The sequence below is a fragment of the Scatophagus argus genome, chromosome 20, assembly GCF_020382885.2.
Source record: "Scatophagus argus isolate fScaArg1 chromosome 20, fScaArg1.pri, whole genome shotgun sequence".
NCBI classification, from domain to species: domain Eukaryota; kingdom Metazoa; phylum Chordata; class Actinopteri; family Scatophagidae; genus Scatophagus; species Scatophagus argus.
Window position 1 is genome coordinate 20,011,391 of NC_058512.1, and position 288,358 is coordinate 20,299,748.

Consider the following 288,358-nt stretch of genomic DNA (forward strand, 5'->3'; position numbering starts at 1 on the left):
TGACAGTGGCAGCCCACTGCTCCTGTGTGTTTCACTGCATGTAATTTGCTGGGTGTTGCATGTGTGTTCAACTAAGGATGGGTTGAATGCAGAAGACAAATTCAGTGTGTGTATGTAATATATATATATATATATATGTATATATATATATATATATATATATATATATATATATATATATATATATATATATATATATATAACTACTTGTGTCTGTCTAACGATGAAAAAATTATTCACAGTAGTGAATAACTTTCTGGCAGAGTGGTTATCAAAAACAGACATGTTGTATGTATGTTTCAGATATGTTAAAAATACAGTCTTATTTAACAAATGTACTTTCTATTCACAATATATAAACCCTTTATTCAGAGTTCGAGGTCAGTATCACAGATTCCAGAGCTTTATTTATTTTATCTTTTAAGATGGACAATCACTCACACACTTAAATTTCTGTTAATTTGTTCTCTACCAGTTTGTTGTTGAAACTTAACAAAGGGAAAATGTAAAAAAAAAAAATAGAAAAAAGAAAAGAAGGTGCATAGACTATGTTGCATGATGGAGAAAGGTTTGTCAGTAACTGTTATTCAGTGCAGTAGCAACTACGACTTACAAGATACATAAGTAAACAAAGAAGAGAAATGCTTCTGATCTTGACATGTTGACATAGTTGTGCCAGTGAGTGATTTTCTAGTGCACACCAGATACTTACATACATGCAAGGAACTTTTTAGCAATAATAGAATAATTTCTGATTAATTATGATTATAATTATACTCTTTTCTTGCTCATATCACTTCATAGATTTACATGTTAACCACTCCTCACATTTACTGTTTTTCTTTTTCTTTTCTTTTTCTTTAACAATAGCAACCGTTGATTTTACTTTAAGATTCCATTTGTAAGGGCATACTCCGGTGGTTTTAGATTTTGTCATGCTCTGTTCTATCCTTTGGGTTGTCCCTTGTGTAGCTCTGAAGATGTCTTTATAGATTGTTGAGCTCCAGAAGGGTTTGGTCCAACACCTGATGCATGTCCAGGTTCTCCTCTTTGGCTTGAGCCAGTTTTTCTGAAAGAGGAAACAAAATCACAGGTGAGCTTCCAAATACATCTCTTGTCTGGGATTGGAGGTAAAGAAAATCCAGAGGCTTTCTATGCACAGACTGTGCATTGATGTTTTGTCAAACAAAATGGCATTAAACCAAAGGTGAGGTATTTAAATCACTCCACACAGTCCAAAACACAAAGACATTCAGTTTATATTGATATACCTATATAACATTTAGCCATGTGTCCACATCTGTCTAAATTCATTCTGATTATCAGGCTGAGTTACCTTTGGTAATTGCTTAAGAAAGACTGTGAAATACACCATATAGACAAAAATATACAGACCAACCTCTTTACACTGACACACCGCCCCTTACTTCCAAGTGAAGAGAAATCTTAATGTTTCACCATGCCAAGACATTTTTGGTAATGCTATGCTTTCAACTACAGTTTGGGAAAGGCCCTTTTCTGTTCTAGCACCGGTGCACAGAGCAACCTGGCAACAGTGGCAGGGAAAATCTTCTTTTTAGAAGGCAGAAACCTTGGATCAGTCCCTGGCTCTAGATGGGCAGTCATTTGCCTTGATCAGTTGGGTTGTGAAAAGGTAAAAAAGGAAAAAGAAATCAGTAAATTACGCACTTAACCTTTGTGCTTCATGTTACTATGGGCTAGAGCTATCTAGGTTGTACAGGAACAACAAAAGGTCCTTTTTTTCCCACTTTTGATTATTGGAGCATTTTAACCCTTTAAATGTGAGTTTGTTTACATAATGCCACCAAAAGAAAAATAATTATTTTTTATACACTAAATGATAAGGGATTTATTATTTTTCTTATCACAGTCTGGAATATGTCAGCGATAAGCAAAAACATTGGTTTTATTGTATTATCATGATTATTATTAACATGCACAAACCCGCTTCTTCACATACACACACACACACATACCACTCTGATATTCACGTAAACCCAAACTCAAACATAATTTCATTTGCAATTAGTTGCCTTGTTAGCGGTTCTGAGTTCGTACAGTGCCCCCAGAGGAAACCAAGAAACCAATTTGCGCCATAGGCCGTATAATGGAAATGGCGCCATCTAGTGGACAATCACAAATTTAAAGCCAGAGCACTGAAATGAAAGTCTCATCACATGGAGTGCATAGTTTCATGTTACAATGACCCTGTGGTCAAAAATTGTGGCATTAATGGGTTTAAATTGATTTTTTTTTGTCCCAAACAACCTTTAGAAAGTCGAAATGTTCTATAGACATTGTCTAGGAGATGAAGTTAAAATTTCAAAAATCCCTCCAAAATACTGACATTGAAGCAGCCAAAGTTGTCAAAGAATAAAAAAGTGTAAATGACAAAAACTACTCCAAAGTGACACAGGATGTTTTATTTCCTGGTACAATTAATGTGTAGATAGCAAAATAACACATTTTGCATCAGTTGTTACAAATAATATGTTATAAGCTCTACCCTAACAGTCACAGTCACAATCATGTATGCTACGTTACTGGCCAATCACATGGCATATCCGCCCTCAGCGGTACTGCGTATTATGCACAGATGATTTCTGTAATAGCATTTAAATAGTCTTAAAAAAGTGCAGAACTATAATTTAAAGCCAGGAATCGCAAGAAAATGCCAAAATTTGCCAGTAAAGTCATAAAATCTGAAAAAAGTGTCAGCAAATTGACAAGCCTTGATAATGATGATCGGGTGAATAGAATGTTTTCTATTGATTATTTTGCAATAAGTCTGTTTTAGTTTATATATTTTATCTTAGATAGTGACGTTTAAGCTTCAAATTCAATCAGAAAAAAAGTCTTGATGTCAGGTCTAACCAGTGTTTTTTGTCCAGAGGCAGACCTTTCAGGACATGTACAAAAAGTCTCGCCCACTCATGATTCACATCTCAGAGAGAGGAAATGAGTCAATGCCTAATATTCTTATCAATCACTCATACGGTATGGTATGGTTCTTAAGAACAAAGCCTTTTCTTAGCCCTTAGCTGTAAGATTGTTAAAATATTATTCCATTCTGTCTGACAGTGGGCGGCACGGTGGTGCAGTGGTTAGCACTGTCGCCTCATAGCAAGAGGGTTCCAGGTTTGAATCCCGGTCTGGGCCCTTCTATGTGGAGTTTGCATGTTCTCCCTGTGCCTGTGTGGGTTTTCTCCGGGTTCTCCGTCTTCCTCCCACAATACCAAAAACATGCACATTAGGTTAATTGGCTGCTCTACATTGCCCCTAGGTGTGAGTGTGAGAGTGTGTGGTTGTCTGTCTTTGAGTGTGTTGGCCCTGCGATTGACTGACGACCAGTCCAGGGTGAACTTCCAACCCCATGATGTGTGAGTTGAACCTCAAAGGTAAATGTGAACTGAGATGTACTAACATTTAAATTAACGAGTATCTATTCAAAACTTTAGGAAGGGATGAAAAAGGTCAACTGAAATATATATTTACGAGTGGCTACAATTATGTTATGAATGTTATCAACCATCCATAAAGTGTTTATACAGCAGTTGATGCCATTTAACATTTACAAAAGTAAGAAGGTAAGACTGGAAGCAGACAGAAAAGTCAAGAGAGCTTTAATACATTTATTACAGAGGGAGAAGGAACAGGTTTACATGAAAATTTAGATAGAGAGGACATTAACAGAGTGAACCAGCGGACACACAACAGTGACTTAACCTGTAAAATGACCAGATAGATCTTACTGAAGAATTCAGCAATTTGCATCTCTAGAATGACCTCCCCTTAAATCACTGTGGAATGGAACAAAACAACAGCAAGCAAGTGGAGAAGAGTTCAGACAAGAAGAAGAATCGGACAGGAAGTGAGAGAGCAGCTACAGTGTAGTCATGTCATTGAGGGCCAGGTCCAGCTCCTCACTGAGAGCTTTACCCTTCAGCTTCTGAGCATACACTTCATCTGCAGGAGGACACACACACACACACACACACACACACACACACACATACAGAGAGACAGAAAAAGAGAGGGGAAGAGAGCAAGATGAGGGCCAAGCATAGAATGAAAACAGAGTGAGTTAAAGGGACAGCAAGCAGAAAATTACAACAAAGAGAAAATTAAAACAGCACTGAAACTGTCAACTCTCAGCTAGTTTCTACAGCAAATCAAGCACAAATTACATCTAAGTAACTCCTGATTTCTATAAGCTGGGTTCAGATACATACAAACGGATCAAATCATGCAGTATTCGTGATGAATCCTAATACTCCATATACCCAAGTGCATGCTGTTTCTGACAAAAATGATCATAATCAGACCAGACCTAGACAGATGAGGTCAAAATTTTACATATGCTCATCATGTTCTTGAATTTCATGTTAACATTTGGCTTTCATTGTTTTTTTGTTTTTTTTTTGGACTGGACATCTTCAGACTAGACTCAGGTTTGCAGCTGACCACATGTCCAGTAGCAATGCCTTCTGGAGGAAAGTCTTATGGTCAGACAAGATGAAGATTGAGCTCTTTGAACACAACGGCGAGAAGTATGTTGGGAGGAGTAAAGGTGAGGCATTCCACCCAAAGAACACTTTACTGACTGTTAAACATGGTGATGGTAGCATCAGGCTATGGGGATGTTTTGCTGCCAGTGGAACACGTACATTGCACAAAGTGGATGGAACAATGAAGGAGGACTACCTCAGAATTTTTCAGCTAAATTTCAAATCATCAGCTAGACAGCTGAGGCACTGGGTGTTCCAACATGACAACGACCCCAAATACACATCTAAGATAGTTCTGGAATGGATAAAGCAAGCTAATATTAAAGTTTTGGACTGGCCTACTCAAAGTCCTGACCTCAATCCTATTGAAAATTTGTGGACTGTGATTCAAAGTCGTGTCCATGCCAGGAAACCAACTAATTTAACAGACCTCTATCAATTCTGCCAAGAAAAGTTGTCAAATATCAAACTGCAAATATGCCAGAAGCTCATTGATGGCTACCAAAAGTCTATGTGATGGGTCTATGTGGATGTCTTATGAACATTTATGAATGGCCCAAACTGTATAACCATTTGTATGTATGGTCTGCCTATCCAATTCAACATATGCAAATGCACAGCAAATATAGCTGAATGCATGTATAATATAGTGCAGTATAAAGTTATAGAACTGAGTGGATATCAGACCACTTTACTTCACACAAGTTTTTAGGAATTTCCTACTGCATTCCATTAGGTTTAATACTAATGATAATCCTTAATGGAATATCAGTTTATAGTCAAACAACGTGTCAGTGGTGGAAGAAATACTAAGGTCCCTAACTTACTTAAGTCCAAATAGTAATACCACCTGGTTAGAAGTAAATGTCCTGCCTTAAAAAATATTGGAGTAGAAGTGCATAAGCATAATCTGCAAACTTTTAAGTCTAACTAAAAGTACTTAGTTCGGCAGAATGACTTGTTTAAGTGTTAAAGGAGATTACGAAATATTGTATATCAATACTGTAAATCATTCTGCCCTCAATTTAGTTCCAGTAGCCAAGTAGTCAAGCTGTTTGCCACTTTAGCTGGACAGTAAGCAGCTATGTTATATATGTCAGTGGAAGTTCTGGCAAAGTCAAGAGGTGAATGTTGAATACCTTCCAAATCATCGATGGTCTTCTCCAGCTTGGCCACAGATCTCTCTGCAAACTCTGCACGAGTCTCAGCCTGGGACACAAGAAAACCACAGGACATGTGTCAGTACACAGTCTGACATGTATTAATGTTGTCTCTCTGTTATTTTACAATAGATACACTAATGCTGTAACACAAATTAAAAAAAAAAAAAAGAAGATCAGACCTCTTTCAGTTTGTCAGTCAGAACTTTGATTTCTTCTTCGTATTTGTCCTCCTTTTGTGAGTACTGAAATCCAAAAATAAAAAGGTATTAATAAAGCACAATTAAAATAAATTTTCAACTACAGGATTATCTACTAAAAGGAGACGGACTTCGCACATCAATAGCAAATGAAATCCGTTGTTTTCCTTAGGGAGATTCTTTGAATATTTTTAAGACAGACATTAGGGACAATTATGCATAATTAGATGTGAAACACAAAATTAACAATCAGTGTTTCACATCACAGGATTAATTTAATTGTTGTTATACAGTAAGATTAAGCAAAATTTGCATTATAGTTCCCTATGCTATATATGAAAAACAAAAACTGTATCAGCTAATGACTAATAACCATCTCCCATCCAGCTGACAATGAGTGAGAGGTGGCACACAAAGACAGAAAATCACACACGCTCACACGCTCGCACACTCACACACTCACACACTCACACCCAGGGGCAATGTAGAATAGCCTAATTAACTGGATGTGCATGTTTTTGGGACTGTGGGAGGAAGCCGGAGTACCCAGAGAAAACCAACGCAGGCACAAGGAGAACAAGAGGCCCAGACCTGGACTCGCACCTGGAACCCTGCTAGCTGTGAGGCAACAGTTCTAACCACCGCAAGACCGTGCCACCCTAAATAATCATCATGTCACAACAATAAACTTAATGTACTTAAGGAACATACAATACTAATACAGCTGTAGGTCACTTGAATCTTGTCATTATATTACATTAACCATTTGAAGTATATTTATTATTGTACATTCAACTCACAAGAGTGTCACTTTTTTTTTCACAGCATTTCCAAACTGCAGGATTAAAAAATTATTTTTACTGATTCCCCCGAATTTCCACTGTACCATTTAATCTAAACCACAATGGGAACTGAAAATATTTCAGTCAGTTTAAATTTTGAGTCATGCTGTACAAAACCTAAACAGAACTGAAAGGTTTCATTGTAAGGACAGTCTATCATGCCAATGTCTGCGACCTGAATATAATGATAATATATGAGAAGCTTAAAGTGAGGTTACTTGTTAGCTTAATTGCTAACATGGTGTGACTTTCTGTCTTGTCAAATGCAGAGCAAAACAAATCTTAATGTGTTCAGGGACCTTACTCCTCTCTACATCTCATACATGCTGGTGAATGGGCATCAGTGAGTGTGTCTGAATTTGTTTCATGAGTTTTGTTTCATTTTTAAGCGCTACACTTCACAGATTAGTACGGACAGCATACATTCTGATTGGCCAGCTTTTACTTTACCTTCTCAGCCTGAGCTTCCAGTGACTTCAAGTTGTTTGTGACATTTTTCAACTCTTCTTCAAGATCACCTGATTTACTGAGCAATGAAAGAAAGAGGACAAGCAAGAGAAGAAAAGATTTGAAGGGCAGAAGAGGAGAGGGGACACCCTGACACTATTTGAAGGACCATGTTGTCTTACTGAGAGACAGAAGAGGGAGATCTGTTATCCAAGTGATCTGTTTATATCAGACTCTGAGTAAGACAAAGAACAAGGTCAAAATCCAAGGGAAAATGTAGACAAGGGTTAAGTAGTCAGCCAGGTTAGAAATTAACCTGGGTGGATGGTGGATTACAGCCAAAATTATAAGTAAGTCTGTTGTTATTCTGTATTTTTCTTAATGTCGACAAACCACATGAAAAGACCAACCAACAATTTGTTAGTTAATCTCTGAATACTCAGTACTTTCTTAGCCCCAAGCCCACTTACTCCTACTAAAATCGTAAATCTAGCAAAACACCTCACAAATCTAATTTTTACATCACTAAGGCCAGAAGTCCAAAGTTTTGAGTAGTTTTTAGCAAGCACTACTCAAACAGGGGGTGGATCTCTACAACAACAGAGCTCTATGGCACAGAGGAATAAGATGTATCCTGCTGACAGGTATTGTGAATATACACATAATACTTACCAGTACTGGCAGGATACATTCAAAAGCATAGTTTCCATTGTGCACAGCAGCCCCACTCATTATTTAAACCCCCTTTGCAGTTTTACTTCAACACCCAGTTTGATGTCCTCACTAAAATCTCTAACAGTGCCCTCCAATTGGAAAATTGCTATATTTCAGAGAACACAAGAGGAGACAAAAATGTTCATACACCAATCTAGGTCGCATTTAAGTATTAACATATACTCCCAGTAGTACCTTTGCTAAATACATGATAGCTGTTGCTACAGCTGGTGGAGACTGTAGTTTTTTTACGTGGCCTGAAAGAAAACTATGCAGATAGTACTCAGAGTTGAAAGATTTTTTCCACCTCCTCTATATGTTAGTTCTCTTTAAAAAAAAAGAAAAAAAAGAAAAGAAGAAAAAACAGTTCTGTATGCAATGGAAATATCATCTACCAGTCAAAAAGTGGTTTTAAATGATGCACTATATACTGAAAAGAATATTATTATCGCAGTCATATCATCAACATTATCATTAATATAAATGAAAATAAAACATTATATTGCAGTTTTTGCTGTTTCATTGTGCCTGTGTACTTCTGATAATCAAGGCTATGACCTCACATAAATCCACTGTGGCTTTTAGGTCTTTTCATGGGATTTGTTGACAAGAAAAACAATGTAGAATATGACCAGATTCATCCATTCAGTAGTGCTTGAAGGATAATTCATAGAGCAAGAGTGCAAGTTCGTCACAAAACAGAGAGAGGGACTGAGAGTCTGCAGGTGAGAGGAGCAGAAGGCAGCAGGTCACAATCAGACCTTGTTGGAGTTTGTACTGTAAGTACCTCTTCCTCTCCGCACGCCATGGACTTCAAATTCTGGTCCATTAGCCTGAGCTCCTCCTCCAGCTCCCTCACTCGCCTGTGGGGGTTAGTCCAGGGGGTCAGGAGTGAGAGGGCACAGTGGGCACGGCAGCCACAACAAACAAGTTCCATACAGGCGGTGATGGTGTATTCAGGCATTGCATCACATAATAAAAACACACAGAGAACACACATGCTATTGACGTGTAGAACATTATGATGTCACAGTGAAGTTGGCCTTTGACTCTTTCAATATAAAATGTCACCACTTGTCCCCAAAATTCTAATACTTTCATTCCCCAGCAAGTGGACGTTTGGGTAGCTATCCCCGGTGTGCATTTATAAAGTATCATTGTACAGAATTCTGTGTAAACTGTAAACACAGTCAGTAAAGCTGATAAACAGCTTACATAATGTTTAAATATTTCAGTTTCATCTCTTACATTTTATTTCTTGTTCGCCCCATCATTTCACCAGCAGATATCTCTCACTCCTGGTCTGAAGCTTGTTTGAGGTATGCACATTTTCACAGCGAATACTTGTTTATGTGTGCACGGTGTTTGCGTGTACACACATTATAGATCTGGCCCTTGGTCTATCTGTGAACAGTGTATATGTTATGCCCTGCACCTTATGATTCATACATGGCTATATGACTATATGAGAGTAAAGTACTTTGTACTTGTGATGATTAGGATCAGAATTAGAATCAATTAGTCAATCAACAGAAAATCAAACAAGAACAACTTCATAACTGATTAACCATTTAGGTCATTTATAAAGCAAAAATATAAGATGTAACTTCTGGCTCCTCCAGAGCCCAAATGATTAATCAGTTTATTGAAAAGAAGAGTATGTTAATTGACAGTGGTCATAAGTTGCAGTTGTGAAGAGAATCATTATGATTTATCTGTCCATGCAATGTTTACATTTCCCACTACCATCAACATAAACACATCAAAGACGAGTGAACGTGTAAAGGTCACATGTTGTCATAGTAGTGATCACATGATCTCCACTGACAGTGACAAAATGAATAATACACAGTGGCTCTGGTGTCAGTGTGAGCTGTTCTGGTGCAGGTGTTGACTTACGCCTCAGCCACCTCAGCACGCTCCTCTGAACGCTCCAGATCACCCTCCAGGATCACCAGTTTACGTGCAACCTGCAAACATTCAGCACATGCATACATCTCCTACAAACCCAACAATATTTTGAGTACAGTACAGTTTTATTTTCATGCTCTGTTATCATTTATCCTTATTGACAATATTACTGTGTTCTGATTTTATACTGCAAATTGTACTCATTGTGTATAATATGTACTACATTCAGAGAGGGAACAAAGTCATTGTTTTTCAAGTGCAAATCATGAGTTTATTACCCTTCTTTCACCAAATGCAAGATAATTAAATTAGTTTGTTAGTATATTTCAAGAACTAATAAACACTATTTAAATTTTGTGTTTATTACTTTAACACCAACTTTAAAATGGGTGTGTCATTCCTATGACACAATTAAATCATAATTTCATAACGTATAATAATTAATTACTTAGCAAAAACAGACTGCACTGTCAGATTACCTAATGTAAAGATTTAGATGAGATAATATGTCAGTTTTGTTTTTTGTTTTTTTTTTAGCATCCCTCATTTAATTACTTTTCCAGTGAGAACACAGTAAAGAATGAGTTCGAGGTATTACTTTGTGCTGTAGAACTTAGACAGGGCTTACGTCTTATATGTTTATAATGTCATGCAAAGACTATGGCAAACGAGTGGTTGCTCCACCTCTTCATATTTGCGGTCAGCCTCCTCAGCGATGTGTTTGGCTTCCTTCAGCTGCATCTCCTGGATCTCCATTTTCTCCTCATCTTTTGTTGCTCTGTTCTCTATGACCTTCATTCCTCTGAACAGACAACAATAAGGAGTTAGTCAGAAAGTACATAATATTTTATATGTGTGATTATAGTCAGTATTCTCACTCTGGGGCTAACTATAACATTTACCTACATCAAAGTCATGAATAGTTAATTTCGGATAGTTAAATGCTGGATGTCCAGATTTACTGTGTGTTAGTTTGAGATAATTTAATTGAACGCAAATTTATTTGTGGGCAAAAATGAAGGGATTTGATCTAGATTTTGATACAGGAGCAGTGCAGAACCTCAGGAATACTTGAAAATGCAACTTATAAATACAAATTGAACTTCTGTTGTCACTGTCTAGCGGTAAAGTCCCAACAATAGCAACATCATCAGCATGTTAGTTGTTCCATTCAAAACCTCCATATACAGAGAGTATGCATTGGTCACCTTTTTTTCAATGTGAGCTGATGACTACACATGGGGAGAGCTGCGGTGCCAGAACATTATCTTAACGTTTTCAGAGATGTCACATCATTGATAACACAACATCTTCAGGAACTTCACACCCAGCCCAACAGAAAGTATGAGTAAATTCCAGGCAGTGTGCAACTGTTGCAGGCCACTTGAACCTTTTTTTCAAGGCCCTGTAGAAGCACCCTATTCCAAAATATAATTTTAATCCCTACTGACTTACACTTTTGTACATTCTTCAACAAATTTGCAACCTATCAAATGATCACAAAATGACTAACATATAGTAGTCAAAATCTTATTTCACTATAGTATTGCTGATTGTTTTGTAAGACTGAGCAAATTCATCTCATTTTTATGGTACCTGGTACCCCCTGCAGCTAACTGCAACACAAAATCTTGAATTTCCCTCGAGATCAATAAAGTATCTATCTCTCTATCTATCTATCTAAACTCAGCTGTCAGTCAAGTGCTTGATTTTGTTTCCAGTCCCTCAAAGCATGTAACGGCTGCTTTCATTAGATGTTTTAGCAAAGCTGTTGGATCACTGGAAGGTAGAGTATAAAAGAAATGTACCTTCAATGACAAAATGAGGTCATGTACAGTTCAGTTTCTTTGAAAACTGAACTATGTAGACAAGTAGTATGGGGCACTTTTGAGTTCCGTCTGTCTGGATACATTTGTCTATATATAGTGTATAGGACACCGAATATTAGGTGGATGGACATGGGGGTCTTCACCTCTCACTCTCGTCTGCAGCTTTCTCTGCCTCTTCCAGCTTCTGCAAAGCAGTAGCCAGTCTTTCCTGAGCTCGATCCAGCTCCTCCTCCACCAGCTGGATACGCCTGTTTAGAGATGCTACTTCTGCCTCAGCCTGTAGACATGCACGCACACACACACACACACACACACACACACACACACACCAATATGCTATAGATAAGAGCCTGAAGTCACATTATAGCCATAATGACAAAGAATAATTGCTCATTTGGCAGAAACCTGTAGAACAGTAGGAAAAAACAATTACGGTAATACATAAATTCACACACCACTTCAACAACAAAAATCAATAAAACAATTTCAGTAATATTTGATCTTAATTTCATTCAAATTGTCAAAATGGTAAATATGGCTGTATTCCTACTGAAAGGCTTTATGGTAAATTGAGATTTAGTTTGCTGACTAACTGCTAATATGAGACTCTGGTGCAGCTCATCCTTTTGTACAGATAAAGTTAGCAATACCTGTAGCTAGATATACCTATTCCAATGAGACTGAGATCACGCTCATAGTGATTTGTGGTTAGTTTAATTTGTAAAATAACGGTTTGGGTCAGTGGAAAGCAGAAGAAACAAAAAGCAAGAAAAATTTTTTAAAAAAGTAGTAAAGTCCACAGAACGTGAGACCTTTGGGTCTCTTTGCTTAAGAGTAAGAAGAGGAAGGAAATCATAAAAGAAGAGTGAGTCCAGAAGCACGAACAACGTCATGATGATGTAACAGTCTGACATGTCGCCTCACTGTTGCTCAAGAGCAAGCCTACTGTGCACGGCAAAGCCTGCTTGATTCCTCAGCAGCACATTCGTCTGATCAAATAAGATAAGACCTTACATATGGATAATAATATCAATAAATCCAATTTACGTTCGTGTCAAATGCATTTTTTTTTTCAAAAAAGTTATTATCGTTATAACATCAACATTTTGTAACCTGCAGATGTGATTCTATATCTAACAGCTGATTTTATCTGGTTTTCCGTCTTTCCCAAATCGCAAATTGAGCGTAACTAGGCTGTTAGTTTATTCATAAATTTTTGTAGTGTCCGGTCAAGCGTTCCTCAGAGATTTAGTGTGTTACCCTTCCCCTGGCCTGCCTCTCCATGTCCACCTCCCCCTGCAGGAACTCGGCTCGGTCCTCCGCCTCGTACGCTACTTGTTGCAGCGTTAATATTTTTCTCTTCACGGAGTTTATGGTTGTTAAAGCCGCCATCCTGCTAAAACTCAACGTCGCTTCTTCCCGGCGTCACAGTGTTTCCGTGGCAACGGAGTCAGAGGTAGGATGAATGCATGATTCTTCCGGTTACAATTCCAAAACAGATTATTGATAAACTCTTATTCTGTATTAATCACTCGTGTATAATAGCAGAGCACTCTGTTGTAGTTCATTAATAGACTTTAGTACAATTTATAATTGAGCCTGCGCGTAATCCCCGCCACCCACAAATATTTATGGATGAATCCTGAGCGCCATCAAACATATTAGGACACTTTCAACTCAAGTAGCTAAAAGTCCAAGACGTCATATCAAAGAAACTCTAATATAGGAAGAATTCCCACTCTCTTACACTTCTGGTTATGTAGCGGCCGCTCGCGAGATGGTCCAAAATGAAAGGGGGTTTATGGAGCTGTAGCACTAAAATGTAACTTTTATGGTGGAAAAAAAAATCTGCTGAGTTTCATTATGTCTTCGGCATGAGCAGTTTTTTTGATGAAATACCCTTTTGTATTATTATTTAAGTATTTACGGCATACGCCCCAGTTTACGGCAATCGCCATTTTGGTTTCACGCATCAATCAAGCACAAAATTTGTGTTTTGCTTTAACCACGCTTCTAACGTCTAGTGTAGCTATTGTTAGGAAAATGCACAAGGACTAGAATATACAAAGCCGGAAACGTATTATTGTGGTTATGTTCACGTATTGATAATTGAATTTAGCCTGCCGTAACCTAACGCTGCTAGTCGTAAATCTTTAACCGACCAATCAGCATACACTAGCAGAACGGTAGCGCCATAGCGCTTTATAGGCAAATAGGTCTGTCTTGAAAAATGAACAGGCATTAGTATTTTTCTTTTCAATCCTGACATATAATCAATACCGTATTTGCAAAAACTAAAATAAAATCTGGATGTTTTTGTCTAGAAGTAAGTTAGCCACTTAGCTCCATTTACTCCCTCGCGAGTGCCCCCTAAGTGAATTGCAGCCACGATTCGGTACAATGGGAGTGGACAGGCTGTCCGTAGAAGGGCTGTAACCATACCATTTTTTTTTTTTTTTTTTTTTTTTTTTTCATTTTTTTTTTTTTTTAACTTTATTATTGAAATATTCAATACAAGGCAGTTATTATAATGAACATACATACAAACAACAGAACGTCAGCCAGGGGGTAGGCTACTTAAACAAATGCAGAAAATGTAGAGCACAAGTGATATGTTTTCATAGCTTTCTTATTGTTAGATTCACAGATACTTTCCATATACTGTTCTGTTTCCTTTAGAAATGCAATAAAGTAGGGGTTTGAGTGACTAACTTTGGCTTTGTGTATGTGATATTTACCCAATATAATTATTAAGTTTATGACATATAATTCCTTTTGTTTTTTACTTTTAACATCATGAACACCAAAAAGTATATTGTTCCATTGTAACAGGAAGTCTGAGTCAATCTTCAGTTTGATGTAATGCAGTACCTCCTTCCAGAAGATGGCAGTATAGTGACAGTTCCAGAACAGGTGCATCATAGTTTCAGGCTCAGATCCACAGAAAGAACAGTTCACACACACATCCTTCCCAAATCTTATCAGATAGTGTTTGGTAGGATAGTATTTATGGATTAATTTATAAGACACTTCTCTAACTTTGTTGGTAATCAAATATTTGTAAGGAAGATTCCATATATGAACCCAGTTCAACCCGTTAACAATATTAGACCAGTACTGGACAACATATGGGGTAGTGGTAATATCAGATTGAAGCAATGATCTAATAAGACAATTTTTTTTTTTAGTTTTGATAGAGAAACACATTTGCCCCACTGATGTTAATGTGGGGTCTAAAGGAGGACAAATTGGTTTTCCAGCACCTCTTAAAAGAGTTAGGATACCAGAAGGAACGGCATCCATTACAATTGCAAAGTCTTTGGGGGTAACAGGAATACCATATGTTTGAAGGAATTCTGTATAATTTAGCAGATTTCCTCTATCGTTGAGTAGCTGGGTAACTAAAATGATGTTATTATTAAACCAGGAGTTAATAAATAAAGATTTGTTTTTATATTTGATATGTTGATTATTCCAAATAAAGCATCTATGTGGAGAGAAGTTGTGTTTATAGATTAAGGACCATGCCAACAGCATTTGCCTATGAAAGTTTGATAGAGTTAGGGGAAGTTTTTCTATTTTATAATTACATAGTAGCACATATTCAAGGCCTCCAATGGTAGAAAAGATATATTTGGGTATGAAGTTCCAAGTGGAAGTAGGATTATGTAGAAATTGCTTTATCCAGTTAATTTTAAAAGTATTGTTGAGGGTGGTGAAGTCAAGAAAATTTAAACCACCAGAGTCATAAGTATTCATAACAACAGATTTTTTCACATAATGCGTCTTATTCTTCCATATAAAATTAAATAATAGCTTATCAATGGCATTGCAGATCTGCTTTTCAACAGCCAGGGGAGTAGCGGCATAAGTGAGGCGAGACAACCCTTCTGCCTTTGTTAGTAACACTCTACCTTTCAACGATAGATCTCTTTGAAGCCATTGGTTCAGTTTTTTCCTTGTCTTGTCTATAATCATATTAAAATTTTCAAAGCATCTATCTGTCTGATTTTTAACAATAGTAATTCCAAGGTAATTGAGTTTGTTTCTAATAGGTATATTATAGATCGTGGATTCACCGCAGTCTTTGAGAGGAAACAGCTCACATTTTTTCAGGTTTAAACAAAGTCCAGAAGCTGCAGAGAAAAAATCTATTGTATGGATAGCAATGGGAACCTCCGTGGCATTTTTTAAGAAAAGTGTAGTATCATCAGCCAGCTGACTTATTATAATTTCTCTATCTGCAATAAAAATACCTTTCAATGAGCTACTTTTTATATGAGTGGCAAGTAGTTGAGTGCATAGGATGAATAGATAAGGGGAAGCAGGACAGCCCTGTCGTATGCCCCGCTGTAAATCAAATCTCGGGGAAGTCCCATTTTTTAATCTGATGGAGCTGTTTCCTTTTGAGTACATAGTTTTGACAGCTTTACAGAAGAAATCACCAAAACCAAAACGTTCAATTGTTTGAAAAATGAAATTATGTTCTATGGTGTCGAATGCCTTATAGAAGTCCAAAAAGAAGATAAGACTGTCGTCCGAACATAGAGAGGAATAATCAATTAAGTCTAAAACAAGACGAATATTATTGGAAATATGTCTCCCTCTCATAAATCCCGATTGGGTTTCATCAATAATTGGGTCCAAAACGCTCTTAAGTCGTTTAGCAAGAACAGAAGCAAATATCTTGTAATCAGTGTTCAGGAGCGAAATAGGTCGCCAATTATCAATAAGTAGGTGGTCTTTTTTAGGTTTTGGGATTAAAGTAATCAATCCTTGTGTTAGTGTAGGAGGTAAAGTTCCTTGTTCCACACTCTCTAAAATGACCTTAAGTAAAAAGGGAGTTATATCTTCAACAAATGTTTGATAAAATTCAGCAGAAAGACCATCGACTCCAGGAGATTTGTTTTTTTTGAGGTGTTGTATCGCATGAGTGACTTCCTGTAAAGTTATAATCCCATCACACATCTCTTTGTCATCTTCAGTAATTTTAGTGATGTTATTCAAAGAATTAAAAAATAAAGTTGCTGACTGATGACAATATTTGGTCTTATATAGCTCACTGTAAAAACTGGAGCAGAAGTCTGCAATTTTACGAGGATCATCAGTTAGATCACCATTAATGTTAAGTTGTTGGATTAAATTAAGCTTCTTGTGATGTCTTTCGAGGTTAAAAAAATAAGCTGAGTTCTGTTCTCCTGCTTCGATCCACTTTTTTCTTGATCTTACAAAGGCACCTTTAGCCTTTTGCAAATATATTTCATTTAATTTAGTTTGTACTGAGATCAAGTCAGAGCGCTCCCTTTCTGACATATCAGCAGAATTTTTCTGAGATAGTGAAATTATTTTAGAGACTACTTTTTCTTCTTCTAGTCTTTGGTTTTTGGAGAAGGTACTTCCATAGTTTCTTAAATACTGGGCAGTTTTAAATTTCAGAAGTTCCCAGTTGCCACCATAAGCATCTTCAGCATTTGCTTTATTCCAAAATTCTGCTATTATCCTCTTTATGCCTAATTTGACTGCCTCGTGATTTAAGAGAGAGCTGTTTAGCTTCCAGTAAGCAGATCTATAGACCTTTGTGAAAGCAGAGTGTAAGGGGATAAATATGGAGACCGCCTTATGATCAGTTAGTGGAGTTGTAATAATATTAGCTAATATTTTATCAATGTTCAGATTGTTAGAAACTAACCAAAAATCAAGCCGCGATTTCCTGGTGGCATTTCTGTTACTCCATGTAAAAGCATTGGTGTTATAATTTTGGTGTCTCCATACATCAATTAAATTAAATTTTTGCATAAAAGCTTTCAGGTTTTTATTAACTGTAGCAGGGCTGCGTGGAGGCCAACAGTCCAGATTGTGATCAAGTATCATGTTAAAGTCTCCCCCTATTATTATACCTGAGATAGGAAAGTTACTAAAAGCATTATCAATATGGTTTTCTAAAGTTTCCAGCATTGTATTATTATCATTGTGCGAGTTATAGCCGTAAATATTAACAATTGCTACTATGATATTTTCAATATCTATCACTTGAAGGATAAAATGGCCTGATGGATCACGAATAGTTAATAACAACGACCCTGAAAAGTTATGGTTTAAAGTGGTAACACCAGCAGAATATTCAGAACCATGAGCCTGCCACAACTCATTACCCCATTGGGATCTCCAAAATTTTCCATCATCCGGAACTGAATGTGACTCTTGGATAAAACAGAAATCAGTTTTGTGCTTCTTGGCAAACAAAAATAACGCCTTGCGTTTAACATTATTTCGTAACCCCCTGGCATTAAAAGTAACAATGGATAAGGACATAATAATAACAATGAATAGAACAAAATATGTCTAAGGATAGAATAAACTCAGATAATATTATCCTTCTGAACAGGAGCTGGACCATCTCAGGTTCTATATGCAGTGAAACATACAACATGTAAATACAAAGAGGCACTTGGGTTTTCAGAATTCCCCTCATCTCATTAACTCTGAGGTATCACCAGTGTAACATGAAGTGGGTTATAACAGTTAACTTGCATAATCTCAGTATAGTCTTGTTAGCAGTAATGTGATTATCATCTTCAGGTAGTTGGAATCAGTTCAGTTCCTTCTGCAAAGGCTCTCCCTCCGATGTAGTACGCCGTTTTTCCTTGTTCACGTGCTTTGGCCACCAAAGGCCACAGCTGCCTCCGTCTCTCCCTGGTGGCCGGTGACAGGTCCTCAGCGAAGCGCAGTTTCTTGGCCTGCAGATATGTCGACTTCTTTGCAGCTTTCCAGATTTTATCGCGGTAAAAGCGGGTGGCAAACTGCAGGATGATCCCTCGCGGCTTGGCGACATCTTTCCTTGGTTGACCAAGTCGATGTACTGTATCAATCGCGTCTGGAAGCTTTGTTTTGTACTCCGGCAGGATCGCTTGGCAGATATGTATCACCTCGGTACGGACATCTTGCTCCTTATCTTCAGGCACTCCATATAGGCGCAGGTTCCAGCGCCGTGAGTAGTTCTCCAGATCGGTGACTCGTTGGTCCATGACAGACACTTTTTTCTCCGTCTCACTAGCTCGTGTGTCAACTTGTGTCACCTTTCCTTTTATTTCCTGAATCTCAGCACAGGCGAAGTCAACTGTTTTTTTCAGACCCTCGATTTTCAGGGTATTGTCAGAAATCAGTTTCTCCATGTTTTTTTCTAGGCTGTCAAGTCTGGTGTTTAAGATATCGGATATTTTTTTCACTATGTCCCCATCATCCATATTCAAAACACGGTGCGTCTTCAACTTCTTTGGAGCAGGGGGTTTGGACGGCGTAGAAGATGGTGTGATGGGAAGAGGAGGGAATTCGGAATCCACAAGGGAAATCACAGGTGTATCTGCTATGCAGTAGTCGTGGAGGTTGTGCATAAGCGGGTTCTCTTTTGTTAAAGGCGCCTCCATGTGTTGTTATGCGCTAGCTTACTGAAGCACTTAGCAAATATTTTCCCTCGACGTATATCGTTATTTATATTAACAGTTCTTCGTAAAATAAGGATGTTTGCCAGTTAAACAGGGTTACTCACCACTGCTTTAAGTTACATCGAGTAGTGTGCAGTATAAAGTAAATGTTTCACTGAGTTCTACGTTAGTTGGTGCTCAGCTCCCAAACATGCATGCGCTCACTCCGCCATCTTTTCGGCTCCCGCCATCTTTTCGGCTCCTGTAACCATACCATGATACCACCAGCATCTGACGTGCTGACGTAATGCGGTAAGGATGTAGCCTCATTTCCTGTTGTTTTGTGTGAATGGTAACACGTCTTGCTGCTCTAGCTTAATCCACTTTGTTTTATGCTTTGTTGTTTATAACAGAAATTATGAATTGCTGTTTTTTTTGAACATGCACTATCTAGAAATCCGACTGAGTTTCATGATGAACCAAAACCATGACAACCCAGAGTTGAGAACAAGAAATAAAGCCATAATTCTGTCTGCGAAAAATTTGGGTGTGGTGGAGCGATTAATGAGAAAAATGCTCCCCAACTCCATTAGCCGGCTGATGTGCCCGTGAGCAAGGCACTTAACCCCCAGTTTGCTGCCCGGGCACTTGATAGTGGCAGCCCACTGCTCCTGTGTGTTTCACTGCATGTAATTTACCAGGTGTTGCATGTGTGTTCAACTAAGGATGGGTCAAATGCAGAAGACAAATTCAGTGTGTGTAGGTAAAAATATACATACTGTCAATAAAGCGATTCTATACACCTGTCTATACACCATGATCACGGACTGTCGGTCCCTCGACCACTAATTACAGCAAAAGCAAAAGTAAGTAGAGGATTTTCACCTAGCAACGTAAAAATACCAGTAAAACAAAACAAAACAACAAGAAAAAAACACTGCCATAGTTCAAACATTAAATTTAAGATCATTGTCATCCAAAGCTCTTTTAGCAAATGATTTAACATCAGATTATCCATTTTCAACTAACGCCAAATCCAAAGACTAAACTCAATTATAACTCATATGAAGCCTTATTCTTAGGCTTTCTCACCAAACCTGGAAAACAGTGCAGCTAATTCTATTAGTTATAGTGTATCTTCATTTGAGTTCAATTTCTTCTTCAATTCACTTCATTTATATAGCACCAATTCACAACAAAAGTTATCTCATGACACTTTTCCAATTAGAGCAAGCACAGCAACTTGTTCCTAGTCCAGAGGAATCCTCCTGAATCCTCTCTTAAGTCCTATTTATAAGATCAATCTCAGTTTGTACATGTTGAATACTTTATACATACCAAAGTTAGTCATAGAGTTCCATAAGTTTCGTGCTCAGACCAATATTATTCACCTTATATATGCTTCCTGAAGCTCATATTATTATCAAACATCAACAGTTCTTCTCATCTGTTGGGTTGAAAGAGAGAGACAAGTATGATATCTATAGTAATTGCTGTAATAAATAATAATAATTATTATTATTATTGTTACAGAGACCAAAGGATGGTTCCACAAGAGGAGCTCAGATAACACAGGAATACAATAGGACTTTGGTCACCAGTTCGTGCTTTCAACCTCATAACCTCATAAAAAATATGACATCCATGAGGCGCCTGTGTACTGGATATTATTTCTTAAATATGCAGAATTGTTAAATGAACAGGACAATACAAACAATACTTGGGAATGCAAACTGTGGTGGGATTACTGGCTTCTGAAAACACAATGCTAAATTTATTGCTTTATGTACGTATAACTGGGAATTGTACAGTTTTACTTCACTGCGAAATTCGGCATACACTGATTGCATGATTATTCTTTGTCTGTTCAATTAAAATGTCCTGTTATTGTTCAAAAATGGTTACAAAATGAAGGTTGTGTTGGCCCTAAGGTGGTCTTCTCATTCTTCTTCATCATTCTATTACTACCTATTTGCACTACTTATACTGTTTACACTGATGTTTACATCACCTACTGTATTTTTTTTTTTTTTTTTATATTCTACTGTTTTTATATTACATAGCATTGTTTATATTTATATTTATTTGTTAGGCAATTGGGCTTATACTGGGACCGGGGAAACTAATTTCGTTCCACTCATGTTCTACGTGTGTGAAATGACAATAAAGCTCCTTGAATCCTTGAATCCTTGAATCCTATTGTTTTTATTGTCCTGTTCATTTATCAGTTCTGCATATTTAAGAAATAATACCTGGTACACAGGTGTCTCATGGATGTCATATTTTTTTTTATAAGGTTGCAGTTTGGATTAATGCTTCTTAAGACCATTTTACTCTCTTTATAATGAGCTTGTGTTGCATGGCATCAAAAGCTGATGTGTGGGACTATTTAACAGCTACAAAAATGTTTTGTGAAAAACTAGTCCATACATTTATTACCTCCAGGCAGGACTATTGCAACTCCCTGTTATCAGATGGCCCTGTTAACTCCCTAAAGACTCTCACAAAACCCACCTTAGAGATCTATTTCTCCTGTATTTGCTTCTCTACACTGGCTGCCTGTAAAATTCAGAATAGAGTTTAAAATTCTCCTCCTTACATACACAGCCCTAAATGGCCATCTTATCTTAAAGAGCTCATAGTACCTTATAATACAACTAGAACTCTACACTTCCAGAATACAGGGTTACTGGTGGTTTCTAGAGTCTACAAAAGTAGAACTGAAACCAGAACCTTTGGTTATCAAGCTCCTTTCCTATGGAATCATCTTCCATCTTTGTTCCAAGAGGCAGACATTCCCTCCACCTTCTAAAGTAAAAAAGGTTTCCTTTTTGATAAAGCTTATAGCTCATGCCGGTCTAGGCTGGCCCCTAATTACGCTGTTATAAGCTTAGACTGCTGGGCGATCTCCCATGATGCACAGAGCTTCTCTCTCCTCCTCTAACTCTCCATCCATACACATTCATGTCCTATTAATGCATGTCACTAACTCTACTTTTTCTTCTTCTTCTTCGTCTTTGTGCTTTCTCATCTTGCAGGTTCCCATGGAGCTCCTGCTGTGGTTATGCTGACACTGACTTTTATTACCACCTGTCATATTTCTACATTATTATTACTACTACTACTACTACTGCTGCTACTACTTTCATTGTTATTATTGTTATTATTGTTTCTTAACATTTCAGTACAGAGGTATTAAAAAACTATAAAAGGGATCTGTGACTGTGATTTCTGATCATAGTTTAACCTGTCCATTTCAAACTCTTAAACTTCTCAAGACATTACTAGTCAAACATAGAGGACAGAAATGCAAGGTAATAACTTTTATTACTGATCTATCAGATAAATAGACTTCAAGGCTTTACAACTCTACAGATGTTATTTTAAGAATCCTCACGTCCCATTTAGTGCAAGATTTTGCATTGCTAAACACTTAAATATGAAATCAGTCCAGTGCTATTATATGTAGATAGCCAGATAAAATTTGAAATACAGTTTTACATGGAAGGACATGGTGTTTTTTTTTTTCCTCAATCACTTACACCAGAAGAGCATTAAAATCAGATTTTTTAATGGCCAGTCTGAACAGAAGAAATAATTAAGAAGAAGAATCAGCTTTATTGGCTGTATATTTTACATAGACTGAATCTTTCCTCTGAATTTAACCCATCCTTGGATTAACACCCACACAGAAAGAAAATATATGAACATATGTTTTTTATCTATGCCACATATATTTTCCAACATATGTGCACAAATTGGAAATTGGCCCCCTACTTATATGTCTTTCAACTATGTCCATATATATATCCATATATGCACACATAGATTTACATATAGGCTATACATATATATGTGTCATCTAGTCACTGTGTTGTATTAGGGGAGAAATAGCAAAAATCTTGGGAGTGCAAAGAGTGCTTAACTCCCTAACAAAACAGAATACAATAGAAGCCATATATGGAAAGTGGAGCTTGATACTACCAAAAAGAGAGTGGATTTTAACATCCGTGCATTATTGACACCAGTCCAGTTGCAATAATAGCAAAGGTTTTTGAAGAGGAGTAAAAGACAATATGCAAGTTAAACACAGATATTTCATCAAAGAGTTCAGTTAGAAACACTTTGCTCACACATCTAAATGCCTACAGTGCTAGTGCTAGTCTAGAAAAATTTTTTGCGGTGAGTTACTGTTTGCATGGGTGTGCATGAGTGTTTTGGTGCTCAAGCACACACCCAAAAGGTTGAGCACCCATAGTGAAGGAGAATCAAAAATGGAATGGTGTGTATGTGTAAACATTTCATATTTACTCTGACAGGGATGGGAAATGAGATGATTCACTCTTTAGCTACTTGTATCACTAACTCTGGGAAAAAAAAACAATGTGTTTAATTAAAAATGTTTAATGTTTAATGTTTGATTAAGATTTTTTAAAGCAATGTTTTGACATTTTTTGATTTCAACATATTTTTGTGTTTCCTGTTAACACAGAAATCTACAGAGGAACATGAATAGAGTAATTTAATAGGACCGATTGCTGCTTGGCCGATGGATGCAACACATATTCCGTGATTTGATTTATCATAGTCACACACTTTTAGAAAATGGTCTCATTGTATTTATGGATTTTTATTAAGCTTTTGAATCTGTAGGAAATCCTTTCATGTCAGAAAATGTAAAAATCATATGGGTTTTGGACATAAACTTAAACTTTAATTGGTATGTTATGATATTTATGCTTGTGTAGCTTTGGAACATGGTACCTGTCCAAGATTTACAGTCAGGAGGGGAATGAGACAAGGCTGCAAGAGTTCACTTTTATTATTTGTGATGATTGCTGAATTATCGTATATTATGGTTAAGAAAAACGGGACTGAAGGCATAAACATTATGGGAAAACACATTATGATAAGTCAGTTTGTGGATGACACAGTATTTTATAGAATGAAAACATAATGTCAAAGGTACTTGACTTTGCTGAATTGCTGAATTTTCTCAAGCAGAAGACATGAAATTGAACACTGAGAAATATAAAATAGTTGTGTTATGTGATCAACCAATGCATTTAATCTGAAGCATAAAGGTGAAACTGATGTCAGATACTCTAGTAACACTTTCAGGAATGAAGAAATATGGAAGAAAGAAAATGAATGTAAAACAATTTTCAAGTCATGGTTATTTGGGATATTGGGGAAAGTCTTATTATAATATGATTTTTATTTTATAAGTTGGCAAATCTATCAAGAACTATCAATAGTATCAATATAGTATCAATATTAACTATCATTAATTATCATTATTAACTATTTTATCTGGAAACACAAATGTCATTACTTCAGGAGCTGACATATTACATACGTTTCCTTGTCATGAATGGTCTTCTAAAATTAAAATGAGTTACTTTATTTTGCACAAAATAGACAATTTATATAATGTGACTCTGAAACAGACTTACACCATCAAGTTCTTCTCTATTTGAAGTTAAAATATACGCATAATATTACACTACGTAATATGATCCCATGGAACAAAAATTATATTGTGATTAACCACAAGTCACTGTTATTAGGAACTTGAATGGATAAAGGGATATAAGCTGTTACCCATCTGATAAAGGAGAGCACAATAAGGCACTCCTGAAGATCATATTAGAATGATTATTGAACATGTATGTATGAGATGTTAGAGTGTGGTGAGTGTAATGTTTGACTGACACTAACAAACTAGTCTGTGCATATTTTAAACACAGGAGGAGCTAAGATTTGACAGTGCTGGTTTATAGCATTAGTAATGTCATGATGGTCTAAATTTAAGTTAAACAGCCTTTCAATAACAGCGGAATGAAACATTTTGAGTCATGATATATGAAGCGTTATAGAAATAGAATAACAGAATAGCTGACAGCATAACATGACACCTGAGTTACTGTGAGGGACTGGATGAGTTCAGTACATTCATGTGGTCTTAATAAAGTTGCCTTTCTAGTAGTAATGTGACCAACTCTCTTCACTCACATCTGCTGCCTTTTTTTCTGCTTGCTCCAGCTTCTCCTGGGCATCCTTCAGTGATTCTGAGTATTTGTCCAGCTCATCCTCCACTCCTTTCAGCTTCTTCTGCAGACCTAGTAGCTCCTCCTCCAGCTATAGGCCAAGTACACCAACACACAGTACACATACACAGAAAAACAACATATCAGATATTTTGAACAGCTGACAAGCATATCCATAAAAAATACAGAAATAATTTTTAACAAGAATAACTGGAACTCTGTGAGGCATGACCTGTGAGGGCAATATTGTCTATCCAGCAACAAGGAGAAAGATATCTCAATAAACTCTGACCTCTACAATACTGCTAAATACATGTTGTAATTATTGAACAGAGGAAGAGGAGGTCAGAGCATATGTACAAAGCTAAGAACTTTGACAGGGAATTTGACAGGGTTAATGTTTTGGTCAACACATGTCAAAGGTTTGGTCAGAGATTGAGTTAGGTTATGCTAGTAGTAGTTAATATAACCTGCAGCCTTTAGCCTCAAACAGGGATGAAAAGCAGGCTACAGAGATCTGATAAGCTCACTTAGACCTGGATTTTTTGTAGCAGTTGTTTTGAAACTGGGAATATTTCCTCTCGAAGACTCCATATGTGGCTACATCAATCACACTTAGATGCAGGATTAAACAAGTGGGCTGAGATCACAAAGACAGGGTGGTCTTTGCTTGCTTCTAATTTTACAATTTTATGATAACAGAGATGTGATTTTTTGCATGAAAAGTTAAACTACAAATAAATCCATCTCCTGATCATGAAATCTGTTCAGGAAGTGACCTTATAATTGATGTGTATAACCATGTGCTGCTGAGACAAAATGATGGTCACCATAACTATCCAATCAACAAGTTACCTGTCAGCAAGTTACATGTTTACTTGTCTTGGTTTGTTTGCACAAAGTAAGGGTCAACAGGAACTGGAACTGGGGCTAAAATCATTTTTTCCTTTGCACCAGAAAAAGGAACCAAACTACAGGTTTCATAGCTATAGTTTGGTTACACCCTAATTTTTCAAATTCAAAATCAGTTTCAAACTTGTGGTCTGCAGCTCCAACACTGACTTAAGTGACATCACTTGAAGACATTTATTAGACTGCATAGTGCTCCCTTTGACGCCCAAAAGGGTCTATAAAGCTTAATTTACCTATGCAGTAGCGCTGCCCGACCCCTGGAAACATACTGTGACATAAAATCAACAGTAAAGTTTCCCTTTAAACAAGTGCAACAAGTTCCTTCAGCAAAACCATAAAAGCCTTATGATTTATCATTTGAAATAACAATTTAATATATGGATTGTCATGAAATGTGTTAAGCATATTCATGCTCCCAAGAGAATAAACACATTTAGAGCCCCTTCCATTCTGAACTTGAGGCTTTCATTATTCGGTGACTTATTTTAAAAGATTGTTTCAGCAAGCTGCCATTTGTCACAACAGCTTCAAGGTCTATAAAAAGCCAACTGTAAATGACAGTGATGTAGGCTGAGTGCAATGTCCCCAGGACAGATGTCCTTTCTGTATCACTTCTGACAGTCTCTCCTAGACTGTAGCCATGTAAGGTCCGTCAGTCACAAATAGCCTTAGGCAATCCTGATCCTACAGTCAACATTATTACAACTCCCAAACCAACGGTCTTGACTGTCTTTCTGCGAGGTCCAACAATTCAAACAAGGTGGGGCTCTTTAGAGGGGACACAGAAATAGCTCATAGGAGAGCGAGAGCGAAGGGATTGTGCGGGCATTGTATTACCTCCCAACTGGGATCCACTAGGAACAAATGCTATGTGGACAGTTGCCTTGTTGAAAGCTGCTACCTGAGCTTGTCTATTACACTGAAAAGACACACACACAAACGGACTGCAAATCATCCATAAAGAAATATCTCTATATCCTTAAGCTGAGACAATAAGCAGTGAATAATATCTAAGCCCACATCTGGAAACTTTAGCTGGATTTGGAGTGAACCGCTTAATGATGATGGTGTTCAATGACTGGTAAGCAATGGCTGAATCCAAATGTCCACCCATTGGACTTGTATACTGCGTCATTGCAGACTTTGGTCATATGTTCCTTAACATATTCACCATCATCACATCAAATCTGTGAGGGTGCTGTGCCATAAAAAACAAAAGATGCTGTGAGTTCAGACCCCACTTATTTCCATGGATATGAAAGCAAATTACTGATGCTCTAACCCATCTCAAAGTACTTTTTAAAAACAGTTCTTAACAGCATTAAGCACAGGTGATGCTACTAAGAGACTGGTCATGGATTAAGGATAAATGCCCACACCACACTATTTTTTCATAATCCATTTCCATTGTCACTGTACTAGTGAAGTAACCATAAATTCAGTGCAACACTTTTGAACTGTGCTGTTTATTCATTTAACCATTCATATCTATTAAGCTACTCGATAGTTATCTGTTGAATACAGAGAACTTGAACCTGAACTCGAAATTATCTATGTATACAGTCTTGGGGATAAGATGCCAACCATTCTGCAGCAACCATTCTCTCAGCTGCTGATGGCTTCCCTGGCACATGAGCTAAACCTCTTCTTTGTATGCTTTGAGGTTGAATCACCGAAAACATCCACGTTACATCCACCAGCCCACACCCAGGGGGGGTTTGAGTGGGCCCCCACATCTCTACAGCTCTCAGCCTCAGCACCAGCTCATCAAAGGGCTGTGCACAGTCCCCTAGTTTAGACACTCTACACAAGACTACACCCCCGATCGAGTTTGCTGATGACACAACAGTGGTGGGGATGAGTCTGCATACTGGCATGAGGTGGAGTGACTGTTGGTATGGTGCAAGAACAACAACCTGGTCCTCAACACCACCAAGATGAGGAGCTGATTACTGACTGCAGGAGGAAAAAAACAGACATTCAGCATTTACACATCAGCAGGGACTGTGTGGAGAGGGTCTCAGACCTCTGGTTTCTCTGGTTTATGCAGTCCAGAAGAGGAAGACCTGACAGACCTGACCTGGAGAGCTAACACCACAATGTTGGTTATGAAGGCACAGCAGACACTGTTCTTCCTGAGGATCCCCACGAATCACCAACTTGCTCAGAAATTGCTTGCGCCCTTCTACCGCTGCTCCATAGAGAGCGTCCTAACATACTGCATGTGTGTGTGGTTGGCCAGCTGCATGGTAGCAGAGAGGAAATGTCTCCAGAGGGCCGTCACCGCCACCCAGAAGATCATCGGCTGCCCTATACCCTCCCTGGACCCACCCCACCCAGGACCCAGTTCTGTTTGAACTGCAGATGATACAGGACAATAAAAGCATGGACAAACAGGTTTAAAAGCAGCTTCTTTGCAAAATCAATAACTGCAATAAATACTCCTAAGAACTGATTCTGTTCAGATGCAGTAATACATTTTATTGTTTTAATGTATTATGTGCAATATAAAGAATTGTGCAATCAATGACAGCAGAATGTGAACTGTACGTGCATACGTTTTTATAGTTTTAATATTTTTTCTTGTTTTCACTCTTGGCACTAATGAGGATTGAATTCAGTGTTGTTGTACACGTAGGGCCTACTATGACAATAAAGACTATTCCGTTCTATTCTAATTCACATCTGACTCAGGACGTATCTTCTGACTGGGACATTTTTCAGTCAAAAAATAAAATTGTCAATGCTTTTTGATGAACAAAGTACGCATTGGAGACATTTTTAGACTAACAGACTGTTTGTATTTAACTCAGTCATGTCTTTGGCATCTCACTACTGCAGCTTTTTAGATATATATTGGTGGTTATTGGTGGTTATTAATGTATAAGTGAGAAGCTAATATCAACCAATATACTCATAATAGTGAACTAGGCTGCATTCAAAACTAGGAAAAAAGGTCACATTACAAAACGCACTGATCTTCCATCCGTCCATTTTCTATACTACTTATCCATCAGGGTCCTGGGGGGGGCTGGAGCCTGTCCCAGCTGACTACGGGCGAAAGGCGGGGTACACCCTGGACCGGTCACACATTGAACTTAAATATCGTAATGTACATTTAAGATTTCCATTTGGGGCAACCTTGCAGCTCATCTAGTACAGCCAAAAAAGGCCAAAAGATAATTTTCTATCTGATTGAATTAATTAAGTTCAGTGTAAAGTGTCACATTAAATGCAGTGCTTTTCCTTTATGTTGAGTCAAATTAAATAACTTTATTATAGGAGACAGAATAATTTAAAATGCTTTTATGTGTAATGCTTGGGATTATTAAGTTTGTGTTTGAGTTTAATTTAAATCAGACTATTTATTCACATTGACTCAACATGATTGAAGATCTTTGCATTAAATACGATACAATACAATTAGATGCAAATTTTCTGTGTAGTTATACTCAAAGTCAGCATCCACTTGGTACCTGTGCGTGTTAGAGAAAATGTTCTTTATCAAATTTAAAGCACTGTAGCTTTGGATGCTCACAGGTCATTGTGGCCACGTGACACCTACGAGCCAATAGCAAGGCTAAAGCGTAGTGGCATATGAAAAGCAGTCAGCAAACCGTCCCGGTGATGTTAGTATTACGGTCAGACCAGACCAAGTAAGGCTGTAGTCACAAAACTATGAAGCCGTTCATTGCTTACGAGTTCAAAGTTAGCGAAAGAATGTGGGCAAGAGTGACGCAGTGTAGCTGTGAGGATTCCAGTGAGTTTCTCAGTTTTTAACCCTCCCGGTCCCTCAGCTTACAGATCCAGACTTATTTAATCCATCACTTACCGATCCAGACTCGCTAAATCCACGACTGCATGTTTTTGCTTAAAACTCTTGACAAATTTAACGTGCAAACTTGATTTTTCTACTCCTGCTTTGAACTCAATTATTATTCCCTTGGACTTATTTGAAACAAAGTGAGCTGTTAATAAACTTAACTTTTATTTCACGAGAACCAAAAGAAATTCCCAAATGCTTAAAACTTTTATGAAAATTCTGTCAAAAGACAGCTAAAGTGTTCAGGTGTTCTTTTCTTCTTTTTTTAAGCGTCTCTTGGCTACCTGTTTGCATTTGTCCTCGGCCCCCTTCTTGTCTCCTTCAGCCTGCTCTGCCCGGTCGATCGCGTTCTCTTTATCCAGCTTCAGCATCTGCATTTTCTTCTTGATGGCCTCCATGTTTCTTCAGCTTGTACTTTTTCAGCAAAAGGAGAATTGGCGCTTGGTTGCGGACAGACACAGAGACACCCGGCCAGTGACGGTGTGGATGATGTGGACAGGAGCACGCGTACAGCCTGTCTGGACGGCTCGGGTGGGGTTCGAGGATGGAATAGCCTCCCAGCTGCAGCAGTACCACACTTTTTCTTTGTGTGTGTGTGTGTGTGTGTGTGTGTGTGTGTGTGTGTGTGTGCGCGCGCGCGCGCGCGTGTGGACCCGCAGGGGTATGTTGCCCATATTTAGGCAGCAAGAGCTAACCAGTGTGTGCGTGACCTCTGTCTTCAGCTTGTGTGAATAAACCAGGTCTGCTTTCATCGCTTTCACCACATTTGCCACAGAAAAGGTGACAGGTGATCCACTTCAACTCACATCCGATGAGAAAATGTCATGTAGAGAAGAAAACGAAATTTGAATCCTCCTAGAACGTAAGAAAGTCTTGATCAAGGTCAGGAAGTGTACAGATATTTTCCATAAGAAGCATCATGTGGAAAATACTTGCTTACAAGTAATACAGATACATGGATGTAGCATGGAATGGAAATAAATAGAAGTCGAACATGTAAAAAGTAAATGTATTAGGGAAAAAGGAAACTAAAAACACATAACATGTTTTACATCGCGTTCTATACTATCAAACTTGGTTATGGATGCTAATGTATAAAATGTTTCAGTATGCTTACATGAAACCTAATTCACTCTGCATTATGTTTTGCACAAGTGTAACTCAAGTATTATTTAGGAAGGTGTCACTTTCATTTGTGAACAGGGTAAGAAGACAAAAAGGATTTCAGCGAAAACAGGCTTTATTGAATATAAATCTCTGTTACAGTGCCTATGAGGTGGTACTGCTGTACACCAGCTTTACATTTTTACCACGGTTAAATCAGAATGTGAACGCAAGAAAAGAAGGCATTGTATGATTACAGTCATTTTTATAGCAGACATACCTACTAGTTTTGCCATGTTTGTTCTAAAAATAATATGTAAAAGAAAATATAAACGTGTGTTGTAAAGGTGGATTTATATGTCGTTCTGAAAATGATTGGAATGAGTTATGAACTGAGTGCACTTAGAGGGTAAATATCACTGCCAAGGATATAATCAAAGAGAGCTTACTGAAGGCCCTTGGTAATGAGAAATAAAATTAACTTTATGTAAATGATATCTAACAGGAAAGCAACAGATCATGTATACCCCAGACTCAAATCCCAGGATTGTACTGTGACAGGAATTCTCTACAGCATTATAAACTGCACTAAGCACTAATACTGGGACAGTTAACATATTAATTACTGGAGTAAGTTACTACACGCAGAGCCCCAAAATACAGTTAATATGATGGCAAATGACTTGAAGTTATATATATAAATTCTGGTCCAAATTCTGTAGCTGCTTAAATCAAACTATAGCATCTTATTCAAAGGTAACTTTGTAATACATTTAATAGCTCAGTCTTTTTTTTTCCTTAAAAAGTTCTTACTTCCAAATCTAAACTTAAAGAATGTAACCTTTTATTTTATTGACCTTATTTTAGATTTAAACAGTACAACAAGTAGAATATTATCATTGTCCTGCAACCACAAACCTCAGCTTCACAATAAGCAGTCACTTCCACATCGAGTCTCTTTGCCTCTAAACGTGTTCACACAGACACAAACCATGTCTAGAAAATTTGCATAGATTATGCACAATTTGCATAGAGGAGTAAATTGTACTCGTCTTCATATCTCTAAAATTCCAACACTAAAAGGTGAGCAGAATTTATTGGTAGGACTTTGTCATTTTATGATGCCACACAAAATGTACCAACTAAGACATGGAAACAATTTTTAAAAAATAAAAGCAAGATATATTTTATAGTCCATGATCATATACTATAATCAAAAGCACTGGTATCTTAATAAGGACTTAAAGTATATAAATTTCTGTATCAAAATTCAGAATCATTGTCATTATTACACTTTTGACTTTGAAAATTAAATACAGAAACAGACAGGTAACAATGATCATGACACGTTACTGTGTAACTGGAGTCAACCAAACATACAGTCTCTACTGAAGCATGAAGCCTACTCTCTCTACATGTAGCAGGCTTAAGGTCCTGAGCATTCCACGGAGCACTGTTGCATTACTGCATCACTGTTCCTGGCTGTCCTCCCGTAACTCAGAGGGAAGGAACTTGTACTGCTGCTGTCTGATCATTGCCAGCTTCTTCCTGGCTTCGTCAAGCTCCCTTTCTTTCCGTAGCATCTCCTCCTGAGCAGCAATGATCTGCAATGCAATGCAGTCTGTTAGTAAACTAGGGACATGCACAAACTTCAGTTATACATCTACACCACAGTGGCAAAATGTTACTACTGGACATTTGACAACCGCCCCTTATCTTTATTGTTAGCAGCAATAGTTTATAAACCAAAACATCCCCCAAACTGCCAAGTGAAATGCACAGTTCACTGGCAAGATAGACAACTGCTATATAGAGTTACTTATTGTACTTATTGTACTGCCTGTACTATTTTATTGACTGATTAATTAATCATCAATTAATTAATTAGATATTAGTGCGCCACTGTGTTAGGGATCTTTGTCTCACCTGAGCAATACCTCCCACCATCTTACTCTTGACCACCACAGCCTGGTCATCCTCAGCATCAAACGCTGCTTTCTGTGCTGCTTTCACCAGGTTATCAGAGGCTCTCTTCACAGCATTTCCAGCCACCTACAGAAACACACAATGAGTCAGGATTAAAAAATGAAGCTGAGTGTCATGGTTCATTCTTGACATTGGAAGAAGTTCAGTGGCAAAATAGCAAAATCTCAAAATCCACTTACTAACTCTATAAGAGCTTTTCACAGTTCAAAGTTCTAGAAAAAGCTACGAAGAGGATCTTTATTATTATTATTATTTTTAAATAGGAAGATATGGTTTTATTTAGTTAATTGTAAAAGCAATCCTTAACAAATGTCTAGTATCTCTAACAGTGGGCCATGATTTGGCTTTTAAGGGAACATGGAAACAGACACAGCAGCAGACACAACTGTGTGTCTTGTGAACAGCAACTCCTGGAAAGGTAATAACATCCACTAGTGCTCTCAGAGAAAACCATAACAGTTTTTTTCCTGCTCAGTGCCTGAGCATAGCTGTAAAAGGCAACAGGGAACAGCCTGCTTAACTACACTCAAAGCCAAACATTTATGTCATTGGATGGCTCAGATCTAACAAAGAGGGGTTTTTCTTTTGTAGCTCTGCAGCCTGAAATCAGACACTGAGCTGACAGAAGACGATACGGTCACAAAGACACAAGTGAATCCTTTACTGGTATGTCTTAATGAAACGTTACTGTTACTCTGGTCCTCCAACATCATTTCAGCAGTGTTTTACCATCTTTCATAAAGTCAGATAAGTAAAGCTGTCTACATCAGTGACATAAGCTTTCACTCACACCGTAATTCAACTACCGCAAGCTAGATTACAAGTTTATGGTAAGACTTTTACACACCAAGTTATTGATGTTAAATCAGTTTAACAGCGTTAAGCTGTTAAAAAACAATAACTTGGCATGTAAAGATCATAATGTATCTATATCCACTCTGTTCAGGTTTCTGGCGTTGGTTTCCATCTGTCACATGACTTAAAGGTTCATATATATTGAGAATTTATATCCATATAATGTCTCAGTACATCACCACATTGAATTTCAAATGAACAACTCATCATCTAGGCCACAGCTGCCTAGAGGTTGGAGGAGTGGCTTGTGACAGTTTGATGCCCCCCCCCCCAAACCCCAGACTGGTAGCAAATAATTTGGGTGTGGTGGACTGATTAATTCAATTTTGATTAGACCTTTTTGATTACCTTTTCAAGCTCAGACTATGGTAGGAGTGGTTTTAGTCTTGACATCACACGCAGTTGGATGAAGCAAGATCGGACAATTTTGTTGACTTGGGGGTCAAAGCTGAGGTTTGAGTGAAATATAACACCTAAGTTTCTGGCAGAGAGTTTTTTACTGGTGGACAAAGACCAAGGCTGATTGGTGTGTGAGGATGTGGGGGGCTAAACAGTATGATTTCTGTTTTCTGTTTCAAAGAATTGTTTTAAAGTTTGGGGCCAGTTTGTGTCTCTTGAATAATCTGGCCAAGTGGAAGCATATAAATATAGAATAAAACTGGACCTAAAATTGAGTCCTGTGGCACATCACAGGTGATGTGGGCTGGGGATGACGTGTATTCACCTATGGTGACTGCAAAAGTTCTGTCCAGAAGGTAAGAGCACAAAAAACGGAAGTTTATTAAAATGTTGTGGTATGCAGCGTCAAATGCTGCACTAAGGTCTAAAGGAATTAAAATAGGGCTCTCTCCACTGTTGGCCGACAAAGGGAGGTCACTGGTCACCTTGAGGAGGTCAGTTTCTGTACTATGCAGTGATCTAAAACCAGACTGAAATTTCTCAAAGAGGTCATTATGACACATGACCTCCAAAAGCTGAGTAAATACCACTTTCTCTAGCAACTCAGATAAAAATGGCAGCTTTGAAATTGGTCTAACATGACTAAAAACTGATCAAGGTTAGGTTTCTTTAAAAGAGGTTGCACCATAGCATGTTTAAAAGCAGAAGGAAAGATACCATTTTCTAAGGAATTGTTTATAATAAGTAAAATAATGGGACCGATAGTATTAAAAACCTCTTTGAGAAATTTAGTGGGAATAACATCAAGAATGCACGTGGTTGACTTTGACTGTGCCAAAATATCTTCTGAGGAGTGCAGTGAGATTTTCTTAAAATTACTAAAAAAGCAGTGTACATCCCTGTGGATATGTAAAATCCGATCAGGTGGTTTTATTAGATTTTTGAGGTTAGTGACTTTCTGGCTAAAGTGCGATTGAAATTTATTGCACAGCTCCTCAGATGGGACAATAAAAACACAGAGAGGGGTAGTGGTGACCGAATCGATGACTTGAAATAAAATCCTGGAATTTGAACGATTATTTAAAATTAGGTTGGAGAAAAATTATGCTCTGGCCTCTTTAACTGCCTTTTGATTTCATTTCATTTTTTCATGCCATATCTGATGATCTAGCACATTATCATAAGTGTTATAAGTGTTACCAAATAAACTGGTAATTCTGTGTATAAGCCAGTTCTGCCCCTCTATTACATGCAGTCTAAGTCTATGCAGATATTCACACTTTCAACTTAGAGACTCTGAATAATTATATCCTTAAAAAGCACTATGGCAAAGAGTGAAGTTAGCAAATGCTGCTGGTGTAATCATAGATCAAGGCTAATGTTTCCAGTTCTTGGTACCATGGGTGGATTTGTGGATTGTTTCCAGAGCTCCAGTAGACATAAATGTATGGGAATTACTGTGGTGGCAGCTGCAGGCCCAGAAGAGGAGGAGATAAGCCACTGCTGATTGGATCAGAGAATATGAGATGGCCTGGACAAGCTGATGTGCTTACAACTAGAATACACACAGCCTTAAAGATAGTATTTTTGGGTGGATGGGGTGACAGATACTTGTAGTTTCTGTTATGTCTTGGGAATGAGCGCATCAGTTACACATAAAGGTCAAAACAACCCTTCTCTGCTATATTATTTCCATCAGAGTCTGTGTTTTCAGTGGAAACTAACAAAAAAAAAATATTTTTATGTGGACAGCCAAACAATTTTTACAAAGGTCAGCTCAGATTAGACAAGTTTATACACAAAGGCCGAAGCAACAAACTGATATAGTGTGGAGTGTGAAAATATAGGAGTATGGCGTTTGAAATATATAACATTTACCTGGCAGGAAGGTTCTTAAAAAAAATGTAAAAATACTGAAATGCAGCATTACGTAAAAGAACTATTACCTGTGCTAAATATAGAGCATACTAATCCTGATATAGCAGCTGTGCAGATCATGCAGCTCACCTGTAACCCTAAACACTCAAACTCCATCCTATTAATAGAGTGCTCTAACAACCTCAGCTGTTGCAGAATGTCATTGTTCCCTCAGCAGGTACTGTAGATCTGAATCATAAGTACGGAAGAGATCGCACATCTCTCCATGCATTTGCCAGTATCAAATGTCAGTCTGATGACCAGGACGATTATAGGGTTGCGGAGCTAACTTTGGAACTAACTGGCTTTTCAGTCTTGAGAAAATGGTACATTCAAACTTTCTCTCATCCTAGAAAGTAGCAGGCCTTCTATTTTTACCTTTGCAAAGGTCAAGGCTCATTTATTTGTCATATTCTACAAACAGGATTTTACAATGGAATGCAAACTGTAGTCCCTACGCTACACACAAAACAAAAAGCCCCTCAAAACTTATTTATGCTGGAGTGTGGAAAACGAGTTGAGGTGTCTCACAGCCTGAGAAAAGAATCTTCTCCCCAGTCTGCTGGTATGGCTTTGCTACCACAGTGATCAATAGAACTGTCAGAACAACAAAACCCAGTGCTCTGTGCTCTAACTACACAGAAAAAAAATGAAATAAAAAATCCTCCACATAATAACCAATCAAAACGCCAAGCTATGTTTTGTGTGTGCAAGCATGTGTGCCTACATGTGAGCAGCTGCGTTTACATGGGTAAGCACTATAATAATTCCTGTAATTTTAACTTAGAATTTAAAAAATGTCACTCAACTCAGACCACAGTAACAAAAGAAAAGGATTCCGACTCCCTCGGGATAAGCTCCATCCTCACCCTGTGCCATATTTTCGGTCAAATAAACATAAGCCTGCATGTCTGTACTCCCTTGCAGCAGAATTGTCATGGGCACTGGCCCAAGTATTGCTAAGTTATGTCAACATCATATGTTAGTTCTGTCACCTACACATAGGATACACATATGTTTATGGCAGTGATGTCATTTACTGACCTTTGGCATATCAGTTTCAGATTGTAGCAGAAAATAGTTGCACCTGAGCTTCAGAAATGCTGGGAGAAAATGTAGCTTGTGCAAATGCTACGGCAATACTCATAAATGCTATTTGCTTCTCAAAACAGTCACGCTACCACCATGTTCGAAGAGGCTAGATAGGCTTGTCTTTCTCCCTCACAACCCAACCGGTCAAGACAGATTGCAGCCCGTCCTGTTGCTAACTATCGTAATTACTTTTGGTGAGCTCTCATTGACACAGAAGAAAAAAAACCCAAACATGAAGTATAGTAAGAACTGCATGATATCACATCAGTCACAGGAGTCTGATCGATGATTCATGATGACACCACTAAACCTCTCCGATGAATAAGTTACTTTACAGTCCATATGACTTCATGTTTAATCCTGGTGCTTTTGCAATAAGTCTGTGTGCAAGCCAAGCACAAAACCAAATAAAAGGCAACAATAGATCTTTTCTACTTGCTGCTGAACAAATGAACTGAACTACAGGTTCACCCCTATAAAATGGCGCTTACATTATTTTATAGTGGTGACTGAGCTCCTGGTTTACCCTCTTGACAGTTGCAGCTCTGTCCTTTATTTAGCAGAGACCTAAAGGTGTCAGGTGTCCTGAAGAGCCAGAGTAACAGCACCGTACATTTAACAAACAGGGGTGTATTTGTGTGTGTGACTTAGTTTGACAGACAATAACATGCAGTGCTGACCTGGAGTCTCTTCATGGTCTGAGAGTCCTGGTCAGCCTTGACCTTGCAGGCCACCAGCAGCTGAGCAGTGGAGGCTGCCACTTGTTTGGCTGACGAGATGAGTTTCTCTTCACTGGCGTGTCCCTGCACTGCAGAGTTGGCTGCCTCACACAGGTTGTTGGTTGCTGCGGCAACCATTCGAGCCTGAGGAGTAAAAGGCATTGACAGTAAAATGTTATACTGGTGACTTTAAAAAATTCTTTGATAAAATTTTAGGTAAGGGACTTACCGCTGAAATAAGCCCCTGAGACCACTGTCCATCATCCACCGCATTGGCTGGGATTGCTCCTACCTGGAAATACAACTGGCTCAGATTTATAACTGTTTTTTTTTCTATATATAATTTTACATCTGTGTAGCCAAAACATTCATGAATGTCAAAAACATAAAATGAATGGTTAGGAATGAAGGTAACAGGCTCCGGATTTTCAGGGATAAGACTAACAAGGAAGGGCTCATTCAGTTTAGGAGAAAATGACTCCTAAAAGTCCTGTTTGTTCATCCCTGAAGTGGAAGAAACAAACTCATAGGACATTAATAATAATAAAGGAAACAGGACAGGATAGATGAAGACAAATATAGTTTGTCTACAGCTGTCCAGCTAGATCCTTCCTTTAAAAAATTACAAGCTTCAGTTTCAAATTCCGAAAACACTTGTTTGCAAGATAGTGAATATGACTTCACAAAAAATGTGAAGATTAAGATAGTGGAAATATTACACTACACTCTACACAGTATGCGATTAACAGTTCTGTCAAGTTTTCTTCAGTTACCTGAAAAACATTTGTTTTTCTGCAAGCTTGTTACTATGTGCAATTGGGTCCTACCTGGTCACACTCTATAGTAAGATCTCACAGAATACTCTTTCTTTAGTTGGATTCAGATGTACCTTGCCTTGAGCCACCAGCTCCCTCTGTGCTGCTGAAGCAGCTTTGACCAGAGCACTGGTGGCAGCTGCAATGGACTTGGCTGCCTCCAGAATCTGCTCCTCAAAGTTCAAGTTCTCATCTGCTTCCTGTTTACAAGACAGGAAAAACAACAGTCAATAAACACTGAGTTACTAGGCTGTGATGATCTGAGGAAGATTTATTCTGACATAAAGGTTCCATCCAGCCCAGTTCACTTTCTTTGGAAAGTGAACTGGGCTGGTCTGTAGCGTATGTTAAGCTGTTATCCAGAAATACTCTGAAAAGGAGAAATGCTAAAATTTGAACATGGTAAGGTCTGTGTCGCAGCCATCATTCACGGTGTGAGAACGTGTAACATTCACATTATTTGTGACCTGTGGTGAGGTTAACAGGCTAAGTGTGAAAGCTACTGCTCTGTAAATGGCCCTCTAACCTTGGGTTTGGTCCGGGGCCTCAGCTGCTCCAGTTTCTTGGCAGCTGCTTCAATAGCTGCTGCTGCTCCCAGCAGTTCATTCTCTGCAATGACAGTAGGATCCTCAGGGTCCACCCACTCTGTGCCTACAACACACACAACAGAACATATTAGAAAGTCCTGCTACTGAATAGAACCACTTTAGTCCGAGGATAATGGGAGTAATTTATAGTTACAGTTGTAACAAAATAACATAATTTAGACTTTAAATGTAACTCAAATTGCACTTGACAACGAAAGAAAAGAATAAAAAAATAATTTAAAGTAAAACCAAGCATTTACTAGGAAAATGAAAATCTAATCCTGTCCATTGTGGCATAAAAGGATGCAGAATCTGAATCTGCAGAATTCTGATATTGCAGATTCTGCATTCCAAGTAAATTACTCCCAGTATCCTCGGACTTGGGACAATTGGGACAATCAAATAGAAAATAGTTTTGTATTGTTTTGCATTTCGCATTTGCAGACTGGTGTTTGTGATCAATAATGTGACCTAATTGGGTCAATTAACTATTAGATTAGATTAGATTAGATTCAACTTTACATTGCATGTGCAATGTCTGTAAAAACAAGAATTTCCCTCCAGGGATAAATAAAGGAATTCTGATTCTGAACTTTATTGTCATTACACATGTACAAGTACAATGCAACAAAACGCAGTGTCAACTATGACTGTTTTCAAACTGCTGCATTTCTTAAACAGTCAAAAATATAATCTCCATTTCTATTCTACGCTCCCTGAGAAACTAATGGTAATGATACTCCAACAGACCAGTTAAAACAAATCTGTTACTTTACAATAAATAACAGGCTTTTAAAAAATATATACCACAGAATAATTAGTAAAACTAATATTCAGGGAAGACAAATTGACAACATTTTATTCGATGGGGGTTGTAGAGACATGCATAAGAGAAAGGGTGATGCAAAAAAAGGATGAGAGCCACTCATCTAAATTAAGCTAAAAATTGTTTGCTACAGATAGAAGTACCACTTTCTAACTGCTGCTGACCATTTTGTAGTTCATCCTAATACAAAAATTCATCAGGACCTCCAGTGTTTGGTAAAAAAAAAATCATAAGTTAATATTTCAATGAGTCTGATCAATCAATCTGATCAATCAGCATTTCATATCTTCTTGTTCATCTGATTTTCATGTTGAAGTTGTAGGTTATCCTTAATTAGAATTGGGATTTAAACTGCTGCTGCTTTGGCCTACAAAAGGTGATTACAGATCACAGATCAGATTAATTTTCAGTTTGGTTAGGTTTAGGGACCAAAATCACTTGCTTTAGAAAAATGAGTTCACAGGTCAAGTTAGGACAGAGCTGTAGAGAAAAACTCAAGGAAAAATAGACCTTTAACCAATCACAACACAGCAGGGTGGCTCTAGGCAAAATGGAAAAAAACTGGAAAAATAACACATTCATTTGGTTGCAATTTGCAACTATGCTGCTAGATGCCACAAACTCTGCACACTGGACTTTTAATAGATTGGATAAGGTGTTTCAAGGGATTTACACTCAGTAGGAGGTTTTGGACTAAATAACATCCCATTGAACCCCATTCCTGTATCAGTCACAGCTCTTCTCTCAGAAGATGAATGAATGGACTTACACCCATCCGGACAGTAGGACTTAGTCACGGCAAGAGGTTTCACATTACTAGGAATTTTGTCTTAGGGATTGGTGCATACAAAAAACATAAAAATGAGAAACATATAATAATAGAGTAAAATAAGATAAAATAGAATAAAGTAAAACAAAATAAAATAAAGTAAAATAAATATGGTTCTGGAGGTAGTACAAGAGAGAGGTGTGCAAGAGGAGAGGAGGTAGTGCAAGTAAGTGAAGTAAACAGTGCAAATGGTCAGCAGGTGGATCATGACATGAGCATAGCACAGTGACTGCATTGAAGTAAAAAAGGCAATGTGCACTGATGTCTGCTTTTTTTAAAACTTCCACTGAGGGACCAATTGAGAATTTTACATCGTATGCCAAGTGGATTAAAAATGATCTATTATATTTGTTTTACTTAGTACTGTACATGAATGCTATTTTTTAAATGTCTCACATATGTATGAAACTTGTAATTGTCTCAACAGATAAGTAAGTACACTGAAACCATTTAATGTAAAATGAGACACTAAGAGACACCCTGAGGGATATAGGTTTGTTCTACTGTAATTTTGTTTTTGAAGAAGTCAAAGGTTAAGATACCTTTCATGGCCTCTGCAGCCTGGATGAGCTCGGTGACAGAGCCTGCCACTCGCTTGGAGTAGATGGCCAACTGTTGCTTCAGATCATGTGAGGGCTTTTGGATAATCTGTGAGTGAAAGAAAAAAACAATCACAACTAAGATAATGAAGGTAGCTAACACTACAATATTCGTTAAATATTCTTTCATATTCCATAGTTCATAGTAAATGCTTTTGAGAAAAAAATATACATATATGTTTGCCTCTTCTATGCCGCAGCATAATAAGAGGAAGGGACGAAGGCAGTGTGAGTCTGCTTCAGAGGATACTCTGCAGTACAGTTTCACACACTCAGAGAGAGTTTCATCGAGGGTTGTGATGAAACAACACATCCAAGCATGTTGGGCTTTTCCTTATATTTGTGGCTCATCTGTCTATGTATATGCATCTGCTGCTTGACACTGGGAACAAAGCTTCATTAAGTGTAAATCATCAACCACGGCAGCGACAAGTGTAAACAATGTATATGCGTGAGAATGTGAGAACTGCACACACTTCAGATCAGAGTACACATTTCTAGTTTCTAGACTGAGCTGAGGGTTAAGGTGAAAACTAAGGGTAGATACACAATTTTAGAATAATCATTTGTAATATTGTGTTACCCAGAAATCAGTCTCTAACATGCAATTTAAATATGCACTAATTACATTTTGTGTGATAAAGTTTATCTTTCTTATTTGCTGTGGAGGCATCATGTTATTTCCTCATTTTGTTTTAATATTTTCTCTTTTACTTGTAAAAACTTATGTGCTATAAGTTTATTTAAGTCACAGATATGGAGATGGATTTGGAGATGAATGCATTGTTTGTGTTTTATTTTCTGTCCTCAGACTGTTCTAATTGGATAAACAGGATTCAAGTCAGGGCAATATCTGACAGGTGCTGGGCATTAACAGGGCTTGGCCCATACCCAGCTCAAGTTTGTTCAGATGTGCTGTCATGAGAACATAGAGGGGAGAACATAACTGCACAGACATAACTGCCTACGCTGGCGGGAAAAAGCATTGCCTTCAACTCTCTGGACTGTTTCATGATTTTTCTTTTAAATGTATAATCACAGTGGATGGAATTAAATGTTTTTAACCTAAAATATATTTTAATCTTAAAATAAAAATAAATGTTTATATTTAAGGGACATCATTCTAAGATATTGACTGATTTAGTACGTGTTTAGTTAATTTTATTCTGCTCAAAGCACAAGTAAATCCATGACAAGGCAAGTCCCTCCATAAGAAAAAAACACCAACAGAACCAACAACATAAATACCACACATGTATGTCTGTGTGCCCCTTTGGTCAGTATTTCTAAAAGGTTCTTCTACAGCTAAGCTTGTCTTTGTTCTGACAATCTGACATGAAACAAGGCAATGTAACTAGTCATAAAGATATACCAGTCTTAATTATCAAACTTAAAACTAACTAACTAAAACTTGACTAACTGTCAAGTGTATTTGGTTTTGACATTGGCTGTCTTAAAACCATTCTAATTATTTTATTATTATGTCAATATCTCTCTTGACCTCAACCACAATGGTACAATTTGGATTTGTGATTAAGATGTCATTAAATGTTATCCACATTGTCGACAAGGAACATATGATCTGGGGAGTTTTACTTGTTGCAAGTAAGCTAACTGCTAACTGCTACTAGCTGTAGCTAGATTTCCTTAGCTAGTTAGCTCAGTTGGCCAAGAGCAATCAGCCACAACATTAACACACGACAATGACAACACATAACTCTAGGGGTGGTGCATGGTAAATTGGTTACTGGTTAGGTTTGAGTCTGGAGAGAAGTACACTGATCAGCCACAACATTAGAACGACTGACAGGTGAAGTGAAGAACATTAATCACCTGTTTACAATTCAATGTTCTGCAGGGAAACCTTGGGTTCTGGCAATCATGTGGATGTTTGCTGACACACACCACCCACCTAAACATTGCTCCTCCTGTCTCAGTCTCTTAGCATGGGTTGGACCTGCTACATCATTTGTGTTGTGATTTGGCGATATATAAATTCCAACTGAAAGTACAGAAAGTACGTGACAGTATGTACTAGTGTATTTTTATGTATGTAATGATGTCATACCACGAGCACATGGTCCAGCAGGAAAAGATATCCACGAGCACATTCATTGCCAAAGCGCAGAGCTCTCATCTGGACCTCCTTGCTGACCTCAGGGTGGTAGGCTGCTTGCTAAAAAAGGAGAGAGATCAACATCTGAACCAACCGATCATAGTATAAACACTGAGCCATTTTCCATGTTAATACACAGTGCTTATAAGAAATCATTTCATCTTCCATATGAAACACATACATTAGCAAATGACAATTACTACACCTTATTAAAATGACTGAAATTGACATAACACTGTAACTTTGTACTAAATACAAAAGAGAAGAATTACTACCTAGCAGTTGTATGCCTCTGCCAACCAGTCATATATTAAGTGACTGACAGAGAGCTTCATCACATGATGTTACAACAATCACCTGAAACTCAGTATCAGCAAAATCAGTGAGCTTGTGGTGGACTACGATGCTATGACCGAAGTTGTTGCAAAAAAGCAACAAATTCTAAAACATGGACGCTTTATGCAAATATTCAACCCAGCAGCACAGATCTTTAAAATCCACACAGTTTCAAAGTGGACACCCCATCTTATCAAGAGTGATATGGTCACAATCCTCCCTTCTAGAACTGCTTTTACTTAACATTATGGAGTAACCAAGTTCACCTTCACTTCATTATTTTATTCTATTAGACATTTTTGTGAAATTTTATCATAATTAGTGCATGAATTCTTGAGTTATGGTTAAAAACGTCTGAGGTCACAGTGACTTTTCACAGTGAGTTTAGGTGGATGTTTGTGCCAAATTCATAAGAATGCCAAACCAAGAACCAAACCACACATGTGACCAAATTAGAAATGGCTCATATCTAATCATATTTATCCTGGCAAGGTCAAAATACAAAATACTGAACCATTTTATTATTTTACTTATCTTATTATTATCTTATCTTATCTTTTATTTTATTCTACTATTATATGTTACTCGTTCTTACATTCTGTGTATGCACCAATCACCAAGACAAATTCCTAGTAATGTGAAACCTCTTCACTTACAATGGCAGTAAAGACGATTCTGATTCTGATTGTGATTCTAAAAAGTGTCCTAAATCAAATAATGCCAGTTTTTCAGTTAGTAAATCAAAGAGACTTTTTGGTATTTTATTAGAATACAACGGCATGCTGAATAATACTTGTTCTCAAATATTCAGATGGACAAATTATGGTAACATTTAACTTCTTCATTTCAACTGTCAACACTATCTGGTGTACCTTGCAGGAGTGCAGCATGTCAGCAATGGCCCTTCTGCTGAGGTTGGCTGTGGCAATGATGTCTTCCTGACGACATGAGTTCCCAGCAGCCACTGCTTTGGCTGTTGCCATAGTGATTCCTTTAGTCATGCGAATAAATTCTTCTGGTGTGGTCGTTTTTGGTGGTGGGTCAGAACTGCTGAATACCTGTGAGGTCCAACCAGCACACTGTTAGTGAAACACTGTTCAGTGTGAGTAAAAAAATAATTAGTTCTTTCATTCAACAGTAAAGTGAATCTCATGCAACATGACTTTCTAAATTCATCTGTCTTGCTGGAAGGGGTCTGGTTTCAGTTGGTACATGGTAACAGCATCTACTGGTTCGATTAGTAAAGAAACATTTATTCCAAATGCTAGCCAATTTATTAAAAATGCAACATTTTCATTTAATTCCTCACAGCTAGCTCCTGTTTGATGTGTTCAATTGTGGCCTCCAAAGCTCTGGTCCCCTTTGTGGCTTCATCCTCCACAGCCTTCACCGTCTTCAGCAGGGATGTTACATTGGTCACCATAACCTACAACAGCCAAGGCATTACCATTGAGAAGGGCATTTAATATGATGTGTCCACAGTTCGACAGATAACATACTACTGTGAGACAGTACTCTGTGACTGAAACGTAACTGTCTTAACATTTATATGCTATGTACAGTGCTTCTACAGCATGCAAAATACAGTAAGGCAGACTATCAAACACACATGTGGATTCATTGCAACATTTCAACTCAGAGTGAGCCTCCAAAGAAGATTGTGGAGTAGATTAAATGAGAGCACCATTAAAGGTGTGCGCATGCTCCAACTAATCTCAGAAGGTTCAACAGCAGTCTGTATCTTACCTTAGCAGAGTTCTTAAGCTGCAGCATGCTGGGGTCATCATAAGGTTTGCCTGCAGCTGCCTTGGTGGTGCTGATGAGGTTGCCCAGGGCTTTGGCCACATCTTTTACTGCATTGATGAGTACCACCTGTAGAGTACAAAACCAGTAAGTAAAACCAGTTTAATTTGATGCCTTTACATATGAAATGAATGTACCTGGACACAGTAAGTAGCAGCAATGTCAAGGCATGTTGGAAATGAAACTATGAGAAAATTTGACAAGTTATGTTACGTCTGATTCTGAAAGGGAGTTTAAGAGCTGAGGGGCCTTGACTTTAAAGTTCAGTCACCTTTAGTTTTGAGCAACAACTTAGGAACAGCTGACAGATAAACTGCCTAGGGCTCTAATACAGCACTCTGGCTCAGAGAGGAGAAGCAATAAAACTGGAAGATACACAAGAGCTCAAACAGATAATCAGGCAAAATGTTAAAAACAGGTCTAAAAGCTGGTGGTGCCCATTTGCAAAATGCTAAAACAGGGCCGATATGATTTTGTCTTCTAGTAGTTGTTAAAAGCCAGAGCAGTTCCATTTTGTACCAACTGAAAGTGTGAGAATGTTTATTTGTTTTCTCATTCAATGCAATTTAAACGCTAATCCAGATCATATATAAGTGTGAAAGATGTTCTCAAGATCAGGTTGATCTTTGAGATGGTCCTCAAGTGATAAAAACATAACTGAACAACTTTTGTTTATGATATTAATACATCTCAACAATCTGGACTGGAGGCCCGGGACAGGCAGCTGTCGCTCTTTATCTGCCCATGAGCCAGTCAATGCCACAACACCCTTGAGCCCTCTTAGAGGCCTGCAAACTGCTGCTATTTTCTGCTAGTGTCCTGTCCTGCTTGGTCTGCGGTAAGTATTTGTATTTGTAATGTAATACCTGTGTTTCAAACTGTGTTGCATATTGTTTTGATGCAAAACATTTGCAGGTGTGTATTTCACATTGTTGTGTTATTTATTTGTCACATCCCCAATAGTAAAAGCATTCAACTGTAGGAACAAGAACAAAAAAAACTTAACTGGGGAGATTTTAAATGTTTTCTTCTGTGTTTCTCATTGTGTTACTTAACATTCATTTTCTGAATGAATGTATCAATTTGTCAATTTGACAAACCTCGTTTAGTCAGAAGTTCAGTAGAATAATCTAAATCTATATTTTGCTTATCACGCACTTTCTTAATCAGTGGATTAGTTTTACAAAGGGTAAGTATAAAGACATGCACAACTGACAAACATGCAACTCATGTTCTGACAGTCAGCTCTGCTGTACATACCTGGGTCTCTGGGTCTTCAGAACCAAGGCTGGCAGCTCCTAGTTTGACCACATCAGCCAGTTTGGTGATGGTAGACACTGAAGACTGAGCAGCCTGGGCCAGTTTCTCCTGACTGGCTCCAGCACCGGACACCAGCAGCTTAGTGTCCTCCACCAGAGCCTTGGCTGTCTTCAGGATGCATTCTCTACACACAGGAACGCCATAAGGTCAGCAGCTATCACTAATGAGCTTTGTACAGAGTGCATATAATTTTAAAATGTAACTAGTGTGACTATACTACATCATCACACGTGGTATTTTGTTGTCTGCACGTCCACTTGTATATAATAATAAATAATAATAAAGCTAATAATAATAAAGCTTGATGACAGATAAAATAATAGGTTTAAGTACTCATGTTGTGATGTGAAAATGTTATATCAATTCAGCATCTGATCAAAAAGATGGTCACAATCCCACCTTTTCATTCCTGTATTATGGAAAAACGGACACGAAAGTGCTTTTGCCAAAAAATATAATACCACAATGGAGTAGACCTTTGACCTTTTGGATATAAAACGTTATCACTACATAATTAGTGCATGAATCCTTGAGCTAAAACAATGTTTTGACCTTTGACATACAAAATCTAATTAGTTCATCTTTCAGTCCAAGTGGATATTTGTGTCGCATTTGAGAAAATTCCATTAAATTATTCCTCAGATATCACATTCACAAGAATGGGATGGACACACAGACAAACAACCTGAAAACATAATGCTGCAGTCACTGCTGTTGCCAGTATAGGCATAACATTTGTATAACAAAGCCCAGTATTTTAATGCACCTTGTTAGTGCCACTGCTGAAAATGTTCCTATTTAGTTTTTCTGTCCTTTCTCCTGAGGAGAGACTAGGGAGAGAAAGAATGTCTCTTTTTTCCCTTGTTCCGTTTGTTTATGTAACAGGATGTACATAAGCACTTCTAATAATGTTTTAGCTCTTACTGTTTCAGTCTAATTCTGTTGAGATAACAGGGGAGGACTGGCAGGAACATATACTTCTGTAGGGTGGCTTAAGAACAAAATTCCTACAAATCTTTCATGAATGAAACATGAAAACCTTTTTTGTCACTGTTTATCTGAAATATAAAAAAATAACAATTTGAGGTGAATCTTGATCAAATAAATTAAATCAGTAACAGGATGTGACTAAATGGCTGGATAATTTCTGGAAACTCGATTTCAACCAGCTGGGTGGCTGGGACTGTAATTGACTCTGAACTGCATTTTATCACTTTTTTCCTTTATAGTGTATTGTTGTCATATGTTATGTCACTGCTCTCGTGATGTCTTTTTATTAAGTCATTAAAACGAATAAAGAAAATAGTGAAAATAGAGTTGATGGAATTCATTTGTGTTAATATTGTTTTTGTCAAATTAAATAGAAGAAATCTTGTGACTAACCTGTGATCGGCAAAGGTCTCTGCGTTCTCTCTGTTAAGAGTACCAGCAGTGGCAAACATGATGGTGGTGTCAAGGTCTGCAATGATTCCAGACACAGCACTGGATGCTGTGATGCAGGCCTGAGTTCCACGGTTACCTGCTTGCAGAGACGCCAAAACATGGGAGACCTGCAAGAAACAGAAGAAGTCACTCTTTATGTCTAACAATAATTAAAGTTATGAAAGCAATTCAAATTAAGCTGAAAACCACCATAAATAAAACAAGAACAAAACTCCATGAATGAGTTAACTCAAAACGTCTGACTGGAAAAACGAAATTTCCCAAATGCTAATGTGGGTGGCTCATGGCAGCTAACTACTCATTAGTTAGTACACATATCTTCACTAACAAAAAAGCAAGCTTAATTTAGCCCTTTATGTTGTTTATATGTCTTATTTTGTCATTTTTTTCTTAACAGGAACAACATGAAAAACAAGCAAGAAAAACACATTAAAAAACTTCTTTTTCAAAGCGTACAGAGTAAGTCATCTGTTCCAGGAAATGTATGCAGTTAACAAAGTGACAAATAGTGGGCCAGGTTTTCTGAAGCCATTTTTTGGTGATGGCCTTTTTACTTGGTGCCAAGAAAAGATAAGCTGAAGATAAGCATAATCTCTATTCAACCCATCAAGTAGGCATCCAAGATACAGGGATATAAATGTTGTGCTAAAGTTAAAACCAAGAGGTTTTGATTTTATAGCGGATACCGCTTTCCAAAAAACCTGAATGGGGGACCAGAAAACATGTCCATGATCAGCTGTGATTTCTCCACATTCCCTGCAGCAGCTGAGTCGAGTTCCAGCTTGTTTCAATCTTTGTTTGGGGGGTGATAAAATACTGAATTACATTTTTCCAACAAATGTTTCTCCAGGTCCAGGAGTTAGTGGAGGAAGACTGGGTATTCCAGGCACCCACTCATACATCCTCAGTTATTTTAATATTCAGTTCTCTTTGCCAGCAATGTTTAACATAATCTGTGGTGTCCTTCTTCAGTGATGTGATGCTATTTTATAATTTACTTATAAGACCCTTCGTGCTCCAAGGCACCATGGCTGTATCTGTTGCTCCCTCAGTTCCTACCTTATCTTTGCAATTCTTGTTTAATAAAGACATAAAATGCCCAAATAATGACTGAGAAAAGAAGCAACGGGATTGGATAAGATCTGACCTTTTCAGAGACTTTGCGGGCACTTTCAATCAGCTCTTTCTTGGTGAATGAGTCGTTGGGGCTGCATTGCAGAGCCCCTGCTTTCGCCACCAGTCCTGTACAGCTGAATCCCAACTCACCCACCTGCTTCTTGATGTGAGAACCAATCTGGAAACAGACAGAGATGAATGTGATTAAGGGCATGAAAATGATGGAAAATGAAACCTACAGAGGTGGCATGGTCTGTGAAGTGTCACTTAAAAAAGGGGAATGTTGAGGTACAGCTGCTACAATTTACTTCATCATTCTCTGCAGTCATTGCTGCATATTTGGCCTCATTTGCCAGATTTCCAAACTCATTAGTCAGCTGGTTGGCCAATCCTCCAAGGTCATCTGGGTTGGTATTTGACTTGGTCACCTGAAGAGAAATGAAAAACCACATTAGTGGAGTATTTAAAAGTGCATCTATCAGGTTTTCATCAGGTAGATTAAAAAAAAAAATAAAAATACTGCAGATGTGTAACTAAAATGGACGTACATTAGGCTAATTTTTAATTAATCAATCTCATCTTGTGTTGTTCACTTTTTCATACTCTGTACTATATTGTACTGGTGTATGAACTCAGGTGAACTTTTCAACCCTTCATCTTTGAATAAAGAAAGAAAAAAAATCATTTGACGGCATCATGGTAGCTCATGGGTAGATGACACAATCCAGTACAGAGGCTGCGGTCCGATTCCAGTTCACGGCCCTTTGCTCTTCTTTTCTGTCTCACTCTACAGCCATTTTATCAAATAAAAAATGTCTGAAAATTAAAGCTGCAAGCAGCATTGAATGGACCCTTGCACAATTGTTTTGGACCCTAAAATACAATGTTCAGTGCCACTTACAATGTACACTATGTAGCGGCAGAGAACACCCACTAATTATATATTATGTTTCAGCATGTCAAGTATGGAATTCATCATTAAAATTTCAGTTTTTGGCTACTGACCACCGGATGCCAATTGAATTCAAAATGGCCGACTCCCCAGTGTGTTTATAGTGTGAAGACTTGAAGACTTGAAATGAAAAGACTTTTTCATAAATATGATTCATATGCTTACCAGCTTTTGTACATCTAGGTGAAACTTACAATGAGAGCTGTTTAAAATATTAAAGTATTGTAAGGGGCAGTATCAAGCCATTTTGCACAATCAATCCTGAGACCTTTATCAGATTTCAGTGTTTGTCACATATGATGCGTGTGCCAGTTTTCATTCATTTGAGAGTATACCATCAAAGCCATCAAATATATTAAAAGTCATTAGGGAATGCTATTGAACCAATATGCTCAGCTCAAGCCCAAATAAGAAATCAGGTCAAAATATACAGCAGTTCAAACATGGCTGAAAGTTTCTGAGCATCCTAAAGACTTCAAACATATTTCAAAACTGACTGACTTTTTGTGTGTGACATGCTCTTGTGAAAAAACACTGATGCATGTTCTTTTTGATATCATATCATGATTCTGCAGATTCTGGTGAAAATCAAAGCACCTTTATCCCAACAGCACGGTGCTCTGGAGTCTGCTGACCACGCCATTGATCTACTGCTTGTTTTAGTTTGCCATTCTAAAGCAATATAATCAAACAATATTTCCTGAAAGAGAGGCTAGTTCCACTACTTGGAAAGCCTTATGATTTTAAGTGTCAAAGTTCAATCAGTTTGAACTGTGCATGAAGCAAACAACAAACATAAAAGTGGACAAGGAGAAAATTTAATTTGAACACAATGATACTGAAATAGGGTTGGGGCCTACTTTGTCATCAGTCCAAACAACACTGGTTTAGCTCAGTGGTTACTTCAAACATCAATTCTCTCTGTAGAATTCGCTGCTCTCTATTGGGGCAGCCTAGAGGTTTGAGAAGCAGCTTGTGACAGGAGGGTCGCCGGTTCGATTCCAACCTGGACTGCCAGGAAAAATTTGGGTGTGGTGGAGTGATAAATATTACCTCCCCTCTCTATTAGCCCGGTGATGTGCCCTTGAGCAAGGCATGCCCCCCCAATTTGCTCGCTGGGCGCCTGACAATGGCAGCCCACCGCTCCTGTGTGTTTCACTGCATGTTGCGTGTGTGTGTGTTTCGATCAGTGATGGGTTAAATGCAGAGAAGTAATTTCCCACCTTGGGATTAATAAAGTGCAATAAGAAAATAAAGACACAAGAGTCATGCCTGATACTGTCATAACTTGTTTAACAAAATGCCTCACCATCTCCTGCACAGTGACAGCTATGGCCTTGGCTGTCTTAACCATGGTAGTCTGGTAGTCCACAAAGGTGCCTTCAGGTTCAAGTGCAGGTGCGTCCTCCATTTTATTGATAGCGTCATTGATAGAATCCACCATGCCACCCACAGCACCTGCCGCACCGGCTGCCTCAGCCAGAGTGGTACCCAGGTCGTCTACTGCTTCTTTCATCATTTGCACTGACTCCTCCAGGGCGTCCTGCATGTGTGCCGCCTGCAAAAAAGGAAACATACTTGAAGTTAAGTTTTAAAAAAGTAACCAGTGAAGAGAGGTGGTACAGGAGTAACACAATCTTGTTTCTTTGAATTCATTAAAAGCTGAGCAGCAATGTTTTGGACTAGCCGAAAGCATGAAATTGTTTTTTGCTTTTACGCAACGTACAAAGGGTCCACATGTAACAAATTATAAGCATGCAGATGACCTTGAGATCATCATAAGAGAGGGAAGACATTTGAAATGTACTTCAGATGGAAGAAGTATGAATGGACAACACACATAACTTGTCATTACATATCACCAAATAGAAAAATATTTGAAGAAAAATAATTCACACACAAAGAGGTTTGTGTCTTCATACATTTACACAAGCTTCACCACAGGCTTCATCAGGCTTGCTTTAGAAAAAAAGAACAATAAAGTCTTTATTTATTGTTCTTTATTCAATACAGTCTTTGGCCAATCACCTAACCCACATCAATGAGTCCCATGTTCATAATGACAGGGTGGGTGAAGAACAACTCCAATGATTACTCTGATCAATGAATGGCAATATGAACAAAATAGTAGAACAACTGATACGAACATATGCAGCCCTTCAGCTGAAAATGGATCTCAATGAAATTATCTTCCTAAATGTACAAAATACATAATATCGATAATATCAATAATGTCACTATGTATAGGCAAGTAATAAACAAAGAAAAGCCACAATAATTGTGTAAAAGGGACCAATGATCAAGTTCCTAGTCTCATTCTGTGTCATTTTGCCGGGTTTCCAGCTTTGCCAGAGTACTCTAATTGACAAGTGTCTGTTTCAGTACCTTGGGGTTTCCTCCAGCCTCCTTTGCAGTGTAGAGCATCTGCAGCGCTGACTCTGTCAGGGTTTTGGTCTGGTCTAAGACAGCCATCTGTTGCTGGCTGCTAAGGATTTTGGATGCTGTGCCAATCGCTGCTATGATCAGGGGTTCAAAGTAGCTGGCCATCTGAGATACCTGTTCAAATTTTACAGAAGTTCAAAACAGAGATTCTGAAATAGAAGGAACAGGTCAGGCTTGAACAAGTTTAACTGATGTCACTGTAATCTAGTCAGTCTTAAGATAAGCCAACAGTCATTTATATTACACTCTTTCATTGGTGTAGAGGTGCTGTCCTCTGTCTTACCTTGTGTCCCAGCTGAGAGGCCTCAGAGCGAGCAGCCACTGCTACAGGTTCAATCAAGTTACTGATCTCATGGACTGAGGCAGCCATCTGCTCATGAAGAGTCTGCAGCACATGCATACGTAAAACTAAGATACATTCACTCACAGGTGTCAGGCACAATAGACTTACTTTAGTAATCTTTTTATATTACATACAAATGTAAACACAATCACAGAAACATGCATTTAATACAGTGCAATACAATACAGTTGTCCAGCAATAACTAAGACCTCGTAAAGGGTGGTAGTGCCGCACTGAAAAACAACAATGTTAGGGTTTTATTTACAAATTGCACAGCTGCAATTTATCTGTAATATCAACTCCATCCCTACCTTGCTACATTTAAAGACCGGTTCTTACACTCTGCATCCACCAGATTGATGTTGCCAGCTCAGTGGTGCATACTCCAGGCCTCTTGCTTTTTTTAGTCTCATGCTAGTTTTGGAAAATACTAACATTCTTCTTTTAAGTCCTAGGTTCACTGCCTCCTTCCTTCTTGTCTGCCCAGCTATGCCATGTTTCCCTAGGTCATCTCAACTGTTTTCCCTGGATTATCTCTGGATCACTCCTAGGACCTTCTGTTTTTTTTGGTACAGTTCTGACCACAGTACCCCACATTCACTCCTGGCACATCATCTCTTGGAATCTCAAGTATAAACAAATCAGTTAACGGTCAGAATCTTCCATTTGTTAATTTCTTTTGGAAATAAACCCTAGAGAGTTTCAGAACTGCTTAACTCAAGTTCTGCTTGAAAAAAAAACCCCAAATCATAACAAACAAGCAGAAAAATTACAAAAAATCTCAGGAGCTTCAACAACATCTCAAACCTTCTTCAGTGAATGGAACTGGTCCAAGTGTAATTAGACATCAGAATCAGAAATGTCTCATTTACACCCTAAAATGGCAGATTGGGTATGAAGAACTACATGAGTCTATGCACCAATTAGGTCCCAAAATGGGACCCTACTTCTGTATGCAACTCTATGCAACTTTTATACTGCACAGATAGCCCATATCCATCAATGGCAACGGACCTGTGTAACTTCAGGTATATATACATACATATCGGTGCCTTTCTGGTAACATGGGAACATGTAACTGTGAAACATAAGACAGTGCATGTGCAAACATGAATTTCATATGTGTTGTTCTGTAAGAGACACCTGAACAGGTGATATTTTGCATGTAATTTCATCATGTGCAACAGACACTGTTGATTTGAACAGCTCTGACAGCACTTCACTTAACACAGGAAGTTTCCAACTTTCAACCTCTGTCCAGGACAGAGCTGTTAAACTGTGCATGTGTGTTTACCTCCATGGAGATGTCCTCTCTGGGTGTTAGCTGCTGACTTATGGCAGCCAGAGAAGCCTGATCAACCTCTCGTATGCAACTGTTCAGCACCTCAACAGCAACATCACATTCTCTCTGGCCAGGAGCCTTTTCTCTGCAAATATGTGATAGAAGGTGTATACAGTGATTTGCCACAAGAAGCAAGAAGGAATGGAACACTGAAGACCAATCAAGAGACTTTTAACTTGTATTACTTGTATCAACTACAGCCAGCAATACTGACCAGGAGTTAAGGGTGTCATAAGATCAATACAGTGAGTTTTTCTCAATACCATGAGCTAAGATTACCTTCTTGCATCCCTGTTAAGAGAGCTAGCAAAGAAGCAATAAATGTGGTGCTGGAGCTGCTAAATGGAAGTATCAGCTGGTCTACCATTACTGAGAAGGAGAGGAGTCATGTCAGAGTGGGAAATGACCCCTGAATCTGGGAAGCAGTCTAACCAGACTTTACCTCATGTTGGTGATGAGTTTCTTGATGGAGTCAGACACAGTCCTGGAGTGTCCCGCCAGCACTGACCACTTCGGAGGGTCCTTGGGGTTGACAGCTAGAGAGCGGGCAGTCTGGATCAGGCCAGTCGAGCTCTCCAGCATTGTCTTGGCTGCGGCCAATATGGGCTCCATGGCTGCATAACCCTTAGGAAAGTGCGAGCAAATCAGGATGAAAATGATTTGCTTACAGTGAGAAATACTGAACAGTACTCTTTCCAAAGATGAAGTTCAGAGGAAGAATCACACATTTTAACTATTGATTATGTCCAGGTACAGACCCTCTATAGTGTTTCCCCGTACTGACTAAACTACATTCAATGAACACAGTACAGAGAAACAGGCAAAGATTCATTTATTTATTTTTTCAAGTATTTTGATTCTGATTCTGAAATTGATCCCAAGCTATTTAATTATTTAACATAGGAGCAGACAGGTAATTTTCTGTCATTGTCAGATCATGCTTTCAATTCACTTCGGACTGTACTTAGGTGAACACATACCTCAGGGCTGATCTGAGCAGGAATGCTGGCAAACTCTGGGTTGGAGGCAAAGGCAGTAAGGTTGTCCACAGCTTCTATCAGAGGACCAGTGGCAGCCTGACACTTCTCTCTGTTCTCCTGATTAAAGGCTCCATCCAAAGCCTGCACAGGAAACATGGCATTCTATCCATGATCACACTAACTGCATCACGGAACTTAACTGGCGCTGATACAAGAGGATTGTAGTATAGGATCAACACTTCCCAACAAAATATGCTTCTAGAGGGGTAGTTTTGGCAACACAAGTCCCAGATCTGTATTATGTAGTATTAAGGTCCATGGACCAGTTTTCTCCAACATATAGGCACAAAACTCAATCATCATTTCAGCTGACACTGTGCTTTTTAAATCAAGAAAAACTAGCTGAGACATGGTAAGCTGGGGCCTTTCAGAGCCCCTTGAACCCGAGGACCCTTAGGCTGTTGCCTGCTTGGCAATCAGAAGGAATGAAAAGAAGGAATTTTATATGGTGCTTTGATCCCAGGAACTTTTGAGGAACTAAATTCATATTGCGACCAGAGGAACCAGGGCCTAAATGTCGTTCCTGATTGATGTTGCTGTTTGTGTACTGCTTTATTTACAAAACAAGAAAGTAATCCAGCATCGATATTAGGACAAAGGATGGACTTTCCGTGTTTTTGATGAAGTTTAAAAATATTAAAAACAAAGTTAGAAACTGCTGACAGCTGACACTCAATCTTTAGAGAGGAGAGGGACACCAGAACAACCATGTCTGACCGTTTTGTGAGTTTTGGAATCTGATAATCACTGATTTGTCAGGTGTTTCAGAGTAAGCAGGGTTTGACTCTCTCTCTTAAGCTTTTGTTTTTCATTCTTAACCTTTTGTGTCTAAAACTGATAACAACACCACCAATACTGTAGAGGAGAGGATATCTAAAAATGTGACCCTGTTTCTCTATTTTAATAGGAATATGTGGCATTTTTGCTCCAGTTGTAAGTCTTGCCATTAGAAGAGAAATAAACACTTTTGCTTGTTCTGACACCAACTGTATGAACTAGTTTGTTTGAAGCAGTCCAGTACTAAGAAAGGCAAAGTGATTATTTGCTTTTCATTTAATTGATGATGAATTTGAAGAGACTACAAACCTTTATGGACTTGACCAGGTTAGCAGTGGTGTTGGCCACTTCTTTGGCTGACTGGACAAACTGTCTCTTGGCAACAGGGCTAGGGGTTTTGGAGGAGGCCAGGCGGCAGGCATTACACAGTGCAGAGGTGTGTTTGGCAACAATGGTGGCTGCAGAGAGAACCTGGACAGAGAAACAGTTGCATTTGGGTGAATCAAGGGTGTCTTTGCCGAACATTAGCATTCACTAAGCTATAGACGAAGCCTGATGATGAAACTTGCCATTACTGTAATGTTGCAGAGAGTTCAGTGTGTACCTGAGACTGAGTACAGGCCGGATCCACCAGGTTCTGGCAGGCCATCTGAATAGACTGATTAGCCCGGGCAAACTGAGCAGGGTCCACCAGACCATTCTGACCTGCTGAACTGTTGGGGTCTGACACTCCAACCAGATAGGCAGCCTAGAGACATCATCAACCACTGTATTACAACCCTAATTCCAACAAAGTTGTGATGTTGTGTAAAACGTGAATAAAAACAGAACGCAATAAGAATGACAAAGTGTGTCAAAGGGAAAAAAAATATTGAATTAGACGAGGTAAAACATCAACATCAGAGTAAGCCTTAGTAATTTTCACCTGTGCAGCTGCTTCAGTCAGACCACACAGGGCTTTGGAGCCAGCACTGACAGAGTCACCAAATTCCAGCAAGTTGGAGTTCTTGGCATTGTGGGAAATGCCAGCCATGGACTCACCAAGGACCTGTCAACAAGAAACCGCAGATTGAAGAATGACTTTTTTTTGTGCTTCTTATGATGAGCAAACAGTGAAAGCAATAATAACAAAAGAAGTTAACTTTCTTAGAATTTCTTACTTACTCTTACTTAGCAAGTACACAGAAAGGTTTTGGTATTGGTAACTTTTAAGGTGGGTATTTTATCAGCACTAGTTTAGGATATCCAAAGGATATCTAACCTCTCTTAACATACAGAAAAACCACACATGCTGTATATGTTGTGCTTTACACAGAATGGGGTTAAACTCAACAACAAAAATTTTCAACTCAACACAAGTAACCACACCAGAGCCAAAACAACAACCTCAAAATGTACCTATATACTGAGTACCACATTAACTAATAACTAAAGAAGTGATTACATTAGAGGAGAATAGCCAGAAAAATGAAATGAGAAACAAATGATGGGAAGAACAAAGTAGTAGAGCAGCAGCGATGAATGTTCTACCTTCGAGTTCTCCATTACGCTTTCAATGCAGTCAAAGTATGAGGACTCACTAATGGCTTCTGTTGGGTTCTCCAGCATCCCCTTCACTGACTGCACACAGACACAACACAGCCAGTCACAACACACATACAAAACATACACTATATCTGCACATTTCAGCTTTTTGTCTCAGGAGTGCTATACTGTATAGATGTTGGTTCTTGTTTTTGTTTTCTTCCTTAATTAACAACATTGTTATTAATTAAATAATAACAATAATTTTTTTCTGATGGTAGCCATGACTTGAAGCCCACACACAACAGGACCAATCATTGCTAATGTAAAACAATTCATATCAAACCATTAACACTCTACTAAAGTTGTCAAAATACTTTGATAAAATATTAATACACTTTTTTCTACAATATAGAAAAAAGTATATATTATGGGGCTGTTTATCAGCAGTTGGGCCAGGCTCCATACTTCCAAGGAAGCGAAATCTTAATGCTTCAGCATGCCAAGACGATGGACAATGCTATGCTTCCAACTTTGTGGCAACAGGCTGCGGAAGGCCCTTTCGTATTCCAGCATGACTGTGCCCTAGTGTAATAAGCAAGTTCTTTAAAGTAAGGGTTAAATGAGTTTGACTGGATGAATTTGGAAGAACTTGACAACACCAGTGCCTGACCTCACTATTGCTCTCCTGTATGAATGGGAAAAAATTCCCACAGAAACACTTGAAAATCTCGCGGAAAGCCTTCCCAGAAGAGTGGAAGCTGTTAGGTGCAAAGTTGTCTATGTATTTAGAATGCAATGTCATTGAAGTCCCTGTTGGTGTAATGGTCAGGTGCCCCAATAGTTTTGTCTATATAGTGTAAAAAGATACGCAATACATCTTTGCTAATATGACAAAGAGTCCTAGGCACACAAATGTGATAATTTCTTTTCACAACCTATGCACAGCTCTGACACAGAAATAATCGCTTAATACTACCAACACATTTGTAATAATGTTGATGAAAATCTGACTGCAAATCTGTTTCTTTTTAGCTCTTATACTTCTGATACTCAAATGTGGATACTGGATTGAAAAAGTATTGAATTCTTGATACATCTGATAACCTTACACTCTTGTATTCTAACTCAAAGTAAACTGTAGCTTCTAAATTCACTTGTCATATATGAGTCAGTCCCTGCTCACAGATTTAGGCCTGACTTATAATGATATTTGTAGGAACAGCATAACTAAGACCAAAGAGAAGAAAAGATAAAATGTGCTGACAGTTATTACCTCTAGCTCTCTAAGTGCATTATCACACTCCTTCTGACCTGGAGCCTGCTGAGTGCACATGGTGATGAGCTGGTTGATACTGTCTGTAACTGCCCTGTGAACACAATGGCACTAAAATGTGAAAGACAGATAGACAGCCAAAAAAAGATTGTGAAACAAAGAGAGCAGTGATTGTTACCGAGCAGCAGCTGCTAGCTGGTTCTTAAGGTTGGGGGAGCTGGGATCAGTTGACAAGGCTTTGGCTGCAAGCAGGAGCTTGCTGGATGACATGGAGATTGTCTTCAGGTTGGACACCACCTGAACTTGGCCCTCTTTAGACTGGAAGAGATGAGGAGGAGAAACTTCACATCTGTAACGCTTCCCACGGTGACGGGACCATATGACAAGTTTTTAAATTACTATGAACACACACACTGTAGCTAATTTTGACTCAATCCCATATACACTATCCAGCAGCCACAAGCACTCACTAGATCACCAAATATGGACCAATCCACTGCTGGAAAATATTCCAAAACAAATGGCTATTTCCTCCTTATGCTTATGGTTTCCAAAAACTACCGTGATAAACTGTTAAATCAAACCATCAAATCATGTCAGCAGTTTTTAAAGAATTTCATATTCAATAGGAACCTGAGATTTACTTGTTGAGAAAAAGAGAAAACTACTGTATATTTTTAACACATATAGGATATTGTTTAGCAAACCAATCATAATGTTTTATGGTTTTTTGTGTATTCTGTTATGAGTCTGCTGAGGATAACCTTGCTGTCATTTCACAAAATAATTAAGTTTCATCCCTTACTGAGAAGCAGTGTTACAGACCAGAAGGTTGAAAACAATTGCTTCACTGCTCCCTCTGGTTTAAAATTTAAGGCTTGTTCACCTCTTAACACAGCCAGCATCACTCATGTGTATGTATTCTCCCATCATATTGACCTGAGATGTTCCGGCCATATCAACGCCAGCCTCAATAAAGTTGCTGAAGTCCTGTCCAAACTTGCTGGTGGCCCTGGCCAAGTCCTGCGTAGTCCCCCTGGACGCCTGGACTACCTCATTGGCTGACTGGTTCAGACCAGCCGCCACCTCATTGAGCTGAGCCTGAACCTCCTGGAAGCTCCTTCCACTGGACGGGAACTACAAAGCAAAGAGAAGCCGTATTAGAGCTCTACCCCATGACTATAAGTCCAATATTTGCAACCACTGAATACAGAAAACTTTTAATGCTGTGCATACCATAAATAAAACAGAAAGTGATTTTTGTGAATTTTCTAATCTTTCTAAACATATATTCAATTAAAAATAGTACAAGAAAAATAAATAAATATATGCTTTTCTGATTTTTATGGCAGTAACATGTTTCAAACAAATTGGCACAGGGGTACCAAAAACTGTAAAAGTTGTGGAATGTTAAAAAACAAAAACCTTTTTGGAACATCCCATAGATAAATGGGTTCATTGGTAACTTTGAAAATGCATTAAAGAAATTATGAGAAACAAGAGGCTACTGGGCTTGGTCCAATACCACAGAGAACATTCACTATGAAACCCACCAAACCTCATACTAAATAGTATTTGCCCCATTTATGCATCAGCAGTAACACAATTTATCCTACTTACAGAATCAGCCAGGAGCGTCTTGCTGGCTTCACCCACAGTGCGGATGGCGTTGTCCACATCTCTCTGGCCAGGAAGGCAGTTCACGCATCTGTTCAGAGCCTGTGACACTGCCTTTGCCACCTACAGACATACACAAACATAATGTTCAATCAATAGAGAGCCAGCATAAATACATTTTTTAAATAAAATAAAAACTAATTACAAAATAAAAACACACTGCCCAAGCGAATGGGCTGCCACCTGTGGTAAATTCAGTTGATTGGCCATGATTTGGAAAGGCACACACACACAAAGGAGATGTTTTGTGGCAGTAGGAATTGGGAGACTAGATGACTCCATCAATGTACAGAGACAGCCTTGCTGACAACCTGCTCCAGACTGCACTGGACCTCAGACTGTGGCGAAGGTTTATCTTCCAACAGGACAAGGACCCTAAGCATACAGCCAACATCACAAAGGAGTGGCTTCAGGACAACTCTGTGAATGTTGAGTGGCCCAGCCAGAGCCCAGACTTGAACCCTATTGAGCATCTCTGGAGAGATGGCTATGCACCAACGCTCCCCATCCAACCTGATGGAGCTTGATGAGCATTGAAGAGTGGGAGAAACTGCCCAAAAATAAGTGTGCCAAGCTTATAGGATCATACTCAAATTGACTTGAGGCTGTAATTGCTGCCAAAGGGGCTTCAACAAAGTATTGATCAGAGGGTATGAATACTTATGTACATGTTATATTTTTGTTTTTTTATTTTTAATAAATTTGCAAAAAATTCAAGCAAACTTGTTTCACTTTGTCATTATGGGGTATTTTGTGTAGAATTTTGAGGAAAAAAATTCATTTAATCCATTTTAGAATGAGACTAACATAACAAAATGTGCAGAAAGCGAAGCGGTGTCAATACTTTCCGGATGCACCGTATGTTCTTTTAATGAGACAATATATCCATGTCACAAATTCATATTGCTGCCGGTATGAACAGTTTTGAAGTGAAATATTTGCAGGCAATGAAGAAATTATAAGATGCCTCCTTTCCTGGAACCCTCACTTCTTCCCCCACTCTTTGTCTGACCTGGGCCAACCTCTGCTGACTCTCTGCATCTCCTGGCTTGGCCATGGCCCTCTTGGTCTCTTCGATCAGGTTGGCTGACTTATCCATGACGTCACCAGCACAGTCCAGCATGGCATTCCGGGCTGGTAAGTCGTCTGTGGTGGCAGCAACCCCTCTGGCGGCTGAAGCCAAAGCCTTCAGAGCCTGAGCCACGTCTCTGGCTGCCATGCCTAGATTCAACAGGAGAGAGGAGAGTAACTTAATGAATACCATGAATGAACTTGGTACAATGGAGATTCAAACTGTTAAAAATTATATAAATAAACAAGAACAGTACTCAGAAAGTGCAGATCCCAGTAAACAGTCCAGTGTTTTATGAAGATTAAATCTACAACAGCAATCACTGTATGTCTGGATAGATTTCCAAAAGTGTTGTTATATCAAAATATGGTTGTGCATAAGTGAAGCATCAGTATCACTTCTCAGTCATCACTTATGACCCACTAGAAATATGTGGTGGTATCTGCAGAGAACTTTTGTGTGCGTGTACTTTCTTGTTCTTTTAATTAGTTTAATTAATTACCGTAAATTTCAGACTATAAGCCACTACTTTTTTTCCACACTTTGAACACTGCGGCCTATACTATGGTGCGGCTAATGCATGTTTTTTTTCATGCCGCCAAAAACATTTTGCCTCGTAACAGTAGACCAATAAAATTGATGAGTAGTTCACAGAGATCCAATGAAATTGTGCGAAAAATCAAGCGCACACCTCTCAATTCCTCATCCCTCATCAACATGGAAAACACTCGAAGATAAGCATATGATGTAGCTTTTAAGTTAAAGGCGATCAATCTGGCGGTTCAAGAAGGAAATCGAGCTGCTGCACGTAATCTTGGCATAAATTAATCGATGGTGAGACGGTGGAGACGCCAGTGTGAAGACCTGAGTCAGTGCAAAAAGACGACAAAAGCTTTCAGAGGTATTCATAGCAGATGGCCTGAACTTGAAAACTTTGTTGAGGACTGGGTTAACAGTCAGAGAGCCGGCAGCTGCGGTGTTTCCACCGTGCGGATCAGACTAAAGGCTAAAGCAATCGCCACCGAAATGAAAATCAAATATTTTAGAGGTGGGCCATCGTGGTGTTTTAGATTTATGAGACGAAAAGGCCTGTCCGTCAGGGCACGCACAACTTTGTGTCAGCAGCTCCCTCCTGACTACTAGGAAAAACTTGCTGTGGCCTGTACAAGTACAAAATTGATTTTCTTTCTTAAATTAGAGCATGTGGCTTTTAATCAGGTGCGCTCTGTAGTTCGGAATTTACGGTAGTTATTTTCAAGTGTGAGTTTGAGGGTAATGGGCTTGTAGGCCCCAGCTAGTCAAAGTGCACAGAGTGTCAGGATAGAATGTAGAGTAAAAACACAGTGACCAGGTTACATTGTCTCTGTCTTTCTCTTCTTCTATCTGTGTCATGGATATATAAAGTGCAATAAAATTTAAAATCATCTGAGATAAACTATTCTGTTACTGTAAAAGGAAGCAGGGGGAAACACGGAAAATTTCAGTTCCCTTAAAAAAATATATATACAGTATATATATATATATATATATTCAAATGATTTTTTTTTTTTTAGATTTTTTTTAATAATGAAATATTTCAATTTGATTGGTTCTTTGTATAATACAACCTGATGCAAACAGTCAGCTTGCACATTTTCAGTTAGTTCATTTCACAGGTGCAGAATAAATTTTATTTTATAATTTAAAAAAAAAAAAACACATTACTTCTAATATTTTGGTTGGAGTACACTGGAGGGAACTTTCATTTATTCACGTGGCAAAACATATTCCAATGGATTGTGACTACAGGGTAGTCAAAACAAATTAGTGACATTTTATTTTCCATCGCACTTGTTCAGAGTGTTAATGTTAAACCCACCTGTGTAGTTCTCATTGCCCTGAGTAGCCTCACTCAGTAGCTGGGCAATGGCTGAACTCACAGCCTTGGTACTGGTACCCAGATCCTGGGAGCATTTCTCAAGCTGAACAATACAGCAAGGAGACATAAAGAAACCAAATGATACTCATACACACACTCTACACATTTCTTCAGTTCACCTGTTGAGTAATTTGAGAAATGAAGCTTATTCTGCCCTGGGTATCTAGACCTGGCACAAGCTGATAAGGAAAAAAGACTGTGTGAGTGTGAGTATCACCGTCTCTCCTGGCAGTGGTTTGAGCTTGCCCTCTTCAGCTGAAGCCTTGGCCTCTTTGATGTCCTTCTCCAAATCTCTCACCATTGACAGAGCACTGTCTATTTCCAATGGACCACATGCTTCCTGAGCCTGGACACACGAACAGACAGACAAAGACAGCCTTCTGACAAAATGGACACTAATGCAAAAGTCTAATCTGTGTGTCTAGTCTAGCAGCAGGCCTGAAAATAATTTTCTTATTTAGACAGGATATGACGAAAACAAAGCTTCCCTCTAGAGAAGAGTAAGAATGTTGAAATAAATATTACCATATTTCTGATAGCTTTACAGATGACAAACTCTAGCCATGCCCTGTAGTCACCCCACCCCCCACAACACAGACCTGCACTACAAACACTTAATCCTACAAGTGCAATATTACGGACTACTTTCCCTACCTCATACTTGCATACAATTGCACATGCATATTTATGCTACACATGCTACAACTGGCTTCTTTATTTAAATATTTAGTTTTATATTCTATTTGTATTTAGCTTAGATATTCTACTTTTTATTTTTCTATTCTACTATTTTATTCAACTTTTCATTTCACATTTTTATATTCTACTTATTGCTCCCGGGACCTGAGTCCTAATTTCGTACCATAAACATGTAAATGTGAGCTGGTATGACAATAAAAGTTCCTTGAATCCATGCATATGGCAAATGTTTGATTTTTTTTTCTTATAAAATCAAATAAAATATAAAAACACCTACTGAATGTGTATATATATATATATATATGCATACAGTATATGTATGTATGTATGTATGTATATATACACTACTGTACAAAAGTTTATAGTACTGTACATATACAGTACTGTGCAAAAGTTTTAGGCAGGTGTGAAAAAATGCTATAAATCAAGAATGCTTTCAAAAATGGAAGTGTTAATAGTTTATTTTCATAAATTAACAAAATGCAGTAAATGAACAGAAGAGAAATCTAAAATCAATCGGCCGTGGCCTAGAGGTTGGAGAAGCAGCTTGTGATCGGAAGGTCGCTGGTTCGATTCCCCCAATGGAGGAGCAGGAAAAATCTGAGTGTGGTGGAGTGATAATGTCCCCATCCCCCATGATGTACCCTTGAGCAAGGCACTTAACCCCCAATATGCTCCCCGGGCGCTTGATGCAGCCCACTGCTTCTGTGTGTTTCACTGCATGTTGTGATTGTGTTTCAATCAGTGATGGGCTAAATGCAGAGAAGTAATTTCCCAGGTTGGGATTAATAAAGTAACTTAAAAAAAGAATATATATATATACATATATATATATATATATATATATATTTAACAATAATGTTGTGTTTTAAGCCTCCTACACAGCTGTTTCTGTTTCAGCTAATGACTGCATTTCAACCTAAATGTGAAATTGATGATCATTAGCACCTGTTTGGTATAATTGGTTGATCATACACCTGAGTATAATCCCTGACTTTGTGCAAATGTATCTATATGAACTGATGCTGGTTTGAAGGGAAAGGGCAGTAACATTGAATATTGATTTGATTTAAATTTCCCTTTTGTTCGCGCACTTTGCATTTTAGAAATTGATAAAAATAAACAATTGTTATTAAATAAACAATTATATATAACAATTTATATCTATATTTTCAATTATTATTTATATTTTTATATTTATATTTATATTATATTTTTGACAGCATTCCCTCAGTCTTTGAGTTGTCATTTTCAAAAATGAATCTGTTCATATAATCATTATCATCATGGCTGCCAATTTACTTGTTATGATTTCAGAAGGATATTTCTGTTGCTCCTCACACTATAACATCATCTGCCATAGGCTTTAGTGATCTGCTGTTTAATATCTTTTATCTTTTCCTCCTTACCTTATTATATTGTTACATATATATATATATATACATAACATTAAAATATTTTTAGCATCTATCTTTATGTCAATTTACTCATTATTTGTATCACAGTACTTTTTACTGATATTTTTGGGAATGTAACTTGCTCACAGACAGAGCTGAATGGGATGCCTAAAAATCTGACAAGACTTGACAGTATTAATACAGTCAATACAGTGCTCAGTACAGTAGTAATTGTCGAATAGACATGTTGTATCTTGTAGAGGAAGTGGGATTAAGTTAGACAAAGTTCTGGAGTGTTCGCTGGGTAATTCTTAAAAGGCTGTTAATGAATTTTGGTGAGTCCACATTATAAAGACTATATCATACAGACGGTTGAAAGACAGTACCTTCTGTGATGCAGTGCGGAGCTCAGTCAAAGCACTGGCCAGGTTCTTAGCACATTGGCTGAGTTGCATAGCTGAAGCCTGGTCACTGATGGTGGGAACTGTTGCCTTGGAGGCTGTTACCATCTTTGCACCAGGCTAGTAGAGAAGAGAAAGAGAGGGAAGCTATTAACACTGGGTTTCATTTAAACAAGATTGCGACAGGCTAGCAGAGAAGAGAAAAAGAGAAAGAGGAAAAGAGAAAATACTATCAACACTAGGCTTCATTAGCTAATTTTAGAGCCTTTCCAGGAGTGTGTCAAAAACAACTTATGTTTGTACTAAAGGTGGATTGCTGCAAAAGTCCTTGCCCTAACCCTAACCCATTAGCGCCAAGGGGTCTTCTTTAAAGGGTCAAATGAAAAGGGAAGGTCATTAAAAACATTCACCAACCTCATCCTCTAGACTATGAATATTTACATTAATACAATGTATTTTTAACCATTGCTTCATACTGTGGACCATACTCCCAAGTATGCTGTTGTTCTATTTTTTCTGGATTTGTGACTCTTGAGTTGAACATGAACACAGGTTATTTATAAATACAACAGAAATAATCTTGCAGAGACTTGCAGGGTAGTTACAGTCAACATATCTTGTGAAAAACACCAAAAAAACAATGAATTGTCACTTATTCCTCTGTGCCATACAATTCCATTGCTGGTGCTTCCAGTATAAAAAAATGTGAGTGTTACCTGGAGGAAGTTCTGGCTGGCGCTGATGAGGGCCAGCTGAGCACTGGGGCTGTCAGGCTGAGACTGGCTGCCTCTGACTCCCTGAACCAGCTGAGGGATCTGCTCTGCCACCACCTGATGACACACAGACACACACACAGGATTTTACCTCACATTTAAAAAAATTGAATGGAGCTCTATGTTCTGTTCTGTCCTCTCTATTTAGCTCATCCTAAGTCTAACTGAAATTAGAGTGAATGTTCTGTTATAATTCAGTTCATAAAAGCAGACACTGTAACCAGAAGTGAGAAATCTATGTATTTATGTAGGTCAGAATACATTCATCTTTGTTGTAAACCTGTGTTTTTGACTTCACAACTGGATTATTTGCTGTAATTTCAGTTAGACTTGCAAACACAAGATGTGAACAGTGAGAGAACAAGCAAAAAAACTAAAAATGAAAACTAAACTTATGTTTAGAAGACAAAGTGGTCTGTGAAGAGTGCTCAACAATCTGATGTAGGTTTACCTTGCAGCTCTGGACAAGCTGCTGCTGGGCAGCCTGGTTCCTGTTCGAGGAGGCAGCATGCTGGGCAGCAGCTATGGTCTGAGTGGCTGCTGCTGCTGCCTGTTTGGCTGCATTCTGACAGGAAACAGATGTGTCAGCTTTAAACACTGTATTTGTGTATGAGTAGCAATAAATATCATTTAGGTTTGTATAACTGATAATATCAGCAGAACCAGTATGAGGACACTTAAATTAAATTAAAAATTAAATGACCAAAAGAGCCAAGTGTTAATTATTCCACAATATCATGTGATAACAGTCACATAATATTGCAGAAGTAATACTCTTCTTGCAGTTCTTTTAGTTTAAGAGCAAGAAATACTCGAACCGGGTGGTGGACACCTGAAGTAAGGTATGCCGTCAAGCTGAAGAAGGAGTGCTATCAAGCCTGATTGTGGGACTCCCAAGGCAGCTGACGGGTAGCTGACGGGAAGGACAAACGTGCTGCCGCCCGAGCAGTCATGGAAGCAAAAATTTGGGTCTGGGAAGAGTTCGGAGAGGCCTGACTTCAACTGGGGACATTGTCAGACGGTGGAAGAAATACTTTGAGGATCTCCTCATTCCTGCTGACACACCTTCTGTCATGGAAGCAGAGACTGGGCACCCAGAGGCTGATCCATTCATCACCCTAGCTGAAGTCTCTGGTTTGGGATTTCATCTCTGCTTTTTGCAGACAATGTTGTCCTGTTGGCTTCTTCAAGCCAGGACCTTCAGCGTGCACTGGGGAGGTTACAGCCGAGTGTTAAGGGGTTGGAGAATCAGCACCAAATCTGAGGCCTTGGTTCTCAACCTGAAAAAGGTGGTCTGCCCCCTCCAGGTCGGAGGAGAGCTCTTCCCTCAAGCGGAGAAGTTCAAGTATCTTGGGGTCTTGTTCACAAGTGAGGGAAGATGGGAGTGTGAGATTGACAGACGGATCAGTGCAGCGACAGCAGTAATGCAGTTGATGTATCGGTCCGTCGTGATAAAGTAGGAGCTGAAGTCGAGGATCTGGATTTACCAGTCAGTCTACTTTCCTACCCTCACCTATGGTCATGAACTTTTGGGTCATGACCGAAAGAACAAGATCTCGGATAAAACTGGTCGAAATGAGCTTCCTCCACAGGGTATTGGGGTGCTCCCTTAGAGATAGAGTGAGGAGCTCCGTCACCTAGGAGGAGCTCGGACTAGAGCCGCTGCTCCTCCACATCGAGAGGAGTTAGTTGAGGTGGCTTGGGCGTCTGTTTCGGATGCCCCCCTGGAGGTGTTTCGGGCACATCCCACCAGGAGGAGGCCCCAAGGAAGACCCAGGACCCATTTTAAAAGGTGACTGAATTTTGTTAATTGAATCTGATGTGGAGCTGTTGCGATTCCAAGGCAATAAATCATCAATCTGGTCAATACAATTACTCTGTGTAGGCAACACAAAACACAATCAGGAATTGCAAATATCAATAAGATTTCTGTAGTTCTTTGTTTTATTTTCTTCCTTTTTACCTCCAGCTTATTGACAAGACGTTTCTTGATAGCATTCTGTGCAGCTGCATTGGTGGCCATGCGGAGACCTTCTGCAGCCTCTCGCAACTTCTGCTGCTGCTCCTCACTGTCAGGATTTGCTGCTGCACCCTGACATAAAACACAGACCATTACACAGTAAGACATCTGTTCTTGAATTTCCCACGGGATCAACAAAGTATCTATCTATCTATTACGTGAAAACAAGCCTATGAAACAGAAAGACAAGTGTAGACCTTAGCAGCCTCCACCATCTTTGCAGTGGCATCAGCCAGCAGTTTGGCAGCTGACAGTAGCTTGCGTGAGTTCTCCAGGTCTGACTCTCCCTCTGCATCCATTTTGATGGCATTGACCAGATCAGATGTGGCCTGAGCAAGAATACGAGCCTGACGAACCATCTCTCCTGGTGGATGAGAGGAGAGGGAAAGGATGAAAACATTGGATTCTGAAGGAAAATTCCACCCTTGGGGCTACTATCATTGCTAGATATCATTCATATTTTATATTCTCTGCAGTGTTCATCATAGTGCATGATACACATGTCCCTGACACCTCTTGCAGTCAGACTGCTTAGTTTTGTTTTTCCTGATTTATTTTGTTAGATTTTATATGTTGTATAATTCTACTTTCATGCTTCCATCTGTTTTCCCACCACTGTGAGTAGCTTTCTCCGGTTCAGGTTCACCTGTTTCTAGTTACCCCTCGTGTATGTATAATAAGCTTTCAATGTATCTAGTCGCTAGTTCCTTATGTACCTTCATGTCCTTCATTTCAGCATTCATTCTTGTGTTTTGACTCCCTGGCCTTTTGGACATCTAATTGCCATTTTGGCTTTGCCTTCACTCAACCCCTTGGATCTGTCTGCCTGGTCACCTGTGATTTTGAAGCCAGTTCTCTGAGCCTCTTTGTAGCCTTAGCTTTAGAGGAGCTCCAAACACTACTGATTTTCTTTGAAATCCCTTGAAAACAGCTCCCTCACTGACTGACCAAATATTCAGCAATAATAGTTAGCCATGTCTTGTTAAAGTCTTGTTAGAGTCCGCTATCTAGTATTTATAACATCTCTATGCTACCTCCTCTCGAGACCATCAGTATCCACAACACATACCGTATTATATCTGATATTTGATCAAGCCATCAGATATCTTTTACAAAAAGCTAAAAATTGAGAATTTGTAGATGTCTAAATGCATTAATCTGGAGCAGACTGATTTTTATGCCAAGCTGAAAGTAAACACAGCATGATCTGTGCGAACTCTCTGGTCATGGTTTTAGCTCTCTTCACGTACCAGCATCTCCCATTGAGCTGAAGATGTTCTCTGTAACATCCAGAATACGATCAGTGGCTTCTCCATGGCGTCCAATAGGATGGGCTCCACTGGCGTACTGTTTGATGTGTTGAAGCAGCTCATTGAGGGCCTGAGTCACACCTGTTGCAGCCACACCCACCTGTTTCAGGAGGCCCTCATCACCGGTGGCCCCCTGTGATGCCTCTACACATCCTTCTACTGATTTGGCGACCAGTTTGCCTGCCTCAATCAGCTGTTCCTGGCATACTGGGGAGCTGATGGTTGGAGCCACCACCTTGACAAGGTGAAGTAGGTGAAATAGTGAAGTGATAATATGCATTCACATACAACAAAAAAATCCAAGTTTATAAAACTGTTCTGCTCAATTACCAGATTGTGAATACTATGGTAACTGTTCAGCTATCAGGTAGATTACTCACCTTGGTGCAGGCCACCAGCTGAGATGTGGACAGAGCACACTGAGTAGCTGCAGCAATGACCCGGTTCTGCTGGGCTGAGTCCTCTGCCTTCTGGGCCACGTTCTTGGCTTTGAGCACAAGAGCTGCTGCAGCATTAGCCACAGCCTTAGCCAGTTGCATCAGCATGTCCTGTTAACAGTTAACACATGCAATAGTTAGCATTACATTACCAGTGAGGGTTGAAGGAAGGACTCTTATTAGTGATATTGTGTTGTAAAAATTTGAATGTTGGTAATTACATAAATGTATGGAATACATAATCACTATATGAAAAGAATAATAAATCTAGCAATATTGCAGGGAAGTAAAATGACTGGAAAAGATTTGGCAGTGTTCCTGGCACTGCCTCAGAATCTTGATTTTCTCACAAGTCTGGAATACTTCCCACATTTAACCCATAACTGGGAGACAATTCTGGGTATGTAAAAAACTGAAATTTGTCTTAAATGGCTCCAGAAAGTCATTTAAAAATAAACCTGTTTGTACAAATACTTACTCAGTGAGGGCCAATAATGTTACAAGGTGGCCATTGTCAATTGTATTCAAAATAACATACTTTCACTGCATTATACATGTTTTGATTTGTTTTTTCTTTTTTGCAGGTTTTTGTAGTGTTACATCCATCCATCCATCCATCTTCTTCCGCTTTATCCGGGACCGGGTCGCGGGGGCAGCAGCTTGAGCAGGGATACCCAGACTTCCCTCTCCCCAGACACTTCCTCCAGCTCTTCCGGGTGGACCCCAAGGCGTTCCCAGGCCAGCTGAGTGACATAGTCCCTCCAGCGTGTCCTGGGTCTTCCTCGGGGCCTCCTCCCGGTGGGGCATGCCCGGAACACCTCCCCGGGAAGGCGTCCAGGGGGCATTCGGAACAAATGCCCGAGCCACCTCAACTGGCTCCTTTCGATGTGGAGGAGCAGCGGCTCTACTCCGAGCTCCTCCCGGGTGACAGAGCTCCTCACCCTATCTCTAAGGGAGCGCCCCGCCACCCTGCGGAGAAAGCTCATTTCAGCCGCTTGTATCCGAGATCTCGTTCTTTCGGTCATGACCCAAAGTTCATGACCATAGGTGAGGGTAGGAACGTAGATTGACTGGTAAATTGAGAGCTTCACCTTGCGGCTCAGCTCTCTCTTCACCACGACGGGCCGGTACAACGACCCCATTACTGCTGTCGCTGCACCAATCCGCCTGTCAATCTCACGCTCCCATCTTCCCTCACTCGTGAACAAGACCCCGAGATACTTAAACTCCTCCACTTGAGGCAGGAACTCTCCTCCAACCTGAAGGGGACAGACCACCTTTTTCCGGTCGAGAACCATGGCCTCGGATTTAGAGGTGCTGATTCTCATCCCAGCTGCTTCGCACTCGGCTGCGAACCTCCCCAGCGCACGCTGAAGGTCCTGGCCTGAAGAAGCCAACAGGACAACATCATCCGCAAAAAGCAGAGATGAAATCCTGTGGTTCCCAAACCAGACACCCTCCGGCCCCTGGCTGCGCCTAGAAATCCTGTCCATAAAAATAATGAACAGGACCGGTGACAAAGGGCAGCCCTGCCGGAGGCCAGTATGCACTGGGAACAGGTCCGACTTACTGCCGGCAATGCGGACCAAGCTCCTGCTCCGAGAGTACAGAGACCGCACAGCCCTTAGCAAAGGACCCCGGACCCCATACTCCCAGAGCACCTCCCACAGGATGCCACGGGGAACACGGTCGAATGCCTTCTCCAAGTCCACAAAACACATGTGGACCGGTTGGGCAAACTCCCATGAACCCTCAAGCACCCTGCGGAGGGTATAGAGCTGGTCCAGTGTTCCACGACCAGGACGAAAACCGCATTGTTCCTCTTGGATCCGAGGTTCGACTAGTAGTGTTACAAAGCAAGAATTAAGTACCATCAAAAACTATAAAAATAAAACAGAAAGTGTATAATTCAAATTTAAGATGGACACACCTGGAACTGTGGATCAGTGTCTGTCTCTCCTATATGAGATAGCAACTCCCCGCTGGCCTGGCCTACATTTCCTGCAGCCTGCAGCAGGTTCTGACGAGGCTACAACAAAAAGATATTATGGATAAAATATAAACAACAAAAAGCAGAGATGCAAAACAATATAACATAACTACATCTCCCTTGTAGCTTTGCTGCATACCTCTGTGTTTGCAGGCTGGGCAGTCTTCAGCATTTCAGAGACAGCAGAGGCCAAGTTCTTGGCAGCACCCAGCAGCTGTTGCCCATTTCCTCCTTCATCATCCATGAGCGCTGCCAGCAACTTGACACCCTTTGACATCTCTGTCAGGTTGGAGGAAATTGTAGTAACAGCACAGCCCACGGCTGTGTAGTCCGTCTCTGCTGGGTCACCTGAGGGCAGACAGGTAGGTAGGTTGAGATAAATAGATAGATGGAATCACTGTCAATATAATTTGGCTTTTTTTGACAAAAAAAAAATTACAAAAAAAATCCTCTTCAATGTAAAAGTGAAAACATATTTCTACAAAGTGATGTCAATTAATTATAAAGACATAATGTCATGGATACAAAAAAAATTCCAAGTCACTGAACATCCCCTGGACTGGAGTTAAATCCATCATTAAGAAATGGAAAGAATATGGAACCTGTAAATTTGCCAAGAGCAGGCTGAAGGAGTTAAAAGCTTCAGCAGCTCAGATGGGAGAGACCCTGTATACAACAACTGTTACCTGGGTTCTCCACCAGTCAATGTTTTATGGGAGAAAAAAAAAATCAATGGGAAAGAAAAATCATTTTAAATCACAACTGGAGTTCACCCAAAGGCATGTGGGAGGCCAACTGGAAGAAGGTTCTTTGATCTGAGGAGGCCAAAAAGGAGATTTTTTTGTAATCAGACCAGATGCTGCAGTGTTTGGCAGTGACCAAACACTAACACCTCAATCCAACAGAGAATTTGTGGCTCGACTTGAAATGCTGTTCATGCCCTGTACATCCTGACAGACCTTGAGAAGTATGGAGTAAAATTGCAGTGTGTACATGGGCAAGCCTGACTGAGGCCCATCCACGCGTGTGCGTATGCGTATGCGTGTGTGTGCACGTGTGCATGCATGTGGCTATGTTGAGAGACTATAGAATTGGAGGCTAATCAGAGTCGGGACTTAGATACAATCTTTAATACACAATTAAGATTTCTTCAGGCAATGTAGATTTTATTTTATGACTTGATGATTGTAGTCCTTTGTGAGTGTGTGTGTGTGTTTGTATGAGTGTTAGTTGAGTCGTAGTTGTGTTGCAATATGGTGAATGGAGAGCAGTTAACAGCAGCCTAACAGTTAAAACAAATAACTGGCTAGGGCTGAGACGGGGATAGTCTTTAAAAAGACTGTTTGGGATTTTAAAGTAAATAAATTGATAGCGAGAGATGGCACAAACGAACTTGGCAAGAGAACAAGAGTGAATGGCTCTACCAGATCTGTGCGAACGTTTATATAGTTGTAATTATTGCATTGACTTGCACAGCCACAATGTATTAACACGTTAAGGTTTCAACAGCCCTAACATCAGGATACAGGAAGCCATCTCTGTCTAAGAATAGTTAGCTTCTTTAATGCTTCAGCATTGAAGGGGATCTTCATTCCTCTTAGGGTTTGACTCCTAGATGCCCTTGAGGAACTCCTGGTGGGTGTTGTGTGTGGTACAAAAGAGGGATTTCCATCCCCACCCCTCCCTCAACTGTGTGAATTAATCTTGATCACGTAATGATTTTGAAATAAATTAAGGGTTTGTTGATTTGGTTTAATACAAATTCATATGACTGATGGGATGATATGATTTGTATATTTTTTTCATTTCCTTCATGATAAAACTGATTGTTTAATACAGATATCATTTCCATGCTACAGGTGCTCACTGGTGGACAGTAAAGTTCACAGTTAAAAGTAATGGTAGTTGTATTGATTGATTTTCATTAAGAAAAAAAGAAGAGTACTGTTCTAAATCACTGCAGTGTTCTTTCTCCTTTCCACACCACTGTTACACATACTAGATGCTTTAAGTAGAGGGTATGGTGAAGCAAAGCATTTCTACCTGCTGTGAGATTGACCATGGATGCAGTGCCTGCTGTGATGGCATCAACCTGAGAATGGATCTCATGCTTAGACTCATCCATCTTGTTTTTACGCCAGGCTTGGGATGCCTTGAACAGAGAAAAAAAAACATCCTCTGGTGACTAAGATCAATAATGAATTGTTTAGTAATCATATCACTGTTCAAATCAATCCATTTGGAATCAGAATAAATTAGATTTAATCTCACAGCGTCTGTTCCCAGTGGTGGCAGGGTATCAAAGTCATCCAGAGAAGCTTGGGCAGCCTGGACAGCCTGCATACTGGAGTTAATGGTTCCAGTCAGAGCTTGCTGTGCTAAAGTCTGTGAACACAAAAATGTAGCAATGTACAATAATACATTAACATTAATAGTTAATTCAATTTCTGTATTTTAACTTTGCACAAATTACATTTGCGAATTTCCGAGTTCTGTGTTAAAAATATATCACTATATGTAAAACATAGTGATACGCATATATTTTTTATACCAATGATGTGTCTCTCAGTACATTCTGAAACCCCTCCCCAAGCCCACTGGTTCCTACAAAAAACATAAATCTTAAAAAAACAAAACAAAAATCATAAATAAATAGTTTCAGTTTTAAAAAGGCTAATTTCCCAAAATAGCTGGATATGACAGTTTTTTTTACAAACATTACTTGTTGAGGACATATCTCAGCAGTAGAGAGTATTTGTCGCAGCAGGACAGTGAGTAGAGGATTGAGTCGAAATAAACCACAGTGTGCAAGGAGTGTTAAGCAATAATTTTGGTTAAATCTGGTTTAAGCTTATAGTAAGTTAAATCAACAATATGTTAAAGTGGCAGACATGACTATTTTTCTAAAGAGGACTTTTATGTCCATTGTTACTCATTTACAATATCCTTTTTAAGAAAAGGAGTGTTAAGCTGACATTTAGCATGTTCAAGTGTTAAATGTCTATTCTTGTTTTAATTACTTATTGTATCCATCTAAATTATGTAGACTATATTTTCTTTCTACACTATATACAAGGTGTTGTTCAGTATGTTAGAGTTGAATATGTTCATGACATAATTTTGGGAAAAAAATAAAATGGTTGCTTTTGGTGCAGAAGACTGTGTAGAACTCCTTTGTGTCATTCAATGAACTACTCAGGAATGGATAACAGAATTGATAAGGAATTGGCAGAATGATAGGCAGAATTGACAATGGCATTGATATTCATAAAAACTTATCAATTCCCACCTCCAATCCCTACTCCATACCTCCACACTAGTAATCTATGCAAAGTTACTAAGGACTGAGAATCGAGGTTTAAAAAGTCTCCATATTTGTGTTTTTAAATTAAAAATCTTTAAGTCCTTTTTCTTAAATAGGTACATAGCGCGACTGTGAACACATTTCTCTAAAAATTAAATTGAATTGCTGGCTTTCATGTATATGAGGAAGTAGTTAATGTAGTATGATGCTGAATTAGCATTCAGGCAACAAACACTTTGTGGTTTAATCCTTTTCAACAATGTCTGTCTCGAAAAAAATTTCCATGTTTTGTAAAACAAAATATCATATCATTGCCAAGCCCAAGCTGGTAGATGTCTACCTGTACTTTCAAATGCGCGATAGGTTTTTTAATGATACATTTGTAAATTTGTTCATTTTAAGTACTTAAGCCACAGAACAAATGCAGATCATTTTGAGTCAAATTCTGCAAGTTAATGCCTATAGTGAGGTGTTGCTGTTTTACCAGTGGAGGCATGTGTCCTCGGTGCATCTGCCCACTAGTGATGTGCGACTTGCCCTGAGGCATGGAGCCCATCTGGATCCTCTCTGGACCTCCAGCCCCTGAACGCATGATGGCTGGCAGGGCCACTGAGCCTGTCTCCACTTTTCCCACCTTGTTGAACTGCTGCTGCAACACTGTTGACCTGAAATGTTGTGAAAGAAGGAACAGGAAAATTACTTGGAATGGAAGACAATGGAAGATTTCTCATAGGAAATTTGGGAGTGGAGGCAGTGCTAGCAAACACTGCAGCTGACTGCTGTGAACAGACTAACCACTGAAGAACAATCCAATCAGTGTATTAGCATTTTCGCCCAGATTTTGCATCTGTCTGTACTATAACAACTGGACAGTAGGGACAGGAGAGATTGATGAATACAGTTAAAACTATTGCTCTTTACCGCTGACTGAAAATGAACATTTCAGTTTCAGCAAACGAACTAGCAATCATGATATGCTGTATCATTAACACAAGCACTTACTTTTTAGGTGACACAGAGTCTTCCAGCATGGTTGACTCTTCATCTCCCTCCAAGCCAAAGTGGTCTTTGCTCTTTTTCTGTTGAAAGACAGTAATTACATCAGTAGTGACCACACTGGCTATGTGAGACTACAATGTAACAGACAACAGAGGAATCCTAATTAAAAAAGATTAACCATTATTCATGCTAACAGAACAAATGTAACCAATGTACTGGCAGTTTTCAATCAATTTTTTCCTTAAACAGGGGACTACAAGATGGAGTCCATGTTGTTTTCGCTTGATTCAAAAGTATCAACAGATTTCATATTACTTCTCCTATGCAGAAGTTTGACGGTGGCACTGAACAAGTATGTTAGGGCTGGATATTAGAAACAGTCAGAGAAAAGGAGATGTTTGAGGAAAAGTTGGCATTTACTAGCTAATTATTGATATTTATAATCTTTGAAACATAAAACTGTAGAATAAAAAATAGATCAGAAGATGGCTGACTCTGTGAGCTACACAGCTTAACGCTCGGGCTGATTAATACCACTTCATGGACACTGTCGACTTGCAGTCTATATGGCTGTTAGTATGTTTCTTCCATTTACATTTAACATAAGTTGAAGATGCATTTATATCAGCTGTTTTTCTACAATAAGAAATCTACCTCATGTCACTCACAGCAGAAAGAGAATATCTTAAATTAAGCTTTTTCCTATTTTTTCAAAATAGAAAGATATGAATAAAGTTGTGACAACTTGTAAAATGTAAATAAAAACAGAATGCAACAACTTTGCCCTTGCTTATAGTGCAAAGAAAAGATATTTGGTGTTCAAACTGATGAACATCTTTTCATTTTCATTTTGAATCTAATGCTTGCAAAACACTCCAAAAAGCTCAGACAGGCATGTTTAACACTGTTACATCATGTCTTTCTCTTAGTAATACTCAGTAAGGGCTTGGGAAATGAGTACCAGCCTGAAGCCACACTGTTGTAACACCAGCAGAATGTGGCTTGGCATTGTCTTGCTGAAATAAGCACAGACATTCCTAAAAAAGACGTCATCTGGATGGCACCGTAGGTTCCTCAGAAACTAGTATGTACATTTCAGCATTAATGGTGTCTTTATATTTGTGCCAGTTATCTGTTCCATGGGCACAACATACAAGTACATCTAACAAAAACAGGGCTTCCATTACACCTGAGCAGTGTCACAGGCTGACTGTCTCCATGCCATGCCGCACTGATGCAGTAATTAATGTAAAAGGAGGTCCAACTCTATGTATGAATGTATGTGTGTAATTAATCTATATATGCATAGGGGTTTCACTTTCTGAAATGAGTGACAAAAATTGAACTTTTTCATGATATTCTAATTTTCTGAGATGTACTTGTAGCCCCATACCATCACAAATGCTGCTGGATGGTCCTTCATCTCTTTACCTTGGAGGAAATCATGAATTCCAAAGACAAATGTAGACCTGTCAGACCACACCACACCACACTTTGCCACTTTGTGCGAGTCCATCTCAGATGAGCTCAGGCCCAGAGAAGTTTGCAGTATTTCTGAATGCTGCTGAATTATGACTTTCTCTTTGCATGGCAGAGTCTTAACTTGCATTTGTGGATAAAGCAATGAACATGTAGTAGAGATATCCTTTTTGTCTGAAATCCCTCAATCTTTTGATAGTATTATCTATTTTAGCAGGTGAAACACTTAAATTGCAATTGTGCATAAACTGTTGAACTATTTGCCTAGTTGTAGATTTTCACAAAGTGGTGAACCTTGCCCCATTCTTGCTTGTGAATGACTAAGCTTATTTCAATTTCAATTTCAATTTATTTATTTATATAGCACCTTATACAATCAAAATTGTCTCTAGATGCTTTACAGAGACCCAGAGCCTGAACCCCCGAGCAAGCAGACAGTGGCAAGGAAAAACTCCCTTTTAACAGGAAGAAACCTTGAGCAGGACCCGACTCGCAAGGGAGAACTACCCTGTGGAATGTTCCAAACAGGTGTTGTTTGAGCATTCCACAGCTTTCCCAGTCTTTTGTTACTCTTGCTACTCCCAACTTGTTTGAAACATTCAGAAAAAAAGTATATAGTTGATGAGGCAACATAATATCTTAAATTAATACATTACCACTGTAATATCTACCCCATACTTATACCAACTATTACCTTTTTGAGGATGATGTCAATATAACCAGCAATAAGTTGAGCTATTTGTTCTCCTTCAGTGGTCTGCACAGAGTAGTAACCATCCTGGTAGTCTCCGAAGTCCTAAAAGAATAAGGAACAACCTTAGATTTATCGATTAACATACATATGCAGGGGGCACCCCTGCAGCATATGGGCCAAAACGGCTGCTATGACCAAAAACTTCCTGGTTCAAGTAGCAAGGGGGCTGCTCAACTCCGGATTGGCAGCTCACTGCAGACTTGGCCAGAGAGCTTACGTTCCCCCAGCATGTCACCAAGATCACCCACAGACTTGGCATTATTCTGGTATCTGAAGCAAATAAGAAATCTGTCATGCTGTAGCTCACAGAGCTATGGGAAAAACAAGTGAATGAGTGAGAAATAGGGTCTCGTCAGGGACTGCCACAGTCTGGAAGGCATAGTCTTACCTGGGGTGCAAACACTTTGCAGGACAGCCTCTCTGCAGATCCTATACTGTGTTTCGCATCAAAAGGCAAGAGGAAAAGGAAAGCCATCCAAAACAACAAAGAGGCTCCAGAAAAAGTCTCTAGGAGGCTCTGGATCAAGATAACAGATGCGTGGGACAGTGCGGCTAGGGCACAAGTTGAGGCTTGATCAGCCTCAGCTGGGTCCATACACAGAAAAGTTAGCTACAGAGTCCCCCAAGGTTCTGTGCTCAGAACGATATTATTCACCTTATATATATATATATGCTCCCCACTGGTAATATTATTAAGAAACACATTTTCATTGTTACAGATGATGCACAATTATATTTATCAATAAACCCAGAAGAAGCATGGTTTCCACTTCTAAACTCAGACAAAACTGAAGTTACTGAGCCGAACGTTAACATCTTAGAAACAAAATATCTGTTGATACATCTACCCTGGATGGCATGACCTTCACGTCCTGCCCCACTGTAAGAAATCTGGGAGTTATTTTTGATCAGGATATGTCCTTTAACATACATTGCTCAAATTTTCAGGGCTGCCTTCTTTCACCTTAGTCTCAAAAAGATACAGAAAAAGCAGACCATGCATTTATTCCCTCCATGCTGGGCTACTAAGTCTCTAAAGACTCTCCAGATAATCCAGAATGCTGCATATGGACTCACAAAAGAGCACATAGTACCTTATTATACAACTTTAACTCTACACTCCCAAGATGCAGTGTTACTTGTGGTCACCAAAATTAACCACATTAATATGAGGAGACAGAAATAGAGGAAATTCATTTGGAGAGAAATGAGATGTCCTTCTCTACATCATGCTACAATACCATGGAGGGACATATACATGAAAAAATATAAATATAGCTATATAGCTGATTCTTTGGAAGGAGAGGCCTGGAAATGTTGTTTAAACACAACTTGTAATCCTCAAACCATTTTAATCATTTTTAAACATCTTGATGTAGCTGTTAACATCTATGCCAGAGTTTCTATTTGTACCAACTTGGTTCTCATTTGTCCAGTCAAAGAGATTCAAGGTGAGCATGTGCACACAGGATTTGAAACCATTAATGGATTCAACAGTCATAAAACAAATGAAAACTGAACACAGCAAAGGTTTTAAAAATGGTGTATGCTTTCCAAGCACAGCCTGCAGGATCAGGCATATTGAGCCATTCAGTCACATGCAATCACAGCAGATCGCGCTTCAATGCAAAAACATTGGTACCATGAGTGAAGATATGAATGTAAGCTGATGCCTTTCATACAGTTAACCTTTCCTCTGCAATGTTCTGTCTTTCCATGAAGAACTCACCAAGGTGAAGCTCTTGGGTGAGGCAGCCCAGCGTTTAATATTGGTCAAGTTCCACTCCTGGATAACCTCCTTGGTCTTCTCATCCACTCTCATCACACTTTCCTTTGTGATACCCAGCAGACGAGGCACCAGTTTGTTCTTGCCCTTCATTTTCTCCTGCAGGGATTTTAGCAAAAGTTAAAATCCCCTTACTTAAAACAAACCAACAATGTTAGTACAGTTAATTCAGTCATTTTGCAGCCTGTCCACAAAACCATATCCTGCAAACTTCATATCTATACATTCAAGGAAATTTGTATGTTTCGTATTTGCTTTAGAATGTGAAAACTACCATTTGGAAAAATCTGCTGGATTCATTCAGTTTAAAGTGAAATGAGACAACTTAATTGCTTATACTTATCATTATCATAAAATCATGAGTATTGATTACACAAGTTCAGGTAGAGGTGGAGCAATCAGTATCAGTGGAAACTCTACCCTGAAGATAAAGAACCCCACTTGATGGATAGAACTCCTGTGTTATTTTGAAGTCTGTTACTCCATCAATGTGCCTTTACCCTTACCACCATGAACTATCCCAGTGCGAGCTGAAGGTCACTGTTCAATGATGCCAATAGGACTACACTATCCACAAAAAGCAGAGACAGAATCCTAAGGCCACTGAAACTGACACCCTCCACCACTTGGCTTTGCCTAGAAATTCCGTCCATAAAGATTATGAACAGAACCAATGACAAAGGGCAGTCCAACCCTGACTGGAAACAAGTTTGACTTACTGCTGGCAACCAGTCTCTCACACACAATGCAAAGATTGGATGACGCAACTGGCTGGTTGGGCAAACTCCCATGCCCCCTCCAACGCCCCTGCAAGGCTGTAGGGCCGGTCCAGTGTTCCAAGGTCAGGGCGAAAACTGCAATGTTCCTCTTAAATTTGACATTCGGCTAACTCGACTACACTCTCCTTTCCAGCCGATGACAGGGATGCCGAGGAGTGTGATCCCTCTTTCCCCCTTCTTGAATACAACATCCAGAGACTTGAGAAACTCGCGACGGATCTCATCCACCTCAGTGACTTCTGCCCCAGTGATGGGAGAGCCCACCCTAGAGTCCCCTGGCTCTATTTACACCTGATCCCACACCACCAGGTGGTGATCAGTTGGCAGCTCTGCTCCTCTCTTCAATCGAGTGTCCAGAAAACACAGCAGTAGATCTGACCTGCGACCTGGGTGTCCTGGTGCCAAGTGCACTTGTGAACACCCATCTGTACGGTGTTCATCCTTCTGTTCAGTGTTCAAACCTTCTGGTGTTAGTTATGGACAAACTGTGACTAGTACAGAAGTCCAATAACTGAAAACCACTCGGGCAGGCAGACCATTCCTCCATAAGCACAAACAACAGTTAGAGTCTGTTCCCTGATCAGGAAGTGCAGAGAAGCAACCCTCTTGTTCACTGGGGTAAACTCAAACACTATAAGTAAACCCACATCCGCCCTCCACCTCTCCAGAAAAGGGGAGAGTCCAAGCCCTCACATTCAGGTTATATCCAGAGCCTAAGCTGTGCATAGAGGTGAGCCCAACTCTCAGCTATTTCTCGACCTTGTGCACAAGCTTAGGCTCCTTCCTCACCAGACAGGTGACATTCCATGTCCCAGCAGCTACCTTCAACAACCAGGGATCAGAATGCCAAGGTCTCCACTTTTGTCTGCTGCCCAATTCACACTGCACCTGACCACCTGAAATCACTGAAGAGTCTCGACAGAAGTACAGTAGCTCATCTTGTTTTCTTTCAGATTTTGCAAATCTGTTCCAATGGTGTCACTTCCGTCATGTGACATCATTGAATATCATCACTTACTTCGTGTCACCAATTTTTTTCAATCTCAGTGGCTTCAGTAATTACAGTTTAATTGACTTTCAAAGCAAATGTTAACTTCTCTGTCTCATCAATCTACTTTTCTGCAATCCATCAATCAGAAATGTTGTCTGATAAATTTCTTCTCACCTTGACCAGAAAGAATGACACTCCATAGGTTTTCAGGGATCTGGCCAACTTCACATAGCTCACTTTGGCCTCGATCTCTGTCATGTTCTGACAATTTTTGTGCGCCTGCAGAAACAGAGGAGTAGATCAACTTAGTGTGCAATGAAGTAAGAAAATCCATGTGTTACTCATCTTCTATTTTAATATTGGAAGCTTTAATAAAATCAGAGAATGTATCTTCAAGCTATGCTCTAGTACTCTGGTTCATTGATCAAGATTAATGCAGAATCATATCAATAAAGGGTGTTGTGAAATCAGAACTTATTTTCACATAGACCACCTCTTACCTGAAAGATCTTTTTCTCTCCTTTGTGCTTGATGTACTCTTTGGGAAGAAACTCCTTTAAACTGGGGAGGAAAGAGATGCGCTAGGATGAAACTAACAAAAATGGACATAACCAACAAAGAACAGAGAATATTAATATGAAGGCAACGCTCACTCCAAGAATCCAGACTTGTGTTTGGACTCGTTGTGATCGCCAAACTGGATCTGACACTGATATCCAGCAAACTCACAGGCCTTGTCAAATGAGACTGGATGAGATCCATTCAGAATGTCGTCACGAGCCTGTACACACACGTACACACACACACATGTTGATTCTGATTTGCTATAGGGTTGTCATTACTTTCAGATTATTTCACAGTGTATCATCCTCATCAATGTTATGACTAAACCTAACACTGTATTGACATGGCTGCTTGTTACTTGGCTATGGCTACTCATATTTGAAGGTAATGTAAAGTGACATTTATTCAATTCCTTTATTCCAAACAAGGACCTTGTAAAGAGGGAAATTAGATAAATGTATTAATTGTGATTAAAGAATTTAACTACATTAAATACATAAAGAGACTATCTGATTGATTCATGCTGATGATTTAAAACTTTTTCATGACAGGGAAAATACATGTTCTTTACAGGAGACAAAATAAAAAATGGCAATTGAAACATGCTGGTAAACAAAGTTATCAGGTCTATGTAATAAGTTTTTGTACCTGTACATAGAGCAGGTTGAGCTGGACAGGGTCTCTGGAGTCCACATTTTGGTCTGAGTAGAAGAATTTCCTCCTCAGCAGCAACATCTCTGTCTCCTCCACACCTTGTTCCCTCAGTGTCCTGCCATGGTCCAACCAGTTCACTAAGGAAAATTAACAGCCAAAATAACTGATGTGGTAAAGACTTACTGGTCCCTCCATTCTCTGTGAAACACTTTGGCAGAAAAGTGCCCAGTGTGAATGTGTGCTTGTCATACACTCATCATCTGTGTGGAGCTTCTGTTTCAGCTTCTCCATCTTCTTGTCATCTCTCAGAAGAGTCTTGTCTCGTTTCAGTGTTCCTGGGTTCTCCTCCTTCCTCTCCTCACCAATGTCTCGCACCAAGGAGTACTCATCATAGTTTGTAATTCCTGACACACACACACACACACACACAGACTCAGGTCTCTATGTTTACTTTGAATTTCACAGTACAGTACAAGAACAAGCTGAGGATTATTTAGATGCATAAAACCTTTTATAATAAAAGAAAAACCAGCCGTGTGAATATATGTAGTTCTGTCCAGTCGTTCAAGTGAAGTGTAAGACGTGTGTAACAGAGCTGACCTATTCTGGCACAGATCGTCATGAGCATGTCGCTGACAATCTTGGAGTCGTCCACCATGACAGTCTTCACTGTGCCATCCAGCATGCGTATCTTCAGAGGCCTCTGTTTTTTCTTGTACTCCAGAGTGTCCTGACAGACAGAGGGACAAGGCAGGAGCTCTTTGTTATTAGATGTCAAAAAGCCGAGGGGATCTTTCAGACTTGGTTATCCATGATACTCTGAAAATGAACAAACAAACCAGAACTATTTCCAATATTCACAGCAGTGAATTTTTCCCAATCTCACGAGCGTAAGCTGTGCTGTGACAGTTTTTCCTGACTTTGACATCTCTGACATCTGCGTGGTATTGTGATATTCAGCACGGAATGCGTTAAAAATGGGAGGAGAGGTGTCAACACGTGAGAGGTTCATTCATATGAGGCAGTGCAAAGAAGATTTTTTTTTACTGAGAACAGAAATCCCAGAACCACATCTGTTTGTGGGACAACTCTGCTGCCATTTTGATGATTTCATCAACAAAAGCAAAGTAAATACTTGGAACAAATGTACACAAATACCTGAACAAAAATAGATAAATAAATTATTTTAAACACTCCCCAGTCAGCAGATGTATTTAAATAAGCATCAGAAATAAAGTTTCATGTGGTAAAAGAGGAACGTCATTAAACCAGTCTGCATTTATCTATAAATAAATATTTCCACAGTATCTGCTGTCCACTGCTTAAACAACTTACACATGCAAATGGAAGATTATTATTCATTCAATACATATCACCTATCCCCAGTTTGTAAAAATGGTTTCACTAATACTAAAGCTCACAGTGATATTTTGGTTAACACGTTTTGATTCCATCTCTTTAGCTGCAGATTCTTCAGCAGTACCAAATAAATCACTCCCCCAAGGGTACTAGATCTCCAGGGGTACCTGGCTTTTTGTATGTCGTCTGGTTTATGCTAGATGAATTGAAAATATGTTAGGGAATATGTACTCGCAAGCACATTATCAGCTGATATGAAGGTTCTTAAGGTTCATCCTGCTTTATTACCTGATATAGATGCCATGACCAGAAAGAGTCCCTGTCTCAAATTCTGCTGTTTCCTTTATTTTAATGTTGCTTACATGGTGGAAACTGCTAAGCTAAAAGTAATCAAATTACCTGTGTGTGTGTGTGTGGTGGGGGGGGGGTGTCACAACACTGAGAGGATTTAATTCACTCTGGGTATATTTTTCCTATAATTCCAGTATAACCTATGTAGTATACAATACTACAATCATCACCTTCCACCACTATGCTGATATGTATATATAGCCTGTATAGCAGTATAATGTACAGTGTTTATTTTTTTTTTTTTTAAGTGTGTGTAAAATTACTCACTCCATTCCTCAACATGTAGTAGTCCAGAGCCTTTCCTGCCTCGAGCCAGATGCCTTTCTTTGGGTCTTCATCAGACAGAAATAGTCCATAGTCATTGGCTGCATAAGGAAACAGAGATAACGAGTGAGTCACTCCAAGTGCGTTACTTAGTGTAAGTTGAACCATAATGGCTGAATATCCATATGCTGAAGTACTTGTGCTGGCTGTAACTTTAAATCACAACCAGAATCAGAATTCCTTTATTTATAAAATATAAAATATCAGGTATTTACATGTGTCTGTACATTTATACATTTACGTGCACTAGCTTCCTTCACTGGATGACTAATGTTTCAACGCATTCTGCTTCAAACATATCACGTAATGCTTGTGACCACTTGTCTCTGGAGGGCAAGACAGGAGAACTGTTACACTTTCGATGCCGGAGAGTAGAAACAAGCTGTTGAACTAGGCGAACACAGATTCTGATTTTAAGGCTACCTTTATATAGGTGAAATGACTTAAGGTTGGAACAAGAAATGCAGAAAGCTGCAATTGAAATGGCTTATGTAAGAGATAAATCTGCATGCATGCCAGCCGACATACTGTAGAGCAGAGCATTCTCAGTTTATAGCAATGTTCTGAACTGCATCACTTCTGATTAGACGTAATCAACTAGACAAAGGTAGCAAGACCACAATTAATCTACCATTGAACATTCTCCTGCATTTTACTTCACGGTCCTGGGCTTGGTTTGTACCAATACTGCACTTATTTATTTATTTGGGTGTTTTTTGTTTTTTTGGGGGGGGTGGGGGGGGTCTCCATTATTTGCATGTGAACAGAATTACTCTCAATGATATATGCTAGTATCTGCGAGCAAAAAACTATTTTCATGAGGGAGAATTTCTGCTCCTTATGCAAAAATGCATTTGAGCACAGGGGTTGTAATAAGTACTTGGTCAAGCCCTCTTAACATGATTGCAGCTGTTCAACATCTTCTCCTAAGTTGACTCTGAGACACTGGAGGTATGAATGGAAGGGACTGGCTGGCATCTCGTCTCTGATTGGTCACTTTATTTTGAACACCAACAAAGTTTTTCTTCAACACACATATAAACTGCTGACATAGTGCCCCCAAATTTCAACTTGGTGGGGGAAGGAGGTTTCTGAAACAGGACTGCTGCAGTATACTGGTACCTTCAAATGTGTTTGTGTGTGTGTGTGTGTAGGGGAAAAGAAAGACACAGAACTCACGCTGGCCAAGTTGTGCCTCAGGAACTCTCTCCCTGATGATACGGCAGGCATCGTACACCATGGTGGAGGGCTCAAACTGCATGGTCTTCACCACATTCCCAACGCCGATTTTTAGTGACAGGGCCACCATGATTACTCCTCTGCACCTCCACCCAACACACACCTAACATGATGCAAAGTGGTTAGTCAAGACAAATTAATTGTGTTTGATATAGTGTTCTGTATAATTCTATGGTCTAGTCCTCTTTCTTCCCTTATGAGGACTTGTAAATAGCTTTATAGTGTACTATTTTTACTTACCTTGTAAATTGTTAATTTATTTCACCTCTATATTTTTTGTAACTGTTTATGCACACTTTTTGCACTCTTCTTGTGTTCTTGTGAGCTGCCACGACAAGTGAATTTCCCCACTGTGGGATCAATAAAGTTCATCTTATATCATATATGATTGATCAAGACCATCAACAGTTCTGACCTAAACCTTCCTCTCTTTTGGCACTGTAAATATAATCACATCTTGGCACATGATGAATACAACTGATTGCTCAAAGCAAGCTTGTATATGAATGTTGTGGATTTTTGGTTCCCAAAATTCTCTACATCCCTTAACTATGGCAGCAGTTCCCACACAAAGTAAAAAACAGACCACTAACTAAATACAGCACCAGTTTGTGCCTCTTACAAATAGTTGCTTGGTACTTTAGCATCAGACTGATAAGCATCAGCAGATAAAAAACAGTACGGCAGTATGTAATCAGGTTTTATTTTTTTTTATTTATTTGTCTTTTTAAAAAAGAAAGTAACAAAGAAAGAATCTATATCCCTACTCTAACTAGTAGTGGGGACAAAAAACTGGTGACGTGGTCATATTGTGAGGACCCGCCTTACTCCCACCTTGCCTATGGGGACAAGTCCCAACGACATAAATGATTAAGTATTGGGGTGAAGACGTGCTTGATTAAGTATTATGGTCGTTAAGCCTCCAGGAAATTAATGTAAGTGAAAAGTGTTTGTAAGTGTTTGAGAGAAGAAAGCAGGCCTCTAACACGACCGCAATATGCCTGTGAGAGTAAATGAGAGTCAGTGAGAGAAATTAGTTTGTTTTGCTGTGTTTTGCACTCCCCTTGGTTATCTACTAGAAATTAACATGTAAATCAAAGCATTTTCTGTGAAGTTTCAACAAATGACTGATGATAACTAGAATTTTCTCAAGATATTTTGAGTGTGGCTCATGTTTGGCGCGTATCCTAAACCTAACTGCCAGTTGGCCTAATGAAGAGGAAGGACAAAATGGCTGACAGGGTGGAAGCATGGGGAAAGCCTTGGTCCTTTGTGGGCGGGAAACAGAGCAAGAGATGAAGGTTTGAATGTAATAATAGCTTCAGTAAAGGTTCAAACTGCAGAAAAAATAGCTTCAAATCAATCCACCAATCAAAAAAAGAGGAATAAACTGACAATTTCAAACAAAAATCAAGGCCCTGCCACGGCCACGCTCTGCAAACAAAACTCAAGCACTTATGAACTTTTCATCCTGAAGGTCTTTAAAACATACTGATCAAGTCTGATGTGGATCACACTGATCCCCTAGGAGGAGTTTGTCAATTTCCCAAAAGATGCAAAGTTTAGGGCCTGCAGTGCCTATAAAAAGTACAGTAATAACTCACACTGGATGTTGTCCCTTTTAATTGCTTTTATAAATGGAATCATATTCAGCGCTCAGTGTAAATGTCCTGCAGAGGCGGCAACAAGCCACGAATGACTTTTTCAGCAGTTCTCACTATTCTGTTCAATTTGTGTCACGGTGCCTCTGTAAAACATGGTCATGGTTGGGATGGGGAGGTCCACCTTCTTCAGCAAGGCTACAGGGCAGTAGTTGTTCATGGAGGCTGGGTTTAACTTCTTAGGTAAAGGTATTATGCTACTTTTTAAACAGATGGGCACTCCAGCTTGGCTGAGGGAGATATTATATGTCTGGAAAGATGTCTTTCAGCTGTTCTACACTGTCTGTCAGCACACAGCCAGCAGTCTTCTGAGGGTTAATGTTGGAGAAGACCCTCTTCACGTTGTGCTTGGTTGGTAGGAGGCAGTACTCGCCTATGTGCTGCTCTGCTATCTGTAACCTCAAGCCGAGAGAAAAACAAGAAGTGTACCCTGCGCAGAGGGTTACTGGGGCCCTGTCCTGGATGCAAGTGCTTGGTGGCCATGCCTTCGCCCATGGGGTCCAGTCAGGCCTATCCCAAAGCAAGGACATGGGTCTGTCCTCCAGTGGAATGTCACCTCACTGGTGGGAAAGGAGCCTGAAGTTCTGCGAGAGGTTAAGAGATACCGGCTAGATATAGTCAGGCTCACCTCCACGCCCAGCTTGGGCTCTGGAACCAGTCTCCTCGAGAGGGGTTCGACCCTTGGGTGCCTTGGGTGAGAGACGGAGAGTGTGAGTGGACTTATTTATAGCTCCACATGCAGGAAAAGGGAGGATGCCAGATAGACCTGGCAGACCTGACTAGCAGAGGAGACCCAAACAAACAATCAGGGTTTGCTAGGAACGTCTGGCTGAGGATGCAGTCAGAATAGACTTCAACTTCCACCTAAGGCAGAACTGCGACTGCATCCTGGGGGTGGTGGAGGACATGGAGTCCGAGTGGGCCATGTACCACCCTGCCACTGCAGAGGTGGCTGTTCGCAGCTGCGGTCAGAAGATCTCTAACGTTAGTCGCGGCAGCAATTCTCGAATCCCCTGGTGAACACTGTAAGTGAAAGGTGCCCTCAAACTGAAGAAGGAGTCCTACAGGGAAAGGTCACACCTCATACCAGTGCAACATGACAGACCTTGAGCAGTTTTGCAAAGAAGAGTAAACTTGCAGTGTCCAGATGTCCAAATGTGCAAGCCTGATTGAGACCTATTCACACAGACTCAGTGCCCAGATTGTGGCCAGGGTGCACCTACTTAATACTGACTTGAATGGTGGTGTGAACAATTATGCAGTAGCTTGTTTCACATTATAAATTGACATTACTTTATAGAAATCCGTTTTCATTTTTACATTAAAGAGTTTTTCCTTTTTTTGGATGTTTTTTTGTAAAACAGCCAAATTATTTTGACCGTGATTCCATTGATAAAAGCAGTAAAAGGGGTGAACACATTCAGTAGGGGTGAACACTTTTTATAGGCACTGTATAAGCTCAAAAGCACAGTCTTCATTAGCCTTGAGCCTGCAGTGAGGAATGACCAACAAACCCTGATCAGAGGATCAGATTGCTGCAGAGGATTTCAGGCTGCAGGAGTTTTTTAGTGTAGGTAGGGGTCCAGTAGTGGACTGATAATATGGTTTACCAAGACTGAAAGGCAGTGATCATGAAGTACTTCATAATCCACATCACTATTAGACATAATTGGAGAGTGATGCTTTAGGATGCAAAAGCATCACAGCAATAAAGGAAGCGTCAAAATAAAAAGATAACTCAAATAGAACAAAATTTTAATCCCAAACAAAAAGATTCTCAGAAGAAAACGATATCAGAATAAGTATTTAAACTAAATTAAAGCACAGATATGGAAAAAAAAAAAAATCTGAATATTGGACCAATAGTTGACCAAACCAATAACTGGTCTATCCCTCAAGAGCAATGAGATTTTTGTTAAGATATCAATGGTAACAACTTCTTGTAAAACTACTGAAATTTAAAAACAAAAAAGTCAAACAATTAGCCCTTTATATTACTATATTTTTTTCCACTGAAAAAAAGAGAATGAAAAGATCCAACCTTTATTTTAACTTGGAAATATACTGAGGTAGGGTATATTGCTTCACAATATAGCCAATGAGTGATTTAAACTATAAAGAAGGTCGTGAAGTAAATACCTGATGTAAACCAGTGTATTAGTCGCAGGCCTCCTGCCAGTCAGATTATGAACTCTGGATTTCTCCTCTTTAGCTGAAGAAAAGGAAAGACACAGACCAGGGTACAGTCATTTTACATATTACATATCTACAAACAAACAAAACCTTGCAGCAATTTCAAGATTTTCAAGCAAATTCAACTGTGATCATGTAACTGTTGCAAAAAAACGAAAGCTGATACTATCAAAATACTACAGAATGACTTAGATCTTGAAATGCAATGCACAATTCCCCCACAACACTCAAACGAACAGTTCAACATTCTTCAAATACACTTTACTTTTTTTGTAACACACAGCGAAAAAGTTGCTTTCAATTTGGCTGGCTCTCTACACTGATGACTGTTGTGTAAGACAGTATATCACTGGTCCCCAAGCAATTTCAACTCTGAGGGAATTAGAAAAAAATTCTGATGTATCATACATAGAGAAACTAATAAAAGGACACCGTGAAGCCCATGGCAGCCCATCTATTATCCGTTAAAAAAAAACAAACAAACAAAACAATAAATGAAGTTCAGAAGAAAGGTCACTCATTCACAAATATAAAAATACATTCCATTCACCATTCTTTTCTACAGAAAACAGGTTACTCCAATTATGACCCACTGTTACAAATCCAAATCAGATGATTATGATAATGCAATTATGATTATCATGTGTCGGGTCTCACAAATATGTTACTGGCTGACAATGGATTTTTCTGCAGCAACATGTCTGAACTAATTTCAGACATCTGGTTACACAGCTCTCAGGCTGCTATACTTCAGCACAACACACGTATGAGCTCAAGACTAAAACCACTCCTCCCGCAGTCTGATCTCAAAAGGAGCCACACCTTCATTTTCTCCAGGTTAGACTAATGCAACTCTCTTCTGTCCAGCATCTGCCACAAGTCCTTATCATGCCTCCAACTAGTTCAGAACACAGTAGCTAGGCTTCTACATCACATCACCCCTATTGTAGCCTCCCTTCATTGGCTGCCAGTCCGTTTTAGAATTGATAAGATTTTACTGATCACTTTTAATGCACGTCTGGGTCTGGCTCCAAGTTATATAATAGAAGCCTGAGATCCTCAGGTGGATCCTCAGGCCCTCCTGGTCGTTTCACAGTTGAGGTTAAAAACTATAGGTGACCGGGCTTTTGCTGTCAGAGCCCACTGGCTTTGTAACGACCTTGCAGAGGAGATAAAGTTTGCAAGGTCAGTGACTTCATTTAAATCACTTCCCAAAACCCACTTTTAAAGACTAGCTTTTATGTGATGCTGTCTTATTACTGTCCCCTTTAACTTATTGGTTTTAATTTGTATATTTCCTTTTATTTTTTATGTATTTTAATTTAATTTAATTTGTTTGTTTACTGCCTTCTAACTGTGCACAGCTTGTCAGTTTTTTTTTAGTGATTGTTAAGCACTTTGGAAAGCTGGTTTTTGAAAGCTATATGAATAAAGCTATTATTATTATTATTATTATTATTATTATTATTATTATTATTATTATTATTATACACAACAGCTTCACTGTATTTTGGTTTGGAATATGTGTCTGGGAGAGGTAAAGGGATCTTTCTCCACTCTGGAAAGACAAGGTTTTTCTGAGATGTTATGATGTCATATCCTGATTTAAAAAGTCCCTCAATGCCATAAAAGGGCATTTCAGCCATTTGTATACTCCAAGCTATGAATCATCTGGGACCAGTGTATCCTGTCCGCACTGAGTATAAAGACAAACTGTTTGGCTTAAGGAGAGATAAGAGGGAACTTGTCTTATTCAAGCCTATATGTCATGGCTGCTACAAATCTCCTGCATCTTCAGTGCTTGTCTACAAGACATTAGGAGCTCATGGCTTTGAAAGCCAAACAAGTTAGCATATTTGACTTTGACTTGATTAGCATCAAATCAAAGTCAGAGATAATCCTTTTTCAAAATACAAAGTCTGGGGGCTCCGGAAGGCTTGTAGAGGGTTGTCACTCCACCCTGACTGAAAGAGGAAGTGCAGAATGACAACAGTAATTACTGCAGTTACTGAGAAAAGAGAGTAAACTAAAAGTCTACAGAAGCCAATCAACTGAAATTTGTGTTATCTGTGTGTAGATAGATAGATAAGACAGAATTTTTTCTAAAATACATAACATAGTCATATATATATCTATACATATATCTATACATATATATATATATATATATATATATATATATATATGTGTGTGTGTGTGTGTGTGTGTGTGTGTGTGTGTGTGTGTGTGTGTGTGTGTGGTTGTGTGCACTTTGGATAAAAGTGCTATAAAGCTTAAGATATTACCATTTGTTTACTGTCATTATGAAGTGACAGCAGTCAACTGTCATCCTGAGGCCAAACATCCTGTCTATCTGCGGAAGACAGATACTGTACATATCTCATGTCCTTCAGGCCAGACCAAACTCTGTTTCGATTCATGGCAGAACTCTCCACTAGCAACTAGACAAATATTATAGTGACTTATCTTAATGACAAATTGTACTTTCACAATGGCTCTCTAAAACCGAAAAACTCAGCATGTCATGCTGTCAATCCTACTGCAGATCAAGTCTCTATTCAAACCATCAGTGATCGTTTCAGTATTCAGTTCATTGTAAAAATATAAACAAACATAATGGACAAGGAGACGAAGATATGCTTATGCCAAGTATAGTATCACACATGAGCAAACACAGGAATCAACACAGAAGCGTGAACAGGACAGATACACTTTACATTATATCAAATAATGATAGCGATTCAGTCCATACTGACTGTCACGTGTCAGATATCCATCACTACTGGGACCTCTTACAAGAAAACAGATGTTCTTTAACGTTCTTTGTTCCACTTAATGAAAAATAAATGAAGCAAAAATTCAAATTCATGTTTTATTGTGGGATGGCAACATAATTTACCCCCCCATTATGTTCATCAGTTTGACCAATGTAGTACAACAGCTATATCCTAGGGATAGTATGGTATCTCTCTAACCAACATCTTCCATATTGTCCACAGAACAGCTTGTCCTGCAGTTTAAATCCAGCAGCCTAGCAAGGTAACAGGTGCTTTTGCTTTTGTCTGAGTGTGTGTGATAGCCGTGACACTTGTGCAGCTTGTGTGATGACGCAGTAAGATTTTTATTTTGCTTAAGAAATTAATTCTATGTCTTGGTGATAGGTATAATTTTCACTTTCTTTAATCCACTGTGCTGCTTGTTGCTGATCCCAACATTATAATATATAGACAAAAGTATCGGGGCACCCGAACATTACACCAACAGGGGATTTACATGACATTGCATTCTAAACACGCAGACAGGTTTGCAGCTATAACATCTTCCACTCTTCTGGGACTTTTGACCATTCATTGCAGGAGAGCAATAGCGAGATCAAGCCTGGCTTGCAATTTCAATTCCAGTTCATCCCAAAGGTGTTGGATGGGGTTGAGGTCAGGACTCGAAGTAGGCCAGTCAAGTCCTTCCATACCTAACTCATCCAACCATGCTAGCGCATCCATTTCCAGAGGCACATTGTGGGTTGTTGTTGGTTGTGTGTTATTCAAAAGAACTTCCTGCTAAGACAATTCCATGTTTGAGCCACCAGCACTGCATGCAACCTATTTTCTCTCAGAAGAGGACCACCCAGACAGGAGGTTCACCCACAGGTTCAGGGGGTCTGGAACATCAGTAGCTCTCAAAGAGAGAAAATTAACACTGCATCATAGAGCAGAGCAATATAGTTTTAACAGGGGAAGCGAGTGGGTCAACCCCGCTGAAAAGAAAGAACATACAAGAAGGGGTTATCATCAGGCTCCTCTGGAGGTGATATGATGCACACAGCTGGTGAGATCAGATCAAGTGTTCAAAGGCTTGGATCTTTAACAAGCCAAGTGGCAGTACATGTATTTGGTGTCCCAGATGAATTAAGCAAGACATTGTTTCAGCTGTAGGCAGCAAGATTAGCCCAGATGTTACATACAAGAAAATCACACTGAAAAAAGAAAGAAAAAAAACAAACACACCAGAATTAGAACTTCTAGTAACCACTATAATGTCAGTACTTTCTCAATGTCCTAGATTCATCAAATTTACTTTTAGGAGCTGCAGATGTGTCTACTCTGGGTGCAGCTTTGACATTCTGGTAGATGACAGACCAAACAGTATGCAGTTGTCAGAGCCCAAAGTGGCTTGTGACAGCAGTACACATATTGAAAAATAGGGTGTGCAGTGACTCAGAGTGTGTTAGTAATGCACTGCTCAGACTGTGCTCCAGCAGCACAAGCAACAGGGCTGGTAAGGCACACCACACAGGATGTCTGAGTGAGAAGAGAGACAGTAAAGTTCATTGGTTGCAAACAATTATGCTCTCTACAGTGCTGTGAACTCATGGTCAAATGTTCTTCACCACAGCCTGTTTTAGATGTGCTACACTGCACTACACTTGTATATGAAAAGACTTTATTTTTAAAAAAAAAAAAAACACTGGCAAAGTTTAAAGATACCAACAAAAAAATATGCAGAAAACAAAAATATATTCGGGTTCCAATAAAAGCAAAAGAATTTTCTTTGAAGATGTGTTTGCATTAAATACACATCATGGTCCATTGGTATAACAGACCTAAAGCATAGTCTCATAGTCATAGGATAATGGGTGGTGACATTATTTGTATTACGGAGATGCGATCACAACGCAGTTGTCTATATAGTGTAGTACAAGATATGGCTTGTCAATTTTTAATCCTCAAGATTTCACAAAAAAGCACAGTATTCTCCCATCACAACCACAGCCTACACAACTTGCAGTACTGCCAACACTACTATTTTGACTTTTCTAAACTCAAACAAAACTGAAGTTGTTGTGCTGGGTCCTAAACATGTCAGAAACAAATGATATGAAAATATAGTTATCCTGGACAGTATTACCTTGGCCTCCAGCACCACTGTAAAGAATCTGGGAACTATCTTTGATATGTACTTTAACTCACACTTAACACAAATTTCAAGGACTGCCTTCTTTCACCTAAGTAACATTGCAAAAACTAGGCACATCTGTCTCAGAAAGATGCAGGAAGATCAGTCCATGCATTTGTTACTTACAGGCTGGAATATTGCAACTGCCTATTATCAGGTTGCCCCAGTAAGATTCTAAAAATTCTCAAGTTCATTCAGAATGCTGGTTAATTAAAGAGTTTGGTCTAGACCTGCTCTAATTGGAAAGTGTCATGAGATAACATTTGTTGTGAATTGGCGCTAAACTGAATTGAATTGAAATTATTGCACGGGTGCACACAAGTATAAAAGGTCATAATTAAAAGAACATAATTTAAAATTCTTCTCCACCAATACAAAGCCCTTAATAGTCAGGAACCATAATATCTTATTATCATATCATATCATATACCTTCTTCCTCTCCCTCTCCTTCTGCACACATCTATGTCCCATTAATGCATATTACTAACTCAACTTCTTCCCTGGAGTCCTTGTGCTTTCTCGTCTCGCAGATTCCCATGGATCGTGGTTGGACCTCCTGCTGCGGTCCTTCTCAAAACTCACTGCGATTACTACTGTTTAGTCATAATCTGATTTAATTCTGTTACTACTCTGTACAGCTACTACCATTATTACTGTTACTAATACTGCTATCATAATCACCGTAGTACCTCCTGTATACTTCATTATCATTATCTACAGTTCCAGTATTTCTAGTATTATTACTGCTGCTATGGATCTGTGCTTGTGTGCTCCTCCCCCTCTCCCTCTCAACCCAACCGGTCAAGGCAGATGGCCGCCCATCTTGAGCCGGGGTCTGCTCTGAGGTTTCTGTCTTCTAAAAGGCAGTTTTTCCTCGCCACTGTCGCCAAGTGCTTGCTCAAGGGGGAATGTTGGGCTCTCTGTATTACAGTTTAATTAAAGAGTTTGGTCTAGACCTGCTCTAATTGGAAAGTGTCATGAGATAACTTTTGTTGTGAATTGGCGCTATATAAATAAACTAAATTAAACTGAATTGAAATTGTTGCTATGCAGCTCTGTCAGTGTGCCCCGCCCCTCCCCTCCCAGTCTCTCGCTCTCGCTCTCTCTCTCTAACCAACCCATTTATTTTCTATATCGCTTATCTGTCAGGGTCGCGGGGGAGCTGGAGCCTATCCCAGCTGACTATAGGCGAGAGGCGGGGTACACCCTGGACTGGTCGCCAGTCAATCGCAGGGCTGACACACAAAAACAGACAACCACACGCTCACACCTAGGGGCAATGTAGAGTAGCCAATTAATCTAATGAGCATGTTTTTGGAATCGTGGGAGGAAGCCAGAGTACCCGGAGAAAACCCACGCAGGCACGAGGAGAACATGAAAACTCCACACAGAAGGGCCCAGACCGGGATTTGAACCTGGAACCCTCTTGCTATGAGGCGTAGGTTGTGACCTACAAGGAGAACCTCCCAGTACCAGGAGTTCAAACTACTCTTGGCAGAGGAACTGCTATTCCAAGGTGACACTGACTCCAGTGATGGGGAATTCTCTCCAGAAATCAAAAAATGAAAGCCCCACCCACATGAGAGCATTGGGAAATATGGTGCAATCCATTTGCCTCAAATGCTGGACATTACAAATGTTTAAGATGCAGAATGCCTGGATGTAAAAGCAGATACCATCAGATACCATCTTAGGTCAAATGTCTAAAATGAAAATGAATTGAATTGGAAAATGAAAATGGAAACAAAAATGAAATAAATGTAAAAATGAGTGAAATTAAAAAAGTAAAGAAATGAAAAAAATGACAAAAAAAGGAAAAACACTGAATGAAAATTAGAGTTGTAAAAATCGTTCATTCAGAAGAATGAAGTCCTGTTGTCCACTACAGTGGACAGTCCAGTCAACCTTGCCATCTTGCCTGAAGTCCTCTATAATAGTCTTATTGTCAAAAAAGTCCACCATCAGCAGCCTGAACGACTACCGTACAATGCCCCTTACATCTCTTGTCATGAAGTGCTTTCAGAAACTAGCCCGGAGAACATCATCACAAGCCCCACCCTCACTCTGGACACACAGTGGTTTGCCTATAGAGCAAACAGGTCTACAGAGGATGCCATTGCTATGACTCTTCACAATGCTCTGACCTGCCAGGAGAAGCAGGGGAGCAACATCAGGCTGCTCTTTGTAGGATGTAGCTTGGCTTTTTAATACCATCCGCCCCCACAGACTGGTGGCCAAAACGCCTGATCTGAGATTGTCACAATCCATCTACCTCTCGATCAAAGACTTCCTGTCAAACCGTTCAAAGAGGGTTAGAGTTGTCCCTCACAACTTTACAGCTCTCAGCCTCAGCACTGGATTCACACAGGGCTGCACAGATCCCCCTTGTCTACACTCCCATTACCGCACCCCCACGCACTCCAGCAACAGCATCATCAAGTATGCTGATGATAGGTGGAGTGGCTATCGGTGTGGTGCAAGGACAACAACGTGGTCCTCAATACCATCAAAACTAAAGAGCTGGTTATCGACTATGAAGGAAAAAACAGACATTCAGTCCCTATACACTACCAGTTAAAACACCCTGCTTATTCAATTTGTTTTTTTTATTGTTTTCAACATTGTGTATTAGTACTGAAGATACTGAAATTATAACAGAACAAATATGGATTTATATATTGGGGACGACCTCACTGGCCAGCCACAGTACGTGAGGTTGCAGAACACCACCTTGGACACCATATTGAGCAGCACAGGGGCTCCTCAAGGGACGGTCCTCTAGCCCTATCTGTTCACACTGTACATCTCAGATTTCAGGTACAGCTCACAATCCCGCCATCTGCAGAAGTTTTCGGATGACTCTGCCATTGTGGGTTGCATCACCAGTGACCAGGAAGCTGAATACCGAGGTGTGGTGGACAGCTTCGTGGAGTGGTCTGGACAGAACTACCTGCAGCTCAACATAGGGAAAACTACAGAGCTACGGGTGGACTTCAGGAAGATGAATACCCCTCACAACCTTATCAACATCAGGGGTACTGAGGTGGACACTGTGGACTGCTACAAATATCTAGGGGTCCACATAGACAATAAACTGGACAGTTAACAACTTCAACTGATCTAATGTCCATTCATTGTGTTCCTTGGCTCAAGCAAGTCTCTTCTGTTTGTTGTTCTTCTTCTTTGCCAAAATTTGACTATGAAGGACTGAGTCACGCAGTTTCCACCGCACAGCGGATGTGAAATAAGTCTTCCACTTGAACTCTGAGAAGCATTTTTGTGGGTTCAATCTTAGGTGCAAAAAATTGGTTTTCTAAATTAGCTTCTGACGCTAGTAATTTCAATAAACCTATTCTCCGCAGTAGAGGTAGCTTCCTTTCCTTGGACGGTTCTCATGAGAGCCAGTTTCATCACAGTGTTCAATGGTTCTGCCGATTGCACTTGGGGATACATTCAAGGATCTTAAAGTAATGGACTGTCTTTTCTCTTTATCTAGCGCGTTTCTTGCCATAATATTGATTTCTACAGTAGTTGGAGTAGCACTAAAAGACAACTGGTCTAAAGCACATTAAGAAGTCAAGAAATAGCACAAATTAACTTGACAAGGCACACCTGTGAATTAAAAGCCATTTCGGGTGACTATCTCATGAGACTGACTGAGAAAATGAGTCTCAGAGAAAATGAGTGTGCAAAGCTGTCATCAAAGCTAAATATGGCTACTTTGGAAAATATAAAATATAAAACATATTCTGGGTTGCATAATTCCATACTTATTTTTTCATAGTTTAGATGTCCTCAGTATTAATGTAAAATGTTAAAAATAATAAAAATAAAGAAAATCACTGAAGGAGAAGGAGAACTTTTGACTGGTAGTGTATATCAGCAGGGACTGCGTGGAAAGGGTCTCTGACTTCCGGTTTCTGGAGGTCCATATAGAGAAGGACCTGACCAGGAGGGCTAACACCACAGTGTTGATTAAGAAGGCACAGCAAAGACTATTCCCTGAGGATACCCAGGAACAATGACTATGCTCAGAAACTGCTTGTGACCTTCTACCACTGCTCCATAGAGAGTGTTCTGGCTTACTGCAAGTGTGTGATTCACCAGCTGCATGGCAGCAGAGAGGAAATGTCTCCAGGGGGTCAGCGTCACCCCACAGAAAAGCACTGGCTGCCTTCTACTCTCTCTCTCAAAGGTCTCCAGAATGCCCACTGCATCCTCAAGGACCAATCGCACCCGGGACACTCTCAGCTTGAACTGCTGCCCTCGGGCAAACAATACAGGACAATAAAAACATAGACAAGCGGGTTAAAAAACAGTTTCTTGGCTAAAGCCACAACCGTACTTAATGCTCCCTGGTCTGCTGCAAATATTAAATACCTTTGTGCAATAAACATTATGTGAAATATTAAGAATTGTGCAATCAACAACAGCAGAATGTGTAATGTATGTGTGTATGTTTTTATGTCTATCACTTGTCCCTGTTGGCTTCAGTTATTTAATCTATGGTTTCATTTATCTATTAACGCTTTTTATAGAGTATTTTTGAGTCTTGGCACCAACGAGGACTGCATTCAATTTCATTGTACATGTACAACATAGCAACAGACACTACTTCTTTTATGAGGACAATAACCCCTCCTGTGTACAAATTGCATTATCCCTCAAAAGAAAATGGGCCTTGTGATTTTATGTATATATGGAATCCTAGAACCTTGTCAAGCAGATCTGACAATACATTTTACCAAAATATGGTGTGAAGCTTCGAAGCTTATTCCACTGACTCTGAACAGGAGCCTGGAAACTTGGGATCAGAAAAGAATCCATTACTCAGAAGACTGCTACGAGAATGGACTTTTTATATCCTTTGAACAAACGAAGAGGAAACATGATCTTTCCAACAAGACTTTATTTTGTTATCTTCAGTTAAGGATCTTTCTTAGAAGCAGCCTGGACTCCAGAATGAGGTGGCCAGGTGGCGAAATTGCTATAGGAAGGAGGGGTACATAAGTTCATCTCTAGAATGTATTCCTTGTTGCTGAAAGAATGCCCTAAGCCAGGTTTGCACAGATCTAGAGAGAGATGGGAGTCAGACTTAAATGCAGCACTCGAAGAACAACTCTCATCAGACTTGCGTCAAGATAGTCCGCTACTGATAGCACATGGTACAGGCTTGTTCACTATAATTTTCTTCGCCAACTATATCTCACTACAGAGAATCTACATAAGTGCAAACCCAAACTGTCTGAAATGTGTTTTAGATGTGGTATTGAGGTGGGCTCCTTAATGCATTGTACCTAGTCCTGCATCTCTGTGGTATCTTGTCCAAAATAATGCATGTACCGTTCCTTTTAGATCCAGAGTTTTGCTCACTAGGGAACCTTAGCAAATTCACTGGGCCTAACTAAACCCCTAAAACACTTTTTCTGCTGGAAATCAATTTAAATAGGATTGGATGGATTCAGGGCCAAATCTTGACATTTTAGCGGAAAGTATTTGAATTTTCAGTTTTGTGTTATAAATATGCATAGCCACTAGTTAACTTGAAAAATAATGTTACTAAATTTAACATTAAGTTTACTCAACTGTTGTCAAATTGATAAACATCAGTATACAAAATTTGAGTTCCTTTCACATTTTCTCAGTCTGAAGAGTCAGTTCTTTTCATTTAACAGCTTTGTTCCAGGGTTGGTTCAACATTAGTTGATTCCACTAAATTCCTGTAGGTGCTTTTACAGCGTAACAGAGACTTTTTACATTTTGGTATTGATATTTTTTGTTTGTGCATCTTCTAAATAAGGTACTGGTGCAGAATTAGCAAGGCAATATTAACCCCAGACTACATAGCTGTTCTGTTGCCTCAAGCCCTGCTGAGGAATTCAACTCTGCATTCCTTTGGAATACCAGCATCAGAACATAGAGACAGAAAGAAAGAGGGGAGAAGCAAGAAGACAGGCTTTATTCAGTCTTATGTCATCAGCAACCAACACAAGAACTAAATAAAGCCAATCCCAGTGGAACACAAGAATGTGAAGAAGGAGGAATACTGTGGCAGAGGGAAGATAATATCTCATCTACAATTTGAAATGGTTTTCAACTCCAGTGAAGCCAGCTAAAAAACAAGGCTGTTTGGAATATATACACCATTCCCTGTATCCATTTACATTTACTTAAAGAGTAACTAAACCCCAGAGTCATGACTGAACTTCTGCTATCCATGAAATCAAAAAAACAAAAACCAAAAATGCATCTAAAATGTGAAAGTATTAATCTGGGTGGGGTGGGCGCGATGGGCGGCAGGGTGGGGGCTGAAAGCAGTGCCATCTTGTGGTGTTTTCACTATACATATTTATAACACAAAATGGAAAATTCAAATACGTTTCATTAAAATGTCAAGATTTGGACCTGAATCAATCTAACACTACTAAATATCTATTTAAATTGATCTTCAGCAGAAAAAAAAGTGGCTTAAGGGTTTAGTTACTTTTTTAAACATACAAAACACTGAAATGAGGATCTATGACAATAAATAAAAATAAATAAAAAAATAAAATAAATAAAAAGAACCTTTAAGCAGCAAGCTCTCTAAACAGAGGTAAGTGGTCCTCCTTCCCCAGCCCTTTGAGTGGGATTCTCTGATCATGACTAATCGTTCACAGGAATTTACATAATTTTTTTGGGATGACTCTCAACTTATTATTTTTTCAAGTTGGCACACACTTAGTACTTGTCTTTTTGACTTCTGAAAAAGAAACACCACCAGACTGTACTCTTTCAATTGATGATGACGTCATGGATTGACTTTCACTAACCCTCTCAGCTTCTCTGAGCCACTAGCACAGGTACCACAAACAAACTTCTACAATGACCAATGAATGTGCTTTAGTGAGAGTCAAAGCTCCAGTGGGCTCTCTGTGTTTCAAGGCTAGACACAGCAAGTGTGACAGCAGCTTCTTATGACTGGTTAGCTCTGACTCTGTTGAAGTCAGAGGATTACAGCAACCTATCTGCAGCCTTATAGCCAAAATCCAGATCACTGACGACCAATCTAACACTCACCGCTGCATGTAAAGGTAATGGTTAGGAGTGCAGGCAGACAAGTCAAGAGAAAATTAACCTTGTTCAAGCAGATAGGAACGAGCTGCTAAATGCGGCACAAATATTGACAGGAATGGAATAGCTCTAAGTAATGAATCAATGTTCCAAATACAAAGAGGGACTGGGGAGAGAAGGGACTACGTCCACTTAAGAGACGAGAAGTATCTACCATTTCACACCATTATAGCAGCTTGTATTGAGTCATTTTTTATTATAGAGAATATTTGGCTGTCTCACTGAGTAGCTGCAGGTGGCCAGGTGTTGGGGTTTCCCTTATTGGCTTTTGTGCTATCAAAATTAAACAACCAGTTTTTCTGTTACACCAGAAATAATTATGAGAAATACATGAAGGAATTATGACTCCTGAATCAATTTTTTGATTACTTGATTAATTGACTGCTGTATAAACAATTAGCACTCAATCCATTAGCTTGATGCTAGCACATAATGGGAATTACAATTGAGGAAATTAGTATGTCAATCAAAACGATATTATCGAGAATGATCACTTTTACTTTGCCTGCTTAACATAAAAACAACATCTGGGCACGCAGTTGCAGGCATATATATCTTATGTGCTCTTTGGAAACCACTGACACATACAAAGATGAATTAAAATGAAATTCCATGCCCATAGAAACCGTACGTGTGCACATAATAGGAGCACACAAAACAGTGACTTTGAGGTCTGTCACTCTGTATTTTTCAATCTATGCAAATCATAAAACATCTATATCTTCACTCAAATGCTACAAAACTTGAGACATTTTTATTTAATTTTTCAACAACTCTCATGACAATATCTGACAATACAAAGCAAACCAGCAGAAATGTTTTTTTTCTTTGACATTTTTATCACCAACAGGAAAATTATTGTGACATCCTCCTGTCTGGCCCCACCGCCTTCCTGCTCAGAGCAAACTGATGATACCTTGCTAAGCAACAGCCAGTTTGAATGGCTCAGTGTTGCTGTCTGACTCAAAAAGCTGACATATATGGTAAGCAGAGTGACCAAAAACTGTGCAGAAGTAAAGGGAGTGTTATTTTGCAAACACACGTACTCAAGACTCTTTTTTTTGCCATGTTCGCTTATTCTCTCCTATATGATATTTTTGCAAGAGATTCAGCAAATCATTTGGTTTACATGAAATATGCTTGATGTGGATTAGCCTTGATGTACTACACATATCATATATTCAATGCACCTTAACAACAAATATTACTGGGACCTGTGCAGAAAATTTCAATTACCATTTAATATCCAGAAATTCACATTATACACACCATCATTTACAACTGTAATGAATTGGCCACATTTCTGTATGTTGGCCATGTGCAGTACAGCCACATAATAGGCTTTGATCTAGTCTTGTTTTCTAAAGCATCCTCAGAGAAATGTGCTATGATGGAGATCCAAAAAAAAACTTACTGCTTCATATGATCATTAAACAAGAGCTGCTTTTAATGAGCTGGTTTTTGTAGAGATCTCACTGGTCTGACTGAACTCCCCAGGCATCTGACTCAGGCTTGGGAAATGGCTCAAATCTAATACAAACAATTTCTTACTCTGTAGGAGAGGCTGCACATGTTGTCTGACCAAATATGGTTGAGTGAAAACACTACAGCCTGATCTCTGCAGCACACTGGAATGAAAAGCAGGTTTCCTTAACTGGTGTCAGAGTGGGCCATTATACAACATTCTGACACCTATGCCACAGACTTTATTTATACCGGATACATGTGGTTGATGAATTAGCAGTCTGTTTACCAAAACTCAGTAAATTTGTGCAACTTAATAATGAAAGATATATTCTGGGTAAGATGTGTCTCTCCTCCTTTAGGGACATCTTAAAAGGGAGATCACTTGAGTCACTGAAATAGGTAAATGTGATTCCTCAAAAATATTGAGATGAAGTCAGTGAGAATGTTATTGCTTTATGATGACATTGTTTTTGTTTTTTTATTTTACTCTGTGGCCAGTAGCTCAGTGTTTACAAGAGGGGATGCAAAGTGATCTACAGTCTGCTGAGGACAGTAGTGGATCACAGAACTCACTATGTCAGTATAAATATGAATCATTTTCTTGTTGATTAAGTCTGTGTTTTCAGTACAGTTTCACTGAGACATCTACACTTCCGTCTGTGCTCTATAACCATGATATCTTCTTTTAGGTCCAATCTTCTACAGGTTGAAAGTCATCCATAGATGTTTAAATGGGTGAGTGGGGGATGGAAATTGGAAATAAATGCAACAGAGTTCTAAACTTAAACAAAGTGAAAAAAAAAGCCATTCAAAAAAAAAAGTCCACGAACACTTTCATAACAATATTAATATCTCATGTGCTGCCAAACAATTGGACTGGACTTGTTTTTTAGTACTTCAATAATCTTCACAACCTTACCTTGAACCACATCATTATTGACAACAGTACATATTCACAAACCTAAGATACTGTAGGTTTAAGACTAGACTTGGACTCTTCCTAAAGAACTTGAGCGCTGACTTTAGACTCTGCTCTAACAGACCTAGGAACTCACCCCCAAACTTCTGAAACAGCTCAGGCTTCTCATACAGTGTTTCAAGCATCCTGAACATCTATTACAATTAAACAGCACTATAACAGCATAACGGGTAAACTCTGCTGTGGAAAGTAGACACGAAAAAGCCCGATCTTGTTTTGGGCCAAAATTACCATGGAATGTGTGAAAGTGTCCATACACGGACCAGAATCCTCCCACGCCAGGCTCATCTATTTATTTGTTTGTGGTTATTGTATGTGTCTTCCAATACAAATCTTCTATCACTGACAGCAGTTCATTGCTGAAAGTAAACATGTCTCCATGCAAGCTCCTCCACTCTGTCGCACCCTTTAACAGTGGTGTAAGAATTTACACCCACAGGCTAAAGAAATAGTGTAAGCGACAGAAGGCCACACAAATACATACTGGGGGTTATACATTTCAGCGTCTGCTATGGGCTAAGTCTGTCAGGGAACAGCACAAGTGTAGAGGTCGTCTTAAGATAATAACTTTTAAAATGCGTAACTTTGAAAGAACAAAAAAAGCAGAGGAATTCTCAACATTCAAGTAAGAAGATACACGCCATCACTTCCTCAAAAAGCCAGACGCCCTGCTTATTAAACGGAAACTTAAACACAACGCTGCATGCTTCAAGTTGGGGCAGTGATATAGCCTGCGGACATTAAGCGGTGTGCGGAAAAAAGGCATTTTTCGCTGTGCGTGTGGCGCTTTTTATTTAACAGCGCTTCGTTTTCTCTCAGTGTTGACTAACTATTGGGTTTTTACTCAGCAGACAGTTTGTGCTGCTTCTTCACATTAGCAGGCCTGTCTGCGTACTTTTGGTAAGTTGTCTTGCTTCCACATCGAGCCTCCGCTGACGTCAAGACTTCTTGCTAGAATAGTGAAAACTTTTCAAAGTTAGAAACATTCAGTCTGACCTGAGCGCGTGAATCCGCTTCTGCCGGCGGCCCCACGGACTTCAAAAAACCAGACTTGTTAACTGTTTTTCCAATTACTCCCCGATATAAGGCTATTTTGCAAGGGGAAAGACCAGATAGCGACTTTTTCTTAGCTCCACTCCCTATCCGTTCTCAACGGTGGTGGTGCTTTAACTCCACCCTGCCTGGCTCTGGCTGCGTCGCCGTGCAGGGCGGTGTCGTACTTACGTGGGGTTAAAGTGTGATGCTGATCATGGCAGGCGAGTTTTGCTGCAAATCACTGTTGTGTCTACGACTCACACTTACAGTTATAACCTGTAATCATAGCTATCATTATATTTAACAAAAAATATAACACCCCCCATATAGACATAGACATAAAAGTATAAATTTTAAAAAATGCTATGATAATACTATGCTAAAGCAGAAGTAGTCACAAAGCTAAACCGTTCTATCAGAGTGCACAGCAGTTCTTAGTGTGGTTTGTCCAAGTGGTGTCACTAGACCTATTGGACTGCGGTGGGTACGTCCAGCTAATGTCAAACGCTGTACTGTTTCTCTATTTCTTTACAATAAAATATATTTAAAAGTGGTAAACTGTGTGTTGTCTTAGAGTACTACACGCTATAATTACTATCACTTGTTACAGCGCCATCTGGTAGTGTTAGTAGATGGCTAAATAGCGGCATAGATGGAACCCTCCGAACCCGTTAAAGTGTACATAATTCAGTTTATGCTATATACCTAAAGAAAGCACTTCTTGTTGTCATGAGCCTTACGTTTGCTTGCCGACTACCGGAAACGTGACCTGGGCGGGCCTCGAATCCCTGGTGACAGCACCGCCTACGTATAGGGGGTCCTGTTCACACCGCACTCATCAGCAATCCCCGACATGGAGATCTCTTATAGGAAATGACAGTTAACTGGAAAGACGAATTTCTGTCGCTACAGACTTTGAGGCTCATACAGCATTTTATTTGTAGTTTAATATATATGTAGTTTCAGAGTTGTTTTATGGTAGTTATATGCATAACTGAATTTTGTTTCCTTGTTTTGTTTGTTCCTGTTTCTTTTTGAGGATAGATAATGGGGAAGTAAGGAGGAAAGGTCATCATGTTAGCAAAAGTTTGATGAACGGGGATAAATTATGTTGTGTGAGGGAATACAAAATGTGACTTACCTGCACTTTGAGTATGTAGATTAATATTTTATTGAAACTGAGAGCCTCTTTGTGTTTAGCACCGTATTATATGATAGGAACGCATATCAAAAGGTATTTTGGATCAGCTACTTCTACTACTACTACTAAGATATGATAGTGGCAACAAAAGAGATTATATCTAAATATTATGTCAAATTATCATTTTAATGATTGTGATTACTGATGAAAAAAATAATTGTACACACACTGATGTTGAGTGCCCATTTATTCTGAATCTACACGTTTACACAAACTGGATAAAATTCATTCCATTCATTCATATCTACACAGCATAAATAATCCAGACAGGCCCTACAAACATGCACCACAGAGCTGTTCTGTAGACTCACAGCGCCCTTGAATTTGTGATGCTGGTGTGGGCAAGGCCTGACTTCAGAGGAACCAATTAAGACTGTACAATTAAAAAGAATATCTGTACAGAAGAAAAGTTTTGTTTGTTTACAGTTCATAGATGCTGATTGTAAGGCTTCTCAAGAACGTGGTCACCCTGACAACTGTCCCATTCCCTCTGATCCTTGTATGCAAGTCTATTAGCATGTCCAGCCGCCAACAAGAACACACCAACACAATTTTAAGGCTGATGTTTTCTACCTGAACTTCCATTCAATATTTGGTTTAGTGTTGCTCAAAGCGCTATTGTGAAATCAGTGTTTAACAGGAACAACAAATTACTGACACGAAATAAACGGAGAAGTGAAAACTGGGAAAGTGTTGTGTTTTCTATGTTGCATTTAAAGCTCCAGAGTGCTGGATGTAGTAGCATCTAGTGGGGTGGTTGCAAATTGCAACCAAGTGAGCACCTCTCATCTTACCCTCCCCTGAAAAATGTTAAGGCCTTCTCATGAGCCTGTGTTACTTTTGGCCATTCTGGAATATAAAAGGCTCATGAGCTCAACACAGCAACTCTTATAACTCTAGTTTAGTTTATTATAATCCATTTCTGCCCCACAATCCTACACACTGGACCTTTAAATCTCCTAATGATTAACTTTATGAACGATTTATTACTAACACTGCAGATGATGTTCACTGCTCATGTGTAGGTGTGATATGGGTTGATTTTGCAATGAGAAAAGACAACAGTCAAACTGTCACTGGCTGACAATGCAATTTACAAAGGTTGCATAAGGTTCCATACCTAACTGTCTGATATGGTATGTTGTACACTTTTCTCCTGTAAAGCTTTTAATGATGCAGAGCTAGTGCAGCTCAGTGTATTTTCTGGGGATTCTCCAGACCCTCAACTATGCATCATCTCACCATCATCATTTGCATTCCGTGTAGCATCCGTTAAACCAGACTAAAACTAGAGTGAAGTTACATTAAAATTACAGGACAGGTGAGAAACCTAAGACGTCTTGCTCAGCATCTGTCAGTTTATACAGGAATTAAATACACAGATGAAACTTTTAATATGACACAGGTCATATTTACATTTTGTTTTCCCTTCATTGGTCGACCTATCATGAGATTGCTTCATGAAGGCAGTCACCTGGAATGGTTTTCACTACTCTTAAAAGACTTCCCATATGTGTTGAGCACTTGCTGGCTATTTTCCCTTTACTGTGCAGTCCAACTCATCCCAAACCATCCCAACTGGGTTTAGGCAGGGTAACTGGAGGTCAGGTCATCTGATGTAGCAATTCATTGCTCGAGTTCTTGATCAAAAACCCTACACATAGCCTGGAAGTGTGGATACTGTCCTGCTGAAACCAAATGATGGTCCCATGAAGTACAAAGGTAGGATGGCATATCGCTGTGGTAACTATGCTGGTTAAACAGGCAATGAATTTCACGAAGAGGAGGACTCTAATCTGATGTGCTGTTAATTGTTGATTTCTAAGGCTGGTAACTGTAATAAACTTTTCAAATGCAGAAGAGGTAACCTTTGTTCTTCCTTTCTCGGTGTAGTCCTCGTGAGAGTTTGTAACTTAATGATACATTCAAAGTTCTTGTCTGATGGACTGTTTCACTTTACTTAGCTGTGGCCCTTTCCATAATACATATGGATTAATACAGTAGTCAAACAGGGCTATTTACTTAATCAACCTCTGATTGAATTGAAAACCATTCCAGATTCCATGAGTACTTCATGGAGCTGGTTAAGATAATGCCAGTAGTGGGCAAAGCTGTTATTGAGGCAAACAGTAGCACATATTTTGAGTTACCTTTTTTTAAGTTAATTCCAAATTTTACTTCATAGCTTTTATGTCTTTAGTATTTCTCTAAACTGTAGAAAATAGTAAAATAACATTTAATGACAAGGTGTGTTGAAAGATTTGACTGGTAGGTCCTGTATATCCAATCAGATTAATCATAAGCTCTGCATATTTCACTAACTTTCGTTAACAACCAGGCTCGCTCTAAGAAGTCACACCAAGGTGGCTATCAACTGGATAAGTCAAGTTAAATGATTAATGTCTTAATGCCAATGGAAGATTTCAACTGATCAATTAATAAAGTAATACTTTCATCAATAGAACAAAGAAAATGTAAGAATTACAAAGCATGTGATATATTGCAGTAAATCTCCTGAAGTGGTTTCTTTTAATGGAACAATCAGATCTAATGAATTTAGATGTAAACATGATGTAGAACAGAAGCAGCTACTCACTATGCCAAATCAGTGGTGTGGACATTTCACATTAATAAAAAGGAAGATGGAAAAACTGACATTGGTGTATTCCAAAATAGCTTCACTTAACAGTCATCTCTAGAGCAGAAGTTTTTTTCTGTTCAAGGATCATCACGAAGTACCAGACAGTTGACATCATTTGTATGGATGAATTTGCCATAAGGTTAATATGTTGACTACATTAGCTCAGCAACAACAGTTTAAAGTAGGACTGCATTCATTCGAAACAGTCACATGATGTACCTACAGAGGAAAACTGACCTCATCTTTTCATGGAAAGCTAAGGTCTTGAAAACAAACAGTATAGTAGGTTATGAGTTCTGTCTCATACTGAGTTGTAGTGGCACAACATTATGATACATTACACAGGGCCACTTCCCTATGTTATTTTAATCAGTAGGAGGTATAAAGCCAAATTATATTTCCTGTTCCTGTCACTGCCTGCCAGCTGCCGGAGGGGGGGGGGGGTATGTCTACTTGTTTAACTCAATGTCAGTTAAACTTTCCACATACACAACTGTAAATTTGCACAAATGCAAAAGGGAAATATGTGAAAGTGTTCAATTTGAAATAAAGGACTGCTACATTGAGCAATTACTATGACCAATATAGATGTGATCAAATGTAGAATTTGGTGTCCAACTGAAATACATGTGGACAAGAGAGGGACGATGGAAAGGGTACATGTAGTTGAGGAGTGTCTACAGGTGTCCACGTTTAACCTAACCCAACCACAACACTTCAACCTAATTGAACTGACATATAAAGATTTCAGAGGCAACACTGTTGTCTCCTCCTAGACTTCTCCCCTCATGTTGTATAGTTATTACAGTTGCCTTGATACCTCGCAGAGGTAAGCTGAGTACTTTCAGTTGCTGAGGGCAGCCTCATGCGCAGCAGTGGCCGCTGGGATGCGAGGCATCTTCTTGGCTGGACTGGGGATGTGCTGGAGAGAGAACACAGACCGTAAATATCACAAATGAATTGTTAGTTTACAAAGCACTGAATGGTATAGGTCCAAAATCAATTTCTGATCTGCCGTTGTTACGTCTCCATAGTCAAAACGTAACATCGAGAAATACCATTCGGTTTTATGCACTACAAATCTGAAAGAAATTCCCAGAAAACTTTTTGGTAATTAAATTTAAGACTATTTATTCATACACCGATCAGCCATAACATTGTTACCATTGACAGGTGAAGTGAATAACATTTGATTGTCTCATGAGAATGGCACCTGGCAGTGAGTGGGATATATTAGGCAGTAAGTGGGTTAGTCCTTGAAGATAATATGTTGGAACCAGAAAAAGGGGCAAGTGTAAGGATTTGAGAAACTTTGACAAGGGCTAAATTGAGATGGCTAGACCACTGGTTCAGAGCATCTCCAAAACTGCAGCTCTTGTGGGATGTTCCTGGCTTGAAGTGGTCAAGACCAACTAAAAGTGGTCCCAGGAAGGAAAACCGGTGAACTGGCAACAGGGTCATGGGCAACCAAGGCTCCCTGATGCAGGTAGGGAGTGGAGGCAATTTTTTTAGCAATTTTTTTTTTTTTTTTAGCAATTAGAGCTACTGTAGCTCTAATTGCTAAAAAAAAAAAAAAAAGCTTATGCTGGTTCCGACAGAGAGGTGTAAGAACACACAGTGCATTGCAGTTTGTTGCTTATGGGGCGGCTGCAGACCGACCAGGGTGCCCATGCTGACCCATATCCACTGGCAAAAAGCAACTACAATGGGCACATAAGCATCAGAACTGGACCATGGAGCAAAGGAAGAAGTTGACCTGGTCTTATGAATTATGTTTTCTTTTTCCATCATGTGGATGGCCCGGTGTGCATGCGGTGCTTGCCTGGGCAAGTCTTGGCACCAGCATGCACTATGGGAAGAAGGCAAGCTGGCAGAAGCAATGCTCTGCTGCCATTAATGTGGTTCTTACTTTGGCACATATCCTCTACTTAAGTATTGCTGCTGACCAAATACACCCCTTCCTGGATGGCAATCCCTGATGGCCTCTTTTCAGAAGATATTGCGCCCTGCCACACTGCAGAAATGGTTCAAGAATGTTTTGAAGAACACAACAAGATTGAGGTGTTGACTTGTCCTAAAAATTCTGAACCATGGAGGCCCCACCTCGTAATTTACAATTACAATTTACAATTTTACAATCTTGTTTTGTTTTTGTTTTCTATAACTTTTTTATACACTTATTATTTTATACACTACGTCTTCGGAAAAGCACTTATAACTGGTGTAATGAGGATTTTTTCTTGTTGTTGAAAGGCACTATACAAATAAATCTGCTTTCCCTAGAATATTCAAGAAGACATTCATTGTCAGTCAGAGCATACATTTTATACACTTTTGCCTACTGTACATTCCAGAATAGCTGCTTGTATTTACCTCAACTACAGGTAGAACCAGACATATTTCAGAAACTGGATGAGGCATAAGCTTTTATTTCAAATTTTCCTTTACAAGTATATTTCTTTATTTTAGTATTTTTGTGAGAAGCTTTCCTGTTTTCAAACATGCATTGAAATAAGCCTAATTTACATTTCCAGAGCAATCACCTTTTCTCTCACAGAATGACTTCTTTCATTTAATTATTTATTATTGCTTCTACAACCCCAATTCCATAATGCAATAATTTGCCTATCCTTTTTGAGATATACTCAGTTGAAAACAATACAATCTCCATATATTTAATGTAAACCTCATCAACTTCATTGGCTTTTGTAAATATATGCTTGTCCTGAATTTGATGGCAGCAACAAGTTTCAAACAAGTTTGGACAGGGGCAACCACAGCAACTAAAAGGGTAAGTCCACTGGTTTTACCATCAATGTGGTGGGCTGTGTCAGGTGTGACAGGTAGAGGTTGAGCCAATGTTGACTGGGCCTAAAGACTTAAAGTGTGGAAGTCTAAGTCAAAAACAAGTGAGGTTATCAGATCTCTGTCTGGGGGTCAAAGCTCCGGAATCTTTAACAACTACTGGAAAACACACCCAAATCTACAACTTAACTATTGGTTGAGTTGTCCTGTGGGTAATGTAGGCCCCAGATGTGACAAGAAAGAAAAATATGTGGAGGAAAAACAGATAGTGTCTCTGGTTCTGTGGCAAAAATCAAAAAACGCTTCAAATTATAAATCTGACAATGTTAAACAAGACTAACTTAAAAACTCTACAGCTCTGTTGTACGGCTGGAATTAGTGCTGTGGAAATGTAGATTACACTGAATTTACCTTTTGAATCATTACAGTAGAAGTAATTCAAACCTCTGCAATGTTCAAGATTTTATATGAAAATCTGTAATATTTGTGTTTCATATTTTATATCCTCATTAGTGCAATATAGATAAACATTTCTTATGTAAGAATAAGACAAGTATGTCAATGTATGTTCTTGTCTTAATGGAAATTCTGGTTCATAACAACTTGGTCCTAATTTTATAGTTTTGTCCATCATTTTCATTAGCCAGCGTGACTTGACCTGTCTCACTTCTCTTTAATAATGTCTCTGCGCTCCCAGATCTAAGCTATTAATTTGGTGAGCACAATGTTCATATTACATACAGATACAGTACAGTACAAATAATCGACAAACCTGATTAGAATAAGCCACAATTATGATACACACTGCTATACAAGGTCAGAGTGGACACATTTATTCACATGGACTCACCAATTAACCACTTTCTACCCTGCTGCTCATACACGGCATTTATAGATATGAAGACTGTGTTTGAATTCCTTTGTAAATAATCAAAGCAGGAAATTCTGTCGCAAGGTTGATTTATTCTGTACCTCCATGGCAGTGCTGGAGCGAACAACTTCTGGCTCTGCTGGTGGGTGACTGTCCAGAGGTCTTCGGGCATATTCCCTGCGGTGTTTGTCATCCACTCGTGTCAGGTACCAAGTTCCTGGGAACAGATCTTCCACTGAGCCTCTAGGGATGTAGTTAGCTGTACAGACACAAAAAAAAATGCATCAGCGATAGCCAGCAGGGAGACATTCTGAAGGATTCCAATTATCAAATCAAGTCTTGTTTGTGACATCATTAACAACCACATATCACTTCAGTGTTTTTATTATCACATTAACAAATGTTACGGTTTATCTCATGATTGAATTGATTACATCGTTGCAGAAGGCTGTGAACACCATTAAGCTTTTACAGTTTCCAGTTACCTTTACTTTTTTTTTTTTTTTTTTTAAATTGAGAAACTGCACTTGCAAGACCAGGACAAGAAATGACTGCAAGGTGAATATTAAAAGTGTTCCATAGACCATGTTGTAATATCCTTTATATATTTGCTGGCATCAAATTCAGAATATTTATGTTTTACACAGGACCTGAAATTTTGAGGAATAGGAATTGATGACTGACTGTGTTTGTTTTTTCTTTACAACAACATATACTGTATTGTTTTGTTTGTGCTTTTTAGATAATTTTGGACAGTGATTGCCAGTCATGTTTCATATTGGAGTGGGCTAAAAAGATGAAGTAGTCCTTTTTGTATTAGCTCACAGCGTATTACAATACAGCCTGAACGAGGCCCCTAAAAGCTGGATGTTGAGTCATGTCAAGCTCCATCTTCCTTAGTAAATTGGATCAGCAGTCTCATAGTTATATAGTTATGATTATTTTAAGGAGTTTGTAAGAGTAGTAAGTTTTTCTTCCTGACAGACTTTTGTGCGTTTGTCAGCGTAAATAACCAAAATTAATGGCTCCATCAGATTCAGACATGAGCAACAGTGATAGAAAGACATACCTAAGTGGTGCGTCTCCTCTCTCAGCTTCATGTTTTCAGCGAAGACAGAAGGAGATACCTTCTTCCTTGAGTCCAGTCGGACCTTCAGGTCACTCATGCTTGACACAAGTTTGTCCAGACTAGATCCTGAATATGCAAATCACATGGAAGCACACACTATAATTTGTTTCTACAGTGTTACTACAATGCTGTGTCATTTTAATTTCATTCATATCACACAACTGAAATGTATCGTGACTGACTTACCAGGCGTATGGTCCTGTGTGACTCTGAGAGAATACAGAGTAGCAGCAAATCCCGACCCATAGGAGAAAACTCCAATCCTCTGTCCTGCTATCTGTGAAGGTGTGTTTCTGCAAAACAGAGGCGACAAAGATTGTCTTTACACACTATCACACAGAGGTTCTGCGCCATGGCTCTGTGTTATCGCTTTTATAGCAAAGTGTCAACAGCCATCCTTTCTTCAGCAGACAATCTTTCCTGCTGCTTGAGCAGATGGTGGCAAAAAGAGATTAAAGTACAGTAGATGTATAAATTTAAAACAGCCAAAAGACACTGAGACATACTGTGCAATGAGTGAGGCCAGGCAGCCGTAGACAGAGGGTGTGTACATGTTTCCGTTCAGGTTGGAGATGAGTAGGGAGGACTTGGTCTTCCTCTCAAACAGATCTGCACTGGCCTTCATGAATGCCTTCTCCACATCACGGTCAAAGTAAGTCTCTTCTGGCCGTACATCTCTGCAATACACGCACATACAAATCTTAGAAAAAAAATCTCAATGTTTTTTTTTTTCCTCAATCTTTTGTATTCTCACAGAATAACTGCATTGTGCTTCCAAGGATTTCAGATTCTGTGGAGCTGTGTCAAGGTGAGAGTCAAGAAGGAGGGAGGTGGCGAAGAAGGTCAGAGGAAATGGAGGAACTTGGACAACTTCATGTGGCACTCAGCAGTAAGCAGGAGATTAAATGCAATCATGGACCATTTATACTATATGTATACCCATGTATACTATATTTGGACTGCCTCTAAATGATGACAATCAACCTATGAATCCATGTTACGTATGTTGCTGCATGTCCGCTCTCTCATCTCTCATGTTTCATGTCACTCTCTTTATCTGTTCTATTAAATAAAAGACATAAATGCCCAAAAAATATAATAAAACAATACAGTTTTATACTGCAGTCTATGTTGAGTGGTAGTGGGATTCACAGACTATTTCTTTGAAATGGTTCACACGGTTACACTAAATCGGGGAGGCATTGTTGATTTAGTGTCCTCATTGATATTACTGAGTGGATACATTTATATTGTGACTTAATGAAGTGAGCTAAGGCAGTAAGATATGGAAAGAAATCACTGATCAGCCACAACATTAAAACCACTGACAGGCTTTTCCCGTCTGCAGCAGCCTCCCATCCGCTGGACCATGTTTTGAAAATAGCTCAGGAATGTCTCAAGAACCACAACAATGGCCTGCAGACTGCCCAGATCCCAACCTGATCGAGAATCTGTTGGATGCACCGGAATGCGCCAGATCCACTCTCCTACCCTAATGCACAAGATCCAAAGGATCCAACATTCCGATGTTGGTGACCATAACACATCCCCTGTGTCCTTTCCCCCTTTGTGTGTGTCAAAGAACATCCACATGACTGCCAGACCCCAGGATTCCCTGCAGAACCTTGCATTGTAAACATATGATTAATTTTATTCACTTCAGCTGTCAGTGGTTTTAATGTTGTGGCTGATTAGCGTATTTAGTTAAAAATCTTAATATTTCAGGTAACGTTGCAAATGAAACCAGATCCATGAGTACCAGGCAATTCGAACACAAACATTCAATGATTGGTAAATAAACACAAAATATTTTTAGGCATTTGTATATATGAGAAGCTTTTCAAAAGGTGAAAATTAAGTTAAAAAATTAATTTAAAAATCTGTACGTAAAATATTGATATTTATTCAGGCTGTGATGTGTGCATTTGCAAAACTCTTTCATGCATTTTTAATCTGCTGGTATTCATGAGTGCATTAGAACATGCATACCTAAAATGACAAACAAATCATGGTACACATTTGTAAATATTATTTTTTTCATTGTAGATTATGTAATACACATTTTTGACCACACTGAGACCAATCGAGACATGCTTATCTTTGTGCCATAAAGCAAGCTTAGCTGCACTATTTAATAACTGTAACATCAACTTTCTGACAAGGCTGATCGGTAGCATCTTTTAAATGACTGAGATGGACCAATTTATCATCATGGACAAAAAACTGCCAGCTACTGACAGATCACATCACTGCTAAAGTTATAACCAGGTCTGTAAGTCTAATTTCAGCTATTTCTTTACTGTGCACATTCAGGTCCTTAGGACAGTCTGCTTTCCAAAATGTTGGACTGCTCCATGAACGGAGAGATCCTTTCATAGTCAAAAAGAAGAACTTTAAATCAAGAGGCCTGTTTTAATGAAGGAACAAAACCCTGTCTGCAGTCCAGATGTTATATTTAGAGTTTACCGGAAGGCATCAAGGCCTGTGAAGGGTCCTGTCTCAGTGTTGGGGCTTGGGTGACTCAGAAAGTCATTCAGCATCAGTCTAGCCAGCGACTTCTGTACCAACTTGCAATACGGAGAATGGAAGATGAGGTAGCCAAAGTCATCCAGAGTGAAACGCTTCTCAACGTCCTCTGTCAAGAATAAGAAAAAGAATGTTTAGACCATATAAAGCTGGAAGACACTGTTTCGTGTTTTAATTTTTTTTTTTACTTGCTTTGTTTGGTATCAAGAATTACACTAGGCTCAATTTCAATGGCAAAGACCACTAAAAACTGTTTTCACACCATCACTTCGCTTAGCTGTCCTTAATCTGCAAGTTTTTATTTTGTTGCAATTCTCTTCCTACCTCTGCAATACACCTATGGTACTAGGTAAAAAATACAAATGTTACAAAGCTTATTCAAGACACACCAACATGTCAAATACACAATGTGCTGCATCTTTGTGCTCCGTGTTATATCAATCCTGGAGAGTACAACTGAAAAAGAGTTGCTAATGAATTGGTTAAAATCATTTTTAATAGCTGCATTTCCTCAGATACAGTAGATGTTGACACATCAGGTGAATGGCTGATCTCACTGAACTATTTTATGGTCACTGAACTGAGGCAAACGTCTTAGCACAGCAAGCAGACAACATGTTAAAGCCTCTTAAGTAATTAGGCTAATATCCGCCAAGTCTTCTTCACATGCATGACAGCAAAAAGCGCCTTTACGGGCCTGAGCAGTGTCAGTACAGCAGTCGCGTGTGTCCCTAAAAACAAACATGCAAACCAGAAAAAGTATTGGAAGCACAGTGTGCGAGTAAAAACTGTGTTCTACTATTCTAATCTCTGTTCATCATTCAAAGTCCCACATTCCATAGTTTTCTGTGATGACCCAGCCAGTGACAAGTGAGAGGAAAGTGAAACAAGCACTGAGAAATGTATGTATAAATGTTATTTTGAACAAAAAACTGACACACAATGCATCTTCCTCACACAATCCCTCGTGTGTCTGATATGTCTGATAAGCCTATGAGCAGGCATTACACCATGCCACCATCTGTTTTTATCTGCATGAACTCTGCTCTGCTTTTCTTACTTACTAAGTATTATTTTACTTACTTTCCATTTGTAGGTCTACTTATAATTTACCGGATAAAGATTCTAACAGTTTAAATGTTTAGTATTTGACTGATAATTAATAAGCATTAATCATTAATAATTAAGTAATTTTCTTTAATTTAGGAGCACATCTGCACCTTATGGGGAAAAAAGTCAACACTAAGTCCTGTCTTTCTTACATAAATGCACAGTGACTACCAAATACAACAGGTAAAAAGGATGCGTTGAACTGTTAGTGTCAACTGTAATAACACAGCTGCTCTTCTTAAGTGGGAGTATTATGTTTTACTGCTAGAACCTTGGATGTGTATTATAGGTGTTTAAAAAAAAGTCTTCATTTGCATGATCTTTAACAAGAAGCGATGATACGACTGAAAGTGTAATTTAGTAATACGAGTGTACGCAAAACACGCACATCTTTCTTATGTAGAAAGAAGGAAAACTGTACATCGACCTCTGATATTTCTGTATTTGGTGAAGCAAGTCTGCATGTAACACTGTGTTCGAGGATCAGTCTATATTGATCATAGTTAACAGGTTTAACACACCTCTTTGCCACTGCGCCTGGATCTTGTTACGATACACTGAGTAGCAGCGGTCCAAGGCACTCAGGTAACACTCTATGGACAGTTTGCCATCCACCACAGGGTACTCGGACTCCAGATCTGGCTTGTAGAAGTCATAAGCATGCTGCATGTGGGTCCCTCGCAGACCTGCACCACAGTCACAGTCGTTATTCCACTCTGTCTGTACATGTATGACTGATGTACTATATGAATGCACCATCTACATTAAGCAAGTTATATTTCAAAGACACATTTTTACACATTAAATTTTATTTCATGCTCTAAAAGTATTAATATAAGTAAAGCTGAAAATAAACTTTCCCACAGTGACTGAGCTCATTTCTGGTATTTAGTTGTACAGCTCAACACCAAAAAAAAAGAAAAAATGACTCCTGGCTCTTTTTGAAAGGTTCCTTCTTACCTCGTTCAAAGGCCAGAGGAGCATTAGGTCCAACCAGCATGGCTACTGCACCAGCACCTCCCGTAGGCCGTGCACTTCCCGTAGCATAGACAGCAATGTCCCCTGCGACCACCAAAGCATAACGCCCTGTAGAGAGGAAACATGAGGAGAGAGGACATAACAAGACTGATTTTTGAGGACATACCAACAAATCTCCTCTCCAAAACTGGTGGCACAGTGGCATTTAACCTGTATTGCCCAAATTCATTGTTTGAGAGTGTAAAAAGTCATGTGACATATCTAAAATACAGTCTGTTTAACTCAATGAAAGCTACTCTAACCTAAAATTGCTGCCATCACTACTGTTGGTGCTGCTGTCGAGAGGGAATGTGTAGTAAACATTGTTAAACACGTGGGATACCGTTTCATCAACTGTTTTCATTTTGTAGGGAAGATTCTAGCTACAGATGTCTAGAGGGTCAGTTCATCACAAAGGAGAGAACAGTTTGTCACTGTTAAACGCAAACAGTCTGATATTGTTGGTCTTTGGCTTTGGCTGATAATGCAGTACCTTAGTACTGCATTATCAGATCAATCACTTTTGTCATTTCAGCAGAACAAGTAATTTCAATTTACTGCATATAATTTATTAATAATATACAAATAGTCTTATTGTTAGTTAATCAAATTGCAATTTCTAAAACTGTCTCAACTAAAAACAATATTTCTAAAATACAATTTTTGTGCAGTATAAAGTTAAAACAATTAATCAAATATAGAATTAAGTGATTCCACAATACTTAACTCATTTATCAACCAAAACTGCAACCTTTCCAGCATCTCAAATCTTAGTGCTTCCTGCCTTTTACTGCTTGAAATTAGGACTTGGCATTGATGATATATTTGATAAATTGCTTCATGTTATGCTCTATCGTTTATTTCGTGTGCCGCAAATCACACTCTTTACAGAAATATTGTGGTAAGCAGCAATGAATAAAAAAAAAAAAAAAATCAGAAGCAGCTCTCAGTGATGTCAAGCCTCCGAATCCAAAATCGCAAATAAAATGGTTGGCATTCTCAGTTGAGTGTGTAACACCTAATAATCCATGACAGCAGAAGGAAACAGACAGTTTCAGCCCTAGACAAAGAAACAGATATCCATTTCCTTCTGTGCATTATGTATTACATACTCATTTGAGCATGCTAACCACTTAACTTGTCATTTTGTAATTTTTGGATTTTTTTTTTTTTGATTGCCACCCATTATACAATAAAGACTTGACTTTAAGAAGTGGGACAAGCCAGTGCTGTGAAGGCATGACTTCTTACTGAAAAAGTAATGCATCCCAGTGGTTTACTGCCAGCTCCACCCAATGAAATATACAGAGATACATCAGAGATTCTGATCATATGACACAGTCCTAGTTTAAGTCATTGTAAACAACATGTATTTGATTTGATTCTGTGAAACTGAAACAGATAATCATTGTAATCATTTTATGCAAAAACAACATCAACAATGTAAGACTGAAACAACAGCAAAATACATTAACGGAAGTTTGTTAACTCACCATCCCATGAACTCGACTCCACCCAATTGACAGCATTGAAGAGTGCAGCTGTACCGCCATAGCAGGCATTTGTGGTGTCAATGCCTTCCACATCTGTATTGCCGGAGTCCTCAAATAGCTGCATGATAACTGTCTTTACAGACTTGGACTTGTCAATGATGGTCTCAGTGCCAACCTCCAGTCGACCCACACTGTCGTAGGACAGACCGTTCCTCTCCATCAGTCTCTGAACCACCGTCAGGCACAAAGAATTTATGTCCTCGCAGTCTGAGCAGAAACCCATCCGAGCCTGGCCCAGGCCAACAGTGTATTTACCAGCTGAGACACCATCAAACTTCTCCAGCTCAGTTTGGTCCACATACTGAGATGGGAAGTACAGTTCCATGGCAATGATACCCACATCTTTGGGCCATGGGCCCATACAGCTGATTGGGGCTGATCCAGGCATCCTGAACAGGTTTAGAAAGGGTTACACGTTCAGCATTATATTAATCTAAAAAATATGTTGTAAAGTAAGTGTTGTAAAACTACAGCTTTGAAATGTGTAGATTAACTAACCAGGCGCAATGCCTCTCAGCTGTTAATATTGAAATGGGTGAATAAAAAGATGCTGGTCACATTCACATACACCACTATTAATGCTGCTGCACAGTCCACAGATTCCAAAACTTAAGACACTGTAATAACACTGTTAAGTGGGTCAGTAAGTGCATCATATGTCTCTGCTTGAGGAGTAGTAGCTTAACCACAAAATTAACATCCATGCAGAATTGTAAAGTGATACACTATCTCAGAGCAACAATAATTTCAAAGTAACATCTAAAAGGAGAGCATCTGGCACATCATGTTTTTCTTAAAACTGGACAGTTTTAAAGAAGTTTGAGGTTTATTAACTTCAGTATTATGGAACCAAGCTAATTAAAATTTTCAAGGTGATATCAGACGTTAGGAAATATTTTACGAAATCTACTTCTCTTCCACAGTTAGCTTAAACGTGTTATTGATAACATTATTTAGCCAATGCAGAGATAGCTTCTAGGGGTGACTGAGAACGGATCAACTAGCATGTTAGCTAATACTGTTGCACTACGAGTATGACACTTTCCGTAGTTGGGATATTGACAGCTTTACTTGGTGTTAATATAACATCACTAAGAAAACGAACAAAAATGTCAGTCTTGTTATACATGCCTCTAGCATGTCTCTAATAGCATAGCATATAGCACGCTTGCTAATTAAAAGGTAGATGTAGGACATTTTTAAAACTAAGGCTAGGCTATGGTAAGGAAGCATTTGGCAGATCTTAAGTTTCCTCCTGTCAGTTAGCGTTAACAGTTGGCGTATATTGCTTATTACACGCACCTAAACATCTACAATAAAGCTTGTGCTTGCGAGACAGAGAGCAGATGTTTATTGAGGAGAGTAGAACTAGGTGAAAGGGCAACGGATTTCCTGGAATTTAAGTAGTTTAAGTTCGGTAACATTATCTAAAACAAGTTTACGTTATTTTTTAGACTACATCACACTGAAAGGTGGACTATTGTTTAAAGCACCATATAGGTGGAACAAGGCAACGAATTTGACTGGTCCTAAAACGGAGTGAATGACTTCGGTCAATTAGCTAATGCTGGATCGCTACCCGGACCAAATAGCTGACGGACCTATCCAACTCAGAGGATCAGAATTTGCCTACTAACATACTAACAGCTTTAACATTAGCTTACTTGGGTCTTGTGATATTTACACACAATCGTTGTTACAAATGTGCTAGCGACGTGAGTAACTAAGCGTAAACATGAGTCCACGTTTCTGAATCAGTCTTAAAATTCCCCACAGACAAACCCTAACCCTAAGATGACAGGCTTCTTTCAGAAATAATAACATGAAGAGTAGATAAAGCTTCTCACCTGTGTGAAGTTAACTTAACTCCAGTGATGGTTAGAGTCACTGCTCCGTTATTTGTATCAAGCCCACCAGTCTTCGTTAGTCTGACAGAACAGCATTTATATATGACAATGACAAAGAAGCACAGACCATGCACTACAGCACCTTGCTCCCTGTCCAATCACAGCTCGCGAACGACATGCGGCGCTACCAAGTCCCGCAGCTCTGTGGCCTATCGGAGATTAGGAATCACAACCACGAGCCAGAGCCGTGTCGACGGTCCAATGATGTGAGATGTACGATTGTCTGGTGAGGGAGAAAGAGCCAATCAGACTGGGAAAGTAATTCCTGGCGCGGTAGACACCGCAGTGGGCAGCGCTTGAATTACAGCACAAGTGTGTCTACGGCAATAGAACTCCATTCATGCAGTCGGTGTGCGTGAGGGCGTTCTCTTACCTTTTGTACAATTTAAATACGTTTCCGGTCTGACGATACCAGTGCTCAGGTACTAATACTGCAACATTCTATTCCAAAGACAAGTAATCAAATTCTTATGCTATTATTATTATTATACAGTTACAGTTTATCTAAGACCGTAGCCATTAGTTCTGCAAGGTCTTTGTGGATAATGTTTGTAAATTAGGTTAGTGCCATACATTCTGCCCAAAAGGTTTAAGAAACATTTAGAACAGATAACAGCTTACACATTTTGTAGTTGTACCTGATTTATTTTAGATCTGATCAGTTGTGAAATTTCATGCCTGTGTGTCTGGCGAGATTGAATGGATTTGAAATTTTCACTAAATAAAAGTACTTAAATATTGCCTATAAATATAAAAAATATATATATATATAATTTAAGTCTCAAAAGCAAATGTAGCCTCCGTATTGCAAACTTTACAATGACCATTTTAACTGTTTTCAACATAATTGAATTAGAATTCTTATTTATTATTGCATAAACATCTAGTGAAGTGGTGTAGACAGGTAGTTTGAGCTGCTTTATAAAAGTGATCATATGTTTAATGTTTAAAATGAGAATCTGCAGAGTAAGTCCAATCTAAATGTGTAATAAATGTAGTGTGAAGTCAGTAAAGTACTGATGTTATCCAGCTAATGTGATGGATTTGCTGACAAACATTCCTCACACCACCTGTGTGGTTTGATTCTGAGTAGCAGTACTATGTATATAGTAGTTAGGTCCATATATATTGACAATATATATGGACAACTATAAGTTTTTTGGCTTTTGGCCTTTGTACACCACCAAACTGAATTTGAAATAAAACACTCAATATGTGAGTGAAGTGAAACCTTTCAGCTTTAATTCAAGGGGATTGACAAAAGCTAACCACTTGGGAATTACAGCCATTTTTACACCCAGCCCCATTTCTGGTGGCTCATTAAGGATGTCTGCTGCTCACAGAATGTAGTGACAGGTAGTTCAATAATAGAAATACACCTTGACTGTGTTCTGCAGGCAAGTTCTGTTGTGGAGGCTGATGGAGTAGAACCAGCTGATGAACGAGAAAGTGAGCACACTTTCAGTGAAGGCATGGAAAAGGTTTGGAGGATGAACTTGCTGACTCCAAACGAGGTAAGCTTCCCCAGGAGATACTGCTGGTATTTCCTGAGGATCTCCTCTGTGCTGAAGGTGAATCTCAGCACCTGGTTGAAGATGGTATCCAGGTACCTGTACTCCTCAACAATCTCATGGATTGTTGTGGTGACTGCTGCAGCCAGTTCCCACTGCTTGTTGGAGAATGTCACCACCATCTCCTTGGTCTTTTCCCACGTTCATTTGCAGACAGGAGCTGTCACACCATTCCACGAGCTCCTGCAGGGCTGAGCCGTGGTGCTGTGTTGGTCCTGAAAGCAGAGACAGGAGGACAATGTTGTCTGCAAACTTGACGAGGTGAAGGTTTGGCTGGGAGGCACTGCAGTCATCAGGGTAGAGGATGAAGAGCCGTGGTTAGAGGACACAGCCCTGTGGGGGGCCAGTTGAGATATGGAGGAGGCCAGAGAAGGTGTTGCTGACCAGAACTCCCTCACCACATCCTCTGTGTCAAAGGTGAGGGCAGAGGGACTTGGTTTGAGGAAATAGTTGCTTTGAGCTAAGTGCTGCTGTCTGTCTCAAATCTGGAGTAGAAGGAGTTAAGATCATCAGGGAGTGTTGCTCGGTTATTACCTACAAACTGGATGATTCTGCTGGTTGGGGGAGCAGTATTTACAGCTGCCATGGGAAACCAGGGCCGGTGGGTGACTGTTCGTAGAAGGCATAGCTTCAGACCAAAGCCCACCGAGTGCCACCAACCACTTAATGTCTCTAATAGGTATTCCCCACTTGCCGACACACCCGCCAAAGAACCGGCTCTGATCATTGGAGACTCTGTTTTGCGAAATGTTAAGCTAGCGAAACTAGCAACCGTAGTCAAGACGGATGGAGAGGAAGTGGTACTCCTCCAAATCAGCTGAATCCCAGAGAGCCTGGAAAGATAGTCTGTTGACATACAAAAAGGCCCTTCGTGAAGCCAGAACTGCCTATTATTCAACATTAATAGAGAAAAACAAGAACAACCCACGTTTTCTCTTTAACACTGTAGCCAGGCTGACCAAGAGTCGCAGCTCTGCTGAGCCTTGTATTCCTGCAGCTCTTAGTAGTGAAGACTTCATGAGTTTCTTCACCAATAAAATCAATAACATTAGAGAAAAAATCAATAAAGATCTTCCCAGAATAGCCAATATAGTGCCATCTCTAGTAATCTCTTTTAATCCTACTCCATCTCTGGACAGGTTCCTGCCCATAGACCTCCCAGAGCTGACCTCCAGCATTAACAAATCTAACCCAACTACATGTCTCTTAGACCCCATCCCAACTAAGCTCCTCAAGGACGTCTTTCCCTTGATTGGCGTTTCCCTCTTAGATCAGATAAACTTATCCTTAACAACAGGTTATGTACCACAGCCAACCGCTGTTATTAGACCTTTACTTAAAAAACCTTCACTTGACCCAGACATCTTAGCAAACTATAGGCCGATATCCAACCTCCCGTTCTTATCTAAAATACTCGAAAGAGTGGTTGCAAATCAGTTGATTGATCACCTACACAGGAACAGTCTCTTTGAGATGTTTCAGTCTGGTTTTAGAGCCCATCACAGCACAGAAACAGCACTGGTTAAAGTCACAAATGACCTCCTCATGGCATCCATACTCCATAAGGCCACTCCATACTTGTTTTGCTAGATCTCAGTGCTGCTTTCGACACAGTAGATCACAGCATTTTATTACACAGATTAGAACATGAGACTAGGATCACAGGGACTGCGCTACGCTGGTTCAAATCATATTTAACAGATAGATTTCACTTTGCTCAAGTTAATAATGTTTCCTCTTCATATATAAGGGTTAGCCTCGGTGTTCCACAAGGTTCAGTGCTTGGGCCGATCCTGTTCACCTTATACATGCTCCCTCTAGGAAATATTATTCAGAAACATGGCATAAACTTTCATTGTTATGCTGATGACACTCAGCTGTACTTATCCTTAAAGCCTGAAGAAACAGAGCCGTTAGCCAGACTCCAGGCATGTCTTAAGGACATAAAGGACTGGATGACCTCCAATTTTTTATTATTAAACTCAGACAAAACTGAGATCATTGTTCTAGGTCCCAAACACCTTAGAAATAGAATAGCTGATAATATTCTCTCTCTGGACGGCATTACTTTGGCCTCCAGTACGACTGCAAGGAAACTTGGCGTTATCTTTGATTAAGATTAAGATTAAGATTAAAGTGACATATTTTGTCATTGGAGGGAACTCACTCCAACGAAATTTGTTCTCTGCATTTAACCCACCCAAGTGACGTGCACACACACAGCAAACCCAGGGCAGTGGGCGACCGCGTGCAGCGCCCGGGGAGCAGTGGGGGTTAGGTACCTTGCTCAAGGGTACCTCAGCCATGGACACCGGGACGGGGAATCGAACCAGCGATCCACCGGTTACGGGTCCGACACCCTAACCGCTGATCCACGACGTGTCATTTATTCATCACATTAAACAGACCTCTAAGACCGCCTTCTTTCACCTCCGTAATATCGCTAAGATTAGGAGTGTCCTCTCTCAGAGTGATGCTGAAAAACTTTTGCTTTTGTTACTTCTAGGCTGGACTACTGCAACTCACTATTGTCAGGATGTCCAAATTATTCTATTAATAACCTGCAGCTGATCCAAAATGCAGCAGCTAGAGTTTTAACAGGAATCAGTAAAAGGGATCATATCTCCCCCATCTTAGCTTCTCTTCACTGGCTTCCGGTAAAATTCAGAATAGACTTTAAAATTCTCCTACTTACATATAAGGCCCTAAATGGACTCGCCCCATCATACCTGCAGGATCTAATAGTCCCATATATTCCCAATAGATCACTCAGATCACAGAGTGCAGGTTTACTTGCAGTTCCCAGAATTTATAAAAGTAGAACGGGAGGACGAGCCTTTAACTATCAGGCACCCCTGCTGTGGAACCAGTTGCCAATCTGGGTTCGACAGGCAGACACCACCTCCACCTTTAAGACTAAACTTAAAACCTTTCTGTTTTGTAAAGCATATAGTTAGCACCAAATAAAGTGTGTAGCGCTGGCAGGCATAGTTTCACTCACCTCATGATATATAGCCACAGGTAGAATAGGTCTGACTAACTGTTAATCTTTAATCTCTATCATAGCTAAGCTGCTATAGGCCTATGCTGCCGGGGGACACAAACATGATCCACCAAACAGTTTCCCCTCCTCCTTTTCCTCTTCTATCCTCTCCCCTCGTCAGATTAACATGCAGTTCATTATTTTATGTCACTAACTGTGTGTCCAGTGCTCCTCGTAGTCTTGTGTCTCTCCCTCCCTCTCTCTCTCTCTCTCTCTGTATCTTTCTGCAGGTATCTCTCCATCCAGATCTTCAAGTTGAACTGTAGCTCTATGACCAACCCAATGTGTATTGTTGACATCTGCCTGTCATTCCTCTATGTACCGACTATGGGCGGGGTGGTTCTCCCTACGGGCCGAAATCGAACTGATAGGATAGTGATTCTCAACATCACATAAAAAAAGAATACATGAATGTTACAGCAGTTCATTATAATTTTCATTACTATAATTTTCTTATAACTTGTGAAATGTTAAAATCATATTGAGGTGGTATCAAAAGTGAAACTAAACAGTTGAGATTTTGTTTTACTTGTCTTTTTAGTAATGTCATTCTCATGTTGTTAACTGCTTTCCTGCCTGTACAACATCCATTGCACGTCTGCCCGTCCTGGGTGAGGGATCCCTCCTCTGTTGCTCACCCTGAGGTTTCTTCCATTTTTTCCTGTTAAAGGTTTTTCTGGGAGTTTTTCCTTAGTCGATGTGAGGGTCGAAGGGCAGAGGATGTTGCTGATGTTATGTTAAGCCCTTTGAGACAAACTGCTTGTAAAAATAGGCTATACAAATAAAGCTGACTTGACTTGACTTGACTAGTCTGCATTCCAGGTGCCAGAGCAGGCGACACTGAATCAAATTTAAAATATATCACTGATCTCATTTAACCATATCACCTCTCTAGGGTGCTGTGTTCCTTAGATCAGTTCGGGCGGCAGACACCCTCTCTATGTTTAAGAGTAGACTTAAAACCCTCATTTTAAAACCTTATGCTGCTGTAGGTTTAGATTGCTGGGGGAGATCCTTAGACACCAAGCTTTCAGAGCAAGGGGACTCACTCACCATGTCCCATCACTGGTACAGTACTAACTCGTTCATGCTCATGCTCTGAGCATGAACTGATGAAGCCTCTTGGATAAGAGGTGAAACGTCTTCAAAGACAAATATCTAAGTCCAGTTGCATTCGATTGAATTTCCTTGAGATAACCATGACCTGGATGAATGAGAATATTCACCACTTACTTACTTACTTCCGGAGCATGTTGCTGGATCCAGAATCGCCCTCCTGAGGCCTGGTACCGCGACTGGATCTGAACCCCTCTCCCTCCCAGGCGGTCACAACAGAAGGCCGTCTACATTGAGTCTGGTTCTGCTCTGAGGTTCTGCTCCCTGTTAAAAGGAAGTTTTTCCTCGCCACTGTCGCCAAATTCTTACTCAGTGTGGGGTTTTGCCATGGGACCTGTTTCTCTCTGATTCTCTTCTTTTTTTTTTTTTTTTGAATGTGTTGTTTACGCACTGCGTCTTGAGTTGTGTTATGAATTGGCACTTTAAATAAAAGTGAATTGAATTGAATTGAATGTTCTTAAAACCCTGCCAGGCTGAGCGGAGGTTACTTTCAGCAAAGGATCGCCCCACATTGTTTTTGTGGAACTGAAATAAACTGAAATAGTTTAGCGGTTTTAATGGCACGCTTGACCTCCCTGTTGACCTCCTTTTTTTCCATTTCAGAGCCAGTGAAGAAAACCCTCTTTTTCTTGTTGAGGATTTCCTTGAGTTCTTTAGTCACCTAGGGTTTGTTGTTGGGGAAGACTATGACCGTTCTAGTCAAAATGATAGAGTCCACACAGAAGGAGATCAGCGGTTAGGGTGTCGGACCCGTAACCGGTGGATCGCTGGTTCGATTCCCCGTCCCGGTGTCCATGGCTGAGGTACCCTTGAGCAAGGTACCTAACCCCCACTGCTCCCCGGGCGCTGCACGCGGTCGCCCACTGCCCCGGGTTTGCTGTGTGTGTGTGCACGTCACTTGGGTGGGTTAAATGCAGAGAACAAATTTCGTTGGAGTGAGTTCCCTCCAATGACAAAATATGTCACTTTAATCTTTAATCTTAATCTTTAATCTTTAATGATGAGGCTATGTCTACTTGTTCATTGGAGGATGTGGATATGAGGCATTTCCAGTCGGTGGCTTCAAAGCGTCCCTGTAGTCTGGTAATGCCATCATTGGTCCACTGTTTGATAGTTTACTGATACATCTCGTCATTCCTAAGGTCATGTCTTTTTGTTTTTCTTTCATTCATGTTTCATGTTTTATTGTGAAAACTTACCTCTCCTCTCATTTCAGACCGCTTCACTTCCTGCCGCTGTGTTTTCCCTCCAGTACCGATTGTCTGCTCTGCCCTCATTAGATTCACCTGTCTCATTATCATCCCCCTCTCTTGTGCATTTAGTGTGTGTTTCTCCTCCTCTCTGTGCCAGTTCGTCTTTGTGCCTCAGTGTCAAATGTTCCAGCAGTCACCTCTTTCCCGGTTTTATGGGTTATTTACCTGTTTGTTACTTTTGCCTTTGCCTCACCCTTTGGGTTTGTTTGCCGTGTGGACTGACCATTGTATACCAAACCCCTTTTTGCAAGTAAACCATGTTTGTTTGAAACTCAGACTGTTTCTTGGAGTCGTGCTTTTGAGTCCTGTTTCATGGAGCACCAGTCGTAACAGTTTTTACCACCACCACCTGGTCAGCGGAGCCATGTGGGGGGAGAGCAACAGATCTGTATCTATTTGGTAATGAGCCATAGCATTTGTCCAGTGTCTTTCCCAGCTGGGTTGTGGGTTACGTATTGGTGAAAGCCTTTCAGTGACTTGTCTAATTAGCAGTGGTTGAAGTCTCCTAGGATGAATTTGGGGGAGTCAGGGGACATGGTCTCAAATCTGTCCAGTACTGTTTTGATGTTGTCTATGACTGTGTCTGCATTAGCTCTGGGATGAATGTAAACCAGGAAGAAAAAAAAACAGTGGAAATTCCCTGGAAAAATAAACAGTTCGTGGTGCATAGTTTCTCCCTGACAATGACCATTGAGCACCAGCGTGTCTTACATAAAGACAGACACCGCCACCGTGATGTTTCCCTGTGAGTCTCAGGGCGGTCCCAAAGCCATCTATGTGTAGAGAGTTATTGTCGTCGTTCTCGTTAAGCCATGTCTCAGTGAATGCAAGGAATGAAGCTGACCTGTATTCGTGCATGTAATTCATATTGGTCTGAAGTTCGTCTGTTTTATTGAGGCAGAAGCGCACATTAGTCACAATAACACAGGGAAGCGGACGGTGTTTACCTGTCGGGAGACAAACCGTCCGTTTGAGTTTGGCTCGGACTCCGCCTTTTGTCTTTCCCCTTCGAGTTTTCTTCTTTTTGTTGTAGAAAGAGTCCTCTTGGTTGGGAGAATGGTTGCGGGTATTTCCTCTGGAAACGTAGCTCTATTGATGGTCTGGTGGAAATAGTTAAGCTGTAGCAGAGGGTCTCTGGAGTATGTGATGCACAGGCCGCTGGCAACACTGTGTCCATTTGCTGTGACAAAAAGTGCAGAAAAAAAAAGTGCAATAAGAAAATTATTGACTATTTTACCATTGTACCCTCTACAGATATAAGTTATTGTATGGTATCTTTAGTGTGTTTATAAGTAGATGAGCTCCATGGTGAGGTTAAAATTTAGTATTAAGTATACATTTACCTGTGTTACCACAGATCTCCAACTAAAGCTTAACTTTTCTTTACCTCATGGATGCATTAAAAAGTAAGAAACTACTTGATTTATTCATTGTTATTAGTTAGGCCAGGCATGGCAAAATAACAATTTATGTTTGTATATCTGTATACAGAAAAATTCATCCATCCATCCATCCATCCATCCATTCCTGCTCAACCCCTGTACTAAATAAAAGGTTGAATTTCTCTTGTTTTATGGTGTTTGATTGTGTACGCCAGCTAGAGGTTCAGTGATCTGGTCCTCTTCCTAGTCCAGTCTCAGCCACAGACTATACAGTTTTTACAAGACAAAAGAACACTACAAGCAACTTACTGAAGAGTGTAAGTCAGGGGATGGATACAAAAGAAATTTCCATGTCACTGAACATTCTCTGAATTTCAGTTAACCACCATTAATAAATGGAAGTCACATGGCATGTGTAAATCTGCCTGGAGCAGACCGTCCTCACAAACTGAGTGACTGAGCAAGAAGGAGACTTTTTTTAAACTTTATTCTTATTTTGCTTTTAACAACAGTGGTAAATTATACACATTTCCATACAATTACATTCTCTTTCTTTGTACAGCTGTGCATAGCCTTTATACATATATTCACTTAAAAACAAAAAACAAAAGACAGAAAAGACGCCATATTAACTCAGAAGTATAAGAGCTTAGACAAAAATACATGTGCAGTATTACCTTTGCAGGAGATGGTGAAATCTGATATGTACATGTGGTGAATGCACAAAAAAATGCAAGTAAGTAAAACTTTTCATGACAGGACTTTGGATTTTTGGAGCTTAAATGAGTATGTAATTTGCTCCATCTGATAAAGTTCCCAAACTTTTTGAATCCATATATTATATGTGGGGGAATCTGGTTTCAGCCATTTAATGTTTATATATTTTAATGCAGCTGTCAGCATATATTTAAAAGGTATCTCTCAGCCTTCCTGTTCATACTCCCAGTAATGCCACTGTAGGACTTTGTGGAATATCTTGCTTGAAAAACCTCTTTGAGGGCATCCTCTCACCTTTGAATTCCCTCCATATGTTTGGCTTTGTGACTAAGTGTGCTGCAGTACACATATTCTTCTAGGTATGCACTAATATACCTTGTTTTGTTTCCCATGCATTTCATAGATAAACATATTATGAGTTTCTACTCTGTTGTTAGCCATACTGATGGCATACATACTGAGTCAACTAGTGGTAAAGGAAGAAATGTAGAGAAATATTATACACAATAGGTTTCCGTGGCAGAAATGCCATTACTGTACATGCAAATAATAACAAAACCTGATTCAAGTCATTGAACTTTCTTGCACATTTGCATTCTATACATTCCAAAGTCATAATTAATAATTATGGGGGCAGCCATGGCCTAGAGGTTGGAGAAGCGGCTTGTGATCGGAGGGTCACCAGTTCAATTCCCCCACCGGACGGGCAGGAAAAATTTGGGTGTGGTGGAGTGATTAATGCAAAAAATGCCCCCCCCCCCCTCCATTAGCTGGTTGATGTGCCCTTGAGCAAGGCACTTAACCCCCCAATATGCTCCCCGGATGCTTGATGCTGCCCACTGCTCCTGTGTGTGTTTCACTGCATGTAATTTGCCAGGTGTTGCACGTGTGTGTTCAACTAAGGATGGGTCAAATGCAGAAGACGAATACAGTGTGTGTATGTAAAAATATATATACTGTCAATAAAGCTGATTCTTCTCTTCTTCTTCTTCTTAAAGAAGAAGTTTCAGAACAAGAAAAAAATCAAGAATCCAGTCACTTTATCAGCCATCTTAATCAAAGTATACTGTATATAATCTGAAACTAAAAAACATATTTATCAGGAGTTTGAGAGTCTAAATTGAGTTTGTTCCTCTTTTGAGCATTAAACTGTAAGACCTATTTCTGTGTTGTTTTGTTTTGTTTTTTAATTGGTTAATTTATATGGTCACAAGGCTTTTTGCATATATGAGATAAATCAAAGGGAGAAATACAAACAAGACAACACAGCATTTGTATGAAAAACGACGAGCAGGCCAGGATAGCCATACTAGCTCAGGGTGTTAAGGATAGTCAAGAACCCTAAATTGAAGAAGATGTCAGAACATCACGTCAGGCTACAAGAGAATTAGCCTATTTGTACAGGTCAGTCACAGCTGAGACGATGAAGTGCACTGGATTATTTAACCTGTATTTTTTATTGTGATGCTTAATGCTGCTTGCAAATGACCTGGGCTACAAGTAAACTTGCTCAGTTAGGAATGCAGTCAAATAGGCTACTGCTGATGTTCAACACTAGGCTCATTTGAGATAAGCCAGATCTGTAGAGATTCATTTTTGGTTAACTGTCAGAAGTGTTTTTAATTATTTATGTAATTTCAGAATAGGGTCTGGTCAGCTGATTTACATAGAGCAGTAACGTGTAACTTTAATGTCACAGATCATCCGCACACTATTTTCATAGGCTAGGAACTGCATATAAACTGATATATGGGTCATGACATTTTAATAAATCAGAATCAGATCGTACAGCATGCAAGTGCTTCTGTGGTTTCCTGTGCAGACAGAAGGCTGCTGCAAACTTTGATTTGACCAGAGCTTTGCGTTTCTGCCCCCTGCTGCTGTCACCTATGGCCAGGCACAGGTCTGAAAAGAGCCTACATTAGCTCGCAAGAAATTAACCCGGAATATTATTTTTGAGGGTAATATTAGATTTACTCTAATATTACTCTAAATTCATGGCCAAGCTAAATATCACCCCAAGCTAACTTCAACACTCCAGCTTCAGATACATTCGATATTTATCAAATTCATGTTTGGGATTCCCCCGTTTGAAACCTCATGCTTCCCTACTGCTTGCAAGTAAAATTACATTAATTTGCTAGTTAGATTGTTTATCATCAGCTGTAGCCAGATCTTTCCTCCTGTCGTGCTGAAGCTCAGGGCAGGACTCAGACGCAGAGACATGATATCAATAAAACAGACGTTATTGACGTTGTCTGTGTCAACACCTTTTGATAGAATGGAAAACAATGATGCTATGAAAAATTCCTAAAGTGCGCTATCCCTAGGAGAGAACGTACGGCTAACAATGACAGGCTATAAAACTTAGTGAACAAAAATCGCTCCTGAGGGAGGAACAAATCTACAAACTAAGGCTAAGAAGCTAAGAACAAAAAAAGGAAAACCTAGACTATCTATACTAATAAGGCAACAAAAAAACGTTCTTAAAAGAGGACAAACTAAGACCTAAACTAGAATACCTAACTAGAAACTAAACTGCGGCGTGAAAGGTACAACAAAAAAATCACTCTTAACGGAGGATGCAACAAAGAACTTATGAGACAAGAAACAACGGCTATGGCCGTGAGCAATGGACGCTGGCATGATCTCATTGAGGACGAAACATACTGCCACGGGGAACGCAGACTATTTCAAACACATGACGGTAATGGGAAACAGGTGGACACCATCAGGTAATCGGGAAGACAGTCAGACAGGTGACACATGAGGGCAAGTGACCTGAAACGAGCGGAGAGTTACTTTTCAAAATAAAACAGGAAAAGACGAGACAAAAAACCCAAAATACGACAGTGCCTCACCGTGGTGTGACACCTCCCTCATCCTCATCTCTCCTGCCTCACAGACGCCTCCCTCATCCTCATCTCTCCTGCCTCACAGACACCTCCCTCATCCTCATCTCTCCTGCCTCACAGACGCCTCCCTCATCCTCATCTCTCCTGCCTCACAGACGCCTCCCTCATCCTCATCTCTCCTGCCTCACAGACGCCTCCCTCATCCTCATCTCTCCTGCCTCACAGACGCCTCCCTCATCCTCATCTCTCCTGCCTCACAGACGCCTCCCTCATCCTCATCTCTCCTGCCTCACAGACGCCTCCCTCATCCTCATCTCTCCTGCCTCACAGACGCCTCCCTCATCCTCATCTCTCCTGCCTCACAGACGCCTCCCTCATCCTCATCTCTCCTGCCTCACAGACACCTCCCTCATCCTCATCTCTCCTGCCTCACAGACGCCTCCCTCATCCTCATCTCTCCTGCCTCACAGACGCCTCCCTCATCCTCATCTCTCCTGTTTCACAGACACCTCCCTCATCCTCATCTCTCCTGCCTCACAGACACCTCCCTCATCCTCATCTCTCCTGTTTCACAGACACACAGCATTGCTGTTGGGGTTAAAAACTATGTTGTACCACTTTGGAGCGGAAAAAGATGAACATTTTCCTGCTGTTATGAATCTAAATTAATGCGTTGTCATTTTTAGTGACACGCATGAGTGTGTCAGTTAGCTCCAAAGATTATACGTTCTTGAGTTTTTGTCAGCGGAAAAAGACTGACTTTAGAAGCCCTTACATGTCGGAATGCTACAATAACTCCAGTGCTTGTTAGTGATGAAATTAACTTTGGTAGCCCAAAATATATATATTGGGAGATCCTTTAAATATGGTATCGTTGAAGTAGGTTTTGTCAAATACAGTAATACATCATTGGCATATAACAACATTTTGTGTTCTTCCCTGATAATAATATAAAAGTACCTTTTATATTATTATCATCTCTGACAAGCTGAGCCAGTGGTTCGATACTAATGGCGAACAGTAGAACGACATAGAGCAGCCTTGTCTGCATCCTCGTTGCAGTGTAAATCTCCTTGATCTATATTCATTAGCTTTGGCAGCAGCCTGTGGGGATGTGCACCCAGTTTATAAATTTGGGGCCAAATCTGAACTGTTTCAATGTTTGAAGTAAATATTGCCACGACGCTCCATCAAATGCCTTTTGAGCATCTAGGGAAATGATCATTGACTCTAATTTCTTATCTTCTTGATGGGATGTTATTTATTATCTGTATAATACCTCCCAGTAATAAATCCAGTCTGATCAGGGATACACCCTGATCAATTTAGGTAATGATTTGATTTACTTGTCTAGCTAGAATTGCTAGTGGTATGTGCAGATCTCCATTTAGTAGTGATATTGGCCTAAAGAACTGGCATTCAGCAGGGTCTTTACCCTCCTTGTGAATTACCACTATCAGTGCCTCTGTATGTTTCAATAATAATGTTAGGATTGTTATCTTGCTGTTGGTTTTGTCCATTGATTCTCTGTATTCTTTGCTTTCACTGATTCAGGTTGTGACTTTGACTTTGCTTTCCTGTCCAACTTGGAGCTGGTCGTCTGCCCCTTCCTGCACAGTTTCTCATCTGCAGCGAATTCCCTCATCAGCTTCACGACTTCTTAAAATTGCCGCTTCCTGCCACCGTCGCCAGATTATTAACATCCTCTGAATAGTACCTAGTCAGGTTCTCAGAAATTTTCGCTGTTCTTTTCCCTTTCTTTTTTTGTGTGCTCAGGTTCACCTGCCCCGCCTTGACTCCAGCATTGGATATTCATTTGGTTTGTGGACTGAAATCCTGTTTTGTATTTTTTTAATTCATTTTTTTGTGCATCATAGAGAGTTAAGTTGGTGTGAGTCCCGCGCACTCACTCGGCTCAGTCAGTTACAGCCTGATCCATCTGAGCCAGAATGAATATGTTCCCAGCTAGTCCATATAATTTAAGCTATTTGAACAACGGTTTCTTGCTAACAACTACTTAGAATTAATGGGGTAGATTATAAAGAGATTATGAATGGTGCAGTTTATAATTTTGTATTTATATGGGTTGTTAGCATCAAGCGTAGCAAATGAGTCAACTGATCCGAGTTAATGACACGGGGGATTCTGTTAGGCCCCTCCTTGAATTGCCACCTTAACGTGGGTTTGAGCACCAGAATGTTCCCAGTGGCTATGTTGTCGAGGGCTTAATGCCCCTGGTAGGGGGGCTCCTAAGGCAAACAGGTACTAGGTGACAGGTCTGACTAAGAGCAGTTCAAAAGCCTCTAATGAATGTTATGGCAAGGATGTGTACGTTGTCTGCATTGCTGTTACCTTGAGAGGCTGGACTCTCTTCTATTCTGGAGTCGCCCACATTGTGAGGCAGTGAGCTGGTGTGGGCTCAGTGCATGGGTCACACACTCTATCAACTGAGCTATAGGGGCACCCTGAAAATACTACCACCAATTTTATGTATGCTCAAACTATTAAATATATGACCTAAGGTATGGCCCAAGGAGGTGAGGTACTGGTATGGGATTGATTTTTATGCAGGACAGTGCTACATCGCAAGTATCAAAGATGAAAGAATGATGACATGGCCCCTTTCCTCATCTGACCTAAACCTACTGAGAACTTGTGGGCCCTTCTTAAACGGGAGATTTACAGTGAAGGAAAACAGTACATCTGATGCTGTGGTTATTTTCGTTTTTCATTTAGTTGCATCATAATTCTGCACGGGGCTGCACAGTGGTGCAGTGGTTAGTACTGTCGCCTCATAGCAAGAGGGTTCCAGTTTCGAATCCCTGTCTGGGCTCTTCTGTGTGGAGTTTGCATGTTCTGGCCTGTGTGGGTTTTCGCCGGGTACTCCAGCTTCTTCCCACAATTCCAATAACATGCCCATTAGGTTAATTGGCTACTCTACATTGCACTGAGGTGTGTGTGTGTGTGAGTGTGTGGTTCTGCACACATTCATGTCCCATTAATGCATATTACTAACTCAACTTCTTCCCTGGAGTCCCTGTGCTTTCTTGTCCCGCAGATTCCTTATCGATCATGACTGGACCTCCTGCTGCGGTCCTGCTGTCGTCCTGCTCAAAACCTACTGCAATTACTACTGTTTAGTCGTAATCTGATTTAAATCTGTTAAGACTCAGTACAGCTACTACCATTATTGTTACTACTATTGTTATCAAAATCACCATAATACCTTCTGTATACTTCATTGTCATTGTCATTATCTACATTCCGATACTTCTGGTATTATTACTGCTGCTATGCATCTCTGCTTGTGTGCTCCTTCTCTCACACCCCACCCCCTCTGCCTCTCTCCCTTGCTCTCTCTCTCTCTCTCTCTCTCTCTCTCTCTCTCTCTCTCTCTCTCTCTCTCTCTCTCTCTCTCTCTCAACCCAACCGGTCAAGGCAGACGGCCGGCCATCTTGAGCCGGGGTCTGCTCCGAGGTTTCTGCCTTCTAAAAGGCAGTTTTTCCTCGCCACTGTCGCCAAGTGCTTGCTCAAGGGGGAATGTTGGGCTCTCTCTATTTACAATTTAATTAAAGAGTTTGGTCTAGACCTGCTCTAATTGGAAAGTGTCATGAGATAACTTTTGTTGTGAATTGGTGCTATATAAATAAACTGAATTGAATTGAAACTGAATTGGCTGTCTGTCTTTGTGTCAGCCCTGCGATTGACTGGCAACCAGTCCAGGGTGTACCCTGCATCTCGCCCGTAGTCAGCTGGGATATGCTCCAGCCCTCCCACAACCCTGACAGATAACGATGATGTGATGGAGGTTTATTATAATTTTGGATTGACCGATAGCACTGTATCCTCAATAATACAAGTTGTCTAATACACTTATCTCTTTAACATATCTATTTACATGGCATATCTCTTTAACTTAGCCTTTTTCTAAAAACACTTACTACAGTACATATTAGTGTGCGTACCTGTTGTTTTTAAATGACATTTTATGCCTTTAAATATCTGTAAATATTGTAAAAACCTGTACTTTGAGATTTTAGTTTTTGTTTATCATATCTTTATTGTTTATCCTATTTTTTTATACTCCGCACTTTTCTCCTTTCATGGTCGGGAATACTGCATGTGCAATCTCTGTAAGAACAAGAATTTACCTCCAGGGATAAATAAAGGAATTCTGATTCTGATTCTGATCTGAAATGTTTATCAGTTGATCTTGGCTTGCTGTCTTTGAACCACTAGGAATGTTAGACTTAGACTTAGACTTAGACTTTCTTTATTTGTCATTTGGATTTTCATCACAAACGAAATTTCGGTACAGTGGCTCAAGCATAGCAGGAATTACCGACATATTCTTTATAAAAGAAAAAGTAAAAATATAATATATACACAAATAAATATGTCCATCTTTACCTGCCTTCTTTTTAAATTTATTTTGTTTTTCCTTCTTTTCAAATTCCTTTGAAAATATAAAGCACTTTGAGTTACAAGATTTGTATGAACAGTGTTATACAAATATTACTATACTGGTACTACTATTACTACTACTACTACCACCACCTCCACCACTACTATTACTACTACTACTACTACTACTGCTAATAATAATAATAATAATGATAATAATAATAATAATGATAACTATAGTGGCTCTTTGTCACTATCCGTGCACGCTGGTGGTTTAACAGGCTTGTACGCATGCCAGTGTAGGTGCATGCAGGTGTAAATGGATAACACAGCCAATGTCCAAAACACTGCTGATTGTACTCCAGGTTTATTTAGTCTACATACAGTCAACTCAAAGGTATCACTTTAACCATAACATATTCTGACCTGAGAAGTAACACCATGGCACGGTCAAAAACCGTGTGGATTCCCCAGCGTGCACCACTACGCTGATTAACCCACCTCCCTATATAGACTCAAACCATGGCCTAAAATAGATACTGCCACCTACTGGCAGAAATGCATACAACACTTGTGAACATAGAAAATAACCAATTTGGCTCCTACACACCGGCCCCTAATTGTTAATGGTGTGTAAGCATAACAATTCAACAAACAAAAAAAAAACAAAAGGAGCCAAATGTTCTTGAGTGATACATGTACACACACCATATCCTATTAGTGCATAAACCAATTAATCATCACAGGCTGCCATCAACAGGCAAAGTTTAGTTACAGGCCTTTCCATAATACTAGATTTTGTCTTGAGACGGGCAGATCTCACAAACCCATTCTTATCAGGAAAGGTTTCCAGCACTTTACCGAGCAGCCAAGAGCCTCGAGGAGCCGTCGAGTCCACCACTAGGACGAGTGGTCCCCTGGTTCCATTTCTGCCTTTCCTGAAGCAACAGAAGATACTCTTGCGCCCATCGCTTCCAGAACAAATCTGAGAGGTATTGGACTTGTCTCCACTGTCGCTTGACATACAGATCTTGCTTCACAAACAGTCCAGGTGGTACAGCAGGTTTGCCTTTTAGGAGGAGAATATGATTGGGTGTAAGAGGTTCAAGGTCGTCGTCATCATCATCTTCAGACTCCTCTTTGGCAGCCTTGGCCTTTGCAGGTGGTTTAGCTGGAGCAGCCTTCTCGTGAGGTGGGGCTTCTTCCTCTCATCATCAGATGACTCCTTTGCAGGCTGAGCTTTCACTGCGGCCTTGTCAGCAGGTTTAGCAGCAGGCTTGGCTGCTTTCTTTGGTGGTGGGGCCTCTTCGTCGGACTCCTCATCCTCATCATCATCGTCGTTGTCCTCTTCCTCCAACTCCTCAGCCTTTGCAGGGGCTGCCTTTGCTTTAGCCGGGGTCTTTTTTGGTGGGGGAGCCTCCTCTTCAGACTCCTCCTCGGAATCATCATCATCTTCGTCTTCGTCATTGAAGTCATGCATGTACTGACTGGTGAGCATTTCCTCCAACTTCCTCACAGAGATCCTGTTCACTGTGGCAGAGGGAAACTCTGTCTCCAAGGCACCACTGCTTCCATTCAGTGGACCATTAACTACCCATCCCAACACAGTTTTAATAGCGTACGGGCCATTCCCGTGGCTGTTGATGACCTCCCATGGTTCCAGCAATTTGGGAGCGTTGATTCCTATCAACAAATCAACATTTGCCTTTATGTGTGGGATGTGAACGTCCGACAAGTAAGACCATTTATCCAGTTCCTCAGTTGTTACTATATTATTAGTGGTGATTGGCATTTTTCTTTGGCTCGAGACCTCTGGAAGACTATAAAAGTCATTGCCCTCTAATCCAGCCACCTCCAAACCAGTGATGGAATAAGATGGAACAACAGTCTCCTGGCCCATTGTGTTCAACAAAACACTGGTTCTTCTGCCTGTAATATTCAGCCTCTGCATTAGATCTTCGGAGCAGAACGTGGCCGAGCTACCAGGGTCCAGGAATGCATATGTTTGTATAATGTCACATCCTTTTACAGACTTCACTCTTACAGGAAGAATTGGAAGAACACAGCCATCCTCACCGGCCCCTGTATGCCCACATGTTTGGAAAGAAACTGGTTGTTTACTGAGTGGGCCCTTTAGCTGTTGTGAAGCTGGTTGCTTCTTTTGTTCTGGAGCAGGTGGTTGTCTACTGATGTGCAGCACAGTGGGATGAGTTTGACCACAGACTTTGCATGTCAAGCGCCTCTCGCATTCCCGACTCATGTGACCATCACATAAGCATGCAAAGCAAACTCCCTTTTCCTTCAGAAGTTGAATTTTCTCCTTGTGTCTTTTCTCATTAAACTGTTTACACTCCTCCAATGTGTGACTGTGTGAACAGCAAAGGCATCCTGCTTTAACTGACTTTCCAAGCTCTGGTGGTGGCTCCTCCCCCCTTTCTGACGAGGTTGTAGATGTTACAGTGGTGGCAACAATATTTCCTTTCACCCTGTTTCCAGGATAAGACTTAAACTGGGTGACAGTCTTTGTGCCAGCCGCACCAGATACAGGATCTTGGATGTCACCGAACAGAGGATCAGAAAGAATTTTAACATGACGCTCCACAAATACAACCAAGTCAGTAAAGTGAGCTCTCTGCTGTGTCTGTTCCATGATTCAATGAGCGATGGATCTCCATTGCTCCCTCAACTTGTATGGCAGCTTTGCAAGAATGGCTCTCATATTTGCAGGCATATCCAACTCTTGCATATACTCCAATTCCTCCATTACATTACAACAGCCACGCAAAAACAAAGAATATGCTTGGAGTGCTTTAACATCTTCACCCTTTATGGACTGCCAGGCTAGAACCTTTTCCATATAAGCATTAGCAATTTTATATTGATTTCCAAAATGCTCCTGCAGCAGGTCCTTAGCCACTGCATAGCCGCGATCAGGAGCCAAGTGCTGGCAGCTACGTACCAGTTGTTGTGGCTGTCCTCTGGTAAATTGCTCCAGATAGAAAAGACAATCTGCTGCTTCTGCTTTATTCTCCACTCCTTGCTCGAATGCTTTTATGAATGCTCTGTACTGTAAAGGGTTCCCTTCAAATATAGGAATGTCTCTCGGCGGCAGAGATCTTGCAGTTTGCTGTTGCACCAAAGCAGCTGTTATTTCGTTTTGTCTGTGCATGATGGTAAGTATGTCCTCAGATGCAATTTGATTTATGCAAGGATGAGTGAATTGATGAGTGATTTGGGGTTGACGGATTTCCTTGTTTAATTGAGAAGTTGTCATTTGACCTTTAAGTTGGTGTGAATTTCCCATGCTTTTCTGGTGGTCATGCATATTGTAGTGATGTTCAGAATCCGTTTTAAAACTTGGGCCATGTTCCTTTGATCGCACATCCAGTGGTTTATTTGGATTTACTGAACACTGTTGTTGCATCGACTTCCACAATCCAGGCTGATATTCATTTGCCAAAGAATTTAACACAACCACAGACCCATTTTTCCCTTTTTTATTTTCCAGGTAAGAGCCCATTGCATTTTTGGATTGTTGCTTTCCCAACAAGTCCGACGGGAACCGGGTTTTTGACTAATATAGTGGCCCTTTGTCACTATCCGCGCACGCTGGTTGTTTAACTGGCTTGTACGCGTGCCAGTGTAGGTGCATGCAGGTGTAAATGGATAACACAGCCAATGTCCAAAACACTGCTGATTGTACTCCAGGTTTATTTAGTCTACATACAGTCAACTCAAAGGTATCACTTTAACCATAACATATTATTCTGACCTGAGAAGTTACACCATGGCACGGTCAAAAACCGTGTGGATTCCCCAGCGTGCACCACTACGCTGATTAACCCACCTCCCTATATAGACTCAAACCATGGCCTAAAATAGATACTGCCACCTACTGGCAGAAATGCATACAACCCTTGTGAACATAGAAAATAACCAATTTGGCTCCTACAATAACGTTGAGATCAGACATGGTCAAACTAAAAGAAATTTTGACATTTGATGAAAAACTGACCGCATACATGAAAGGAATATCTCCTGAGAGGATTAACAGCTGACCCTCTACACCCACATCCTTCGTTGCTTTGATGACATTGCAAAATGCAACTGCTGGCATAAAAAGCAACAAAACTATTAATCATTATTGTTATTATTACAAGTAATATATTCTAGCCAATACAAATCATGTCCAAATCACTTCGCCAATGTAAGACTACCCACTAAGCAAAGAAACAAGCAAAGTCAAAATGATCAAATTAACATCATTAAACCACCCAAAGCTATTCTCTTAACAACAATTCCTGTAAGTTGGCTGGCACTAACTGCAGCATGTTTCAGATTAGCGCATTTAATGCCAGTAGTTGTATTTTGCAATGTCATCAAAGCAAGGAAGGGTGTGGCTGCAGAGGGCTCGAGGTTAATGTCACATTGTTCGTGGCCTTATTTTATCCTGTTAGGAGATATTCCTCTCATGTGCACTATCAGTTCTTCATCAGATTTGACATTTCCTAATCTGACCATGACCCATGTCTAACATCAACAACCCTTAACCCAAAGGATTATATGAATGCGAGACAACACCATGTGGGAGAAGACTGGTTTCAGGGGAAAACGGTCCTGATGCTTACAAGACTGAGCAGCAGCTGCATCAAGCTAGGTGCAATTACTGCATATGTTTGAGACCACATTTACTTCCATTTACTTTCACAATAAATATGCATGCAAATTAAAGAAGTTAAAGGATTACATTTCATAAACTGTTTGATATTTGATCATAGTGACAGTGATTTAATTGGTTAATTACATCAAATAATCAGCAATCATCAGGACATTCCTCAAGCATCCTCTCATGCAGCTTTGCCACTGAAATGTTTAAACTCAGCATAGTCCACAATTGATTTTAGAAAATGTCAGTGACATGGTCGTACATTTTAGGATTTAGGGGAAACTGGGAACCCTGCCAAGAGAGAAACTGTATGTGTGGGGTAAATTTCATTATAATACTTGAGAAAAATGTGTCTCCGTGCTCTATCACAATTTGAGAGCATACATTTAGTTTTTTTACTTTTATATGAATGTTCTTTTAAAACAGCATTAAATGAATGAAATGCATGAAGATCTACCCTTTTGCATATGCTGTGGGCACCTTACGCCTTAGGTATTTTCATAAGCTGTTTTCTCATATGAACTTTCATATGGTAGTAGTTGCCCTATCACACATGTAACACTCAACAATGTCAGCAACTATGTCAGATGCGTTCTCACCTATTGGAAATACTCCATCTTCATTAGACGACGGGTGGCTCCTGGAGTGCATGCATACTTTATTCTATGATCACACTGTTTGTACTGCCGAGTTGGCTCTCATTGTACAAGTATATAGTGACAATAAAGGCATTCTATTCTATTCTATTCCATTCTATTCTAGGTGCAGGAGGCAATAGAGAAATGTCATCATCACATCCACTTGCTTGTTGTGAATTCTCCAAACTATTGTTTGCATGTTAGGTTGTTACCTGTTATGTAGCATGTGGACTCACATGTGGGCTCATTACACCAACTTTGCGCTAGGCAACTGGAAGAGTAAAATCTGTTTAATATCTAGGCCAACTGAATCAGACATTTGTTTTCTTACACAGAGCGAAAGGGACCATACATGTACAAATTACTTAATCAATACATGTATTATAACACATACTAGGTTATTAGGATGAACAGTAATAAACTGTTTATACCATATTTGAGTAAATATTATAACGTGTGATAGTGACATAACATCTCTCACATACTATTACATGGAGTTTCTGTAGGAGTACCAAAAATTAGCATCGACCCAGTTATCTCATGGACTACCAAGAATAGTGAAAGTCCAAGATGAACTGATGAACTTTCACTATTCTAGTATTGTTTTAAGAACAAAAATAGTCTTCCCCCTCGCAATTTATCTACAACTCTAATTAATAGGCTACTAACAACAAATATTACATTCCAGGCGTATGGGCTTCTGAAGGGCCTTCCATGTTAATTCCATTATTCCGCCAGCTACTTCCGCATGACTGCTCTGGGATTAACGTGAATATAAATTACAATCATCAGTCATAAGATATTAAAATATTATAAATCATGTATATCATTAATCCACACCCAGCTGATTTTGATGTGACTATTTCACATATAAACCCATTCAAGATAAGACATTACAAGGATAGTTGTCATAACGTGATGAACATTTGACAAAATGATAATCGCTAATATTTAAAGTGTTAAATAGACCTCCTTGTTTTATTTTGAAGATTGTTATCGGAAGCTGTAACTCGAATGCCGCCTGACGCATCGTTGACAGCGCTATATGTTTGCAGGCGTGTCGCAGTTTGATTCAGTGCAATTTCGTAATTCGTTAGCATCGCTGAAGAAGGAAGTGCAGTCATGGCGCAAGGGCTTAAAGAACGATTTGAAAAGTTTCTCCAAGAAAAAAATCTCATCACCGATATTCTGGCTAAAGTCGAGAAGAAAACTGGAGTAAGCAGGACGTACATCGCTCTCGGTGAGTGTTGATGGGGACGAAGATGGAAAAAAGACAAAGAAAACAGAACGAATACATCGGAAGCAGAAGAGATGCGGTATATCAAGGACGTAATCGGTGTATGGCACAGGCTGCAGCAAGAATTGAAATATTATAATAGTGTGGTAGCCATGTTCTTGTAATAAGATGTACACTGTACTGTAATATATTCAGTTCGTGGGAAAAAAAGCGTGACAAACGTTTGGTGTGATTTGTTCCAGCTGTCATCGCTGTCATCGCCGTTTACTTGGTCATTGGTTACGGAGCCTCCCTACTGTGTAACCTCATCGGCTTTCTTTATCCAGCTTACATATCGTAAGTGTATTATCTTAGAGCAGCGCTGTGAAGGAGGGGCCTGTCCCCACCCAAGCGCGCTCACGCGTGCGTGCACGCGCACACTCACACACACACACACACACACACACACACAGTTATCTGACGTAACTCATGACTTTAAGATATTGTTGACATTCTATTATCATAATTAAATTTATTGTGAAAGAACAATGGTCAGAGTCTCAACCAAAGAACGTGTTACTTTATCACCCCCGTGAGAGACAGACTTTCACATTTAAGGTTGATTTCCTGCGGTCCACTGAAAACACTGACTATAATGATGTATTGCTGCAATCGGTTTGTAATCGTAAGTCGTGTTCCGAGTAGTTTTCCGACTTCCGAAGCTGGAAGGGACAAACCGCCACCCGGAATTTCAACTCATCAACTCGGTCGTCCTCAGAGGACACCGAGTTCGCAAACCAAGATGGCTGCTCAGAGCATCGACTAAAAATAACATTTTAGGGCAACTTCAAATTTTCCTTCTTCATAATTATGTTGAGAGATCATGTATTTTCTGTTGTGAGTTATGCTGATCATACGATGGAATGTGATGTTTTTAGATTTTATTGTCCATCACACTAGCTCACATCAGATTATAAAAAACAATAAAAACATCATCTGAAAATACATGAACATATGTTTTTTATCTATGCAACATATATTTTTCAACATATGTGCACATATTCGAAATTGTCCTCCTACGTATATCTTTCAACTACAAGTACAAGTACATATATATCCATATATATATATATATATATATATGTAGTGTATATGTAAATATATGTACATATTTTTGAAAGACGTGTGTGGGGGCAATTTCGAATATGTGCGCATATGTTGGAAAATATACGTGGCATAGACAAAAAACTTGTATGTTCATGTATTTTCTCTCCATGATGCAACAACAGTGCCGCTCTGCAGTTGCATCATGTACATCTATCCATCCAGTCTGAAAAGCTGGAAGACCAAGTTTCCATTTTCAGGGGACTGAGTAAGATACAGACATTAGGTTGTTTGATTATTTAATCTTATTCCACTTCCTGTTACAGATATGAGATGTAGTTGAAAGCTCCCAAAAATGTAGTAATTGTACCTTTAAATCTGTTATGTTATTCATAGTGTTTTCAAGCTCTAGAATGAACACCCTTACTGAACAACATACTTCTGTTTTGTTGTATGGGGATGTTTATTAAAATGTTCTTTATCATACACTGGAGGGAACATATGACAACACTATGACCTTAGGTTGCATAAAATATTCTAAAGTCCACTTACTGTAATGAACTCATTTTGTTAGGCCGTGATGTAGCAAAATTCCAGCAAAAAGAAGAGCAAAAACTTTTATGAATGTAAACACTCACCAGTTGCATGGAGATACCAGGATCAGCCAAGGTCCTTGGCTTTGCTTCCACATTGGAAATGAGAAAAATCTCACCTCATCGTTCGTCTTTACCGAAGCGATCATGTGAACGATTGTGTCAGTTAACGACACAGCACGTTTGCACCATGTTTTAACTTGTTTAAACAAAACAACAGAACACAAGAGCAGTGTCACGCATGCAGCTGGCGTAAATACACTTTTCAGTTGCCCGTAAAGTCCACAATGCATTGCGGTTTTCCCACTCCGGTACGTCACACTTTCGAGCCTTCTTAGCCGGGTGTCTCTATTCGGCTTTATGAGTCAGTAGTTCGCTCGTCGAATCGAGTTGATGATAGATAATAGAGTGTGAGGCCGCTTTAAAAATTGCTGCGTGCAATGAAACAATCAAAAGCTATTGTCTTATACATTGAATTTTTTTCTGCAACCTGCAATCTGCATTGAATTAAAATAAGTGCAATCATAAATACATTTTGTTTGAACATATATACACATTACATCATTTACAAATAAAGTGAGATATAGACATTATGTTTGGCATATATGCACCTGACTGTGGCATATGTGTGGATATACATATAAGTCATATATGACACATATATTTCCTATATATCCACATACATGCAGTATGTATGTACTTTTTATTCTCTTTGTCCTGATATCAAACAGACAGGAATACCCTGGAAAGAAAAAGTAAGGAAACAAACAGTATAGAGATTTAAAATAGAAGGGAAAAGGAGAAAAAAGGAAAGGGATAAAATGTATGAAGGAATGTAAGATTAAAAGCAAAACAGAATCACCACATACTCGACTGAATGGTATTTTTAGGAATAATGTTAACATTATATCTCATATATTGTTCACCTCTCTTTATAGGATTAAGGCCATTGAAAGTGCCACCAAAGAGGATGATACTAAATGGCTGACCTACTGGGTGGTATATGGAGTGTTCAGTGTGGCCGAGTTTTTTGCAGACATTTTCCTCTCCTGGTTCCCATTCTACTATATTGGAAAGGTAAGCCAACTTGGATCTGTTAAGCATGTTTGATTGATTTTGTTGTTTGATGATGTGCTAATCATTCATAATATGCAGCTATGGACTCTTTCAGCTGCTCACCATGGTGATGTTTGCAGGTACAGCGGTGGTGGCCAGTAGCTCCCTCCCTATGGATAGATTATCAAATAGAGTGTAATTACCATTACTTTTGCTTCTTAGTTGGACACACAGTTGTTTAGAAAATTGCTTTATTGGACATCATGAACACCTTTTAAATTTTGGAATTTCCATGCCCTCTCTTTGCACCCTGCAGTAGTAATGGGAGAGTTTAGCCCTCAGTGCATTCTGGCAAAAAGATTTGATTTAATGTGAATACAGCCCAAATTATTCTTCATCCTATCTGTTGTTTGCCTCTCTGCTTAGCTTGTCTTAGTGTGTAGCCCCACCCTGACCCCTCTTGAACAGACTCAGACCTACAGATCATTATGATAGATGGAGAGTAGAGGAGAGAGACAGAGATAGCATATAAACTGGTTGCTACATTTTCCTAGAGCCCCAACCTTATTAAGATAAGATAAGATAAGACAATATAAGCCTTTTATTAGTCCTGCAGTAGAGAAATTGTCATTGTCACAGCAAGGACAGCAAAATAAAAGTGCAGATAGGCGGAGTAAAATTATACAAAAAATATGGGGATATTTGTAGATACATGATATTTATAGTATTTCAGTATTATTAGCAATAAAAAGTTATTGTATTGCACTAGGATATAGAGGATTATTGCACAATGATATGTTGAAATTCAGTTTTTTGTGGAGTACATAGGGACTCCTGGTAGCAGTGCTGGTTGTAAGGTTTCACAGGGGCAGGGACAAAAGTAACACTCCTTCACACAGCTGAAGTGAAGCAGCCTGCCAGTGAAGGAGCTGTCCAGTGCTGTCAGAGTCTCATGCAGGGGGTTAGAGTTGTTCTCCAGCAGAGAGGATAGCTTGACTACCATCCTTCTCTCTCCCACCACCTGCAGTGGGTTGAAGGGGTTCCCGAGAATGGAGCTGGCCTTCCTAATGATTTTGTCCAGTCTCTTCCTGTCTGCAGTAGAGATGCTGCTGCCCCAGCAGACTGCTCCATAGAATAGGGATATTGTGTTATTAGCTTTTGGCTACACAGTGACTGACGCCCAGAAATGTCCCAAGCAAAACAAAATACTAAGAAAATAAGAAAATATGGAAAGTGTCTGCAGATACAGAATCTGCCACACACTTCTAGTGGGTCATAAGTGATGTATGAGACCAAACCTTGTTGTTTTTTGTCTTTGTTTTTTTTTGTTTGTTGTTGTTTTTTTTTGTTAGGAAAATCGTGCATATTATGGATTTAATTTTGTGACCTCACACCTTCACAGATATGAGTAGAAAATTCACCAAATTCACCAAATTCACCATGGTCTGGGAAAAGATGGGCCTGAAGCATGCACAAGTACATGTAGTAGTAAACCTTAGAGGGCCCGTGGAATCATGGGTGTATTTATACATTTTGTTTTCTTATGATCATAGAACATCGCGATCTCAACATAACCAGATCTATCATAGATCTACAGCCTCCTGAGGTGAACACAGAGACTGGAAGGTGTCATGAAGAAAACTTTTGTCTGTATAAATTGTAAATTACTAATTTGTTTTCCCTAATTAACACTTTGTGTGCGTAAATGAACAGAACATACCATTTAACAATATTGTTTGCATTTTAATTTTTAAAAGACATCAATGTTAACACAACATTGTTCAGTGAGAAAAATCGAGACACTCACAAAAAAATGAAAATTTTGAAACAAAATTTGAAACAAAACTAAAGCTGCTCATTTATGACGTGACAGTCCAAAGAATCTGCTCCTGCACTCAGTGCTGTGTCCCAATTCTGGTATTCAAGTGCTGCTCGTGCCACCGTCACAGTGCACAAGTTCCCCTGAAGACTACAAGACTTAATTACTCACTGGGGCACACATGATTTTCCAGTCTTAGAATATAACTGTGTATTTACTCAAGTAAATTTGAATTTTACTTGTACTTTACTGGGGTATTTTCTTTTCAAGTCTTTCAAGTCTCTTCACTTTATACTTCTACTTCACTACATTTCAGAGGTAAATATTATATAGTACTTTTTACTTATTACATTTATTGGACAGCTTTAGCTACCAGTTGCTTTACAAATGAATATGTTTGTACAAAGCATACAAAGAACTTGTAAAATGGGTTGTTTTTTATAAATTAAACTAACCACGAGTTTATACAAGTGTAACCTAAATGCTTAGTTTATTATTAATTAGCAATTAGGCAACTATTTTTATAATTCTGTTGGTAATCTTTGATGTAAAAACATTTCTCATGGTTCCACTAACATTCATTTATCAAGTTAAGACTGTTGCTTTCAAAACAAGCATTACAAGGTTGTCACTTTGAGCTCTAGGTAACTGTGATGGCATTTCTCAGTATTTTCTGAATTAGCAGGTTAATCTATTATTAAAATAATTATTAGTTGCAGTCCTATACAGAATAGTTCAAAGTGACACCCACCTCAACCGATTACAACTTTTGCATTAATGTGTGTTATAATGATCTAATGATATCACATAAAATAGAAGACCAGTCATAGTTTGTACAGTGTGGTATTATTATTTTAACATTGGTACTTTCTCAGATGTAATTATGTTCACAACTTCACAAATTGATTTCTGTGCAAATCAATCAGCACAAACTTTGCTGTAGTTGAGGGCCTTATAAAGTGAAGTAACTGGACTAATTTAAAATTAGAATAATTAGTATAGTCTGGTTCCTTTTCTTGTTTGATGAGAGAGCTCTTGTCTTCTTCCCCAGTGTGCCTTCTTGGTGTGGTGTATGGCTCCGACTTCCTCCAATGGATCACTCCAAATTTATAACCGCATCATTCGACCATTTTTCCTCAAGAATGAAGCCAAGATTGATGACGTGGTGAAGAACCTCAAAGACAAGGCATCAGAAGCTGCTGACAAAATCAAAGATGAAGGTGAGTAAATCAACACGTTTATGTAGTGTTTATTGCACATGCAGCCCATACAGCATACTGTATTTCAAAGTAATGGAAATAAAACTCTGATAAGCCTTTGTGGGAACATGGTCCGTCCGGTGATGAAGAGCTCTGATGACTCCCAGTTTGTGTTCTTGTGGGTGGTGAGAGTCAAAGAGCAGGTACTGGTCCATGTGCATTGCTTTCTGGTACACCTCGATGTTAAGACTCCTGCCGTCCTCAATATGTGCCCCACAGTCCAAAAATGGCAGCCTGTTATCTTTGACATCCTCCCATGTGAACTTGATGTTGTTGTCAACAGAGCTGATATGTTTAGTGAAGGCTTCTACCTCATGGGATTTAATTTTGACCCAGGTGTTGTCCACATACTTGAACCAGTGACGTGCCAATGAAGGAATGCAAAGCTCCCTTCCAAACTTTTTGGAAAACACTGGAGAGCCTATGGCACAGCCATACTTCTGTCTGCAGAAGCTCCTGTTAAATTGGAAATACAAGGTGGTTAGACTGAGGTCGAGAAGTTTGCAGATCTGGTCTGGGGTAAAATTTGTTCTGGCATGTAGAGTATGGTCCTGTAGATGGCGCTCCCTGACAGTGATCACAGCTTCAGATGTGGGTATACATATAAAGAGTGAAGGGACGTTGAATGACACCATTGCATCTGGGGAGTGTATTTTGGGGAGACTATATATGCATGGTGTGGCCTATCCGGGGTACTGGCGGTTGATGATGTCCTTTTCCAGCTGATTCAAACTGTCTATGACTTTCTTCTTACAGCTGTTTGTGGGGTCTCGTCTCAGTGTCTCATAGGTGGTTTCATCACTGAGAAGCAAGGTCATTTTAGCCTGATAGACAGTGGATCTGTTATTGTTATTAGTCCCTTGGCTAGTATGTCTTTTTCCAGTCTGGTGAGAAGCCTGTCAGAAAGGTCCCTGACCCTTGTGTTCTGATTGTCCATTGAAGTGATGTTGTTCCTGTGTGGTTCAGTTGAAGCGGATGGTGAAGTCCTGTGATATGTTCTAGCCTGAAAAATCTGAAACTTGTGGGTCTGATTGTCAAGAAGCGTCGCTGACGCAGAGGGCTAAAAAAGGCTGGGAGGCAGGAATCCGAAATAGTAAAATCTTTAATTTAAACAAAAAAACAACTCTCAAACAAGCACACACTTACTGTGTCAAGGGATCCACAAAAACTGTTTGGGGAAACCAAGGAGCAACAAAAACACAAGTTAAGGAATCAGCCTGGGTGCAGGGCATGGGCATCATGCCTCAGGTGGTCTGCCCAAATGCTGGGCCTGGACCCAGCACGAGACTTCCGGTGATCTGCCTGAATGCAGGGCCTGGATGAATGGCTGATCCCTAAGCCGCCGCTGGGACCCTTGCAGGCTGAAGATTGGGCTCTGGGGCGATCTGACGAGACATGGCGACTTGACAAGACGTGGCATGGAGGCCTGACGTGGCGATCTGACGACATGTGGCATGGAGACCTGTCGTGGCGACCTGACGAGACGTATCTTGGAGGCCTGACATGGCGACCTGACAAGACATGGCATGGAGTCCTGGCGAGGCATGGCGTCCTGGTCTGCTGTGTCAAGGGCATGCTATGGCATGGAATCCTTCTGTGGCATGGAATCCTGCTGTGGAGGTCTGCTGTGGCGAGGGAACAGTGAGCTGTGGCTCAACAGCTGAGGCGTTGAGTGCAGGCCGACCCAGCCCTGGAACAGTGGGCTGCGGCCCGTCCACTGAGGTGTGGAGACCCGAGACGGCAATGGAGGGCAGTGGACCACGGGGGCGGATGGCCTGGCTCGTGGAGTCGGGACTGGAGTGCTGGTCCGCAGAGTCCGGACTGGAGCGCTGGTCTCGATGGCGACAGGCAGCCTGGTCTGCGGAGTCGGGACTGGAGTGCTGGTCTCCACGGCGGCAGATGGCCTGGTCCGCAGTTGTGGGGAGCCTGTCGCTGACTGCAGGCTAACCCTGGACCTCAAGCGGCTCGTGTGCACCTTTCAGTGGTGGCCCAAACTGGGAAGCCTGATTGCCAGCCTGGTGCCCCGAAATAGAGACTTTGTGGGGTTCACTTTTGGTCGAATTGTTCTGTCAAGAAGTGTGCAGAGGGCTGAACCCAATGCAGTGTCAAAAAGGCTGGGAGGCAGGAATCCGAAATAGTAATCTTTAATTTAAACAAAAAAAACTATCTAACAAGCACACACTTACTGTGGCAAAAATCTTGACAGGTGAAACAAGAATATCCTGGCTTGACAACATGAAACAGAAAACGATCCGCCAAAGAATGACAGGGAAGACGAGGACTAAATAGACAAGACAATAAGACACAGGTGCAACACATTAAAGGAGGAGAAAGCAGTCAGGATAACCAAAAGCAAAGCTACATGAAAAAGAGACACACAGGGGAAGTGACGCTTTCAAAATAAAACAGGACATGACAAAGACTTAGAGCCTAATACATGGAAACACATGACAAGACTAACATGAAACATGACATGACCATAAAAAAACAAAAGACAAAGCATAACTTAAACATAAGATGTGACACTGATGTTCTTTGCTTCTTTGATGTTGTGAAAACTGAGCCCTATTGATGAATCTTGTGACCTTCTCTATAACTAGGGTCGGTAAAAGCGCTGTGAGTTGGTGGAGGATGTGGTCCATTTTGTATTTAAGTGCATCGATGGTGAAATGAACCTGCCAGATCCTCAGCAGCTGGTTCTGTGCTTTGGCCAGCATCTGTTCGGCTCTCTGTCCTTTAAGGGTGGATCCAGTGAGTATTCAATTCAATTCAATTCAGTTTATTTATATAGCGCCAATTCACAACAAAAGTTATCTCATGACACTTTCCAATTTGAGCAGGTCTAGACCAAACTCTTTAATTAAATTGTAAAAAGAGAGAGCCCAACATTCCCAACATCCAAGTATATCTCAAGGAAATTCAATCGAATGCAACTGGACTTAGTTATTTGTCTTTGAAGACGTTTCACCGCTTGACTAGGCTGGGACTAGTCCCAGACTAGTCCCAGCCTAGTCAAGCGAGCATGAACTGATGAAGCCTCTTGGATGAGAGGTGAAACGTCTTCAAAGACAAATAACTAAGTCCAGTTGCATTCGATTGAATTTCCTTGAGATAACCATGACCTGGATGAATGAGAATATTCACAGGCCCAACATCCAAGTATGCTTTTGGGAATCAGTTTTGTTGTCTGCATTTCAAGTTGAAGCGGAGATGATTTCTGTAATCCGCTAGCTTCCTTGACATCCTCTCATATTCCCACACCAACTGAAGGGACTCCCTCTCAAAATGCAAGGCAATATGTCTGTGTTGATTCTCAGTGGCCCAGGTCATCTTGTGTAGAAGAGCTTAAGTGGTGACAACTGGACTTCAGTGTAAAGCATAGATGTTTCACCTCTCATCCAAAAGGATGCTTCAGTTCTAATTAACTGGTTGGAAGTCCCAGGTATTAAACCTGTTGTCTAGATGGTAGATCCACCCAGCCAATATGTGACTGCAAAGGAGTTGAATGGGTCGTTTTCCCCCACAGGCCATCAAGTGACTCCTTAGAGTCTCATGTGTCCAGGTGTGAGTGACTCACCTGCCAACCACAGCCATAGTGTGGCTCGTCAGACCACCCTTTCATCCTTTCATCATGTGACTTGGTTGAATGAATTCTACGGGACCATACCCTACACACATGAGCAAATTTTACCTCGGACCGGATTTTCCAACTTCTCGACCTCTGTCTGACCACCATGTTTTTCCAATTTAACATTTCTGCAGACAGAAACATGGTTGTGCCATGGGCTCTCCGATGTTTCCCATTGTGGCCAACCTCCACATGAAAGAAGTTGAGAAGAAAGCTTTGAACTTCTTCAAGGGCACAACACCTAGGCACTGGTTCCGGTATGTGGACAGCATCTGGGTCAAAATTAAATCCCATGAGGTAGAAGCCTTCACTGAACATATCAACAACATAAAGTTCACACGGGAGGATGTCACAGATAACAGGCTGCCATTTTTGGACTGTGGGGTACCTATTGAGGAGGACAGGAGTCTTAACATCATGGTGTACTGGAAACCAACACACATGGACCAGTACTTGCTCTTTGACTCTCACCATCCACAAGAACACAAACGGGGAGTCATCAGAGCTCTTCTCCACTGGGCGGACCATGTTCCCACAAAGGCAGAGGGCATAAAGAAGGAGCACACATACATCAAAACAGCACTTAGGACCTGTAGTTACCCCAAATAGGCCTTTATCAAATCTTCAAAAGGCCAAGGAAGTAACAGGACCGTGTCTGAACGACTACAGAGGATTTTCTCCAGATATGACATTCCAGTACACTTCAAACCCATCAACACCCTCAGACAAAACTCCTAAAGCCAAACTAAGCAACGTCGTATATGACAGGAATACATCCAAATTCCAATTAAATTAAATTACATCCACTTTTCTTCTCTTGCGTCTTTTTAGCCTTTACTTGTTTAATAAACATGTGCATGCATGTTAATAACAAGCTGCATTCTGCCCTCTGTACTGTGTACTGTATCCTGCTCGGAGGCACGGGAACCATATTTTCTAACAGAATACTTTTGTATCTGTATTTGTTGTGAATTCATTATTTAGTAGCCCAGAATGTGAATATGGTTTATTTTGGACACTGAAAATGATTAGGCTAAATGTTTAAGGGTAAATTTTAATTATTTATGCTTAGGAATTATCAGCCTCGCATCACATCTCAAATTATGTAAAAAGGCAGCCTGTCTGACCTTAACTGTACCATTAATAAAAGTTCATTGGAAATAATGTTCAAAAGAAATAATAATAATCTACCATGAATGGAAAAAACCTTTCTAATAAATTAACAAAGTTATTTGTGGTCCTTTTGTTGTCCCTACAATTATGCTGACATAGATTATTTTATGATGTATCAGATCAGTTCTGTCAGCTGCAGAATTAAATCTGTCCTTTCAAAATCTGTCACTGAGTGTCAGTTGATAAAATAAATTCCGTGAAGGCTGCTCTCATGTATCCTTGATCATGGCTCCTCAGAGTCCCAAAAGATTTGGGACAGCATTCAAGAGAGCCTATTGGAATGACTTCCGGGTTTAACTGTGGATCAAGGAATGAGGAAATATAAGGGAAGGGAACACTCGGAACGCTGTACTTACTGTTGTAGCCATGACAAAAGGCAGGCTTTTATTTTTACTTCTATCAGCCCTGTTTTATTAAGAAGTAACCCTGCTTTTTGGTGTGCTCCTAATTTGCTGTTGAAGCATATTCAGCAAATATTTCTTGCAAGTTTACCGTTTTTCTTGAAAATTCAGTTTGATGTCCATTCCGCAGCACTAATTCAGTTAGCAAAAAACAGTAATGCAATCCTCCTTATTTTTCAGCACAAATACTGTGGTTATTCACTAATTACTGGCAGTCATATCAGCTTTGCCTTTTTTGTGTTTACAGTGCTAAGCTAATGTAAGCTAATGTCTATGAACATTCCTGCACAGATGTTTCACAATAAAAAGTTTTCCAATGGCTCAGAGGGCATTCTCTCATTCTTGTGCCAGGCTTGTTATGTGAAACATCTGCAGGAAGTGCTCAGTTTCACTGACAGCTATCAGACTCTTGTTAACAAAACATTACATCTGATATTGCCTGTGATTTGTCCACAGCCAAGAGAGCCACAGCAAACATCATGTTCGAGGAAAAGAAGAGCTCCTAAGCCGGAGGCTGCCCAAAGTGTCGTCTCTGGAGTTGACTTAAACAAGAAATGTTGCCTTGCTTGTTTTTAAGATTTTGTGTTCAGTATGTAACCTTAATCTTCATCCAATCTGTATTAAATGTTACACATGGGTCACATGTACCAATTAAGCCATCCCCCCGGTCAGTTTACTTCTTTAACTTACGGAGACCTGGCAGATCACTGTCCTCTTGCCCTGATGTGCATTATGAACTAAATAAAAACAAACATGCTGAAGTAGTTCTCTGATTTAGATTTTTTCAACACTTTGTGTGCTACAATTACAAAAATGGAAATTTCTAAAAACAATTATGTTATTCTTTTATGCTTAAATTGATCTACTTATCTCTAAAACTCATTTACTATTTTCATTCATTAAAAGTGATATAAAGTGTGGATTTAACTAGCCTAAATAACGTTGTTTATCACAAGTCATTTTCAGACTTTTTGAGATTGGACTGACTGTAAAAAGCATTTACAAAAGGCATGCCTGAAGATTATTTTCTGACTTTAACAGTCAGAACTCATGATTGTAGATAACAACCTGTCAAGGTCTTCAGGTAAAAAAAAATTACAAGGGTAAGTATGAGTCTTATGTCTGTATAAAACAGGGCGTTTGATTACACAGACAGTGGGCCACATCCTTTAAAGTATATACATATCTTTTAGAAATGTGTTATGAATTGTTCAGTCCGTATTTTTAAGGAAACGGTCAGTTTCTCTATATAGTGTATTCTCTTGACAGTAGCACACAAACATTTCCATGTGATAGTAAATTGTGACAAGAACAAGAGCATTCAACATCTCTTCCAAAAATGTTCCCTATTACCTTGGCAGGCTCATGTCAGTATGACTGGAGGCCAACCCCTTACTACACTTATCTACACAGCTCCAGGCATAATGTAGACTAGTTGCTAGCAATTTATTTACTAGCTGCTAACACAATTTTTTTAATCAATAAAGGACTTTTTTTCTTTCTTTTAAATTAGTTGATTAATCCAGGGGCTCTCACACTTTTCACATTGAGGACCCCTAAACTGACACAAATTAGACCTTTGACCCCCATTTGATAACCCAGCAAACAATTCTTGTTTCAGGGAACATTCTGTTGTTTGTGTATCATAACTGAGTAGCATACTCAGAAATATTTGGTTTCACACATAGGGCCCACGGTGGTGCCGTAACCACTGCACCATGGGCCCTGTCGCCGGATCCCGGTCTGGGGCCTTCTGTGTGAAGTTTGCATGCTTTCCCTGTGCCTGCGTGTGCCCCCCCACCCCCAAAACAAAAAAAAAAACCATACAAGTTAGGTTAATTGTCTTCTCTACATTGCACCTAGGTGTGATTGTATGTGTGTGTGGTTGTCTGTGTTTGTGTGTCAGCCCTGTGACTGACTGGCAGTCAGTCCAGGGTGTGTCCCACCTATTGCCCGTAGTCAGCTGGGATAGGCTCCAGCCCTCCTGTGGCCCTGACGGATAAGCAGTATAACAAATGGATGTCTCGTCACGTCTCGTCTCGCCTTCTTCCGCCTATCCAAACCCAGTTCGCAAGGGCAGCATCGTCAGCAGGGAAGCCAAGATTGTCCTCTCCCTGGCCACTTCCACCAACATGTCCGGGGGGATACCAAGGCGTTCTTAAGCCAGACTGGTAAATCGAGATCTCGACTCTCTCCTCACCACGACATACCGGCACAGTGTCCGCATTACAGCAGACACTACTCCGACCCGCCTGTCAATCTCTCGCTCCATTTTACCCTCACTCATGAACAAAACCCCGAGATACTCCTCCATTTGGGGCAGCAACTCTCCTCCAACCCGGAGTAGGAGATCCACTCTTTTCCGAATGATAACCATGGCCTCAGATTTAGAGCTGCTGATCTTCATCCCAGCTGCTTCACACTTGGCTGCAAACCGAACCAGTGTGAACTGGAGGTCACCCGCACGGAAAGAAAATATATGACCATATATGTTTTTTATCTATGCCACATATATTTTCCAACATATATGCACACATTCGAAACTGGCCCCCTAGATATACACATATATATGTAAATATATGTGTGCATATATGGATAATAATAATAATTTAATCCATTTTGGAATGAGGCACATAACAAAATGTGGAAAAAGCGAAGTGGTCTAAATACTTTCTGGATGCATTGTATATTATTATTTCTTGGATTTCTAAATTTGTATAGTTAATTTTTATGTCTCCACACTGTTGATAGCTGTGGCTGAGGAATTACGTTTTCGGGTTGTTAGTTGGTCTGTCCCATTCGCAAGAACACAATATCTGAGGGAGACCTTGAGGGAATTTTTTCAGATTTAACACAATTATCCACTTGGACCCAAGGATGAACTGATCACATTTTGGTGGTCAACGGTGACTGTGACTTCACTAAACACATTTTTAGCCATGACTCAAGAATTCATGCAGATTATATATATATATATATATACATGTATATATAGTTTTTAGAACATCCTGACAAAGGAGAAGCATGTAGAGAGTGAAAAGTATTGGCCCTTATACTGAACCGTGAGGTAAAAAAAAGACAGTGAAAAGTTTTTTTTTTTTTAAGTAAGATCACCATTTTGACTACCATAAATAGTTTTCGGAAGTGCTGGCACTGAAATTGTGCAAATGAAAGTCATTGTTTTTGAAACATCTGCAAGTTTTTTTAAACTGCATAGTTCATTGTCCTGTTAGAAGAGGCCAAAACAAGAGATGGGCACAGTGCCAGTAAATTTTTGATTCTACAGTTGGAGGTAAAGAATATTATTAGGTTATTGTAAGTCTTAATGAGAAGGAACACAAAGAAATGATCTTTGCGTCCTGTTATTCTTACAGCTTGTTCGTTGTGGGGCAAAATGGGGCAAATATAAGCTCTGATGTGGCAATTCACTGCTTTGAAAAACACTTTTATAGTTAATGTTCTTCATGGTGATCCTATCCCAACACAAAAGGTTTACTCATAATCTGAGTACAATTAATGGATTAATGATTTTGTTTCTGCTGTGCCTTTTGTGTGAAACAGGTGAGATAAAAATGTAAACAGAAATTATTTGCTATCTCAACAGATACTGTCTAGAACTTTACTTGTGATAAAGTGTAATGAAATCAACCTCTCTGGCAGTATAAAAAACACTTAACACTTTTCTGACTTGTATGAGCGAGTTCAGAGATTGATTTTAATGGCTTCATAAACAACTATATAAAACAGTTCATAAAAATTCATGCACTTTCAGCGTAAATTCATTTTGAAATATAGAGGAAATTTATGTACAACAGTGTGAAACGTAACAGTGACTTCATTCAGTTGGGTGGTTCACCAAAAATATACTTGGCTGCATAGAAACATTGACATTATTATTGCCTACACTGAAAATAAAATGAAAGAAACAAAATATTTAAAAAACTCTAGTTTATTTAAGATCTAACAGGTACTTCTACTGAAAGACAACTGTCTTTTTTCAGATTGATTTTAAAATTAAGTTCCTTCCAACTTACCCATTTCCACACAATGAGGCAAAAGAACTAAACACTAGTGAATAAAAGTGAGCTTCACTGAAGAACTTTCCCTTTACCAAAAGTTACATTCTGAAAGCAATTATCATGAAAGAACTATTATACAGAACCTCACTCGTAGAATGACAAAAATGCCTGAGTTAATGGGGAAAAGCAGTCATAATAAATCCAAACACCTGAGGAACAAGAACCACTGATTTACTATTTTACAAAAATTTACAACAGTATTCTGAATGAAAAACATGATATAAGTTGCTCAAAAGGAAAGAAAAAAAAAGAAAGAGAGAAAATCCTTTTTTTAATACAGCTAAAATATGTTATTAAATAATCCACACCTGGTGGAAAAAAGAAAACCTGCTGAGGAATGAGAAATGCTGTAAATGAGGTACTTAAAATGGTGAGCCTGAGCCCAGACTGGATTCAACCAGACATCTTTACATCAATTTGTAATGTGATTCATGTGACAACTGACTTCTCACTGAGTTAACACTTAAGTTAAGGTAGCTAATAACATTACCCATGATAGACAGAGACAGATAGACAGATCAACAAATACAAACACTCAAACACAGGATCCAGTGTCATGGGTTGGTAGAAACAGGAGGCAGCATTCAGGGTCAATTGTTTCTGTTTCCAAGGTTAAAAAAAGGTTTATAAAAATAACAAAAAAAAATCTGCTGCAAGCTGTTGAACCTACACAACAATGCAGCTTTAAACTCTTGAATACAAAAATATGCTTTCATTTTTTTTTTTTTTTTTTTTTTAAATCTGCTGCCTGGTTTGAGCCCCTCCCTGGTGCTGATCTCCAAGGTTCCAGAGATGAGCTGCAGCTGAAGCAAGGAGATGACAGCCATGCTAAACTGACTGATACACAGTACTTCAAACAGTTTCAGGTTGGAGTCAACAGTTCCTGTAAGGCATTTGCTGTGTTGCTGAGTCTATGGCTGCTACTAGCAGACCCAGGCAGCTTCTGTTATGTCTTGCGGCTGCTCCAGATTTGCTCTGGTGTGCTCTTGTGGTCTGACGAGTAGTCAAAAGGTGAGCGGTGTCCCATGGGTGACCGGGAGTCATAGGGTGAGCGCTGGTCTCGGGGAGAACGGGGCCCGCTGGCTGAGGCTCGCTGCTCTGTCTGCCAGTCTGAGTGGTAGCGGTAGGAAGAGCGGTGGTCTGAATGGGAATGATCCCTCATGTCTGGCCGATGGTCTCTGCTGGAGCGTAACTCCTCCAGCTTCCTGTGCTTACTGTCATTGTAGTATCTGCACATACATATAGCATCAACATGACTGAGCAGCATGGGAAATAAGACAATTTAACAACAAAACACTTCAAATGAAGTTGGGTAGCTACAAAAAAATGAATGTTGTGAATAGTTCACATTTAAGTAAATGAAACCTTATCACCTAAGGGAACCCCACACTAAATAACTTTCCCCAACAGTTTTGAAACAAGGCTGGACAATATGAACCGAGGATACATAATTTTTATACTTAAAGGGATTTACCTGTGTTGGTTTGACCAGTTTAATTGTAAGACCATTAAAAATGCAAAGCTGTTTGCTTAGTTGGCTCAACTCGAGATGTACCAGTTTTGTAGCTTTTGTGACTATATTTTTTTTTTTACCTGCAAACTGTGATAGGTGAATGTGTCAGTAAGAGACAGTATAACAGTAAACCCAAAATGAACAAAAACTTAAAATAATTATATCCCCAATTAGGAGACCATACACTGTAGTAGAGAGAATCACCTTATGTACATACAACATAGAGTATGTAACATGGCAAATGGCAAAGCAGAAGTTTTCCTCCTCCTTCATTCTTGCAGACTGGCTGAAACACTACAATGTGATGCTGGTTACAGAGGCTTTTTGTACTCTTAAAACCTCCTCAAAATTGTAAATCCAATAAGGGCCCAATTTTGACTAAAAAGGGGTTCTTTTTCTAACTTCGCTCGGTGTTTCACTATGGGAAATCGCCTTGGCCTTGACCAACTACGGAAGCTCCAATGACATCACGTCTGTCTGTAACAGACCAGTTTATTTTTGCAGAAGAAATTGGACATACAGTACTGTGCAAAAAGTTTAGGCAGGTGTGAAAAAGTAAACTAAGGGTGCTGTCAAAAATATAAATAATTGTTTATTTTTATCAATTTACAAAATGCAAAGGGAGACAGAAAGAAAAATCAAAATCAAATCAGTATTTGGTGTTACTACCCTTTCCCTTCAAACCAGGATCAATTCTTACAGGTACACCTGCACAAAGTCAGGGATTTTGTAGGACTACAGTCAGTTGTATGATCAACCAATTATACCAAACAAATGCTAATGATCATCAATTCCACATGTAGGTTGACACACAGTCATTAACTGAAACAGAAACAGCTGTGTAGGAGGCTTAAAACTGGGTGAGGAACAGCCAAACTCTGCTGCCAAGGTGAGGTTGTGGAAGACAGTTTCATGTCACAGGTCATACAGCGTGGCAAGACTGAGCAAAGCAACAAGACACAAGGGAGTTATACTGAAACGGACAATGTAGAGGGTCGCAGACTAAGTGGTCGGCCAAGGAAACTTAGTGCAGCAGATGAAAAACGCATCGAGCTTATGTCCCTTTGAAACCAGAAGATGTCCAGCAGTGCCATCAGCTCAGAACTGGCAGAAACCAGTGGGACCCAAGTACACCCATCTACTGTTTGGCCAGAAGTGGTCTTCATGGAAGAGTTGCAGCCAAAAAGTCACAGCTCTGACATGGCCAAGCGACTCAACTATGCATGAAAACAATAAGAACTGGGGTGGTGAAAATGGCAGCAGGTGCTCTGGACTGAGTCAAAATTTGAAATATCTGGCTGTAGCAGAAGGCACAACGGTACAATAATGAGTGTCTGCAGGCAACAATGAAGCACGGTTAAGGTTCCATGCAAGTTTGGGGCTGCATTTCTGCATATGGCGTTGGAGATTTGGTCAGGATTAATGGTGTAATCAATGCTGAGAAATACAGGCAGATACTAATTCATCATGCAGTACCATCAGGGAGGCGTATGATTGGCACCAAATTTATTCTGCAGCAGGACAACTACCCCAAACATAGAGTCAATGTCATTAAGGACTATCTTCAGCACAAAAAAGTCCTGAAAGTGACGGTATGGCCCCCACAGAGCCCTGATCTAAACACCATCGAGTCTGTCTGGGATTACGAGAAGAGACAGAAGGATTTGAGGAAGCCTACATCCACAGAAGAGCTGTGGTTTAGTTCTTCAAGATGTCTAGAACAAACTACCAGCTGAGTTCTTTCAATAACTGTGTGCAAATGTACCTAGAGGAATTGATGCTGTTTTGAAGGCAGCAGATGGTGGTCACACCAAATATTGATTTGATTTTAGATTTTTCTTCTGTTCATTCACTGCTTTTTGTTAACTGATGAAAATAAACTATTAACACGTCCATTTTTGAAAGCATTCTTGGTTTACAGCATTTGTTCACACCCGCCTAATATTTTTGCACAGTACTGTATGTTCAACTAAAAAACAATGTCACACAATTTCCATTTGAGAAAACAACAGTCACAGTTTGTTTAGCTTTGCTGCTTGAGTTTGATGTTATGAATGAAAAAATGAAATGGAGAAAAAGACTGATCTACTATAGTACCGACTATTAAAGTATTCCTGATGCCAACTAGTTGTTGTTCACTAGCTGACATCAGAAAAATAAATACATAAGTAAATAAATGAATAAACATACAGACACACATTTCATCACAGTTAGGTTTTTGGATGGATGGATGGATAGATAGGTTTATTCATCCCCATGGGAAAATTCAAACATTTTGGCATTTGATTTGGCCTCTGTACACCACCACACTGAATTTCAAATTAAACACTCAAGATGTGAGCAAAGTGAAGAGTTTCAGCTTTGATCCAAGGGGTCTAACCAAAGTGTAGCATTAACCATTTAGGAATTACAGCCAAATTTATACTTGCATAGACACTGCTTTGTCATCTCATGTTAAGTTCTAGTGAACAGCTACCAAATGTAAATGCACCCCTGAAAAACATACTCCAGACCTTTATCTACTTGATTTGTCATGGACTAACGAGGGAACACGCCATACTTGGCCATGAAACTGCTTGTCAGTCATTTACCAAAAATAGAGGTGGGTGTATATAAAGGGCTATAATTCCAGTAATGGTTAATGCCACCCTTGAATTACAGTTGAAAGTCTTCACTTCGCTCACATCTTGGGTAATTCATTTTAAATCCAATTTAATTCAATCTGGTGGTGTACAGAGACCAAATGCCAAAAAAAAATTATACTCGCACTGATATATATGAACCTAACTGTATATAGCTATCTAGCTATCTATATATATACTGTTTATATATATACATAGCAATAGTGAGGTCAGATAGCATCTGACCTCACTATTGCCTTCCTGCATGAGCAGGCAAAAATTCCCACAGAAACACTCCAGAGTTTTAAACTGTTCTAGGTGCAACGCTATCTATGTATTTAGAATGCAATGTTGTTAAAATCCCTGTTGGTTTAATAGTCAGGTGGCCCAATACTTTTGTCTATACAGTGTATATATAACAATTCTCTTAAAGCAGCATTCAAGCAGTCCTTATCCCCCACCTGTCCTGTCTGTCTCTGTCCCTGCTGTCTGGTCTGTAGTGGTCTCTGTCTCTGTGGTCTTTGCCGTTACTGAAGGAGGAGTATGGTCTTTTCCTGGACTCTCCTCCTGTGGTCTTCCTGTGGGCCGTGTCAGAGCTGTGTCTCTCCTTACCGCTCTCATGGAATCGACCTGAAGGCTGATGCCTATCTGAGCTGCAGCTATCCCTGCTGCTCTCATCCTGGTGAGAGTTGTCCTTCAACCTTTCAATGTCTGAGGGTGAAGACCACAAATCAATTAGTACAATGACAGACTGTTCATCTTTACTTCTCTGTAAAACATAAGGAAACTGGTGGTACCTGCATGTTTATAGCCATGGGTGTTAATATTTCTAGTGTTCTGTTCCATAGCCTGAAGAAACAAACAGTCATCATGGATTTCTATTGCCAGTGCAGGATGTCATTCAATTTAGAATTACTATACAGTCCTCACATACCTGGGCATTCTCTTGCCTTTTCTTGATTGCATGTTTATATAGTTTATGTAGTTTCCTGGCGTCAAACTCAGTGAATTTGGAAACAAATATCCACAGGTTCCTGTAAGACAAACACCAGCTTAACATATGTATAGCAACATATGCGTATACGTATGAACAAAGATTCAAGTCTTATACCATATCCAAAATGACAGTGTCCCAGGTTAAATCTATGTTGATGGTCATGTTAATTTTGTGTGGAACTTGTTTATACTGATAGTGTATACTAACTTTCTCCACTGTTTGATCTGCTCAGGATTTGAATATTCCTGCAGACACTCGGTGATGTGATCTCCAATCTTGATGAGGCACTGTCTGGTATGTTCGAGCTGCTCGCGCTCCGATAGTCCTTTCTCTGGTCTGTCCAGTTGCTTCAGGGCTGCTTTAACTGGCCGCATCCTCTCTTTACACTACAACATTCAAACAACCGTAAGCTCAAGCAACTCCAATCTACAGTTTTTAAAAAATTTTAAATACGTGTTGAACCTGACTGGATTATAGCTTAGTCATCAAGGTCTGTTTTAACGATGCTGCTATTCTATTAATCAGTGACATAATAATAGACACCAGCCAAAATAAATCATAGCATACTGTATACATACAGGAGGATATCAGCTATCAGCTAAACAGTTAACAACATCCATAGAATCTGTAAAGTGACTTATTGGTGGAGCCTACCACACTAAAGGTCCTTTGGTCAAGTTCCTCAGACTCCTCAGATACGGGGACATTTTCTCCACTTGCTGTTATATGGACTGGTATATCTGAAGCTTTCTTTGTTCGTTCTCGTACCTCAGTCTTTACTTCATTCTGATGAAAAGTATTTGAAAATTAATTTCTAACCTCATCATAATCATCTTCTGCACCTATATAGAAGGCATTCAGCATAATTATCAATTCAGTTAACAGATTAAGTAGTATGGTCCACAGTAGTAAGAAAGTAATTCCATATATGGAATTATTATTTTACCTTTTCCATGCTCTCCTCTTGTTTAAGTACTGCCTCCAGAGGTTTTGTTTCTTTTTTCTCTTTTAGCTCCTTAGTCTCTTTAATGTCCCAACTTTCCTCCTTCTTCTCCTTTTTGCCTTCCTTTTTGATTTCTTTTCCTTTTACCTCCTTCTCCCCTGACGAAAAAATCTCTTCCTGCTCAGGCTCATCGTCATCCTCCACCACCTCCTTCACCACTCTCTCTGCTCGGCTTCGTCTGCTCAGTGCCTTCACTGGTGCCACTGCCTGAAGGGGTTAAAAGAACATGACATCAACTCCAAATTACAAATATTCATTCATTTAGATTCATTCATTCATGCTACTACAAGCAAAACAGTAAAAGTAAACTAAATATACCTTTTCGTCCTCAATTTCATCATCATCATCTGACCTCTTGTCCGATGAGGGATCTGATGATGTGCTCTTTACCACCTCATCTGTCTTAGCTGGCTTCAGAGTTTTGCTTTTTTTACTTCTTGGTTTCCTCTTCCGTGAATTGGCCTACATACACACATACAAAGAGGCCTGATTCTGACAAACATACATGTTAATCTATCCATACCAAATTTGAAAGACACACGTGCACGCACGTACACATCATATCATATGAAGGTTGATACGTAGACTTGCTCTTAACTTACAGCCCCTGCTTGTTTCTGTGCTTCTTTTTTGGCCAGGTCCTTGCTCAGCAACTTGATGAGGTAGTCTGCTCTGGTCTGTAACTGTTTGGCCTGTGGCTTCTTGTCAGGGTCGTCTGGTAGGAGCTGATCAACGATGACACAATAAACATTATTAAGTAATTTTCATGAAAGATAACAGTTCTATGAATCATTACTGATAAAACAATATACAGTAAACATTAAAAAGTGTATTAAAAAATAAGAATTTATTTGTGCTGGTCAAAGCTCTAAAATATTCTGAGTTGGCTGCAGAATAACAATGATGTTGCAATTATAATACATTTTCTAAATGGCTGCACACAAATGCATCACAAATTCACATTAGTTCACACTTTTGTAAACTTTATACTGACATTTGAAAACAATAACTTTCAGATTTCTTCAAACTTTATTGTCAGTTTATTTTTTAGATACACCGAAATCGTTCTCTGCATTTAACCCAACACCGGTTGAACACACATACGCACTACATGTGCATACATATATATATGTGTGTGTGTGTGTGTGTGTGTATACATATATACATTTGTTGGGGTATGGACAAATTAATTTGGCAAAACAAACTAACGAATAAATGAAAGATTGCAAGGATTGCAACTCTGTAAACTACAACAGTTGTAAAATACAACTGCAGGACTTGAAGCATGAAAGAGAAAGACTTAACATAAAATTATTAAAAACAATACAACCATTAAAATACACAATTTTCTAAAAACCATACACAGAGAAAGATTTATTGCATCCAAACTGACCTTGTGTGTGAGATTGAGGTCTGGGTCCATCTTAATCATCTCCCAGCTGCCATAACCATACTCATAGATTCCAATGAGGAGACTGGAGTCATCCTCCTTCCCCCACTCAATGTCAAAGTGCGCTGCCTTCGAGTGGCACGGAATCATATACCTATGCAAATATGCAATTAAAATCTACACATATATAGCTATGTCATATTTAGTGACAGGGATACTTAACATACAAAACAAAATTAGAGAGAACTTACTTGATATCACACAGAAACATAAAAATAAGCTGTGATTCCTGACCCTGTCAAACAAAACTCATACAGTCTATCAGGAGCCTTACTTCTTTCTCTCTTCAGGATCAGCAGGAATTGCCTTGTGGAGTGGAGCCAGCTCTTCTTCATGGGAGATTACAAGCTTGGCATTGACCTGGACTCCAGAGATCCTGAATGTAGGACCTTTCACTTTTCCCCTTCTGCCTCCTGATGATCAAATAAAAACAAGAAAAATATTCACATCGTGCAATAACCTCATATAATCTCAGCCTATATATACTGTATACAGTGCCTATTAAAAGTATTCGCCCCCTTGGATGTTTTCCTCTTTTATAATTCCACTTAGAAAAGCAATACGGTAATCAAAAAAAGTCATAACAGATTTCTACAAAGTTCTGTCAAATAATTCAAAATATATAATGCAGAATAAGTGACTTAACAAATACTATCTGCCATATTTCTTTCACTTCTTAACAATGGATTTAACTGATGTTCAGTGACTTTGAATTTTTTTTTTGTATCCATGACTTTTCTTTTCAATAATCTTCTCTCAGATATGCTTGGAGTGTTTTTGTCATCTTCATGGTGTAATTGTAGCCAGGCATACTGGCTACACTGACTAACCAGTGACAGTATTTGAGCGACTTTGACAGTGAAGTGCCAGATTGTGAGGGCTAGATTACTGGGTCAGAGCATCTCCAAAACTGCAGTTCTTGTGGGATGTTCTCGGCCTGCAGTGGTCAGGACCTACTAAAAGTCGGTCAAGGAATGAAAACTGGTAGACCGGCAACAGGATCAAGGGTGACCAAGGCTGACTGATGCACAAGGGGAGTGAAATCTGGCCCATGTTGTCCAATCCAACTCAAATTGCTTAAAAAGTTAATGCGTGTTCCAACAGAAAGGTGTCAGAACACAGTGCATTGCAGTTTCTTGCATATAGGGTTCCATAGCTGCAGACCGGTCGGTGTAACCATGCTGACCCGTGTTCACTGTCAAAAGCACCTACAATGGCCATGTGAACATCAGAACTGGACCACAGGCAATGGAAGAAGGTGGCCTGGTCTGTTCAATTGGGTTTTCTTTTCCATCGTGTGGATGGCTGGGTGTGTATGTGTCGCTTATCTGGGGAATATGGGAATGAAGGAAAGCCGGTGGAGGCAATGTGATGCTTTGGGCAATGTTTTGCAGGAAAACCTTGGGTCCTGCCTGGGTCCTCATATGGATATATCTTTGACACGTACCACCTACCTAAACAACTGCTGCTGACCCAGTACACCCTTCCGTGGAAACAGTATTCTCTGATTGCAGTGGCCTCTTTCAGCAAAATAATGCATCTCATTTTTGAGAAAAAATTATTTTACATGTACTACTTAATTTTGATATTTGCTTTGCTTGCTTTGACATTTTGGCTTCACATTTAGGAAGGTCTCAGTTCATCCATCTTTACATACAGTCTGTCTCTGCTACTACTGATCAATTATAGCAACCTCAAAAACAAACACTAGGTAGAAGCACTGAATGCTGAATCAAAGTACAGTACAGAAAAATGCAACTGAATATTTTATATCAAGGGATTCGTATTATTTTATTTGTCCCACAAATTGCCCATGCACAGTCCAGCCATGCACCCGGTTTTGACCTAGTCTTGTTTCAAGTGGGTGCGAAAATAAATTTCATTTGATGATTTAGAAATTCGATTTCTATACAAAACTCTCTTTAATTTTCCATCATGAGGTGATCTGGTTACCTGAGGTCTTCTCCGGTCCACAGGGGTTTTCTCGTAGTGTTCTAACACAGCCATTGTGAACGGTCTCTGCCAAGCGTTTCAGGTCATGCTCAGACTTATCTACAAGCTCTGCATCACGAGCAATAGCATCCAACCTGAAGAAAGAAGACACATGATGAACAAATTGCAGGGCATGTTGTTGTTAACCGTTAAAAAAGAAAATCTGATAAAGATTACCTTTCTAATGGTCCACCAAATTTTTTGTAACTCTTGACAAACCTGTAAGATGTTCACAGATGTGTTAACTGAAATATGTCAGGAGGAGTAGACAAATAGCGAAATCAGTTGTTAATATTATTACCTCCGGATCTCAGCATCGCTGAAGCCCTTGATATTTTCTCGTGGAATGGTCCGAGGCCGTCCTCGTTTCTTTGGCCTCTTTCGGTCGGAGGTGGAATCGCTGTCGGACCCAGAGTACCTCCTATTCCTACTCTGCCGGCCCTCGCTAGAGTTAAAGCTTATCTGTTCATAGAAACCAAAACAAATGTAAAATGCAACACCACTTAAAAAGCACACATTCAAAGTGAACATATTTCTGAGAGCTAAAAACTTAAATCATGAGTCCTGTACCTGTTTGGCACAATTCCTCATGCGGGGCAGCAAATAGATTTCCTCAAGCTCCTTCTGTCTCTCCTCCTCCTCCATCCTCCTCCTCTGCTCCTCAGGAATGATTTCATCCCAACTCCGCTGACTACGCTCAGAGTCGATATCCATTTCTTCTTCCTCCATCATGGAAAAGTTGGCCACCTGCACAGGTCAGGTCAACAACTGTAAATCTGAACTCATTTGCAAACTAGTTCATTGCTCACTTGCTCACTAAAAAAGCTGCATTATTGCGCGATAAAATAAAAAATAATAATAATTTTTTAACCTTGAACTGAGACAGCAGCTCTTCTCCTACTGTGGAGGGTCCAGGATCATTTTCCCTGGTTTCAGCTCTTTTGAGGATCTCATCAATATCCATTTCCTGCAAAGCAGAACAGATCATGACATACTCATATATTTCAGAAAAAAATATATCACTGTGTACATACAATGCAGTATATAACCACATACCTGAGGCTCCTGCTCCTCACCCTCCTGCTCTTTGAAAAGTTCCTCAGCACCAAACTTCAGGATGGCCGATAGCTCCTCCTTGTTGAATGGTGCAGAACTGTACGTAATAAAACATACTCAGGTGAAATAACAAAAGTGCATCAGCAACCTTTGAGAAAAGTACATGCGGATTAAATCTCTTAATTTTATTTTGGGGGTGAAAAAGAAAACTATACAGCTCTGCCAATAACAAGATGGTTAACAAGCACACAAATTTTAGTACAATAAAGAAGGAGGGAAAAGGAGGAGGCAGTCAAGCAGTGGAATGCACTGTGTTGCTTGCCTGGAGGGAGCACCACCAGTATGGAGGACAGTTTTCCCTGTGGTGTCCATCCTCTGAATGACAAGGTGGTCCAGCACCATTTTCTTTTTTGCCCTCTCAATGATGTCCTCCTCCACTGAGCCCTTTGTCACCAGACGGTAGATATTCACCTGTGAGTCCACAAGCAAACAATGTGTGTTACAACATAATTTATGATAGGTAGGGCTAGAAAGATTATACTGTTACACTGTGGTAAAGAATTTCCCTCCAGGGATAAACAAAGGAATTCTGACTCTGATTCTGATAATAAGACAAGACAATCCCTTATTGATCACCAATGTGGAAATTCAATGGTTGCAGCATCTTAGGACAGAACAAGTACAGGAAAGTACTGAAGGCAAAATATACAATAAAAACAAACTATTCGCACATACATACAAATTGGCTGTAATGTATTACAGTACAGTATATATATACACGATATGCGTGCAAATGTAGTGCAGTATTGTCTTAAACTCCAATTTGTCCAACTCCAGACTCACCACTGAGCTGGCTTTCCTCTCCAGCTGTTATGCCACCACTCCAAAAGAACAGAGTGCTGGCAACCAGATTGACAAGAAGTTTCCAGGAGTCTACTACAAACAGTCCAGTTTGTTTATTTGCACCCCAAGATACTTGTATGAGTCTAAACTCTCCATTTTCTCTCCCTGAAAACAGGGACAGACACCTTCTCTTACTCTGATAATGCACTACCAACTTGCTGATGTTGTGCTTCAGGTGGTTGTTGGAGCACCATGTGGTGAAGCTCTCCATTAGTTTTCTGTACTCCTCTCTGTTTAAATCAGGGGTGTCAAACTCAGTCACTTAAGGGAAACTTAAAAATGTTGAGGGTCAAACAGGATCAATATTTATTGAATAAGAGACTTAAATTGACAATGTTTTCATCAGTGGCATGACAAATCATTCATACAGAAATATAAACTTAACTGTTCCCAGGACATCTACAAGAATGCAGAACAAACCAATGATATCAGGAAAAAAAAACAAATGAGACTCCAATTTAAAGTAAAGACATCAGTAACCATTAAATGTGTTAACTTTGTACACACATATACATAGACACACAACCTGTGAAAAGTTAGGACACATCTTCTCTCAGTGGTTTTACTTCATTTTTTTATTATTTTCAACATTACACATTAATAGTGAAGACATCCAAACTATGAAAAAACATATATGGAATTACGTAGTAAACAAAAAAAGAGTTAAACAACCCAGAATATGTAGTATTCATATAGTACGAAGTAGTCACCTGGATTTTCATGATTGATTTTCAATTCACAGGTGTGCCTCGTCAAGAATTAATTGCCATTTCTTAATGTGCTTTAGACCATCAGTTGTCTTGAGCAGAGGAAGCATGGGTACAAAGTAAATAGCCCTATTAGTGCTACTACAACTACTGTACAAATCCATATTATGGCAAAAAACACTAAAGTAAACACTTAAGTAAAGACAAAAGACAGTCCATCATTACTTTAAGATATGAAGGTCAGTCAATCCAAAAAAATCTCATGAACTTTGAACGTATCCCCAAGTACAGTCGCAACAACCATCAAACTGATGAAACTGGCTCTCAAGAGGACTGTCCCAGGAAAGGAAGATGAAGAGCTACCTCTGCTGCAGAGGATAAGTGATATATATATATATACATATACAACAATCTATTTCTCACATCCTCAGGGGTGGTGTGTGTCTTGCTTAAGCTGAGGTCCTCTACCAGAGGCCTGGGAGTTTCGGACAGTATCTTTGCTGATCTTAGGGACAGAGACCACTGATGTTGTACCCGGATTCTGCTGGAGTTTAGGAGAGACTCAGAGCCTCCAGTGGACCGATTAGCACTGGCACCACTGTTGCTTTTACTTTCCACACCTTTGCTAGCTCTTCAGTCCTTGGTATTTTTCGAGCTGCTCATGTCCCTTCTTGTTGATGTTGCTGTTGCTTGGGATCGTGACATCTAGCATCACCATATTCTTCTGTTGTTTGTTGACCACCACAGTGACTGGCTGGTTTGCCATCACCATGTTGTCAGTCTGGATCTGGAAGCCCAATCCAGACTGGCCTTGGAACTTTCAGTCCATACTCAGTGCAGATGTTCTTGTATACTATGATACTGGTTATGGCGTTCCATATACACTATTCCTGCCTGTATCTTACACCCTGCTGTTACGTGCTGAATTGTCTCAGGGGCATCTTTGCACAGTCTGCACCTGGGGTCCTGTTTGGTGTGGCAGACTCCTAGCCTCTATTGATCTTGTACTGAGTGCCTGTTCTTGTGGTGCCATGATTAGGCCTTCAATACAGCTTTCTCCAGCCATTGGTAGGATTTCTTGATATCAGCCACTTCTTCTATCTGTCGGTGGTACATGCCATGCAAGGGCCTCTTCCTCCCCATCACTGTCAGGTTTCTGCTACCTGAAGAGATCAGTTCATCTCTGGGGGCCATCTTCCAGATGTATTCCTGGATTTTTGTTGTTTAATCCTGGACAGTGGCTCTAACACCTACTAATCCTTGGCCTCCCTTGTTCCACTTAGTGCGCATTCTCAGGGTGCTGGACTTGTGGTGAAACCCTCCATGCACTGTGAGGAGATTCCGTGTCTTGATCAATGGCCTCCATCTCCTTCTTTGGCCAATTTTTCTTGCCAGTGTGGTATCTGTGGAGTGGAGTGGAAGTGGAAGGGCGTAATGTGATGATTGCCCAGACCTTGTTCTTACCATTCAGCCGCATCGAGTTCTTTATGAAGGCTCTTAGGGTGTTGTTGATGTTGGACATATATATACACACATATACACATGTGTGTGTGTGTGTGTGTGAAATGGTTTTCAGTGTGCTTGGCTAGAGCGGAGACCGGGCCGTCAGTCTCCCGTATCTCCAACTCCAAGCCAAGCCTGTCTGCTTTTACGCACGCATCACACACCATACACATATCAGTGCAGGCAGTAACGTCACAGCCGTACAATCACATGTCTTTAGAGGTGCACAGACCGCGATTTTCTTGGCCAAATCCGATTTTTTTGGAGTGTGAATTTATCAGATTCCTGAAGCCTCTATGCTCAACTATGGAGAACAGCTGATCATCCAGGGCCAAGAGTTCCATAATTTTCCTTGTATTGGCTAGCTTTAGCTTTCGTGGCTTTTCCTTTGCTTGCTTCTTCAAACTGAGCATGTTCAGCTGGGTGATGGTGTTTTTAGTGTCTGATTAGGTCTGTTGTTCTGAACATTTTCGTGGTAGTCCTGTACGGTTTACTTTGACCTTGCATGCATTACGAATTGCAAGCTCAATGTCTTCTTCAGTCATGGTGAAGAACACTGAAGACTGAAGTTGTTCCACCCCAGGACTGTTAAACACAAGTTATTTCAAAGAATTTTTTTAATTCATTAACTTTTAAATAATTATAGTCCAGCTTGTTCTGTAGAATTATCATCTTACATCTATGCAGGCTGTGTGAATTAGAGACATGATTTTGAGGTTTCATAACTTTGGTCCATTCAGTTCGGCAAATGGACCCTCCTGTATTTTTCACTTGTCTTCTAACCCTTTTTTTTTTTAAAAACCTTCCTCATTTTTTTGCCTAAAAATGCCCAGTCCCAACATATCTGGAGGAGCTACAGTTCTATTTTTTTTTTTCATTTTCCAAGACTGAAAAATTGTCCCAGATTTTCCAGGATGTGTGGGCTCAGTGTTGTCATCCCCATTCTTTCTCTGTATGACACAAATACTATCACACAAACAAAAAACTTACTAGCACACCACTCACTTTAACTGCCATACTGTCACTTTATTATCCACACTGTCACTTTGCCATCATATGGTTCACTCTGCACTCTCTGTTGTCCATATTGTATTGTATATGTACTGTGTTTATTGTCTTGTTGTCTATACTGTCACTGCACTGTTGTATTTCATATTTGCACTGTCTCGCATGTTAAATGATTGCAATTTTGCTTTTTATTTCATTTTATATGTTCAACATGTACTCTTCTATGTAGCACCATGTAGCATCCTGGAGAAACATTGTTTCCCTGCTCTGTATCTTACACATACATGGTTGTAGTGACAATAAAAACTCCTTGTATTGTACTCCTGACCAAATATTACTCTTTAACGGCAAGGAGGCAACACTACTGGTAACAATCTCAGTTGTTCCCAAGTGGAGTTGCAGATTTTGTTAATACTATAACACTTTCTATCACTGCTTTCCATGACTTTTAAGCATTTACAGGTTCCTGCAGCAACAAACAACATGCCGTTACCGACTGATAACTCCATGATGCAATAATATAGGTGATGGGTATACTGCTGCAAAATACAATGAAACAAAAATGGGTCAAGTTTAAAGACTGTTGTTGCTTACCTGTCTTTTCTGTCCAATTCTATGGGCTCTCGCCTGGGCCTGGAGATCATTCTGGGGGTTCCAGTCTGAGTCAAAGATGACTACTGTGTCAGCTGATGCCAGATTAATACCCAAACCACCAGCACGTGTTGATAACAAGAAGCAGAAATCCTGGGCACACAAGTGGAAGTTCAATATACATTACTGTCCTTGTGAATGAAGCAGAAACTGCATTTACTGTATCTGGGCCATAGAACTTACCTCTGAACCCTCAGCATTAAAATGATCCAACGCCTGCTTCCTCATCTCCCCTTTGATGGAGCCATCTAATCTCTAAACAAATTTTAAATTCAAATATTTTTAACTGAAATATGGAGATTTCATTTCATATTTCATAGATTTCATAGTTAGGTAGAACAAAATTCTGGGAGTGCCTTTGTACGGCATGTCACATGTGCATTGTACTGATGGTCATCTGAGAACAGCATGTAGCTACCTGAAAGAGGAACTGTCGGGTCCTCAGATATTCAGCCAAGATATCCAGCATCCGCACCATCTGGGAGAAGATGAGAACTCTGTGGCCCCGCTCCTTCAAGCGGACCAGTAATTTGTCCAACAGAACCAGCTTCCCACTGCTGCGGATCAGTTGCTGCAAGAAGGGCTAACAGTTATTGGCCTATCCTCTCCAAGTTCTATCAAGGAACACATCATTCCACTCGGTTCAGCACAACATGTCAAGAAATATGCACTGTTGCGAGATCGCCAGCGTAAATCTAAGCATAAATGGCTGACTGTCCAGAGTGCAGCACATTCTGTTCCACCTAGGTCTCAAAATGTAAAAATATATTTATTCAGTACCATTTCACTGGGCATCAACCTCATGTGTGTGTTGTAGAAAACAATCCCATAAAGTTAACTAGTGTCATGAAGCATGAGCAACATTTTAGTGAGCATAACAAAGACACCGGGAAAGAGACAAGAAACAGGTTTGCAATTAAGGATTTAAAATTCAATGACTCAAGATTAACAAATCTCATTGAGCACACATGCTGCTCTACAAGAATAATCTGTAAACACACAGTTGTGCAGATTCTTGATATTAAACTGTACTGTCATTATCCACAAACACCTGATGTGTAAATAACTGCTGACCATATCAACTTTAAAGGTGATATGTCAAAATTATTGACAACTTGATTCTGCCGTCTCAAAGTATCACAGTTATTGCAGATTAAATACAAATGCACAAAAGCTACCAAAAGCACAATGTTTGGTTGAAGACCACCCAACTAATAAGAAATTATTACATTGTCCCAGTTTTAATCATATTCTTGTTTTATCATTTGGTATAACATGTTCACTTGAAACATATTTTAATGTAACTTGCATCCCCATTAACAAGATGCTAACATTATCGGAGTCTGTCAAAAGCAGGATATGTTGTTAACATGTGCAAATACATAGTAACAGAAGTGCAAAATCATCATTATTGTAACTTAATTATATATTCAAACTTTTACCAGATTCAAAAACTTTCATTTTAAATATATACTCTTTATTAGAACTAAAAGAACTAACAGATGATGCAACACAATAAAAAAATATACAGACCTGTAAAGCTTCAGCTTTGTTGATAAACTCATTGTCCTCTGGGGGCTTGATAAGGTAACAGTGGTTACAACACTTCTTCAGCTCCATCATGATGTTAAGAAAGCCTGATGTGCTGCCTTTGGTACCTTTACTCAGAGCCTTGTAGTTTCTTGTCAGGATCCATCTGATATAAATAAAATAAAACACATACATTAAACATTACCATCATCTTATGATAATGACAAAAGCTTATTTGGAAAAAAAACTTGTGACAGCATTTTTTAGGACAATGGGATACTTAAAAATACTTAAATGTATAGAGACGTCAGACCTAGTGAAAATTCTGCAGTAACTGAAGAAGGGCGTGGTCAGTGGGCCCCCAAACGCACATCACACCTTTGGGATAAATTGTGGTAATCTTGAAGTGTATCAAGTATGACGATTAATTATGTTATACTACAAAATTAATGGTGCAACAAATCACAGCTTTAATTGCAGTTTCTGAGTCACGGTTTAGGTTATTTTTCGGTTCAACAATAACAAAAAAGGCAAAGAGTCTCTTACGACCCACGGCATCAGGCAATGGTGAGGACTGATGGTCTGGCCTCCATAGCGAGTCGAGACTGTAGTGTTTCCAGCAGGTCACTGTCTAGATCAGATAATGGTCCATTTCAATGTTCATGCCTGAAATGGCATGAACATTGGCTGTTTCAACATCCATGCGACCAGAATCGTGACACAGGCTGGGTTTAGTACACAAAGGTACCACTATAGTACATCCAGAGAGGTTGCTGTGTGCTACAGACATGCCGCCATCTTAGTTCAAAGTTTGTTTAAAACAAAAAAGTGAAGTGCAAACAGATTTCTACAAAGTAATGTAAATTAATTAGAAATATATCATGTAAAATGAATGACTGCATAAATATTCACCACCTTCAAGTCAGTATTTAGTAGATGCACCTTTGGCTACAATCACAGTACTGAGTCTGTGTGGACAGATCTCAATCAGGCTTGCACATCTGGACACAGCAATCCTACTCCATTCTTCTTTGCAAAACTGCTCTAAGATTTGCCAGGTTGCTTGTGGATTGGGCATGAATAGCCCTTTTGAAGTTCAGCCACAAATTCTCTATTGGATTAAGGTCTGGACTTTGATTTGGCCACTCCAGAACATTCACCTTATTGTCTTCAAACTATTTCTGTGTAGCTTTCACAGTATGCTTCGGGTCATTGTCTGGCTGGAAAATAAATCCTCTCCCACGTCGTAGTTCTCTTGCAGGGCCTGCTGCTGAGAAGCCTCCCGACATTTTGGATTCACCAGACGAATAAATTAAATAAAATAAAAACAAATGAATCAAATAAGAATTATAATGACTGTGATTCCGTGTATAAAAGCAATAAAAGAGGAAAATATCGAAGGGTGCAACACTGGACAATTCGCCCATGACTGTGGTGGACTGTATTTAAGTACATTTAAAGTATCTAATTATTAATTGATATGCATCGATCAACCAACCAGGGACTGGAATCTGCCAATGTTAAGTGTTCTCGGTCAAAACAGCAGACTAGCGGTTCAGTCTCCTGTATCTCCCATTCCAAGCCAGTACATTTTGCGCACACGCAGAGCGTCACAGGCAATAATGTCATAGCTGCACGCTAACATGTCTTTAACATGGCTGTTTTTCACAGTGTGTGAGCGCTGAGCTTGCAATTTGTAATACATGTAAGGCCAAAGTAAACCGTGTGGGACTACCACAAAAATGGATAGGATATAAGTAACTGACATTGGTTTTATTATATAAATAAGTTGCACCTGCTTTTGTTGGGTAAAGTAAAATATGTAAGATAAAGGTGATGTACAGCTCATTTTCATTTTAGTGTTATTTGTCGCATTTTCCAGTTGCAGAGCAATGGATTCACAATGAAACTGCGAAGTTTAATCATTTCTTTTATTATGAAATTTTGCATTGAAGAAAAGATGATTTTAGTTTGCATGCTGTGAATTATAGTTCTTGGAAGGAAAATCATAACCAACAGGTCACAAAAAACTGTAACCAAAGAAAACTGCAATCGATGCACCTCCATTTTTTTTTCTTTTTTTTCTCTCTTTTTTTGGCAAACTCATGACTTTTACCAGGAAAAGTCATTAATCGCCTTCTTCATCTTCCTCCTGTGCACTAAAACCGTCCTCTTCTTCAGTGTCCGAATTGAACAGCCTCAGGATCTCGTCACTCACTTCAGTCTCTTTGTTGTCGTTCTCACTTGAGCACACGTGGTCCTCTTCATCACACAGCAGTCCAGCCTTTCGAAACCTTTTGGTGATGGTTGATGTTTTGACACGGCTCCACGCATTTAGGATCCACTGGCAGACTTGAGTTAAAGATGCTCTTCGCATGCGGCCTGTTTTGGTGAAGGATTTCTTGCCACTCGTCATCCAAGACTCCAACTCAAGGCGCAGTGCGGCTTTAAATGCCTGGTTCATGCTGATGTCCAGTGGCTGCAAATACTTAGTGGTGCCCCCAGGAATCACAGCTGGAATTGCGTTTGCACTCTTGATGGCAGCTTTCACTGAATCTGTTATATGGGCCCTCATATTGTCCATAATGAGCGATGCTTTTCTTCTGTGAAAAAATCCCCCTGGTCACTTGGCGCAGCACTCTCTGAGCCAATCCTTCATTAGGCTCTCCATCATCCAACCTTTCTTATTTACTTTCACTGCGATTTCATTTGGGAATTTTTCCTTTGGCATTGTCAGCCGCTTAAAAATCACCATCGGTGGAAGCTTTAGTCCGGATGCTGTGCAGCTCAGAACACAAGTAAAATGCGTTCTCTCATGGCCACTTGTTTTCAGTGTGACGAGTCACCTTTTCTATTAACTGAGTGAGAGGCAGGTCAAACATCAAAGGTACTTCATCTATATTTACGGTATCATCTGGCCCGATGGAATTCTCCGCTACCTTTGTTTGAGTGAATGTGCGGAAGTTAGCAAGTTTTTCTTAGTAATCGGGAGGGAGCCGCTGACACAAAGTTGTGCGTGCCCTGACGGACAGGCCTTTTCGTCTCATAAATCTAAAATACCACGATGGTCCACCTCTAAAATATTTGATTTTCATTTCAGTGGCGATTGCTTTAGCCTTTAGTCTGATCCGCACGGTGGAAACACCGCAGCTGCCGGCTCTCTGACTGTTAACCCAGTCCTCAACAAAGTCTTCAAGTTCAGGCCATCTGCTATGATTACCTCTAAAAGCTTTTGTCGTCTTTTTGCACTGACTCAGGTCTTCACACTGGCGTCTCCACCGTCTCACCATCGATTAATTTATGCCAAGATTACGTGCAGCAGCTCAATTTCCTTCTTGAACCGCCAGATTGATCGCCTTTAACTTAAAAGCTACATCATATGCTTATCTTCGAGTGTTTTCCATGTTGATGAGGGATGAGGAATTGAGAGGTGTGCGCTTGATTTTTCGCACAATTTCATTGGATCTCTGTGAACTACTCAATTTTATTGGTCTACTGTTAAAATGTTTTTGGCGGCATGAAAAAAACATGCATTAGCCGCACCATAGTATAGGCCGCAGTGTTCAAAGTGTGGGGAAAAAAGTAGCGGCTTATAGTACGGAAGTCAAAAGGCAGTTTTCCATTAAAAACAAACAAACAAATAAAACAAAACAAATAAAAACATATTGAAACAACAACCTTACTAAAGATCAAATATAGGAAAATTTGATGTAGACTCATGAAGAGTGTGTTAGCCTAAATCAAGCCACTCCCCCAAGCTCAGTGTGCCACATTCCTGTTTTTGATGATTTTAATATTTATGTAGACATGAAAATGAAATAATGACAGCCCTGATACTCTTAATCTCTTTATTTGACTCGACTGGCTTTGTCCGTGCGTACATAAACCCACTCACTGTTTCAGTCTTACTCTCTACCTCTCAAATGAGAACAAGAAGCAGTAGCCGAGGCCACACATCTTTTAATAAAGTCAGCGAAGTTTTCAAATCTACCCTACTATTAAAATTATTTTCCAATTTACAAATTCTGTCTGACAGTTCTCGTCTCTTCTGTCTGACATCCAATTAATCAATTTCCTAACTTAAGGGTATAATATATAGCAGTTTTTGCTGGTTTCTGTTTGTAAACACACCATTTAACAACTCAACAAGATAGTTGACAGCTGAGACTCACTCCCATGTCATCAAATCGTTTGTTTTTTTTAAAGGAAGTTCCTGCATATTATGCCTTGAAGTAACATGGCTTACTAATTTTAGACTGCAAAAATTAACACCAGCAACAGTTAGCTGCTAGCATTTCCACAAGGTGTGCTAATGTGAGCAATGAATGACAGTAAAGCTTCTTCACTGATTGCTGGACAGTGGCAGTCTTGCTGAATACCACTGATCTAATATTAAGATCAGCTTAAGATCAGTTAAAAATGTTTAGTTTTCTACAAATTACTGCCTTCCACTTAGCACACGTCACCTCAGTCGCTCGTGATGTACTACACACTCTTTTTTTTTTTAAACTTAAAGGTAGAACCAAGCTCTTACTTGTAATACTGTTTCTGGATAGCGCTCATCTCCACTCTGAGAATCTGCTCCACTTTGGCAGGAAGCGATTTCTCCACATCCTTCTTGACTCGGCGCAGTAGAAAAGGTTCCAGCTCTTTGTGCAGACTAGTGTATCCTGAGTCTCTTCCTTTACCATGCTCATCTTCAAACAGCTCCCAAGAGTGAAACCTTGTGAAACAAACAAGACATACAACACACATCAGAGGGGGTACAGCAATATAGTCAGCTAATGCAGTCTTTCCCTACATATCTAAATTAAAGGCGTTATTGTAGAGGCCAAACATAGTGCGCTTTTCATGAGCCACTGCTCTGATGCACTTATACCAAGAATGTATGTATTACATACAGCATTTATGACTTCAGTGGGCTGAACTTTACAAGGTTTCCCCACACAGACTTTACTTGATTGGGTTGACCAGGTCTATGTATGGCTGCCACAACACATGCTGCGACACATTTCAGCAGTTTTTATTTTTTAGCTATTGTATAGAACAAAACCATTCATGATCAATTAACTAATGGACAATCTCCCCTTGCTCTATCCCTTGTCTACTGACAGTCACACATGCTCTGCAAAGAAACAGGAAGACGGACGTTCTCTAGTCTTATGTCCCTCCTGTAAATACACTTATTGTGGTGTGACCAGTCTTATTTAATGTAGAATACTTATGCAATTGCTTTGTAAGTACCTGGTTGGTGCAATATAATTTGGTGCCATGTTGGTTTTGATTATTTCAATAGGCTACATCTTTAACAAGCCTAATCCACATGTGGTTCACCTGCTGCTGTGAAAACAATTGTGGGTAACAAAAAGGTAATACAGTAACTTTTTACAGCTATTAATGTAAACAAATGCGAAATATTGTTAATATTGTGTGCGTTTTTGTATGTATTTTTTATTTTAAAAAAACTGTAAAAAATGTAAATAACGTGTAAATATTACTTATTTACTTTGTATATTTTTTATTTGACTATCTGCACCTTTATTTGCTATCCTTGTGCTGATGTGACAATCTGAATTTCCCCACTGTAGGACTATCAAAGGATTCTTTTCTTATAAAAATCAAAATGCCAGTTCTGTTTTATCTAGTCAAATTTATGAAAGATCCTGCTGACTAAGAAAGGCTGGGGGAAAGTCAGTGTTTGCACACTTTACCACAGTAAAGGAGGAAAATATCGATCCCACTGGGATGATACAGGTATGATCCATGACAAGAACTTACTGTGAGGAAAAAGTGCAACAAAATGTTCTATTTTAAAAAATATTTTATATTTTTTCAACAGAAGGCGTTGCCTTTTACTTTTTTTATAATTTTAAATAAGGGTGTTCCAACTGTCAATCACTGTTATCGAACATTTTCATTCTAAATGGTTTGACTGGTGGTCTCTATAAAGGCAGATAAGAAGGGCTGATCATATAAATACAGAAGACAGCTTCTCTATGCCCTGCGAAAATGTCATAGCACATGGCATGCTGTGTACTGCTGCATACACAGCTGGAGTACTTTGAGTTACAGGCACTTCACATCAGTGTACATTTTACCAAATTTCTGTAAGCGATGAAAGTAACCACATACAAGCAGTGGCTAATTGAAATAGTGTTTCAGGGCAAACCCCCTAAGAACTAACACTGAGGCAAGTAAGACATGCTGTGTTACAAAACTGTGTGCCCCAGTAATTTTTTCTTTTGTTTTTTACAGTTTACAGACAACTTTTCACTTTGTTTAAAATCTATTACTTTGAGTTGACCAAAAAATTATGTCACTAATAATTAACTACTAAAGCTGATAAACAAAACAACAAACAAGATTTTGATAAGTGATGGGCCAATACTACTTCCAGTAACTGTTGACTGACTCCAAGGTATTTCCTTCAATTTGGACAGTCTTGAGTAACGAGGTTTACTTCATAGCTGTTCAGTGCTAGCTAGAAAAATGATCCATCCGCAGACTGAAATGCAATTTTCATTTTCTGATGGCAAAATAAAGTTGACTAGTCACCTATCAAAACTTCCTCCTATGTTTGTCCACATAACACTCAAAAACACTGTAAGTTTTCTTAAGTTGTCCTTATTTACAGCACATTAGTCTGCCAGAACACAACCCCAAGAGTCAAAACACATCAGTAGCAGATCAAATATGCTACTCTGGCTACCACGACGGCAGAGAGCTACCGCATGAAGCAGTAGCAAAGGCCATACAAAATGAAAGAAAATCAGTGGTTTCCAAATCGATCCCATTATTTGAAATCAAACTCACCACTGATGTTTTTAAAGCAGCACAGTCCAACAGTTAATAAGAAAAGTTGTTATCCAAAGCACCATTACCTCCTTTCTTCGAGGACGCCTGGAAACAAATCTATCCACAATACAATTTCCCCACTTACTTGATGAAATAATTCCCGTTACTAATTTATAACCAAAAAATAAGGCAGCTGGTTGCTTACACTGTCACATGGTGTGTTCTGCATGGTGTGTTCATGTAAGTGACAATTCTTCCCCCACGATCTCTGCACAGGGCTACAGAGGTCTAATAAGCTCACTTCTTTCCAACTTTTTTTTTTTTTTTACCAAACTTCAGCCCCAACCCACATTAATACAAGTGACATCACTGGAGGCAATTCATCAGATTTCATACATACATTCTTCTAAAGACACAAAAGGATTTATATAACTTCTTTCACATATGAAGTAGCACTTCCAAAGTCCTGTAAACATACTTTGATGAGTAAAATTGGTAAGGTTCTCATTACCCCATACTAAAACTCTTCTACAGAGAATACTTCTACAACACTGCAGCAAGGAAAGAACTTAGTTGATGTTAAAGTGTAACAATTGATATGCCCTACTTCTCAGGCATAATGAAGTGCAGCAGGGACCATAGCTCTTTCAGGGAGTTCTGCAGTGGCGTTCCTGTGATCAGAAGCCTATGATTGGACTTGAAGTCGATCATGGTCTTGTAGAGGAGGGAGTCGTCATTCTTCAGTCTGTGTGCCTCATCCACACCAATGAAGGCCCAGTTAACACCGCCCAAAAATGACTGGAGACACACATTTGTTCCATCTTTTACATAGGGTAATGTCATAAATAAAGGATACTAAGAGATAAACAACAGCAAGACTGTTCCATGATAAAAATGAAGCAGCTGCTGACCTTGTCTTTGAGAAGAATCTCATATGTTGTGAGGAGGATGTTAAATTTCATTCTCTTGCTGTGAACATGCATCCACTCATGAGTCCGGATCTGATAAAAGAACACAAAGTTAGAACACAAAACGCAAAAAAATATTAAGACAGTCCTAAACAAACTGGAGCCTTTCCTGCTGGCATCCACTTATCTTAACCTCTAAGATATGCAAGTGCGAAACTCAATCAATGGAACTGTAAAATGCGATGTGAAACAGTGTTATCTCAGACATGACCTGGTGCACTGTCAATCCCTTTGGTGTGTAACAGGTGTGTAACCACCATACCATGTTCCTGCTACTGATGTCTCCCAGGTAGACCACAACATTCATCTGAGGGGCCCAGAGCTGAATTTCCCTTTGCCAGGAGGTTAGTGTAGAGAGAGGCACAACCAGCAAGAAGGGTCCATAGAGTTGATGCTCATTAAACAGGTAGTTGAGGAAGCAGATGGTCTGAATGGTCTTCCCTAAACCCATCTCATCAGCAAGAATACAACTGTTGCCTCTGTGAATGAAGACAGAGCAGAAGAGAATGTTGACACTGCTGAGTTATACTGTATACCATGACTATGGAATGTATTACATTAAATGCCACTATACTTTTGGGGGGTATCCACAAGCAAGATGGCAGCGCACAGTAGAGCAGCGGCTTCTCGAGCTCCCAGGACTAAGCCCTATTTCAGCTACTCAGAGGCCGTTTTTAGCACTAGTTCAGAGCTAAATCCGCGTGTGAAGTACAGCCCAACCGAACTTATGCTCATCAGAGATAGTTCGGTTACTACGATCTCACTGGAGCTGAAATTCGCACTTGGAAGACAGGGGCTCCTAAGGACAACGGAGTGGTGCAGCAGAGTACGGGGAGCGGCCGGCAATAGGAAACGATGTGCCCGAAAACAAAAGCGAGGAAAACGGCCAACGTCCGCTCCCTGGACAACAAAGTGGACCTGTTACATCTGTGGCTGAGTGTTTCCACAGAGATGAGGAACTGTGCTATCCTTTGCCTCATGGAAACCTGGCTAAATCACAACATGCCGGACTCAGCGTTCCAGATCGACGGCCTGCAGCTCCTCCAGGCGGTTCGCGACCACCGGTCGGGGAAGTCACGAGGAGGACGGCTCTGTGTGTATGTGAATGAAGGTTGGTGTACAAATTGTGGACTGATAAAAGCCTACTGCTCTGAGGCGATAGAACTTATGACTTATAAGTGAAATGTCGGCCACACTATCTGCTTCGGGAGTTCACCGCTGTGTTCGTCACCATTGTTTACATCCCACCGGGTGCTAATGCTAACGAAGACATCTTCATCCTGCTGGCGCCAGCTTATCGCCCCCTGCTGAGATGGATCAGGCCAACAAAGAAGACTGTCACTGTGTGGCCCAGTGATGCAGCCTCTGTGCTCCAGGACTGCTTCCAGTGCACAGACTGGCAGGTCTTCAGAGAAGCAGCTACATATGAGGGAGAGGTGGACCTGGAGGAATACATCTCCACCACCAGCACAGTAGTAACCTGCTTTCCCAACCAGAAACCCTGGCTGAACACTGAGGTGAAAGCTCTCCTGAAAGCTAGGGATGCTGCGTTCAGGGTAGGTGAGGCATCAGTACTGAGAGTGGTGAAGAAAGAAACAGCAGGCATCTACAGGGCCAAAGCGACATATGCTCGCAAAATTCAGGGGCACCTCACCTCCAACGACTCCCCGGAGCATGTGGAAGGGCATAAAGTGCATCACGGACTATCGCATCAGAGATGCACAAGGCCCAAGGGACCCCTCCCTGCCGGACAAACTCAACAGGTTCTACACGCGCTTCGAGGATCCTGACAACCCCACCCCTGCACTAGACTTACACCGCTACCCGGTGACATGCCCCTCTGTGTGTCCACAGTGGATGTGAGGAAGACCCTCAAAGGTATCAACCCCCGCAAAGCTGCTGGCCCAGACAACATCCCAGGGCATGTACAGAGGGACAGCGCGCACCAGCTGTCTGAGGTGCTGACAGGCATCTTTAACACCTCACTGTCACTGGCGTCCGACCCCACTTACTTAAAGACTGCCACTATTGTCCCCGTCCCAAAGTGTTCCACAGTGACCGGCCTGAAAGACTACCGACCCTTAGCTCTGACCCCGGTAGTCATGAAGTGCTTCGAGAGGCTGGTCATGGCACACATCAGAGACTCCATCGACGTCACTATGGACCCCCACCAGTACGCCTACAGGAAAAACCGCTCCACGGTTGACGCCTCTCATCAGTGGTACACACAGCCCTCACCCACCTGGAGAGCAGAAACTCCTACGTCCGCCTGCTCTTCCTGGACTTCTCCTCTGCTTTTAACACCATCATCCCACAGACCCTGGTACAGAAACTCTCCACCCTCGGTCTGAGTCACACACTTGGGAACTGGGTCCTGGACTTCCTGAGCAACAGATCTCATACTGTCAGGATCCACATCTCCACCTCCTCCTCCATCACCCTCAGCACTGCTTCCCCCCAGGGCTGTGTGCTGAGGCCCCTCCTGTTCACTCTGCTGACCTACGACTGCTCGGCGAGGCATCCCAGCTGTCACGTAGTGATGTTTGCAGACGACCCAGCAGTGGTGGGACGCATCAACAACAATGGTGTTGACAACCTGGTACAGTGGTGCAGAGAAAACAACCTCTGCATCAATGTGATGAAGATCAAAGAGATGGTGGTGGACTTCAGAAAGGACGGCGCCCCACCCCTCCCCTGCACATCGGAGGAGTAGCTGTGGAAGTGGTCTCCGGCTACAGGTACCTGGGTGTGCACCTAACTGAGGACCTCACCTGGAACACCAACACTTCCCAGCTGGTCAGGAAGGCCCACCAGCGTCTCTACTACCTCAGGAAGCTGCGGCGAGCTGGGCTTGGGAGCTCAGTCCTGAGGAGCCTCTACCACTGCGCGGTGGAGAGCGTCCTCTGCACCTGCATCACTGTGTGGCACAGCAACTGCATCGCTGCTGAGAGGAAGGCTCTGCAAAGGGTGGTAAAGGCTGCACAGAGGACCATGGGTGGCAGCCTCCCCACCACCTCAGACCTCTACACAGCACGATGCAGGGCGAGGGCCCTCCGCATCATGAAGGACTCCACCCATCCTGCACATGGACTCTTCCAACCCCTCCCCTCAGGCAGGCGGCTGAGGAGCATCCAGAGCAAGACCACCAGGCTCAGAAACAGCGTCTTCCTCAAAGCTGTCAGACTGTTGAACTCCAGCCATGCCCTGTAGCCCCCCCCGTGCACTACAAACACTTTATCCTACAAGTGCAATACACAAGTGCAATATTAAGGACCCATAAGTGCAATATTAAGGACTACTTTCTGGACTACCTCATACTCGTACACACTTACACATGCATACTTAGGCTGCTATATGCTAAAACCGGCTTCTTATTTAAATGTTTAGCTTATTTAAATGTATAGTTTTATATTCTTTTTATATTCTATTCTCTGTTTGGCTTATATTTACCTCGTACTTTTTATTTTTTTTTTAGTCTACTTACTGCTTCCGGGACCTGAGTCCTAATTTCGTACCATAAACATGTGAATGCTGGTATGACAATAAAATTCCGTGAATCCTTGAATCCAAGAAAATTTGATACGCAATACAACATCTGTATTCCAAAAATGGGTGGGACTAACCATAAGTTATTAGGTTAAGCCTGAAAATTACTGTATCTGTTGGATTACAGAACGGATTTTCAAAACAACACAAGCTGGGGAGTTAAATATTGCCTGACTCGTACTTGCACCAGGAGTGAGCCATCCAGTTCAAACTGTCCAATTGGTAGTCTCGGAGTTCCAGTCCTTCACCTCCTATGTAAGCTGGCTGCTTCTTCATGGGCACAAACCTGGGTCTGTGTTTGAGCACCTACAAGAAAGAACAGCAGCTAGTAAGGGTGTAACAGTACATCTTCTGGAGACAGTTGGTAAAGGAAATTCTATATGCTAGTTCCTTTCTTTGGTACACCCCATAACCCAAACAACTGTTAAAAGAGTCCATTTATGCCTCATCGTTGTATGCAGACACAAAGATCCAGAGCACAAGTTTGAGTTGCAATGCATGAGTTTGTATCAGTCTATCAACAAATAGCATGAAGGGAGGCTTAGTCCTATTTTCCAAGTTCACATGGTGTAACTGCTTTTGCCACTCAAATGTGCCATATTTTCTGCAGTGACATTACTGTGTGCATGAAAACATTTAAAATACTCAAATATCCCCTCTAATCAACCGAGTAACTCATACTCTCACATCTAAACTCAACACACAATAATATCACCAGAAAGCTCAAGCAGGTTTAAATAAAATTGGCATTATAGCTGGATATTATAGCTTGCATTGTTCTGCTGTCACAGCTGCCCATTCCTGTAGCAAAAATTCAAATGATGGTGGAAGACTGTTTTCAAGAGTAGCCCTGTACGTGACCTGGTTCATTCGCCCTTCACACAGTTGCATTTGCCCTGTTCCACCCATACTGAAACAACCCCATCACCGATCTACCCCCATGTTTTACTGGAGGGGCAAGACAGTTTGGTTTGTAGGCTTCTCCAGGCTTCTTCCTAACCAATAAGTTGGTTGGACTGGGCATCAACTCAAAATTGGATTCATCACTGAAGAGAACAGTGAACAGTCCAATCCTTCTGATCCCTAGCAAAGAGTAAGAGAAAGAGCCTTCCTCTGTCTGTTGTTGATGAAGGGCTTCTTCCGTGCCCTGTGTGAATTCGAACCAGCTTCAAGAAGTTGGTTTCTACTCGTCCTTGCTGAACAAGTCACATTTCTCAACAGTGCCCACTGATTTTTAAGGTCCCTAGAGGTCCGACGACAATTCCTGACACAGGAACGGATGAGTACACGGTCCCCTCGCAGGGTAGAAAGACGTTTCCTGCCTCAACCAGCTAGCAATTTGGTAGTATCACTTTGGGCTTGGTTCTTCTTGGTGTAATGATCGGTTGTCTTGGAGATCTTCAGTTTTTTGGCTACCCGACTATCACTCATGCCAGCAGTGCCAAGATGGCTACCTTTGTGGCTTCACATTTTTTATTTTTTTTCCCAGGCATTATGTGAGGGCTGACAACTTCTGAGCTGTGCTATGGCTTGAATGTAAGCAGGAAACCACTCTCGGTCTTTGCATGTGCAGGGCCTGCTTATGACATGAAATGGCCTCTTATATACCCTAGGAATACAATTAAGCTTATGTCAAATAGGACATCAAGTATTATGAAACTAGCTGCATTTTTGTTGTGTTCATTGTATTCTTCAGATAATATACCTTTAATGGTACCAGGCATTAAAATGAACAAGGAATTGAAGAAAACAAGGGTGGTCTAATATTTTTTCCATGACTGTATATAACACTGATGTTTTTAAGAATGTGTTTGATCAAATAAGATCATAATTTCCATTAGCCATGTAAACATCCTAGTAGGAAAGTTGTATTTTTCAGAATAAAGTCAAATAATATTTAAAATAAATAAATAAATAATATTTCAGAGCCATTGTGCCTTCAAATGTTTTCTTTCCCTGTTGGACTGCAAAACTAAGATTGAGATTGAGCTGTGGATTTTGTGTCATTACAATCCTTGCACCTGGTCAGACGACCAGAGCCAGTAGAAAGTTGGCAATGGGTTACCTTGCAGTCTCTGGATGGAATGGTCTTGGACTGGTTTCTGCTCATGTAGTCATCAATGCATTTCTGGAACTTTTTGGCAATCAGAGCACCATCTTCCCAGCTACACTCTGAGTATGGTAAACCCTGCCACTTACACAGGTAGTCTGGGTAACCAGCCGCTGACTTCTGGTTTGAATGTCCTGCGCAAAATGAATTCAGACATGTATTTAGTTAAACCACCAGTGGTTTCAAATATATTCAGTAAAATGTTTCATACAAACTAAAAGTGCTAAAGAGCAAGCGCACCAATGATTCGCTCTACAAGCTGGTACTGAGAGTGCAGGTCATTCATCAGTTCTTCCTGGCAGTTGAAATATTCTATATCCTCTGGTGAAGCCATCTTTAACCTGTGGACACAAAAAATAGACAATAAGTAATACTCTGTCTTCCATTTGTAATCAACTGATATTTTTTGTAATAGCAGTAAACGACATTTAAAATCTGACAAATTCTCATTTTCAAAAGACCAGTCTGAATCCTTGTAGAGTGCTCTTTTCTTAAATTTACTAAATTCAGACAGATTCAAAGTTCACTTTTAATGAAGGTGGACCAAATCGCCAGTCATAAAAGGCCGAGGGCTACTTTAGAGCTATGAAGAAGTTTTATGGGGTCTTGATGCTTGACAATTATGTCAGTGGTTTATACTGGTAGTTATATTGAATGTTCTACTAAATAACATCTGTTTTTATGAACATGTGACTGCTGCATTTTCTGAAATAAAAACTAAGAGTAAACTAAAACAAAAAGGACATAAACAAATGAAGACTGACCCCCGAATATAGACCAGGGGAAAAGAAAGGGTGGGGGGCATGGGGGTTAAATGAAGAAAATCTTCATCAGTGAATTAAAAACACCCGAGAGAGACAGACTGGGAAAACTGTCCAGGTGTATATGTGGCAGGTCATCTCATCAGGACATGATGATTTGTCATTTCAACTCAAATAAATTTTTTTCATGTGAAAAACAACCTGTGCTTGAAATAAGGTAATCCTTAATTGATCCCCAGAGGGGAGATTTGGGATTCGAGTGATATACACCTGAATATTAAAAAAAGTTTACTTCATGATATATTTTTGCACTCTCTCAAGTAATTATTTTCATAACTCTTTAACCCAAATATAGTTTTTGGCTACTCTAACCAGCACTGGATATTGCATGTCAACTTTTCCCCACCAGACAGTTGACAAAAGATGGTGAAAAAAACAGGCAGATAAAACAAGTACTCTCACTCCATCAGAAGACTTGAGAGACCACTATATATATAGACCACTATACCATAATGGCACAGATTTCGCTGGAAGTAATTTACACTCAACATCAACTTAGTTCTGCATGCAATCAGTAAAATACTGCATTCAAGTAAGAGGCTTAAAAAGGTGTCAGCACTTTGCTAAACAGAGGAGGTAGAGAATAGAGAGTAGAGATGGAGTAGAGATGTCTCATCACATTCTTATCCGGTCAGAATGCAGACATAAGTTTAAAAACTAGATGAAAAAAAGATGTATACATGGTACAGAAAAAAGCAAAAAAGCACAATATTAATTCACTGCAGGCTCACTGTTTGACCAATCTGAACATCGCTTAAAAACAATCTAGAGAATCTCTGTCGTAGCATTTGAATGAATGAATGATATGGAAATGTAGATGTTGATTATGATTTTGCATATATATTCAAAAGACATACGTTCACACTTTTGGCATAGTTCAGTGGTTGTGTTGAAAAAATTTCTTGCCTTGCAGAACAGACATGTAACATTTTACGATTTTTTTTTAATTTTGAAAAAAATTATTCCTGAGGTGCTAAATGCAGGTAGGTTTAGCAGGTTTGGTGAGTGAATCACAGGGTTATCTGATACACTGGCATGTAAATGTTTGAACTAAGATTGTTATGTAACAAAAAGTCTGCTGTCTTTGTCACAGTTTGACATACACAAAAGAACAGGGACTTTGATGATTCTGATACACCTTGTAAACTCAGTAATCAATAGTAGAATGACCACAAGGGTTGTTTAAAACAGGAAAGTTTCTTTTTTTTCTTAATTTCCTTTGTTAAAATACACATATTTTAAATAATTAAATCTTAAAATCATACAGCAAAAATATCCCATTCATTTCTACATAAGAGATGTCATTTGATTCCTTCATTCTGATCCACTTTCTTGCTACTCTACATTTACAACTGCAGATGTTTCACAATAATACCCCTCTTAAGAAATTAGGGTTTCTGTCCATTAAAATCCTAAGAGGCTTTCCTGAAACTGATATGGAGTGTGTTGAATTTGTATTTACAGCAATGCAGTAACTTTTAACAGAACAAACAAGCAAAACAACGTACTTAACAGAGAGAATTGCATGGAAACAAAAGCCTGCCTCTAAAGCCTATGTCATATCAAGGCCTGGTACATTTTGCAGTTGAAGTAAGAAAAAGAAAAAAGGCCCTGTGAAATAAAAGCCGCCATGTAAAACATGGCCAGTCCTTGCATGACTGCTGGAGGATGTGCAGGCATCATTCATTATTGGAGCCAACTCTGCCAGAAACAATAGTTTGTAAAACTTCTTACTGTTGCAGATGAATCAGTCAGCATCTAAAATAAATTTATTTTTTCTTTGGTGATGCTCCCAATGTCAACACAAAATAGTATTATTGATGGCAGGCATTTACTGGTGGCTTTTACAATGGTTTGATTTTTCTGCTTCCCATGTCACTCTAATGCCTTTATATACTAGGTTAATTTGAGCATTTTGCATAATGTGCAGTGGGAAGATATTATTTTTTAAAGTGTATAAATTTGGTACCGTGACACAGAAGTATGTAACTGATTTTTCAGTGCAACCCGGGTTATCTGAAGATGATTTAAAGACCATAAACCCCGAAGAAATTGAAATGGAACTGAACTGTATAAAACTGAAATTCAACAGGAAAAAAAACACATTTGGATTCTTCACTGAGAAGAAGGGAACTTTTTTGCAGGAGCATCTGCAGTACACACAGCCTCTCCTTCCCATGTTCCCTTCTTGCTCCTGCAAAAAAGTACCCATGGGAAACCAGTATCCATCAGAAATAACACATTACACAATATTTCTCTGTATGCATAATGTGTGTACACTGCTCTGCAAGTGCCCACAGAATTGGCCCCTTTCAAAATGCCAGGGAATCACGTTTGTGAATCAGCAATCCACTATTTTGTGACTCAATGGCTCAGCTCTTTGTGTACTGAACGGAACAGAATGCCTTTACTGTCATGGCACAGCTGGACAACAAAAGAAAATCACAAAACAAATTTAATTATTTTACTTTTCTTCTGAAAGTAACACTTGTATCCATGATAGATTACAAAGCATCTAGAAATATTATAGCAAATGGCCCCTATTATAGCAAAAGGGACACAGGCCAGGTTTAAAATAAGTCTTTATGTAAACCTGATATTAGACATTAATCAAAGTATTATACCAGCACTTTTCAAGATGCTGGCGACCACAGAAGGGTTAAGTAATGTAAACCAAAGAAACTGAACTTATTACTTCCCAACTTCATAATCCAATCATTTTTAACACCTATCAAAAGACTTGAGACATTTTAAGACCTGAAGACTTCTTAAGGACACGCAGAAACCCTGAGGTTAGAGGGAATATAGTATTTTGATGCATTACAGTATTTTGATACATTAACAAATATTGGAAATTATTACTTTAACAATTTGTTATTTGTTTATATATTATCTTTTTCCATAAATCATGACCTAGTAAATCAAATAATTTACAGACCTTGTTCAGAGCATTGTCACATAGGCATATTCATTGAAGAGAAAAAAAGTTCTCACCATCTCTTTTTTTCTTGGTCCTTCTTCTTGAAATTGTCCAGTTTCTTCATGCCCTTGACATTCTGTAACTTGAGTGTCTCTTCTGTCTCCCAAGTGTTGTGGATGTGGGCCCAGTTCTTCCACTTTATCAAATACTGGATCTCACCAACTTCTTTGTTGGAGTTGAAGTTGACATTGGGGTCCCCGTCTGCTTCTACAGCGTATACAGTGGTTACACTTCCAGTTGCTATGAGGAAAAATAGGAAAAACTAAAGGGTCCACTGTGCAATATATTTATTTATGCATCCTTACTGGGCTAACTTCCTATCTATAAAAAAGGTCAAGTCAGGGTGGTTGATATCAATCGTAGTCCTGTGTTCCTTACCTCTTTTCCTCCCTATCCTGCTGTCCATCACTCTCTCCACTGTTTCAAACTCATCTTCCTCAAGCTGGGGGACATCTTCACCAAGAACTTCCACAAGATCATCTGAGTCGGTCTTCAGCTCCTCATCCTCCTTATAGCTGATGTTCACTGTAGCCTGCCGTCGTGAACCCGCAGATGTCACCTTCTTGTAGGTATCACCCTCATCCTCAGAAGAAGAACCCTTTGGGGCTTTCTTCCTCTGGGTGCTGCTTTTCTTCCCATTCCGAAAACTCATACTGAAACATGAAACATGAAAAAAGGTAAAGAGGCAATTCATGTGCCAAAATAATCCTAAGACACTCTTTGTAAATCTTTAATGGTATGACTGTAGCTAAAACTTTATTTGCTTCCTAAAGAATATCTCTACTGTGCCTGATTAAAAATATTTTTAATGATGAGCTGAACTGAAACAAGAAAAATGACAAAGTCAAAATTATTAGCCATCTAATAATTAATAGTCAATAGTGTAACATTTCTGATTGAAAACTGACTTTTCTGGTAGTTCCTAACTAGGCTGGCACATGTCACCGGAGGGATCTTAGCACATTCTTTCATGGCAAATTGTTCCAGCTCATCCAAATTGTGTGGTCTGCAAGCATGGACATTAATTTTGAGCATTCGTCACAGATTCTGAACAGGATTGAGACTACGGGACCTTGATTTTAGATAGATAGAGACTTTATTGATCCCCAGGGAAATTCAAGAAATGTTTCTAGAAATTCAAGAAAGAAAGAAATTTTTGGTGTCTTTCAAAAAGTTTTGGACCATCTTGGATATATGCTTTGGGTCACTGTCTTGTTGGGAGACCCAGCAGCAACCCAAAGCAAGACTGGCAGCAGATTTATATTATTCTTCAAAATTTCAACATACTCTTCTTTCTTCATGGTTCCATGCACCCAAACAAGATTCCCTGTGCCTGAAACAGCCCCACAGCATTATGATCCCACCACCATGTTTAACTGTGGGAAACCGTGTTTTGGGGATTGAAGGCCTCACCTTTCCTTCACCAAACAAAAGCAACATCCATGTGCCCAAAAAGCTCAAGTAACCTCATCAGACCAAAGGACAGACTTACAAAACTCATTCCCATATTTCAAATGTTTCAAACTTCAGTTTGCATGTGGCTTTGATGTGCCACTGTGTGAGGAGTTCTTCTTGAATGATAACCTCGAAGCCCACCATGATGAAGAGCTCTCACAACAATCTTCCTTGAAACATCAAGTTCAGAAGAGACCAGTTCAGCAACAATGATCTAGGCAGAGATCTGGGGATTCTTGTTGACACATCTAACTATTTTCCTCTCCCAAGTTTTTGAGATCTTGCACTTCTTTCAACCATGCCCAGGTTTGTTCCTAACATGATTTGCCTCCTTATGTTTTGCAATGATGCAAAGTGCAGCTGTGAAAGGCTTGAAACTGGCAGTATAGCTTTCCCCTTTAAGGTGAACATCCACTATCTTGTTTCTGAGCGCCAAACTGATTTCTTTACTTTTTGGCATGATGAAATGAGTTCTTACCATGAATTTAAGAACAGTCCCCCTCAATCAACTTTTCAAGTGCCACTAACCCTATTCTATGGAGTCCCTTAAGTAAAGTTTAATGCTCAATTGTTCAGATGTGTTTTGCAAAGACTGGTCAGGTGGTAGGTGAAAGCAAAACAAAAATAAATAAATCACATGGGGGCTAATGATTTTGACCACTTCATCCATCCATCCATCCATCCATCCATTTTCTATACCGCTTATCCGTCAGGGTTGCGGGGGAGGGCTGGAGCCTATCCCAGCTGACTACGGGCGAGAGGCGGGGTTCACCCTGGACTGGTCGTCAGTCAATCTCAGGGCCAACACACAAAGACAGACAACCACACACTCTCACACTCACACCTAGGGCAATGTAGAGTAGCCAATTAACCTAACGTGCATGTTTTTTGGTATTGTGGGAGGAAGTCGGAGTATCCGGAGAAAACCCACGCAGGCACAGGGAGAACATGCAAACTCCACATGGAAGGGCCCAGACCGGGATTCGGACCTGGAACCCTCTTGCTATGCTAACCACTGCACCACCGTGACCCCCTTGACCACTTCAATTTTCCCTAATTTGCCAGCAAAGCAAAATCTGAATATTTATTTATTTCAAATGTAAACAGAGGGCTTTACATCAATCAATGTTTTAATATATAAGATTGTATGAATGATGCAAACATTGGGCAGAATTTCAGGGAAACGCACCATAATTCCCTGGCAGCTAATAATTTTGATCTTGACTATAGTTAAAAGACTAATGTAACCCTGTGTGCCCAGGCAAATATCCACTTACTTGGCAGGAGGTTTTCTGCTTTTAATTTTGTGACTGGGCTCATAGTCTGATGCGGTTTCGTCACTGTTATCCTCTGCTGATGAGTTTGATCGAGAACCACTACCAGATTCAGAACCTGATCCAGAGTCAGAGGAGCCTGAATTTCTTCTCCTTTTGGACCCACTTGATGAGTCAGTTTCACCACTACTTGATGAGTCCTAGAAAAGATTATCATCAAAGAATGAATGTTCATGAATAAACAGATGTAGTTACACTACTGACATCTGCAAATGGTGTTGATTAGTTTTCAATCAAACAACACAGAAAAAGTATTTTGGGAATGAGTTTGAATCAAACCTCATCAGATTCACTATTTGAGGAGCTTTGTCTCTGCTTCTGCTGCTGAAGCTGTTGTTTCCTGAGCATAGCAGATCTTTGCACTGCTAGGATACTTGGGTTGGACTTCCAGAACTGAAAAGAATAATTGCAGTGCATGATTAGCCAAAAATATATGAAATGTTTAAAAAGCTTTTACATAACAAGAGTCTACCACTGTGTTAAACATCACAAAAGAACTGTGTGCCAATAGGAGCATAAAAATATGTCAATAGCAGAATGAAAATATGTCAAGCACGGTTAAAGGTCAAACCATTTTTACTGAAATGTTGAATCGGCACTAGTACTGCACTAGATGTCATCAATAATTTCTTTTTTTTTTTTTGTTTATTTATTTTATTTTTACCTCAGCTCCATCGATGTTTGACTTATTTGGCTGTTCAAACTTCTCCTTGGATTTTTCTGTGTCAGAATCTGACTGGCTGCCAGAATCTGAGCCACTACCTGAGTCACTGCTCCCCGACTGGCTGCTGCTGCTGGAGGAGGTGGAACTGGAGCCTGAGCCAGATCCTGATGCTGAGCCCGATCCAGAACCAGATTCATCATCAGAATTACTGGACATAAGAGAAAAAAAAAAAAAAAAATATATATATATATATATATATATATATATATATATATATATATATATATACACACACACACACACACATATATTTGTGCACTAATTAACAGATCTGACCATCCACAAATCAAGTTTGACATAGTGGACTCATTCATGCTCATACAGATATGGATACAGATGTATATCTTTTGTGTTGCATAGTTGTAGTTTATTTATAAAGATAATGACAACACTGCATCAGAAAACACAGCCCCATCATTTGTTTTAATAAGACAACAGTGTTAATGCAGTGTTCACTGCACAATTTTAACACAATCCACTGTCATTTGGCAATGTCATACATTAGCCAATTACATATGTGCAATAATTTGCAATCAGAAGCTAACTATTGCAGCCATTACAACTTTCCAGAATTGTAAAATCCTGGGATTTTTTTTATTAAATCATATATACAAAAACGTAAGAATGTGAAATGTCTAACAACACGTCTTAAACAACACCACCAGTGGGCTCCTACTAGCAGTGACAAAGCCATTCTGTGCGGGCGATTTTTTTCTATGGGAAGAGCAGTGGCGCCTAACTCAGTGAAGCTCTACCATTGGTGTGGTGCACTGCTCAAAACTGCAACTAAGCACTGTGTTTAAAGTTCAAATTATTTTAACTTTGCCCCTGGTTGTTGCTGACTTTTCAAAGTGCAACCAATGAGATAAGAGTCATGTCTGATGTAGACAAAACAGACACATGCACTCAGGGGAGACAAAGTGACGGAAAAACAATCTCTGGTTTTCAGACACAGCGACAGTATCAAAACAAGGGCACAGTCATATACAGTAAGTAGATGGTGACAAAAGATGCTGTTTCATAGAAATTCTGAAAAATTGCTGGAGAGGAATGTAAGAAATTATGAAATAATGATGACATGCATCTGCACTGTACAGTACTCTACACCCTACCTTGCAGTGAGCAAGGTACAAGCGGTTTATCATGTGGAAGGGGTTTAGTAGGTACCTTTTTAGCACTTTGTAAATCAGCCCTCAACTTCACCACACTTTCTTTGTAAGATTTTCTCTGCTCTTGTAGTTGTTGAGCATTATGGTAGCTTGTGCAGGTCTCCTTCTTTCACAAAGTTTAACGGAAGTTAAACCATTCACCATTTACATGATGACTAATCTTCTATGCCCTGGAGGTATCACAACAGCATATGCTAACACTGCTAGCTAAAGAAGGCATGAGAGATGACCGACTGAAAAAAGGTTACTGTTCTTGTGTAGAGTTATCATTTTTGCTATGTCAGTCAGTGCACATATTCACAGACGGCAGTTACATCACTGTTCCTAGCACAACAGAAATAAACCTTTAATATAGAACAGGGTCAATTTACTTTTACATTTATTGCATAAAAATGCGAGCCCTCTACACACTGGGTGAATACTGACATCAAATGCTCACACCCATCCCTTACTGTTCCAGTTTAATTTGCAAAAGTGGGGTCTACATATACACTACTGTGCAAAAGTTAGTATTAGGCAGATGTGAAGAAATGCTGTAAACTAAAAATGCTGTCAAAAATATAATAACAATAATTATTGTTTATTTTTTATCAATTTACAAAATGCTCAGTGAGCAAACTAAAGAAAAATCTAAATCAAATCAGTATTTGGTGTTACTACCCTTTGCCTTCAAACCAGGATCAATTCTTATAGGTACACTTGCACAAAGTCAGGGATTTTGTAGGACTACAGTCATATGTACGATCAACCAATTATACCAAACAAATGCTAATGATCATCAATTTTGCATGTAGGTTGAAACACAGTCATTAACTGAAACAGAAATAGCTGTGTAGGAGGCTTAAAACTGGGTGAGATACAGCCAAACTCTGCTGCCAAGGTGAGGTTGTGGAAGACAGTTTCATGTCACAGGTCATACAGCGTGGCAAGACTGAGCACAGCAACAAGACACAAGGTAGTTATACCCCATCAGCAAGGTCTCTTCCAGACAAAGATTTCAAAGAAAACTGGGGTTTCAAGATATGCTGTTCGGGCGATATTGAAGAAGCACAAAGAAATGGGCAATGTTGAGGGTAGCAGACGCAGTGGTCGGCCAAGGAAACTTAGTGCGGCAGATGAAAAACACATCAAGCTTATTTTCCTTCGAAACTGGAAGATGTCCAGCAGTGCCATCAGCTCAGAATTGGTAGAAACCAGTGTGACCCAGGTACACCCATCTATGTCCGGAGAAGTCTGACCAGAGTTGGTCTTCATGGAAGAGTTGCAAAATGGGAACAAGGCCAAGCGACTCAACAATGTACAAAAACATAGGAACTGAGGTGCAGAAAATGCTCAGAAATACAGACAGATACTAATCCATCATGCAATACCATCAGAGTGGCATATGATTGGCACTAAAGTTATTCTGCAGCAGGACAACAACCCCAAACATACAGCCTATGTCATTAAGAACTGTCCTGAACAAGTCCTGGAATATGGCCCTGCAAAGAGCCCTGATCTCAACATCATTGAGTCTGCCTGGGATTACATGACAAGACGGAAGGATCCGAGGAAGCCCTACATCCACAGAAAATCTGTGGTTAGTCCTGTGGTTAGTTAGATGTTTCGAACAACCTACCAAATGAGTTCCTTCAAAAACTTGGTGCAAGTGTACGTAGGAGAACTGATGCCGTTTTGAAGGCAAAGGGTGGTCACACTTTTGATTTTAGATTTCTCTTCTGTTCATTCATTTTGTTACTTGATGAAAAAAAACTATTAACACTTCCATTTTTGAAAGCATTCTTGGTTCACAGCATTTTTTTCATGCCTGCCTAAAACTTTTGTACAGTACTATACACTTAAAAGTAACAATATACTATCACCAGAATTATCTGAGATGACTTAAAAATTACTTTTTTTAAAATCACTATCAACAACACTACTCTGATGTGCTTTGTGAAAGATGATTAGTTGATTTACCTTGATTCTCCACTACTATTGCTTACACTTTCATCCTCACTGCGTCCAGCCATGCTGAAGTCCAAAAATACAGACCTCCCCTGACAACCCTATGTATTATGTTGTGCGTGGATAACCTGTAAGAGAAGATAAATGTTAACATTAAAAAAATTGCAGAAATACCAGGGACTATGCCTTTAGAAACTCACTTTTATTAACATTATGCTTCACCAACAGTCCATATGAAGGGAGTCTGATAAGCCTGTGCTTGTTAGAATTCGGCACAACATGGAGAAATAATGCACTACAACTAAAAATCCTCATGTTTACAAAGCAAAACGCATCTGCATGCGAGTGTAGCCAATGAAATGTCCTTCCAGAGCTGTCACTATAATTTCACACGAGCCTGGAGTCACTCTTTAGTTCTGAGAGAAGTTACCCGTCTACGTAACACAACAATACACGTATTTTTACAAATATCTCAAGTCCACTGACATGCACACATAGAAGTGCGGATAGCTCTAACTATCATACACGTAACTTAACGTTAGCTGTATTTCTCCCACCATAGAGGCCTATTAGGCCTCGGCAGTAGCAGCGTGTTTTCACATCCACACAAAGCTCTGTGAGCAGTCTAAACTCAAAATACCCAGAACAACCACAACAAAGACCAAAAATATGTTACAGGAAACGCTCTTTTTGTCAGCTCTAACTAGTATCATCTATTCGGGGTATCTTTAGTGTGGCTACGGATTAGCTTGTAGCTAACTAGCTGACACCGGCTAATGACGCCAATATTAGCTGTCGGTGGGATTCGTTAGTAGCAAAGTATGCAGACACAGCCATCGCCACATACTTTAATTTAACAATTCAAACGGGGAACAATAAGCCGCAACAATCGGCATTATCAATTCAACACTAGCATCATTCACATTAGCACTAGCCACTCGGCTGCTACAATGCAGTGGATGTCCCCTACGTATAACTCATTACTGTTAGCTAGCGCTTATGTGTTACGCTTGTATTATGATGTTTTGGATTTTACGACAAAACGAGTGAACAAAAGCCACACTTAGCGTTATAGTTTTATAATATGTGCCGCAACTATGTGGGACATATGTTAAGTGCGGTACCGCATTTTTAACGTTAACGTTACGTAAACATGAAGTAAAAGAGTCTAGAGCCCAGCATTTAACGTTACAGAGGTTGTCAAGGAAAGTAGCGTTTGCTAACGTTACGAAGCACGAGGCTAGCAAGAAAGCTAGCAACATGACAAAACTTTGCGCTATTTCATCTTCGCATGCAACCGTCGGAATGTTCACTTTCCCAGGTTTAATACTCGACGTTTAATAGTCAACTGTATTGGCTATGCAAATGCCCGTGTAAGTAGCTTGCCACCATATAGTACAGAACTTACTCTGTACTCATTATTAAACCCAGATACCCAAATTAGCTAACCTAACTTCACCCTCTTCTATCTTGGTTTCATTCACCGCTCACTTCTCGCGGCTTTTACTACATCAACATGCAAGTTAGCTTACTTTGTCGCTGAACTCGGAAATACCTCCATGCTGCATGTTACCCTCTTTTAAGTTACCTGCGAAACTTCAGTAGAATAGTTGTCGAAATTCGCCTTTCCACTTCAGAGGTCCTTTCTTCTTTTATTTAACTTGTGAGCTAGCAGGCGCTGATAGCTAGTTAACGCTTGCTTAGGCTTGCTAGCTAGCCAGCTATCTCCCAGTTGGGAGAGCAGTCCGTAACGACACAGTTCGGTAGAACTGGCGCAATATTGGCTTTCCTCTCACTCCAAAACAGGAAACCCTTTATATCCGTTTCAAGTGCTAGCAAAGTCTAGTACTCGGGGGTCGACTGCGACTGTAGAAAGATGGCATTTCAATCCAGTATCTTCCGACAACCGGCCTCCACCATGACGCCGTAAGGTTCACTTCTCTAGGAAACCCCGGGCAATGACGTAACGACTGTGCTCCTCTATACACTACATCTGAAGCAAACATCTGGCATCGGGTGTTCTTCTAATGAATTTACTGGATAAATTATTTCTTTCGAATCAGAGATCCTCACCCGCATAAACATATTTAGGCCACCTCCACTTTTACAAAAATGATATCGCCCAACACGAGCTTTTCGGGTGATTTCCTTATTGTCTGTTGTATTGATGTATAATTGTTTTCGTTAATGACTTACTTCGCTTACTGATTTTATATATATACATATATATGTATGTATATTAATTGTTATGGAGTTGAAAGTTATGGCCACGATATAAGAGTACTTTCAGTGGAAATTACAATTTTACATTCTTTTTTTATTTTTATTCTTCCAGTGGTGCAGTGGTTAGTACTGTTGGCTCACAGCAAGAGGGTTGCAAGTTCGAATCCCGATCAGGGCCCTTCTGTACGGAGTTTATATGTTCTCCGTGGCTTAATTGGCTACTCTACATTGCCCGTAGGTGTGAGTGTATATGAGTGTGTCAGCCCTGCGATTGAATAGCGACCGTAGTCAGCTGGGACAGACTGCCCCCCTGCGACCCTGTCGGATAAGCCGGATAGAAAATGGATGGTGAATAGATAAAGATCAGCTTGCTAGAAATGGATTAAAAGCAAATGAAATAGAGTTGACAAAACCAGCAAGTAAGGAGGAAATCACATCTTTCATTTGGAACAAAATTTTGACATAGTGGAAAAAGTTATGGGATGTTCTTGAAGAAATGCATTTGTATTAGACCCAGCAAGAAGTAAGAGTGAGGAGGTCACTTGAGAAAAGAAGGAGGGATTAGACTGGGAAATAGTAAACTAAATCCAACTAGACACCTCACTTTTTGTCTTAAATATGTAAATCTACATGCTCCACAATTGACAACAAAGAAATCTGTAACAAAGGTTGTGGTGATGCCATTAAAAGAAGAAGTAGAACAACAGGGCTGAAATGTGAGATCTCACTTTGTTTTAAGGATTATGATTAATCTCTGATTTACATGAAAACATCATCTACTGATGTTTTCTCAACTGAAAACAATGCTTTTTGGGTGATCATATCACTATGATGATTGAAATTGCACACATAAGTTTTTATTCACCGTACTATGACATCAACATTTCTAACATCCTTGCTTAATCCATCCTGCCTTGTTTGTGATGTTCATTAACCTACATACTAATCTTTGTATGGGTTTGGGTCTTAAGTGTGAATAGTATTGTTGGCATCTAAATGCTTATCTTGCTGATGATACCTTTCTTCCTCTGTTGTCATTCTGTATTCTGTATTGCAAGAACTAATGACATATATACTAACACCTATGCATGCCTCTTTAAATACATACATATTCATTTAAAATCACCAAACCACACCTCATTTTTAGTAGCAACTAATATGTTATTTTTATCTTTCTACACAGGACCATGTGCACATTGTTTGAATTTGAAATGAAAGCTTTTATAGCAAGAAGTTTTTGATGAACCCTTTGAATTGTGATGTTTACATGTCTGTATCTGGAAAATTTGTTGTTATTTGTGCCCTAAACCTTAGCTGTGATTTGTTGTTGAATAGACAGTTACATGTACATAATAATATTAAATAAGAGTAATTATTAATAATAGTAGCCTGAAAGGGGGGAAAAAAGTGTGTGTAGGTGTATTGTTAATGTGATGTGTGACACTATTTTGGCCTTCTGGAATGAATGACCTAAAATAAAATGAAAGACTGCAGTAATTATATCTCTGCCGCTTATGTAGCAGCACCACCATCTGCTGGTGATATTTGCTTAATGCATGTTGAATTACACAATATTCATTTTAAATTTGATATTTTCTAATAAATATGTTAATTATCCGCTTTGACCACAATGAATTTATAATGTATAAATAACCATCAAAAATCTACACAGTAATGAAAATATGTAAACATCTAGGCTCGGTTTAGATTAAAATAAAACAACATGGTTATTAGATTCAGCAAGCGTCATTGGCCAGCTAAATGAGCTCGATTTTATTGACCAATAGGAAGACATCCAGGAAAACAGCAGCTCCGGAACTGAAGCACATATTCTGTGTCCATAAACATGTCAAACCAACGATGACAGGATGCTACTGCTGGGCGGTGAATACTCCTTCTCCTGTTCACAGAGTACAGTCAGACTCACATTATTAATTGTTACAGAATAGTAACAAATAGGTGACAGAGATCGACTGTCTGGAAGGAAATAGACTGCATTCTAGAAGGTGAGTGACCGTTAATATCGATTCATTTATTCACAGCAGTTTTAAATAAGGAACGAGTTCTCTTTCAGTAAGAGGAGTAAAAGCTAATGTCTCAGTAGATCAATTACGACGTAAGTAATGGGGCGGAAATAAGGACACCACCACAATAGAATAATAACAATTATTAATTTATAAGTAATGGGATCATTAATAGCGCTTTTAATCATTAAAAAAACATGTTTAGCAGTATTTCTTTTGCAATTCAGTTCAATGCAATATTTGTGCATTAGTTGTAGGGTTAGTCAATGATATCCAGCGCACATTTATTTGAAAATTTAAGTGTTAAAATCGGGTTATGGGGTCATAAATACTGTTCATTAGAAACAGCACTTTTTGCTCTTAATAATCAAAGGACTATTAGGAGCAAAATCAAAAGATGAATAACTCTCATTTGAAATATGCAACATTAAATGTCTAGTCAGAGACATCCAGGAAACGTTTATGGTGACTATTTTTAATAATCAAAAACAGGAACATGACAGAAGCAATAGGAGAACACTCCTGCAAAGAGAGATATACTGTTTGATATCTAATGATAGATATACTGTTTCGTTATCTAATGAACTCAGCACACATTTATTTCTGGTCTGCTTAAGTTTGTTAATCAAATTAAAATATTACAGTAAGAGCTGAATGGTCCATTTATATTTTTCACACCACACATTCTGTCATAGCATACTACAAAGCAAAGGTGGAACTGATACCATTAATGGCTCTGTTTCATTTAGGTGTGTCAGTAAATGTAGAAATACCCAGAATTCAAAGAGACCCAAAGGGAATCCCTTCTTAAGCCTCATGCCACAACAGATTCACACTGACACTCCTCTCCACAAATATTATTGCAAGTAATACATCGTATGTAGGACACTAAATGAGATATTATAGGAAACTGTCAAAAGAAACCAGTGGTGTAGCTACATTTTCTTAAAGCAGAACTATTCTTCTGCCAAATATATTTAAATTGCTTTGATTTCAGTGTGGGTTTACACCAGTCTATGTGTACACATTTATCAGAATCAGAATCAGAATTCCTTTATTTATCCCCGAGGGGAAATTCTTTTTTATACAGACATTGCATTTGCAATTTTCTATTCCATTTCAATTTATATTCCTTATGTGTAGTGTTGCAATAAAAAAAAAAAATAAATAAAATATATATATGTATATGTATATATATATATTCATGATAGCCTGCTGTGTGTGTCGGTAAAAAATGGAAAACCTCAGAGGTGGTGGTGAAAGGTATAGTTATGGCTGATTGTAAAGTAGTGTAATTTTTTGTTCATGCAACTCTGATAATTTATTGGAAAGTTTTCGAGTGTTAAAATTACATCTTATCAAAAAACCCATACCTTAAATTTTTCCAAAAAGTAAAACTAGTGAAAATTGATTTGTTACTCTGCATGTGAAGGCACTCCATGGGTAATCAAAGTCATAGCATTTCACATATTGATATTAGTTGTAGTTTATAGCTATAAACAAATAAATGAGACAGCTAATGTGATTTTTAAAACTGACACCAACATAGTCCTTTCAGGCTGCGTTTCATCTGACGCAAGAACAACTGAGAAAGTGAAGACAGCTCACTTCCTTCGGTGGGAAGCTTTTGAGCAGTTTAACATACTGTAGTTACAGTAAGGTGACAGTACAAAGGCCACAGTGTAAAGTAGACATCATATGGTGAGATTTTCCATTCCCCAGCACATCAACTCCAAAAATACCAGAACGACCTCACCTTGAAGATGAACTACAATCTACATGTAGCCTATTTAGCTTGAAATGTCACAATGTTGCAATCTCTTTCCTGCTGTGTTGTAGACATCTCTGCTCTCTTTTTCATGTTTACTCTGACACTGACACACAGTTCACTGCAGCAGGATCAAGAAAAATAATATCTGACTCAGTTTTTTAATACTAACACCGTTCTAACCAGTTAACAAAAAGAATCATGGGAGACATCACCTAAAGAATCACAATTTACAATTAAAATTGCTTTTGGTGGTATAAAATTGCAGGAGTCTGCACATTCACATTTGTATTTATGTATTTGTGAGGACACTCTTCCATATATTTGAATAGCCCCTAGCCTTAGTCTTAACAATTTCAACTGTATGTGACCCTAACATCTAAGCCCAATCTTGACCGTAACACCAGAGTTTAACTGTCTAATAGCCTCACTGATCTAAAACTCTTAATTTGTCCTCACCAATTCACATACACAAGCCATTTCTCCTAGGGAATACATTTTACATTTATATGAAAAAAAAGATTAAATTGAATTCATTTTGATGGAACTGAAACTAAATTTGAGAGCAGAGCTTGTATGTTGTGAGTGTGAAACACCAAAGTCAGCTGGTACTTCCTGAGTGGTAAACCTGTTTTTCACATGACTGACTTTTGTCCCTCCTGCTTAGTGTTAACACTCACAATATCAACGAACACACACATTCACACCCACAAAGTCCTGCAGCCATCATTTAAAGACAACATAGGTCAAAACTAATTTTCTTTGTATTGCTTTGTCAGTCACCAACTGATGATGAGAAAAAATTGATCACATAAAGAAAAAATAGATAAAGAGACCTGCAGCAGTCAATTATATTTTCTCATTTGTTGCCTCATTTCACTGTCTCTGCTCTGTTTCCATGTCAGAAAACTATTGGACAACACAAGTACATTTAAACACTACACTTAAACACAAATGTGGGGTTACATGAATTTAACTTGAGTAATTCTAATAACTGCATATATGCTAGTTAATTTTGACAGTCACATGATGTAGATTAAACTACCCAAATGTATATAAGAAAAAACACCACACTGACCAGCTGCAACATATAAATGGTGCTTATTGATGACTTAGTAAAAGCAATCATCAATACTATAAATCATTTCACAGGCTAGTCTTTGTGTATGTATATTTAAGATATATATTAACATGTATTTTTAAACTTAATGGAGGATGATGAACAATAATTATCTTTGACAAGCATGAATACACATAATACAATGAAGCAGTGAACAGTGAAAAATAATTCATTATAATTATCTGTTGTTAATGATATGGTCCACAGAAAAGTAAATATTAAAAATAGTCTGGAAATAAAGAAAAAAGAACCAAGGTTCAGTTACTTTTCGGGAGCTTTCAGCTGCTTCTCATAGTCTTCATCAGCAGTTTTTTAACTGATTTTTGTTTGTCCAACTGCTGTTTTTAAGGACAGCAATGAACTTTTTGTTTCAATAAAAATAGATTTTAAAAATATGAAGATCTTTAAGTTGGCGCCATCATTTCCTGCAAATAGCACACGTGTTGGTCAGTGTTCATGTATAAAAAGGAAGTAAAAGAACTGAAATGTCAAGGAAGTTGGTTGAAATGAGGAAGCTTCAGTGCTCCACTACCTCATTGTGTGTGAGTATGCAGACTGACTGTTAATCTGCTCTAGTTAGAAAATACAGCTGGGAGTAACTGTGAAAGAGTGACTGTTGCTTTTGACAGCACACTTTTTTGTTTGTCAGGAGCTGGCTGAATTTAAGATGAGCTGTTCACATGTTGATCAGACTGCCCGGAGCTGATATGTTGACCAACTGAAAGAACAGAGCAAAAAGAGGATCAACACTTCACCACAGTAAGTGCAGTTTTTTTTTTGTTTTGTTTTTTTGGTCTCAACAAGTTATTTCTTCTTTCACTTTGTTGACTCATTTTTGATTAAAAAAATCTGTGAACTGCTCTTGTTCCAGGTAATTATTCATCTAGAAATGAATGAAAATGAGACAGTTTTCTAAAAAAGGAAATTATTATTTTTGGAAGGGAAGGACTGATTATATTATCAATATCATTTTTATTTTCTGCATCTTTATGATATTATATTATACTTATATTATTAAAATGCTTTCCTGTGGTCCAATTTTCTTCAATACTTCCATTTCTGCTACTTAACAGTTTTTTGTTTTTTTTTACCATGACTTGAAGTTTATTATTTCAACCACAAAAAACACAGCTGTGCAATATATTTTTTATATAAGTCATAAAATCTATAATGAATGGTTGCGTCCAAATCCTGAGTATGATCCGACTATTCTACACTAGGACAAGTCAAGTAAATTTTATTTACAAAATGTACATACATACATAATGTATATATATATACACACACACACACACACACACACACACACATATATATATAGTGCCAAATCATAAAAAGAAGTTATCTGAGTGTGTTTTTCTTCTAGATCAGATCTAGACTGCACTGTATATAATACTATTTGCAGAGACCCAACAGCTTCTACCATGAACAAGCTCTGGATGCATGGACATCTACCTTGACCTCTGTGATGATGGTGGTGGTGGTGGTGGTGGGGGAATCCTGCCATGGTACAAGATAGAATAAAATTAAAATTTAAAATTTCTTATGCAACAGGGTGAGATGTAAGAAAAAGACACAAAAGCAGCCAGGAAACTTGCTGTGAAGCAGCCCCCATTTTATACACTGAATTTTATCTAATACACCACGTTTGTGGATCAGAGAATCCCTGACTAAATCATAAAAACTAAAAAAATAGTATCTTTCTGGTGATTGATGCCAGTTCCTGTTCCCATCCTTTTCGTTTCTTATTTTGTATTCACCCATAGAGAGTGATGGAATGAAACTAAGTACACTGACAAAGGTAAGGTACTTGACTTTTTCAATATTATACAGGTTTATACATCTACTTTACTAAATCTCACAGGCAAACATTGTAGCTGCTTTTAACTTCTCTACATTTGTAATCTAAAAAATAACTAGTAAGACAGACAATTTCTCAGAACCCTCCTGTCCAGCAGATACTTCCAAATGTGTTGATTTTAAATATTTGTGATAAACTGACGAATGAAGTGTTCCTTTATGCCATACATTTCAAACTCAAGGCTAGATAATATCATATGTCTATCATAACTGGCCTTGGTGGTATATAGCATGCTGCTGTACTGACACACTCATCAGAGGTCGGTGCTCATCCAATCACTCTTAATTAAATTAAATAAAAAAAAAACATGGTTAAACATAAGTGGAGTCTGAAAACAGAGGCTTTCAAGACAGGTGGCAGGCAGAGTTTCTGTTAAGTGACATCTGTTTTAGACAGCTGGTGTGCTGATGTGGCCCTTAATTAAAGAATATAACTTGAGATGGCACTATGAGACAAAACACTAGGACAGGTACAAGGATGAGAGAAGATAGAAGATAGAAGAGTTAAAAAAAAGTCTGGTGTCACTGCAGACTATCTGCACAAAAGCAAAACCACAACGTGAGGCTGCTGTGAAAAATAGTTTAATTGTGGCAAAAGAAACAGAAACTTTACTGAAGGTGAGTTTGTGATGCGGTGTATGATTTAAGTGTGCAACATTCCAAACTGCACATTTTGCTGATGAACTGAACACAGTTTGCATTGACTTTACATTGATTGGCTGACTTTAGAGCTCAGAAATTTAGATTTGAACTGCTCAGTAATAGGTTTGAAGGTGACATGGAAAAAGCACTCTGGATCCAAATAGAGCTGATAGACACTCCAATGTAGTGGCACACTCCAGACAAAATATGAGTGCATGGGTTGTACAATTCCCATACCTCAGCCCCAACTCCACCTACAAGCTGCTCTACATGTTTAGAAGCACATACCAGTGTGACCATCCTGACTTTCTGTGGCTCAGAACCTAACTCCAAATATTAATGAATTTGCAGCCATGTTTAATATGCCAAGTATCTGACTTGGGCAAAAGGTCATATGAGCAGAGTGCACTGGAATACATGTTTTCTTTTTGCACTTTTTTACATAATGAAAAAATAAAAGGTAGACTCTTTATGGTTGAAGTATTTGCACATCTTCACCAGATTGATCATATTTATATTTGTAATCTGCTTGATAGTGTTGTTAATGAAAAATTTAAATATTTTAGATTTTCCCAAGAAAATTTGTTCAATAAATGTTGACCCCATTTGACACCCCTGTTTTAGGTGTTGAGAAAATTGTCTGACTTCTTGAACTAACTAAAGTATTTTAAAAAAAACAACAACTATTGGATTAGCTCTAAAATACATTGTCACAAAGGTGAAAACAGGGCCACTCATGGTTCCCACAGTATGGTGACACTAAACTGAGACAACAAGTGTTCAGTGTAAAGTCTCAGTTACTTCACTTGCTGCTGTTTTGTGTTTCCTGTCTGTGTGATTGGCTGTATTCAGAACTGCCTACTACATACTGCAGGTACACCAGTGTACAGCATGAACTATGCACTATGCATTATATGGTTCATACTACATACTGCTTTTCATGGTAGCATGCAGTATGAAACTGTTGAATTGGGCAGACGTAGACAGTTTCTGGTTTGGAAAAATAGAAGTAAGCAATACAGTGCCTATTGGTAAACTACTGCTACTGTGTAGCATCCCTTATGCCCTAAAAAGATAAGTTATATGAATGTGTATTTTGATGATTTTCACAAATGTAAATGTTTACCTTAGATATAGAATAACACCTATGTGATGATTGGAAGGGACCACAATGTAACATCAGTTAAAAATAGTTCTCCCAGTTATTTTTGTTCCTTTTGAGCATAACATTATCCTTGTTATTCTCTCTTCAGACCTTCAGCCTTTTCACAAATCTTGCTCGCTGATAGTGTTTTTGTTTGTGTTAATGCCAATGCATATGGTGAACATTTTCTTCAGCAATAGCTGCACAATTTCAGTAAAATATGTCAAAAATGTAATGTAATGACAGATTAACAGCAAGACAATAACTAAAGATAACAGAGTTGTGGGCCTGGCTTTCCTCAGTCATTGTTGCTGAAGTCGCCTGCTATGTGAGCTGCAGTGACTTGTCTGTTTCGCACCCTTCGCCAAACATCACCTCTTGGCTAAGCTGTCCCTGCATTTCAGCTACCAAACTCCTGTCTGGAATTCCAGCTATCATCCACCAATCCTACACTCCATCAGCTGGTCCTGCTCTCAAGATAAGCTCCAGTCACTGGATGCTTATTGAGCGGCCTGCCTCAACCTGTAGCCTGAGTCCTCTGGAGCCAGCTGCCCTACCTGACTTCCAGTTTCATTACTGACCTCCAGAGCAGGCCCATCGACATTGCAGTAACAGCTATGCTGCTCCAGAGTTGTTCTGCCCATCTTTTATAGCTTCTGATTGACCTCCTTAGTGGCTTCTCAGATTTGCTGTACCTCCTAGTCACCCTGACCATCTTTCCTGGATCCAGGTTGTTGTCCATAACTGCTCCAACCTGTGATTCTGTGTCCTTGTGACCTTCAAGACTTACTCTGTCCTTCAGCCCTGCCTCCTGGTCACCCTCCTCACCTTGCCCTGCCTTTTGGCCCTGGTTCCTGGTCTCCCCTCTAACCTGCTATGCCCATCTGTCTTGAGGCCTGGCTTTCCACTTATGCACTTTGGTCCTGTCCCCAGGCTGCCTGCTTGAGGCTTCCTGCTCTGCCCCTATCTGGCCCCCAGCCATCAGTGATCCCCAGCTCCATGAGCTGTGAGACACGAAAGCACAAGGACTATACGGAAAAAAATTGAGTTAGTAACATGCATTAATGGGACATAAATGTGTGCAGAAGGAGAGGGAGAGGAAGAGAGAGCTCAGTGTGTCATGGAAGGTCCCTCGGCAGTCTAAGCCTATAGCAGTATAAGTAGAGAACAGCCTAGACCAGCCCTAACTATAAGTTTTATCAAAAAGGAAAGTTTTATCTGCATCTTGGGAATGTAAAGATCTGGTGGTATAATAGGGTACTATACGCTCTTTAAGATATGATGGTGCCTGGCCATTCAGGGTTTTATATGTGAGAAGAAGAATTTTAAACTCAATCCTGTATTGTACAGGCAGCCAATGTAGAGAAGCCAGTAAGGGAGAAATATGATCTCTAATGCTGGTTCTTGTGAGAAATTGTGCAGCAGCGTTCTGGATTAGCTGGAGAGTCTTTAGAGACTTTTTGGGGTAACCTGATAATTCAATTCAATTCAATTCAGTTTATTTATATAGCGCCAATTCACAACAAAAGTTATCTCATGACACTTTCCAATTAGAGCAGGTCTAGACCAAACTCTTTAATTAAGGGAGTTATAATAATCCAGCCTGGAAGCAATAAATGCATGGACTGATTTTTCTGCATCTTTCTGACTCAGAATGTACCTAATTTCTGGAATATTGTGAAGGTGAAAGAATGCAGTCTGAAACATGTGTTATGTGTGAGTTAAAGGACATGTCCTCATCAAGAATAACTCCAAGATTCCTTACAGTGGAGCTTGAGGCCAAGGCTAAGCCATCTAGAGTAGCTATATCATTGGATAATTTGTTTCTAAGGTGTTTAGGGCCCAGAACAATAACTTCTATTTTGTCCGAATTTAGAAGTAGAAAATTGCAAGTCATCCAGGTTTTTATGTCTTTAAGACATGCCTGGTTTGGCTAGCCGATTTGTTCCATCTGGCTTCATTGACAAGTACAATTGTGTGTCATCTGCATAACAGTGAAAATGTATGCAGTGTCTCCCAATAATATCACTGATGGGGAGTATATAAATGGTGAATAGTATTCGCCCGAGCACAGATCCTTGGGGAACTCTGTGACTAACTTTTGTGAGTGTGAGTGACAGTGCACCATTAACATGAACAAACTGAGATCGATCTGATATATAGGACTGAAATTATCTTAATACAGTTCCTTTATTGCCAATTAAAAGATAAGCTAAGATAGAACTTTATTAATCCTAAAGGAAATTCTTGTACCAGAGGTTGCTTAAAAGAGCACATTACAGTACACTATTTACAGCTTGAAGACATATTAAGTTGCAAATTAAATTGCTAAGATACCATTTCCCGGGTCAGGCCACACACTAGTTCTAGTTATTACAGAAAAAAATAGTAAGTACATATGTTAACACAATTTCTTCTCGATCCAGTGTCACATCAGCGTCTCCCGAGTTTCCTTCCATCTTCTGAGTGCAAGGTTTTCCACAACATGCAGACCATTGATGAAAACATCAGATACAGATCATCTAACATCTAAACATGAATGGTTCAAGAGTAAAGACATGCAAAGAGTAAACCAAATGTTTTCCATATCTTTTGTACTTGTATAGTCATAAATGGGCTGAAACAGTCTATGCCACATTTCGGGAAAGGTGGAGAGGATTCCATTCATTCCCTAGGGAGAAAGCTCATTTTCTGTCCTTCCACAGGTCTCTTTAGTCGTTGACCTATCACACAGCTTGACTTAATGCCGGAATCCAATAGTCATTGGAGCAGATTTTGTTGATGATAAAAACATTTCCCTGGTGTTAAACCCTTTCATGTTAGTGTGCGGTTATCACCTCTCTGTCTTAAAAAGTCAGCAGATTGCCTTTGCTTGGTGTCTTTATTTCTTCCGGATATGCTTGTCTTTACCATCTGAGACGTGCTACAGCACTGGCAGCTTGAGACCAGGATGAAAACTTTATCAAGGCGGTCTGTAAGACTAACATGTTCAACAGTTTTTGTTTGCAATGTCTACATCTGTTAAACCTCTGGGTCTCTCTTTTGTACTCTGTTTGCAACAAACGTGTGAAAATGCCTTTAATTCATTATTTATGTAGCATATGATGATTTAGAGTCTGTCCAAAAGAACTCTTCCACATTGCTATAAGCCAGCTCTTCTTTGAGGGTGTTACTCACTGTGACTGAGACTACTGCTGCTGTCAGTTCTAACCTCGGAATAGTGGTGACCTTTGTGGGGTACAGATGAAATTTCCCCGTGATGAAGAAACAGTGAACACCTCCATCCTTATTCTCGAGTCTCAAATAAGAATATTGTCATTATTCAGGAGTGCTTGAATCTAAGAAATTATGCAGTTCTTTCCAAAGTTGGCAGGCACATAACATATGGCTGTCTTTATTTTCTTGATGAGAATTGATGAGATCCTTACCCCAACACTCCCACCTTGATCTTAGGAGCTCAGGGAGGTGGTCATCCCAGACAGTGCCTTGACAACACATCTCTTGCAAGGTTTTTTTTTAGAGTGAAAAGATAGGGTGCAACAAATCCCAGAGAGTCATATATGAAAGCAATAGAGGATAGTCTTCTGCACCAGTTTGCACATCCTGGAGAAGGCTGCACCATAATGATGTACGTCATTTGGCACTCTTGTGGTTGTATGGTTAATATATCCATTTTGTCACCATAAGAAGTAGAGGTAGTATTGCTGACTGAGTTTTCCTGAGGCATCTTGACATGCGCTTCACCATCTCCAAAGAAGGTGTCTTCTAGGCATTTCTAGGAGTCTAGGAGATTGCTGGACCACAGCCAAGGTCGGAGTTTGAATTCAGGATTTACAACTAGGTGTACATCTAACGGCCAGTCACTCTGGTTCAGGCTTCTGGGGAGTCCGAAGGCCTTTGGTTCAGGTTTCTTGGGGCACATGCAGGCCTCTCTATTGTTCTCTTGAGCACATGGCTAAAGATCCCAGCAGTAAAAGTTAATAAAATTCACGAACATCATTGGACACAAGTGAAAGCAGTTAGCATACCTAATTTCTACTCTTGACTGAAGTTAAACTCACGTTACTTTACTCTCCCCATTGTTATATTTATCAAGTAGTCTTTTTTCCATGCCTTTTCTGAACCTTTTCTGAACCTTTTCTTCGGTTTTACTATCAGTCTCCGTTTTTCTAAATGCATACAGAGCCCCTTTCAAAATAAACTTCTGTTTTAAAAAGAAACAGCAGAATAAGAACATTATAAATGTAAACTTATGCCTTGAGTCATTTGCTATCTGTGTACCAAACCCTCTGCAAGAAAATAAAGTGAATTTTGTTGAAGTCCGTCTCCAGTCATGCATTTGGGTCCTACTCTGTGTGGTCAACCAGTTTTAACAAAGTGCGAATGTTATCTTGTTCTTATCTGAATAACCTTGACTTCAATATACACTGAAGAGCATACAAATTTTAATATACTATGATATCACTCATAATGTAGAATCTGTCACACAGAAGTACTGTACCTGTGTCAATATACTATGCAACATGATATTTTCTCTGCAGTTGGTATAATTAAGTGAATTGTGGGATGAATGATAAATCATTCAATATTTCCTTTTGGAATTCAATATTTTGTAACTCTATTTTTCATTCTTTTGGCTGCATATTATTATACGGAATTGAAAAAGAAATATAAGGTTAATTTTCAAAGTAACTCATTCTTATTTGTTTATTTGTTTGTTGTTTGTTTGGCTTTTTCAGGTTAATTGCGTTCTGGTGCCTGATTTTTGTGAACTCCTTAAGGGAGCTACCATCCAGAAGCCAACATGGCTGACAAAATGAATACATTGCCGTTCTTCTATGGCAACATCACCAGGGAGGAGGCAGAGGACTACCTGCGGCAGGCAGGCATGAGCAATGGCATGTACCTGCTACGGCAAAGCCGAAACTATCTTGGGGGCTTTGCGTTGTCTGTGTCATATTCAGGCCACTGCTACCACTACACCATTGAAAGAGAACCCAATGAAACATATGCTATTGCTGGTGGCAAGAGCCATAGGACCCCTGTGGATGTGATTGATTATCACTCTCAGGAAATGGATGGCCTTATTTGTCTGCTAAAGAAGCCCTGCAACAGGCCCAAAAACATGCTGCCAAAAGTGGGACCATTTGAGGACCTGAAGGAAAAACTGATCCGAGAGTATGTAAAGATGACCTGGAACCTGCAGGTTAGTTTCAACTGTATCCTATAAGTAGAAGGAAGGACATAATGATGATGAACAGTTTACTTTTTCACAAAAAAAAATCACAAAGTTCACTTTCTTTGTCTGAGTTGAGAACTTTGTGTATCTTGCAATAATATTTTTATTTCCAACAATGAATTGTCAAACTTAAGATTTACTCAGTGTGCTATCACCTCTAAGACTTGTCATGTGGTCTCCTTGGTTTTCACTTGGTTTTCACCTATACATATGTAAAGACGAGCTGCTACAATGCAATGTTTGCCTACCTGCATTCATTACATGAACCTGGAAGATCAAAAATGTATCCCTCAGGGGTCATATCAGAGCCAAATCATCCCTGGTCATCACCAGAATATATTCACTTTCAGTTTTGCACAAGCACACATAAGCAACACAGCAATTGTTCAAGAGGTTTCTAATTTGTTAATGTTGAGATCACGAGTGGTCACATGACCCAGAGAAGATGTTTGCCATATTTTGCTCTGCTTCAGATAATTCATAATAATTCATAATAAACCCTACAAGATCATCTAATGCCCCCAACAATTTAAGTACAGACACTGGATTGGTAGATAAATGGTGAAGATAAACCTTAACCAAAATCTTAGCTACACATTTCCACTCCCAGCATCACAACTTGTATTCTATACTGTACTATTTTTTCATTCCCAAACAATTTTTGCACACACTCCAGGCTTGTCATCTCGATTCAGATATTTGGGCTTTTTTAAACTTTTTTTTAATTTTTAGTTTTATTATTTGAGACTAATTAAATTATTGCAATCTATTAAAGAAAAAAATAAATAAAAAAATAAAACATAAAAAAAATAGCAACTTTGAAGCCTTGAAGAGGTGGGTCTCCTTACCAGCCTCCTTCCTCAGGAGAATATATAAATAAATAAATATCCTTCCATAATATTTATTCCATAATATAATTCCATAATAATATTCCATAATATTCTATCAAAATCTTAATTTTGATAGAAGTAGGTTCAGAGCTAATGTGTGTATGCTTGTGTGTGTGTAGGGAGCAGCTCTGGAGCAGGCTATCATTAGCCAAAGGCCTCAGTTGGAGAAGCTCATTGCCACCACTGCACATGAAAAAATGCCCTGGTTCCATGGTACAATAACGCGAGAAGAATCTGAGCCCAGGCTTCAAAACGGCTCCCGTTTTGATGGAAAGTTCTTGTGAGTATTTTATAAATGTCTTTGTATAGATTTCTGGCTGTTAGGTTTTACATCATTCTCATCATGGTAAATGGAGTGAAATGAATTCCAACAAAATGCATCAAAATATGACAAATTATTTAACCATTCACTATAATCTTCATCCAGAGCTCACAATATTAAGAATATGGTCAAAAACTGTATTCATAAATTCAATTCAATTCAATTCAGTTTATTTACAGTGCATCCGCAAAGTATTCACACCACTTCAATTTTTGCGCATTTTGTTATGTTACAGTCTCATTCCAGAATGGATTAAATTAAATTTAATATATCTATCTATAGGGCCAATTCACAACAAATGTTATCTCATGACACTTTCCAATTAGAGCAGGTCTAGACCGTACTGTTTAATTAAATTTTGTAATACAGAGAACCCAACATTATGATGGTGCCTGGCCCTTCAGGGCTTTGTATGTAAGGTGGAGAATTTTAAACTCTATTCTGGATTTTACAGGCAGCCAATGTAGGGAAGCCAGTACCGGAGAAATATGATCTTTAATGCTGGTTCTTGTGAGTAACTGTGCAGCAGCGTTCTGGATTAGCTGAAGAGTCTAATTTTTCTGCATCTTTCTGACTCAGAATGTGCCCAATTTCTGCAATATGCCACCATTCTCCACACTGAATAATCAAATTCAGGTAAATGTTATTTTGGGCGGCACGGTGGTGCAGTGGTTAGCACTGTCGCCTCATAGCAAGAGGGTTCCAGGTTCGAATCCCCTCCCCTATGTGGAGTTTGCATGTTTTGAGTGTTACATTTGCATGTGGTAGCTGTTCACTGGAGCACTCAACATGAGGTCCAAAGAGGTGTCTGTTCAAGTGAAAAAGGCCATCATTAAGCTGAAAAAACCCCCAAAATAAACCCATCATTCAAATCATCATGAAAATTCAAATCAATTTACCCACTGTGATCTCTTCACATTTCCCCTCTCAATATCCAAATGAACTACTTTGTGCTGCCTTGTTGGCACAGCAAAAAGATTCCAGGTTTGAATCCTGGTCTGGGCCCTTCTGTGCAGAGTTTGTATGTTCTCCCTGTGCCTGCGTGGGTTTTCTGCGGGTTCTCCGGCTTCCTCCCACAATACCAAAAACATGCACATTAGGTTAATTGGCTACTCTACATTGCCCCTAGGTGTGAGTGTGAGAGTGTGTGGTTGTTTGTCTTTGTGTGTGTTGGCCCTGCGATTGACTGGCGACCAGTCCAGGGTGAACCCCGCCTCTCACCCGTATAGAAAATGGATGGATGGATGCCCCAGGTTGAACAAAATCAGTCTATTTCAGACCTTTTTCATTGCACATTTTATTTCTCAGGCAAGTTTTCCTCCCAAGCTGTGTAATCTCAGGAAACTATTTCAAACCTTTAACCTCAACTCACCATCTGAAGAACATCTGAAATCTTGGCTTAGAAGAAAACATAGCCTCAGACTGGATGCATTATACTTATAGTTCTTGAATCGTCCTTTTCATATTTTGTAATGAAAAACAACAATTAACTTCTTCTTCTGCTAATGGAAGCTTCCATATTGACCGAGAAAGACACAAAAGGGCTAAAGTGAACAAGTTGCCGGTAAATGTAAAAAAGATCCCATCTCAAAATGGAGCTGCTTAGGAATAACACTCTTGTTGTGAAAACTAACCCTAAAATGTTGTTTATATATTACATATATATGGGTCCAGATGACAGAAAATCAGCATAGCAAAACATCACATATTTTGGTTAGTAAATAAAATATTTATTTTATTGATCCAATTATATATTACAGGGGTTCCTGTAGAACTGTAAAATATGAAAGGAGAGATGGAAATAATTGAAATAAGCTGATGTTGTGTCCACGGCCATAAAAATAAACATAGTATTATTTATGCTATATTGATGTGCTACAGTGACTCCTTGTTAAGACTGAAGTTAAGGAAAGAGAAAAAGTAGTTTTACAGTTGAGAGAACTCTACCAATGTTATGTTTCTTCATTACTGTCATATACTGTAATCCAGTATTTCTTTACACTATATTTATTTCAATATATTTAATGTTTTGAATGGGTCTTTGCTTTATTACTTTTGATCAAAGTGCGGTAAAAATACTTATAGTGGCAAACTAAGCTTCCGTTGAGAGGCAGTTGTCTCTGCTGAAGAAACACACACAAACACACACACTCACACACTGTGGTTTCCGCCCTGACAGTTTGCAAAGGACTTCCTGAAGTGGCCAAACAAGAGGAAGCATGACAGAAGGACAAGATGTGACTGTTCTGTCCCTTTTCTCATGAAATGTCAAGGAGCAATCATTGTGTTTCCACTGAAAAACAGCCTTATATAATGGTTATAGCTTTACATTAATTTAATGAAAATATTCCAGACAATCTGTATCTTTGGCTAGAATATTCTAGCTAGAATATTCTGTAAGGTTTAGCCTCTAGCTAAACCTTAAAACTTAAAAACACTATTACCTTTTTATTTCCTCAGTAATTTTGCATTTTTATATTATTATCTTATAATTTAGTTCACAAAAGCAACAATTACAGATATATCACATATGTCACATATGTCACACCACACATACCATCTATTTAAGTTCCTGTTTAGTTCCTGTTTAGTTCCTGTAACCCAGCTTCTGTTTATTACTGTAATGTTAGTGCTAGTTCCTCTTTAAAGTTAAAGTTAAACCCATGTATTGACTAGGAAGCAGTAAAACAAATGAGCCAAAAATGAAATCAGATAATTGAAAGGTTGTAGTAAGTAAATCCGTGGTTTTATAACCTTTAAAATCTTAAAAGTGCATGACTTAAATCCCCCAGTGATGCAAAAATAGCAATAAAAATAAAAGAACAAATAAAACAATAAAAGGTGTGAAATTCTATTTAACAATTCAAGTACATATATTGATATCTGCCTCCAAAACTTTACCATTTCATTTATTTTGTCAAAAAATATTTACAAACATGACTTTTATACCACTCTGCATCAGACTGAGTGACATCTGACAGAAAACAATGAACATTTTTAGTGCAGATGTATTGTTTTTGCTACATGGATTTGTGCAGATTTTCTTAGACAGCTACTACATCAGTGCATCCAATCTAAAATTGTACCAGTTTACTTTAACATTTCTTAGATAAACAAAAAATGTAATTACTCTTACTAGGATTATTACTAGGATTAAATGAAAGCTGGTTTATGGAGCCAAATCAGGGGCAAAAGTTTCATTAATTTGATAAAAGGATTTGACTTGAAAGTTGAAATTTCAGTTTTGAACTTTGAAAAATACAACATTGTACTCAAACTAAAAAATAAATGTTTTTCAGTGTAGATACAATTTTATTCAGTTCTGAAATTCTTTTGAATAAATGATCTTTTCTCAATTTTCAATTTCATATATCCTTCAATATTTAAATTGTACTTGGCAGTTTAAAACAGCCGGACAACAATGGAGAAGGGACAACAATGCATGACACCGGTCAGTAGCCACATATGCTGGCTAATGTACACTCTGCTAGTCCTGTGCTTAATTTGCAGCTTTAGCCAGTTCCCCTTAAGGTATACCCCTATGTTACAAAAATTACCCATCATTATAACATTTGGGATAATTTCTCAGAATATCTATTCAGAAAATAGCTGACATTTCATCTGCACCGACATTTCAACCTACCAGTTGTCCTGGGGGCAATGACACCATTTCTAGCCAATACTTCGCTGTGTTCTCTGTTGTATGTCGACGTTAGAGTGTGGCTGTTGAACTGGACAACTGGGCATAGTTTATTACTTGTTATACTGCCTTTGGTGCCAAGTTTGGTTTCAAATGGCTTGCTAAACAGAACCTTATCAATGGCGTCAGTTTTTTCTCTGCCAATAATGTGAATATGGTGTATAGAAAGTGTGGAGTCATACTTCTCACAGTGCCTATATTCCCTGAAGGCAACGTGATAGAGGAAGGTCCTCAGCCTTCTTTGTTATGCTGTCACTCATGATTCCACGTCCCTGTAAGGCAGCTTGGATACTGAGGGCTGTCAGTTGCAGTTTAAATTCTGTGGGACGCAAAATATGATTGGAAGATAAGAGAATATAAAATAATTAGCTTAATGATAAGCTAAGACATGGTGATTGGCGTAAGTCTTTGAATTAATGAACTGAATGAACCGAGTAAGCTTGCTACATGGCACCTCTAATAGTTCCATTTCTTCTCTTTATTTTCTTCTTCTTGTGTATACAGGATCCGACAGAGAGATCTGAATGGGTCATACGCTCTGTGTTTACTACATGCAGGACAAGTTATGCATTATCGCATTGACAGAGACAGGACTGGCAAGCTCTCTATCCCAGATGGCAAGAAGTTTGACACCCTGTGGCAGGTTAACACAATTATTGTTGTATTTATGTTTATTTTTGTGTTGATCTTTGCATCTTTAACACCTCAGGATAAGATTTAGGTTTCCTAGATCCCTTAGCATTAACAGAAATGATGGTAAGTATATTTCCCAAAATTCTTTCAAATCCAGACAACATGATGCCACTGCAAGATAACTTGATCTTGATGTCCTTTTATGTACAACCTAGTTTGTTCCCCAGAGGATCAGTGGACTTTTCCTTAGACTTCGCCCTGAGGACAAACATTTTCATGTTTGCCCTGTTTAGTTAGGACAAGAGTTTTGCACCAGTTACATCTAATCTATTAGCAACTCTTGTCCCCTAGGGTGTTGTGAACATTTTGACTTCTGAAGTTTGATGTCACAGACTTTGCACTTGCCTTGTGTTATTGATTCAAACATAGGCCTGTCCATTGTGGTTAGTGACTGATATGTGAACTTCTGTTTTTACCACAGTTAGTGGAGCACTACTCATACAAACCAGATGGCTTGCTGCGAGTGCTAACAGAACCCTGTCCAAGACCTGATGGAGAAATGGGTAAAAATGCACACCAGTAATAATCTATGAGACTAAGACTTACCTAAAAGACTGTCACTGAAACTGAAGTCCACTGCATCGATCTATATCTATCTATCTGTCTGTCTGTCTGTCTGTCTGTCTATCGATCCATCCATCCATCCATCCATCATGGGTCTGATAGGACGGCCACTCCTCCCAAGGAACCATCCAGGAGTATTAGGTCCAGGAGTATTAGGTTCTACTCTTGTAAGTTGTGAGTTGTGTATGTGGTGTCAGTGCATTTGCATAATCTCATGGTCCTTTGCCTGTACTCCCCCCCAAAATAAAAAATAAAAAAAGGAAGTACAGTTATGCACTCAGTTTATGTATCTCATATGATTGTATTAATCTTTTTTAGATATTTTGCCAGTCATAACTTTGTGTCTGAGTTTGGTCCATGAATTTAACTGATACATTTCATCTGTTCTTCCATGTTTCCTTACAATAAAATATTACCATGATTATTAGATTAAATCAATTAAATTAATTATGTTATGTTATTAGTACAATTCAGTAATTCATGGACATGACCTATTTATTTGAGAGCAGGAATTAGTCATTTGTAAGCGCTAAGTAAGTAAGTAAGTAAGTAAGTTTGAGTAAAGCATCAGTGAAGTAATTCAAGAGACACTGGATGTGCTCCATACAATACAATGGGAGTGAATTGTTTTTTTTTGCATTTTAAAAATTTTATGTAGAATAAAAATGGCTGAAAAAGTTCAGCATCAACATCTCCTTCCAAATGCTGATTCTGTGGATAGCTTACACAGAATGGGCTGTCAGCAGTTTTCAAGAGAACTACTTTAGAAGAAATAAAAACTGTTAATGTATTCTGTGGATTAACTGGGACAAATTAGTAGAAGTATTGCCGTTGAATTTTTCATTTATTCTTGTCATACCATATAATCATTCACAAATAATCATTTGCAAATAATCTGTCAAAATCATTTTTTCATAATTTGGGTAAACCAACCCTTTCATGTTAGCCCTTCTGACAGGCATACTGTCAGTGAACCTGAACATGAACATGAACGCTGTTTGCAGTCATTCATACAGTGTATCTCTACTTCCTGTAGTTTGTAGTTAAATGAATAAGTAAGATGGCTCAGTGTACTGTGTGCTTCAAGAGATAAAACTGACACATCCTTGTTTGGAGCCAACCTTTCCCCTGAATCTAATTCAACTGTGTTAGTACATGCATGAACAATATCATTAACAGGTCACCTTCTGATAACCTTTCTAACATTTTGGTTTCTAGCAAAGTGCAGCAGATGGAATTCTCTCCAAACTCAGAAGTGTTCCCATACCTGGCCGAAAAAAGGTGCACTACCACTTCTACCTACTCATAAAACAATTAGTCAAAGTAATGCGCACCCCCTCCATAATGCTTCCCTGTGTGTGATTTTTCTTCAGTGAGGACTAGTTATTGCTAACACACAACTTGAACTCTCGGTCCTTTGCTTTATTATGTCCCTTCTCCATCTTTCTGACAGATGGAGAAGTTAACAGTTTATGTGACATCATAATAGCTGCCCTACTTGTGAGTCTAACAGTCCAACACCATACAGAGGCGACTCACTTGAATTACATTCTGACCACAGCAAGCAGTCTTATACCATGTCCTATTTGGTAGCTTCTTCACCCCTCATTGAGAAAGAACTAGAAAATATATCCAGTAGTACACTATATAGACAAAAGTATTGGGGCACCTGGCCATTACACCAACAGGAAATGTAATAACATTGCATTCTAAGTACATAGAGAGCTCTGTGAATATAAGTGTCTCCATTCCTCTGGGAAGGCTTTCCACAAGATTGATTCAACAAGATGTTTCTGTTGGAGTTTCTATTCATTCATGCAATAGAGCAATAGTCATGTCAGGCACTGATACAAAAAGGCCTTGCTCACAGTCTCTGTTCCAAAGGTATTTGATGGGGTTACAGTCAGGCTTCTGTGCATGCCTGTCAAGTTCCTCCACACCAAACTCATCCAACCTTATTCTTCCTTTGTGCACTGGGGCACAGCCATGCTAGAATAGAAAAGGACCTTTACCAAGCTGTTGCCACAAAGTTGGAAGCATAGCATTGTTCAAGGTATACCGAATCATTAAGATTTCCCTTCACGGGAAGTAAGGGCCCTAGCCCAACTCCTGAAAAACAGCCCCGTAAAGAGGTATGTCTGGATACTTTTGTTTATATAGTGTAGTTGTTGGGTAGAGTTCATAATCAGTTGATTTCTGTTTTTTAATTATTTTAAAGTAAATATTGATTTATTTTTAGAAAATGTAAATTGTATTATTGTCTTGTAATTTACAACAAGGAAAAACTATTTTTACATTTTTACATGTTCAGCAGACTGAACTTTCAGCCTCATGGAAGAACATGTTCATATTCTTTTTCTAAATTTTTCTCACTTCTGTGAGATGTGCTGTTCAAAGGAGAATTCGCCACGCTCCTCTTCCTTATATCAGTACCTTAAAAATCTTATATTCATTAAGACAACAGAGATTGAGCAACTGTCTGAGTGTTTTTTTATTCATCACATTTCGGATCTATCAGTAAATTGGCAGTCGTGTTGATGATAGGTTCAACAGAATATTAATTTTGCAATAAGTTTGTAATTTTTGTGTATTTTGGTAACATATTTGATCTGCAAATTCTTTCACATTAAGGCATTATGTGAATGATTTAGGGGGATCTATTGGCAGACATGAAATCTAATCATGAAGAAGACACAAATGGTGAATCTAGGTTCAAACCCTTTTGCAATTTGTATGGCACAGATTTTGGTTAATACTTGCTCCCAGAGCATGCATATTGCATATAGAATTAATGTACAATACAATTGTAAATACAATACAATAATTACATTTTCTCTGTGCAAATATGCATTATGTGTGTTCAATCTGTATGTTCTCTCTTTTACACTGATAATAGATCCAAGGATCTCAACTTAACACCACTGATAATCTCAATCCTTATGAAACCAGAGTGCCCAATAATCAAGCAGCCGGCATTGGTAAGTACATCCTGAATTCAACAGAAGGTTGAGTGTATGGTCGTTGTTCAGGTGCTGTTGCTTACTTGCTAGCACAACCTGTCTCCCTTGCACATTCTTTTGAGTATCTGCTATTTATAAATATATTTATATTTTTGTCGAAATGTACAGAAACTATTGTTTTTCCCCAAACAACATTCCCTTAAAGAGTCTATTTCTATTTCTTTGCTTTTCAATTTGAGCACCACAAATGAAATTACTTTTACATCCACTGTATTGTGGTGGTCACAGAGGTGTCAGAGACATTTCAATACCATCCATCCATCCATCCATCCATTTTCTATACCGCTTATCCGTCAGGGTCGCGGGGAAGCTGGAGCCTATCCCAGCTGACTACGGGCGAGAGGCTGGGTACACCCTGGACTGGTCGCCAGTCAATCGCAGGGCCAACACACAAAGACAGACAACCACACACTCTCACACTCACACCTAGGGGCAATGTAGAGTAGCCAATTAACCTAATGTGCATGTTTTTGGTATTGTGGGAGGAAGCCGGAGCACCCGGAGAAAACCCACGCAGACACAGGGAGAACATGCAAACTCCACATAGAAGGGCCCAGACCGGGATTCGAACCTGGAACCCTCTTGCTATGACGCAACAGTGCTAACCACTGCACCACCGTGCCGCCCCATTTCAATACCTTTGCAAATAAAACAGAAACTGAATGCATGGCTAGCAACTACTGGGGAAATTTTGCATCAGTTGTCATTTGCTCAAACACTAATTATTAATTGCATTCTTCTGACTAGTTTTTTTTTGTCCTAGTTTTGTTGGCAACTATCCACCCATCCATTTCCTAGATAGACAGATAGATAGATGCTTTATTAATCCCGAGGGAAATTCAAGAATTCTATACAATTTATCCGTGGGGGGGGGCTATCCCACCTGACGAGGCAGGGTACACCCTGGACTGGTCACCAGTCAGTTACTGGGCTGACACACAAAGACAGACAACCACACACACACATGCACTGTAGAGTAGTGTAGAGTAACCAATTAACCTAATGTACATGTTTTTGGTATTGTGGGAGGAATCCAGAGTACCTGGAGAAACCCACGCAGGCACAGGGAGAACATACAAACTCTGCACAGAAGGGCCCAGACCAGGATTCAAACCTGGAATCTTTTTGCTGTGCCAACAAGGCAGCACAAAGTAGTTCATTTGGATATTGAGAGGGGAAATGTGAAGAGATCACAGTGGGTAAATTGATTTGAATTTTCATGATGATTTGAATGATGGGTTTATTTTGGGGGTTTTTTCAGCTTAATGATGGCCTTTTTCACTTGAACAGACACCTCTTTGGACCTCATGTTGAGTGCTCCAGTGAACAGCTACCACATGCAAATGTAACACTCAAAACCAGCTACAGAGCTTTATCTGCTTGATTCGTCAAAGTCAAACTCACAGGACTGAAACTGTGTTCCTCTTAGGCCCATGGTGGGGTAAACAACACAAACACACAATCAGTGCAACGTGGAGAATAACCTGTAACAAAACAACTACTGTTATACTACAAGTATATACAAAATAAAGGTAACAAGGCACATAATAGGATTAAGTATGTTTACAATTTAGTGCAAATGGTGTGAAAAGATTGTCCAGCTTCTAATTCAGCTTCCTGACAGCCTGGTGAATGAAGCTGTCTTTCAGGCGCAGGTCTGGACGCTCCAAACTCTCCTCCCAGAAGGCAGGAGGCTGAGGCCATTTGTTCCATCATTTATGGACCACAAAAACGGGGATGGGTATATAAAAATGGCTGTAATTCCTAAATGTTAATGCTAAACTTTTATCAAACTCCTTGAATTAAAGATGGAAGTCTTTACTTGGCTCACATCTTCAGTGTTTCATTTCAAATTCCATGTGGTGGTGTGCAGAGGCCAAATGCCAAAAACTTGTTCCAATATATATGAACCTAACTATACATGTTGCCAAACTGTCACAGATGCCTGCTTTTGAACTTATCAATGGTAATGATTTGGATGGTCCCTTTCCCCTTAGCCAAGAAGACATGACATCTGTGATTTCCAAAGACTTTTATTTGTAAAGACATTAACAAACTTCTTGCGTGTTGTTTTTTCCTTTTTTTTTTTGGAGGGGCGGGTCTTTTGTATTCTTCAAGTGTTCGTGTGTCCATGTAGTAATATCCACTAACTCCAGAGCATTAAATCCTGAATCAAATCATTCTATTTACACCATGGTCACTTACCAAAGAGAAAAAGACCATAAATTTTTATTTGAAAGTGTTTTGCAATCAAAATTTTAAGTTTTTTAAAAGCTGTAATTCCGTTTCCTTGGTAACACCTGAGGATTTGACTAATACCTGAAACAATCATTTCCATTCCACAAACAGTTGGCTTAAGTAGCAAGTTGAATTGTAAATGGAATGCAAGATTATTGTTCATGTGATAGTTTACAGACTAAGGTCAGAGAAGCAATGTGTGGTGTATTATAGTTGCTATCCTGTACTGAAGATGAGGCACTGCAGGACTACACTCAATGTTGAGACTCCAGTTTCTTTCATGTAATGTATTTGATTCATTTACATTAATACAGGGCCACAAGTTTTTAGGAATCAGGGTTGTAGCGATGTATTTGTTGTTTGCTTTGTGTTTGTATTGTTTGCTTTGTTTATTGTATTAGATACAGCATAATAAACTGCATTTTCTCCTTTCTCTCTCAAGCTCATATGGGTCATTTACAGAAGTCAGTGGTAGATTACTTGTTGTACCATTCAAGTTCGGGACCTGGTTACAAAAAACACATCTATGTTTCAGCTTGTTCACGTACTGTATAATACAGACAGACTGATGTGTCAACCACTCTATCACTATTCCATGTGACATGGTCGTTTCTATATCGGAGACCATGCCTATAGACACAGATGTATTCAAGAATCCACACACAGATGCAGTCAAACGTGTGTGTCGGCAACTCTATTGCTATTTCTCTAATGTGACATATTCATTTCTCGCTCAGAGGCCATGCCTATGGACACAGAGGTATACGAGAGTCCATACGCAGACCCAGATGAACTGAGGAGTTCCACAGTGGATCGCAATCAGCTCTTCTTGGAAGATGGAGAACTGGGCTCTGGGAACTTTGGAACTGTCATGAAGGGCATCTACAAGATGAGGAAGTATGCTAAATCACATCACATCACCTCTGCTTACACACAGCACCAATCCTTCATTTTATGTCATGATACCATGATTGTGGATTGTCAGACATCTGCAAACTATTCTCAAATTTAACTTGTAGTAGTATTTTGAGTTTGAGGTGTATGGAGCCAAATCAGGGCCAAAAGTTTCGTTAATTTGAAAAAAGTTTTGAGGTGAAATTTTGAAATTTCGAACTTTGAAAAATACATTATACTCAAAGTAAAAATGTGTAAAAAAACTAAAAAAGTATAGAAAAGTTTTTGAATTTTTATGCAGTTCTGAAATTCTTTTGAATAAATTATCTATTTTCAATTTCAACTCAACTTTCATATATATTTCAGATCATTAAACAAATTTAAATATTAGGCAAAGATAACACAAGTAAACACAAAATGCAGTTTCTAAATGAAGGCGTCTAATTTCTTAGATGGTCTGAAACATTTAAGTGTGACAAACATACAAAAAAAGAAGAAATCACGAAGGGATCAAACACTTTTTCACACCACTGTATATGTGACTTTTTTCTTTGTATGGGAAAGTTCCCAAAATATGCCAAATCTCTTCTACAATATGGTAAGTTTTTAGGGAAATGTAATATTGCAACGTTGGGCCTTCTTGGGAGCAGCATTTCTTTATTTGAACTCACTTTGTCTGAACAGATATATAGAACATTTAAACATTCATTTGCAGGGTTGATTGCTTACTTAGCCCCATAACAGTATATATCATGAGAAATAATCACATAACAATCAAAGTTTTATGAATAAGCATTTATTAATGAAAATATTGGAAAAAATTGTATCCCACATAATGGATTCCACGCTCAAGGAGCTTGACCATCATTGGGACACAGATGAAGTATTGTCTGTGTAGATTTTGTTATTTTGACCCTCTGGAAGTGTGGAGGTGACCTTCATCACAACATCACTGGACAGTCCAAGTTCAGATTTGGCTTGTCGTATTCCATCTACACTCCTTTGGTACACATCAAAGTCACAGAACTCCTTTTTCAGCCAGCGAAGCCTGTCACGGAGCACGGTGTTTTTGGTTGAAGCTTGATGTCCACATCATCATTGGCTGGGGAGTCAGTGGGTTTTGGGGTTTCTTAGTCCACCTCATTCAACATTTAAAACTTAGTTACAATGAATCATGTAACACTTTAAATTTCTGCTACATTTTTTTTCAAGTTATGACCATGTGAGTAGTGCAGTGTCCTTATGTAATGTGTATTTTGATTACAACTCCAGCCCAATGTTGTAGAATTACAACACAGACATAACAAGCTCTAAATCACATTTGATGAATGTTTTCTGAAATAACTAAATATGTATGTGTTCTAGACTGTAATAAACACACAAAAAAATATTTAAATATCTTGATAAATCCAGTCATGCAAAAAATTGGAGATGAGCGCAAAGGGAATTTTGCAGGTAGAGTGAGTTCATGGACAGATGACCGGCCCTATGAACACTTCTACAATCCAATAGCATTGTGAGGACAAACAATAGGTCCCATTAACTATGTAAATGTGATTTTGAGAAAAAAAACAAAAAACTTTGCAGGCCTTTTTTTAGAATTGCTAAAAGTGATGTTGTAATTCTGCAACAGTGGGCTTTACAGGGCTAAGAAGGGAATGTGTATAAATATATCACTCACACTTACAGGAGGTTTTCATGATCCGTCTCTTTAGAATCCATGCACTTTTAAAATTCTATACTATGCAGAAGGCTAGTGCTTTTAACATTTTCAAATTGTTCTGTTGTTTTGATATAGTTTTAACTATATATCTTGACTAAATAGTTATATATCTGTAAAGATATATTTTAAATTTTTATTTTAATATTTTAAATATACAATGTCAATTTGAAGAAATGTCTGCCTCAAAAAGATAAATGTGAATAAATGTAGTGAAAAAAATAATATTAATATTAGGCAGGGAAGATGGTGAGTCCCTGATAATGGGTAAAGAACTGCCTTCAGTGGATTATGTGTCCAGAAAGTTATGAGTTGACATGAAGACACTGGGTTGTCCAGGGTGCAAAACTTCAGTGCCTTGTGGATTTGTATGCATCCCATCCTGTCAGTCTTTAATGAAGAAAACTGTCAGTCCTCTGATAACAGGGTTTGTAAGCTTTTTAATCAAACTCAATCAAGCTAAATGCAATTTATTTATATAGTGCCAAACCACAATAAAAGTTACCTCATGACACTTCCCAAATAGAGCAGAACAGAGCAGAGCAGAGAGGGAGAGGGAAGGGGAAGGAAGAGGGGATGAGATGCGTATCAACAGCAATAACAACAGAAATACCCGAACTATAAATATGATATATAATAATATATTATATATATATTATAATGATGATGATGTGCGCTGTAACTCTTATGATAACAACAACAATAATATAGATAATACAGTATGACTAAATATTAACAATCGCAGTTGGTGTTGAGCAGGACCACAGGAGGAGGTAAAACCATTGTCCGTGTGATGAGAAAGCACAAAGACTCTGGCCTTTCTATTGTGGAAATATTACCCACAAGAAGCACATATAAGGTAAATGGTATTGGTCCAAGCACAGAACTGATGATTTTTGATGATTTTTTTAATACTCGACAGGAGACAACAAATAAATGCAAACAACTTTGAGCTTGTCAAGAACAGTGCAGTAAAATTATTGACATATTGACTATGGCAAGTATAAATCAAGCTCAAACTTCTTGCACACATAATTCCTGGTAAATTAAAGGGATAGCATGTCAGGCACCATCAGTGATTTTTACTATTCAACACGTGCAGCTACATTCAGGAATATTACCTTTTTAAGCCTTTTCTCACATGCCATGGCAATGGTGAAATAGATGGGACAAATGTTGCTGGACATTTCAGGGCATGTGTGAAAGGGATTTTAGATGGAAAAGGGCCCATAAAAGCTTGGTCCCCTGTGCCATCACATTTTTGATAATCCATTGAGAGCTATCCATCTATATTAAAAAAAAAAACAAAAAACTAGCAACTATGCCAGACAAACTCAAGTATACTATACCTGTGACATCAGTCATACTGCTTACCCCACAATGTCAGTGCTCTAATACACCCCAAAATGCAAAGCTGCTTAAACAAGCTTTAGCTTTAACTTGTACTCCTTAGGTTATTTAGTGTTGATGTTATGTGTTGTCTAAAAAATATGGTACATTGTACTTAGGTCAGAGTCTATAATGTGGATTTGTGGTGAGTGTGAATACAAATTAGGTGACATCATCCTAATACTAACTCACCCTACATTTTAGGACAGAGAAGCCAGTTGCAGTCAAAATCCTGAAGAATGACGATAACAACCCATCAGTACGTGAGGAAATGCTGCGAGAAGCCAATGTCATGCAGCAGCTGGACAATCCTTATATTGTCCGGATGATCGGTATCTGTGAGGCAGAGAGCCTCATGCTGGTCATGGAGCTGGCTGAGCTGGGACCTCTCAACAAGTTCCTGCAGAAAAACAAGTATGCGATAGTTTTCTGGAATGAGGGATTCTACTGACATTATTATTTCTCATTAATACTTGGGGCATGATTTCCTGTTTGGAATAACATTTTTAAAATACTGTCCTCTCACAGAGCATTTGGTAGACGTTCTGATATATTTATGATTTCTGTTTTGTCTACTTTTATTTCTTTTCTAAGATCGAGCCCTTATTTTAAATGGTTCGGCCACCAAAGCTTTAATTGTAGCAATGCGACTGAGGTACAGTCATTCAGTCAGTCAGCAAATGTGCCTTACAGCAACAGAAGAAAATCACAGCAATAGAGTTTCAAAAATATTAAAGTTTTATCTTGGTTTTAGATCAGTTTAAGATGTTGGAAGAGCAAACACTTTAAGTTCTAAATTATGTAATGATATTATTATTCACACAAGATCAGTCTTTTTTTATCTTTGATGTTTACAGTTAAAACAACAGTAACAATGACTTTCTTAGTTAAACTAACCATTGAAATGTACAGGCAAACAACCATAAAGAACATCACAGAGCTGGTCCACCAGGTGTCTATGGGGATGAAGTACTTGGAGGAGAATAACTTTGTCCACAGGGACCTTGCTGCCAGGAATGTACTGCTGGTCACACAGCATTACGCCAAGATCAGTGACTTTGGCCTCTCAAAAGCTGTTGCAGAGGAACAAAACTACTACAAGGTAACTGCTGACAAGGACAAACAGTGATACATCTAGCTTACTTGTTGTAAAATAAGCATGAGGCTTACTGTAAATCAAGTATCCATGTAGTAGTGTATTTTTAGTTTGTGAATTTCCCCAATGCAGGACTAATAAAGGCCTGTCTTATCTGATCAACCAGGCCCATGCTGCATGGGAGCAATAAGGAATGAATAGGAAGGAATATCCCAATTTTTTTTAAATAAAAATAGTTTCCTAAAGGATTTTCTTTTTCTTTTTTTTTTTTGAGAAAAAGGTGATCAACATACAAGAAACACTGATGTTTTCTGTGTTTTTGCTTCCAGGCCAAGGGTCATGGGAAGTGGCCAGTGAAATGGTATGCTCCTGAGTGTATAAACTATTTTAAATTCTCATCCAAAAGTGATGTTTGGAGTTTTGGAGTACTCATGTGGGAGGCCTACTCATGGGGCCAGAAACCATATAAGGTATGAACAATCTCTAGCCAACCACTTATTTAGTTAGTTTTAGTTTAGTTTGTCACTTAGTTCCTGATATGAACAATTGACTAAGTTATGGGCTAACAGAAACACTAACTGAACTGAAGCAGCAGTAAAGCAAAATGTGTTTTTATATATAAAGACATGATTTAAACAAAAACATTTTAGAATTTGTGGTTCATTTGTCGTGTTGTAAGGCATTTTATGCTGTTGTGTAAAATATTTTGCTTATGTAGGCTAGTTCTAGTAGACTGTTTGCAATGTGGTCAACAAATTTTACTTACATATTAATTGCGTATATTACAATTCTTTTCATGTGTAATTTAAGGTTATATAATGAGCATTCTGATTACCATTTTTAAGAAGTAATACTGAATTAAACCAACATACAGCACATGCTAAAATTTTTGAGAAAATATTTTGTATAAACTCAACCACTTTTCCTTTCAGAGGGAGTGAGTAATATCTACCTGAATGCATCGCCTTTAATCTGAATGTATCACTGTTCACAGGGAATGAAAGGAAACGATGTTATGCAGATGATTGAAAGTGGAAAGCGTATGGAGGCCCCAGTGAGCTGTCCACCAGAAATGTATGACCTCATGAGGACTTGCTGGACATACAAGTATGTGACAAGTTGTCTCTACAGGTTATAAGACTATAAGAGCAGTATATGTTAGGAGACCTCATTTTTGAAAACTTCTTGCTGTTTTCATGTCTTACAGGGTAGACGAAAGGCCTGGATTTACTGTTGTTGAGCCAAGACTTCGAGAGTACTATTACGACATTGCACAGTGATTCTTCATGTGGCTGTTATGAGACTATGCAAACTATTGGTTGATGAGGAAAAACTACCTTTAATTATGCATGAATGACTTGAGATGGTTATGAATTATACATGGTATTGTAAAATACTGGCTTAAACCTGAGGATTTATTCTATCTGTAAATACAAACAGAATTATGCATTTCTGACATTGGTTTTATTAATTTCCTTCCTGAATGTAAACAGTATGAAAATTGTAATAAACAGATACAAGTCCAGCTTATTCAATGAACATTCATGTTAGCTATAAAGTGCATTATATGTTTTTTTGTTGCACCATTACAATGTCCTTTCAGTGAAACCAAAAATCCTTGAATGAAGGTTTGATTGTTTCAGTGTAATGGAAAGATATGACTGTTCAATAATCAATGCTAAATCTGTGTTATACAATAGTGTTACACAATATATGGATAAAGTTAGTATCCAGGACATCTTTTGATATTTTGAATATGTAACAGTAGATTTACTACAAAGGGATGCAGTGATACATTTTTAAGCTTTTGTTTTTGTTGTATTGTTTTTTTTTTTTTTCTTAAACCATCATCAGGAGTCGGTAGTGGTATCAGGACACATCAGCTAATAAAATTAATTTTTAAAAAATATCCAAACATTGAGTTCAGAACAACGTTCTAGAATCACCAAAATTGATTATTACCTCAAAATATCCATCTTCCACAGATTCAATGGACCATCCTCCAAAAATATCTCTGTAATAGAAGAATCTCAAGAGTTGATATCTTTGATGTTGTCTCTCACTTTAAGATAAGTTAAGATGAACTTCATTAAGGTGGCTTCCAAGGACAACTGCAAACGCCCAAATATTAGGGAAATATGTACTAAATAAAAAATGCAATAAACTGAAAAACACATACAACACATACAAAAACACAGCAAAAAACCAAACATTTTCTCTTAATTGCAGTTTGATACCCCTCCATACATTTATTTATTTTAAATTAAGCCCTCTCAGTCTCTCATAAGCATTGTTCTGGAGAATGGCAGTAAGATATAAGATTTTCTTTATACCTGTTGAACTCTTAATTCCAAAAGGAATAAGACTGGCTGAAGTAGTATTTGTTGTAGTTTGTTTTCCAGTTTTTCAGACTTTTTGTACAAAGTCAGAAGATTGATGATTTGTTGGAAACTGTACCATCAGCAGGTGGCAGCAGAGTTAAAGTGATATTAAACTGAAGCCACAGAAAGAAACACTTACCTGAACTATGAAGAACACAGTGCATTAAAAGAGCTGGAGCAAAAACCAGAGGTCGCTCTTTGTCTTCCTGAGAAGGGAAGCACAGTGGTTGTTCTTGGTGCATCTCAAAGTCAAAGAAGGATTATCAAATGGCTAAATTTCAAGTATGCTGGGTCACTGAAGGACTGTTCTGATGTCCAGGATCCTTTAAATTATACAAAGGACAGAGTTCCTCTTAGGGATATTTCAAAGATGCCTGTGTGTGTCCTTGGCGAGCTGAAAGTAACCACAGTCCTGTGTATTTCTTCTTCTCCCTCTTTTTATTGCAACTGCAACTGGGCAGAGCATTATTGGCACTAACTGTCATCTATATGTAAACAAGAGCAAGAGGATGCCGTGCATTCAGATTACACAGTATACACGGCTCCGTGGGCAGCTGTTGCCTAGAGGTTGGAGAAGTGGCTTGTGATCGGAGGGTCACTGGTTCGATTCCCCCACCAGACGGAAATTTGGATGTGGTGGAGTGATTAATGAGGAACCCCCCCCCCCAAACACACACACACACACACACATTAGCCACATTAACCCAGTTTGCTTCCTGGGCACCTGACAGTGGCAGCCCACTGCTCCTGTGTGTTTCACTGCATGTAATTTGCTGGGTATTGCATGTGTGTTCAACCAAGGATGGGTTAAATGCAGAGGAAAAATTCAGTGTGTGTATGTAAAAATATATATAGTGCCAATAAAGCTGATTCCTCTTCTTCTGAATGGGACCTTTGAAGTGGTGTAATGGTATACATTCATTATCCTGTTCCAAAATGTGTTCTGCATGCTAACAAGGATTCTCATCTTGGAATGACTCGTCCTATCAAGGAAGGACGTTTTAGAAAAGCAGCTACTGAATACTCCTGTTACAACATACTTAAACGTTTTAATGGCCCCATCTGAGGCCTGGTACCGCTGCTGGATCCAGAACCCTCTCCATGGCCCTGCTGCTCCTGCTCTGCACTGTTCTCTCTATCCTCCCTGTCTCTCTCTGTCTCCCTCTCTCTCCTTTTTCCCTCCATCTCCCTGTCTCTCCTCTCCCCCCTCTCCCTCCCAGGCAGTCACAGCAGAAGGGCATCTACACTGAGTCTGGTTCTGCTCGAGGTTTCTGCCTGTTAAAAGGAAGTTTCTCCTCGCCACTGTAGCCATATGCTTACTCAGTGTGGGGTTTTGCCCTGGGACCTGTTTTTCTCTGATTCTCTTCTTTTTGGTTGTTGTTTACACACCTGTAAAGTGTCTTGAGATAACTGTGTTATGAATTGGCACTTTAAATAAAATTGAATTGAACTGAATCTGCCGGAAGCTAGAAATAAATGAATGAATGAATTTAAATCTGAAATTGACAGTCTACTGAAAGTTGCATGCCTACCTTACCTGGCACCCAGTTACCCTTATTATTTCTAGCCTTCAAAATATTCAAAACTCCCAACAGAAACCCCTTCTCAGGCAAAGAGACTCTGTCACTGAACCATTATAAAAATATGTGCATTTCTTTTTGAAGGAGTTTTACCCTCCTATGTTGGAGACTCAAAATACACACTTAACTCTCTGAATGATTGTACTTTGAATCAGAACATATTACTAGTTTCCCTTAATGTGGAATACTCATACAGCTGCATTCCTCATTAAGATTACTTGAACTCTGCTGCTCAATACCTATCTAAGAAGCTGTTAGCTGAATTGCTGTACAGTGTCTTGTGTTGCAACTACAGTCTATGCTGTATGAATCCAACTGCTATCTCTAACAGGCTGGGAATGCAATGAGACAGCAACAGCAAATGTTTAATAGCTGAATTCCATTTAGTTACATCAGTTTTACTTTTTTGGTATTCATGTTGGCTCACTGTTATGCTGTCATGGCATACTGGGACTCTTGAATAGAACAAAGCTGTCATTACTCTTAATAGTAATAACAGTGTTTTTCATATAGGAGAAGTCAAAATACAATGTCAAACCTACAAATCTGAAGGGAAGATGAATGTGAGATGTTGATTTTTCCAAACAGTGTGACTGTCACTAATATCATAATGCTCTGACCTCATTACTTGCAATATATACTGTAAATATCTGTCTCAACGTACACCTCTAGTGCCATGGGATGCTCAAAACCACCTGCAGAGAAACAGTTAAAACAGAAACAGCCCAGTAAAATAGCCAGGGAGGAAAAGCTAAATGCCCCAGACTAGGCTGACAGGCGGTGACAAAAATTGTTCCTGAAAAAACATAAACTAAAAAAGACGAACTAAAAAATGCTAACCAGGATGCCTTTACAGTTACACCTTTAGCGTTTCCCATGAGAAGTGGCTGGGGTGTGGGCCTCCAGTATTGGGGAACCGGTCATTCTTTACGCAACCTTGACTTGTGGTGGGATTCCCCCCGGCTTATTGCTGGGACATCTGCCGGAAGGAGGCCAGCCACAGTGGGGATGTGCAGCCTGATGTCAGTCTCTGTGTAGCAGTAGCATGAAGCCACAAGGTAGGTCTGCATGCAACCGCTGGCCAAGGCCTCAACAGTCTGTTCACAGGCTTGAGCCCACCTTGTACTTACATCCTCATGATAACCCTGAGCATTGCATGTCAAGTTCAGCCTAACAGGAACCTGACTGTACTCTGAACATTGAATCATAATTATAGAATGTGGAAAAACATGGCTATAGCCTCTGTAATGTCACCTGTAATTTGGCTCTCAGGCTGACTGGAGATTAACTTTACTAGTTGTTATTAACACTCATCTTTCACACTATATTTGTTGGACTAATTGCTTTATTTTCACTTCAGCCTTAAGTTAAAATAAATAATAATGAAAAACTGAAAATAGAGTATAAATCTTTACACAAACGAAACACTAGCCAAAAGACATTACAACAGCTGAAAAATGCATGCTAAAGCCAGAGTTGATGTGCACTAATACACACATACATACTTTATATACTGTATCTGTACAGCATATGTACAAATTGGGATATTGAAATACATATACACACTGAACCACTGAATAAACATTATTTCAACAGAAATAAAACTATGAAACATTATTCTAAATTAAACATTAATTTTTAGTTTTTGTTTTTTTTAGTAAATTTTGGATGAAAAATAGCCAAAAACTCTGAAAAAAGATTGTAAGTGAACTTATTGTTATTTATTTATTAAGAAATCCCAAGGTCAAAATGAACCTCCACTGCCCAAACAAAACTGATCAAACATTTGTTATTTTCAGTAGAACAAAAACTGTTGATGGTCATGTCTGCAAATTATACGCAATAATAGTGATATTTCTGGAAGTGATGTCTCTGTCTTTTCAGTCAATGCAAAAATAAAATCTGATTGTCTTCACTGCATTTGCAAAATATCTGAAAACCTGGGGAAAGGAACCACTACTGGTTAAGTAGTGAGACAGGAGGTACACAGACAGAGATGCATAGCAACAGCAAAAACAACAGAATACTGGAACTACAGGTAATAATAATAATATGTACAGTAACTACTATAATAATTATAATGTAGACTAACAGCAACAAATAGAAGGTAATTTGTGACTTTGACCAGTGCCGCCTCTGTGCTATGATGAGCTCTAAAACCAGACTGGAAATTCTCAAATAAACTATTACTACTTAGAAAGTCACGTAGCTGATCGGTAACTGTTTCACACAGATCTTGGGGAGAAAGGGAGGTTTAGGTCTACCTTAAAAGACTGAAGTATATAGCCTGTTATTTGCTTTATAGTTTTTGTTTTCAGGGGAAAACACAGTTGAAAGTGACATTCTCAGTGAGCTTGCAGCACTAACAACAAAATGATAGGGACTACAGTTAGCATAAGACTCTTCCTCAGCACTGGAGGATTCTGTTATACATTATACATATAGTGAAATGAATGCCAATGGAAACACTTTCTTAAATTCAGCTACAGCATTATTGGATAGACATCTAGAGTAGGAATCATCTTTCCCATTTGCTTGTAGTCAGGTAATACAAATTCAAAAATCATTTAACAATGGTCAGAAGAGGATTTTGTGGAAAAATTAAATGTTTATTATTAAATGTTTCATTTCAATGCCAACAAGGTCAAGAGTGTGATAAAACAGTGAGCAGATTTATGTACATAGTAACAGAAGGCATTCAGATTTAATAAAGAGATAAATGCTGTACAAAGACTATCGTTACCATGGTCCTCATGAATCATCAAAAATAATTACTTTATTAGTTTTAAGGACTAGATGTGATATAACCTTTGAGAATTCTGATAAAAATTCAGAATATGGACCAGGATTACGGTACACTAACAATTAAAACTGGCTGTTGCTCTGTTTTCCAGGTTAGGTGTGGAACACTAATAAGACTTTTGAATTAATTATAATCGAGTTTGGGCTTTGAACTGATTTATAGGCTTAAGTCAAAGATGGATGCAACTCCACCTCCTTGTCTGGTGTCTCAAGGAATGTGAGTATTAATGTGGGGAGTAGATTCATTTAGAATTTCATTTAGCATATTCTTCAGGAGAGAGCCAGGTTTCAATTAGTCAAATAAATCTAAAACATAATCTGATAATAAGTCATGTACTAATACAGCTTTAGATGACAGAGATCTAATGTTCAAGAGTCCACAATTAAGTTTTTAACTGTGGCAGTGGTGGTGTAAACTCCTTTTTGTATTTGATTTAAATTAATGTAGGTGGTCAGGGGACAAACAGCCTCCGTGAGATTTTGGGTGGATAACTTGCTCTAATGGAAGTGCTGAGAGGCGTGTAGGACTGTAACTCTGCGTTCTGCTCACAATTCTGGGTTTCATGGTTTTGGTTTATTTAGAAACTGTAGAAAATTTAGCGATATAAAAGCATCCAAACCTCCATACAGACCTTCTGGAGAAAGTCTTTAGCAGACTGTGAGCTTTATCTACAAAGACATCATCACAAGTTGGACTCCAACTCGAAAGCCACCCGTTGAATGATGACATACAGCTCAACATATCGTCGTCGGTTTTGGTAGAGGCTCAGAAGATAACTACGGAATCTAGTCATTGTCTCTGCAAATGTACACACCGACTCGAAATTAATTTTCGTGGCCACCAACATGTATTATAATCTCATTGGATTTACGTTGCAGTTTTGAACTTGATTCAACGTCGCTCCCTCTGCCCCCAGAAAAGCATTGAACTATGGTCGCCGATGTCGCTAACCTCACGTTTCTCACTGCTTCCTCAGCAGGTGTGTCGCTGAGTGGGAAGAACCTGTTCGAAATGTGAACACGTTCGGGTAAACCGTGGGTTAACGCTTTGCCCTAAGCTTCCTTCATGTAGTCATCCTGCCTTCCTAGTGTCCCGGCTGACAGGAAGCTGCCGCGGCCAGCTAGGAGTGGCCATACTAAATGAGATCTGTGAGTGCTTTAGCCAAAGAAACTCTACTATAGGAAGAACTCCCGCTCTCTTACACTTCCGGTTGTGTAGGGGGCGCTCGTCAGAGAGTGCAAAATGAATGGGGGCTTATGGAGCTGTAGAACCAAAATGTGACTTTTATGGTACAGAAAAAAATTCTGCTAAACTTCTTTATGTTTTCAGTATAAGCGGTAGACAATTCAATTCTATTGGATTAAGTTTTCTCAGCTTCTTTGTAATGAAATCTGTGTTATTTAGATATTTGCGGTTTCACGCATCAATCAAACACCAAGTTTGTGTTTTGTTCTAACCACGTTTCTAACGTCTGCTGTAGCTATTGTTAGGAAAATATATAAGGACTATAGTACACAAGAACGAAACCGTATTACCGTGGATATGTTCACATAATGAAAACTTAAGTTAACCTACTGTAACGTAACGCTACTCGTTATGGAAGGGCTGTGGCTTGAGCCAAACAGATGTGGGTTCATAATAAAGAACTCTGTGACACTAGATGGTGCTGTTGTTACTGGGCAGCGTGAACTCACTCACAGCGCAACCTCACATACCACGCATAATGTTCGTTTAGAAATACTGACCTCACACTGATAACTTCAGGCCGTGTTTAATTTAAATATGCCAGCAAGTCAAGTCAAGTCAAGTCAACTTTATTTGTATAGCCCATTTTTACAAGCAGTTTGTCTCAAAGGGCTTAACATAACATCAGCAACATCCTCTGCCCTTCGACCCTCACATCGACTAAGGAAAAACTCCCAGGAAAACCTTTAACAGGAAAAAATGGAAGAAACCTCAGGGTGAGCAACAGAGGAGGGATCCCTCACCCAGGACGGGCAGACGTGCAATGGATGTTGTACAGGCAGGAAAGCAGTTAACAACATGAAAGTGACATTACTAAAAAGATAAGTAAAACAAAATCTCAACTGTTTAGTTTAAATTTTGATACCACCTCAATATGATTTTAACATTTCACAAGACTGAAATTATAATAATGAAATTATAATGAACTGCTGTAACATTCATGTATTTTTTATGTGATGTTGAGAATCACTATCCTATCAGTTGAATTTCGGCCCGTAGGGAGAACCACCCCGCTGATAGTCGGTGCACAGAAGAATGGCAGGCAGATGTCAACAGTAGACATTGGGTTGGTCATAGAGCCGGCCACAGTTCAACTTGAAGATCTGGATGGAGAGATACCTGCAGAAAGATATATATATATAGAGAGAGAGAGAGAAAGGGAGGGAGAGACACAAGACTACGAGGAGAACTGGACACACAGTTAGTGACATAAAATAATGAACTGCATGTTAATCTGACGAGGGGAGAGGATAGAAGAGGAAAAGGAGGAGGGGGAACTGCTTGGTGGATCATGTTTGTGTCCCCCGGCAGCGTAGGCCTATAGCAGCTTAGCTATGATAGAGATTTAAAGATTAACAGTTAGTCAGACCTATTCTACCTGTGGCTATATATCATGAGGTGAGTGAAACTATGCCTACCAGCCCTACACACTTTATTTGGCGCTAACTATATGCTTTACTAAACAGAAAGGTTTTAAGTTTAGTCTTAAAAGTGGAGGTGGTGTCTGCCTGTCGAACCCAGGTTGGCAACTGGTTCCACAGCAGGGGTGCCTGATAGCTAAAGGCTCGTCCTCCCGTTCTACTTTTATAAATTCTGGGAACTGCAAGTAAACCTGCACTCTGTGATCTGAGTGTTCTATTGGGAATATATGGGACTATTAGATCCTGCAGGTATGATGGAGCTAGTCCATTTAGGGCGTTGTATGTAAGCAGGATAATTTTAAAGTCTATTCTGAATTTTACCGGAAGCCAGTGAAGAGAAGCTAAGATGGGGGAGATATGATCCCTTTTACTGATTCCTGTTAAAACTCTAGCTGCTGCATTCTGGATCAGCTGCAGGCTATTAACAGAGTTATTTGGACATCCTGACAATAGTGAGTTGCAGTAGTCCAGCCTAGAAGTAACGAAAGCATGGACAAGTTTTTCAGCATCACTCTGAGAGAGGACACTCCTAATCTTAGCAATATTACGCAGGTGAAAGAAGGCGGTCTTAGAGGTCTGTTTAATGTGATGGATAAATGACATGTCCTGATCGAAGATAACGCCGAGGTTCCTCGCAGTTGTACTGGGGGCCAACGTAATGTCGTCCAGAGAGAGAATATTATCAGCTATTCTAGTTCTAAGGTGTTTGGGGTCTAGAATAATGATCTCAGTTTTGTCTGAAGTTAATAATAAAAAATTGGAGGTCATCCAGCCCTTTATGTCCTTAAGACATGCCTGGAGTCTGGCTAACGGCTCTGTTTCTTCAGGCTTTAAGGATAAGTACAGCTGAGTGTCATCAGCATAACAATGAGTTTATGCCATGTTTCTGAATAATATTTCCTAGAGGGAGCATGTATAAAGTGAACAGGATCGGCCCAAGCACTGAACCTTGTGGAACACCGAGGCTAACCCTTATATATAAAGAGGAAACATTATTAACTTGAGCAAAGTGAAATCTATCTGTTAAATATGATTTGAACCAGCGTAGCGCAGTCCCTGTGATCCTAGTCTCATGTTCTAATCTGTGTAATAAAATGCTGTGATCTACAGTGTCGAAAGCAGCACTGAGATCTAGTAAAACAAGTATGGAGACAAGCCCGCGGTCTGATGCCATGAGGAGGTCATTTGTGACTTTAACCAGTGCTGTTTCTGTGCTGTGATGGGCTCTAAAACCAGACTGAAACATTTGGACTGTTCCTGTGTAGGTGATCAATTAACTGATTTGCAACCACTCTTTCAAGTATTTTAGATAAAAACGGGAGGTTGGATATCGGCCTATAGTTTGCTCAGATGTCTGGGTCAAGTGAAGGTTTTTTAAGTAAAGGTCTAATGACAGCAGTTTTAAAGCCTGTGGTACATAACCTGTTGTTAAGGATAAGTTGATCTGATCTAAGAAGGAAACGCCAATCAAGGGAAAGACGTCCTTGAGGAGCTTAGTTGGGATGGGGTCTAAGAGACATGTAGTTGGGTTAGATTTGTTAATGCTGGAGGTCAGCTCGGGGAGGTCTATGGGCAGGAACCTGTCCAGAGATGGAGTAGGATTAAAAGAGATTTCTAGAGATGTTATTGATTTTATTGGTGAAGAAACTCATGAAGTCTTCACTACTAAGAGCTGCAGGAATACAAGGCTCAACAGAGCTGTGACTCTTGGTCAGCCTGGCTACAGTGTTAAAGAGAAAACGTGGGTTGTTCTTGTTTTTCTCTATTAATGTTGAATAATAGGCAGTTCTGGCTTTACGAAGGGCCTTTTTGTATGCCAATAGACTGTCTTTCCAGGCTCTCTGGGATTCAGCTGATTTGGAGGAGTACCACTTCTTCTCCATCCGTCTTGATGTTTGTTTAAGTGTTCGTATATTTGAATTATACCCAGGAGCTAGCCTCCTATGATTTCTAACCTTTTTTTTCAGTGGAGCAACCATATCTAAAACTGTGTGCAGTGCAGTGCAGTGTTATTAACAAAAGAATCAATTGCTGCAGGAGTAACGTTTAAATCAGTACGGTCTGTTGTACTGGTACATGGTGTTGAGGGGAGCTGTGATGGGATTGCATCCCTAAATCTGTCTACACTATCTTCAGAGAGACATCTGGTATAGTAGACCTTTTTGTTGTGTGCTGTAAAGTCTTCTAGAGTTAGTTCAAAAACTACAAGTGAATGGTCTGAAAGGAGAGGGTTTTGAGGGACAACTAACAGGTTCTTAGTTTCTAGGCCATAGGTGAGAACCAGATCAAGGGTGTGATTATGACAGTGTGTTGGTTCATTTACTGTCTGAAGGAAACCTATTGAATCTAAGAGTGAACTAAAGGCTGTCTTAAGACTGTCAGAGTCAACATCCATATGAACGTTAAAGTCACCCACTATAATGACTTTATCTGTACTGAGCACTAAACTAGATAAGAAGTCAGAAAACTCACACAGGAACTCTGAGTAAGCAGCAGCAGGTGGGCGATACACAACAACTAATAAAACTGGCTTTTCTGACTTCCAGTTTTGGTGAGACAGGCTGAGAGTGAGACTCTCAAATGAGCTATAGATGGATTTAGGTTTGGGGTTAATCTGAAGACTGGAGTGGTAGATTGCTGCCACTCCTCCTCCTCGGCCTGTGGCTCGAGGAACATGATAGTTAATATAACCAGATGGAGTTGATTCATTTAAACTAACATATTCTTCATCCCGTAACCAAGTCTCAGTGAGGCAGAATATATCAGACTGATGATCAATAATTAGATCACTGACTAGGAGGGATTTAGAGTGGAGGGATCGTATATTTAATAATCCACATCTGACTGTCCTATTTTTTGGCTCCAAATATTTGCTAGTTTGTATTTTTATGAGGTTATTATGATTAACACTTCTTAAATTTTGTGCTGGTTGGACTTTGGGAGGACGAGGCACTGACACTATTTCTATGGGATTGTTAAACTTAGTATTACTGTGTGCATTTATATTTTTATTTATTCTAATTTTAACGGAGGGCAGCAGTCCTACAGAAGCAGCAGAGAAGTGTGTAAGACAGCGACTCTGCTTCCTGGCCTCGACCCTGGGTTGTCAGGGTGTTGGTTGTCTAATAAACTTGGCCATATTGGTAGAAATAAGAGCCGCACCACCCCAAGTGGGATGAACGCCGTCTCTGCTAATGAGGCCAGGTTTTCCCCAGAAAGTCTCCCAGTTATCTATAAAGGCCACGTTGTTTTCTGGACACCACCGTGACAGAATGTGACCCCACTTAAACTTGAGAAAAATTGCATGACACAACAACCAAATCATTTCATGTGACTTTTATCTTCCAGTGTATAACTAAGAATGAAGAACCATCACTCTGGTCAACAGCTGGACTTAGACAGAAGGAGTCACATACAGTGGTATGAAAAAGTTTGGGCACCCCTGATCATTTTCAGGATTCTCCTTTATAAATCATTGGTTGTTCGGATCAGCAATTTCAGTTAAATATATCATATAGCAGACAAACACAGTGATATTTCAGAAGTGAAATGAAGTTTATAGGATTAACAGAAAGTGTGCAATAATTACTTAAACAACATTAGGCAGGTGCATAAATTTGGGCACCACAACAGAAAAATGACATCAATATTTCGTAGATCCTCCTTTTGCAGAAATAACAGCCTCTAAACGCTTCCTATAGCTTCCAATGAGGGTCTGGAGTCTGGTTGAAGGTATTTTTGACCATTCTTCTTTACAAAAAATCTCCAGTTCAGTCAGGTTTGATGGTTTCCGAGCATGGACAGCCCGCTTTAAATCACACCACAGATTTTCAATAATGTTCAGGTCTGGGGACTGAGATGGCCATTCCAGAACGTTGTAGTTGTTCCTCTGCATGAATGCCTTTGTAGAGTTTGAGCAGTGTTTGGGGTCGTGGTCTTGTTGAAGTATCCAGCCCCGGCGCAACTTCAACTTTGTCACTGATTCTTGAACATTGTTGGCAAGAATCTGCTGATACTGACTGGAATCCATGCGACCTTCAACTTTTACAAGATTGCCAGTACCTGCACTGGCCACACAGCCCCACAGCATGATGGAACCACCACCAAATTTTACTGTGGGTAGCAAGTGTTTGTCTTGGAATGCTGTGTTCTTCTTCCGCCATGCATACTGCCCCTTGTTATGTCCAAATAACTCAATTTTACATTCATCAGTCCACAGCACCTTATTCCAAAAGGAAGCTGGCTTGTCCAAATGTGCTTTAGCATACCTCAAGCGACTCTGTTTGTGGCATGTGCGTAGGAAAGGCTTCCGCCGCATTACTCTCCCATACAGCATCTCCTTGTGCAAAGTGCGCTGAATAGTTGAACGATGCACAGTGACACCATCTGCAGCAAGATCATGTTGTGGGTCTTTGGAGCTGGTCTGTGGGTTGAGTTTGACCGTTCTCACCATTCCTCGCCTCTGCTTATCAGAGATTTTTCTTGGCCTGCCACTCCGGGCCTTAACTAGGACTGTGCCTGTGGTCTTCCATTTCCTCACTATGTTCCTCACAGTGGAAACTGACAACTTAAATCTCTGAGCCAGCTTTTTGTATCCTTCCCCTAAACCATGATGTTGGACAATCTTTGTTTTCAGGTCATTTGAGAGTTGTTTTGAGGCTCCCATGTTGCCACTCCTCAGAGAAGATGCAAAAGGGAGAACAACTTGCTACTGGCCACCTGAAATACCCTTTCTCATGATCGGATTCACCTGTGTATGTAGGTCAAGGGTCAATGAGCTTACCAAACAAACTTTGTGTTCCAATAATTAGTGCTAAAGGTACTCAAATCAATAAAACAACAAGGGTGCCCAAATTTATGCACCTGCCTAATGTTGTTTAAGTAATTGTTGCACACTTTCTGTTAATCCTATAAACTTCATTTCACTTCTGAAATATCACTGTGTTTGTCTGCTATATGATATATTTAACTGAAATTGCTGATCCGAACAACCAATGATTTATAAAGGAAAATCCTGAAAATGATCAGGGGTGCCCAAACTTTTTCATACCACTGTATTTTGACAGCTGTCATCAGGATATGTGACCCCACTGTAACTTAACAGAAAATGTGTGATACACCAACCTTCTCCCATATTACAATGGGGTAGCACATTCTGAATATTAATAAAATAATACCAATCCTCCAAGTAGAATACATACCCTTGGTTAGTTTGCTCTGAAGAAGTATACTATGAGCCACTGATACTAGGGCTTTGACTTTTTGTCTTAGTATGGTGAAGTGATTGATGGCAATAAGAAAGGCTTTCTATTCACATGAAAAACCTTTCCCCTCTGAAAACTTGTACTGGCCTTGTAAAATCTGACATTGCAGTTCTATGATGAAGTGAGGCTATACTTCCTGGTGTAGTCACAAGCTCTTTCAGTGAGTGTATGGAAGGTATGCTGGAAACCTTAACATCCTTGTCTGGTACAGTCTATCATAGGCTTAACGATCTCCCCAGAAAAAAAATGCTTGTCCTCTCTCCAGGGTAGATGATGCTCTGGATAGCATATGTAAAGTTTGCTGGTTGAAATTGATACCAATGAGAGGCATAAGGCATTGTTCATAACTCAGTGTTTTCTAACAAAGCAGAAAAGGATGTACAACATCACTAAGAAACAGCTGCTTAGTATGGTGACCTTTACAAAATATTTCAAACACTACTGCACACTACACTAGGAGTTTATATTGTGTACTGACCATAACTCTTTCAGGTGGTTACACTGCTTTCAGGGTTTGGAGGCACAGCTGGCTAGGTGGGTAGAGCAGTTGGCTATTTTCGGTATAAAATGACACCAATGCAGATGCCCTTTCTATACTGCCTGCTTTTGTTGCTAAAGCCTCAGAGTCCATCACACAGAAATTACCACTGTGGTGCAGTCACCCAAAGAATTAAGTGTGTGTGCTGTGCAGGACAGGTGGTCCACAATATGTGCACACTAGGAATGTGTTTTTAATGAAACACCAAATGCCCAGAGAAAGAATATGGAATTCTAGCAGTTGATTTACCATAAAATAGAATGGGCTGGACCTTCCTGAAGACCAAGCCTTAGAAAAGTATGGCAGAGTGTGGTAGACAATTAAGGATATGCATTTGGTAAGAATACTTCCTACAAATTCAGACATCTCAGACATCACTCTGCATCTCAGGTGTAAGTTCTCCTTCTCCAGGCTCTGATCAATAACAGAGCTTCCAATGTTCCCTGGTAGCAGCAGTCATTGCAACCGGTGCTACATCTGTCCTGCAACCCCAGCCAACAGAGGTAGGCACGAAGGGGCAGGGCAATCACAAGGTCTGCATCCTGGGTCCTTCCAATTCCATTGGAGTGCTGTGCATTGTAGGATTGTTGTATGGCTACCTAAGCCTATTAAAGTTGACCTCTGTGGGGTGTCCTTCATGGCTTTGCTGAAATAAGCAGGAAATGTAGCTGAAAATGTCGTTGTCTGGATAGCAGCATATGCCATTCCTAAATCTGTGTACCTTTTAGCATTAATGATGCCTTGACAGACATGCAAGTCACGTATTCCATGTACAATAACACACCCTCAAAACTGTCCCACATTTGCCTTTCGAAATCTGCACTGGTAGCAATCTCAAATGTCCTTTCCATTTTACCAACATCATTCATGATTTCCAAAAACAATTTGAAATGTGGACTTGCCAAACCACAGCAGTTTTCTTTGTGTCAATTCATCTGAGATGAGCCTGGGGGCAGCCAAGTTGGCTGTATTTCTGGATGTTGCTGATATGATGCTTTCCCTTAGCGTAGTAGAATCTTTAGTTACATTTGTAGTTCAGTGACAAACTGTTTACCATCAATGGTTCTATAAAGTGTACCCAAACACATGTAGTAATCCTTTATACAATTATATGTTTCACAAAATGGTGAAACTTGCCCTGTCCTAGCTTGTGAATTCCTGAACCTTTCAAGTAGGCCCTTTCCTAGTCTTTTCTTGACCTTGTCTCAACTTGTTTGAAACATGTTACTGGTACCAAACAATAAGAACAAGCCTTTATTTACAAAAAGAAAAAAAAAAAATCAGTAAAGTTGACAGGAATAAAGAAATTAGTGTCTTTGCATTATCTGTATCATTCCGTTTTATTTACATTTTACACAGCAGCTAAACATTTTTGTAATTGGGGTTGTATGTACATATAAGCCTTGTGCACACAGGTTAAAAAGTATGTATATAGAAAAGATATCTATGAAACCTTTGAAATCTTTGAATATTAAATATGTCTGTGGGAAAAAAAAATCTAACTTCAGGTTCACAGCCTTTTTAGTATTCAACAAACGTTCATGGTCTATATTCACAGAAGTTCTTGGTATGAGCCAACTTTCAGTTTACTATGAACTGAGCAAATACAACCCACTGATTAAAAGTGTAAAATGAGAAAACTCTTGAAAAAGCTGGTAAATAGACTATGAGTTTTTTGTTTAACTATCTACTTCTAAGTTGAGAACAGACTTTTTCATGCTTAAACAATATACTTTTAAAGTTAATCCACATTTCTGGATTCCTGAAGTATTTTTGATGTGAATCGCTCACTGCTCATAAAAAAACATTTTTTTTCCCCTCTTTCTTTTCTCATGTGGTCATCTTAAAAATATTTTTATTTACTCATCCTTTTTTCTCTAATTTTTAGTGTTTGAGTAGGGGCAGATACCGCAATGTTTTTCAGTTCACAATGGAGGACATACTGGTATATCTCCACCCTTTTAAATCAATATAAGCACCAAAGATCTCATTGTTGTTACAATTTCTTTAATTTTTTTCAGATTTTTGTTGTCAGTGTTTTTGATACTACCAACCCTGTTGTTAGACATCCATCCATCCATCCATTTTCTATACTGCTTATTTGTCAGGGTCATGGGGGGGCTGGAGCCCATCCCAGCTGTCTATGGGCGAGAGGTCGTCGATCGATCGCATAACTGACATACATAAACAGACAACCACACAATGTAGAGTAGCCAAATAACCTAATGTGCATGTTTTTGGGATTGTGGGAGGAAGCCGGAGTACCCAGGGAAAACGCACAGGCACAGGGAGAACATGCAAACTGGGCACAGAAAGGCCCAGATCAGGACCTGAACATGGGACTCTCTTGTTTTGAGGCAACAGCGCTAACCACTGTACCACTGTGCCACTCCTTGTTGTTGAAGGGGGTTCATGTTCAAATGTGTTCAATATATAGAAAGAAATGCTAATGATGAGCTATAGTTACCAGCTTTTCTTTTGCTCAGACCTGAGCCAACCAGTTAGAGCAGTTTAAGATGGACATCTCCATCAGAACAAAATTCTGTGTCCAGACAAAATCTAATCTCTCATGATTTCATGCCGATTTCATGTTACTCAGTGTTGATATTCTAGTATTATTCAGTGTTGTGAACACAGTAGTGTATTTCTACTTAAGTTTAAAAAAGCAATAAACAAACTGATGCATCATTCACAGAACTTTATGGGCTTTGCCACGGCTCTCTGAGCCATCACCTGTTGGAGATTAACTGCCAATGCTATTGCAAATAGCAAAAACTAACCAAGAAATTCATGATGTAGATCAAAGCAATTTTAAGTACTGTAAACAGGGCCAATGCTTAGCTGGTTTGCTTGGTTTTTCACATCCTAAAGTAGTAGTTGACATACACCGACAATTAAGTCATTGGCAAAACACAGTCAGGATCAACCCTACTGTTCTATGGTAGGACAGACATCCTCTGGGTACTGTATAAGTAATGTGTTGATGGGCACAGTTTCACCCATAAATATGAAGTAGTGAAACTGTAAAGAGCTGAAGGCAGAAGGAGCAGTATGGCCTCACTCCCCCTTATAGTGAGGACGTCTCTTCTCCTTGAATGCAGCCAAACCCTCCAATCGATCTTTAGTTGGTATGACCTTAAAAACAATACAAATATGGTCAGTACTAAACAAGATGCACCTCTTTATCTGTCTCAAGTAAAACTCTTACCAAATCTATTAATGTGACTATTTTACCTCAAAATAACAACTTCAAAATCATTTTGATGGTACACTGACTTGTAATAGAGTCAGTGCTCTCTCTCAGCCACTCCGCTCCATTTACCTGTTTCTTGGTAACGTTTATTGGTTAAGGAAGAAAAAACTCAGTTTGTGTATGTGATGTTCTAAAATGTTACATTCTATCACTGATTTTGGTGAAAATGTCAGTGTTTTACACTGCTAACAAAGGAGATCTGGACCACTGGGAGGAGTAGGTGGCGGTGGTCTCCCTCCACCCTGAGCACTGATCACCAGGACCATACCTGGACTGAGCGCCAGATACGAAACTTTGCAGACAGACTGTTATTTAAGTTAAGTTATTTTGTTAACTCAGATTTGTGTATGTACTAACTATGCCTGCTGATGACGTGGCTTTCCAATGCAAAGAATGAGAACTGGGCATACATTATCACAGAGGCCAGTAAACAATTAACTTTTGTGTCTGTCCATGGAGTGATGTTCTCCTCGCCATTCTTCGTACTGCTGCTAGAAGAAGCATGGATTCTGTTAAGATGTGCTATGTAACTCTGGATTTGACACTACAAATTGCAAAGGATGAAAACAAAATTTTGAAATCCAATGTGAGAGGGCAATCAGATGCATCTGTAGAAATCCAATTGAAATTGCACCTCAAACCACCTCCAAATGTTGTTTAAATCTAATTTGCAAAAACTGCATTTCATCTGGATATGTCAAAAACGGATTTGGACTGGCAATCTGGACAGGGCCTCAGTTGAGCTCCATTTAATCAACTGCCAAAAAGATGTTTTAAAATAAAATAATTTAAAAATTAATAATTAATAATAATAAACTAATTATGAACCGAAATGTTTAATTACTCACCTGGGCATAGCATGCCTCTTCAATTGCCAGACCTGTAGATAAATCGACCTGAAAGAGAATATGACAAATTTGTCTGCATTCTCATGTTCTCCTCGTGTGAGTCATTGCAAATACCTCCTAATTAACAGGGAGAAGATATACACAATTACCTGTTATTGTTCCTCACCTACAAAACATGATGGGTAAATATCTGTTGATAAAACTGCCTGACTAATATGTTCCACGATCTTGTTCTTTCGGTCACTAACCACAGCTTGTGACCATATGTGAGGGTTGGAACATAGATTGACCGGTAAATCGAGAGCTTCGCCTTCTGGCTCAACTCTCTCCTCACCACGACAGACCAGCACAACATCCTCATCACAGCAGACGTTCCTCCAATCTGGCTGTCAATCTCCCGATCCATTTTACCCTCACTCGTAAAGAAGACCTGAGATACTTAAACTCCTTCACTTGGGCAGCAACTCTCCTGACCTGAAGCAGGCAATCCACCCTTTTCCGGCTGAGAACCATGGATTCGGATTTAGAGGTGCTGATCTTCATCCCAGCCGCTTCACACTTCACTGCAAACCATCCTAATGCTAACTGGAGGGCAGTGCTCGATGATGTCAATAGAACTACATCAAAAAAAAGCAGAGAATGAACAGAACCCGTGACATAGGGCAACCCTGACAGAGTCCAACCCTAACTGGAAAAAAGTTGACTTGTTGCCAGCAATGCAAATGGATCTCATCCAACCCCGGGGCACCGTCACTGCAGAGTTGTTTAACTACCTCAGCTACTTCCGCCCCAGTGACCGGAGAGCCTTCCCCTGAGCGCCCCAGCTCTGTTTCTTCCAAGGAATGCATGTCGGTGGATCCTCGAAGTATTCTTTCCAGTGCCGAATTATACTCAGTCGAAGTCACCAGCTCTCCACTCTTCCCACGCCTGGGTTTTTGCTTCTGTGACTGTCCTTGTCACAGATTGTCTGGCCTGCCGATAGCTGTCAGATTCCTTAGGAGTCTCACAAGCCAGCCATTCCCTGTAAGACTCCTTCAGCCTGACGGTAGCTTTGACCCATGGATCAACCAGTGTGTTCCAGGATTGCCGCAGCAACCAACACCAAAGGCCTTCTGACTGCACCTGCGAACAGCCACCTCTGCAATAGCAGCGCAGAACATGGCCCACTCGGACTCCATGTCCCCCAACACTCCCAGGATGAAGTCGAAACTCTGCTTTAGGTGGGAGCTGAAGACCATTCTGACTGGGTCCTCAGCCAGACATTCCCAACCCTCAGTGTACATTTTGGTCTGCCAGGTCTACCTGGCTTCCTCCCTCGCCACCAGGTGGTGATCAGTTGAAAGCTCTTCTCCTCTCTTCACCTGTCCAGAACATACAGCCTGACATGACTTGACATGTTCAGAACATGACTACAAAATCAATCATCAATCTATAACCTAGGGTGTCCTGCTGCCAGATGCACTTGTGGGCACCCTTATGTTCGAACATGGTGTTATGGACAAACTGTGACCAGCACAGAAGTTTAATAACTGAACACCACTCAGATTCAGATCAGGCAGGCCATTCCTCCAAATCACACCCCTCCAGGTCACACTGTTGTTATCCATAGGAGCGCTGAAGTCCCCCAGTAGAACAACAGATTCCCCACTAGGGGCATCTCCTAGCACCAGTCCCACAGACTCCATAAAGAGTGGGTACTCTGAACTGTTGTTTGGTGCATAAGCACAAACAACTCTCACCCAAGGCAACTCTGGAGAAGAGAAGAGTCCAATCCCTCTCAAGGAAACTGGTTCCATAACCTAAGCTGTGTGTAGAGGTGAGCCTGACTATATCAAGCCGGTGTCTCACAACCTCTTGCACATGCTCGGGCTCCTTTCTCACCACTGAGGTGACATTCCATGTCCCAACAGCTTCACCAATCGGCGGATCAGACTGCCAAGGCGTATAAGTGATAATACAATCTATGATGAGCGTGAATAAGAGCAAGCTACCCTCAACAAAGCCTACACTTTACCAAACTTCTGTCAGAGATGAAATTACCAGATACAAGCAGTGACCAAGTGGGGAGTACTGGCTTCAGACCTCAGTAAAAAGATTGTGACTCAGAATTTTTACCAAATTTTGTCTCACTAAATCCTGTGTTCTATTTATTTTCTTTTGATTGCATTTTTTATGGTTTACAGATAACTTTTAATTTTGTTTTAACCTTTTTCTTTAAGTCAAGCAAAATAAATAAAGCTAAAATTATTCATTTCCTGTGGTGATTTTATTATGCTACTTATAACCACAATGGTGGTCAGTATTGTATATAGTATATACATAGTGCCTCCAGCAATAAGTGATCAACTTCAAAACTCCTCACTGTAGCACCCTTACTGTGAAAGCACTGTGACCTCTAAGACTTACCTCTATCCCCTGATTGATTGCCAGTTTTGCCATCCTGACTGCAATTGGACCCTGTGGAGCCAAAAATCCAAAAGTGACTATCTTTTTAAAGGCTCGTCATGCCATTCACTTCCAAATCAACATTGTGTTTTACCCCTCAGTGTATAATTTCCTTGATACACAGGTCTGCTCCTCAGTGAAATGATCTTGTTACCTGTGGGTTGATCTCACGGGCAAGCTCCAGAGCTCGCAGGTAGGCAGCATCTCCACTCTTATTTTGTTCCACAGAATGACTGACGAGACCTAGACGACATGCATCTGATCCATCCACCACCCGGGCAGCAAAGATCAGCTCCTTAGCAAGAGAGAGACCAATCACCCTGGGGAGACGCTGTGTACCACCTGCACAGGAGAGGTAAGAAACCCAGATGAAGCACGTCCTCAACCACAGACACTGAATTCTGCTAAATTTATCAACGCCTCTTAAGGGTACATAATAGACATTAAAATTATATTACTGTCTTCCATTAGTTTATTTTGCACCTTACACACACAAGCGAAACACAAACATGACACAAACTTCAAGGTAATTACTGTGAGAATACCCTAAAAAACAACTGCAGAAAACACTTATTCATTAAAATCATTACTATCTATTATTTATCTGTTATTATCTATAACTATCTCATTTTCTCACAGCCTGCTAACAAATGTTTTATGGCCAACAATACTTTTAAAAGGAAGAGTATCTGGATGAAAATATGACTGACTGGAGTTCAGGTTTTGACTTTGAAGGAACTGTGAATATCTATGGCAGACCTTATTACAATCTGGACAATAGTTTTCAAGATAACTTGTCATACACCAAAATTCTGGACAGATGAGTGTGTGAAGCTGGTTGGTCATCTTCCTAAAAATGACCTTCCTGACAAGAAGTTCTTAAAACACATAATTATTTGTTTGAAATGCAAATGCAAATTTAAAGGATCTGTCTGCCATTCTGTGCTCCCTTTAAGTGTAGGCGTGTGTAGACATAATAAAAACTTAACCAAGCAATTATTAAACAAAATCCAGCCTTACCTGCCCCAGGAATAATCGCAAGTTTGGTCTCAACTAGTCCCATTTTGGCAGTATTAGCTAGAGAAATCAAAAAGTTTTATTACTATTTTACATATAAATACTACTACTAAATGAATAGTCATTAATAATCATTATAATTTAAATAACATCACTAGGTATATATTCATTACTCAGCGACAGAGACACATGACTACAATAGAAATATTCAAAAATAAAATTGTGTGGCCTCTTTGTTTTCGTTAAAACCTACGTTCTGCATCAATGATGCAAGTCTAAACACAGAGAAGGCTTAACATGTTAACCTCCAGTTCCTTACAAAATTATCACTTGTAATGCATCAGTATATACATGTTATGCTTGCAAATTTAGCAAGGTACAAAGATGGAACAGGGCAATTGTTGTTCACACTAGAAATCAATGCTGTTCTGCTGCACATCATGCCTTACATATCTTGGATATTGTTCTTTCTTTCTTTCTTTCTCTGTTTAGAACCATAACAATCATCACAGAAATTCTGACAATCAAACTTCATTCTGTTAAATAAATCAAACAAACAGATTGTAACCTTTGTTTCCTGGTAGTTTGTGGCTCTACTTAGAACAATATATCCTTAATTGTGCTGTCTGTGCTGACTAGCTGGCCCCCATTCTCAGATCCACACTCAGATCCTCAACAAATCAGTGGTGGATGTATGAAATCTCATCCTGCTTCAGATGCTCCATAATCATGTCAATCCAGAAACCAGAGACCAGACCAGCAGTGGACTTATCTGTATCAAAATAAAATCTACTGAGTCTTACACGCAATTCTCATGTCACAAGCAAGGGCCATTTCCAAGCCTCCTCCTAAGGCAGCTCCATCAATCGCAGCAATTGTCGGCATGGGCAAGTTACCTGTAAATGCAAAAAAAAGCCAGTCAAAAGATGAGACAATACATTTACTACGTACATTGATAAACAAGCTGAAGCACTGTGTAATTGTGCTGCTGCTGCTACGCTGACTTGTTTCATTAATAAAAGTTTAAATTTTTCAAAAATATTTTTTCACTTCCAAGTTGTGATAACAAAAATTACATGAAATCTGTCATTATTATTAAATACGTAAGTGAGCCATGAACATGCACTACCATCTATTGTGTAGAAGTGAACAAAACTACAACAAACTCAAGAGCAGTAAGTTTTCAGTTTTTTTTTTTTTGTTTTTTTTTACCAAGCTCTGTGATGAGTGCTCTTGCCTGGGACACGAACGGCCCCACCTCGCTCTGGTGCATCTTGGCCCTCTCCTTCAAGTCTGCACCTGCAAACACAGACACAGCATTAGCATCAAGCCAGGGTCCTGGGGCCTGTCTGAGTCCTGAAAATACAGCATAGCACTACAATAAGGTCCATGACACAGAGTTTTGGTAAAACCTCAGTATCGAGGTTTTTCAATATAAAGCTAAATACAAAATTCTCTCCACTGGTTCCATACCAGCTCAGCATTACAGAGACCAGATCTCTCTCTCTCTCTCTCTCTCTCTCTACAACGATGCATGAAAATTTGTCAAAAATGATGTCTGCAACTGAAGAATGAAAACTGAAACTGCAGATTCCAAAAGTCAGAAAGGCCCCCAGTATACAACAAACAATAAGAGTGTACCTGCACAGAAGATCCCAGGAACCAAACTGCATAAAATGACACTGCGCACTTTGTTATTTTTCTTGATGTCCTCCACAGCCTCAAACATCTGAAAGACGTTTATTTTTGTTTATTTCCAAAAGACTGCACATAAAGAACATTTCTCAAAATGTCTTCTTAAATTTAAAACTAACTTGATATCACCTAACAAAAATAATTAAGCAGAGGATATTTCAAGACAAACTAAGACATCAGAAATGATAAGAAATCAGAATAAAAGGTATCTCAGTTCTTGCAGCCAGAACAAGAACTTTAGTATTTTTTAATATCTACTAACCATTTTCCATACTGTGTTGTTTCATCATATTTAAGCTGGAATGGACCTTCTCAAGGGTACATATTATTGGTATTACTGATAAACATAGGCTCCTGAAGGCTTGCAGAGATGCCGATGTACACACGTTCCAAATCTGAACAGTGTGTCATTTGGATCTGCACAAGCTGAATGGATAATTCAACTTGTGTTGAAAGCAAGTGTAAATGCAATGTGACTGCATCTACTATTTGTCGTCTACCACTTTGAAGCCTGTGAGTTTGGCATTATGGTCATTCTATGGCAATCTTTTTGAAGCCAGAAGTGACCATATTTGGACAAAAAGGTGGAGCTAGGTAGGATAATGATATGACTGAGACTCAGAGGAACACTGTGGTAGCGACTTGTTAATGACAAAGTGGCCATGCCACAAAGCATACCCTTTAATGGCCTATTTTACTCTAAATGGGATCATAATTTACAAAATGAACTTCACGCTGTATTGAACACTTGTAACTATCAAGTGAGACTATAAACACATTAAGTGGGAAGTTGGTTCATTGTCTAATAAGATAAATAATAATAATAATAATAATACAGGAGTGGAGCCGCATACATGGATGGATCTCTACATCACAAGGACCAAAGCAAACTCTGCGACATGTGACAGCAGACACTATATTGGTTTTACTTGTGTAACCAATCATTTGTGTAGTCATGTTAAAATATAAACAAGGGAAACAGAAATACATACCATTTTTACCAGATTTTTGCTTATAGCATTTTTGGCTTTTGGTCGATTTATCCCAACAACAACAATACCTGAAAGACAGTGTTACATTATATTGATTAAAAATGGCACAGAGGTAATGCATACGATAATGACGATAATGTCACAACTGGAAAACACAAGCATTTTCTACAAAGACCAAATTATGAAATCTAATACTGTGTGCTCACAGCTTGTTACTAGTTCCTGACCTGAGGGTCCCAAAACTCAAAAGGGGGGGACAACGCTTCACAGGGTGTCACAGGGATGTGTGAAAACTTTTTCATTCATTTCGGTTAAAAAAAAAAAAGTACTTACAAAGTTAAAACTATTTAAGTTAAACAGGACAAAAAAAATATCAGACAGGATGAAGAGAATTTACATTGCTAAAAACTACAGGGGCACTGGTGGCAATTTTCTTGGCTGATTCTGAACTTTGTTTTTTCTAAAGTGTGACCTGCCGATTCTGATTTTGTTTCTAAGAACTATAGTTGACAACATATACAAACAAAAATCAACTTTTCTTCAACGCAAAATTTTACTTTCATAATAAAAGAAATTATTAACTTTACAGTTTCCTCTCAAAATAAAGTGGTCTGCAGCTGAAAAGAGCTACAGATAACAATTAACTGAAAATGAGATGTACACCCAATTTTATCTGATCTATTTTACTTACCAAATAAAAGCAGGTGGGTTAGGGTTAGGGTCAAAACAAATGTCAGTTACTTATATCATTTTACAGTACAGTGCTTATAAATTTACCAGGGCTCAGGTAATTTATGAGATTTCTGAGGCCCCCATTCTCAACTATAGAAAAAGGCTGATCATCCAGGGCCATGAATTCCATAATTTTTCTCAGAATTGCTCTGGTCTTTACACATATTTTTCATACCAATGAAAAATATGAGAGGTTGCTGGTTTGTGAGTAGCACTGAGCTCTGGCTATCTTTAGCTTTAGCCACTTTTCCTTTGCTAGCTTCTTTGAACTGGGCATATTCAGCTAGGTGATGGTGTTTGAATGCCTGATTCACATAGTGATAATTGAAGTTAGCCTATCACAAAGTAATGCTGTTAGTCGTGAATCCTGAAATGACCATTTGATTCGATTTTGAACTTTGAAAAATACAACATTGAACTTGAGCTAAAAATAAGTGTAGGAAAAGTTTTTTTCAGTTTAAATATAATTTTTATTCAGGTCTGAAATTCTTTTGAATATATTATGTGTGTATGTGTGTATCCACATACACAATTTCAATTTTTAATTTAATTTTTCTCAGTCTCCACCAATGGCATTATAAGAGCAATAAACTGTGCCCGATTGTGCAGTTGAAAAGCCACACTTTAACATTTGATGTTTCCCACTTCCACATGCAACTGTGAATGCAGTGAAGTAACGGACAAGTTCGGTTTCAAATGGCTTGCTAAACAGAACCTTATCAATGATGTCAGTTTTTTCCCTGCCCATAACGTGAATATGGTGTATAGAAAGTGTGGAGTCATACTTCTCATACTTCTTCATCAGTGTCTGACCTCACAAATGCTCTCCTGCATGAATGGGCAAAAACTCTCACAGAAACACTCTGAAATCTCATGGAAGTCCTTCCCAGAAGAGTGGTAGGTGTTATAACTGCAAAGCTGTCTATGTATTTATAATGTGATGTCATTAAAGTCCCTGTTGGTGTAACAGTCAGGTGTCCCAATACCTTTGTCTATATAGTTTAGGTTAATATGACGACGTAATCCAGTAAGAAGGGAACTACATTTATAACCCTGAAAACCATACATATTTCACACATTTGTTGAAAAAAGACAAGATTAATAACAGTTCATTTCTTTTGTTTAGACTGAGGAACAGCTTCCCAGAAGCTGTGAGACTGTTGAACTCTGGAGGACATCTGTAGCCCCTGTTGCCAACCTCATACCTCATACCTCATACCTCACACACACACACACACACACACACACACACACACACACACACACACACACACACCCCTCCTGACAACCACCCATGGAACATTGCACAATGCAACCATTTGCACAAAACTCTGAACTACTCATTTCATTGCACTACTCTATCATTTGCACAATACCGCAGTACTGTTTAGATAGCTTTATTCTGATGCTTATATCTTTTATTCTGATTTTTTTTTTTAATATTTATATAGCGTTGTTTATATTTATTTGCATTAGGTATTATATTAGGTAATTGGGCTTATACTGGGACCGGGGAAACTAATTTCTTTCCACCTCATGTTTCTACATGTGTGAAATGACAATAAAGCTCCTTGAATCCAGCTTATTTCAACAGGGGCTCATCTGGAAATGATTATGGGTGAAACTTCTGGTGAGACAGCGGAAGTAGCAGTACGCTAGATAGTTCCAGTGATGAAGTCATTTTAATAGTCATTTACTTTGAATTTGTTTTACATGCTTTGTTCTTTGACCAGATATTTAAGTGGACTAACGCAAAAGATCTTTGTGGAGTTGTGGTACACGTTGTGCTATTCAGGATTGTACCAACAACCAGACAAAGCTAAACTTGTGGCTGCAACAACTCTGTGCCGAACATGCTCGAAGAGTGAAAAATGATTGTTACTGTGACCGATAGTTCCGTTTCCACTGTCTGCTGTCGTGCCTGAAAACGTAAACTTGAAGAGACCATTCAAAACATTATGTCTGCTCATTTCATTTTGTTGACAAAAAACCAGCGGAGGAAAAATTAATGACAGCAGTGCTGAACATCAGCATTTCATCTGTAGAGAATACACAATGTTGTATTTTTTTGTCTGGCACACACAGCAAGTATGTTTAATTATTTTCTGTTCTGGCAGTTAATTTCACAGAGTGCAAGGCAGCATAAAACTGAAAATAGAAAAGTGCAGATATATGTGTGTTTAGAAAAAAAAAAAGTTCTTGGATGCATGTTAAATACCCCAGATATTTAGCAAACGTGCCCTAATATTTGTGAACTGTACCCACTCAATGGTCAATCTGGAGCTGGACAGTCTGGAGCCAGAGAGGAGGATCAGGGACAAGTTCAGAGCCATTCTGGAAAACCCAGCTCACCCTTTGCATGACGAGCTCTGGCAGCTGGGCAGCTCTTTCAGCCACCGACTCATACCACCCAAGAGCAGTACAGAGTGCTTTAAACACTCATTTGTGCCCAGTGCGATGTTTAAACATCATCAGACTAACCACTTCATTTTAATTTAATTTAATTTTCTTTATTAATCCCAAGCTGGGAAATTCATGGTATCGGCATAGGAATAAGGTGGATAGCTTTTTGATTAGTTTACACGTTTTGTATGTTATGTACCATTACCAACTGCGACATTTAAATTTATTTTCTATATTATATTTCTATATTTATTTTCTATATTTCTAATCTCAAGTCTTCACCTTTACACAGTAACAAAACAAGAAGCTATATTGATATTACTTGTTGTTTCGCAAAGAAGAGGGTGGGGCTTGGTATTACGTTAAACATGACGACATAGCGTTCTCACTCATGGATGATAGGTGGAGCTTCTTACGCCATTCCAGGTGGCATTCTCCAACTGATGAAGGGTCACTTTGAAAGGCGAGAGGTAGAGAAAGTTGACTTTACCCTCTTTATTAACGGTATAAACATTATGAGTCACCGTTGTAATAATAAACATATAAGGAATCATTTTTTTAGGAAAAGGAAAATCACACCTGGGGGTAAATTTGTATGGTCTTCTGTTTTCCCTGCAATTAATTGGAAAACAACATGGCTTCTTCCACACAAATTTGCCATATCTAACAAAATCAAAGTTTTTTGTTTCAAAATTTGTAAATATTGATGTTAATTGTGTATTTTGTAATGCTGAAGAGGAAACGATTAGACACCTTTTTTTTTTAATGTAATTTTTCCCAGGTTTTTTGGAAAAATATTGAAGCTTACATCACATCACATTCCAACGTACCAGTTACTTTGAATGCCAAGGATATACTGTTATATTATAAAAATAGTGATAAGAAACTGCAACACTTAGTTAATCTGATTATTCTCATTGCAAAATTCCACATACACAAAACCAAATTTTCTAAAGGTCGACCTTTCTTTCCTGTACTTGAAATTGATTTCAAGAATTACTCTGAATGTATTAAAAAAATTGATAACAAAAAATGTATACTCACTGCCAATACAATTGAAGACTTCTTTGGAGAAATATAACATGATCTGCCTTTTCCGTTCTTCCTTTTATTTAATTTCATTTTACTTATTTTATTTATGGTATCTGTGTAAAGACATGCACTTGATTCATTTTATGTTAGATAAGATGTTTATATTTTCTTGATGCCTGACTCCTTGTACTGTTCATGGTCATTGTTCTGACTATGGAATATTGCAATTTGTAATGTTTGGAATACTTAAATAAAGTTTGGGGAAAAAAAAAAAAATAGGTGGAGCTTCTTTTAAATTGCAACCGGATAGGTGATTGTGTCTTCACAGCATTTTCCAATAAGTTCACGTTCACTGGAATGCTAGCAAGACTTGCGCTTTGACAGTCACGACTTTTCCATCTAAACACTAAAAAGCATTTGAATTGGCGCCGTTTAGGAGCGGAACTTACCGGCATCTTCTCCGTCAAGGTATCTGACGTGTAGGTCATCCTTCGGATCGGAGCTGTAGTGTCGAATCACTGCTACGTGTCCGTTTGGACGAGAAGAAGGCAAGACTTTACCTGAGTAAACCACTTGTCTCGAGCCGAAGGAGGTGGCTGCAAACCTGAACACGCGGTCCCGGTCCGCTACATGCACGCGGAAGGCTTGCACCAGGGCTCTACATCCCACTAGGACCGCCATGCCGAAGAGCCGCAGTGCTGCTTGACTTTCAACTTTGAACTACGTCACGTGTTGTCATCACGTGACGTAGTTGCTTTTTTTTAACCCTAGAATGGTGAAGCGAAGTTATGAATGAATAACGAGGGCTGACATTCATCCAATGTTTATATTTAGCTTATTTCTTTGCTTGTTCAATGGACGTAATGCCCAGGTAAAGTTAGGGTAAGATGGCTGTTACAATTTTTGATGCCAAGAACGTTGATAGGATGAACATTATGACTTCTCTTTGCCATCCAAGGAAAGAAATGCAATTATTATAGTTGTAAGACTACCCAGAAACTATGTTCTGGTTAACATTCAGAAATGAAACATACACTAGAGGTGTGCAATATTATAAATTTCTCTATCGATACGATACCAATTAAATGTTATTATTGTAATAAGCTGATTTGCAAACATGAAATCTGCACAAAATTGTTTCTGGAGGATATATTTAAAAATTCCATTCTTTGCTTTAGTCTGGTATTTTTGTTCAGAAACATTAATGTAATAACAGAACTTAGTTTCTCTTTGATTGGACTGATCTGGCTTGGTTTTAAATAAAGTGCACAAAATTATTACTGGAGGCCGAATTCCTTGAAATTTATGCAGCTTACGCCAACTTGTTGCAGACAGATCTTTTGCTATAGAAACTGTCAACTGTTTCTCATTTCATTCTGGATACTCTTTACCTCTCTGAAAGGACTCTGCCAGTGACCCCTGTCTATGCGGGGATCAGGGTCTGTAAGATATTTCCTTCCTCCTCTCTTCGTTTCTTTTGCAGCTTGGACCTCCCTTTTTAATGGCTTTGTATAGACAGGCGGTGTTTACATAGCAGCAAATAGCCTTCCTACAAACATCGCACTTTGCAACGTTTTCATTTACAGCCGTACAATATCTCCACACGACGCTCCTCTGTCTCTGCCAAGCCCTCGTGCTCTCACGCTGCAGCCTCCACGAGTCTGTCTGCACACGCAGGGGACTTGAGTCACGTGACGGCGGTGTTTGCGAGAACGTGTCTACTTTTTGATGAAACGGGACCAACATACTGTAGCGGAGAGAGACTAAAACAGAAGTATTACTCCCGTCACGCTAGTATCGAACCATTACCAATGTTGGTATCGACACTATTGATATTTGGATCGATACGCCCAACCCTAACGTACATATTTGGTTTGAAAGATAAATGTATTTCAGCCAAAATACAAGATTTATTATCAGTATTTGTATTGTATCAATGTATCATCACTGTCGGACGGATACATTCAAGCTACTGTCAGCCTCTTACTTGTACTTTAGAGAAACCCAGTGTTTGTGTTCTAAAGACAACACTATATAATTATGTTCCAAATGATTTTGGTTAATTAGATTTGTAAAAACAGTGTGTACTTGGATTCAGAAAAATCTAAATAAAAACAGAAAAAAGCACAATTCAGTGACAAGACATTTATTGGAAACAAAACTCACCATTACAGTAAATTTAAAAGTGTTCTGATACAGGTAGCTGGACTTAAGGCTGCTCAGTAAATGGATTTCTCACCATCATGATCATGGATCGAGATTATGAGATATTCCTATTTATGGCAACAAATGTACACATTATTCTTTTGAAATTAACTGCATTATTTGGTGTCCTTTAAACTGACTGGAGCATGTATTTTTACACTGACTTCAGACAGGATCACAACATATGATGTAAATCACCCCAATTGACTAAAAGAAATTAATAAACCATTTGATAGTACCCAGATAGATCTAGATTTCATAACATTTAAAACTGCAATTACAAGAAATGAAAGGTTATAATTCTCCCTGGAGGGATTTTTACAATAGAAATGTTAATTCTCTATAAATTGTAAAAATTTGGGAATAGAATATATGTCGCAGGTTTACAATATATGGTTATGGTTACACTCTTGTCAGATCCATCAGATGGCAATTCTCCATCCACTCTCATGCACATTATCAGTTTAACCAGCAGTCTGAAAAGTTTAAACAAACAGCAAAAATCCAATAAAAACCAATGAAGAGGCAAGGGCTATTTGGCAAACACTGAACCTGTACTGTAGCAGTGCCAATCTCCATAACTTTTAGATGTTTTGAACTACAGCAGAGATGATGAAGCTTGTGGTGTCAGTTAGGTTGTTCAGCTCACTGCTGGAATATAGTGACAGTGTCATAGATTTCAACATGTACATAAATACAGTACTGATTACTGAAGTGATAAAGTTTATTAACACAGTCAATCAGGACAGAACAGAAATACTGAATATTATGTGTCCATAATTCTCTAGATTAGAAAAGTGTTATTAATTTGTAATTGACTATAGAGAAAATAGGAAATATTCTCCAACAAAATATGGGAAGTATTAAATATTTAAAGTCAATTAAACATAAATTCATTATTCAGTGATAATCGGAAACTTAAATTTCCATATGTTCAATTATTAGTTATTATTAGTACCAAGTTACATAGTTCTTTCCAGGAAAGGTCTTGTAAATTGTTCAAAAATTCCAAACCCATAAAATAAAACACACTTAAACATCCTTCTAAAGCAGAAGAATGGCCATTTCCAACCACTGTTTCTGTCACAACACCAACATAGAAATGGATATGTACAACAACCATATTACATCAGGGGTGAGAACTCTGACAATTTTAAATGGGGTTCTTGAAGGCATATACAACCTATTTTTCAGGCCAATCACAGGCTGCAGTGTTTCATGTTCTCTTAGTCAATGGAAGTCTGTTTCCAGACTTCCATTGACTAAAAGATCTGTGCGACATAAACATACCAGTAGACTGATGCAGCCAACTAGATGGCTATGCTGATTGGACATATTAAATTACATGTAGCTCTTCCTTTGGTGACGTAAACAATGCAACATAAGTTAGAGCCAGTGGCATGGCAAGTGAAGAGTTTAAGCCAAACAACATCTTTAGTACTTAGTACTTAGTATTTTTAATGGTGCAAATGGAGACATTTCTAAATCATTTCAAGTCTTTATATTATTTTCTTTTGCCAGTTCCCATCCCATCCTACATTATTTAAAAAAATTACCAAATTCAATTTTAAGGAAAAGAGAAACAAACTGCAATGAATATACTGAATATAAAGTACATCTCAGCGCTTTAATTTATAATAACAACTTGACAATTGAACAATTTATTCAGAAATACTGTTTTCAGTCACCAATTAAACTCAACATTTAGTGCTCAGATTATTTACATAAAAAGCACGTTAAGTTTTACTTATTGTAACTTATCAGCTGCTGAAAAATGCCAACATGAAAGCTAATGGAGGCAACATGTGAAAAAAGTAGTTATTAAAAAAAATAAACTCTGCAGAGTGGTGAGTATGACATGACTGTTGATGTACTGACAGGATCAGTGCTGTGATATTGTATGTTATACTGAAGTGAACTACTACAGTACTTGTACTTCAACCCCTCCTCAATATTTTTTAATCAGCCTTTATTAGCAAACAGCTTTTGTTTGTGGTACACCAGCTATTATTGGAGAAACATTCATTTGAAAATTTACGGTAATGGAAATATTGTTTAACCCTAAAATCACACAGTGCTACAGCAAATACAGTATAAATGGAGAGAATACAAATGTCATTTAGAGGAACATCCTTCTGATAATGACTCATAATGATCAGTGGTGTTTTTGGTTGGCTCTATCACTGACCCTTGCTGTGTTTTGATCAGTCTATTCAGAGAGGCCATTTTTGCAGATGGGTCACCAAGGCTCTGTTCAAAATACAAGTTCTCAGCATCTGACTGTGCATAGGAGGGTTCCTTAACATCCACACCAGTTTTGTTTGAGACAGGGCTACACATTAGGCTGCTACTCTTGCAGCCATTCTGTAATGTTTCTGTGCTGCTTTTATGCCACTTTTCAGACCGGTGAGTCCAGTCTTGCATACTGGTGACCTGTAATGACAAAGGGCATGGGAAGGACTGGGTGTATTCTGTAGAGTCCTGAGTGGTCTGGTAGTATCCTCCATCTGAAAAACTGACGGGAGAGAATGACTTTCCAGAAGACTCATATTCAGGATCAGTGGCCTCCACTTTGATTTGGATGGTTCTGGATTTGATCCGCAGCTTATGGGGCAAAGCTGAAGAACTAACATCTGGCACTTTGTGTGTGGAGACAATGACACTTCTTGGGTCAGCTACAGATGACATCAGCCCTTTGGGGACCTGCTGCTCATCCTCACCATCTGATGATTTGCTCACAGCACCATCATCTGAGCTCCTGGGGGAGTTACTGGATGACCCGGTGTTCTGTAGAAATGATGCAGGCTGGGAGCAGGCTCCAGACAAAGGGTTGACAATGTAATTTTTATAGAGTTCATAGGGACTCCTCCTCTCTTGTGCATAGCTGCCATTCTCTGCTGGTTCTTGCTTAACCTCTACAGACCTGCAGATACTGAAGCTACCCTGAGTTGTAATACGGGTCTCAGGCATGTGAGGTGAATGCTTAATGACTGATATGCAGCTGCTGCGCAGAAGAGGCTCCGGATCCCTGCTGGAACCTTGGCTAGCTCTTGGCGGGGCAAACTCCTGATAGAGGTTGGCAGTAGTGGAGCTGGATAACTTCTGGACTTCTTGGGCATATGCTGCTGAGCTCAGCAGGCCATACTTCAGTTTTAATGACAGCAGCTCAGCCTTGAGGGAGGCATTTTCTTCTCCAAGGGCCATTAATTTGTTCTCAAGTACCATGTCATTTATTCGCCGCTTCTCTCTGGAGCGTTTAGCTGCCTCGTTATTTTTGCGACGCCTCTCCCAGTAAAGGGTGTCTTTTTTCTCTTCTGGGATAAACTCCCTTTTCCTGCGACAGGTAGTTTTAGCCTTGAGTGGAATTGAAGAGATTTTGTGGCTTATCAGGTCTTTGTTAGCCCCTTGAAGGGCCACAGCTAGGACAAGTGCCTCCTCTCCAATGTACGACTCACTGGAGTCCACCTCTTGTTTAATTGATTGCATATTATTATTGCTGTGGGCTTCTGTATATATGGTCAGCAGTCTTTAACTGTACACCATAATGCTTGTATACAGCAATAGTAACTGCTCCTTTGGATTAATGCAGTTAGATGGAGGAAATCTGTGGAATAGCAGATAATGAGAGGGGTTTTAGATATATCAAATGTAAATATTTTATTCAGTCAATTAATTATCTAATTTCCACATCACTGCTGTGTTATTATACTATTAATAATAATAACATTAGACCCTATTTGTTAGATGCCTGATCATAAAAATACTGGACCTCAAATTAAGGACTGTCGTGACATATACATGTCTTAGCAACCCTTTATCTGAACGGAGAATCAATATTGTTAGTTACTTGTCTAAAAGCTTGGTTATGACTTTGATTTGTTTCATCACTGTTCTTCATCACCATATTAATAAAGTAATATTGGCATCATTGGTTAGGCATATTATAGTCTATAACTGGGTGGGGGGCTCCGCATGGACTTGCTGTGCAAGCTGTTCCTCCTATGACGATGGCTTGGGTGGACCGGCATAGCTTCAAAGTTGGGATCTATTTTGAGTTTCTTGCATGTAATATGGAGTGAATGGGTTTGCTTCAGTTGGGGAGGTAGTTCAGTTTTTAAAGTTCTTTAAGCAATGTATAGGGATTTGTACACTCTTTATTTTTTACTCTGTCTTTTTTGTTGTCAGCAATTCTGGGTTAGTCCATCATGACATTAAGGAGATGAAAACTGTAACTCATGGTGCTTAACTTTCAGTTTACATCTTGGAATGCAAGAGGTCTACACAAGTTGGTTATGAGGTTATGAGCAGAGACCCATTTGATTGTGGGTGAGGTATTTAGGGTCATAATTAGATGACCCGGTGAAGTGTTTTAAGCCACATTCAACACAAAGGCATGAGGAGTAATGACACTTGTACATAAAACTGTGTCCGTGCTACTTCTTAAGGTAACTGAAGGTTGGCTTCGCAGATACCTTATTATTGACTGTGAACTCCTTTCAGTAAAACTGAATCTAATTAATATATATGGAACAAATGATGACAATCCAGATTTCTTCAGACAGCTCTTTCTGACAATGGCAGGTACTTCAACTGTACAATCCAGCCAGAACTAGATACATCTACTGAGGTCAACACTTCACACTCCCAACCTACAAAAGAATTACCACACTGCATAAAATAATTAAATTTGGTTGATGTGTCGAAAGACAAACACCCTGGCCAACTAACTTATTCTTATTAGCCCTGTACACAAATGAATTGGCTTAAGTATCCAGTCTTCTTAGAATATATTGGACCACAAATAGACCTATACTTTGAAAAAAATACTAACCAGACATCTGCATCTGTGAGGTGGGAAGCTTTTAAGCTTTTCTGAGAGGACAAATTATAAAGTTTACAAGCTACAAACACAGATCTCAGTGACAGAAAATGGCTAATCTTGAGAAGGAGATTAAAGAAACTGAGATAAAAAAATTTCAAACTCCCTGCTCTTTACTATTTATGGAACCCCACAAACTGAAAGCAAAGTATAATGTTTTGTCGACAGATAAGGTAACAAAAAGTTTGATGAGGTTAAGACAATCATACTATGAACAGGGGGGAGGGCCCGTAAGTTGCTGGCATGACGCATCAACAGATGCAGATGGAAAGAACAATACACCATTAATGAAATTATAAAGGCCAATTATGATCCCCTCACAGATGCAGTGATAAAGTTAATAAACAGATGAGGCAAATTACCCATATCTTTAACTGGACATATTAATATCTTAAAAATGAGAGTAGGGTATTAAGTAAACTATTAAGAAAATTGTTGCATTCTTCCAGTCATTTCCTTCCTCCTTTTTTCAACTGCTCAAGAAAACCTTCTCTAATTTTATTTGAACCAATAAGTACCCATGACTATCCCTACTATATCTGCCATATGACAGAGGGGGCTTGCAGCCAACTCTCACATGGTATTACCTAATTTCCCCTCGGGGATGAATAAAGTCATCTATCTATCTATCTATTATTGGGCAGCGCAAATCAGGGCAGGTATGTTCTACTTCATGAAGGACCGCCCTCCAGTTTGGGTTGCAATGGAATCGCAGTCATCTGCAGTTCCCTTGAACTTATATATGAAAAGCAGCTACTTTAACAACAAAAAAAAAATCCCTTCTTAAAAAATATGATAATGATCTGGCGTAAAGCTCATACCCATTAGGTGAAATAAAACAGCTGTCTGAGTTCACACCAATTTTTGGTAATGATTACTTTAGGTCAGGCAGAGGAGACCCAGGTTTCAAACTCTGGTTTGGTATGGGTATAGCTATGTCTGATTTATACAATATAAACAAATTTATATCATTTGAAGAGTTTAAAGAAGTTAAATTATGTCCAGAAAGGGTAATAGCCTAGTACTTCCGCTCTTGTCAACTTCAGAAGATATCACTTTAAAATACTTAGAAGCCAAAGAGCAAGTGTCTGTGTTATTTGTGCAATTTGTCTGTAAGTAAATGCAAAGAGTCCTCAAAGATTTTACAGGCTTGGAATATGGATTTAGAGGAAAAGATAACAAAAAGAATGGCCAAAAGCATGCTTCTAAGCTCAAACTGTAAATACTAATACCAAATTAGTACAATATAAATGGCTGACCAGACAGTACTTCATGCCGGCCAGGCTGCACCAGTTTAACCCCAGTGTTCCCGATACATGTAATAAATGTAGGAACCAGAAGGGGTTGCTGTTCCCCTGCACGTGGGAGGGTCCACATATTATTGGATTTTGGGGAAGGGTGTTACAGTTTATTAGTCAAATTATTAGAAAAACAGTACCTCTCAATCCCAAGTTATGTGTACTAAATATCTAAACTAACAATTTTGTGATTACAAATAATAAAAAACTACTCAGTGCCTGTCTCTTGGAAGTGACATGGTGTAGTACTCTGTTGGGGAAAAACCTCACTCTATGCGGACTCTCTCAGTGGTTAAAAGGAATGAGTTCTTATCTGGCACTAGAAAAGATAAGTTACTCCATAAAAAACAAACTTGATGAATTTTGGAATATGAAACTCTTTATAGAAGTTTTTGGAAAATGAAGATGTATAGAATAACGGATGGACAAACTGATCAATGTTTAAATGTTCATTTATTTTTTATTGTATTTTGGTTTTATTATTAATATTATTTTATGTGTATTTTTATTATTATTATTATTTTCATCCATATGCGTCACTATGTTTTCTGGGGGGTGTTGTGCTGTGTTAGTGCCAATGTTCACTGTATGTATGTATACTGTAAAAATTTTGATAAATATGTGAGGCAAAAAAATAACCTCTACCTTTTGCTTAAAAATACTTATTTACAATGGAATGATACTTACAAAGGCAATTTAGCCCGTTTTGAGCTCCAATATATTTAGAGAAGGAAAAACAAAGGCTTTCTGACAGCTGCAATCATAGAACACACCCTGTAAGCTGCGACCTGCATTACACAAATTCATCCCAAGTCACTCTCACAGACCTAATGTGAATTATGACTGCTGTAGAAAGATGTCAGTTTCTAGAAATAAACAGGGTGTGGTAGAACTTCACTAATAAATGCATCCCCTGTGTTTTTAATTTTGCTTTACACAGAGAACGTGAATGATTAAGGCCAAAGCATAATAAATAACAAATACACTAATGAATTGCCTGCTAGTTTTCTTGTTGAATGAACTAGTGCATTAATGAGATTAATCTGACCCCATGCAAGTCAGCTATTTGGTATCTACTGGGCACCTTGTAACTCTGTTAAATCATTTATGTCTAATTTTAAGCTGGATGTACAACAGGGGGTGCAGGAGTTCACATTCGGCTCGGACGCAGCGGCCCGTCAACACGTCCTATTTTCCCAGCCTCCTTCCCTTATTGTGACTGTATTACACAATAACGCACCCCCTCCCGTATGGTTGCAGATATTATGCAATATTTTCCAGTGTGCAGTTCGGGCCTATGTTTGTTGTCCTCTGTATGGAACTATCTCTAAATAATGAACACGCGTTAGATTATTAACACTGTGTAACAAAAATACTAACACTACAATGTGGGCTTTCACTGTTACATGAGATCACTGCCTTGCTTACTTATGACACCGGTGGTGGAAGCGTGGGATTTACATACGCCCTAACACGTAAGCTGTTATAACATGCAGATAAACTACATAATATACGGTAAAGAAAACATTGATTTGTTGATGTTATTTGGACTCATAACGTCATCTTCCTGACTCATCCCAGTCACACAGCAGTTCTAATGGGATGAAAACGTTACTGTTAGCCACATTGCATTTTGGGTTACAATGCTGTGTCATAATTCGTAAACTCCTGCTACTCTTAGGCTTACATACACGAATGAAATTCAGTAAAGGTCTTAATTATCCCGCTTTAATCGACTATGCACAAGCGAACTATATAACTATATACTGTACTGACCATACAATATATCGCACATACAGTACGGTCTAATTTACATGAGCCATCCAACCCAACACACATCACTTCCAACTTGAGCTTGACTGACTAGCACCTTTAATGTGAATAGCGATAAGGATATTGTTAGTTTAAAGGTGACTTATAAACATAGAGACCAACGTTAGCCACATAGCAGATATATTAGCTAATTATGAGCTGCGGGGATTCCGGTTATGTCTTCACAAAAGAGTAAACACAACACCACCACGCAGAAATATCTGTAACACAAGGAGAAAGGATAAGGGTTTGTTTAATGTTAACCTCAAATTAAAACTGTACCTTTGCCACCACTTGGATGGATGGTTGGTCCGGTTTTCCACACCGCGGATAAAGCACACGCTAAAGCACAAGCTACTAATAAGGATCTCGATAAAATCCTACATGTGGCGAAGAACGTAGGTTTCCTCCCAAGCTTTTTCCTCTCAAGGTGGCTACTGACTCATGGATCTGTGTTAGTAGGTCAGTGGTTAAATGTATTGCCAGAGATTATATGACAGCCACTGCAGCCAATCGGGTTGCAGCATTTTCCAACTTTAGCCAATGACTCTTCATGATACTTCAGCAATTTGACCATATCTCATATAAAGCGTACGTCGTCATCCACAGTGCGTGTAGAACATTTAGGTGAGTCAGTCCATTTATACACAGTCGGCTACTTAACGATAGCAAGCAATATTTTACCTCTGTACATTAAATGTAAGATGTTTTTCATATTTAGTTAGATTGGTTTCAGCGTCAGTCAAACTCCGTTATTGCTGCTCTTATCGATTGCTGAGTAGTTCACTGAATGACAAAAAAGTTCTACACACCAAATGAACATATGAACATATTCAACTCGAACATACTGAACACCACCCTGACAAGATATAGTGTAGAAAGAAAATATAGTCTACATAAATTAGACTGATACAATAAGTCATAAAAACAGGAATAGACATTTAAAACTTGAACATGCTAAATGACAGCTTAACACTAATTTTTTTGAATTTCCCTCGGGATCAATAAAGTATCTATCTACCTATCTATCTTTTCTTAAAAAGGATATTGTAAATGAAGTAACAATGCACATACAAGTCCTCTTTAGAAAAATAGTAATGTATGCCACGATGACATATTGTTGATTTAAGTTACTGCAAGCTTGAACTAGATTTAACATTTTAAATTATTGCTTAACACTCCTTTTCTTAAAAGGCATATAAAATACGTTATCAGTGTATCCTTAATGTTAACGTAAGGGATACGTTAACATTCGTACGCAGGCGATCGAACACATGACATTCTTGGTACTTAATTCCATGATGGGCAGACAAATGTGTTAGCATGTTGCTGGTAGTTGCACCCTTACACGAAATTGCAGCATTGCCCTGATTACACACGGCAGAATTCTCATCTCGTTTGGTGAAATGGAGCCAGGCTTCAGATCGCTTTCTCCTCTCCATCATGCTGCCTGGTGGTGTGGTTGAAGATCCGAGTCGTTGCAGAGAGTGTGACGTAAATTTACCGCGACGCAAAATTTCGGGGAAACCGGAAAATGTCGTGCAGGGAAATGAGAGTTAATGATCGTTACGAACAATCTATAACGTTGGAAGCGTACAATTCCGATGGAACCGATTCTGAGTAGGAACCGGTTCTCGATTCCCATCCCTAGTGAAAACATTTAATTATGGCTATAAGTCCTGTTTTACTTTTTTAAGTAAAAGCATATACTGTATATTATCCACAAAAATATTTTTGTTTTGATAAAACACATTTATATGATTTAACCCTTTGATGCACAACGCAGACCCCTTCTAATGCACAACATTGTTAAAAAATGACCCATATTCTTGTTATTTCATACATGGCTGAGTGTTTGTTTACCATATCTTTTGAATCAATTTATTTCTTTATTTTTAATAAAAGATAGAAGATGTACCACATATTCTTTAAATATCTTGTTTTTGACCACTACCAATCATTATTTTATTTTTTTCCTATCTTGCTCTAACAAAAATAGTTTCTGTATTATTTAATTAAGTTTACACATGAGCAAAAAAAAAAAAAGCCCTATTAGTGCAAGTATGACTTGATAAACATAAACATGCTAGAATAAAAAGTTTGCTAAAATAATCCATTTAAAGTAGCCATAAGTGGCATATCCAGGTTCAGGCCCTTTTGCACTTAACAGAAGTAAGCAGCTCTGCTCTCTTCCCAAATTTAAAGCCACAAGCAGCAATGAGCTGGCTCCAGGCTTCACAAAGGTGAACAAAATCATTTCAGCCATCATTTCTCTTTAAACAAGAAGTGAGATGAAAGTTCCTCCATTTGGACAAATAAAATTTGGTGTGTATGTTCAGAAGATAGCATGGAATGTTTAGAGTGAGTTTAATCAGGGTTGCTCAAAGGCATCTAAATTCTGTCCAGTGGGTTTTGAGATACACTTTATTGGCATTTGTGACTCCCTGTATTACAGGTCAGACTCAAAATTCCTTTCCTAGCCTATTCCCAGACATTGCATGAAGATATGTACCTAGATTTATGATGATTGGACAGTTGGTTATTGCTCATTTATAATACAGTGTATCTCACCTCTGTAATACTATATATATAGACACATACATACAGTCAAGCCCAAAATTCTTCATACTCCTGCCAAAAGTTTGACTTAAAGTTACTTTTATTCAACCAGCAAGTTTTTTCTTGTTTGGAAATGACATAGGCGTCTCCCAGAAGATAATAAGACGATGTACAAGAGGCATCATCGTGGAAAAAATTATTTCTCAGTTCTTATTTACATTTGAACAAAAAGTGGCATGTCCAAAATTATTCATACATTTCTCAATAATCAATAGAAAAGCCTTTATTGGCTATTACAGCAATCAAATGCTTCCTTTAATTGCTGACCAGCTTTTTGCATGTCTCCACTGGTATTTTTGCCCATTCATCTTTAGCAATAAGCTCCAACTCTTTCAGGTTGGAGGGTCTCCTTACCATCACCTTGATCTTTAGCTCCCTCCACAGATTCCCAATTGGATTCAAGTCAGGACTCTGGTTGGGCCAGTGCAAAACATTAAGGTTTTTGTCTACTAACCATTTCTTCACCACTTTTGCTGTGTGTTTTTGGTCATTGTTGTGCTGAAATGTTCACTGATGCCCAAGGCCAAGTTTTTCTGCAGACTGCTTAATGTTGTTGTTGAGAATCTTGATGTGTTGCTCTTTTTCATGGTGCCGTTTACTGTGATTAGGTTCCCTGGGGTCCATTTCACGAGGGAGGTTCAACAAACTCTGAGTATGAATGTTAACTCTGAGTTGACAAACCCTGAGATGAAAAACTCTTGAGTTTCCTGTTTCAACACAGCTGATTAACATTAGTTCTGTCGACTCTGAGTATCTAGACTCAAGCGCGTGCGCCACGACTATAAAAGAGCCATCATCAATGGAGCCCCGATTCCCTTATTCACTATGGAAGCCGGAGGGGAAAGAAAACGCTCACTGAGTGAGGCGTATGGTAAATATGAGCATATATTCTGGAAAAAAAGTAACACGGCAGCAGCTGCAAAAGAGAAAACACATGGGAAAAAATCACTGCTCGAGTCAATGCATAAGTTTTGTGTTTAATCACTCATAAAATATTGTATGCAAAAAATGGTATTGACCCTCTGTTCATGTAGGTGCAACCCAGGGGCTGAAAAACATGTGAAATATAACAGGTGAAATATAAAAATATAATTCAGTCAGGTGAGGCGGACACATAACATGCCTGGTTGTATCTCACTTTGGTAACATTTGACATGTCAAACTATTTAAATGTATTTAAATGATTTAATACTGTACAACACTTTCATCCCTGCATGTTTTCACACATTCTGTTCTCTGTAATGTTTAATTAATGTGGTGAAGTTAACATTTGACTCCTGTCTAGCCAACAGAAAGAGGGCAGAGGCCCATAAAATGGGTAGAGGACCTGCATCATCTCTAACAGAGGCAGAGGAGATGGCCCTTAACCAAACTAGGAAGGCCAGTGGCTGAGGGAATCCCAGGGGGCAGCTCATCTGAGCCAGTCACCCCCCAGGACACAAGTGCCTTCATAACATGTAAGACGTCCACACCTCTATATTGTTTTTTATGAAGCCTTTTTTAGAGACAGGATGTTTGTTCTTGAATCCAATGGACTCTGAGGGAAGTCTAAACCTAATGGAGCCTCATGTAGCCCAACTCCAGCCTGTTGTATGGAACTCAACACACCAAAACTCATAACCAGCAGTAGTATAAAGTTCACAGAATAAAATGCTTGTCTTCAAAGGATAATGAAGATGAAGACACTGTGTCTGCTGTCACAGAAAGGCCTACAGAAGTATCATATTAGATCAGCTCTACAGGTACATGTGACATTCTTGTATGGATTTATATTGACTTGGAAGCTGACATTATCTTTTTTTAACAGAGCGTAACTGGACAACATGAAGAGGGTCCATCAAATCCTGCAGCACAAATGAACACAGTGTTTCAGTAAACAACAGAGTTTAATTCTGTACAGTTGTACATGTAGAACAATATGACTTAATGTCATTCTTATGAATTGCCAGTTATCAGTCAAGGAGTTATACAGAATCCATCTCCTTAAACAGATTAAAAAAAAAAAAAAAGATAAAGAAATGGTACACTTGGACTGCGAGATCTAAAAGGCAGATCTGGAAATCGAGACACTTAAATACAAGTTAGAGGTGGGTGTCAAAGGTAAATTTAATTTATTGCTTGAACAATATGAAAAATTAACAGAAAAATGTTCTCTTTGTTTCCATCTGTAGAATATAAGGAAGACTAAATAAAATGAATGTGTGACAGTGTGGTTGTGCCTTTATTGATTTAACCTGGAAAATGATTATTGCATATGAGATCTGATTGCTCTTCCATCCTAGTTTTCTGGGAGGTGGATGGGGTCCTCCTCATGGTCTTCTATTTGTAGGGCAGGGTGTTGCTCTCCTCTAATAGTCGCAATATTATGGAGAATAACACATTCCACAATTATGTCACAGGCTCTCTCAGGGGTTACTCTGAGATGACGTAAGCACTGGAAACGGCTTTCAAGTCATCTCTGCCCTGGCTCTTGTCCTGCAGAGATGGCTGCCCAGGCTCTTGTCTTCATTGAAGTGCTGCTGGGGGCCTGGTTGAGGGTCTGTCACCCAGAAGGAAGCCTTTAATCTCTCCTGCAAGTAAAGTCAAATTTATTTAGTACTGATATTTTTCAGACAAACTAGAGAAAGATCTTTATGGTGACAAACAGCCACCAGTGCAATGTTTCAGGCCACTTACCACAGTCCAGTCCGTTGCTCAGAGTAGACTCTCGACATATACAGGAGTCATCCAGGCCACTTGGCTTCCAAATTTGTGATTATGCGAGCTGCATCACAAATGATCTTAACAGTACAGAAAATGAGACAGGTTAGTTGAAATGTTTGTGCTCTGACATTTAAAGGTAGTAGTCAATGTGTGTACCTGCACATTAATGCTGTGGAAGGACTTCCTCTTCACATAATATTCACTTTCTGAAGGAGCGGTGATAGGAATGTGAGTGCCATCAATGCAGTCAATCACATTTGGAAATCCTAGAAGACGTTCAAATTTTTGCTCCCGGAGGTCACAACAACATGTTATTAACAGAAAAGTTATTATTGATTTGAAATTATTTACCCGCAATCCCATGGAACTCTTCTTTGATGGCTCTCACAGGCTTGTGCCCAGGAAAAAAAAACAACAAAAACTGAAAGAATCCGTTTCAGAGCAAGGCACACCTTTCTGACAGCTCTGCAAACAGTTGCTTTACTTATGTGCTCTGCATCTCCAGCGTTGTATAAAACACTCCCGTTTGCAAAAACGTAGAGAGCGAGAGAGAGTTAATCAGCTGTGTTGGACAGCAGGAAACTCAAGTTTTTCATCTCAGGGTTTGTCAACTCAGAGTTAACATTCATACTCAGAGTTTGTTGAACCTCCCTCGTGAAATGGACCCCAGGGAACCTAATCACAGTAAACGGCACCATGAAAAAGAGCAACACATCAAGATTCTCAACAACAACATTAAGCAGTCTGCCTTGGGCACTAGTGAACATTTCAGCACAACAACGACCCAAAACACACAGCAAAAGTGATGAAGAAATGGTTAGTAGACAAAAACCTTATTATAAAACCACCAATAATTCTAGATTTTTTGTGACTCAAATGGGTGTGAAATGAATAACATTTGGGATTACATCTATGGTCAAAATTTGAAAATCAAGATTTGATGTATTATTTTTTGCACACGAATATATCTGCAGAAAAGTTGATTCAGTAGAAAATTGCCTCTAGATGGCCAAAATCCCAAATTGCCCAAATCACTGGACAATGCTGGGTTGTGTTGCATCTGTGGTTACATCATCAAATTCCCTCATTCTGCTTAACACCTCTTGGGGTCACTGTTGGATAGCTGTTAAATGCTGTTTGTACTCAGAGGTCCAGAGTTAAGATGGCTGCTCATAATAAGTCTCTCATAATAAGTTTTCTTGAGAAGTACACTTGCTTGAGAAGTCATACATTGTATTAACCTTTGCATTCATGTGTCATTTGCATAGGTTTAAGCAATAAAGCAAATTATCATTGCATGAGCCCAAAAGCAGAGCTACTACTGGACTTAACCCTCTTAGCCACAGTTTTGTCTTGATTAAAAGAGGAAACTGGCCTGACTTAGCTCAGTTTTTGGTTTGTTTGTTTTTTGTCTGGGCTCATAGGATATGAAGTTTTCAATGAGTGCTTTGTTTATCCCATTTATCACAGTGCAAATTTGTCTTGGGGACTCACTACACTACAGTAGAGCTTATTTAAGCACATTTAATTTACTATCACGGGGGGGTTTTGAGCCAAATGCCACACCTGTGTGACCATAGATCTTACTAGAAAGGTACTTAGTGGGCACTTCTCAATGTCCCCTTAGAGCAAGGAAGAAATAAAGCACAGTTTGCATTATTGAGCACTGTACATACCATCTTGATTTGATCAAAAATGCTGTCTGAACAATGAAGGCCTCACTGTGCAACTTAATGTTATATAATCTACTAATTAAATAGCCAATGACTATTGCCCCATAGCCCTCATCTGTGGTGAGGAAATGTTTTGAGAAAACATTCATCACCTCCTCTCTGCCCCCCACCCTGAATCCCCTTCAGTTTGCATACCACCCAGACAGATCCACAGACGACGCCATAACCTTCCTGCTGCACAAGACACTTTCCCACGTAGACATTAGGATGGAGAACTATGTGAGAGTGCTGTTTGTGGACTACAGCTCAGCATTCAATACCATAGTCCCCTTCAGGCTGGTCACTAAGCTCTGTGATCTTGGACTGAACTCCTCCCCTGTGCAGGTGGATCCACCGGCAGACAACAGGTGGTATGCGTGAGCCCCTATAACTCATCCCCCCTCACCCTCAACACTTAATCCCCCCAAGACTGCGTGCTGAGTCCCCTGCTGTACTCCCTGTACACACATGACTGTGTGTCCACATCAGACAGCAACATCATCATAAAGGTTGCTGACGACACAGCCATCTTGGGATTAATCTCCCACAACAAGGAGGAGGCCTACAGGAAGGAGGTCACCCACCTGGAGAGCTGGTGCCAGGAGAATAACCTCCTGCTGAACGTCAGCAAAACTAAGGAGCTGATTGTGGACTACAGGAAGAAGCAGCAGAAGGACATCCGTCCAGTCCACATCAGTGGGTCTGAGGTGGAGAGGGTGGACAGTTTTAAATACCTCAGTGTGACCATCACACAGGACCTGTCCTGGTCACTGCACGTTAACAGGACTGTTAAGAAGGCCAGGCAGCGTCTGTTCCACCTCAGAGACTTCAGGCTCAGCTGCAAACTGCTCAGCTGAGCGGACAATCAGAACAACTTTACCCGACCTGCAGGACATTTACATCAAACGATGCAGGTCGAGAGCTGACGGGATCCTCAGGCAGCCCCAGACACTCACTCCTCTCCCTGTTGCCATCAGGCCGTCGGTTCCGCTGCCTGAGAACCAACACGGAGAGGATGAGGAAAAGCTTCTTCCCCCAGACCACCCGTCTGCTCAACAGTGAGCGTTAATCTGGACAATCCTACTCTCACCTGCACTAGATGTAAATACTGTACATGTAGATACTGCACATTTTCAGATTTTAAATTGTATTATTTTTATAAGCTTTCTATTTTACAATATTTAATTTTTACTTACCTATTTTTTTGGAAGCAGGGACAAAAAGAATTTCACTGCACATTGTACCGTGTATGATCGTGTGTGTGACAAATAAACCTATCTTGTATCTATTGTATCTTGTAAAACAACTGATATAACATTGCATGTGTCTCTGGCTAGAGGCACTCATTGCTTGGACCATCAATGTTTTAATGATGATAAAAACAGCTAAAAAAAAATGTATACATCAGCAATAGCTTTATTATTAGACAATTTTAGCATACCAAAGATATATTATATAGGCAACAAGAAATGTAGGCAAAGAAATGGCAAAACAAATTATCTTAGAAACAGTGTCTCCATTACCACTCACAGGCCACTTTATTAGGTTTACCTGATCATCTGCTCAATAAAATATGAAAGCAACTTGCATTTAAGCAATTGGTAGACTAAAATGCGTTGACAATGATGCTATGATATGTGAATTAACTTTCAATTTAGTTTCAATTTCTATAGCACCAATTCACAACAATTGCGGGTGGGGGTGGGATGGGCAAGAGAAGGTGCACACAAACAGAGATGTGTAACAACAGCAATAATACCAGTACAAGTATTGGAACTACAGATAATGGTAATGATGAAATATACAGAAGGTGCTATGGTGATTATGATGACAGTAGTAGGAACAATAATAATGGTGTAGCATACCCTCCGAAAGATGGTAAGAGACTCGACTGATGGTTTTAAGGTTTATTGCCGATCCATAAAGCAGCTCTATGAACCAACGTGAGAACTTGTGCCTCCTCGGGGGGTTGCAATAATCAATTTAGATGTTGTGTCGTTTCTGTTTTGCTGTCTTAAAAAATTTTCTCCTGTAACTTACTTTTTTCGTTTGCCGTTAATTCCTTCCTATCCCAACAGCTTTTTGGTTTCCCCGGCAACGCCACACAAGGAGTCAGTGCGATGTAGTGATTTTCAAAATAAAATCTCTCTATTTACAAAACAACCGTTAACTCAATAACGGGCGTAACATATAATTACATTTTTTACATACATACATACATTACACACACAAAATAAGAAACAGCAAATACAAAACAAAAGAAATGGGTTTGCTATAAATGGTATTAGCTGTAGTCATAGTAGCAATAGAATTAAAATAAATTATGACTAAACAGTAGTAATCGCAGTAGCTTTCAAACAAGACCACAGCAGGAGGTCCAACAACGATCCATGGGAACCTGCGAGATGAGAAAGCACAAGTACTCCAGGGAAGAAGTTGAGTTAGTGATATGCATTAATGGGACATGAATGTGTGCAGGAGAGGGAGAGGAAGAAAGAGCTCAGTGCGTCATGGGAGGGCCCCCGGCAGTCTAAGCCTATAGCAGCATGACCAGCCCACATGCCCACATGGAAAGAAAATATATTAATATATGTATATATTTTTTAATCTATGCCACATATATTTTCCAGCATATGTGCACATATTCGAACCCCCCCCACATATGTCTTTCAACTATATGTACATACATATGCACACATATATTTGCATATATGCTATACATATATATGTAAAGCCTACAGCTTTGCATTCAGCCCCATTCTAGTGCATAATGCTATTACTATTGCTTATACTTCTTCTTATTAGTGGGCCAATGCACTAGAATGGGGCTGAATGCAAAGCCTTCATTCAAAATGTAAAATGGACATAAACAGTAGAATTTTCACATATTGAGTCCCCATGTTCACACAGAGCAGCAGGAGAGGTTGCCTTAATCCTCCTCACAGAAATTTCAATCCAATTTCAATTCAGTTTATTTATATAGCGCCAATTCACAACAAAAGTTATCTCATGACACTTTCCAATTTGAGCAGGTCTAGACCAAACTCTTTAATTAAATTGTAAATAGAGAGAGCCCAACATTCCCCCTTGAGCAAACACTTGGCGACAGTGGCGAGGAAAAACTGCCTTTTAGAAGGCAGAAACCTTGGAGCAGACCCCGGCTCAAGATGGGCGGCCATCTGCCTTGACCGGTTATGTTGAGAGAGAGAGAGAGAGAGAGAGAGAGAGAGAGAGAGAGCAAGGGAGAGAGGCAGAGGGGGTGGGGAGTGAGAGAAGGAGCACACAAGCAGAGATGCATAGCAGCAGTAATAATACCAGAAGTATCTGAATGTAGATAATGATAATGACATTGAAGTATACAGAAGGTATTATGGTGATTTTGATAACAATAGTAGTAACAATAATGGTAGTAGCTGTACTGAGTCGTAACAGATTTAAATCAGATTATGACTAAACAGTAGTAATTGCAGTAGGTTTTGAGCAGGACGACAGCAGGATCGCAGCAGGAGGTCCAGTCATGATCGATAAGGAATCTGCGGGACAAGAAAGCACAGGGACTCCAGGGAAGAAGTTGAGTTAGTAATATGCATTAATGGGACATGAATGTGTGCAGGAGAGGGAGAGGAAGAAAGAGCTCAGTGCGTCATGGGAGGGCCCCCGGCAGTCTAAGCCTATAGCAGCATAACTAGGGGCCGGCCTAGGCCAGCCCTAACTATAAGCTTTATCAAAGAGGAAAATTTTTTAGTCTACTCTTAAATATAGAGAGGGTGTCCGCCTCCCGGACCGAAACTGGAAGATGGTTCCATAGTAGAGGAGCTTGATAACTAAACGCTCTGGTTCCCAATCTACTTTTGAGGACTCTAGGAACCACAAGTAGCCCTGCATCAAAAGAAATCAATGTTAAATTTGTAAAATGCCTGAGAAAACCCTGCCAACTTTGTAGGCCTAACACTCTGACATGCTCTGACACACATTCTCCATTCTACGTTCGAATCCTGGGCGGCCCAACTTTTGATGGATTATTATTTCAGTTTTCGCTTTACAAGATGCACATGAAAAATGCATATGTCTCAAAAGACGTGCGCAGGCAGGGTCCCGGCCTTAGAGTCCCTGCGAGTGAAATTTCTTGTGAAATTTTCTAGTTTAATCTTATTCCACTTCCTATTACAGATATGAGATGTAGTTGAAAGCTCAAAAAATGTAGTAATTGTACCTTTAAATCTGTTATGTTATTCATAGTGTTTTCAAGCTCTAGAATGAACGCCCTTACTGAACAACATACTTCTGTTTTGTTGTATGGGGATGTTTATTAAAATGTTCTTTATCATACTCTGGAGGAAACATATGACAACACTATGACCTTAGGTTGCATAAAATATTCTAAAGTCCACTTACTGTAATGAACTCATTTTGTTAGGCTGTGATGTAGCAAAATTCCAACAAAAAAGAGCAAAAACTTTTATGAATGTAAACACTCACCAGTTGCATGGAGATACCAGGATCAGCCAAGGTCCTTGGCTTTGCTTCCACATTGGAAATGAGAAAAATCTCACCTCATCGTTCGTCTTTACCGAAGCGATCATGTGAACGATTGTGTCAGTTAACGACACAGCACGTTTGCACCATGTTTTAACTTGTTTAAACAAAGCAACAGAACACAAGAGCAGTGTCACGCATGCAGCTGGCGTAAACACACTTTTCAGTTGCCCGTAAAGTGCATGCATGCATTGCGGTTTTCCCACTCTGGTACATCACACTTTCGAGCCCTATAGCCTTCTTAGCCGGGTGTCTCGGTTCGGCGGTAGTTTGTCCGTCGCCGCGATATGGATCAAGTTGATGATAGATGATAGAGTGTGAGGCCACTTTAAAAATTGCTGCGTGCAATAAAACAATTACAAGCTATTGTTTTATGCATTGAATTTTCTTCTGCAAACCTCAATCTGCTTTGAATTAAAATAAGTACAATCATAAATACATTTTGTTTGAACATATACAGTATGCACATTACATCATTTGTAAATAAAGTGAGATATAGGCATTATGTTTGGCATATTTGCAAAAAGTCAGATATACAGTATATGAGCTATATATAAGGCATTATGTATGACATATATGCACCTGACTGTGACATATGTGTGGGTATATGTAAGTCATATATGACATATTTCCTATATATCCACATACATGCACATATACAACCCTAAATATGGCATACATGCAACATATATTCTGCATATATTTTGATACGTTCATATATTTCCTTTCCGTGCGGGAGGCCAGTCTTTACTATAAGCTTTGTCAAAAAGGAAAGTCTACCTGTGAGAAGGTGAGCACCCCCCTTCTCACTGTCTCCCACGAGGGACGCGGTTTTGATGACCTGGCCTGTGAAGCAGTGTCGGAAAATAAAGACTTTCCGGACTTTGTGGCGCATGTATACGCGGATGTGTTCTGTTCTGGGCCGAGGGGTGATTCGGCCGCAGAAAGAGAAGGTTCAGGCAGTACTGGACTGCCCGCGGCCCCAGACCAAGAAGGACGTCCGGTCATTTCTGGGCCTAGTGGGGTGGTACTGCCGGTTTGTGCCAGACTTTGCACGGCGAGCGGCACCTTTGTTGGACTTGACCCGGAAGTCGGGACCCTCCAAGGTCCAGTGGGGGGAGAAGCAGGAGCAGGCGTTCCTGGACCTGAAAGAGGCACTCTGCAAGGACCCAGTGCTCCAGAGTCCCGATTTTGGACAGCCCTTCACTGTCCAGACTGATGCCTCTGGTCTTGGTCTTGGGGCAGTGCTGCTCCAAGGAGAGAGTGACAACAAGAAGCCTGTGCAACAGTTGAGCTTGAATGCCTGGCCGTGAAGTGGGCTTTGGCCACGTTGAAATATTACCTATTAGGTAGAGACTTTTCTTTGGAGACTGACCACCGCGCCTTGCAGTGGTAGGGCCGCATGAAAGACTCAAATGCTCGTATCACCTGCTGGTTCTTGGCATTACAGCCATATCGTTTTACGGTGCAGTACCGGGCGGGAAAGCAGAATACTGTGGCAGACTTCTTGTCTCGCTACCCAGTTGGCGAGACTCCAGAGGGGTAGGGAAATGTGAGAAGGTGAGCACCCCCCTTCTCACTGTCTCCCACGAGGGACGCGGTTTTGATGACGTGGCCTGTGAAGCAGCGTCGGAAAATAAAGACTTTTCGGACTTTGTGGCGCATGTATACGCGGATGCGTGTGCACACATACACACACACACGGAGAAATAGACTCTTTTATCTGCTTGTATATATCATACGTGCTTTGTGACGTGTTTGGTATGGCGTATGCCATGGACGCTTCGGCGCTGTAAATTCAGCCCACT

General features: G+C 39.4%; 8 protein-coding genes and 1 long non-coding RNA gene across 17 annotated transcripts; 3 read left to right on the forward strand and 6 right to left on the reverse strand.

Moving 5' to 3' along the window:
- Positions 1-383: 383 nt before the first annotated feature.
- tpm2 (tropomyosin 2 (beta)) lies at positions 384-30,402 on the reverse strand. Of its 4 annotated transcripts, none has more exons than XM_046375172.1 (9): positions 30,123-30,402; positions 25,069-25,194; positions 11,776-11,909; positions 10,488-10,605; positions 9,792-9,862; positions 8,680-8,755; positions 5,872-5,934; positions 5,669-5,738; positions 384-1,069 (listed from the first exon to the last, which is right to left on the reverse strand). In XM_046375172.1, exons 1-9 carry the CDS (start codon positions 30,234-30,236, stop codon positions 987-989), a joined length of 855 nt encoding a protein of 284 aa, XP_046231128.1. In that variant the 5' UTR covers positions 30,237-30,402; the 3' UTR covers positions 384-986. The 4 variants fall into 4 exon arrangements, with proteins under 4 accessions (XP_046231128.1, XP_046231126.1, XP_046231127.1 ...); XM_046375170.1 differs by lacking the exon at positions 8,680-8,755 and adding an exon at positions 7,182-7,257 and having other exon boundaries at positions 30,123-30,398; XM_046375171.1 differs by lacking the exon at positions 384-1,069 and adding an exon at positions 3,628-3,987 and having other exon boundaries at positions 30,123-30,397.
- Positions 30,403-31,739: 1,337 nt separating this feature from the next.
- Positions 31,740-107,825, reverse strand: tln1 (talin 1). 3 transcript variants are annotated; one of them, XM_046375121.1, is made up of 57 exons: positions 107,781-107,825; positions 91,474-91,546; positions 87,614-87,776; positions 86,378-86,475; positions 85,001-85,130; positions 84,652-84,804; positions 84,395-84,537; positions 83,836-83,963; positions 83,683-83,743; positions 83,357-83,461; positions 81,356-81,511; positions 79,567-79,668; positions 77,397-77,473; positions 76,879-77,059; positions 75,362-75,475; positions 75,134-75,242; positions 73,230-73,438; positions 73,031-73,129; positions 71,044-71,211; positions 70,604-70,898; positions 69,551-69,717; positions 69,297-69,425; positions 67,785-67,898; positions 67,277-67,390; positions 66,546-66,680; positions 64,281-64,409; positions 64,004-64,106; positions 62,086-62,294; positions 61,017-61,136; positions 60,336-60,533; positions 59,575-59,714; positions 59,397-59,490; positions 58,127-58,216; positions 57,522-57,644; positions 57,201-57,344; positions 56,906-57,067; positions 55,760-55,900; positions 55,222-55,403; positions 54,732-54,864; positions 53,378-53,479; positions 53,038-53,208; positions 51,962-52,210; positions 50,009-50,128; positions 49,732-49,878; positions 48,525-48,691; positions 47,082-47,265; positions 45,765-45,890; positions 45,328-45,444; positions 44,891-45,076; positions 43,635-43,742; positions 41,510-41,615; positions 39,252-39,376; positions 38,800-38,925; positions 38,140-38,202; positions 37,872-38,054; positions 32,869-32,994; positions 31,740-32,546 (listed from the first exon to the last, which is right to left on the reverse strand). In XM_046375121.1, exons 3-57 carry the CDS (start codon positions 87,741-87,743, stop codon positions 32,412-32,414), a joined length of 7,626 nt encoding a protein of 2,541 aa, XP_046231077.1. In that variant the 5' UTR covers positions 87,744-87,776; positions 91,474-91,546; positions 107,781-107,825; the 3' UTR covers positions 31,740-32,411. The 3 variants fall into 3 exon arrangements, with proteins under 3 accessions (XP_046231077.1, XP_046231076.1, XP_046231078.1); XM_046375120.1 differs by lacking the exon at positions 107,781-107,825 and adding an exon at positions 107,037-107,231; XM_046375122.1 differs by lacking the exons at positions 91,474-91,546; positions 107,781-107,825 and adding an exon at positions 107,037-107,231.
- A 3,097-nt stretch (positions 107,826-110,922) lies between these two features.
- hmgcs1 (3-hydroxy-3-methylglutaryl-CoA synthase 1 (soluble)) lies at positions 110,923-123,923 on the reverse strand. The gene is made up of 10 exons (XM_046375152.1): positions 123,776-123,923; positions 121,869-122,317; positions 120,319-120,444; positions 119,880-120,044; positions 118,189-118,357; positions 116,229-116,399; positions 115,909-116,015; positions 115,663-115,788; positions 114,695-114,852; positions 110,923-111,839 (listed from the first exon to the last, which is right to left on the reverse strand). The coding sequence occupies exons 2-10, from the start codon at positions 122,314-122,316 to the stop codon at positions 111,762-111,764; spliced, it is 1,548 nt and encodes a 515-aa protein (XP_046231108.1). The 5' UTR covers position 122,317; positions 123,776-123,923; the 3' UTR covers positions 110,923-111,761.
- Positions 123,924-123,993: 70 nt separating this feature from the next.
- Positions 123,994-126,162, forward strand: LOC124051626. Its single transcript, XR_006841857.1, has 3 exons — positions 123,994-124,257; positions 125,233-125,349; positions 125,560-126,162. It is a non-coding gene; the product is annotated as an uncharacterized LOC124051626 (long non-coding RNA).
- Positions 126,163-146,524: 20,362 nt separating this feature from the next.
- Positions 146,525-158,490, forward strand: reep5 (receptor accessory protein 5). Its single transcript, XM_046375178.1, has 5 exons — positions 146,525-146,720; positions 146,960-147,053; positions 149,332-149,470; positions 152,320-152,488; positions 158,186-158,490. The coding sequence occupies exons 1-5, from the start codon at positions 146,603-146,605 to the stop codon at positions 158,233-158,235; spliced, it is 570 nt and encodes a 189-aa protein (XP_046231134.1). The 5' UTR covers positions 146,525-146,602; the 3' UTR covers positions 158,236-158,490.
- A 2,923-nt stretch (positions 158,491-161,413) lies between these two features.
- Positions 161,414-204,560, reverse strand: chd1 (chromodomain helicase DNA binding protein 1). Its single transcript, XM_046375123.1, has 36 exons — positions 204,180-204,560; positions 202,604-202,719; positions 199,416-199,623; positions 199,031-199,144; positions 198,695-198,891; positions 196,341-196,615; positions 195,977-196,202; positions 192,402-192,502; positions 192,117-192,295; positions 190,233-190,357; positions 186,768-186,984; positions 186,449-186,538; positions 186,145-186,335; positions 183,277-183,465; positions 178,746-178,908; positions 177,631-177,783; positions 177,396-177,467; positions 177,156-177,305; positions 172,763-172,911; positions 172,441-172,537; positions 172,256-172,351; positions 171,955-172,131; positions 171,686-171,846; positions 171,562-171,603; positions 171,346-171,479; positions 169,667-169,805; positions 169,336-169,486; positions 168,545-168,667; positions 168,261-168,404; positions 167,886-168,149; positions 167,594-167,725; positions 167,147-167,325; positions 166,877-166,976; positions 166,740-166,791; positions 166,404-166,653; positions 161,414-163,037 (listed from the first exon to the last, which is right to left on the reverse strand). The coding sequence occupies exons 2-36, from the start codon at positions 202,654-202,656 to the stop codon at positions 162,755-162,757; spliced, it is 5,376 nt and encodes a 1,791-aa protein (XP_046231079.1). The 5' UTR covers positions 202,657-202,719; positions 204,180-204,560; the 3' UTR covers positions 161,414-162,754.
- A 2,080-nt stretch (positions 204,561-206,640) lies between these two features.
- syk (spleen tyrosine kinase) lies at positions 206,641-236,667 on the forward strand. Of its 3 annotated transcripts, none has more exons than XM_046375146.1 (15): positions 206,641-206,820; positions 210,376-210,485; positions 218,112-218,578; positions 219,621-219,781; positions 224,028-224,166; positions 224,638-224,719; positions 224,883-224,947; positions 225,999-226,061; positions 227,677-227,758; positions 230,776-230,935; positions 234,246-234,455; positions 234,954-235,143; positions 235,467-235,607; positions 236,132-236,244; positions 236,345-236,667. In XM_046375146.1, the coding sequence occupies exons 3-15, from the start codon at positions 218,177-218,179 to the stop codon at positions 236,415-236,417; spliced, it is 1,881 nt and encodes a 626-aa protein (XP_046231102.1). In that variant the 5' UTR covers positions 206,641-206,820; positions 210,376-210,485; positions 218,112-218,176; the 3' UTR covers positions 236,418-236,667. The 3 variants fall into 3 exon arrangements, with proteins under 3 accessions (XP_046231102.1, XP_046231104.1, XP_046231103.1); XM_046375148.1 differs by lacking the exon at positions 206,641-206,820 and adding an exon at positions 210,174-210,268; XM_046375147.1 differs by lacking the exon at positions 206,641-206,820 and having other exon boundaries at positions 210,275-210,485.
- A 16,385-nt stretch (positions 236,668-253,052) lies between these two features.
- Positions 253,053-266,411, reverse strand: auh (AU RNA binding protein/enoyl-CoA hydratase). Its single transcript, XM_046375168.1, has 11 exons — positions 266,178-266,411; positions 265,236-265,553; positions 260,620-260,687; positions 259,574-259,661; positions 259,145-259,231; positions 258,736-258,828; positions 257,936-257,992; positions 257,070-257,257; positions 256,877-256,927; positions 254,471-254,518; positions 253,053-253,504 (listed from the first exon to the last, which is right to left on the reverse strand). The coding sequence occupies exons 2-11, from the start codon at positions 265,465-265,467 to the stop codon at positions 253,427-253,429; spliced, it is 990 nt and encodes a 329-aa protein (XP_046231124.1). The 5' UTR covers positions 265,468-265,553; positions 266,178-266,411; the 3' UTR covers positions 253,053-253,426.
- A 505-nt stretch (positions 266,412-266,916) lies between these two features.
- nfil3 (nuclear factor, interleukin 3 regulated) lies at positions 266,917-276,945 on the reverse strand. 2 transcript variants are annotated; one of them, XM_046375154.1, is made up of 2 exons: positions 276,329-276,945; positions 266,917-270,595 (listed from the first exon to the last, which is right to left on the reverse strand). In XM_046375154.1, the coding sequence occupies exon 2, from the start codon at positions 270,475-270,477 to the stop codon at positions 269,107-269,109; it is 1,371 nt and encodes a 456-aa protein (XP_046231110.1). In that variant the 5' UTR covers positions 270,478-270,595; positions 276,329-276,945; the 3' UTR covers positions 266,917-269,106. The 2 variants fall into 2 exon arrangements, with proteins under 2 accessions (XP_046231110.1, XP_046231109.1); XM_046375153.1 differs by lacking the exon at positions 276,329-276,945 and adding an exon at positions 275,263-276,318.
- Between the last annotated feature and the right edge of the window lie 11,413 nt (positions 276,946-288,358).

Bases quoted from the DNA above. Each gene is read 5' to 3' on its own strand.
- syk (XM_046375146.1), top strand. From the start codon at position 218,177: ATGGCTGACAAAATGAATACATTGCCGTTCTTCTATGGCAACATCACC. The intron at 218,579-219,620 runs GTTAGTTTCAAC...GTGTGTGTGTAG, and splicing joins AGATGACCTGGAACCTGCAG to GGAGCAGCTCTGGAGCAGGC. The intron at 224,720-224,882 runs GTAAAAATGCAC...TGGGTCTGATAG, and splicing joins AAGACCTGATGGAGAAATGG to GACGGCCACTCCTCCCAAGG.
- tln1 (XM_046375121.1), bottom strand. From the start codon at position 87,743: ATGGTGGCCCTGTCACTAAAAATCGGCGTTGGGAATGTGGTGAAGACC. The intron at 83,462-83,682 runs GTAAGAGGTGGT...CTGTTTCTGCAG, and splicing joins GAGAGAAAAAGATCTTTCAG to GCGCACAAAAATTGTCAGAA. The intron at 49,879-50,008 runs GTAAATTGTAGC...GTCTGTTTCCAG, and splicing joins TGACTGCAGAGAATGATGAA to ATTGGTTCTCACATCAAGAA.
- chd1 (XM_046375123.1), bottom strand. From the start codon at position 202,656: ATGGCTGGACGCAGTGAGGATGAAAGTGTAAGCAATAGTAGTGGAGAA. The intron at 171,604-171,685 runs GTAATAATATTA...AACATCTTACAG, and splicing joins AGCGATGCTGAGATCCGGAG to GTTTGTCAAGAGTTACAAAA. The intron at 168,668-169,335 runs GTCAGTTTGGAT...ATCGTTGATCAG, and splicing joins ACCTCAATCTCACACACAAG to CTCCTACCAGACGACCCTGA.
- auh (XM_046375168.1), bottom strand. From the start codon at position 265,467: ATGGCGGTCCTAGTGGGATGTAGAGCCCTGGTGCAAGCCTTCCGCGTG. The intron at 260,688-265,235 runs GTAAGTTCCGCT...ACTGTCTTTCAG, and splicing joins CCTTGACGGAGAAGATGCCG to GTATTGTTGTTGTTGGGATA. The intron at 257,258-257,935 runs GTAAGGCTGGAT...TCTCCTGTGCAG, and splicing joins TGCGATTATTCCTGGGGCAG to GTGGTACACAGCGTCTCCCC.
- reep5 (XM_046375178.1), top strand. From the start codon at position 146,603: ATGGCGCAAGGGCTTAAAGAACGATTTGAAAAGTTTCTCCAAGAAAAA. The intron at 146,721-146,959 runs GTGAGTGTTGAT...GATTTGTTCCAG, and splicing joins CAGGACGTACATCGCTCTCG to CTGTCATCGCTGTCATCGCC. The intron at 147,054-149,331 runs GTAAGTGTATTA...CTCTCTTTATAG, and splicing joins CTTTATCCAGCTTACATATC to GATTAAGGCCATTGAAAGTG.
- tpm2 (XM_046375172.1), bottom strand. From the start codon at position 30,236: ATGGAGGCCATCAAGAAGAAAATGCAGATGCTGAAGCTGGATAAAGAG. The intron at 11,910-25,068 runs GTGAGTGAAGAG...GCATGTCTACAG, and splicing joins CAGAAAAAAAGGCAGCAGAT to GCTGAGGCAGAAGTAGCATC. The intron at 8,756-9,791 runs GTAAGTCAACAC...TAACCCCCACAG, and splicing joins CGTGCTGAGGTGGCTGAGGC to GCGAGTGAGGGAGCTGGAGG.
- hmgcs1 (XM_046375152.1), bottom strand. From the start codon at position 122,316: ATGCCTGGATCAGCCCCAATCAGCTGTATGGGCCCATGGCCCAAAGAT. The intron at 114,853-115,662 runs GTATGTCTTTCT...GTGTCTGTACAG, and splicing joins AGAGGAGACGCACCACTTAG to CTAACTACATCCCTAGAGGC. The intron at 111,840-114,694 runs GTACAGAATAAA...TTCTCTCTCCAG, and splicing joins GCTCCAGCACTGCCATGGAG to CACATCCCCAGTCCAGCCAA.
- nfil3 (XM_046375154.1), bottom strand. From the start codon at position 270,477: ATGCAATCAATTAAACAAGAGGTGGACTCCAGTGAGTCGTACATTGGA.